This window comes from Ascidiella aspersa, chromosome 3, assembly GCF_963924565.1.
Source record: "Ascidiella aspersa chromosome 3, kaAscAspe10.2, whole genome shotgun sequence".
Taxonomy (NCBI): Eukaryota; Metazoa; Chordata; class Ascidiacea; order Phlebobranchia; family Ascidiidae; genus Ascidiella; species Ascidiella aspersa.
Window position 1 is genome coordinate 34972959 of NC_139449.1, and position 263935 is coordinate 35236893.

At 36.1% G+C, this 263935-nt stretch overlaps 11 protein-coding genes, 1 long non-coding RNA gene, 2 other non-coding genes and 2 pseudogenes across 20 annotated transcripts; 11 read left to right on the top strand and 5 right to left on the bottom strand.

The window, feature by feature from the left end:
- Positions 1 to 731: 731 nt before the first annotated feature.
- On the top strand, positions 732 to 23919 carry LOC146162700 (uncharacterized). 2 transcript variants are annotated; one of them, XM_083384271.1, is made up of 9 exons: positions 732 to 864; positions 17760 to 17950; positions 18934 to 19383; positions 19690 to 19928; positions 20520 to 20663; positions 21520 to 21672; positions 21784 to 21972; positions 22084 to 22221; positions 23022 to 23919. In XM_083384271.1, the coding sequence occupies exons 1-9, from the start codon at positions 829 to 831 to the stop codon at positions 23789 to 23791; spliced, it is 2310 nt and encodes a 769-aa protein (XP_083240397.1). In that variant the 5' UTR covers positions 732 to 828; the 3' UTR covers positions 23792 to 23919. The 2 variants fall into 2 exon arrangements, with proteins under 2 accessions (XP_083240397.1, XP_083240398.1); XM_083384272.1 differs by lacking the exon at positions 21784 to 21972.
- Positions 21517 to 22191, bottom strand: LOC146162701 (uncharacterized). Its single transcript, XR_014494657.1, has 2 exons — positions 22069 to 22191; positions 21517 to 22009 (listed from the first exon to the last, which is right to left on the bottom strand). It is a non-coding gene; the product is annotated as an uncharacterized LOC146162701 (long non-coding RNA).
- A 674-nt stretch (positions 23920 to 24593) lies between the features above and the next one.
- LOC146162702 (uncharacterized) lies at positions 24594 to 35225 on the top strand (annotated as a pseudogene). The gene is made up of 6 exons (XR_014494736.1): positions 24594 to 24814; positions 25807 to 26030; positions 27202 to 27373; positions 29105 to 29273; positions 30412 to 30688; positions 32501 to 35225. The product of XR_014494736.1 is annotated as an uncharacterized LOC146162702 (transcript).
- A 3121-nt stretch (positions 35226 to 38346) lies between these two features.
- Positions 38347 to 56015, top strand: LOC146162703 (uncharacterized). The gene is made up of 9 exons (XM_083385273.1): positions 38347 to 38355; positions 38801 to 38991; positions 40616 to 41062; positions 41249 to 41487; positions 44677 to 44820; positions 45155 to 45307; positions 51746 to 51913; positions 54331 to 54468; positions 55249 to 56015. The coding sequence occupies exons 1-9, from the start codon at positions 38347 to 38349 to the stop codon at positions 56013 to 56015; spliced, it is 2256 nt and encodes a 751-aa protein (XP_083241399.1).
- Positions 56016 to 56778: 763 nt separating this feature from the next.
- On the top strand, positions 56779 to 82159 carry LOC146162704 (uncharacterized; annotated as a pseudogene). Its single transcript, XR_014494641.1, has 7 exons — positions 56779 to 57042; positions 57754 to 57977; positions 58516 to 58687; positions 60406 to 60580; positions 75915 to 76165; positions 79122 to 79918; positions 81186 to 82159. The product of XR_014494641.1 is annotated as an uncharacterized LOC146162704 (transcript).
- On the top strand, positions 79152 to 106548 carry LOC146162705 (uncharacterized). The gene is made up of 14 exons (XM_083385274.1): positions 79152 to 79348; positions 83833 to 83933; positions 88402 to 88587; positions 88726 to 89405; positions 91706 to 91801; positions 93536 to 93909; positions 94096 to 94334; positions 96522 to 96665; positions 96978 to 97148; positions 102051 to 102218; positions 104374 to 104562; positions 104674 to 104862; positions 104974 to 105111; positions 105693 to 106548. Exons 1-14 carry the CDS (start codon positions 79152 to 79154, stop codon positions 106460 to 106462), a joined length of 3642 nt encoding a protein of 1213 aa, XP_083241400.1. The 3' UTR covers positions 106463 to 106548.
- A 1982-nt stretch (positions 106549 to 108530) lies between these two features.
- LOC146162706 (small ribosomal subunit protein uS5m-like) lies at positions 108531 to 115200 on the top strand. Of its 2 annotated transcripts, XM_083384505.1 has the most exons (6): positions 108531 to 108934; positions 109186 to 109316; positions 109930 to 110083; positions 111652 to 112032; positions 112582 to 112712; positions 114337 to 115200. In XM_083384505.1, exons 2-6 carry the CDS (start codon positions 109220 to 109222, stop codon positions 114723 to 114725), a joined length of 1152 nt encoding a protein of 383 aa, XP_083240631.1. In that variant the 5' UTR covers positions 108531 to 108934; positions 109186 to 109219; the 3' UTR covers positions 114726 to 115200. The 2 variants fall into 2 exon arrangements, with proteins under 2 accessions (XP_083240631.1, XP_083240630.1); XM_083384504.1 differs by having other exon boundaries at positions 108531 to 109316.
- Positions 115201 to 117987: 2787 nt separating this feature from the next.
- LOC146162707 (dermatan-sulfate epimerase-like protein) lies at positions 117988 to 135404 on the top strand. Its single transcript, XM_083383958.1, has 14 exons — positions 117988 to 118660; positions 120149 to 120470; positions 121158 to 121382; positions 121759 to 122473; positions 123622 to 123794; positions 125087 to 125275; positions 125925 to 126159; positions 126721 to 126924; positions 127548 to 127655; positions 128936 to 129131; positions 129867 to 130040; positions 130445 to 130563; positions 131890 to 132177; positions 132991 to 135404. Exons 1-14 carry the CDS (start codon positions 118301 to 118303, stop codon positions 133142 to 133144), a joined length of 3462 nt encoding a protein of 1153 aa, XP_083240084.1. The 5' UTR covers positions 117988 to 118300; the 3' UTR covers positions 133145 to 135404.
- Positions 135405 to 152396: 16992 nt separating this feature from the next.
- LOC146162708 (SMAD family member 7-like) lies at positions 152397 to 172391 on the top strand. 2 transcript variants are annotated; one of them, XM_083384130.1, is made up of 5 exons: positions 152397 to 152931; positions 153421 to 153477; positions 154466 to 154537; positions 169337 to 169560; positions 170540 to 172391. In XM_083384130.1, exons 1-5 carry the CDS (start codon positions 152442 to 152444, stop codon positions 170894 to 170896), a joined length of 1200 nt encoding a protein of 399 aa, XP_083240256.1. In that variant the 5' UTR covers positions 152397 to 152441; the 3' UTR covers positions 170897 to 172391. The 2 variants fall into 2 exon arrangements, with proteins under 2 accessions (XP_083240256.1, XP_083240257.1); XM_083384131.1 differs by having other exon boundaries at positions 169352 to 169560.
- A 14674-nt stretch (positions 172392 to 187065) lies between these two features.
- On the top strand, positions 187066 to 189020 carry LOC146162709 (uncharacterized). Its single transcript, XM_083384480.1, has 2 exons — positions 187066 to 187321; positions 188290 to 189020. The coding sequence occupies exons 1-2, from the start codon at positions 187125 to 187127 to the stop codon at positions 188609 to 188611; spliced, it is 519 nt and encodes a 172-aa protein (XP_083240606.1). The 5' UTR covers positions 187066 to 187124; the 3' UTR covers positions 188612 to 189020.
- Positions 189021 to 192809: 3789 nt separating this feature from the next.
- Positions 192810 to 209929, bottom strand: LOC146162710 (serine/threonine-protein kinase Nek11-like). Of its 2 annotated transcripts, none has more exons than XM_083383977.1 (10): positions 209745 to 209929; positions 208969 to 209134; positions 206650 to 206768; positions 205883 to 206074; positions 205126 to 205275; positions 203837 to 203914; positions 202686 to 202760; positions 200109 to 200202; positions 198095 to 198266; positions 192810 to 196837 (listed from the first exon to the last, which is right to left on the bottom strand). In XM_083383977.1, exons 1-10 carry the CDS (start codon positions 209909 to 209911, stop codon positions 196053 to 196055), a joined length of 1998 nt encoding a protein of 665 aa, XP_083240103.1. In that variant the 5' UTR covers positions 209912 to 209929; the 3' UTR covers positions 192810 to 196052. The 2 variants fall into 2 exon arrangements, with proteins under 2 accessions (XP_083240103.1, XP_083240102.1); XM_083383976.1 differs by having other exon boundaries at positions 208969 to 209173.
- Positions 209930 to 210211: 282 nt separating this feature from the next.
- Positions 210212 to 213074, bottom strand: LOC146162711 (PMS1 protein homolog 1-like). Its single transcript, XM_083383975.1, has 2 exons — positions 212175 to 213074; positions 210212 to 211890 (listed from the first exon to the last, which is right to left on the bottom strand). The coding sequence occupies exons 1-2, from the start codon at positions 213016 to 213018 to the stop codon at positions 210212 to 210214; spliced, it is 2523 nt and encodes an 840-aa protein (XP_083240101.1). The 5' UTR covers positions 213019 to 213074.
- A 1708-nt stretch (positions 213075 to 214782) lies between these two features.
- On the top strand, positions 214783 to 246138 carry LOC146162712 (5-oxoprolinase-like). The gene is made up of 31 exons (XM_083384745.1): positions 214783 to 214904; positions 215233 to 215324; positions 216248 to 216439; positions 217121 to 217246; positions 217435 to 217541; positions 217814 to 217929; positions 218317 to 218449; positions 219544 to 219653; positions 220614 to 220702; positions 221350 to 221467; positions 221947 to 222001; positions 222335 to 222417; positions 223748 to 223988; positions 226614 to 226702; positions 227221 to 227467; positions 228259 to 228397; positions 229172 to 229331; positions 230015 to 230102; positions 230539 to 230605; positions 231298 to 231408; positions 232704 to 232805; positions 233596 to 233770; positions 235374 to 235483; positions 236329 to 236553; positions 237509 to 237643; positions 238921 to 239070; positions 241796 to 241870; positions 242189 to 242271; positions 242989 to 243149; positions 244358 to 244455; positions 245278 to 246138. The coding sequence occupies exons 1-31, from the start codon at positions 214826 to 214828 to the stop codon at positions 245434 to 245436; spliced, it is 3915 nt and encodes a 1304-aa protein (XP_083240871.1). The 5' UTR covers positions 214783 to 214825; the 3' UTR covers positions 245437 to 246138.
- LOC146162713 (U5 spliceosomal RNA) lies at positions 219052 to 219171 on the bottom strand. The gene has a single exon (XR_014494753.1). It is a non-coding gene; the product is annotated as a U5 spliceosomal RNA (small nuclear RNA).
- Positions 239517 to 239591, top strand: Trnaq-uug (transfer RNA glutamine (anticodon UUG)). Its single transcript has one exon. It is a non-coding gene; the product is annotated as a tRNA-Gln (tRNA).
- Positions 246139 to 251017: 4879 nt separating the features above from the next.
- LOC146162715 (26S proteasome non-ATPase regulatory subunit 11-like) lies at positions 251018 to 260996 on the bottom strand. The gene is made up of 11 exons (XM_083383408.1): positions 260856 to 260996; positions 259890 to 259978; positions 258014 to 258151; positions 257160 to 257289; positions 257027 to 257095; positions 255736 to 256067; positions 254758 to 254820; positions 254103 to 254228; positions 253189 to 253224; positions 252411 to 252462; positions 251018 to 251832 (listed from the first exon to the last, which is right to left on the bottom strand). The coding sequence occupies exons 1-11, from the start codon at positions 260938 to 260940 to the stop codon at positions 251690 to 251692; spliced, it is 1263 nt and encodes a 420-aa protein (XP_083239534.1). The 5' UTR covers positions 260941 to 260996; the 3' UTR covers positions 251018 to 251689.
- Positions 260997 to 263935: the final 2939 nt, after the last annotated feature.

Below are 263935 nucleotides of genomic sequence, written 5' to 3' on the forward strand. Positions count from 1 at the left end.
ATAAGTTGTGTTCAGCTGTTGTTAATCTTCTATATTTTCTTGCGCTGTATTGCCACTCATTTCAACCACGGCGTGCAATCAAAACCTGATGTACATACAATGTGCAACGATTTGTTTAGTAGTGCTTATATAGCATGTTGTCGCTCAGCAAAGCTGCAAAAACCTATTTGCTTGCAAACCGTCATCTGTGAATTTGACAAAAGACCATCTTTTTGCAGGATCGAGATTAGTTTATAAAAATGGCCTCCAAAACTGATGCAGCTTTCTTCTCAAAGCACAAGAAGATTGGTATTTATGATGCGGAAATGAGCTATTACGAGTCGGGTGAGATTGGCCTATTGAGACGTAACACAAGGAAGTGATTTGAATGAGGTGGTTTTAAGTGATGGAGAAACTGTGAATTGCAATTCAGCATTTTGGGTGTATAATACAAACGCAACTGACTTTAACGCTTTAATAAATTCGAATAATAATGTTTATCAGCCTAATCTTATTATTTTCAGGACTATTACGAATGCTGTTAGCAAGTTTTTAAAATTATAATAATTCCTGACATAATTTGGGTTAGGGTGCGAGTTAGCATTTGGGTTTGGGTGGGCCAAGTATTATTATTATATTTATTCTTACATATTTATGAGCATTGTTGACTGCTTAACCTTAATTTTATCGACAATAAACCTTTAGTGAATATATTGTGTCTTTCCAGTAGAGATAACATTTGAATATTTTGAAAAGATTAACACAATTTATATGAAAACGGCTGATTTCAAATCAGTACATTAGGTTTGTAAAAATGTGAAAATTTTACAACCTTGTTTCAACTGTGAAATGTCTGACGAACAAATAAGAAACAGCCAATTTGAGGTAAGTCGTTTTTCTTTTCTTTCTAATTATATGGGACGAAAATTTATTTTCGGGACATAAATTGTTTTTGCCTTTATTCTTTTTTGCTTTGCTTTGGTTTGTTTCAGACCGATTTTTGTCCGGACCTTTATAGAAAAATATACATCGTAGAACTTTTTTTCAGACATGACATATAATGGTATACAAGTGCGTATAACAGGTTTATAAGTCCGCAACCCTAGGGGCCTTTGATTGGGGGAGAAAAAACTGAAATATTGTGACGTCATTGTTTTAGTTATTTGTAGCTTTCGACAGCGGTGCAAAACTTCAATACAGAATTCGTTCATAATCGCTTGCTTTGTTCGGTTGGCGAAGCAACGAAGCGACTCGCATACTTCTGCGCTTTGTTCTACCTGAGGAAATAAGTCGCGCGTGCGACGTTCATTGTGCAAAGTGGCTTGTCTTAGTAAAACAGCTTATTGCTCTTACAATATAACATGTTTTACCGCCGCAAATTTAAATGCGATATCTGGCGGTAATGTAGACCTCTATGTTCCTACTAAATGTTGGTAAACCTAAGGCCCTGTGAAATGTTGCTTTACGGAACGATCCTTATATATCACGATTCGGTGGTAAACATGTATAATACCTTGGAATGACATTTTAACGGAAATCAATAAAGGTACGACAAAGTGAATAAGCATTCTTTACATCAGGGGTGTGCAACCTTTTTAACACAAGGGCCAGTTAGGAAATGTAATGCTTACAGGAGGGCCGCACATCAAATAAACACTAATTCAAATTTTCAGCTTTTACTAGAAAAGCTAATGAGCTACTAGGCTGCAACTACGACAGTTTTGTCAGTGCTGTCTTCTTGTGAATTCGGCAATAGTTTTCCTACTATTCCAATGACGCCTTTCTTGTACGGATCGGCTCAGTACAATTTAATTAACAGCCATAATTTAAAACCAACTGTTGAATAACATCTCAGTCAATATGCGTGGCAAAAGTCTGGTGCATCTTGACCGTACTAGACAAGTGCAATTGTTGCAAACAATTCTTTATCATAACAACGTGAAGAGACACAAAAATTCACGATTTAATGAAGATTGTTTTGTAATAGATGCTTTCCATTCGAGTTCAAGTGCATTAGTGTAGCTGTGTAGCCTATGGGTTATATCGGGCCGAGATAAGAACATCACCAACGTCAGAATAAACACAATTCGGAATAAGGCCAAAATAGGACTAATACCAAATGGTATAAGTACCGTCTAAATCGGAAGCAGTCCTAGACCCGTCGGAATAAGTCCTAAATGCTCATAATCAGGCCTAAACCACACTTTACCTAACCATACCCTTAAGTACATCACTAACTCTCCTAATAATTTCAACACTAACCCATTTTGTAACCCCACCAATAACCTCAAACCGGACCAAAAACCCAGAGCCAAAACACCGGCGCCCTGACGGGCCGGTCATACTAGGTCGTCCAAACGTAGTCACCGAAACGGCCCGATGCCAAACCGATGGCCCCCGTTCGTCCCATACCCTTTACCCACAGGTCCGGGCGTTATTTTGGTCATTTAGGCCTTCTTTCGATAAATTTAGGCCTTCTTCCGATCAACTTGGCCTTATTCCGATTAATTTGGACCTTTTTCCGATGAATTTAGGCCTAATTCCTACAGATTTAGGTCTTGTTCAGACAGTTTTGATATTATGCTGTACTGGATATTCACCCGATCCGTCAGAAATCAGTGCAGTTCTAAGCAAAAAGGTCTACGACAATCAGTGCATTCAAAGGATCAAAAAGTCCGACTTTTAGACTTTGAGTTCTTGGACAATGCACTAATTTGCATTAACAAATGTGCATAAGAAGATTAAGTTTAACAATACTTGACCCAATCAAACCCAAACGCTAACCAGCGCCCTAACCCAAATAATGTGCGATAATTTAATAATTATAACGCTTCAGGCCCCAATACCTCAATTTGTGACGTAATAATCTTAAATACAATGGACGAGAAACCATCCGAGTTTGGGCTTTTTTCCCCAGCATTTAAAGAATTATTAAAATAACGCACATTATTTGGGTTAGGATTCGGGTTAGCGTTAGGGTTTAGGTGGGTCAAGTGTTATTAATCCTATCTCACATTTTTTGTTATCTTTTCTGAACTTTTAATGAATATTTTTAATTTATCTTCGCCGGGAGTTTACCTAAAGGTCCAAATCAGTGCATTGCCAGGACCTCAAGGTCTAAAAGTCTAGACTTTTCTGCCATTGGATGCCCTGATTGTCGTAGACCTTTTTGCTTAGAAATGCACTGATTTCTAACGGATCGGGTGGGATATTACTGCGTATTTTGCTGTATTATGTCGTTGGTCTTAATACTATGGTTTTATAAATTTTTCTGTTTGAGGTATTGTTGCTTTTTAGGTCTTGTGTGCTCCCGTTATATCACACTTCAAACAGGAAACTGATACAGTGGCATAGCCAGCCGAAATTTTTTTTTTTGGGGGGGGGAGGGGCAAAACATTGGAATTTTTTGTTTAGCTTTTGTCATTGTATTAACTGCCGTAACGAACACAAATAATAATACTAGCAAACCGTTTCGAGCAGCAACTGGCTGAGTGTTAACACAATATTCAAACACAGTCAAAGAGCAAAAACTGTCTAAAAGTAGTAAAACTGCATTATTGTATAGCAAACGTTATAGTAACTACATCGTTTGTGACGTAACAATGCATGACAATTGAAGGTATGGCATGCCTGTGACCGACTGTTGTGGTACTGCTCATAAATGCTAAAAAAAACAAATTATTAAGAGTAAAATATTTATAAATTTTGAAGGGGGCCATGGCCCCTCAGGCCCCCCTGGCTACGCCTACGAACTGATAGAGCAAAAGTCCCAACATGGTGCATACCGATCGCCTTATTTAGGGAAAAATAGTTGGAAGAAGGTGAAGGGCCACACAAAAAATGGAAAAGGGCCGCGTGCGGCGCGCGGGCCGTACGTTGCCCACCCCTGCTTTAAATAAAGTATATTTGCTAAATTTATTTTTCGAGCATTCGACAATTTTCTCGTCGTAATTGAATTTAATGTCACGGTAATAAATAAAGAGGCGAGGCCATATAATAAAGTTCCACCCATCGTACGCATGACAGCAGACTTGGACAACTAGATTTATTTTAGCTTTTTAAAATTAGATTAGAATTAAAATTAGATCATTTCGGTTTTTCAAAACTAGATTAGAATTAGATCATTTCGAGTTTTGTCAAATTAGATTAGAATTAGAATTACCGAATTCTTAAAAAAATCGAATTTGAACTAGAATTACATTTAATTATTTACAATCAATTTCATTTAAATCGAGAAGTATTCTAGTAAGAGTGTGAATGGTCAATATATTTGTGCTAAGTTCGATGTATTTAAGATTAACATATGTTTTTCAGACTGTAAAAATTAAGTTCAAACCAAAGAGTTTTAATTGAAATTCTTTGTTTTGACTAAGAGACTAAGAATGTCGTTGGACAAAGTAGCATTTTTGGTAAAATCCGAATTAGATTAGAACTAGAATTAGAGCGCACAAGCAATTCACAAATTAGATTAGAATTATATTTAGCCGCATCTGCTCTAATTCATTTAATTAGAAAACTAGAATTATCTAGTTGTCCAAGTCTGCATGACATAGGGTTTTAGCGCTGCTGTTGTTGTTGTTGCCGTTAAATGGCTGCTAGTAATACTTTTTACTTTTCACTTTTGATTGGAACGGCTGCCCATATAGAAGAAGGCATTTGGCATGATTCTAAATATATATAGGCCTACTGCTGAGTCAGACTGCAGAAAAGAAGTAAACAAGGAAAAAATACTATCTAAACCAGGTTTAAAGAGTTGTTAGTTTACAGAAGTGAGGTTATATCAGTCAAAAATCTCAAACAAATTACAGGGAGGTTTTCTAACTTTATTTGCAATTTTATTCAACAGTTGCATAGAATTAGGATGAAGGCAGTATATAATCAGAGCCTTTGTATTGTTTTATAAATAAAATGGCGAAAAAAGCACAAGGAAAACCAATTATAATATGAAAGCTCCAATGCAGCTAACGACCTTTTACTTTTGTGCATCGCCATCTTTCATACTTCCTCTTTCTAAAGCCGAATATAAGTTCGCACAGAAGATAACATCGCGAAAAATCGCAACATAGTTTGGGCAATTTCGACATATTTACACTGATAAAAGACATAGGTTACCTTGCACATAAATAGACACAATTCACAAATGTTTTGCACGTTTTATTATTGTGAACCCCGAAGAGTAACTGCTTGGGAGAAAAATACACGATAATCGCAGTTTCATACTCAACCACACGCTCACGTTTTCCCAGTATAAACACGTCACAGGAATAACGCGGAAGTATTTTGTCTTACAAATGCTGACATAGATATGCAGCAATTTAAATAGTTTTGAGGCAAGAACAACTTTTGTTAGTTTTACAAAAAAACTAAAATATCTCTACTTTTTTGCTACAACAGTTTTGGGCATTTCGCATTGGCCATTTTTTCATTTATGTAGCTAAAAGCAAGTAAACAAATCAAATCCGCATTGACGATTGTGACTTAATAGATGTTTTGATGTAAATTCGTTTGTCAAATCGTTTTTTATCATTTTCTGCCTGTTTTTTTTTATCTCACGTTGAATTAAATAAAAAATGCAAATGAGCGAGGAGTTCTCGATTCTTGATTGTGTGCTAAAGCACTTTGTGTCCGACACGTTGGTAGATCATTGGTCTATTCTGAGATATTGTTCGGATTGCTCAAAACACCCCTAAAATACATTTACGCTTATTACACGCCATATTTTATAGTAGCAATATCACCTCTTACTCTAGTGAGGCAGCCTTGTGCCTTAAAGCGGCGCCCAGAGACGGCATATGCTCGCCAGGTTGTTTTCGCCCGCTCCCGTTTGTCCTTAGCGTAAATATTCAACCGGATTGGAAGATGAGAAAGTAGCCTAAACAACGCCTTCTGCCGATGTTTAGGCACGTGTCGTTTGTCATCGTCGCCTTTGTACAGTTTTCAGGCGAATTTGAGATTTTGAGAAACTGATTAAAAACAGGCACTTTGCTATTGCACGTAAAGCCATTCTGAATTTTTCACGTTGCGGCTCTTGCGATTTTGTAATTGTTATTTGCGGTCTCTTGCAATCGACCTAACGTTACTTTAAAAAATGGAAAATGGTGTCAAATGTAAAACAACACAACAAAAGTAAATGGTAGATAGGAAGAGGCTATTAACCCAGACCCTAAAATATTTTAAATCGACATATAATCACTAACGGGTGCAAGCGTAAATCGCTATCCGGGCGAATAGCACTTCCATTTATATAGCGAAGTTTATTAGATGGATCCACATTGCTTGCCTTTAATCCACTATTAATCATGTGAAACCACAGTATAAATTACGTCATATTTAGTCACAATACACACCTTATATTCTCGAAGGAATCTGTCCTAAAGATTGTTCACATAAACGCGTGTAGTGTACATTCCTAATTTTACCAAGAAGTGTAGTTTATTGTTGCAATAAACAACAATGCTGTTTTTTTCTCTCAAATTTTTATTTCTGAACTGCATTTACAAAATTGAACATGCCTAAACATAAGTAGCAATACAGTTTGTTTTTGTATAAAACAACAACTATCTTTGCGAAACCTGTGCATTTGTCCGCATTACATTTGTTGAGCACATAAGTTTGATATTCCCCGGACATTGGCGTAAATCTGGCGCAGCAATAAAATGCTTGAAAGGATTAAGAGACATGTTGACAGCACATTGATAACCAGCACGCCATCTTTATCGGATTAACCAAATGTGGCAATCGACCAATTTTTCGCTCTCTGGGATTGGCAAAAACGCTCTCTGGGATTGGCAAAAGCAAAACGTGTGTAAGCTCTGTGCAGCATTCCGGCCTTCTATATCCAGTGTCGTAATAGAGACATCATGGGTTCAAGCAAAACCACAAAGTTTGTAAAAAAATACAAAACAACTTTATAACTTTATAGAGACATGAACGTTTAGCAATAGAAAAAAGGTTTGCTTTAATTTAGGCAATTATTGGCTAGTCGGCTTACGCCTTTAGTGATATTTTCCCGGAAAAACTAACACGTCTTTAAAATTCGTATTGACCTTGCGATTATATAAGGTCCATAATTTTCCCAATTCATTAGGACCATGATTTCATGTCAATAAAATATTAAGAGTCCTGTCCTGGCGAGCTACCACCAAGCGTATGTATGGACTGAAATAGGATCTTTCAATCCTATAGTATGACTATAAAATGTAGCAGATTGCACATTTGAAGTTTATATCTAGCCATTTCGTTTTGACCTGTAATTTTTCACTAGATGAAGAAAAATGTTTTGAATGTCGAATCGTTGTTTTAGATGTTTTCCACCTTTGTGCAGCCCTCGCGAACTTTCAAAATCACAACATCGTTTCGTCATGAATTGAAAATGTCGAGCTCAAAGTTTAAAAATTAACAAGTGAAATTGTGTTTAAAACGTAATTCGGAAATAGCACAATGAGAACCTAATATGGTTCGAGTAACAACCGAAAGGTTTGGTAAATTGACCACCTTTTACACATCTCCATATCCTCAAGATTTGTTCAAATTTAAAAAAAAATGTTGTTAAAATTAAGGTGCTATAAATGAAGCTTGTCGCGTTACATTGGATTGCGTAACGTTAGCGAATTGTCGGAATTTGTGTAAAACAGCAATACTGCAGTTTCCCCACTATATATCGCAATGCACTAGAAAAATGTTTTGCCCGCCATACGCAAATTTTATTAGATAGCATAAACAAATGGTTGGTTATTTGTCAAGACCACCTTTTTGACAAGATTTCATAGTCTGAAGTGTTATTTAAACTAAACTTAATAAAAAGAGCACTGACTGGTTTGAAACCATTTGCCTACAAACGTATGGAGAAAGCGCAAACATCTCGAATTGACGACGGCGCCGACGGCTAATTGTTTTAACCCCGTTGCGGCAAAAACGAAATTAAGCCGACGCGGAAAGCAAACTGTGTCAAATAAACAAGCCCAAGACTCAGTCGCCAACTTGTTGAATTGCGTCAGTCACGTGATTCACATTTGTAGCCTTAAACGCCTGCGGGCTTCTTCACTGTTTGCGGCGGGCTAATCGCCGCGTTGTCGCGTAAACAAAGCCCCTTGTGGCGTAATAATCCGGAAGCGGCTGCTGACGGACGAGGTGCGTCTTTTGAAAGCGCAGAATGCCAATTGAACAATTACAGCAAAAATGGCGGCGAAGACGCGACTTCAAGGCCATATGTCGCGAAATCGCTATAATGACAATAATCGATTGTAACGTCATTATGGTGTGTTTGAAGTGACGTTGGCTTCCGTCGGAATGGCTTTTTTGCGACCATCTGTATTTCTTAAGAGCCCCCTATTATCCTCTATGTAAAGAAAGCCTTTAAACTGATTTTGCATCAAGTGGATTTGTCTCTAAATTTAAATTGCTGATTTTTCCCATGCTCCATAGTTGCCATCTAAATCTATATGCGGACACCGCTTCTTAACATTTAGTCTAACTTAGGCACAAATGTCTATTGAAATTTGATTCTTTGTTTTGTCCACGCATGTTCGTAAAAGTCCTTCAGTTACCTGACATATTCGAGTTTACCAAGCTATTCCCTATAGTATATATGAATCCCTTGTGCATTTAACAGATTTACTTTACAAGTAAATCGCGACTTATTTTTTTATGAAGATGTTTGAATTTTGAAGCCTAACGGCTGGAGGCTCTAGTCCGACGTAGAATAAATATCAAGGCCCATTCAGAAGCATAGGTAGCAGCTACCTATGCTGTACGGGTTTTGACGTTCATTCTATGTTTAAATTGATTCGTTGTTTAGTAAAAACTGTGACCTCCATGGCCGTATTTTGTTAACCCCCAATGCAGTCAACGCAAATCATATACAAGTTTGTAATAAACTCACGCCGGTTCCAATTCATTTCCGCCCTGCCGCAATAAATAAAGTGTTTCGCCGGTAGCCGTCGTTTCAACCACACCAATGAGCACCAAGGTCAGCACCATCATCTGCCGCCTTTCAACCACCGCCCGATTGCACTTCTTTAATTTCCACAGTGGCTTTGGCAATGCGTTGGCCCCATCACGTTCTATTAGTCAGGCAACGACCAGTCGTAAAATGCACGCAAGTCGGGTTTTACGGCGACGCGAGATCGTAAAACGTAATGAGATTATTTGTTTCGAATTTGCGTGCGCTTTTTGGCCGCCTATGCGTCACAGAATTTTCCGTTTGTAGTTTACTGCAGGTCGCGACAATGAATTTCGATGTCAGTGCATTCCTAATTGGCCTTTATTTCGCCCTGGTTTAATCGGGTGCCGTTAATGCCGGTAGATTGGCTATTTTTGTTGTTTTTTCGGAACCTCCCCGTTTAAAAGGTTCAAAGACAAGAATTCTTAATTCTTTTTTACGCGGAGCCCCCACATTTTGCTGGTTTGCGTTGGCGACTGAATGAAGTTTTTAAAGATGTCGTCGTAAAACAAGTAGACTTTTAAACAACTTTTTTTAAACAAACAAGTCTTAACATATTTAAGAAAGCGCCATTCGTCTTAAACTCTGTTCTTTCGAAAAATCCATTCCATTTTTCCAATTGGTCACCAAGATTTTAATTAGATCTTCATGGACCCCCTAAAACTAGTTTGCCTACCCCCAAGGAGTTCAAGAACCAAAACTTGAGGTTTAGAAATACACAACGTTATGTGTTCAACTTTACAACAGAATAGAATTTTCTGTCTTACCTAACTTGCACGCAAACCTTTTTTTAAGACGACTAAATTTACCAAAGGCCTTCCGAAAGCACTTGGTGTACCTTTTATTTGTCACGATGTCAAATTAAGACCACCCTCAAAAATCAAACATGCATTCGTAACGTTGCCATAAAGTTTCGTGCAGCTTTAATGTCCAATTTTAACATCAATATGCATTTATTTGTGTTACGCCAAAATATTTGTCCCTGCTTTGCGCCCTGCCAAATGTTATGTTTTGTATTAGAAAGAATTAAGCTAACATTGAAGAGTAAACAGCTATTGTTTTGTAGCCAAACTATGTAACATTATGCTTGTCATTTTGACACTTGTACAAATAAAACATGTTAAATATTCTATAGACCTTTTCCATTTATAATGCCACGGTAGTAAAATGATGTTTGTTAAGAGCAAAAGCGGCTCGTAAACGTAATTAACTTCGGTTGGTTTGTCGTTTGGGCGCAAATTTTCACTTGGGACGATTTGTAAACCTTGCCGTCATCTTTAAAAATCTCTCTGGCAAAAAAGATTGTTGGATTAGATACGTTTTCACATATCATCGTATGGTTACAATAAGGTACATATGTACGAAGCGCAAAATTGAAACCCTTTTTTAATGTGTTACTCTATCGCAGTGATTTTTAGTCTTTATACTTTGCCTATCGAACCCTTACGCCATTCTGCAAGCTTTCGTTGAACCACAAATTGTTGCTCATTTTCAAAAGCAAAATCATACCACACTTTATTTTAATATATGCAATACGCAATTCATTCTGTTTAAAAGCGACTATGTGTTGTGAGATTTGTGGCCGTCAGTGTCAAATTGTTTAGGCCTACTTTGTGGTTTCTGATAGCAACTATAGTTTGCTAACTTTTTTAAAAAAACACCAAAGGCGGCAAGTTTGTATTTTAACGGGTAACACCGCAAAATTATTCGCGATTAACTGATTTATGCATGCAACTCTGGCTATATATACACCTAAAGTAAAATTTGATTCTCAGAACTTGCACTCTGGCGTTATGCATGAAAAAATAAAGAGTTAGACAAAAAAAAGACTCCTTCTTGCATATTATTTTAGGTTAGGGTTTCATTTCTAAGTTTTGCCATAGACATAATGGCAAGTCGGCTAGTGTTTTTAAGTCAGTAAAGATAAAAGATTTAAAAAGCGAACATTCCATTTACTAATTTCTCGAGCAATTATGTTGGTTTTTGATTTGAAGAATTTGTCGTCCCATGCATTTTCCCAGCAAGCAGTATCCCACACCAAGTATTCTCACGGCCCCATTTAAAGTTTTGTTTGCTTTCAAATCTTGTTTAGGCGTGTAAAGAAAAACCCATTGTGATCATATAATTGCGATTGTCAATTACAGGCCGTTCAATGGCGGCCGCAGAGTCTGTAGTTTTATTGTCGGCCTGTTAAGTCTACAAACGATTAATTGCTTGTAAATCGAATTGAGATCAAAGCAGCTCATTTTAAAGCGATCATCAAAACGAAAAATCACATTAGATTTGTTGACAAGCAAGCGTATGTTGTTTTTTGTGGGTTTTCTTAAAAAAAAGTTTACCAGTAAAAATTTATAATTGTTATCTAAATGAACAAGCTGGATCAAAACCGTAAAAGTTTATTTGGAAAATATATAATTTGCAATACAGTTGATATGTTGTATTTACATAAAAAACAATATGTACCACAGGGGGTATACGTCTGTGGGGGTGGGTCAGATTATGTGTCTTCATTTATATAATTGCCAAGATGAATCGACCACACTCCTACAAGATTTGAGATGGCCTGTCTTCGTGAGGCCATTCAGGTCCAATTCTTTCCTTTAGTTCAGATACATGAACAGTCAATTTTGCTCTCTTAGTAAAAGCTGTAAAAGCCTCTCCGCACTAGGCAGTACTGGGTGATACTGGTTGATACTGGTTGAGTCACAAAAGCACTCAAGTTTGCTGTCTGAGTAGTAGCTATATAAGCCATTTTATATTGATTGAACACGCTATTTATAGACGAGAATCAGTTAAGAAAATTTCTGCGAACGAAGAAAGATTTACGTCATTAATTCTTATAATACTTAACAAAATATCACGTGATAACAAGGCGTGGTCTAAACCTTTTTCACACTTATTTCTGACGCGAAACATACAAATTTTACGTCAAAATGCGATTGCGAAACAGCCTCTGTCTGCAGTTAAAATGTCAACAGTTTAAAAATCACACAACCGGGGAAACCGACTAATGTTCAGACCGCGGTGTTTTGAAACATATACAAAAAAACGGATGTAAATAACTTGACGCATAAAAATTGGTGTCAACAATTTGAATTTTGCAAATTCGCTGCAAATATTATGTGGTTGCAAGAAATCTACGTAACGGAATTTTACCGAAAACTTTCCGCTTATCGTTTGCACATTGGCTGCAAGGAGTAACGTAAACATTAGAATATGGTTACAAAGAATTTAGGCCATAGATTTTTACTGAAAATTTTCCGTTACGACACATCGATTAAAACAAAAATTCTCTGTGTAAACACAATATGACAAAATGGCTTCTACAAATATTCCCACGCTAGATTTTGGAACAGCTTGCATATTAAAAGCTGGTTATTTGTTTGTGAAATGTGTGTGGACACGTGGACGCGAAAATTGTTCGATCACATAACGCATTTGCGCAATTGTTTTAGTCAGATTCCTGATCTCTCGAGAAAGTTTTCTCTTTGGTGCCTGAATTAGCAACCGAGGACTTTGATGTCAGCGTTCGCTGAGTTGCTCGAAATTGTTGTGTGCTTGACACACCATTGCATTGCTGTGGATTGAGCTTTTCAGGCGATCTGTGCGGCAGCAGGGGAAACTCCCTGTTTGGTGCGTCGTAATTTTGACGTCACCGGAAAGCCATTCATTGTGCGCTGCGCTGTGCTGTGACCTTTCGCTGTCCAACGTGCTTTTGTATTCTGAAAAATGCGAAATATTTTTCGGCAGATGTGTGTTCGTATGTCTGGAACATTTTTATTGCAACACTTCAAACTTAGGTTATTAACATTTTGGTTATAGACACACATATTTTCTATACTTATATATATATATAGGCGCGACAGGTTACACTTAAAGTTTGAGACAATTAATTACTGGAATATATATTTACTCACGTTACACATCTTTTGCAATTCAATACAATTTTAAATTCTATTGATTTTTAACATTGAGCAACATTTCCTTAAAAATTTGCATTTTTTTTTTAGTTTGCACAATTCGTTCAATGTAAGTTTTAAAATAACGACGCATCACAAGAAAATACGCTTTGAAGTTGCTGCTTATTCACTATTGCTTTCAACAAAAGGCAGGAAATGGGGTGTTCCTAAAGTTGTGATTTGAAAGCTAATGTTTCGCGTGTGGATAAATCATTATGCTTGATACGAGATGTTTAAACTCGTGTGTAAACGCGGCTGCGTGATGAGAGAAAAACAGACAAAAACCCAAAACGTACCAAATGTTTAAAAGAATTCGGAAATTTAACACAAAATTATTTCGTGCACAACAAAATTAAATCGTGATTGACAAGTTTAACGCGTTGATTTCAAACTATTGAGCTCCAAGCACAAAAATTAAGCTCTTTTAACATTTATCAAAATATCGTGCGATCGATGTTTAAGCTTAGACTTCATAGATATAGACTATACATAATTTGCGAAATGCGATACATAATGGTTTAATAAAAAGTCGCACTAAAACAATTTACAGACCTTTCGGTCGGTATTTTAATAATTATACATATATATATTAAAAGTATAAGATTTTCACCTGATAAACTAGGCAGAATCAGTTATTGTGAAATCCATAATTCCGTTTCGTTTTCCATGATTCCAAACAGTGGTGATGTCTTTATCGGCAACGCTTGTTTGTATTTCGTGTTTCGAATTCCAAGCAAATGCTTTGCTGACGCTATGGAGCGTCTCTTCACGTATCTTTCGATGAGATTAATTTCTTCTAAAGCTGGCTTCTTGCAAGTTCCAAACATGACAGTTTTTAGGCGGTCGCTTGTAGCTGGAAGGCACATCTTTTCTTGTCCATAAGATATATGCGGGAAAATAGAGTTCGTCGTCCGGCTTCTTGGGAAAGTAGTTTGCAGGTGGTTCGTTCGGCACTCGCGGGCATCAATTTGAGGGGATGTGGGTCCGATTAATGGGTCTTCAGGTGGTTCGTTCCTCACTCGGGTCGCGCCAATTTTGAAGGGGGTGTGGGTCTGTTAAATGAGTCTGCATTTATATAATTGCCAAGATGAATCGACCACACTCCTACAAGATTTGAGATGGCCTGTCTTCGTGAGGCCATTCAGGTCCAATTCTTTCCTTTAGTTCAGATACATGAACAGTCAATTTTGCTCTCTTAGTAAAAGCTGTAAAAGCCTCTCCGCACTAGGCAGTACTGGGTGATACTGGTTGATACTGGTTGAGTCACAAAAGCACTCAAGTTTGCTGTCTGAGTAGTAGCTATATAAGCCATTTTATATTGATTGAACACGCTATTTATAGACGAGAATCAGTTAAGAAAATTTCTGCGAACGAAGAAAGATTTACGTCATTAATTCTTATAATACTTAACAAAATATCACGTGATAACAAGGCGTGGTCTAAACCTTTTTCACACTTATTTCTGACGCGAAACATACAAATTTTACGTCAAAATGCGATTGCGAAACAGCCTCTGTCTGCAGTTAAAATGTCAACAGTTTAAAAATCACACAACCGGGGAAACCGACTAATGTTCAGACCGCGGTGTTTTGAAACATATACAAAAAAACGGATGTAAATAACTTGACGCATAAAAATTGGTGTCAACAATTTGAATTTTGCAAATTCGCTGCAAATATTATGTGGTTGCAAGAAATCTACGTAACGGAATTTTACCGAAAACTTTCCGCTTATCGTTTGCACATTGGCTGCAAGGAGTAACGTAAACATTAGAATATGGTTACAAAGAATTTAGGCCATAGATTTTTACTGAAAATTTTCCGTTACGACACATCGATTAAAACAAAAATTCTCTGTGTAAACACAATATGACAAAATGGCTTCTACACGTCCTTTAACAAAGGCTTCCACAAATTGTTGGTTGCAAAATGTACATAACAACTCAACATAAAACTAGTTAATCAAATATTAATATAGTTGGAATTTCTAATTAATACCTGTAATTTTTTACTATTTTTTTGACTATTGTCGGCAATATTCTGTCTCATTTAACATTGACTTGTACTGATTAATCGCAGATTTTATGAACAAACAGGCAAAATTGCAGAAAATCCATGAAACAAATAAACGTTTCGCCTTCAGTGATAGAAATATGCCTCAGATAATTATAAACCTCCTTTTATTTATTACGTATGAGTTGGTCAAAAAAATTTGTTTACTAAGTCAACTATTTGTAGCGTCTGATATAGGAATATAATCAGGGTTGGCATGCCATCCTTATTTTTTTTTAATTTATTCCTTGTTTTTAGGGTTTGCAATTGCATCTTAGAACATATATTAATATATATTTTAAGTTCTAAGAAATACTCGTATGATTGACTAACGTATTTATTTTGCCGAACTTTACAAAGCAACAATTGTAAATACAAGACCAAATCATATTACCCTAAACTAAAGAGATTGTTTCCCAGAAAACCTTATTTTCCAGTCTTCGCTATTTTGGTTGGCAAACCTGTGGTGGATATGGGTCAACTCTTCCCAAAATGAGGCACTTATCTATCGCTGTGTTTACAAGACAAGTTTATGTGAAAACATTTGGGATGTTGAACATTTAAGGATGTTGAGATAACAGCCTACTGTTCTAGTTTCACCATACATTGCCTAAAAACACTTTTAATACAGTTGATAAAGTAGTTTTATTTCGTAGAAAAACAAACCAAACTTTAATAGGCATTACAAAAAGTGGACAGCGAATGCTTGTTAAGGCGTGCAATAAATTCTGCTGTTAATGTGTAGTATTCCAAGTAGCGCTGACTTTTAGTTCTTTACTGTCACCTTGCGGATATATGATTTGTAAAAAACATCGCACGGTGTGCGCGCGTACCTGGTATTTCTACAGTTCAAAGGTATTTTAAGTTCTGAGCGAGTCATACGCTGTATAATCATTGTCATATTACTATCAATAATATTTGATGTTTTTCGCCATTATTTGTATTTTAAAAAGTAAAAAATCAGTAGTTTTTTTGCTGGTGCTTAAGAATGTGTCTTGTTAGCCGGGCTGTAAAGTCGTTTAAAAAACCCTTTCGAGTCCCGAGTCCAACTCTACAGCCTGTATTTCAGACGTTTACTAAACTAAAATGAGGTGGATATAAAGCAATCCACTCATAGGTGTGCCATATAATGTATCCACTTACAATATGTGGTTGAGAAATATTTCACCATTGCTATTCCCCTCTACATTTTAAAATTTGCTGCCATATCAGTTTCAAAATTTTAAACTGTGCTAACGTCGGATTCGGGTGGACTTACTTAAACTTACTCGAGTCCCGAGCCCGACTCCAGCTAAACAAATCGACTCCTTCGAGATCTGAAACGTTAATATTTGACAAACTGAGACGTATGTAAAAGTTGTGAGAAAACAATTGCATCGTTGCCATAGCAATCAAGCAATTATGCGGAAGTGTTTTATTTGACTAACGCTGGCCTAAAAATGCGGAAATTCAAATAGTTCTATGGCGAAAATCTTCAACTTTGCTTTAGATTAGATAAAGTTTTATATTTTACCAACACAATTCAGTGATTTGCGGTTATAATTACTTACAAAAATATGTTTTCGGTAACAGTTATAATCCACCTACATGTTTAACACCTGAATTTGTTGCAAAAAATACTTCAATCCGAGTATTTAAAGTATAATACAAAATAAAAAAAACTGGTAAGCATTTCAGTAACAAGTTTGTCTTTGATTTAGTTTTAAAAATAGATGCAGCAGTTTATTTGATGCTCACAATTGCCGGAAACAAAAAATATTTGTTTTTTAATATTCAAGACAAATATGGTAGGCCTAATGGTAATAATAACATGGCATGAATAGATTTGTTTTACGTCAGTATTGTATTATGGTTTTTGAAAAAAATTATTTCTACCCCAATGAGAACTAAACAACAAATCAGCTTGTTGAGTGGAAACAGGGGCGAATCACAAATATTGTTTAAAGGAAAAATTGGAAAGTACCTAATCATTCGCCCACAAACCTGAACACTATGAACATATAGTTAAAGGGAATTTATTGTTTTGCCTTCAAAACACAATTAGAGGTTTTGGTGATGTTGTTGGTCAATGGAAGCCAGGTTGGAAAGTTAGGCCTGTTGCACTCTTAAAAGTCACTAAACCTAAATTTTCGGCGGTGCAAATTTTCCAAATAATGCATGAATTCTAGCAGAAACTTTATTCCAACCGTGCAATTTTCAACTCTGAAATCATCTACCCGCGCAAAGTCCAAGATTTTGAATCTGATAGTAGTATTAAATTTAAATTCCAGAGTTTTGCATAATTTTCATGCATTACTCGAAATTGATTTAAATTACTTGGCTAGTTGTGTAGATCGTCTCTGAAGGCGCCTATAGGCTAATTGCCGGGATGGTCCTTTTTACGCTTGCACCTGTTGATGATTATATGTTGATTTGAACTACTTTTGTGTCCAGATAAATAGCCCTTCACTACTCAATAGCTTGACAACTTTCAACGCATTATTTTTTGATGATTTTGTTGAATAATCTCTGAGCTATATAAGGAAGCAATTATTATATGTTAGACAAAAGTTAAATGTTGTCCGGGTGTGCGACTAATCGTACTGCAAACAAACAGAAATGCAGAGTAACAAGGCTGCTTTTGGGAATTTCTATATCGATTGTAATGTTTAATAACGTGTCAAAATTTGTTTTCGATTCAATCAAATAAAAGCAATTATTTCGCGAAGTCTTTTAATAAATAAAAATTACTAAATACTGTTTACAAATGCCAATTTAGTTGATAGTTTGCAAGCATGAAACTTTGTAATTCTAAAAGTTCTGTCATCTTTATTTGTTTGCTATTTTTAGATACCGTTTTCTTCCAAATTGAAAGTTATTGACGCAAGTGAACTTTTAACTAGCTCAAATGAAAAAGACTATGTCGGATGCGGAGGTCATGGCTCTGTTAGAATTTGCCAACATAATGAGCTTGGAGAAGTTGTAACAAAATGTTTTGTAATTTCTGGCTCGAAAGAAGAAATACATCATCACATCAACAGGTAACGTTTTTATGCATTTATTTTATATAGCCTTTACTAATTTGTCTGAATTTTGAACATTGCTGCACATCACACAACCGCACAAGGCAACTTGGTAAGATACAAAGTTAATAAACATAAAAAATATGCTTTGAGTTGGCAGATTGCAGCCCTTAAACTAATACCAACACTATACAGAATAAAATCAACAGGATGTAAAAAGAATACAATAAATTTAATTTACTCAATAATTGATGTCAATAAATAAATTAGTTAAGCGCAATGCGATCTTGGTTCATAGTCATTTTGCACATAAACTGTAAATATAGAACATATAAATAGGCAGCACAACACAAGAAATGCTATAAATATTAGGAAGAAGCTTTTTACCTTGACATCAAAGTAGTTCAAATCAACATAATAATCACTAACAGATGTGCAAGCGTAAGAGCGATCGGTTAAATAGCCTATAGGCACCTCCTGAGGCTATTTACCCGGCTAACAAAGTAATTTAAATGGATTTCCAAAAAAATCATTCACATTATGCAAAACTCAGAGAATTAAATCTAATACAAACACCAACCCTAATCCAAATCAATAAATAATCACGTTTTAGTGCTAGCTGAAAGAGCACTCCGGTTAAATTGCCACTTCCTAAATGTTAATGGATGAAATGTTATAAGAAAAAAGACGTTAACCTCCATTTATCTAGAAAGTATGTAAAAAACCTTATTTTTTGGCAAAACTAATTACATATAACTTTGCTTGGTATGTATGTTTAAAACAAAAACTATGGCCACCTAATGACTGAAATCATCAGATTTACATAGAGTCCTAAATAATAAATTATATACAATATTGACCAACATTATAAGCATCCAAGTTTAAATTGTTTTTAAAAAAACAGAAACAGCCTTCATGCAATTGAATCCATGAGAATATTTTTTTACATATCTACTTGATTTGTTAAATGAATTAAGAACCCAAATTTCAAATTGTTTTAGTGTAAAAAGAGAAGCTGAAGTACTGGTTCGCATAGAACACGAGAACATTGTAAAAATTCATGGCTTTTCACAATGGAATAACAACCACATTGCTATTATCCTCGAGTATGTCAAATGTGGAAATTTGGATGGATTGCTGAAATCTGTTCATGAAGTACCATGGTCTTCCAGGCTATCAATTGCACAACAAACTATGTCAGCTCTTTGCTACCTTCACAACTATCCAGGTGATAGACAATATTACCATGGCGATATTAAACCAGACAATATTTTACTTGATGTGGACCTGAATGTAAAACTGGCTGACTTTGGGTCGGTAAATATTATCAAAGCCACCAACATGATGTCCACATCGTTGGATATAACTCCAACTAAGCAACACACATTATACTATGCAGCTCCTGAAGTACTGAAGGGAAAAGAAGCAGGAACTTTTTCAGACATGTTCAGGTAAACATGAACAGTAAGATTTAAGAATTTAACAAACTGCAATACAATAATTTGGCATGTGAGGACATATGTTGATAGCAGACTGAAAAAGGCCTTTCATGTTAATACTACTGTACCCTATCAGTGTAAGAAGTTTATCTAAAAATGATACACTATCTTCAATAATGGCAAAACTGCTGGCATATCTTTATCAATAATACACTGTATACCAAATTAAGTATTGCCTTGCACTAAAATACAACATACCAACAAAACAAAAGTCAACTAAACTTTTAAAAAATATTTATAATGTAATTTTTTAAACAGTGTTGGGATGGTTTTCTATGAACTGGTAACAAGAAGAAGGGTTTATGAAGGAGCAACATGTCGACCAGAAATTCTCACTAATGCTATCTTGGGAGGATTAAGACCAGAGTTGGACAAAGTTGAAGCCTTGGAAGCATCTTTGACAACTGATGGTGATAAGAAAATCGCCTCGGTTTTAATTGATTTGATGAAATCTTGTTGGAAAGAAGATCCTGCAGAAAGGCCTACTGCTCTCAATGGTATAAATAATTGCAAAACATTTATAATATCTTGCACCACATAAATTGGTAAAACAAGGTATATATAATATGCATATACATCACACATAAATTTAAAGCAAATGTTGTTTGTCTAAACCTGTTTAATTTGGCAAAATTGGGGGATAGCTAAAATATAGTAATCAAACACTGACATATTAAATTAACACTACATACTAGAACAGGTAACATATAGATATCTTGATTTTACCATTGATGTTAGTGTTATATCTAAACAAACTTAAGTTGTACAAGCTGCTAATAAAATTGTCAAAATGTGTTTTTGCTGATATTGATTAAATTTAGTAGACACAAAAATGATGAATTAAAACAAAATGGTAAATTAATAAGCAGTGTCTGAAATCTAAAGGTATTTTAAGTAAATATATTTGCTGTCGTACAAAAAGAGATTTGTACAGATTTTACCTAACATTTACCAATATTCTCTATCATTTCAAGTTACACATCATTCCCCAGTGATTTACCCCACTGGATAAGACTATTGGGTACAATTTTGTCAGAAAATTCAAAATCTTAAAAAAAAACGTTTTATTGACATCTTTGACTTTATAGCCAAAAAAATGCTGGACATCTCCATTGATGAAAACCTGGTGAAAGAAGAGAATAAAACAATTGCTACCCTTCTTCTAAAGCAGAAGCAAAGACCTCCTTCATCTCAGACACAGTTATCAAACTTTGTGAGAAACTTTGTTTCAGGTATTGTGTGCTTTTAAGTTTAAAACTAATGCTGAATTTTGTTACCGATATATTGATTTTTGGTAAAAGAAATCCGCACCCAATAGTCACATTACATATTTTTTTTTACAAACAAGGAAGGTATAACGTTTTATTTTATTACTTTGAGCGTTATTAATATTTATTTAAATTAGATTAACATAAGTTGTGATGGTATATTGTTTATTTTTTTAATATAGGATTAAACTGTAAAATTAAATAGTATATTAGCGACAAGAAACCAAGTTAACTGACACTTTAGATATGCAAAATTATAACACATACTGCATATAAATTCTAAGTAAAGTCCTATAGCATTTTTCAAAGTCATAGTCATTTTTATACAGCACATTTACGACATCGTCAATTTTCATATTGGGCTGTGTTTTGCCTGTAAGCTAACTTGCATTTCTAAAGGACGTTATATATGTGGCGTCATAGTTTCAAAATTGGCACTATATGAAATAGTAAAATTATATCCAATTCAGTTAATATACATAAATTTCTTCCATCCTTGCCTTGCTTGTATGGAAATAACTGATAGGCCCACTGATTTTAGTAATTCCTCCTACGAAATTACATGTACTAATGTTTAAGATAATCGTTGGTCAGTTTGACTACATAGAAGGGCCAGGTCAAAGATCAGCAAATGTGTATATCGTTTTTCATACTTTTACAAAAAAGTTTTCAGTGTATATATATATATACAAATAAAAAAACACCATACCGATTTACATTTAAAATTGTCAACCTATACAATTATGTAGCATAAAATAAAATATACAACAAGTTCTTCATTTAAACATGCTTATAACCATGTTACTTATTTTATCTCCAGCAACTGATGGTTCTATTTTTTCATCTTCTCCGCTTGTGGCACAAAGTAGCACTGCGATCGATGATGCCGCCTCAACTTCATCATTCCTTGCGCCGGAAGCAGTTATTTCTGCCCTTCAAGATGAGCCATCAACTCCAACTGCATTTCAGCAAGGTGAGGTATATCAAGTAGTACATTGATTTTTTTGCAACCTGTGCATTGCAGAGTTTTAAACCAGATTTTCATTTTTTAAATCTAACAATCATGTTTATGTTTTTTCTCCAGCAACTGATGGTTCTATTTTTCCATCCTCTTCAACCGATGACGTCACATCTAGTTCATCTCCTCTGCTTGTGGCACAAAGTAGCACTGCGATTGATGATGCCGCCACAACTTCATCGTCACAGAAAGCAGTTACTTCTGTGCTTCAAGATGAGCCATTAACTTCAATGTCATTGCATTCATTTCAGCAAGGTGAGGTATATTAAGTAGTACATTGATTTTTTGTAACCTGTGCACCACAGAGTTTTAAACCAGATTTTCATTTTATAAAGATAACAATCATATTACTTATTTTATCTCCAGCAACTGGGAGTTCTATTTTTCCATCCTCTTCAACCGATGACGTCACATCTAGTTCATCTCTTCCGCTTGTGGCACAAAGTAGCACTGCGATTGATGATGCCGCCTCAACTTCAACTGCATTGCACTCATTTCTGGAAGGTGAGATATATCTATCATGGAAAAGTATTTTTATAATTTTCAGATGGTTGATTTGAAATTCAAACTATTGCGGAAAAAAAGCAAATATAGTTTCGAGTTTCATTGTTAGGTAAATATGTCTGTATTTATATTAAACCTAAAATTGTATCATTTAGGTTAGTGTACGTTAGCACCAAAATAAGTTTTAAACATGTGAAAAAAAATGTAGCTTAAAAAATGGCGTTTGGTTCAAATATGTGGGTGAGCAATATTTTTCAACTTCACGAAATCGTTTCAATAAATATTGCTACCCTTTAAAGTGAAGAAAATTAGTTATGTTTCAGATTTTCTTTATTTAATAAAAAATGTCGTGATTTTTAGTGCAAATATAACTTCTTGGATGGTAGAAGTTTTTTATTTTAAGCTAAACAAACTTACAATTATTGTTAAATTGGTTTGCTTTAAATGTTCCCCATATTAATTAAAAAAATATTTTTATAATAATTGGAAACACTTTGTGGTAAAACAAGATAAAAAATAAAAGGTTTTTGATTTTTTTGCCAAAAAACGCGAGTTTTGATTTTTGCAGAAAATGTCATTGAGTCAAATTTTATTTAGCTTTGAATTTTTTTATTCAATTTTTAGGATATTATGATCCAAATTAATAAGATCACAAGATACTGTTTTATTCTTTACAGTTCAATGTTTAGAAATGTATATCATTATTATATATATATTTTTAAGGTAAATCCTTATGTTTTTTAAAAAACAATTAGTTAATTTGGAAAAATAAATCATTTTGTCATTTTACTGAAAATCAGATGGAGATGAATCTGCTCATGACCTTGTCCAACAATATGTGACCTTGGTGCGAGAAAAAAAGTATGAAGAAGCGAATCGAGTCGCAGGTGACCTTCATCAGCTCCTCCAAGGTCAAGTGGAACGAACAGCGGAAGAATTTCGAGAACTTGGAATTAAACTGAGAGAAGAGAAGAAATGTTTGGAATCGGTTTTATTTTTGCAAATATCTTCAATTATTTCCGCAAATTACAAGAATCCGAAGAAAGCAGTTGAGGGAATTCAGTTTTGTGCTGGGTGGTTGATGTGGACAAATGAACAGATGATTAAAAGTGACGTCACAATGGAGCCCATTGTGCGCGATCACGTGCTTCCACTGATGCGTGACCTGCAGATGAAGATCGAACAGAAGCAAAACATCGGCGAAAAGTTTCGGGTTTTAAACTTGGTTTATTGTTTGCATTTCATCGAATATAGCGAAGGTTTAATCGACGATCTGGAAAGTCGGGAGCGAAGTTTGAAAAAAGCAATTTCTTCACTCGAAAAAACTTTCGGCCTCGAAGCTTCCAAGCATCGGGTTTACGCTCGCTGTTTACACAACCTCGGTATTGTGTGTGAGGAAACCTCGCGGTTCACTGATGCGGTGAAATATTACGAGCGAGCTCTGGAAGCTGACAAGAAAGCCGAGGATTATCCAAACGAAGAAGAAAAGAAGAAATCGATTGAAATAACTGAAAACAATTTGAGAATATGCAAATCAAAAGCAGAAACTAAAAAGTGTAAAATTATGTAAAGAATTGATTAATTTCTTACTGAACTTATGTTACTTTATTTTATTTGTTTGCATTTGATTTAAAATTATATTATTAAAAATCAAAGTTGTATAAATCAAATATTTAGAATAACTTTATTAAATGTAAAACTTGAAATTTGATTGATTTCTTTTAACAGGAACAAGTTAGGGTTGAATTGAATTTTTGCAAACTCTGTAAGTAGAATAAATTAAGTTTAGAGAGCGCTCGTCTAGAATCCAACCACTTTTTTTTACAGTAACAAAAAAATTTGTAGAAAATGAAATTGTCAGAAATAAATAAATATAATAATAATACTGGACCCATAACACAAATAATATAAGTAAGATAACATAATGTTAGTAATATTAATACAAACCACCGGACGAAAATGTACGATTCTAGACAAAAGCAAAAAAAAAAAAACTATATTTTCCTTTCTTTCTAAAAATAATTCAGTGAGTTTCAAAACCACAAATTCTTAATATTTTCTACAACTTTATTTTGAAGCCGCAAACCACATTATTGTTTACACTATAGTTTGAAGACTGAGATTAAATAATATATTTAATTTTAATTAACGATTACTTTGTTAAGAGAAACATTTAAATAAAAAACTGACCACAGTAAAACAAAGCATTTCGAGATGAAACAACGACAATAAGTTTGAATTTTAAGTTATGAAATACGTAAGTAATCATATTAATGTATGTTACTCGTTAACAAATAATAAACAACGTATTTTATGCTGAGTCATGCGCGACAGCAATCGGCGAAGCATTTCGAAAATGTAAATAAAAAAGTTTTGCAGAGTAAATTAATAATTTAATTAATCGTCACCTAGCTTGCATTTTGCAAGATTAAGGAACGTGAAAACATGAATGTAGCAATTTCAAAGGCTGCTGTGCGAATGCGTCGCATATTGGATCACGTAAAATGCGATTCTCACACAAGGCCGGTTTCCTTTTTCTCCAAACACAAGAAAATCGAAGTTTTCGATGCTCAAATGAGTTATTATGACTCTGGTAAGTTGGCAGTGTACAGAATCAATTTATTAAACCTTGTTTTAAATTGTTTTACACCTACTAATTGTTATAGTGGAGTTTACTATGTTTGGTTAATACTAATTTACGGAATGATGAATGGTCGGAACGCTCACTAATTTAAGTGTTACCCCGTTAAAACAATTATTGAACCAACGCACAATATTTGGGTTAGGGTGAGGGTTAGCGCTTGGGTGAAGGTGGTCAAGTGTTATTATATTTAATAATAATACTGTGAGCGTTCCAACCATTCCGACCATACATCATTCCGTAAATTAGTGTTACCCCTATGTTTGACATATGACCTTTTCAACGTGGTTTTCATTTTAAACTCAATTACAAATACCATCCTGTTTAATTTAACGCGAACCACTTTCCATAGGCTCGTGAATTAAATCAAACAATGGTCTTGGTGTTTTTAACAAGTCGCCAAACCTTATTTTGTATAAGGTAACTTTAGTCGAATTTTTGTTGCTTTGCAAATAACTAGTTTTCAAGTATTTGCTATAACATGTTTAGTGTAAGTCAAGTCATTTGTATCAGTATATAAATGTTAAACTGGGTCATTTATTTTGTGCCAATGATTCACAAAGCAAATGCTAAACACTTATACAAAGCTAAGAATAATATAACTCAAAAACTATTAAAATTACATCAGTTTTTCCTACGAATTATATCAGTTCAAGTCCCCCCCTCCCAAAAGAAAAAAAATTAACTTATTATTAAAAAACAATAATTTAAGTACGCTTTAGTCCAGAGGTTGACTCAAATTTGTTCAACACTGAAATATTTATAAAATTCTGCATATTTTGCAGCAAACCACTAAATTTACATCTACTAATTATTCTGTGTTCTTCACTTCATTAAATAGAAGTTTAATTTGCTAATATAGAAATACATCAATAATTCATTTCCTAAATTAAAAACTTTTCAATCAGCAATTTATAAATCATCCCACTTTCTTTTGTTTTTAGGTGTTTCTAAAGCCGACAAAGCAATTGTTTTTCACCATGGCAACCCAACATCTTCCTATTTATGGAGGAATGTGATTCCCCATGTTGAGAGTGTCGGAAGATGCTTGGCGCCGGACCTGGTGGGAATGGGAAGATCTTCCAAGATTCCTGGATCCATGTACACCTTCCAGGATCACTACAACTACCTTAAAAAGTGGATGGATTCCGTAAACTTGACAAGTAAAGTAGGTTTTCGGTCGTCAATATTCATTTTAAATTGATGCATCTACATATTGGTTTAAGTAAAATGTTTATGATTTGAGTGTTAACCACTGTGCAAAAGTTTCTGTTTGCACTTAAAAAAATTTTTTGTATGTGCATAGTGGAGATTGCCTTGAAATTGTATAAAAATTGTGTTATTATGTTGACAAGCTTTCGCACAATCGTGCTTCATCTGGTCAAAGTAGGATTGGAAGGAATAAAAAGATCAACATTGGAATACAACTTGTCGTTTAACAGTGAATCCTGATTACAATCATAATATTATACTCTAGGAGCAATAAACTGTGTATTGTAAAGTTCACTGTCTTTCATTTTCTGTAGACCCCATTTTGTTAAATGTAGGTAGAACTTTAATGCATAATATTCGGAGGTATTACTTTAACGCAGCAGGAGTATCAAAGCGCATATGGAAGTAGGTAACATTTGTATAAATAAAGAAGTCAACATCATTAAGTTAAAAAGAGTTGTTTAAAATGTTCAAAATGATACATACTTCCAAATGGAACAGCAGATGCTTTTAATAAGGCACACCATAATCAGTCGGCCCAATCAGGAATTTCGCGCAAGCAAGTCAGGCTAGAAAATTAACTAGCCTTTGGTAAGGTTCGAACTCACGACCTACGGTCATACCAGGACTTTCACTCTACCAACTGAGCTACACAGGCTCAGCGGAAGCTGGTTAAGAAACAACCATAGCACCATTGTCTGCTGTATCCTGTTCATACATACAACCATAATAGACGGATTTATAACATGTGTCGCTTTACACTTATTACCCGTATTTTGGAGTAGGCTGTCATACTGTTGAGCTTAATGAATCTTCAGGCGACAGGCATTAAGGAGGTATAGCAGCAATGCAAACACAGACTTCTTACCAAAGGAATTCTAGCCTAGTATGCTTTAAAGGGTTTGTAATATATCACTGTCATAGGGTCCTTCTTGACTTACCTTGTTTTTGGTATACTTGATGCAATGTAGCGCTAATCATTATTTACATAAAAGCAACCCAGATATAATGTGTGCTTTATCATTTATCAATGGCCATTAAAGCTAAGAAAGGCTTGGTCGCAGAATACACACTGTGTATATGTACCTTCCAGTTACTTCTATACATGGGATTTAATATTTTCCCAGGTTGTCCTTGTGATCCATGATTGGGGCTCTGCACTGGGTTTCCACTGGGCCAACATGCATCGTAACAGGGTGAGCTCCATCACTTTCATGGAAGCCCTCGTCACACCCATGACCTGGGAGCAATTCCCCGAAGCTGGACGCAAGATTTTTCAAGCCATGCGATCGCCTGCTGGTATGTTACTCTTTTTGCATTTAGTTTTCAATTATTTGGTCACACCCTGGGTTGAGGTTAATTAAGAACGGGACTTTTTTGTCTGTCATGTTTGGGTTTATTTGGAATGGAATTTTTGATTTACATTTATAAGTAGGGTGATTTATTTTTAACCCCCAATTTGATCTAATAAAAATACATTGATTTTATCAATACTTTTTGTATATAAAGTACTACATACATTAGTGTCTTTGCTTTGCCAGTTACTTGTTTTTAATGTTTTACTGATCACCAATGGACCATGAATCAGTATTTTCTTTCAGGTTTATGCCAATCTCTTAAAAAAATTACCCTATTTATAAGTGACTGAATAACAAGTATCGCACAAATACAGGCCAAGTGCTCACTTCTCAGTTACCAATTAAAGCAATTTAGACCAAAAATTTTTTCTTCTGGTATTTATTTGTTTTTTTCGACATTTCGGCTAAATATCCAGGAAACCTTCATCAGGGAATGTAGCCTACCACGCTCAACACCACGCACAGTAAAAAAATAGATATAATATAGCTGGTAGCAACAGCATATTTATAAAGCCATTTCCTGACTTATTTTAATAAGCGGTGGTATGTTGTTTATGGCAGATTAATAAAACCAACTAAAGGCCACTTAAATAAGCTTCTAATTGGTATACTTTGAATACACACCCCACTTGGTCAAGTTGTAAAAAATACCCATACTTGTATGAGGACCGCTACTCTAATTGGACAATTAAATCTTTACCTTTTACTTACCCAAATGCAAATAACAGGTAAAATTTAGTATTGAATCACTGAAACCATTTAACTGAATGCCCAATTGTAAATGTTTGAGTATTACCTAAATTGTAAAGTGTTTTTGAACAATTTATCAGTACTATGTCTCTATGCAAGGTTTCCGTCTAGTTATTTAATCTGTAAAAGTATTTGAATTAATTTGTGTAATAAAAATGTGTAAAACCCTTTGTTTTTTAAAAGTTTTTAAATAGCATTGAATTTTTTTATTTCTAGCTTGCGGTTATTTGTTTAGAAAGTCCCAGAGTAAAACAAAATTTTAAACTATTTGTTATTGTGTTAACCATGGCTTTTATGCTGCCATATTTTCAAATTATATTAAATATATATTCAGTAATCCAGGTCCGTGGAAAATCTATACATTTTCAAAGTGTTTTAAATTTTTATTTTCTTCAAAGTGTGTAGCAGCCAGACTTGGACAACTAGATAATTCTAGTTTTCTAATTTAATGATTAATAGAAAAATGCGGTATTATCTAAGTTGTAAATTGCTTGTGTGCTCTAATTCTAGTTCTAATATTTTCGGATTTTTCTAAAAATGCTACTTTTTCCAATGGCCTTTTAGTCTTTCATGCGAAACAAATAATTTGAATTATTACTATTCAGTCAGAACGACTTGTTAGTGGTTTTTACATTCTGAAAAGCTAAAACATATAAAAATTAGCACCGAAATATTTATCATTCGCATTATAATAAGAATGAATTGCAATTTAAATATAGTTGATTGTAAATAATTAAATGTAATTCTAGTTTAAATTTTAATTAAGTTCTAGATTTCAAGAATTCGGTAATTCTAATTCCAATCTAATTTGAGTAAACAAACATCATCCAATTCTAATCTAATTTGGAAAAATGAAATGATCTAATTTTTGGCAGCCCTGTGTTTGTTTCCTTACACTGAAATCGCTCTTTACTGACTCCAGGTGACGACATGTTCCTCCAGAAGAACTGTTTGTCCAGAACATTCTTCCTGCCAGCATCCTGCGTCAGTTGGGTGACGAGGAGATGGAAGTTTACCTGGAGCCATTTAAAGATGCTGGAGAGGATAGGAGACCAACTCTTACCTGGCCTCGCCAGATTCCAATCAAACCAGTTGGTAGGGAGTATTTTTTTTGTTTTATAAAGCTGTTTTTTCAACCTTTTTTTGGTCACCAAACACCTAAAGCATTAAAAACGCCAGATTCCAATCAACCCAGAAGGTATGGCGATAGTTTTTTTTAAGTTTTAGAAAGTTAATGTTTTTTCAACCTTTTTTGAGTCAGCAAACTTTTTTTGAGTCACCCTGATGCATTAAAACGCGAGATTCCAATCAAACCAGATGGCAGGGTGTAGTTTTTTTGGTTTTAGAAAGCTGTTTTTTCAACATTTTTTGATCACCAAACACCTGATGCAATAAAACGCCAGATTTCAACCAAACCAGATCGTAGGGCGGTAATATTTTTCAAGTTTTACAAAGGTAATGTTTTTTCACCTTTTTTAGCCACCAAACACCTAGTACATTAAAATAAATTACTTTTTAACCACACTGAAACATCCAATAGTTACAAAGCCAAATAGGTTGAGTAAATCAACGTCATCTAAAAAAATACGTTTTGATACGCAGACGCGAATCTAGGGTTTTCGTTTTTTGGGACCGTGAAATTTTTGAGATGAATTTGAATCTTACGTGAAATAGTGACGTCACAAAGTAACTTAAACGTTACGTCATAAACAATCTAGGTTGGGGAGGTGTTACTTTTAATGCAAAAGCTACATAACTAAGATGTTATCAATTCTCGCAAAGCGAAAAAAAATCCTTTATATTGTTTAAGTTGCCGAGACCTTCATTTTCTCAGGTGCGGTTTAACACACGGCGCCGTTGGGTTAAACTGATTTAATAGAAATGGGCTTAAATATCCTATAAACATAATTTAGATTCGCGCGAAGCGCTAAATAAATTTGCATTCGCGTAGTTAACGTAAGCAAAAAATACATGTTGCGGAGGGCCCATGGTCACCTAATACATTAAAAAAACGCAAGTAACACCGGGAACGCACCGGGAACGTCGCGGCACACAAGATGCGGAGTAGTGCCTTAGAATTATCTCGTTGTATAAGTCGTTAAATTTCACGCTTTTTTAAGATAATGCCGATATACTTCTATCTCACCTTGACATTCATTATCAAGCCACATTACAGATCCGTGCTGTATACTGTGTATAGTGTACCTTTGAATTATCTCGTTATCCAAGTCTTCGTATTTCCCACAATTCAAGGTCCAGCTGACTGACGACTACAACCGCTGGATGCCTCGCTCCTCCGATCTTCCCAAACTCCACATCGGAGCAGATCCGGGATTCTTCTCCTCCTTTATCAAGGATCAGATCCGAAGCTGGCCGAACCTTGAGAGCGCCGAGGTGGCTGGACTCCACTTCTTGCAGGAGGACTCGCCCGAACAAATCGGGAAGACTATCGAGCAATTTCTGGTCGGCAAAGTCCACAAGTAGTCGTGTCAATGGGAATATATTGGTAATTTGGTACAGCTGACAATAATTATTTTTTTTTTAAATTTCACTTCTAGTGGTGTCTACAAATGTGCGCACAATGGTTTCTGGTCGACAAAGTCCACAGGTAGTCGTGCCAATTGAAAAAGATTGGTAACTTGGTACATCTGTTGATAATTTTTTTAAAGTCCACCTCTAATCATGTCTACAAAGTCACACAGCGGTTTCTGGTTAACAGAGTCCACAAGTAGTCGTGTCAAATAGGGAATGATTGTTAATTTGGTAAAGCTGACTTTATTTTTTTCATTCTACTTTTAGTCATGTCTACAAAATTTCGCTTATTTTTTCCATCTTGACACTAAAAATAAACGAAAAACGAGCCTTTTAGTGAAAGGACAACAACTGTGCGTTCACCTTCCCTATAGGGCTGTTTGCTGTTCGTTATATTTTCTTTGGATACATCACAGAAGGTCGCAGAATACTAATGAAAGAAAAAAAGAAGAAAATTCGTTCCGATGATGCGCTTTTTTTTAACCACAGCTTTATGCAATATAACTAGCAAGGTAAAGTATTTTTTTTAATAGATGATTTTTATGACACAACACAGAATAAAGACCATTGCCATAAACTTGCCTGGGTGCAAACTATAAAATAGGCGTCCCTCCTTCATGTTTAATCACAGTTGCTATCATATCAATTGTTTTACTTTGCGCTTAGAGGCGTTACAAAATAATAGTATACAGTTATAGTTATGCGACAAATAAAGAAAGAGATTTATGCTAAACATAAAAAATAAGATTAAAAATATATATGATTAACACGATAGATAGTATATAACTTATAGAGCCAAGAGATAGGCGGGAATTAAGTATTTCGGGCACCACGTCTAGTGATGTCAGCTACTTGACATTTTATTCCGATACCAATATCATATATTTTGGGCAAACAGTTTCGCGATCCGATCTAATACGAAATGGTGCCAATGCCAAAATGCCATTACTGTGCCCAAATGCCCAAACAAACAAAGTCGGTGAAATTGATAGGTTAAAAGGTAAATTTCAGGTAATTAGGCAAAAATGTGCTTTACCGTTAAGTTTAGAAACCACCGGTTATCAACTTTAGCGATGAGAGGGATGTAGTTACGTGTAAGAAGGCGCTGACTCTTAAGGCGGAAGCCGACGACTGCGTATGTCGCTTACACGTTTTTGTATCTGACTCCAAAGGAGCAGGTCGCTCGAATACCTTTCCTTAACTTCTTGAACTCTAGACAGAGTTACTTCACTCAGTTGATATTGCTCGTTGAGTATATATTCACAAATCTCAGTACACACGATAACGTAACGCGTGGATTCAAGCTGCTAGTCAATAAGACGTATTAAACACAATAGCATCGAGTAGAATCCAATGTTAAACGCTGGAAGCAGACAGTTCGGTGCTAGGTCACGCCTCAGTTAACGCCGGTCATGTGTATAGTGACGTCAAATTGGGCAAATTAGAAGGAAAATAGGAAAATAACTTTCAAACTCTACATAACCTCCTACTTTTTGACAAATTTACCTGAAAGGTAGAATCACTGCGTCGGATCACGAAAAATTGCTAAAATTTTTTTATTAATTTGGTATCGGATCGGCACCGATACAAGCCTAGAATCGAACGAGTAGCTGCCACTCGGTATTATCGGCCTCATCCTTTCCCTACTCTTTGCATGTAACTGTGTACAGCAGTCGCGATTTCATGATATTGTTTTCCATGGGCTTTAATACATATATTTAAACACATTTAATACTGTACAAGTGTACATCCCCATAATTTAAATTTTGCGACATATGTTTTACAGGCATTTCTATCAAGTGAGACTACATGTACAGGGTGGCCAAAAACCTACCACATTTCAAATCGTCACTGTACCAAAACTGTAGCAGTCTGAAACGAGGTTGAATTGAAACTTCGCAGCAGAGGACCTACCATTTGTGTTTCAGGTTTTAGTTTTTATAAGTATATAATGTTTTGTGCAAATTCTTTAAAATTAAAAAAAAGAGTTTTGTGCAAATTCTTTAAAATGTATCTGTAAGTAAAATGACCTGGACAGGCGAACACCGTGCACGTTGTCTACTTTTTCTATAAAGCTGCGGACAAAAACATACCATAGCAAACCATAACAACCAAAAAAGAATAACGGCTAAAACAAGATATGTCCCGAAAATAAATCTTCGGTCCATATAACAAGACGGGGTACGGTTGTTCTATATTTTGTCCAGGGATATATTTTCAGGGCTTGGTGTTTATTTTGTTTTATTTTACTTAAGTTGATTTTAATTTAATTGATTTTATTTATAAATAAAATTTCCCCACTTAACTTATGGCTTAGATGCAAAAGGGGTTCAAATTCGGCAAGGTTTTGGGAAATGATAGAAACATATATTTAATAAATAGAATTTACGTAGATATATTGCGTACGGCAATGTTATTAAAATTTGGACAGCTAACATATTTAAAAGCAAATATAATCATTCTCTTTAAACGAGCAGTCACTGTTAAAACAGAATCTTTAAATCTGTTGTTTCAACAATATGCAAAGCTCTTTTATGTGCCAAATACGCCAACTTTCAAATAGAAAAGTTTGCCAATTTAAACCAAACAAACGTAGTATTTAAGACTTAAAAAAAAATGCATTCAACATTAGCATTTTTTTTCTCTTGTACAATTTTAAGTTGTGTAGGCCTGGTGTTGATATGTTTGGTTGGAACAACATGTACAACAGGCGGAACAGAGAGGCGTACACTGCCTCCAAATTCGCGTTTAAATTTGCCGCGGTAAAATATGTTATGTTATAGGAGCACTAAGTTTTTTTTTCTAAGAGAAGCCTCTTTCTAAAAGGCAAGTCGCACACGCCGCTTATTTCCCTAGTGACAATAAAACTCGCAGCATGGTGCCTTCGTCGCTTCGCGAGTTCAACAAAGCAAGCGAATACGAAATCGGTATTGTAGTTTTTCAATCGCTAGATGGGAGTCGATAGCGACAGCGAACTAAAACGATGACGTCACTTTATAGGTTTTTGTCTCCCAATCAAAGGTCCCCTCAAAACAAAAATCCCATTCCCAGACATTTACAAATAGGCACTTACCTACGAAAAACTTTACCTTCATGAGAACTTTCGAGTTGTTGTGACTTTTTGTCCAATTTGTCCGACACAGTTCACGAACGCCATATAAATGTAGCTTCTCGCAATGCTTCCCTGCGTTATACGATGGGTGAAACATTAAAACATGGCCTTGCCTCTTCGTGTATCACCGCGACAATAATTAAAATTTGATGAGGTGTTTGGGTAATATTCGAAAAAAATATTTGATAAATATATTTTATGTAGATAGTGCATACGGCCGTATTATTAAATTCTGGACAGCTAACATGTTTAAAACGCAAATATAATTACTCTGTTAAGGTTGTTTAACGCCTATGGTATACTATACTTTTACCTATGAATTACTAAGACGAGTCATTGCGCACAATGAAAGTCGCACCTCGGGTCAATAAAGCGCAGCATGCGTCTAGTTGCTTCGTCGTCGAACTGAACAAATCAAGACAATATTACCAAATTCTGCGTTGAAGTTTTTCAACCGCTAGATGGGAGTCCATAGCGACGGAGCGTTTAAACGATTACGTCACAATATTTTAGATTTTTTTCCTAAATCCAAGGCACCTAGGGGTGCAGACTAATAAACCTCTTGTACACCTAATACCACTCAATGTTAGGTTGTTTGAGAATTCTTCGATGTATACTTTACCTCTTGTACACCTAATACCACTCAATGTTAGGTTGTTTGAGAATTCTTCGATGTATACTTTTTCTATAAAGCTTCGGACAAAATCGGTCTAAAACATTTAACGGCAAAAACAAGATATGTCATGTCCCGAAAATAATTTTTAGCATAGATAATAACGGCAAAAACAAGATATGTTTTGGTCTCCCAAACATATAATTACCGTGCACTAGCTACACAGACGATACATATTTTAAGCCGTTAATTATTATGTTGTAAGTTTCAACCCTTTTAAAATGATATGCATTGCTATTTCAACAGTGCTAGGATGATTTTCACTAAATTAATCAAAAGAAGAAGAGTTTATTACACAGCAACAGAATATGCTTAATTTACTGTATCTCGTTAACCGCTCACTTTTTTATTGTGCATCCTTCTTTATTTTTATGTTACCTTGTATGTTTTTCCTCATCAGTTTTAGGTGCATCTTTCTAAAAGCAAAATATTGTAAAAGTATGGATTGTTTTCACATTACAATTAAATGACTTTATTTCAGAATTTAAATTTAATTGATTGGTATTATTTTTTAGTTGTTGTTAGACAAAATATGCCAGCAGTGCCAAATTAATACTGTAGTGTCTGTGTATATGACAGCATGTTTGTTTGTTAAACTGTTCAACCTTTCATTAAGATTTCCTTTTCAAGCTAAACTCTGACTTGGTAACTTTTGCGCTTTATCTTCTACTGTGAGAGCTGTAAAATCAAATATTTAAACTCTATATATGTGAGACATGATGTGATATGAGCTATATTCGTTGAATGCGCAGTAATGCTCAAGTTTTTGGGTGTATAATAAATCTGACAGTCTTACAATATGCATGTTAAAATATAGTGGCAGTTTGTTTGTTTCGATATAATGGAGTTAAATAAGATGGTATTCAGTATCCCCCTGTTGATAAATACAACACTATGTCTAATACAGTGGCTTGCAATAAAATAAGTAAAACTTTACAACTTTAAAGGTAATGGTGTAAACAAAAGCAGTCAAAAAACGTTTTTTTAGTGCAATTTGTTTATTTTGCGAGGGCAGTTAAAATGAACAACAAAAATTTAAAAAAAGAACATGCAATGCGACTGGTTAGAGAAACACCAAATATATCGGCCGATGTTAACTAAATTCAGATGGTGCGGAATAAACAGATACATCCTTTGCATTAGATTGAATTGTTTATAGTTTCACTCAAACAAGTAGTCAGATATATTTTCTATTTATTTATTTTAGAACCTCCAAAGTCTTGCAATCATGAGTGGGCTTGAAATCCTGCGCAATATAAATTATAATCATAATTTTATTAAACAATGTAATTTAAATGATCTCTTCCCTTTATGGTAAATGCGTTGCCGGCATCTAAATTTTCAAGTTGCCATAAAACAACTGTATATCCATAACACTTCAAGTCTGGCTGAAATAATTAATGTTTGTGTGTGCTTTATAGTTTAAGAAATATTAGGTTGTATTAAATTCAGAAAATATTAATAAACCGTATTGGAACAAAATTATTTCTCATCAATTAGCCCAGAGCAGTTCATATTAATAGTATGTCATCAATTCAAAATCTCTGTTTTTAGCAAGAAAAACATCCCTCACAAGCCGGGTCTGTTTGTTGTTTTACATGAAATCACAAAAAGTGTTGTGAGAATTGATAAAAAATTTGAGTCAATAAACAATTTAAAAATTCAGAATTTTTTGTGCTTACAGCTGCTGACAAGTTTTATAGATTTATACAGTGTATAATTGTGTTTTAAAATCTGAAACTAAAAATTATTATTTACCATTCACAGTTGATTAGTAAATAGTTGTAAATAAATCATATTACTGTGAAAAATTTCATGAGATCCAACCTAATATATAAATATATCCCCATTAAAAGCACCATATGGGGCGTTTAGGAATTTTGATAAATTACAATATTATATTAATTTTTTATATTTAGCTGTATTTATTTGTATATATGTTGATAAAAATAAATTCATTGAATATTGATACTAACAAAAAAGAATTGTAAACTGGTAATCCTAATGACCATATGATAAACAAAATACTAAGATGCTTATGTTTATATGTTAACATTCAAAACACTAAAATAAAATGTGATTTGCTGGATGCAATCTACATTCAGCCACAAGGCTATCATATTTTGACTAGTGTTTAGAATTTGCATGTTACGGATACATATTAACCGCTTTACTAAAACTCTGATCAGACTGTTTATTGCAACAGTGAATTTATTCACAATGTTTACAGAGCAAGTATCGTGTTTAAACTGAGCATATTGCTTTGTTGGTTTAGTGAGTTTATGACACACCAAACTACCTTGGGCGGCAGTTGTTGCTCATTGCTTAAGTTTTTTTCTGCAAGGCTCTGGTAATATCAGGTATACATTTTTGATGCAAAATTTTATTTGATTTATGTTTATTTTGCAACAAATGAAACCTGTAGGAAATGGAAAAACGGGTTAGTAAATTAATGATAAGTAGGGCGAATATTTTTTGACCAAAAAATAGGAAATTTTGACCTGAAAATAATTTATTTTGACAAAAGTTTGACCTGATAGAAATACATTGATTTGAATAACTTAGGCATCATTAATCACGCGTTTTTATACTGTATATTGCTCTAATAAAGATATAATACGGTTAAAATGACTTTGAACTTCTATCAAAACTATTTTTTTTGATAAAATGAAAGATAAATTTCAAAATAACCGAACGACCAGACTTTAGTTAAAAAGCATACTTTAGTTTTTTTTTTAATTTTGTAAGCGATTTATGTGCAATTTTATTCGATTTTAACTTACAAAAATATTGACAAATTTTGACCTAACGTGTAAATTTTGACTTTAAGTCAAAAAATATTCGCCCTAATAATAAGGATTTATAAACATCTTGCATAAAATAATTATGGTATAAGAAACAATACAATATAAATGGCTGACTTAAATCCTGAAATTAACATTGAAAAGTAAGAACTGTCTTAATCGGCCAGATAAACATATTTTAATTATTTTTCAAATCAACACCTCCAAATCGACGCCTGTTAATCAACAGACACTGGACCATATAAGCTCTAATTTGCTAATTGTCATATTTAACTCACTTTCTTCACTTAAAGATCTTGGTGGGCTGGTTAGGTTTAGTTGAACTTATATTGTTTATTCGGTAGAGTTCTAATTGATGCTTTCTTTTAGAATCCGAACTCAGGTTGTGTGACTAACTTGCGAGCCAACCTCAAAACCAGAGCGACCAGTTTTAAATTATAAGTCAGCGAAGCAAGTTAGCTTAAAGCAGATGCAACTTACAATGCAACTTAAATCAGTTCCGTTACAGAACGTCGATAATTAAAAAGGTTTTGTGTGGCCCAGTTAAGATACTCTATTCAGCCCATAAGTAACTCTTGTGGTCTCAAAAGGAAGTAACCAGTGGTGGGAGTCAGCCGATTTGCACTTATAATTAAATTTGACCTATAGAAGTTTTGTAGAACCATCTCTCAAAATTTTATGAGATCAGCGAACCGGTTTAGCTTTGCTGGTAGGTGTCAATGGATTTTCTTTTTTCTTAAATCCAAGTAGCTCATGTGTTTTTTTGCAATGGTCAAGTTCGCACATAGCAGTTATACATTGTGTTAATTTTTATAACTATACTAATTTTCCTTTCGGGTTTGTTGGTCTGACATTTGAATTGTTGTTTCATAAGTCTGAAGTTATGAGACGACTGTTGCTTTTTAGTGTGGTGGTTAGCAGTAATTAGATTCAGCCGGTTCACCAATCGCTGGAACCTACCTGGGGTTGCATCCTGTCCATGCAACTACTTTAGTTATTTGCTGAAAAAATATGACTTTTTGTAACAGAACCGGCTGAAAAATATGGCTTCTGTGATAGAACCGGCTGACAAAAAATTTGAATCCCACCACTGGAAGTAACTCTAGGTCCAATTCTGATTACTTATAAAGCCAATACAAAATGCCGATTAGCATGTAACACAAGAGTAAAACCAAAAATGCTTTGACCACAAATGCAAAAGATTGATAAATATGCCAAACATTGCAAAATAACACAGACATCATACCGCGTAAAATGTGAAAGAATTGACTAGCTAACATCATAACCCTACAATCTAACCATTGCAACTCTGATGACACCAATGTTTTTAGTTTTATTTGACTAAAGCAACCAACACTTGTGGTTAAATTTGTAGTTATGTTATGATTCGTTTAAAAAGCAAATTGTTGAACCTAAATAAGTTGTTCATGCTGTTTCAGAGTTCTTTAATTAAGAATCCTATCCTGAAATTTCTAACATTTTATTTGCTATTTTCAGATACCCTTTTCTTCCAAACTACAAGCTATTGATGCGAATGAACTGGAAACTAGCGCAGATAAGACCGACTTTGTTGGATCTGGAGGTTTTGCATCTGTAAGACTTTGTCGGCATTTAAAGCTTGGAGAAGTTATTGTCAAATGTTTTGTCATTTCCGGAAATACAAAAGACGAGGAAAAACGCATTGCCAGGTATGCAATGTAAATTTGTTGTAGTTTTATTCTGTTGTTCTGTCTATCATAACACAAATTATCTTTTAACATGATATAGCGTTCAACTTATCTTTATAAAGGTTTTGTATTGTAGCTTTACATGGACAAGCAATAACAGTCATTAAACTTTATATTTCGTGGTTTATACCAGGAGTCACCAAACCCTAAACTACAGAGTTTCTTCCAGTCCACGGAGTATGAAGATAAATTTGTATGACTTGTTGTCTAATGCAAATCTCCATCAAATTGTATTAAAAAATTAAGCTAAATTTCAATTTTCATGCTGTTCAGAAAATTACATTAGGTAAATCTGGGGTGTCAAACTTAAGTAAATGCCCTTTTTGCCCCACTGCTTATATAGAGTCGTTTGACAAACAAACAAAATTTTAAACGGCAACATATTCTATACTTGTAGTTGGCAACATCCATTCAATTTCCTTTTTCTCTTAACTGGAAGAGTCATTTAAAAAACAAACCAAATTAAATTGTGGAATAAGTTTTTAGTTTGTAACCGTTACTTAGCCAGTAATCAAACGTAGATATGTGTAAACTGCGACCTTTGTGCAGGCCAATTTGGGGGGGTGGCATGTGGTCTGTAGGTTACATGTTTAACACAACGGGTTCAGATTAAAATTAATTTAGTCCAGACAGAACTTAATTTTAAACAGGCAAACTGGCTGTGTTTATAATTAATATTTAGGTTTAAATTAATGGTATTGAAAACATGCAAATGCGATTATAGAACATGCAAACAATTTTAGGACATGATTAAAAAAAACTATTAAAAAATTTCTCGTGGGCCGTATGTTGATACCCCTTAAACTAGATAATTTGGCAAAAATTACATTTTTTAAAGAGTCCACACAGCACTAGTTTAAAATGTTACATGGCGCCTTTATGCTGAAAACACTTGCATTCAATAATGGAAAGCATTGTATAAAATTTAAAAAATACATTTTTAAGTTTAAGTTGGTAAAAAGCTTTAGGGGCACTTTACAGCATCAAAATAAAAAGGGAGAAAAGCAGAAATGTGTGGCCGGGCAATTCTATTGCAGGCCAATAAAAGATAAATTTTGATCTTTTTTATTACATGATTTTGATTTCATTACTGCTCCATAAAAAAAGCATGCGACCGACAGTTTTGGACCTAGGTGGCTGTTGAGTATAGTTGACATAGTGAATAAAAATCCTACTGCAGTTAGTTTTATGAACAATATGCAGAAGGCAACTGTGTAATGGTGGTTGTTTCTCAACTGGTTTCTGATGAGCCAGTGTAACTCAGTTTTTAGATTGATGGTAAAACTTTAGGTCTCAGCATAGATTTTTCTAAACTTGCCCTACTTGAACGAAGGATCTTTTACAGCTCATTGATTTTTTTAAAACCTTTCCAAAGGCACCTCGTTTACTATTACTAAATATCGACCAATAAAATATTATACATGTCCAGTGATTAGCATGGTCAAGTTAACTACTAAAAACCCGCCATATTTTTAGAAAAAAATTAAAACATTTTAAATGTTGAGCTATTTTTGGACATTTTTCTATCCCTTCTTGTTGTATTATTTAAAAATAACATTAGTTTAACTACTAATTGTTGTTTTAGTGTAAAAAGAGAAGCAGATGTACTGGTTCGAATAGAACATGAAAACATTGTAAAAGTTCTTGGCTTTTCACAGTGGAATGACAACCACATTGCAATTATCCTTGAGTATGTCAAATGTGGAAATTTGGATGAATTACTGGAATCTGTACAAGTGCCTTGGTCTTCCAGACTATTAATTGCACAGCAGATTATGTCAACTCTTTGCTACCTTCACAACTATCCAGGTGGTAGAAAGTTTTACCATGGGGATATTAAGCCAGACAATATTTTACTTGATGTGGACTTGAATGTTAAACTGGCTGATTTTGGGTCTGTAAATATTATCAAAGCCACCAACATAATTTCCACAACGTTGGATATAACTCCAACTAAGCAACATACATTACACTATGCAGCTCCTGAAGTACTAAAGGGAAAAGAAGTAGGAACTTTTTCGGACATGTTCAGGTTGGCAGTAATTTAACTAAAATTCAACAAATTGCAAAACTACTGGTATATTTTTATTAATGATACAATATCTCATTAGACATTGCCTTGCACTAATAGGCGACATCAATATATATCTCAACTAAACAGATATACTTGTATTTTAACCCTTTTTGCAAATGATTTGTATTGTTAACTTTTAAACAGTTTTGGAATGGTTTTGTATGAACTGGTCACTAGAAGAAGGGTTTATGAAGGAGCAACAGTTGGGCCAACATTTCTCACTAATGCTATCTTGGGAGGATTAAGACCAGAGTTGGATAAAGTTGAAGCCGTGGAAGCATCTTTGACAACCGATGATGATAAGAAAATTGCCTCAGTTTTAATTGACCTGATGAAATCTTGTTGGAAAGAAGATCCTGCAGAAAGACCAACTGCTCTCAATGGTATAAATCAGTGGTTCTTAACCTTTTTTCAGCCGCGCCCCCCCTTTTGTAATTTTCTCATGCCTTGCGCCCCCTATGAAAATATTTCAACATTTTGCAATTAAATATTACTAATAAAACAGGAAAATAGTGAAGGGTGTTGTTGGTCAAAAATTTTGAGTTTTATTTGGTCGAATTGGCTAAACTGCAACCTTAGAGGCGTTTCGCATTGGGCACACAACAAATTGCGCGAGCTCGACACATTGATTTTATCGAGCTGATTTTGACAATCGTGTTGCGAGGGCATTGACTCCACAGTTGTTGTATGTCGAGCGCAAAAAATGTCAAGCGCAAATATTAAACATTGCGTTATCGTGTTTCAAAAGATGTAACAACACACAATACAAGCAATATTGCAAAAACAATATAGTTTCGCGCAAAAAAAGTTCGACTCCCCCTGTTGCTATAGCCTGTTATATCATATATAAAATATGGATAAAAAATAGTCCGAAATGGCGATAGCTTTTATCGTTTATCTATAAGTTAATTTAATAGGGCGGTGATACCGTGGATTTCCTGAAAGGGAATTAGAAGATTCTTTTTTGCAGTTTTAATGTTAAAGTTGTTTGTATGAAGAAATTATGCCTAACCCAAACGAAACCATTAAAATCACTGCAAAAAGTTAAAATATTGAAGTCGAGCTCGCGCCCGCGGAAAGACATATGTCATGTGGATGAAAATGGTGCATATTATTATTTTTCTTTATGTGTCAAACAGTAATCAAATAAGCTGGTGCATCCACTTAATGCGTTACAGCAGGGGTCGGCAACCATTTTTCAATGCGAACCAGAAACTGAAATTTTGTCGCGGACTGTTATAAAAAAAAACAACACATGCTCAGTAAAGAAAATTTATTACAACTTCTTCAATGCGAACTTTAAGCTTGTTTTGCTGCAAAGAGTTGCTCCCATTTAAGAGTTATTACACTTGCTGTATACCATCAAATTACACTTGTATAGCATTATTACACATTTCTATTCTTACCAGTTTGTCAAAAAAAAAGAATATTTAAAGCATTTTAAAAGAAGTCACACTTTGTATTATATATTATAATATATTCCTGGTCCCTTTTTCGACCAGGCTCTATGACAATTTCTATTGTTACATAATAGAAGAACTTAACAAAAATAAATATTGGCAATGCGAAAAATATGAACAACAGACCAACACCTAAAAAGTATAAAATAAATAAGGGGTGTCTAACTCAAACATGCCGGCGTGCCAATTTTTATCTTATAACTTAATCCCATACCAAAGTTTTGTAACTATTTTTTTTCTAATATTAAAAGCATTTTTTTTTCAAAAAAATGAAAAACATTTGTTCATGTAATCAAGCAAATCATTCATAATTGACCAAACTGCTTCTTTGCAAACGTTTGTTTTCAACAAAACTCTGAAGATAGATTGGCCTTAAGCTGTGTAGTAGAAAATCGCATTACTGTACCTGTGTCCAGGGTTTTTTTTAAGGTTTGGTTTGGGTGACCGCTAAGTGGTTTTAAGAGACCGCCATAAATCAGAAACAAACATTGACGAGTATCGAAGGTGCACTTCTTTTGTTAATAACTGTTTGATTCAGCTGTTAGCTGTACCTCCACTTATTCTTTTTTCCGGACATGAACTATTGATCGTAGGCCATTACATTTCTACTGTCGTTGCAAGTCCAAATTTTGGAAAACCACTGGAGAAATTTGGGGAACGTTTCAGTCCCCCAAAACACCTTAAAAAAAACACTGCCTGTGTCTGTTGGTGAGCTGACTTTTACTTCATTATACCAAGCTATATCATTATGTGAATGCTAGCCTCCACTACAGTTTAATGTTATAATATCAGAAGTAATTCTTAGTTGTTGTAATTACCGTAATTTTTTGTATAACAAATTTAGTATTTTTTACAATTATCCGAATAACAAATTTAGCATTTTTTGACAATTTACTAAAAACAAATTTACTATTTTGGGGGGCTTCTATTCCATTTTTGATGTGATCATGTTCCACATTTGGCAGGCGTGCCCCGTTTAGACACCCCTGGAATAGATATACGTACAAGGATGCTTTTTTGTTTCATCGAGGCTTATCTTATTAAAAAGAAAACGTTTTTTGAAACCTTACCTGCTTAAAAAAAACAAAAAACATGGTATTTTAGCTAGTTTTTCAAAATATTGTAAGTACTAGGATTTTTTGCTATAAAAATGCATTTTGTATGTTGTGAACATACTAACTCATATTTAAACCTTTTTATGGCGCTTTTCATGACAACACAACTAACTGTTCAACACATATTGTTTGGGTTAGGGTTAGCGGGTCAAGTATTATTACTGTATTTATATTTATTCTTCCATAGTTATTTTTTCCTTGCAATGTGATTTTTTGGCAACTCGTTTTGTTACTGTAAAAAAAGGTGGTAGAATTCTAGACCAGCGCCCCTTTCATTGGTATTTCACAAATAGGGAAACTAAAGGTTGCAAACATACTGTGGTTGTTTCAAGCAGAAAATTTTCTGAAAATTAAAATGTGTGAACAGTTCCTTCAAAGTTTGAAAAGCACTGCACTAGAATATTCAAAGAACATTAAAGGAACTTTTTTAAGGTTAGATGATAACAAAAAAATTGTTATTTTAATGTTAGTTTGACATTTATACAAGGTTTTGTAATAGAGAAACACATGTCGACATTTACATCTACCATTTAAAGAAATGTTTAAATATGTTTTAATTGGAACATGAATTCATAAAATAGAGTGTCTGAAAAAAAAATTGCACCCAGCAAACCTAACTGTGCAAGAGAATGTCTTTTATAAAGATGACGCACAAAAAGTTTTGTGACCTGAGCAAATTTTCACCAGAGTTAAGTTATTGTTTAAATATTTGAAAAAACAAGTTTATTTGTAGGTTGTCTTTATGTGTGTAACTGTGTTACAAGAAAGTACACTTGCAACCTAACTATATGCAGTGAAAGTTCTACATTCTTATGTTAAACCAGAAAGTACAAAAATGTTTAAATTAAATAAAGCTCTTAAAAGCAATCACACAAAACATAACCATAAATCTTATATAAAAGCAATATAAAAAGTAATATTGGACATTGGATACAATTTTGTAAGAAAATTCAAAATCTTCCTAAAAAACTTTTTACTGACACCTTTGACTTTTCAGCCAAGGAAATGCTGGACATACCCATTGATGAAAACTTGGTGAAAGCAGAGAATAAAATAATTGCTACCCTTCTTCTGAAGCAGAAGCAAAGACCTCCTTCATCTCAGACAAAGTTATCAAACTTTGTGAGAAACTTTGTTTCAGGTATTGTGTGCTACAAAGTTTAAAACTAGTGCTGAATTTGATTACCAATATATTTACTTTTGGTAAAAGAAGAACTTAAAAAGTAACATTTTTCGATATGTATGAAAATAATTAATAGGCTCGCTGATTTCAGTAATCCCTCCTATGGAATATTGTGAACTAATGTTGGGTTGTAGAAGGGCCAGATCATAGACCTGTCAATGTGTGTATAGTTATTTACACTTTTGCAAACAAATAAACACCATATTATTTTACATTTAAAAGTAGCTTAAAATTATTTACGAAACTAGCTCCTAATTTTATAAAGCTATCGTGTTACTGATTTTATCTCCAGCAACTGATGATACCACATCTAGTTTGTCTTCTCCGCTTGGGACACCAAGTAGCAATGCGATCGATGATGGCGACTCAACGTCAACGTCTCTCGCACAGAAAGCAGTTACTTTTGAGTCATTAGCTTCAATGGCATTGCCTTCATTACAGCAAGGTGAGAAATACAATAAAATAGAAACTTGCCAGTACTTTAAGGGAACCACTAGTCTAACGATAAAATTACAGCTTGCTTCGCTCGCCAGGTTAGCCGCAAGTTTTAGGAGGTTTCCAGGTTCGTCATGAGGTTAAAAAATAGGAAACACTGCTATACACACACAACTACAGACAGACGGAAGTACAAACACCGGCGTGTTAACGAACTAAATGTAGCTTACAATGACGTCACCGTTTACGAGAAGGATATTTTGCTTTAATGTATAACAGTTTTTTTTTGATAATTTGCGGATGGTGTGACTTGAATTCCATACAATAACTAAGAAGCATACATTGTTTACTATTATTGGTTAAATACGGTATGTATCTATTTATGTCAGGGGTTCTTAAACTTTTTTTACCGCGGACCCCTAAATTTTTTTTTGCTTTGCATGGCACCCGGTAGACAAGAAATGCTCCAAAATGACGTCATAAATTGACGTCACAAAACAAATAGACTTCTTGACTCTGTTATTTTGGTCCGAAAAATGTGAAAGTTAAATGAAGTCTAACTATACATTCAGTGCAAAACCGTTTAATTTTTAATTAAATTGTTTTCTTTCAAAAAATAATTACTTTAAGTATACACTAGTGTTTTAACTAGGCCTTCATGGACCCCCTAAAACTAGTTCACGGACCCCCAGTTTAAGAACCCCTGATTTATGTCAAACCTTAGATTGCATTGATATCAGTTGTTGTTAACCTTCAGTCCACAATAATTTGTGGGTAAACCTTTTACGCAGTTGGCAAACTATGAGTTTTTCAAGTTTAACTGAGGAGTTGCAAAAAATCCTTTTCAGTTGTCATTTGTCAGTTTAGCCTACCTTGAGAAAGCCTGTAAATTACAAAAGCAACTTAAATAGTTCATGATACACTATCTCTAAATAGAAATATATGCAAACTTCGAATGACATTTATGTGTGGTTACAATAGTTAACAGGAACTTAAGGTGTAATATTGTAGCGGATTGGACTTTGAAACTCTGTGACCCCGTCAACTCTGGCCGCCTGTAAACAGCTTCCTGGCTGAATCGCTCATGCTGTCATTTTAATTTCCTGTCGCGTGTTGTAATTTCGTTGGTCGAATGGCCGATTTCCTAAGTCGTGTTATGTATCTCGTTTTCTAACGAATTAGTAATTACTCACATTTGTCCCATGTAGGCTATATAAGAAATGTTGTAAATCGTTAATTCAGCAGTCCTACTGTTCATTGTGGAGTCCAGATCGCGTACGTTACGGAGGTAATTATTGTACGTATATATCGCAAGTACCTGTAAGTACTGTTTGTCGTTTGTTTATTTGCAATAAACATTCTTTCATTGTGGCTGCGCCCCACAATTTGGTTCACCTTTTGCGACGTGATATTGAACACGCACAGGGGCGGATCTAGGGGGGGGGGGGGGGGGGGATATGGCCATGCCCTCTATTATATAATAACTAACTTAAATCCAAGTACAATAAAAATATTTTTTGTTGTTTATGCAAATCTGTATCAGAACCAGCCTGCCAATATCCTTCATCCGGCCCGCCGCCTCTTTGACAAATTAGACACGAGTCCATTTTAAATACTTTTTGACTATTTTAAGTGTGTAAATGCGAAAATTTTTCGCGCTTCGCGCTAATGATCTTTGTACACCCAGTGTGTTTACGTTTTGATGCTCTTTTTAAACTAGATCAGCGCTTCTTTACTGTTGCGCCGTGGAAAGCTGCCAAGTGCGTCGCGGACTAACGGAAAACGTATTCAAATATAATCGACAAATATTTTTTAACCATTTTTTTTTTTAATGTAACAAAAACAAGAAATTTAAAAGAAATACCTGTATACCAAAAAAATCGCGCTCACTTCGCTCGCCAGGTCTGCCACAAATGGTTAACAAACACTAAAATAGATTAACCATAAAAATGATCGCGTTTAAGTAGTTTTATTACACTTTTTTAATAGTAGTAGAGGGATGACGACGTGTGGATTCGAATTTTAAACCAAGTATACGCTTTTTTCAGCGAATTTGCGCCAACACTTTACTGCCTCCTCAAAAGTAATTATAAACACGTTTTTAAAGTGCAAAAAAATCCGAGGGCCACCTGATTCACAATTGTTATAACGTTGTAATAACACAAAATCTCATTTAACATATGTTGTGCGGCCCACAGAGACCTTTCTGAGTTTGGTTTTGGCCCGCGACTACTACACAAAGGTTGCCGACCCTTGTGTAAGGATTTGAATAACCTATCCAATGTTAGAATTAACTCTGCATAGAGTTCTGATCATTTCAGCAACCTTATTTGGCAAAAACCAACTACAGTGACTTAAAAATTGAGAGAAGTGTCATGAAAGAACCACAGCTGACCGCAGCACAACGCCATGGTTTTATTGCGATGTGGCCTTGGCGCTTTTTCGTTGGCATGTGCGGATGCTCTCGCCTTTTCGTGAAAAAGCAAGATGTGTAGACAATAGGCATGGTAGCGTCTTTCAGCGATATTCTTTAAACCGGGTCAAACTAGGAAACCGGCCCACTGTAGAGGCTTACCTTATTACTTTTTCGTGCTTTCAAAAGTTCTGTTTTTCGCGTTATTTTGCAGGAGTTAGTTTATTCGGCCATCCGATGTTATTTTTACCTGAATTATGACGTCACGCAATGGTATACTTTTGTGACGTCAAATCTGAAAAAATTGTGACGTCATATCTGAAAAAAATCCATGGCCCTCCCCAAACTGAAATCCTAGATCCGCGCCTGAACACGCATACTACCTTCTGACTAACTATTCTAAAATAATTTATATTAACCTTTTGTTTTGAATTCAATCTATTTTGTAACCTACGCTTTTGCACCTATTTTTAGTCTTATTTACCGTGTGTTATTTTTTTGAATCGTTATGTCGAAGAATATCTTTTCTGCTTTGTTTTCAAAGGTTTTAAGCAAATTTAAAGCTTGCAACGTCAAAACTTCAACGCGTGTAGCTACCATGCTATGTAATATAAGGGAAGGTAATGTTTTTTCCCAAACCAACGGGAATTAATTCGAACTTTTCCATTTCTAAGCTACGTCGCCGGAAAATAGGCTCTTTTTCTAAACCTGTTTCTCCTTTCTCTAAAAAGAAATTTACAGCGAACTTTCAACTGCAGAAGCAACGCCTTGTCAACAAAGCGAGTTTACTGCATCTACGACGTTCGAAACATCTATGACGACATGCTATTTAAAGCCGGGCTCTATTCGAAAGGTACTTTTAACCTACCTTTTTCAACTTTCTCTTTACCTAATCTTATCAGACAGGATTTCTTGCTGACCATTTGATGTTGCTGAGTTTTGCGATGCTTGGAAACGTCCGCCCGACTTATCTGCTTGCGATCTGTTGCGATGAAAGCCGCACCTTCTTACGACGTTTACACTTGATGATAACCTAGTAAGCTGTCACAACTTTACTTAACCTTATCTATCTATGGCCTCTTACTATCCTAACCTTCGACTAACCTTCTTTTCCCCTTGTTCTCAGCCTCTTGCTAGTTTTCATGATAGACGTCTAGTTAATGTTTTTTTGGGTAATTTTTAGCGCTTATAACTTTAGTTTTTGTTAACGCTGGGATGAGCCTTACACCACTTGAATTGTATTATATCCATAGGCTCGTTGCATAGGATGGCAGCTGTAGTTTATTCGTAATTTTTGTGCGCGCTATGCATTGTCGAATATTAAACATGCCTTGTTTATATTTTACGCAACACGCCCGTGTTTTCTCTTTAAGCCGCCGCCATTGTAAGTTTATGTTGTTGCTGATTATGAGCACGTTTTAATGTTGCTATATCGGTCGTGCAATGCAGATTTAAAACCGCGTTTGAGCTAAACTAAATTTACAGCATAGCTGTTCGTTCAATTTGCAAAATTACGTCTCTTTTTGTTAAGTTAAAGGTGAAACTTTACGTAAGACAATATTCTTCTCTCGTAAACTATTCTCTTAGCCTACAAACATATAAATTTATCTCTCACACTTACAGAAGTTGCGCCTTCTAAAGTGCCATTTCCGTTAGCGGCTAACGTGCCGTCTGGTCCTTTATGGTTTACGGTGTTTGATCAGAGATATCACACCTTTGTTTGTATTCCGGGCAAAGACCCCGATGATTTTATATAGGCCACGTAATGCCGTGATGCCTTTTTACTTTACAGACGGCTGAGGTACCGTCATATGTCCATTTGAGTTACAAGCTTGCATAGTGTAACTTTTTAGTTTAACCTTTACGCCAATGTTAAAATGTCTGTCATTTAGGGATTACTTTAAAAATGGGCAAGGCGTTTAATTTGTTTTTGCGTTTCAGAGAATAGCACCTTTTACTTCCTTGATTTCGGTATTCTAGAACGATAGATTCTAGACGTTTGACTAACGGTTTTGCCTTTTGACATCAAAATACAATTTTTACGGCTTTATTTCTGCATTGTAGGCTACATTTTTGTGCATTCGCATGTTGTTAAACGCCTAGGTAAGTATTTTTAGACAGATCGTTCAGCTACAACGAATCTGCTCGATAACGGAGGGATCCTTGAACACTAAGGAGCAGTTCAGCATCTCGTTTACCAACCCGCTTTGTACGAAGCGAGCTTTTCATCGCCTAACAACAGCCACTCATGGCTTGACGGTCCGCCACCGCTCCTGACTTGTGCTACAAAGAGCCGGTCGACAAGGAGGACATTATTATCCAATGTACAATGTTTGACATCCTGGAGGAATACCACGAAGATGAAGTTTCTCCAGACCTCTTGTCTTAAAGGCAGGGAGAGTGAATTGTAGCGGATTGGACTTTGGAACTCTGTGACCCCGTCAACTCTGGCCGCCTGTAAACAGCTTGCCGGCTGAATCGCTCATGCTGTCATTTTAATTTCCCGTCGCGTGTTGTAAATTCGTTGTTCGAATGACCGATTTCCTAATTCGTGTTATGTATCTCGTTTTCTAACGAATTAGAAATTACTAACATCTGTCCGATGTAGGCTATATAAGAAATGTTGTAAATCGTTAATTCAGCAGTCCTACTGTTCACTTTTGGGGTCCAGATCGCGTACGTACGCTACGGAGGTTATTATTATACGTATATCGTAAGTACTGTAGGCCTACCTGTAAGTACTGATTGTCGTTTGTTTATTTGCAATAAGCATTCTTTCGTTGTGGCTGCATCCGACAATATAAAAAATAGTCAACCTCAAATGTCCAAATTTAATACTGCTAATGTCCTAAAGCACTCTTTTGAGTCTACCAAGCAACCCTGTATAATCGTATAATCCTTTGTGATTGTTGTTCATTAATGACGTTCCCAATTTTGGTAATCATGCAATCAAAATTCTGGTTGCCGGTTAAAAAGGGGCATTTTTATATGTGTCTCATCCATGTGTTGGATTGTCAAAAGGTAACGTATTACTGATTTGAATGATTAGTTATACTGTGGTTGTTAGGGTTTTCGTACGACTAGATTTATATGTGCTATATGTGTATCAGGATAATAAATCTACAAAATAAGGTCACTTCAGGAAAAAATTATAGTTTGAAAATGTGGATCACATAACGAGTAATAGTACATTGATTTTTTGCAACCTGTGGACCACAGAGTGAAAATATGTTGTATATATTCCCTGCGACATGGTGAAGGACCGCAACATGAATACTCTGACAAGCAGCTTTCTGACGAATTTATACAAACCACTTAATCACTAGTTATATTTAACAAGAGATTTTGTTTGCAAAATAATCACTTTAGGTAAGGTAAATATATCCACCAAACAAGATTAGATAACCCAACTGCATTTTTAAATTGAATTTCCCAGTTAAACTGATTTTCTAACCAAACCAAGAAATCACTTGAAAATGTTTAACAGATTTGTTAATGATAGGAATGGTTAAACACTTTATGTAATTTAGAAATCTTAATACTTTCTGGTATTTTGAATAATTCTCGTTTTTCAAATGAAGTAAATAAAGTAAAAAAACAGATTTCCCTACCTAATAAACATTGATTTCTAGTTCAAATTTATCTACTTTGAAGTTAGAAGTTTTTTTTTGTTTTTGAGTTACAAAAAAATTCAAAAATTAATACATAAATTGTTTTTTTTAAGTTTCCTCTATTATAAAAAAAATAGAATAAAGTGGAAATGCTTGTAGTAAACAAGATTTAAAAATAAAATTAGTGTTGGTTTTTGTCAGAAAAACGTCATAGGGTCAAATTTTATTTATTTTTTCATATATATTTTTAGAAATGCTAAACCAAATTGATTTGCCCAATCAAGTAGTTTCAGTTTTTACAGATTATCATTTTTTTACATGTGTATATAGTTAACAACATTTTTGCAAACAAATAAACACCATTTTATTATACGAAACTAGTTCTTTATTTTATAAAGCTAACAATTGTGTTACTGATTTCCAGCAGCCGCTGGTTCTATTTTATCAACCGATGACATCACATCTAGTTCATCTCCTCCGCTTGTGGCACAAAGTAGCACTGCGATTAATGATGGCGCCTCAACTTCATCGTCACAGAAAGCAGTCACTTCTGAGGCATTAGATTCAGTGGCATTTCTTTCATTACAGCAAGGTGAGAAATACAATTGGGCATTCCTTTTACGCAGTTGGCAAACTATCAGTTCTATAAGTTTAACTGAGGAGTTTCAAAAAAACTTTGCGCTTTGTGCGATTTCAATTGTCATTTGTAAGGTTAGCCCAGCTTGGGAAAGCCTGTTAGCTACAAAAGCGACTTTAGTTGTTCATGGTACACTGGCTCTAAATAGAAATATATGCAAACTTCAAATGACATTCATGTCAGGTTACAATAGTCAACGGGAACCTAAAGTATAATGTAAAAATTGTAGGCTTAAATGTTCAAATTTAATACTACCAATGTCCTAAAGCACTCTTTTAAGTCTACTTAGCAACCCTGTATAATCGAGTGATCCCAACCGGGGAGGAATTCCTCCCTAGGGAGGAATTTTATGAGTTCAGGGGAGGAATTTCATAAATACAGTAAAAAAAAATTTATGTTGGAAATGTGTTTAGAATATTTTTGTATATACGTTAGGGATGTCCATTATGTTGGCCACAGATAACTTCCTATCATGTAAAATATAGGCATGTCAATATTTATTTGCCTCATGGGCTAGGCCAGTGTTTTTTCAACTATCTTTTTCTGTTTCACATATCCTTATTAGGAATGAAAACGGGACAATAACTGACCTATTTAAATTACATTTTTTGGTCTAATCAGTGGTTCTCACATTCATCACGATGACTCACATGAGCAATCGAAATCAATCAACAGTTTGAGTTTATAAATTCCTCATTGTAGGTTAGCTATCTATGGAGCACCTTTAAATCACAAAATTAACATGTTGCCCTTAAAATAACCAGGTAGATTTAAGCCTATTGTCATACAATTGTAGACGCATTTAGACCAGTGGTTCTCAACCGTCGGTCCGCATCAACTTCCCCGCCGGTCCGCCAAATATATTACAATTTTATATAAGATGTTAAAAGCTTGTCCATTAAATGTAGAACTTTGACAGTTCCGTAATTTGCTGCTTTGTGACGCAACATAACGTTAATAGTCTACTTAGGACTTTGTTGTTTGTCACAATGGTGCAAGTGTTGTTGGTAAAACGCCTGTGATATCAAAAAGACCGAAGCAAATTGCTTTTTTTTTGCTTTAAGTTGCATATACTCTTGTCGTAATTACATTTTGAGTTGATTTTGATTTTTGAAGGTCCATCGGTCCGCAAAACTTTTTTTGAAATTTTACCGGTCCGTAAGCTAAAAAAAGGTTGAGAACCACTGATTTAGACTGTTGGTACAAATTCTAATTCTTACCGAATAAGCACATTATATGGTAAATATTTAGTTATACTTTATAAAACTAAACTAGAATATAACCAAGATGAACACGGTCCATTATAATTTAGAGTCGGTTCACATTTGGAACAGATTAAGAGCAAACCAAATATAAACCTGGTGTTGAGGATGACTTGCGTTTCCGGGTGTACAACTACTTTTAGGGCGCAAACAAGAGCAAATTTCCCATTGAGTTGTAATCTGAAATAAATTGATATTTCAAATTGCCACAATTTTTTGCGTTATATTTGTTTTTCGTCTTATGGGGAGGAATGAATAGTTCGAAAATGAGCAAAGGGAGGAATGTAGCAAAAAAGGTTGGGAACCACTGGTATAATCCTTTGTGATTGTTTTTAATTAATGACTAGACAAGTTGTGGTCTCAGTAAAGAATCATGTAATCAAAATCCTGGTTGCTGGTTAAAAAAGGGGGCATTTTATAATTCTCGGTCCGTGTGTTTGATTGTCAAAGGGTAACGTATCACTGATTTCAACCATTAGTTATACTGGGGTTACTGAGGTTGTCCTATGGCAAGATTTGTTGAACTATATGTATCAGGATAATAAATCTACAAAATAAGGTCATTTCAGGAAAAAAATTATAGTATTGTAGTAAAACAAGATTCAAAAATAAAATTAGTGTTGGTTTTTGTCAGAAAAACGTCATAGGGTCAAATTTTATTTATTTTCCATATATATTTTTAGAAATGTCAAACCAAATTGATTTGCTCACTCTTGCAGTTTCAGTTTTTTACAGGTTATGATATTTTTAAATGTGAATATAGTTATCAACATTTTTGCAAATAAATAAACACCATTTTATTATACGAAACTAGTTCTCATTTTATAAAGCAAACAATTGTGTTACTGATTTTATCTCCAGCAACTGGTGGTTCTATTTTTCCATCCTCTTCAACCGATGACGTCACATCTAGTTCATCTCCTCCGCTTGTGGCACAAAGTAACACTCCGATTGATGATGCCGACTCAACTTCAATGTCATTGCACTCATTTCTGCAAGGTGAGATATATTAAGCAGTACATTGATTTTTTGTAACCTGTGCACCACAGAGTTTTAAACTAGTTTTTCATTTTATCAAGCCAACAATCATATTACTTATTTTATCATCAGCAACTGATGGTTCTATTTTTCCATCCTCATCAACCGATGACGTCACATCTAGTTTATCTCCTCCGCTTGTGGCACAAAGTAACACTGCGATTGATGATGGCGCCTCAACTTCAACTGCATTGCACTCATTTCTGAAAGGTGAGATATATCTATCATGGAAAAGTATTTTTATAATTTTCAGATGGTTGATTTGAAACTCTAACTGTTTGCCGAAAAAAAAAAATATATAGTTTTGAGTTTAATTATTAGGTAAATATATATGTGTATATTTATATTAAACCTTAAATTGCATCATTTAGATTAGTGTAGGTAAGCACCAAAATAATTTAAAAAAAAGTGTTGCTTTAAAAATGGCGTTTGGTTCAAATATGTGGGTGAGCAATATTTTTCAACTTCACGAAATCGTTTCAATAAATATTGCTACCCTTTAAAGTGAAGAAAATTAGGTATGTTTCAGATTTTCTTAAATTAATAAAAAATGTCGTGGTTTTTAGTGCAAAAATAACTTCTTGGATGGTAGAATTTTTTTAAGGTATATAAACTTACAATTATTGATTTGTTTTAAATTTCCCCCATATTAATTAAAAAAGTATTAATAATAATTGGAAACACTTTGTGGTAAAACAAGATTTAAAAATAAAAGGTTTTTGATTTTTTGCCAAAAACGCGGGTTTTGTTTTTTGCAGAAAATGTCATTGAGTCAAATTTTATTTAGCTTTGAATTTTTTTATTCAATTTTTAGGATATTATGATCCAAATTAATAAAATCACAAGATAAACTATTATTCTTTACAGTTCAATGTTTAGAAATGTATTTCTTTATTATTTATATATTTTTAAGGTAAATCCTTATGTTTTTTTAAAAACAATTAGTTAATTTGGAAAAATAAATCATTTTGTCATTTTACTGAAAATCAGATGGAGATGAATCTGCTCATGACCTTGTCCAACAATATGTGACCTTGGTGCGAGAAAAAAAGTATGAAGAAGCGAATCGAGTCGCAGGTGACCTTCATCAGCTCCTCCAAGGTCAAGTGGAACGAACAGCGGAAGAATTTTGGGAACTTGGAATCAAACTGAGAGAAGAGAAGAAATGTTTGGAATCGGTTTTATTTTTGCAAATATCTTCAATTATTTCCGCAAATTACAAGAATCCGAAGAAAGCAGTTGAGGGAATTGAGTTTTGTGCTCAGGAGTTGAGGTTGACAAATGAACAGATGATTGAAAGTGACGTCACAATGAAGCCCATTGTGCGCGATCACGTGCTTCCACTGATGCGTGACTTGCAGCTGAAGATCGAACAGAAGCAAAACATCGGCGAAAAGTTTCGGGTTTTAATCTTGGCTCTGTGTTTGCATTCCATCGAATATAGCGAACATTTAATCGACGATCTGGAAAGTTGTGAGCGAACTTTGAAAAAAGCAATTTCTTCACTCGAAAAAACTTTCGGCCGCGAAGCTTCCAAGCATCGGGTTTACGCAGCTTGTTTATACAACCTCGGTGCTGTGTGTGAGGAAACCTCGCGGTTCACTGATGCGGTGAAATATTACGAGCGATCTCTGGAAGCTGACAAGAAAGCCGAGGATTCAAGTGAAGAAGAAAAGAAGAAATCGATTGAATTAACTGAAAACAATTTGAGAAAATGCAAATCATATGCAGAAACTAAAAATTGTAAAATTATGTAAAGAATTGCTTAATTTCTTACTGAACTTGTGTTACTTTATTTTATTTGTTTGCATTTGACTTAAAATTATATTATTAAAAATCAAAGTTGTATAAATCAAAGATTTAGAATAACTTTATTAAATGTAAAACTTGAAATTTGATTGATTTCTTTTAACAGGAACAATTTAGGGTTAAATTGAATTTCTGCAAACTCTGTAAGTAGAATAAATTAAGTTTAGAGAGCCCTCGTCTAGAATCCAACCACTTTTTTTTACAGTAACAAAAAAATTTGTGGAAAGTGAAATTGTCAGAAATAAATAAATATAATAATAATACTGGACCCATAATACAAATAATATAAGTAAGATAAAATAATGTTTGTAATATTAATACAAACCACCGGACGAAAATGTACGATTCTAGACAAAAGCAAAAAAATAAACAAACTATAGTTTCCTTTTTTTCTAAAAAAAATTCAATGAATTTCAAAACCACAAATTCTTAATATTTTCTAGAACTTTATTTTGTAGCCACAAACCACATTATTGTTTACACTATAGTTTTAATAGCTAAGATTAAATAATATATTTAATTTTAATTAACGATTACTATTTTAAGAGATACATTTAAAAAACAACTGACCACAGTAAAACAAAGCATTTCGAGATAAAACAACGACAATAAGTTTGAATTTTAAGTTATGAAATACGTGAAGTAATCATATTGATGTATGTTACTCGTTAACAAATAATAAACAACGTATTTTATGCTGAGTCATGTGCGACAGCGATCGGCGAAGTATTTCGAAAATGTAAATAAAAAAGTTTTTGCAGAATAAATTAATAATTTAATTAATCGTCACCTAGCTTGCATTTTGCAAGATTAAGGAGCGTGAAAACATGAATGTAGCAATTTCAAAGGCTGCTGTGCGAATGCGTCGCATATTGGATCACGTAAAATGCAATTCTCACATAAGGACGGTTTTCTTTTTCTCCAAACACAAGAAAATCGATGTTTTCGAAGCTCAAATGAGTTATTATGACTCTGGTAAGTTAGCAGTGTAGAGAAGCAATTTATTAGACCTTCTTTGAAATTGTTTTACACCTACTAATTGTTATAGTGGAGTTTAATATGTTTGACATATGACCCTTTCTACATGTTTTTCATTTTAAACTCAATTACTAATACCATCCTGTTTAATTTAACGCGAACCACTTTCCATAGGCTCGTGAATAAATGCAAACAATGGTCTTGGTGTTTTAAACAAGTTATCAAACTTTCCACGTGGCTTTGCAAACAACAAGTTTGAGTCCCAAGTCTTTGCCATAATATGTTTAGTGTAAGTATCAGTATATCAATGTTAAACTGGGTCATTTATTTGGAGCAATGTTTCACAAAGCAAATAGTAAACACTTATACAAAGTTAAGAATAATGTAACTCATAAACTTTTAAAAACACATCTGTTTCACCTACGAATTATATCAGTTCAAGTCGCCCAGGGCTCCCAAAAGAAAAAAAGTTTAGTTGCTTTGTTTAGTCAAGAGGTTGACTTCAATTTTTCAACACTGAAAGATATATAAAATTCTGCATATTTTGCAGCAAACCACTAAATTACATCTACTAATTATTCTTTGTTCTTCACTTCATTAAATAGAAGTTTGATGTGCTAATATAAAAATACATCAATAATTCATTTCCTATATTAAAAACTTTTCAATCAGCAATTTATTAATCTTCCCCCTTTCTTCTGTTTTTAGGTGTTTCCAAAGCCGACAAAGCAATTGTTTTTCTTCATGGCAACCCAACATCTTCCTATTTATGGAGGAACGTGATTTCCCATGTTGAGAGTGTCGGAAGATGCTTGGCTCCGGACCTGGTGGGAATGGGAAGATCTTCCAAGATTCCTGGATCCATGTACACCTTCTAGGATCACTACAAGTACCTTGAGAAGTGGATGGATTCCGTAAACTTGCTAAGTAAAGTAGGTTTTCGATCGCCAATATTCATTTTAAATTGATGCATCTACATATTGGTTTAAATAAAATGTTTATGATTTAAGTGTTAACCACTGTGCAAAAGTTTCTGTTTGCACTTAAAAAACGTTTTTGTATGTGCATAGTGGAGATTGCCTTGAAATTGTATAAAAATTGTGTTATTATGTTGACAAGCTTTCGCACAATCGTGCTTCATCTGGTCAAAGTAGGATTAGAAGGAATAAAAAGATCAACATTAGAACACAACTTGCCGTTTAACAGTGGACCCTGATTACAATCATAATATTATACTCTAGGGGCAATAAACTGTGTATTGCAAAGTTTACCGTCTTTCAATTTCTGTAGACACTATTTTGTTAAATGTAGGTAGAACTTTAACGCATAATATTCGGAGGTATTACTTTAACACATCAGGAGTATCAAAGCGCGTATGGAAGTAGGTAACATTTGTATAAATATAGAAGTCAACATCATGAAGTTAAAAAGAGTTGTTACTTCTATACATGGGATTCAATATTTTCTTAGGTTGACCTTGTGATCCACGATTGGGGCTCTGCACTGGGTTTCCACTGGGCCAACATGCATCGTAACAGGGTGAGTTCCATCACTTTCATGGAAGCCCTTGTCACACCCATGACCTGGGAGCAATTCCCCGAAGCTGGACGCAAGATTTTTCAAGCGATGCGATCCCCTGCTGGTATGTTACTCTTTTTGCATTTGGTTTTCAATTATTTGGTCATACCCTGGGTTGAGGTTAATAAGAACGGGACTTTTTTGTCTGTCATGTTTGGGTTTATTTGGAATGGAATTTTTGATTTACATTTATAAGTAGGGTGATTTATTTTTAACCCCCAATTTGATCTAATAAAAATACATTGATTTTATCAATACTTTTTGTATATAAAGTACTACATACATTAGTGTCTTTGCTTTGCCAGTTACTTGTTTTTAATGTTTTACTGATCACCAATGGAACATGAATCAGTATTTTCTTTCAGGTTTATGCCAATCTCTTAAATAAATTACCCTATTTATAAGTGACTGAGTAACAAGTATCGCACAAATACAGGCCAAGTGCTCACTTCTCAGTTACCAATTAAAGCAATTTAGACTAAAAAAATTTTCTTCTGGTATTTATTGGTTTTTTTCAACATTTCATCTAAATATCCAGGAAACCTTCATCAGGGAATGTAGCCTACCACGCTCAAGAGCACGCAAAGTAAAAAAAATAATATATTATCCCTGGTAGCAACAGCATATTTATAAAGCCATTTCCTGACTTATTTTAATAAGAGGTGGTGCGTTGTTTATGGCAGATTAATAAAACTAACTAAAGGCCACTTAAATAAACTTCTAATTGGTATACTTTGAATACACACCCCACTTGGCCAAGTTGTAAAAAATACCCATACTTGTATGAGGACCACTACTCTAATTGGACAAACTTACCCAAATGCAAATAACAGGTAAAATTTAGTATTGAATCACTGAAACCATTTAACTGAATGCCCAATTGTAAAAGTTTAAATATTACCTAATTTGTAAAATGTTTTCGAACAATTTATCAGTACTATGTCTCTATGCAAGGTTTCCACCTAGTTATTTAATCTGTCTTTAAATTAATTTGTGTTTTAAAAATTTGTAAAACCCTTTGTTTTCCAAAAGTTTTTAAATAGCATTGAATTTTTTTATGTGTAGCTTGCGGTTATTTGTTTAGAAAGTCCCAGAGTAACACAAAATTTTAAACTATTTGTTATTGTGTTAACCATGGCTTTTATGCTGCCATATTTTCAAATTATATTAAATATATATTCAGTAATCCAGGTCCGTGGAAAATCTATACATTTTCAAAGTGTTTTAAAGTTTTATTTTCTGTAAAGTGTGTAGCAGCCAGACTTGGACAACTAGATAATTCTAGTTTTCTAATTTAATGATTAAAAGCAAAATGCGGCTAATTCGAATTCTTATCTAAGTTGTAAATTGCTTGTTTGCTCTAATTCTAGTTTCAATCTATTCGGATTTTTCTAAAAATGCTACTTTTTCCAATGGCCTTTTCGTCTTTTATGCGAAACAAATAATTTGAATTATTACTATTTAGTCAGAATGACTTATTAGTGGTTTTTACATTCTGAAAAGCTAAAACATATAAAAATTAGCACCGAAATATTTATCATTCGCATTATAATAAGAATAAATTGCAATTTAAATATAGTTAATTGTAAATAATTAAATGTAATTCTAATTTAAATTTTAATTAAGTTCTAGATTTCAAGAATTCGGAAATTCTAATTCTAATCTAATTTGAGTAAACAAACATCATCCAATTCTAATCTAATTTGGAAAAATAAAATGATCCAATTTTTGGCAGCCCTGTGTTTGTTTCCTTACACTCAAACCGCTCTTCACTGACTCCAGGTGACGACATGATCCTCCAGAAGAACCTGTTTGTCCAGAACATTCTTCCGGCATCCTGCGTCAGTTGAGTGACAAGGAGATGGAAGTTTACCTGGAGCCATTTAAAGATGCTGGAGAGGACAGGAGACCAACTCTTACCTGGCCTCGCCAGATTCCAATCAAACCAGATGGTAGGGTGTGTTTTTTTTCGTATTTTAGAAAGCTGTTTTTTCAACCTTTTTTTAGTCACCAAACACTTAATGCATTAAAAACGCCAGATTCTAATCAACCCAGAAGGTATGGCGATAGTTTTTTTAAGTTTTAGAAAGTTTAACAGTGATTTCCAACCTTTTTTGGCCACAAAACACCTAATTCATTATTAACGCCAGATTCTAATCAAACCAGATGGTAGGGTGTAGTTTTTTTAAAGTTTTAGAAAGTTAATGTTTTTCAACCTTTTTTTGAGTCACCCTGATGCATTAAAACGCGAGATTCCAATCAAACCAGATGGTAGGGTGTAGTTTTTTTGGTTTTAGAAAGCTGTTTTTTTAACGTTTTTTGATCACCAAACACCTGATGCAATAAAAACGCGAGATTCCAATCAAACCAGATGGTAGGGTGTAGTTTTTTTGGTTTTAGAAAGCTGTTTTTTTAACGTTTTTTGATCACCAAACACCTGATGCAATAAAAACGCGAGATTCCAATCAAACCAGATGGTAGGGTGTAGTTTTTTTGGTTTTAGAAAGCTGTTTTTTTAACGTTTTTTGATCACTAAACTCCTGATGCAATAAAAGCGCCAGATTCCAATCAAACCAGATGGTAGGGTGTAGTTTTTTTGGTTTTAGAAAGCTGTTTTTTTAACGTTTTTTGATCACTAAACTCCTGATGCAATAAAAACGCAAGATTCCAATCAAACCAGATGGTAGGGGGTAGTTTGTTTTAGTTTTAGAAAGCTGTTTTTTTTCAACATTTTTTGGTCACTAAACTCCTGATGCAATAAAAGCGCCAGATTCCAATCAAACCAGATCGTAGGGGGTAGTTTGTTTTAGTTTTAGAAAGCTGTTTTTTTTTTAATTTTTTGGTCACCAAACACCTGATGCAATAAAAACGCAAGATTCCAATCAAACCAGATGGTAGGGTGTAGTTTTTTTGGTTTTAAAAAGCTGTTTTTTTAACGTTTTTTGATCACCAAACACCTGATGCAATAAAAACGCAAGATTCCAATCAAACCAGATGGTAGGGTGTAGTTTTTTTGGTTTTAAAAAGCTGTTTTTTTAACGTTTTTTGATCACTAAACTCCTGATGCAATAAAAGCGCCAGATTTCAATCAAACCAGATTGTAGGGGGTAGTTTGTTTTAGTTTTAGAAAGCTGTTTTTTTTTAACATTTTTTTGGTCACCAAACACCTGATGCAATAAAAACGCAAGATTCCAATCAAACCAGATGGTAGGGTGTAGTTTTTTTGGTTTTAGAAAGCTGTTTTTTTAACGTTTTTTGATCACTAAACTCCTGATGCAATAAAAACGCAAGATTCCAATCAAACCAGATGGTAGGGGGTAGTTTGTTTTAGTTTTAGAAAGCTGTTTTTTTTCAACATTTTTTGGTCACCAAACACCTGATGCAATAAAAACGCAAGATTCCAATCAAACCAGATGGTAGGGTGTAGTTTTTTTGGTTTTAGAAAGCTGTTTTTTTAACGTTTTTTGATCACCAAACACCTGATGCAATAAAAACGCGAGATTCCAATCAAACCAGATGGTAGGGGGTAGTTTGTTTTAGTTTTAAAAAGCTGTTTTTTTTAACATTTTTTGGTCACCAAACACCTGATGCAATAAAAACGCAAGATTCCAATCAAACCAGATGGTAGGGTGTAGTTTTTTTGGTTTTAGAAAGCTGTTTTTTTAACGTTTTTTGATCACCAAACACCTGATGCAATAAAAACGCGAGATTCCAATCAAACCAGATGGTAGGGTGTAGTTTTTTTGATTTTAGAAAGCTGTTTTTTTCAACTTTTTTTGGTCATTAAACTCCTGATGCAATAAAAGCGCCAGATTCCAATCAAACCAGATCGTAGAGGGTAGTTTGTTTTAGTTTTAGAAAGCTGTTTTTTTTAACATTTTTTGGTCACCAAACACCTGATGCAATAAAAACGCAAGATTCCAATCAAACCAGATGGTAGGGGGTAGTTTGTTTTAGTTTTAGAAAGCTGTTTTTTTTCAACATTTTTTGGTCACTAAACTCCTGATGCAATAAAAGCGCCAGATTCCAATCAAACCAGATCGTAGGGGGTAGTTTGTTTTAGTTTGAGAAAGCTGTTTTTTTTAACATTTTTTGGTCACCAAACACCTGATGCAATAAAAACGCAAGATTCCAATCAAACCAGATGGTAGGGGGTAGTTTGTTTTAGTTTTAGAAAGCTGTTTTTTTTTAACATTTTTTTGGTCACCAAACACCTGATGCAATAAAAACGCAAGATTCCAATCAAACCAGATGGTAGGGTGTAGTTTTTTTGGTTTTAGAAAGCTATTTTTTTTAACATTTTTTGATCATCAAACACCTGATGCAATAAAAACGCAAGATTCCAATCAAACCAGATCGTAGGGGGTAGTTTGTTTTAGTTTTAGAAAGCTGTTTTTTTTTAACATTTTTTGGTCACCAAACACCTGATGCAATAAAAACGCGAGATTCCAATCAAACCAGATGGTAGGGTGTAGTTTTTTTGGTTTTAGAAAGCTGTTTTTTTAACGTTTTTTGATCACCAAACACCTGATGCAATAAAAACGCAAGATTCCAATCAAACCAGATGGTAGGGTGTAGTTTTTTTGGTTTTAGAAAGCTGTTTTTTTAACGTTTTTTGGTCACCAAACACCTGATGCAATAAAAACGCGAGATTCCAATCAAACCAGATGGTAGGGTGTAGTTTTTTTTAGTTTTAGAAAGCTGTTTTTTTTCAACATTTTTTGGTCACCAAACACCTGATGCAATAAAAACGCGAGATTCCAATCAAACCAGATCGTAGGGGGTAGTTTGTTTTAGTTTTAGAAAGCTGTTTTTTTTAACGTTTTTTGGTCACCAAACACCTGATGCAATAAAAACGCGAGATTCCAATCAAACCAGATGGTAGGGGGTAGTTTGTTTTAGTTTTAGAAAGCTGTTTTTTTTAACATTTTTTGGTCACTAAACTCCTGATGCAATAAAAGCGCCAGATTCCAATCAAACCAGATCGTAGGGGGTAGTTTGTTTTAGTTTTAGAAAGCTGTTTTTTTTTAACATTTTTTTGTCACCAAACACCTGATGCAATAAAAGCGCGAGATTCCAATCAAACCAGATGGTAGGGTGTAGTTTTTTTGGTTTTAGAAAGCTGTTTTTTTAACGTTTTTTGATCACCAAACACCTGATGCAATAAAAACGCAAGATTCCAATCAAACCAGATGGTAGGGTGTAGTTTTTTTGGTTTTAGAAAGCTGTTTTTTTAACGTTTTTTGGTCACCAAACACCTGATGCAATAAAAACGCGAGATTCCAATCAAACCAGATTGTAGGGGGTAGTTTGTTTTAGTTTTAGAAAGCTGTTTTTTTTAACATTTTTTGGTCACTAAACTCCTGATGCAATAAAAGCGCCAGATTTCAATCAATCCAGATCGTAGGGGGTAGTTTGTTTTAGATTTAGAAAGCTGTTTTTTTTTAACATTTTTTGGTCACCAAACACCTGATGCAATAAAAACGCGAGATTCCAATCAAACCAGATGGTAGGGTGTAGTTTTTTTGGTTTTAGAAAGCTGTTTTTTTAACGTTTTTTGATCACCAAACACCTGATGCAATAAAAACGCAAGATTCCAATCAAACCAGATGGTAGGGTGTAGTTTTTTTGGTTTTAGAAAGCTGTTTTTTTAACGTTTTTTGATCACTAAACTCCTGATGCAATAAAAACGCAAGATTCCAATCAAACCAGATGGTAGGGTGTAGTTTTTTTGGTTTTAGAAAGCTGTTTTTTTTTAACATTTTTTTGGTCACCAAACACCTGATGCAATAAAAACGCAAGATTCCAATCAAACCAGATGGTAGGGTGTAGTTTTTTTGGTTTTAGAAAGCTATTTTTTTTAACATTTTTTGATCATCAAACACCTGATGCAATAAAAACGCAAGATTCCAATCAAACCAGATGGTAGGGTGTAGTTTTTTTGGTTTTAGAAAGCTGTTTTTTTAACGTTTTTTGATCACCAAACACCTGATGCAATAAAAACGCAAGATTCCAATCAAACCAGATGGTAGGGTGTAGTTTTTTTGGTTTTAGAAAGCTGTTTTTTTTTAACATTTTTTGGTCACTAAACTCCTGATGCAATAAAAACGCGAGATTCCAATCAAACCACATGGTAGGGTGTAGTTTTTTTAGTTTTAGAAAGCTGTTTTTTTAAGTTTTTTGGTCACCAAACACCTGATGCAATAAAAACGCAAGATTCCAATCAAACCAGATGGTAGGGTGTAGTTTTTTTTAGTTTTAGAAAGCTGTTTTTTTTCAACATTTTTTGGTCACCAAACACCTGATGCAATAAAAACGCGAGATTCCAATCAAACCAGATCGTAGGGGGTAGTTTGTTTTAGTTTTAGAAAGCTGTTTTTTTTAACGTTTTTTGGTCACCAAACACCTGATGCAATAAAAACGCGAGATTCCAATCAAACCAGATGGTAGGGGGTAGTTTGTTTTAGTTTTAGAAAGCTGTTTTTTTTAACATTTTTTGGTCACTAAACTCCTGATGCAATAAAAGCGCCAGATTCCAATCAAACCAGATCGTAGGGGGTAGTTTGTTTTAGTTTTAGAAAGCTGTTTTTTTTTAACATTTTTTGGTCACTAAACTCCTGATGCAATAAAAGCGCCAGATTTCAATCAATCCAGATCGTAGGGGGTAGTTTGTTTTAGATTTAGAAAGCTGTTTTTTTTTAACAATTTTTGGTCACCAAACACCTGATGCAATAAAAACGCGAGATTCCAATCAAACCAGATGGTAGGGTGTAGTTTTTTTGGTTTTAGAAAGCTGTTTTTTTAACGTTTTTTGATCACCAAACACCTGATGCAATAAAAACGCAAGATTCCAATCAAACCAGATGGTAGGGTGTAGTTTTTTTGGTTTTAGAAAGCTGTTTTTTTAACGTTTTTTGATCACTAAACTCCTGATGCAATAAAAACGCAAGATTCCAATCAAACCAGATGGTAGGGTGTAGTTTTTTTGGTTTTAGAAAGCTGTTTTTTTTAACATTTTTTGGTCACTAAACTCCTGATGCAATAAAAGCGCCAGATTCCAATCAAACCAGATCGTAGGGGGTAGTTTGTTTTAGTTTTAGAAAGCTGTTTTTTTTTAACATTTTTTGGTCACCAAACACCTGATGCATGCAATAAAAACGCAAGATTCCAATCAAACCAGATGGTAGGGTGTAGTTTTTTTGGTTTTAGAAAGCTGTTTTTTTAACGTTTTTTGATCACCAAACACCTGATGCAATAAAAACGCGAGATTCCAATCAAACCAGATGGTAGGGGGTAGTTTGTTTTAGTTTTAGAAAGCTGTTTTTTTTAACATTTTTTGGTCACTAAACTCCTGATGCAATAAAAGCGCCAGATTCCAATCAAACCAGATCGTAGGGGGTAGTTTGTTTTAGTTTTAGAAAGCTGTTTTTTTTAAAGATTTTTTGGTCACCAAACACCTGATGCAATGAAAACGCGAGATTCCAATCAAACCAGATGGTAGGGTGTAGTTTTTTTGGTTTTAGAAAGCTGTTTTTTTAACGTTTTTTGATCACCAAACACCTGATGCAATAAAAACGCAAGATTCCAATCAAACCAGATGGTAGGGTGTAGTTTTTTTGGTTTTAGAAAGCTGTTTTTTTAACGTTTTTTGGTCACCAAACACCTGATGCAATAAAAACGCGAGATTCCAATCAAACCAGATCGTAGGGGGTAGTTTGTTTTAGTTTTAGAAAGCTGTTTTTTTAACGTTTTTTGGTCACCAAACACCTGATGCAATAAAAACGCGAGATTCCAATCAAACCAGATTGTAGGGGGTAGTTTGTTTTAGTTTTAGAAAGCTGTTTTTTTTAACATTTTTTGGTCACTAAACTCCTGATGCAATAAAAGCGCCAGATTCCAATCAAACCAGATCGTAGGGGGTAGTTTGTTTTAGTTTTAGAAAGCTGTTTTTTTTTAACATTTTTTGGTCACCAAACACCTGATGCAATAAAAACGCAAGATTCCAATCAAACCAGATGGTAGGGTGTAGTTTTTTTGGTTTTAGAAAGCTATTTTTTTAACGTTTTTTGATCACCAAACACCTGATGCAATAAAAACGCGAGATTCCAATCAAACCAGATGGTAGGGGGTAGTTTGTTTTAGTTTTAGAAAGCTGTTTTTTTTAACATCTTTTGGTCACTAAACTCCTGATGCAATAAAAGCGCCAGATTCCAATCAAACCAGATCGTAGGGGGTAGTTTGTTTTAGTTTTAGAAAGCTGTTTTTTTTTAACATTTTTTGGTCACCAAACACCTGATGCAATGAAAACGCGAGATTCCAATCAAACCAGATGGTAGGGTGTAGTTTTTTTGGTTTTAGAAAGCTGTTTTTTTAACGTTTTTTGATCACCAAACACCTGATGCAATAAAAACGCAAGATTCCAATCAAACCAGATGGTAGGGTGTAGTTTTTTTGGTTTTAGAAAGCTGTTTTTTTAACGTTTTTTGGTCACCAAACACCTGATGCAATAAAAACGCGAGATTCCAATCAAACCAGATCGTAGGGGGTAGTTTGTTTTAGTTTTAGAAAGCTGTTTTTTTAACGTTTTTTGATCACCAAACACCTGATGCAATAAAAACGCGAGTTTCCAATCAAACCAGATGGTAGGGGGTAGTTTGTTTTAGTTTTAGAAAGCTGTTTTTTTTAACATTTTTTGGTCACTAAACTCCTGATGCAATAAAAGCGCCAGATTCCAATCAAACCAGATCGTAGGGGGTAGTTTGTTTTAGTTTTAGAAAGCTGTTTTTTTTTTAACATTTTTTGGTCACCAAACACCTGATGCAATAAAAACGCGAGATTCCAATCAAACCAGATGGTAGGGTGTAGTTTTTTTGGTTTTAGAAAGCTGTTTTTTTAACGTTTTTTGATCACCAAACACCTGATGCAATAAAAACGCAAGATTCCAATCAAACCAGATGGTAGGGTGTAGTTTTTTTGGTTTTAGAAAGCTGTTTTTTTAACGTTTTTTGATCACTAAACTCCTGATGCAATAAAAGCGCCAGATTCCAATCAAACCAGATGGTAGGGGGTAGTTTGTTTTAGTTTTAGAAAGCTGTTTTTTTTTAACATTTTTTGGTCACCAAACACCTGATGCATGCAATAAAAACGCAAGATTCCAATCAAACCAGATGGTAGGGTGTAGTTTTTTTGGTTTTAGAAAGCTGTTTTTTTAACGTTTTTTGATCACCAAACACCTGATGCAATAAAAACGCGAGATTCCAATCAAACCAGATGGTAGGGTGTAGTTTTTTGGGGTTTTAGAAAGCTGTTTTTTTAACGTTTTTTGATCACCAAACACCTGATGCAATAAAAACGCAAGATTCCAATCAAACCAGATGGTAGGGTGTAGTTTTTTTGGTTTTAGAAAGCTTTTTTTTTTTTAACATTTTTTGGTCACTAAACTCCTGATTCAATAAAAACGCGAGATTCCAATCAAACCAGATGGTAGGGTGTAGTTTTTTTGGTTTTAGAAAGCTGTTTTTTTAACGTTTTTTGATCACCAAACACCTGATGCAATAAAAACGCGAGATTCCAATCAAACCAGATGGTAGGGGGTAGTTTGTTTTAGTTTTAGAAAGCTGTTTTTTTTAACATTTTTTGGTCACCAAACACCTTATGCAATAAAAACGCAAGATTCCAATCAAACCAGATGGTAAGGGGTAGTTTGTTTTAGTTTTAGAAAGCTATTTTTTTTAACATTTTTTGATCACCAAACACCTGATGCAATAAAAACGCGAGATTCCAATCAAACCAGATGGTAGGGTGTAGTTTTTTTGGTTTTAGAAAGCTGTTTTTTTAACGTTTTTTGATCACCAAACACCTGATGCAATAAAAACGCGAGATTCCAATCAAACCAGATGGTAGGGGGTAGTTTGTTTTAGTTTTAGAAAGCTGTTTTTTTTAACATCTTTTGGTCACTAAACTCCTGATGCAATAAAAGCGCCAGATTTCAATCAAACCAGATCGTAGGGGGTAGTTTGTTTTAGATTTAGAAAGCTGTTTTTTTTAACATTTTTTGGTCACCAAACACCTGATGCAATAAAAACGCGAGATTCCAATCAAACCAGATGGTAGGGTGTAGTTTTTTTGGTTTTAGAAAGCTGTTTTTTTAACGTTTTTTGATCACCAAACACCTGATGCAATAAAAACGCAAGATTCCAATCAAACCAGATGGTAGGGTGTAGTTTTTTTGGTTTTAGAAAGCTGTTTTTTTAACGTTTTTTGATCACTAAACTCCTGATGCAATAAAAACGCAAGATTCCAATCAAACCAGATGGTAGGGTGTAGTTTTTTTGGTTTTAGAAAGCTGTTTTTTTAACGTTTTTTGGTCACCAAACACCTGATGCAATAAAAACGTGAGATTCCAATCAAACCAGATTGTAGGGGGTAGTTTGTTTTAGTTTTAGAAAGCTGTTTTTTTTAACATTTTTTGATCACTAAACTCCTGATGCAATAAAAGCGCCAGATTCCAATCAAACCAGATCGTAGGGGGTAGTTTGTTTTAGTTTTAGAAAGCTGTTTTTTTTTAACATTTTTTGGTCACCAAACACCTGATGCATGCAATAAAAACGCAAGATTCCAATCAAACCAGATCGTAGGGTGTAGTTTTTTTGGTTTTAGAAAGCTGTTTTTTTAACGTTTTTTGATCACCAAACACCTGATGCAATAAAAGCGCCAGATTCCAATCAAACCAGATCGTAGGGGGTAGTTTGTTTTAGTTTTAGAAAGCTGTTTTTTTTTAACATTTTTTGGTCACCAAACACCTGATGCAATGAAAACGCGAGATTCCAATCAAACCAGATGGTAGGGTGTAGTTTTTTTGGTTTTAGAAAGCTGTTTTTTTAACGTTTTTTGATCACCAAACACCTGATGCAATAAAAACGCAAGATTCCAATCAAACCAGATGGTAGGGTGTAGTTTGTTTGGTTTTAGAAAGCTATTTTTTTAACGTTTTTTGATCACCAAACACCTGATGCAATAAAAACGCGAGATTCCAATCAAACCAGATGGTAGGGGGTAGTTTGTTTTAGTTTTAGAAAGCTGTTTTTTTTAACATCTTTTGGTCACTAAACTCCTGATGCAATAAAAGCGCCAGATTCCAATCAAACCAGATCGTAGGGGGTAGTTTGTTTTAGTTTTAGAAAGCTGTTTTTTTTTAACATTTTTTGGTCACCAAACACCTGATGCAATGAAAACGCGAGATTCCAATCAAACCAGATGGTAGGGTGTAGTTTTTTTGGTTTTAGAAAGCTGTTTTTTTAACGTTTTTTGATCACCAAACACCTGATGCAATAAAAACGCAAGATTCCAATCAAACCAGATGGTAGGGTGTAGTTTTTTTGGTTTTAGAAAGCTGTTTTTTTAACGTTTTTTGGTCACCAAACACCTGATGCAATAAAAACGCGAGATTCCAATCAAACCAGATCGTAGGGGGTAGTTTGTTTTAGTTTTAGAAAGCTGTTTTTTTAACGTTTTTTGATCACCAAACACCTGATGCAATAAAAACGCGAGTTTCCAATCAAACCAGATGGTAGGGGGTAGTTTGTTTTAGTTTTAGAAAGCTGTTTTTTTTAACATTTTTTGGTCACTAAACTCCTGATGCAATAAAAGCGCCAGATTCCAATCAAACCAGATCGTAGGGGGTAGTTTGTTTTAGTTTTAGAAAGCTGTTTTTTTTTTAACATTTTTTGGTCACCAAACACCTGATGCAATAAAAACGCGAGATTCCAATCAAACCAGATGGTAGGGTGTAGTTTTTTTGGTTTTAGAAAGCTGTTTTTTTAACGTTTTTTGATCACCAAACACCTGATGCAATAAAAACGCAAGATTCCAATCAAACCAGATGGTAGGGTGTAGTTTTTTTGGTTTTAGAAAGCTGTTTTTTTAACGTTTTTTGATCACTAAACTCCTGATGCAATAAAAGCGCCAGATTCCAATCAAACCAGATGGTAGGGGGTAGTTTGTTTTAGTTTTAGAAAGCTGTTTTTTTTTAACATTTTTTGGTCACCAAACACCTGATGCATGCAATAAAAACGCAAGATTCCAATCAAACCAGATGGTAGGGTGTAGTTTTTTTGGTTTTAGAAAGCTGTTTTTTTAACGTTTTTTGATCACCAAACACCTGATGCAATAAAAACGCGAGATTCCAATCAAACCAGATGGTAGGGTGTAGTTTTTTGGGGTTTTAGAAAGCTGTTTTTTTAACGTTTTTTGATCACCAAACACCTGATGCAATAAAAACGCAAGATTCCAATCAAACCAGATGGTAGGGTGTAGTTTTTTTGGTTTTAGAAAGCTTTTTTTTTTTAACATTTTTTGGTCACTAAACTCCTGATTCAATAAAAACGCGAGATTCCAATCAAACCAGATGGTAGGGTGTAGTTTTTTTGGTTTTAGAAAGCTGTTTTTTTAACGTTTTTTGATCACCAAACACCTGATGCAATAAAAACGCGAGATTCCAATCAAACCAGATGGTAGGGGGTAGTTTGTTTTAGTTTTAGAAAGCTGTTTTTTTTAACATTTTTTGGTCACCAAACACCTTATGCAATAAAAACGCAAGATTCCAATCAAACCAGATGGTAGGGGGTAGTTTGTTTTAGTTTTAGAAAGCTATTTTTTTTAACATTTTTTGATCACCAAACACCTGATGCAATAAAAACGCGAGATTCCAATCAAACCAGATGGTAGGGTGTAGTTTTTTTGGTTTTAGAAAGCTGTTTTTTTAACGTTTTTTGATCACCAAACACCTGATGCAATAAAAACGCGAGATTCCAATCAAACCAGATGGTAGGGGGTAGTTTGTTTTAGTTTTAGAAAGCTGTTTTTTTTAACATCTTTTGGTCACTAAACTCCTGATGCAATAAAAGCGCCAGATTTCAATCAAACCAGATCGTAGGGGGTAGTTTGTTTTAGATTTAGAAAGCTGTTTTTTTTTAACATTTTTTGGTCACCAAACACCTGATGCAATAAAAACGCGAGATTCCAATCAAACCAGATGGTAGGGTGTAGTTTTTTTGGTTTTAGAAAGCTGTTTTTTTAACGTTTTTTGATCACCAAACACCTGATGCAATAAAAACGCAAGATTCCAATCAAACCAGATGGTAGGGTGTAGTTTTTTTGGTTTTAGAAAGCTGTTTTTTTAACGTTTTTTGATCACTAAACTCCTGATGCAATAAAAACGCAAGATTCCAATCAAACCAGATGGTAGGGTGTAGTTTTTTTGGTTTTAGAAAGCTGTTTTTTTAACGTTTTTTTAGTCACCAAACACCTGATGCAATAAAAACGTGAGATTCCAATCAAACCAGATTGTAGGGGGTAGTTTGTTTTAGTTTTAGAAAGCTGTTTTTTTTAACATTTTTTGATCACTAAACTCCTGATGCAATAAAAGCGCCAGATTCCAATCAAACCAGATCGTAGGGGGTAGTTTGTTTTAGTTTTAGAAAGCTGTTTTTTTTTAACATTTTTTGGTCACCAAACACCTGATGCATGCAATAAAAACGCGAGATTCCAATCAAACCAGATCGTAGGGTGTAGTTTTTTTGGTTTTAGAAAGCTGTTTTTTTAACGTTTTTTGATCACCAAACACCTGATGCAATAAAAACGCGAGATTCCAATCAAACCAGATGGTAGGGGGTAGTTTGTTTTAGTTTTAGAAAGCTGTTTTTTTTAACATTTTTTGGTCACTAAACTCCTGATGCAATAAAAGCGCCAGATTCCAATCAAACCAGATCGTAGGGGGTAGTTTGTTTTAGTTTTAGAAAGCTGTTTTTTTTTAACATTTTTTGGTCACCAAACACCTGATGCAATGAAAACGCGAGATTCCAATCAAACCAGATGGTAGGGTGTAGTTTTTTTGGTTTTAGAAAGCTGTTTTTTTAACGTTTTTTGATCACCAAACACCTGATGCAATAAAAACGCAAGATTCCAATCAAACCAGATGGTAGGGTGTAGTTTGTTTGGTTTTAGAAAGCTGTTTTTTTAACGTTTTTTGGTCACCAAACACCTGATGCAATAAAAACGCGAGATTCCAATCAAACCAGATCGTAGGGGGTAGTTTGTTTTAGTTTTAGAAAGCTGTTTTTTTAACGTTTTTTGATCACCAAACACCTGATGCAATAAAAACGCGAGATTCCACTCAAACCAGATGGTAGGGGGTAGTTTGTTTTAGTTTTAGAAAGCTGTTTTTTTTAACATTTTTTGGTCACTAAACTCCTGATGCAATAAAAGCGCCAGATTCCAATCAAACCAGATCGTAGGGGGTAGTTTGTTTTAGTTTTAGAAAGCTGTTTTTTTTTAACATTTTTTGGTCACCAAACACCTGATGCAATAAAAACGCAAGATTCCAATCAAACCAGATGGTAGGGTGTAGTTTTTTTGGTTTTAGAAAGCTGTTTTTTTAACGTTTTTTGATCACCAAACACCTGATGCAATAAAAACGCGAGATTCCAATCAAACCAGATGGTAGGGGGTAGTTTGTTTCAGTTTTAGAAAGCTGTTTTTTTTAACATTTTTTGGTCACTAAACTCCTGATGCAATAAAAGCGCCAGATTCCAATCAAACCAGATCGTAGGGGGTAGTTTGTTTTAGTTTTAGAAAGCTGTTTTTTTTTAACATTTTTTGGTCACCAAACACCTGATGCAATGAAAACGCGAGATTCCAATCAAACCAGATGGTAGGGTGTAGTTTTTTTGGTTTTAGAAAGCTGTTTTTTTAACGTTTTTTGATCACCAAACACCTGATGCAATAAAAACGCAAGATTCCAATCAAACCAGATGGTAGGGTGTAATTTTTTTGGTTTTAGAAAGCTGTTTTTTTAACGTTTTTTGGTCACCAAACACCTGATGCAATAAAAACGCGAGATTCCAATCAAACCAGATGGTAACGGGTAGTTTGTTTTAGTTTTAGAAAGCTGTTTTTTTAACGTTTTTTGATCACCAAACACCTGATGCAATAAAAACGCGAGATTCCAATCAAACCAGATGGTAGGGGGTAGTTTGTTTTAGTTTTAGAAAGCTGTTTTTTTTAACATTTTTTGGTCACTAAACTCCTGATGCAATAAAAGCGCCAGATTCCAATCAAACCAGATCGTAGGGGGTAGTTTGTTTTAGTTTTAGAAAGCTGTTTTTTTTAACATTTTTTGGTCACCAAACACCTGATGCAATAAAAACGCGAGATTCCAATCAAACCAGATGGTAGGGTGTAGTTTTTTTGGTTTTAGAAAGCTGTTTTTTTAACGTTTTTTGATCACCAAACACCTGATGCAATAAAAAGGCAAGATTCCAATCAAACCAGATGGTAGGGTGTAGTTTTTTTGGTTTTAGAAAGCTGTTTTTTTAACGTTTTTTGATCACTAAACTCCTGATGCAATAAAAGCGCCAGATTCCAATCAAACCAGATGGTAGGGGGTAGTTTGTTTTAGTTTTAGAAAGCTGTTTTTTTTTAACATTTTTTGGTCACCAAACACCTGATGCATGCAATAAAAACGCAAGATTCCAATCAAACCAGATGGTAGGGTGTAGTTTTTTTGGTTTTAGAAAGCTGTTTTTTTAACGTTTTTTGATCACCAAACACCTGATGCAATAAAAACGCGAGATTCCAATCAAACCAGATGGTAGGGTGTAGTTTTTTGGGGTTTTAGAAAGATGTTTTTTTAACGTTTTTTGATCACCAAACACCTGATGCAATAAAAACGCAAGATTCCAATCAAACCAGATGGTAGGGTGTAGTTTTTTTGGTTTTAGAAAGCTGTTTTTTTTTTAACATTTTTTGGTCACTAAACTCCTGATTCAATAAAAACGCGAGATTCCAATCAAACCAGATGGTAGGGTGTAGTTTTTTTTGGTTTTAGAAAGCTGTTTTTTTAACGTTTTTTGATCACCAAACACCTGATGCAATAAAAACGCGAGATTCCAATCAAACCAGATGGTAGGGTGTAGTTTTTTTGGTTTTAGAAAGCTGTTTTTTTAACGTTTTTTGATCACCAAACACCTGATGCAATAAAAACGCGAGATTCCAATCAAACCAGATGGTAGGGGGTAGTTTGTTTTAGTTTTAGAAAGCTGTTTTTTTTAACATTTTTTGGTCACCAAACACCTTATGCAATAAAAACGCAAGATTCCAATCAAACCAGATGGTAGGGTGTAGTTTTTTTTGTTTTAGAAAGCTGTTTTTTTAACGTTTTTTGATCACCAAACACCTGATGCAATAAAAACGCAAGATTCCAATCAAACCAGATGGTAGGGTGTAGTTTTTTTGGTTTTAGAAAGCTGTTTTTTTAACGTTTTTTGATCACCAAACACCTGATGCAATAAAAACGCAAGATTCCAATCAAACCAGATGGTAGGGGGTAGTTTGTTTTAGTTTTAGAAAGCTGTTTTTTTTTAACATTTTTTGGTCACCAAACACCTGATGCAATAAAAACGCAAGATTCCAATCAAACCAGATGATAGGGCGGTAATATTTTTCAAGTTTTACAAAGGTAATGTTTTTTCACATTTTTTAGCCACCAAACACCTAGTACATTAAAATAAATTACTTTTTAACCACACTGAAACATCCAATAGTTACAAAGCCAAATAGGTTGAGTAAATCAACGTCATCTAAAAAAAATACGTTTTGATACGCAGACGCGAATCTAGGGTTTTCGTTTTTTGGGGACCGTGAAGTTTTTGAGATGAATTTGAATCTTACGTGATAATAGTGACGTCACAAAGTAACTTAAAGTTACGTCATAAACAATCTAGGTTGGGGAGGTGTTACTTTTAATGCAAAAGCTACATAACTAAGATGTTATCAATTCTCGCAAATCGAAAAAAAATCCTTTATATTGTTTAAGTTGCCGAGACTTTATTTTCTCAGGTGCAATTAGACGCACAGCGCCGTTGGGTTAAACTGATTTAATAGAAATGGGCTTAAACATCCTATAAACATAATTTAGATTCGCGCGAAGCGCTAAATAAAGTTGCTTTCGCGTAGTTAACGTAAGCAAAAAATACATGTTGGGGAGGGGCCATGGTCACCTAATACATTAAAAAAACGCAAGTAACACCGGGAACGCACCGGGAGCGTCGCGGCACACAAGATGCGGAGTAGTGCCTTAGAATTATCTCGTTGTATAAGTCGTTAAATTTCACGCTTTTTTAAGATAATGCCGATATACTTCTATCTCACCTTGACATTCATTATCAAGCCACATTACAGATCCGTGCTGTATACTGTGTATAGTGTACCTTTGAATTATCTCGTTATCCAAGTCTTCGTATTTCCCACAATTCAAGGTCCAGCTGACTGACGACTACAACCGATGGATGCCTCGCTCCTCCGATCTTCCCAAACTCCACATCGGAGCAGATCCGGGATTCTTCTCCTCCTTTATCAAGGATCAGATCCGAAGCTGGCCGAACCTTGAGAGCGCCGAGGTGGCTGGACTCCACTTCTTGCAGGAGGACTCGCCCGAACAAATCGGGAAGACTATCGAGCAATTTCTGGTCGACAAAGTCCACAGGTAGTCGTGTCAATGGAAATGTATCCTCTAATCATAGATTTCGCAAGTTGTCGTGTCAATGACAAAAGATTGGTTATTTGGTAAAGCTGGTGTCAATGACAAAATATTGGTTATTTGATTGGTAATCCACAGGTATAGTCGTGCCAATTGAAAAAGATTGGTAACTTGATACATCTGTTGATAATTTTTTTAAAGTCCACCTCTAATCATGTCTACAAAGTCACACAGCGGTTTCTGGTTAACAGAGTCCACAAGTAGTCGTGTCAATAGGGAATGATTGTTAATTTGGTAAAGCTGACTTTATTTTTTTTTCTGATGCAATGAAAACGCGAGATTCCAATCAAACCAGATGGTAGGGTGTAGTTTTTTTGGTTTTAGAAAGCTGTTTTTTTAACGTTTTTTGATCACCAAACACCTGATGCAATAAAAACGCAAGATTCCAATCAAACCAGATGGTAGGGTGTAATTTTTTTGGTTTTAGAAAGCTGTTTTTTTAACGTTTTTTGGTCACCAAACACCTGATGCAATAAAAACGCGAGATTCCAATCAAACCAGATGGTAACGGGTAGTTTGTTTTAGTTTTAGAAAGCTGTTTTTTTAACGTTTTTTGATCACCAAACACCTGATGCAATAAAAACGCGAGATTCCAATCAAACCAGATGGTAGGGGGTAGTTTGTTTTAGTTTTAGAAAGCTGTTTTTTTTAACATTTTTTGGTCACTAAACTCCTGATGCAATAAAAGCGCCAGATTCCAATCAAACCAGATCGTAGGGGGTAGTTTGTTTTAGTTTTAGAAAGCTGTTTTTTTTAACATTTTTTGGTCACCAAACACCTGATGCAATAAAAACGCGAGATTCCAATCAAACCAGATGGTAGGGTGTAGTTTTTTTGGTTTTAGAAAGCTGTTTTTTTAACGTTTTTTGATCACCAAACACCTGATGCAATAAAAAGGCAAGATTCCAATCAAACCAGATGGTAGGGTGTAGTTTTTTTGGTTTTAGAAAGCTGTTTTTTTAACGTTTTTTGATCACTAAACTCCTGATGCAATAAAAGCGCCAGATTCCAATCAAACCAGATGGTAGGGGGTAGTTTGTTTTAGTTTTAGAAAGCTGTTTTTTTTAACATTTTTTGGTCACCAAACACCTGATGCATGCAATAAAAACGCAAGATTCCAATCAAACCAGATGGTAGGGTGTAGTTTTTTTGGTTTTAGAAAGCTGTTTTTTTAACGTTTTTTGATCACCAAACACCTGATGCAATAAAAACGCGAGATTCCAATCAAACCAGATGGTAGGGTGTAGTTTTTTGGGGTTTTAGAAAGATGTTTTTTTAACGTTTTTTGATCACCAAACACCTGATGCAATAAAAACGCAAGATTCCAATCAAACCAGATGGTAGGGTGTAGTTTTTTTGGTTTTAGAAAGCTGTTTTTTTTTTAACATTTTTTGGTCACTAAACTCCTGATTCAATAAAAACGCGAGATTCCAATCAAACCAGATGGTAGGGTGTAGTTTTTTTTGGTTTTAGAAAGCTGTTTTTTTAACGTTTTTTGATCACCAAACACCTGATGCAATAAAAACGCGAGATTCCAATCAAACCAGATGGTAGGGTGTAGTTTTTTTGGTTTTAGAAAGCTGTTTTTTTAACGTTTTTTGATCACCAAACACCTGATGCAATAAAAACGCGAGATTCCAATCAAACCAGATGGTAGGGGGTAGTTTGTTTTAGTTTTAGAAAGCTGTTTTTTTTAACATTTTTTGGTCACCAAACACCTTATGCAATAAAAACGCAAGATTCCAATCAAACCAGATGGTAGGGTGTAGTTTTTTTTGTTTTAGAAAGCTGTTTTTTTAACGTTTTTTGATCACCAAACACCTGATGCAATAAAAACGCAAGATTCCAATCAAACCAGATGGTAGGGTGTAGTTTTTTTGGTTTTAGAAAGCTGTTTTTTTAACGTTTTTTGATCACCAAACACCTGATGCAATAAAAACGCAAGATTCCAATCAAACCAGATGGTAGGGGGTAGTTTGTTTTAGTTTTAGAAAGCTGTTTTTTTTTAACATTTTTTGGTCACCAAACACCTGATGCAATAAAAACGCAAGATTCCAATCAAACCAGATGATAGGGCGGTAATATTTTTCAAGTTTTACAAAGGTAATGTTTTTTCACATTTTTTAGCCACCAAACACCTAGTACATTAAAATAAATTACTTTTTAACCACACTGAAACATCCAATAGTTACAAAGCCAAATAGGTTGAGTAAATCAACGTCATCTAAAAAAAATACGTTTTGATACGCAGACGCGAATCTAGGGTTTTCGTTTTTTGGGGACCGTGAAGTTTTTGAGATGAATTTGAATCTTACGTGATAATAGTGACGTCACAAAGTAACTTAAAGTTACGTCATAAACAATCTAGGTTGGGGAGGTGTTACTTTTAATGCAAAAGCTACATAACTAAGATGTTATCAATTCTCGCAAATCGAAAAAAAATCCTTTATATTGTTTAAGTTGCCGAGACTTTATTTTCTCAGGTGCAATTAGACGCACAGCGCCGTTGGGTTAAACTGATTTAATAGAAATGGGCTTAAACATCCTATAAACATAATTTAGATTCGCGCGAAGCGCTAAATAAAGTTGCTTTCGCGTAGTTAACGTAAGCAAAAAATACATGTTGGGGAGGGGCCATGGTCACCTAATACATTAAAAAAACGCAAGTAACACCGGGAACGCACCGGGAGCGTCGCGGCACACAAGATGCGGAGTAGTGCCTTAGAATTATCTCGTTGTATAAGTCGTTAAATTTCACGCTTTTTTAAGATAATGCCGATATACTTCTATCTCACCTTGACATTCATTATCAAGCCACATTACAGATCCGTGCTGTATACTGTGTATAGTGTACCTTTGAATTATCTCGTTATCCAAGTCTTCGTATTTCCCACAATTCAAGGTCCAGCTGACTGACGACTACAACCGATGGATGCCTCGCTCCTCCGATCTTCCCAAACTCCACATCGGAGCAGATCCGGGATTCTTCTCCTCCTTTATCAAGGATCAGATCCGAAGCTGGCCGAACCTTGAGAGCGCCGAGGTGGCTGGACTCCACTTCTTGCAGGAGGACTCGCCCGAACAAATCGGGAAGACTATCGAGCAATTTCTGGTCGACAAAGTCCACAGGTAGTCGTGTCAATGGAAATGTATCCTCTAATCATAGATTTCGCAAGTTGTCGTGTCAATGACAAAAGATTGGTTATTTGGTAAAGCTGGTGTCAATGACAAAATATTGGTTATTTGATTGGTAATCCACAGGTATAGTCGTGCCAATTGAAAAAGATTGGTAACTTGATACATCTGTTGATAATTTTTTTAAAGTCCACCTCTAATCATGTCTACAAAGTCACACAGCGGTTTCTGGTTAACAGAGTCCACAAGTAGTCGTGTCAATAGGGAATGATTGTTAATTTGGTAAAGCTGACTTTATTTTTTTTCATTCTACTTTTAGTCATGTCTACAAAATTTCGCTTATTTTTTCCATCTTGACACTAAAAATAAACTAAAAACGAGTCTTTTAGTGAAAGGACAATAACTGTGCGTTCACCTTCCCTATAGGGCTGTTTACTGTTCGTTATATTTTCTTTGGATACATCACAGAAGGTCGCAGAATACTAATGAAAGAAAAAAAGAAGAAAATTCGTGCCGATGATGCGCGTTTTTTTAACCACAGCTTTATGCAATATAACTAGCAAGGTAAAGTATTTTTTTTAATAGATGATTGTTATGACACAACACAGAATAAAGACCATTGCCATAAACTTGCCCGGGTGCAAACTATAAAATAGGCGTCCCTCCTTCATGTTTAATCACATTTGCTATCATATCAATTGTTTTACATTGCGCTTAGAGGCGTTACAAAATAATAGTATACAGTTATAGTTATGCGACAAACAAAGAAAGAGATTTATGCTAAACATAAAAAATAAGATTAAAAATATATGGATAACGCGATAGATAGTATATAACTTATACAGCCAAGAGATAGGCGGGAATTAAGTATTTCGGGCACCACGCCTAGTGATGTCAGCTACTTGACATTTTATTCCGATACCAATATCATATATTTTGGGCAAACAGTTTCGCGATTTGATCTAATACGAAATGGTGCCAATGCCAAAATGCCATTACTGTGCCCAAACAAACAAAATAGGTAAAATTGATAGGTTAAAAGGTACATTTTCAGGTAATTAGGCAAAAAGTTTGCTTCACCGTTAAGTTTAGGAACCACCGGTTATCAACTTTAGCGATGACAGGGATGTAGTTACGTGTAAGAAGGCGCTGACTCTTAAGGCGGAAGCCGACGACTGTCCAAGTCGCTTACACGTCCTTGTATCTGACTCCAAAGGAGCAGACCACTCGAATACCTTTCCTTAACTTCTTGAACTCTAGACAGAGTCACTCCACTCAGTTGATATTGCTTGTTGAGTATATATTCACAAATTTCAGTACACAAGATAACGTAACGCGTGGATTCAAGCTGCTAGTCAATAAGACGTATTAAACACAATAACATCGAGTAGAATTGAATGGGAAACGCTGCAAGCAGACAGTTCGGTGCTAGGTCACGCCTCAGTTAACGCCGGTCATGTGTATAGTGACGTCAAATTGGGCAAATTAGTAGGGAAATAGTAAAATAACTTCCAAACTCTACATAACCTCCTACATTTTGACAAATTTACCTGAAAGGTAAAATCACTGCGTCAGATCACGAAAAATTGCTAAATTTTTTTTATTAATTTGGTATCGGATCGGCACCGATACCAGCCTAGAATCGGACGAGTAGCTGCCACTCGGTATTATCGGCCTCATCCTTTACCTACTCTTTGCATGTAGCTGTGTACAGCAGTCGCGATTTCATGATATTGTTTTCCATGGGCTTTAATACATATATTTTAAACACATTTAATACTGTACAAGTGTACATCCCCATAATTTAAATTTTGCGACATATGTTTTACAGGCATTTCTATCAAAGGAGACTACATGTCCAGGGTGGGACAGAAAAACCTACCACATTTTAAATTGTCACTGTACCAAAGCTGTAGCAGCTTGACAGGAAGTTGAATTGAAACTTCGCAGCAGAGGACCTACCATTTGTGTTTCAGGTTTTAGTTTTTATAAATAAATAATGTTTTGTGCAAATTTTTAAAATTTTGTATCTGTATGTAAAATGGCCTGGACTGGCGAACACCGTGCATTTATTGTGGAAGATTTCGTTAGAAATGGGGAATCTGTGACTCGAGGGCGCCACCTACAGGATGTAATCGTTAACACATAAAGTATCAACTGGTTACCTTTTGACTTTGAGATGAGACAATAAATGTTTTTATTGCTTATACATTTTGTCTCTTTTTCCTAGTTAGTGGACCATTGCAAAAAGCCTTACTTACCAGGGTTACTTTTAAATGTGATTAATTTCACTTTATTTCGTGGTAGGCCTATAGCATTTACGTTGCATGTTCTATCGTTTCCTTAACTTGTTTCTGCAAGTGAAAACAGATATGGGCCGAAAATTCCCGCCTTAATTTATGGGTTAGATGTGAAAGGGGTATAGTTGTAAGGGGTTCATTTTCTTATACGTTAGTTCAGTAACGACTATGCAAAATTAATTTTAGATTAATCAAAATATTTTACTTATTAAGAAACAATGAAAAACTGGCCATAACGCTTAACCGCTTAACTTTAAGAAAATTTTCAAAAAAATTTTACTTATGATTCAATCTGGCGACGTAGTTTACGAACGTCATATTAATGAAGATCTAGCAATTCTTACCTGCGTTCTACGATGGGCGAAACTTCACTTCTTCACCTTGCCTTTTTATGTATTACCGCTAAAATAAATTCAAATACGGCCAGGTAATTGTGGGATGTTTGGAAAATATATTTAATAAATATACTTTATGCATATAATGCGTACAGTCATATTATTAAATTTGGGCCAGCTAACATCTTTAAAGGCAAATATAATCATCTGTTAAAATGGTTAAATGCCTATGGTTTATTATACTTTTGCCAACTTTTACTCCGTAAATTTCTACAATGGCTTGGTCCGAGCAATCACCGTTTAAAAAGACTTTAAATTTGTTGTTTCGAGCAATACGAAAAACTCTTTTATGTGCCTAATACGCCACTTTTCAAATCGAAAATTTTGCTAATTTAGACCATATTAACGCAGTTCTCTTAAGATTATTTTTTGTATAATACCATGTTATGACGTGACTGTGTAAAGTCATCTCTAATAATGCATTCAACTTAAGTATTTTGCTCGCTGCACCCTCGTAAGTCGGGTCGGCCTGGTGTTGATATGTTTAATTGGAGTAAGATGCGAAACAGGTGCAAACAGAGTGGTGTACACTGCCCTAACAATTCGCATTTAAATTTGAGACAGTAAAATATGCTGTCAATAGATGTTATTTTACTAAGAGAAGCCCCTTTCTAAAAGGCAAGTCGCACGCGCCCACTGTTTCTACTTCACACAATAAACGTTGCACGCGTGGGACAACAAAGCGCAGCAGGATGTCAGCCGCCGTCGCTTCGCGACCTGAATAAAGCAAGTGATATGAACGCATTCTGTATTGAAATTGTTCTGCCGCTAGGTAGGAGTAGATAGCTCTAAAGGACTAAAATGATGACGTCACACTATTGTTTTTTGTCCCCCAATTGGAGGTGACAAGGGGTGCGGACTCCTCAACCTCTTATACGCACCTACATACCATTCTACGCAACCTCTGAAAATTTGAATGTTCTACGATGTGTCTACTTTTTCTAAAAATCGGTCTAAAACGTACCATAGCAAAGCTTAACAACCCAAAAAGAATAACGGCAAAAACAAGATATGTCCAGAAAATAAATGTTCGGCCCATATAACTGGACGGGGTACGGTTGTTCTCTTTTTTGTCCAGGGATATAGGGCTTGGTGTTTATTTTGTTTTATTTTAATTTAATTGATTTTATTTTATTTTCCTTAACTTGTTTCTGCAAGCAAAAACACCTATGGGCCGCAAATTTCCCCACTTAACTTATGGCTTAGATGCGAAAAGGGTTCAAATACGGCAAAGTATTTGGGAGATGATAGAAACATGTATTTAATAAATAAAATTTACGTAGATATAATGCGTACGGCCATGTTATTAAATTTTGGCCCGCTATTATGTTTAAAAATAAAATTTAATATATTTTTGTTAACTTTTACTCTGCAAATTTACCATGGCTTGGTCCAAGCAGTCACTGTTAAAACAGACTTTAAATCTGTTGTTTCAAACAATATGAAAAACTCTTTTATGTGCCAGATACACCACCTTTTAAATAAAAAAAATTGACAATTTCAACAAAACAAACGCAGAATTTAAGATTTATTTTTGTATTACGCCATGTTATGACGAAGTAACGTCGTCGCTAAAAATGCATTTAACATTAGCATTTTGCTTGCTGTGGCCCTTGTACAATTAAGTTGTGTAGGCCTGGTGTTGGTATGTTTGGTTGGAACAACCTGTACAACCGGTGCTAACAGAGAGGTGTACACTGCCTCCAAATTCGCGTTTAAATTTGCCGCGGTAAAATATGTTATGTTATAGGAGCACTAAGTTTTTTTTTTCTCTTTCTAAAAGGCAAGTCGCACGCGCCGCTTATTTCCCTAGTGACAATAAAACTCGCAGCATGGTGCCTTCGTCGCTTCGCGAGTTCAACAAAGCAAGCGAATACGAAATCGGTATTGTAGTTTTTCAATCGCTAGATGGGAGTCGATAGCGACAGCGAACTAAAACGATGACGTCACTTAGGTTTTTGTCTCCCAATCAAAGGTCCCCTCAAAACAAAAATCCCATTCCCAGAGGCATTTACAAATAGGCACTTGCCTACGAAAAACTTTACCTACATCTTTCATGTGTTTTTGGCTTTTTGTCCAATTTGGCCAACACAGTTCACGAACGCCATATAAATGTAGCTTCTCGCAATGCTTCCCTGCGTTATACGATGGGTGAAACATTAAAACATGGCCTTGCCTCTTCGTGTATCACCGCGACAATAATTAAAATTTGATGAGGTATTTGGGTAATATTCGAAAAAAATATTTGATAAATATATTTTATGTATATAGATAGTGCATACGGCCGTATTATTAAATTCTGGACAGCTAACATGTTTAAAACGCAAATATAATTACTCTGTTAAGGTTGTTTAACGCCTATGGTATACTATACTTTTACCTATGAATTACTAAGACGAGTCATTGCGCACAACGAAAGTCGCACCGCGGGTCAATAAAGCGCAGCATGCGTCTAGTTGCTTCGTCGTCGAACTGAACAAATCAAGACAAGATACCGAAATTCTGCGTTGAAGTTTTTCAACCGCTAGATGGGAGTCCATAGCCACGGAGCGTTTAAACGATTACGTCACAATATTTTAGATTTTTTTCCTAAATCCAAGGCACCTAGGGGTGCAGACTAATAAACCTCTTGTACACCTAATACCACTCAATGTTAGGTTGTTTGAGAATTCTTCGATGTATACTTTTTCTATAAAGCTTCGGACAAAATCGGTCTAAAACATTTAACGGCAAAAACAAGATATGTTTTGGTCTCCCAAACATATAATTACCGTGCACTAGCTACACAGACGATACATATTTTAAGCCATTAATTATTATGTTGTAAGTTTCAACCCTTTTAAAATGATATGCATTGCTATTTCAACAGTGCTAGGATGATTTTCACTAAATTAATCAAAAGAAGAAGGGTTTATTACACAGCAACAGAATATGCTTAATTTACTGTATCTCGTTAACCGCTCACTTTTTTATTGTGCATCCTTCTTTATTTTTATGTTACCTTGTATGTTTTTCCTCATCAGTTTTAGGTGCATCTTTCTAAAAGCAAAATATTGTAAAAGTATGGATTGTTTTTACATTACAATTAAATGACTTTATTTCAGAATTTAAATTTAATTGATTGGTATTATTTTTTATTTGTTGTTAGACAAAATATGCCAGCAGTGCCAAATTAATACTGTAGTGTCTGTGTATATGACAGCATGTTTGTTTGTTAAACTGTTCAACCTTTCATTAAGATTTCCTTTTCAAGCTAAACTCTGACTTGGTAACTTTTGCGCTTTATCTTCTACTGTGAGAGTCGTAAAATCAAATATTTAAACTCTATATATGTGAGTCGTGATGTGATATGAGCTATATTCGTTGAATGCGCAGTAATGCTCAAGTTTTTGGGTGTACAAATAAATCTGACAGTCTTACAATATGCATGTTAAAATATAGTGGCAGTTTGTTTGTTTCGATATAATGGAGTTAAATAAGATGGTATTCAGTATCCTTCTGTTGATAAATACAACACTATGTCTGATACAGTGGCTTGCAATAAAATAAGTAAAACTTTACAACTTTTAAGGTAATGGTGTAAACAAAAGCAGTCAAAAAACGTTTTTTTAGTGCAATTTGTTTATTTTGCGAGGGCAGTTAAAATGAACAACAAAAATTTAAAAAAAGAACATGCAATGCGACTGGTTAGAGAAACACCAAATATATCGGCCGATGTTAACTAAATTCAGATGTTGCGGAATAAACAGATACATCCTTTGCATTAGATTGAATTGTTTATAGTTTCACTCAAACAAGTAGTCAGATATATTTTCTATTTATTTATTTTAGAACCTCCAAAGTCTTGCAATCATGAGTGGGCTTGAAACCCTGCGCAATATAAATTATAATCATAATTTTATTAAACAATGTAATTTAAATGATCTCTTCCCTTTATGGTAAATGCGTTGCCGGCATCTAAATTTTCCAGTTGCCATAAAACAACTGTATATCCATAACACTTCAAATCTGGCTGAAATAATTAATGTTTGTGTGTGCTTTATAGTTTAAGAAATATTAGGTTGTATTAAATTCAGAAAATATTAATAAACCGTATTGGAACAAAATTATTTCTCATCAATTAGCCCAGAGCAGTTCATATTAATAGTATGTCATCAATTCAAAATCTCTGTTTTTAGCAAGAAAAACATCCCTCACAAGCCGGGTCTGTTTGTTGTTTTACATGAAATCACAAAAAGTGTTGTGAGAATTGATAAAAAATTTGAGTCAATAAACAATTTAAAAATTCAGAATTTTTTGTGCTTACAGCTGCTGATAAGTTTTATAGATTTATACAGTGTATAATTGTGTTTTAAAATCTGAAACTAAAAATTATTATTTACTATTCACAGTTGATTAGTAAATAGTTGTAAATAAATCATATTACTGTGAAAAATTTCATGAGATCCAACCTAATATATAAATATATCCCCATTAAAAGCACCATATGGGGCGTTTAGGAATTTTGATAAATTACAATATTATATTAATTTTTTATATTTAGCTGTATTTATTTGTATATATGTTGATAAAAATAAATTCATTGAATATTGATACTAACAAAAAAGAATTGTAAACTGGTAATCCTAATGACCATATGATAAACAAAATACTAAGATGCTTATGTTTATATGTTAGCATTCAAAACACTAAAATAAAATGTGATTTGCTGGATGCAATCTACATTCAGCCACAAGGCTATCATATTTTGACTAGTGTTTAGAATTTGCATGTTACGGATACATATTAACCGCTTTACTAAAACTCTGATCAGACTGTTTATTGCAACAGTGAATTTATTCACAATGTTTACAGAGCAAGTATCATGTTTAAACTGAGCATATTGCTTTGTTGGTTTAGTGAGTTTATGACACACCAAACTACCTTGGGCGGCAGTTGTTGCTCATTGCTTAAGTTTTTTTCTGCAAGGCTCTGGTAATATCAGGTATACATTTTTGATGCAAAATTTTATTTGATTTATGTTTATTTTGCAACAAATGAAACCTGTAGGAAATGGAAAAACGGGTTAGTAAATTAATGATAAGTAGGGCGAATATTTTTTGACCAAAAAATAGGAAATTTTGACCTGAAAATAATTTATTTTGACAAAAGTTTGACCTGATAGAAATACATTGATTTGAATAACTTAGGCATCGTTAATCACGCGTTTTTATACTGTATATTGCTCTAATAAAGATATAATACGGTTAAAATGACTTTGAACTTCTATCAAAACTATTTTTTTTGATAAAATGAAAGATAAATTTCAAAATAACGAACGACCAGACTTTAGTTAAAAAGTAAAACTCATAGTTAAAAACATGAGTAAAAACAGGATCAGACGTTTTGTTTAAAGGAAAATATATTTCGCCAAAGTGGCATCATCAGTTCCTGTAAGAGTACAAATAAATAAAATCAGAGCGCAGCCATCAACAAACCAATAAAAGTAAACAATAAAATATTAAAACATTGTAATAGACTAAAAACGCAATGAAAAGCACTACAGCCTCGCAGGCAACACGACTGGGATAAATGAGTAGGCGACGCAAATAAGTGGAGGAAGGGGAAAAAAATACATATGAGCAGTGCGAGATGCTAGACGGTAAAATGCGGCTCGAATGGGTAGCGATAAGATAGCGGTTTATCTTATTCGCGGTAGAACCATTTTTTGGATGTTAATGGTTGCGTTGACTACCTTTAGCCACTTTGCTTCACATATGTCCAACTTATTAAAAGGTGGTTTTTCTAAAAATGTTATGCTGAAACACTCTGCAATGGTAGGCCTCTGCCTCAGCATGGACATGTGTTTGTCAGCGTAGTGGCGCAGAAGTGCTGCTTTGTCGTTATTTTCTTTGTACTTGAAAGTTTTCCATACTGCTCTATGGCCTCTCCACCTTGTTGCAAATGAATGTTTTGTTTGCCCGACGTATCGTTCGCCACATTGCCGACAGGACGCCATGTAAATACCGTGGTCGGTGCAGCAAAGTGTTTGTTTCAGTGCTATGTTCCCATTGCGAGTGGGAACTGTGAACACCTTCGAGACCATGCTCTCTGCCTGTTTATAATGACCGCATAAACAGCAGTGGCCGCACGGGATTGACTTTCCAGTGGAAGGGATGGTACTTGCCGGTTGACTAATTGCGCGGTAGTTGGTAAGTACGCTTCCAAGTGTCGGAGGTCTTTTGTAGACAAGCATCGCTTGTCAAAAAAAAAAAAAAAATTTCGCTTGAAATTTTTTTTTCGCTTGTGAAAAAATGGAAAGGTAACTGCATTCAAAAGAAACGTAAAATCGGAAAACGAATATATGTTACAGCAGCAGATGTGGTGGGGCTGTACCCAAACTTACCAAGAGCAACCGTCAAGAAAGCTGTAGCTGCAGCCTTACAAGAGCAATCTACCTTTACCACGGCAGCGCAAAACCAACTTGTAGATTTGACGATTCTAACGCTTCAGAGCGTGGTGACGAAGCATGGAGATAATTTTTACCAGCAGAAAGATGGTATAGTTACAGGCGATAACCACTCAGTATCGCTGGCTAACATTACAATGCATTATATAATAAAACCATGGATTGAAACCTTAAAGGAAGCACAAGTCTTTAAAAGATTCATCGATGACATTGTCTGGATTGTTGCAGGCGGAGCAGCAAACAGACACATTCAAACATCTTTGGAAAAGGCACTTGCAGCACATGGACTCCGTCTCCTATTTCGTTCCTTCTGTACAACCGACGTACGTGGACAGGTCGAGTTTCTTGACGTACTCCATGTCCCATGTGCAGAATCACCCTTCGGCTTCAAACTAAAGGATTTCAAAAAAGAAACTGCAAAACATTGGCAGTTCTTACACGGAACTTCCCACCACCCCATTTCCGTTTTTAAATCAATCATAACTGGAGAGGCGACACGCCTTAGACGACTAAACGAGATGGAGGAAGACTACTCACTGAGCCTTCAAAATCTCGGCAAGAAATGTCTGCGGTCGCAGTTTCCTCCAAGGATGGTTAAAGTCACGTTAAAAACTGCAGCACAGTTTGAAGCTAAAGTGCGCCAAAGGCAGACAAAGAAAAACATAAAGGACCTTGTAGTTTGGCCCACAGCCTTTCCAAAGCTGCTTAAAACTACCTTAGACGAAAGAAGGCTGCAGCCACAAGCGATGCTTGTCTACAAAAGACCTCCGACACTTGGAAGCGTACTTACCAACTACCGCGCAATTAGTCAACCGGCAAGTACCATCCCTTCCACTGGAAAGTCAATCCCGTGCGGCCACTGCTGTTTATGCGGTCATTATAAACAGGCAGAGAGCATGGTCTCGAAGGTTTTTTACAGCTCCCACTCGCAATGGGAACATAGCACTGAAACAAACACTTTGCTGCACCGACCACTGTATTTACATGGCGTCCTGTTGGCAATGTGGCGAACGATACGTCGGGCAAACAAAAAATTCATTTGCAACAAGGTGGAGAGGCCATAGAGCAGTATGGAAAACTTTCAAGTACAAAGAAAATAACGACAAAGCAGCACTTCTGCGCCACTACGCTGACAAACACATGTCCATGCTGAGGCAGAGGCCTACCATTGCAGAGTGTTTCAGCATAACATTTTTAGAAAAACCACCTTTTAATAAGTTGGACATATGTGAAGCAAAGTGGCTAAAGGTAGTCAACGCAACCATTAACATCCAAAAAATGGTTCTACCGCGAATAAGATAAACCGCTATCTTATCGCTACCCATTCGAGCCGCATTTTACCGTCTAGCATCTCGCACTGCTCATATGTATTTTTTTTCCCTTCCTCCACTTATTTGCGTCGCCTACTCATTTATCCCAGTCGTGTTGCCTGCGAGGCTGTAGTGCTTTTCATTGCGTTTTTAGTCTATTACAATGTTTTAATATTTTATTGTTTACTTTTATTGGTTTGTTGATGGCTGCGCTCTGATTTTATTTATTTGTACTCTTACAGGAACTGATGATGCCACTTTGGCGAAATATATTTTCCTTTAAACAAAACGTCTGATCCTGTTTTTACTCATGTTTTTAACTATGAGTTTTACTTGTTAATATACGCGTCAGCGGAGCAGTGATCGACTGGCTAAAACCTGCCGCCGATGGTTTTCGATTCTATAAAGATACACCCTATTGTTAGTTAAAAAGCATACTTTAGTTGTTTTTTTTTAATTTTGTAAGCGATTTATGTGCAATTTTATTCGATTTTAACTTACAAAAATATTAACAAATTTTGACCTAACGTGTAAATTTTGACTTTTAAGTCAAAAAATATTCGCCCTAATAATAAGGATTTATAAACATCTTGCATAAAATAATTATGGTATAAGAAACAATACAATATAAATGGCTGACTTAAATCCTGAAATTAACATTGAAAAGTAAGAACTGTCTTAATCGGCCAGATAAACATATTTTAATTAGTTCTTCAAATCAACACCTTCAAATCGACGCCTGTTAATCAACAGATACTGGACCATATAAGCTCTAATTTGCTAATTGTCATATTTAACTCACTTTCTTCACTTAAAGATCTTGGTGGGCTGGTTAGGTTTAATTGAACTTATATTGTTTATTCGGTAGAGTTCTAATTGATGCTTTCTTTTAAAATCCGGGGTTGTGTGACTAACTTGCGAGCCAACCTCAAAACCAGAGCGACCAGTTTTAAATTATAGGTCAGCGAAGCAAGTTAGCTTAAAGCAGATGCAACTTACAAATATATCAGTGCTGTTACAGAACGCAAGTCGATAATTAAAAAGGTTTTGTGTGGCCCAGTTAAGATACTCTATTCAGCCCATAAGTAACTCTTGTGGTCTCAAAAGGAAGTAACCAGTGGTGGGATTCAGCCGATTTGCACTTATAATTAAATTTAACCTATAGAAGTTTTATAGAACCATCTCTCAAAATTTTATGAGATCAGCGAACTGGTTTAGCATTGCTGGTAGGTGTCAATGGATTTTCTTTTTTCTTAAATCCAAGTAGCTCACATGTTTTTTTGCAATGGACGACTGTTGCTTTTTAGTGTGGTGGTTAGCAGTAATTAGATTCGGCCGGTTCACCAATCGCTGGAACCTACCTGGGGTTGCATCCTGTTCTTGCAACTACTTTAGTTATTTGCTGAAAAAATATGACTTTTTGTAACAGAACCGGCTGAAAAATATGGCTTCTGTGATAGAACCGGCTGACAAAAAATTTGAATCCCACCACTGGAAGTAACTCTAGGTCCAATTCTGATCACTTATAAAGCCAATACAAAATGCCGATTAGCATGTAACACTAGGGTAAAACTAAAAATGCTTTGACCACAAATGCAAAAGACTGATAAATATGCAAAACATTGCAAAATAACACAGACATCATACCGCGTAAAATGTGAAAGCATTGACTAGCTAACATCATAACCCTACAATCTAACCATTGCAACTCTGATGACACCAACGTTTTTTGTTCTATTTGACTAAAGCAAACACCACTTGTGGTTAAATTTGTAGTTATGTTATGATTCGTTTAAAAAGCAAATTGTTGAACCTAAATAAGTTGTTTATGCTGTTTCAGAGTTCTTTAATTAAGAATTCTATCCTGAAATTTCTAACATCTTATTTGCTATTTTCAGATACCCTTTTCTTCCAAACTACAAGCTATTGATGCGAATGAACTTGAAACTAGTGCAGATAAGACCGACTTTGTTGCAGATGGAGGTTTTGCATCTGTAAGACTTTGTCAACATTTAAAGCTTGGAGAAGTTATTGTCAAATGTTTTGTCATTTCCAGAAATACAAAAGACGAGGAAAAACGCATTGCCAGGTATGCAATGTAAATTTGTTGTAGTTTTATTCTGTCGTTCTGTCTCATAACGCAAATTTTCTTTTAACATGATAAAGTGTCCGACTTACCTTTATAGAGGTTTTGTATTGTAGCTTTACATAGGCACGCAATAACAGTCATTAAACTGTATATTTCACTGGAGCTAGTGGTTTATAACAGGGGTCACCAAACCTTAAACTGCAGAGTTAATTCTTCCAGACCGAGTATCAAGATAAATTTGTATGACTTGTTGTCTAATGCAAATCCCCCCAAATGTATTAAAATTTGAGCTAAATATCAATTTACATGCTGTACAGAAAATTACATTAGGTAAATTTGGGGTGTCAAACTTAAGCAAATGCCCTCTTTGCCCCAGTGCTTACATAGAGTCGTTTGACAAACAAACAAAATTTTAAACGGCAACATATTCTATACTTGTAGTTGGCAACATTTATACAATTTCCTTTTTCTCTTAACTGGAAGAGTCATTTTAAAAACAAACCAAATTAAATTGTGGAATAAGTTTTTAGTTTGTAACTGTTACTTAGCCAGTAATCAAACGTAGATATGTGTAAACTGCAACCTTTGTGCAGGCCAATTTGTAAAGGGTGGCATGTGGTCTGCAGGTTACTTGTTTAACACAACGGGCTCAGATCAAAATCAATTTAGTCCAGACAGAACAATTTTTAACAGGCAAACTGGCTGCGTACTTAATATTTAGGTTTAAATTACTGGCAGTTAAATGGTATTGAAAATAAGCCAATGCGATTATATTGGGATGTTTACCTTTATTAACATATAACATGCAAACAATTTTAGCACATGATTAAAAAAAATTGTTAAAAAAATTCTCACGGGTCGTATGTTGATAGCCTTTAAAGTAGATAATTTGGCAAAAATTACATTTTTCAAAGAGTCCACACAGCACTAGTTTAAAATGTTACATGGCGCCTTTATGCTGAAAACACTTGCATTAAATAATGGAAAGCATGGTATAAAATTAAAAAAAATACATTTACTAAATTTAAGTTGGTAAAAAGCTTTAGGGGCACTTACAGCGTCAAAAGAAAAAGGGAGAAAAGCAGAAATGTGGGGCCGGGCAATTCTATTGCAGGCTAATAAAAGATAAATTTTGATCTTTTTTATTTCATGATTTTGATTTCATTACTGCTGCATAATAAAAAAACACGCGGCCAACAGTTTTGGACCTAGGTGGCCGTCGATCGTAGTATAGTCAACATAGTGAATAAAGATTGATAGCAAAACTTTCTATCTCAGCAAAGATTTTTCTAAACTTGCCCTACTTGAGCGAAGGATCTTTTACAGCTCATTGATTTTGTTAAAACCTTTCCAAAGCCACCTGGTTTACTATTACTAAATATCAACCAATAAAATATTATACATGTCCAATGATTACCATGGTCAAGTTAACTACTAAAACCCCGCCATATTTTTAGAAAAAAATTAAAATATTTTAAATGTTGAGCTATTTTTGGACATTTTTCTTTCCCTACTTGTTGTATTATTTAAAAATAACATTAGTTTACCTACTAATTGTTGTTTTAGTGTAAAAAGAGAAGCAGATGTACTGGTTCGAATAGAACATAAAAACATTGTAAAAGTTCTTGGCTTTTCACAGTGGAATGACAACCACATTGCAATTATCCTTGAGTATGTAAAATGTGGAAATTTGGATGAATTACTGAAATCTGTAGAAGTGCCTTGGTCTTCCAGACTATTAATTGCACAGCAGATTATGTCAGCTCTTTGTTACCTTCACAACTATCCAGGTGGTAGAAAGTTTTACCATGGGGATATTAAGCCAGACAATATTTTACTTGATGTGGACTTGAATGTTAAACTGGCTGATTTTGGGTCTGTAAATATTATCAAAGCCACCAACATAATTTCCACAACGTTGGATATAACTCCAACTAAGCAACATACATTATACTATGCAGCTCCTGAAGTACTGAAGGGAAAAGAAGCAGGAACTTTTTCGGACATGTTCAGGTTCGCAGTAATTTAACGAAAATTCAACAAATTGCAAAACTACTGGTATATTTTTATTAATGATACAATATCTCATTAGACATTGCCTTGCACTAATAGGCGATATCAATATATATCTCAACTAGACAGATATACTTGTATTTTAACCCTTTTTGTAAATGATTTGTATTGTTAACTTTTAAACAGTGTTGGAATGGTTTTGTATGAACTGGTCACCAGAAGAAGGGTTTATGAAGGAGCAACATGTCGACCAGAAATTCTCATTGCTGTTATTTTGAGTGGTGAAAGACCAGAGTTGGACAAAGTTGAAGCCGTGGAAGCATCTTTGACAACCGATGGTGATAAGAAAATTGCCTCAGTTTTAATTGACCTGATGAAATGTTGTTGGAAAGAAGATCCTGCAGAAAGACCAACTGCTCTCAATGGTATAAATAATTAAAACATTTAGAATAGCTTGCACCACTTAAATTGGTTAGACAAAGTATAGAAAGTTAAAGATCAATAAAATGTATTAAACAAAAACTAGAGCAGTGCTTTTTAACCCGTGGGATAGTATGCACTTAATAAATAATTCTAATGTGGAAAGACAAATGTCATGCGGATAAAAATGGTGCATGTTATTATTTTTCTTTATGTGTAAAACAGTTATCAAATAAGCTGGTGCGTCCACTCAATGCGTTACAGCAGGGGTCGGCAACCTTTTTTCAATGCGGACCAGAAACTGAAATTTTGTCGCGGACTGGTATCAAAAAAACAACAAATGCTCAGTAAAAAAAACTTGTTACACTGTTTTCAATGCAAACTTTAAGCTTGTTTTGCTGCCAAGAGTTGCTCCCATATAAGAGTTATTACACTTGTTGTATACCATTAAATTACACTTGTATACCATTATTGCACATTTCTATATTCTTACCAGTTTGTCAAAAAAGGATATTTAAAGCATTTTAAAAGAAGTCACACTTTGTATTTATTATAATGTATTTCTGGCCCCCTTTTTGACCAGGCCCTACACAACACTTTCTATAGTTACGTAATAGAAAAACTTATATAAAAATAAATATTGGCAAAATGAAAAATACGAACCACGGACACCTAAAAAGTATAAAATAGAACAGTGGTGTCTAACTCAAACATGCTGGCATGCCAATTTTTATCTTATAACTTAATCCTGTGCCAAAGTTTCGTAACTAATTTTTTTCTAATATTAAAAGTGTTTTTTTACAAAAAATATGAAAGACATTTGTTTATTTAATCAAGCAAATCATTCATAATTGACCAAACTGCTTCTTTGCAAACGTTGGTTTTCAGCAAAACTCTAAAGATAAATTGGCCTTAAGCTGTGTAGTAAAAATGCGCATAACTGCATCTGTGTCCGTTGGTGAGCTGACTTTTGCTTCGTCACACCAGGCTATATCATTGTGTGAATGCTAGCCTCCACTACAGTTTAATGTTATAATATCACAAGTAATTGTTAGTTGTCGTATTTACGGCAATTTTTTTATTTGTATAAACGATGGCAATTAGCTAAACCATTCATGCTTGAAAAAACAAAAAAACATGGTATTTTAGCTCATTTTTTTAAATATTGTAAGTACTAGGAGTGAGATTTTGCTATAAAAATGCATTTTTGGATTTTGTGAACGTGCCATATAGCTCATTAACAATCCTTTTTATGTCGCTTTTTCATGACCACACAACTAACTGTACAACGCATATTGTTTGGATTAAGGTTAGGTCAAGTATTATTGCTATATTTATATTTATTCTCCCATATTTATTTTTTCCTTGCAGATTGAATTTTTGACAAGTCGATTTGTTACTGTAAAAAAGGTGGTAAAATTCTAGACCAGCATCCCTTTCATTGTATTTCACAAATAGGAAAAACTAATGGTTGCAAACTTACTGTGTGTTTGTTTCTGGCGGAAAATTTTCCGAAAATTAAAATGGGTGAACGGTTCTTTTAAAGGTTGAAAAGCACTGCACTAGAATATTTAAAGAACATTACATGAAATTTTTTTAACGTTAGATAATAACAAAAAAATTAGTAATTTTAATGTTACTTCAATATTTATACAAGCTTTTGTAATAGAGAAAACATGTGTCAACATATACATGTATCCTATAAAAAATGTTCAAATATGTTTCAATTGGAACTGCTAAATCCAGAAGACAAAACAAAACAATGAATTCATAAAATACAGTGTCTGAAATTGCACCCAGCAAACAAAACTGTGCAAGGGAATGTCTTTGATAAAGATGACACACAAAAAGTTTTGTGACCTGTGCAAATTTTGGCCCTATTAAAGTTATTGTTTAAATATTTGAAAAAACAAGGTTTATTTGTAGGTTGTCTGTATGTGTGTAAATGTGTAACAAGAAAATACACTTGTAACCTAACTATATGCAGTGAAAGTTCTACATTCTTATGTTAAAAAACCAGAAGGACAAAAATGTTTAAATTGAATAAAGCTCTTAAAAGCAATCACAGAAAACATAACCATAAAGCTTTTATAAAAGCAAAATAAAAAATAATATGGGACATTGGATACAATTTTGTCAGAAAATTCAAAATCTTACTAAAAAACTTTTTACTGACACCTTTGACTGTTTAGCCAAGGAAATGCTGGACATACCCATTGATGAAAACCTGGTGAAAGCAGAGAATAAAAAAATTGCTACCCTTCTTCTAAAGCAGAAGCAAAGACCTCCTTCATCTCAGACAAAGTTATCAAACTTTGTGAGAAACTTTGCTTCAGGTATTGTATTGTGTGCTATGAAGTTTGAAACTAGTGCTTAATTTGATTGCCAATATATTTACATATGGTAAAAGAAGAACATACAAAAGCAACATTATTCGATGTGTATGGAAACAATTAATAGGCTCACTGATCTCAGTAATTACTTCTATGGAATAATGTGTATAATGTTTAGGATTGTAGAGGACCAGTCAATGTGTGTATAGTTATTCACACTTTTGCAAACAAATAAACACCATATTATACTACATTTAAAAGTAGCCTAAAATGATATACAAAACTTGGTCTTAATTTTAATAATTTTATCTCCAGCAACTGATGGTTCTATTTTTTCGACTAATGATACCACATCTAGTTTGTCTCCTCCGCTTGTGACACAAAGTAGCATTGCGATCGATAATGGTGCCTCAACTTCATCGTCTGTTGCACAGAAAGCAGTTACTTCCGGGTCAGCTTCAATGGCAGTGATTTCATTACAGCAAGGTGAGAAGAAATACGATAAAATACAAACTTGCAAGTAGTTTAAGTGAACCACTAGTCTAACGATAGAATTACAGTTTGCTTTACTCGCCAGGTTAGCCGCAAGTTTTAGGAGGTCTCCAGGTTCGTTAGGTTAAAAACAGTAAACACTGCTATACACACACAACTACAGACGGACGGAAGTACAAACACCTGCATTTTTACGAACTAAATGTAGCTTGCAATGACGTCACCATTTACAAGAAAGATATTTTGCTTTAATGTATAACAGTTTTTTTTATAATTTGCGGATGATGTGACTTGAATTCCATACAATAACTAAGAAGCATACATTGTTTAGATTGCTATTATTGATTAAATACGTATCTATTTATGTCAAACCTTAGATTGCATTGATATCAGTAGTTGTTAACCACCAGACCACAATAATTTGTGGGCGATCCTTTTACGCAGTTGGCAAACTATGATTTTTTTAAGTTTAACTGAGGAGTTGCAAAAAATATTTTTCAGTTGTCATTTGTAAGTTCAGCCTACCTTGGGAAAGCCTGTTAATTACAAAAGCAACTTAAGTAGTTCATGGTACCTTAGCTCTAAATAGAAATATATGCAAACTTCAAATGACATTTATGTGTGGTTACAATAGTTAACAGGAACTTAAGTATAATATTGTAGCGGATTGGACTTTGGAACTCTGTGACCCCGTCAACTCTGACCGCCTGTAAACAGCTTGCCGGCAGAATCGCTCATGCTGTCATTTTAATTTCCCGTCGCGTGTTGTAATTTCGTTGTTCGAATGGCCGATTTCCTGAGTCGTGTTATGTGTCGCGTTTTCTAACGAATTAGTAATTACTCACATCTGTCCGATGTAGGCTATATAAGAAATGTTGTAAATCGTTAATTCAGCAGCCCTACTGTTCAATTGTGGAGTCCAGATCGCGTACGTTACGGAGGTAATTATTATACGTATATCGTAAGTACTGTACCTGTAAGTACTGATATAAACATTCTTTCATTGTGGCTGCTCCCCGCAATTTGGTTCACCTTTTGCGACGTGATATTGAACACGCATAATACCTTCTGACTAACTATTCTGAAATAGTTTATATTAACCTTTTGTTTTGAATTTAATCTATTTTGTAACCTACGCTTTTGCACCTATTTTTAGTCTTATTTACCGTGTGTTATTTTTTTGAATCGTTATGTCGAAGAATATCTTTTCTGCTTTGTTTTCAAAGGATTCAAGCAAATTTAAAGCTTACAACGTCAAAACTTCAACGCGTATAGCTGCCATGCTATGTAATATAAGGGAAGGTAATGTTTTTCCGAAACCAAAGGGAATTAATTCGAACTTTTCAATTTCTAAGTTACGTCACAGGAAAATATGCTCTTTTTCTAAACCTATTTCTCCTTTCTCTAAAAAGAAATTTACAAAAAGAAATGATGTTCCTGTGCCATCGGGTCCAGTTGTTTCACCGGTTACAGTGCCAATCTCGAATACAGATTCTGTTTCTCAACCTGCAGCTGATCTTTTAGCCCAACCGCAGATGGTCAACGTCCAACCGCATTCAACTTTCGAAGCCGCTCCATCGTCGTTTTGCAACACGGCAAAACCTTTAAATGTTCCGGTAAAATCTTTTCAGCCTGTAGCAGTTACATCCAACAGCGAACTTTCAACTGCAGAAGCGACGCCTCGTCAACAAAGCGAGTTTACTGCACCTACGACGTTCGTAACATCTATGACGACATGCTATTTAAAGCCAGACTCTATTCGAAAGGTACTTTTAACCTATCTTTTTCAACTTTATCTTTACCTAATCTTATCAGACAGGATTTCTTGCCGACCATTTGATGTTGCTGAGTTTTGCGATGCTTGGAAACGTCCGCCCGACTTATCTGCTTGCGAGCAAACTTACGCATCTGTTGCGATGAAAGCCGCACCTTCTTACGACGTTTACACTTGATGATAACCTAGTAAGCTTTCACAACTTTACTTAACCTTATCTATCTACGGCCTCTTACTATCCTAACCTTCGACTAACCTTCTTTTCCCCTTATTCTCAGCCTCTTGCTAGTTTTCATGATAGACGTCTAGTTAATGTTTTTTTGGGTAATTTTTAGCGCTTATAACTTTAGTTTTTGTTAACGCAGGGATGGGCCTTACACCACTTAAATTGTATTATATCCATAGGCTCATTACATAGGATGGCAGCTGTAGTTTATTCGTAATTTTTGTGCGCGCTATGCATTGTCAAATATTAAACATGCTTTGTTTATATTTTACGCAACACGCCCGTGTTTTTCTCTTTAAGCCGCCGCCATTGTAAGTATATGTTGTTGCTGATTAGGAGCACGTTTTAATGTTGCTATATCGGTCGTGCAATGCAGATTTAAAACCGCGTTTGAGCTAAACTAAATTTACGGCATAGCTGTTCGGTCAATTTGCAAAATTACGTCTCTTTTTGTTAAGTTAAAGTTGAAACTTTATGTAAGACAATATTCTTCTCTCGTAAACTATTCTTTAAGCCTATAAACAGATAAATTTATCTCTCACACTTACAGAAGTTGCGCCTTCTAAAGTGCCATTTCCGTTAGCGGCTAACGTGCCGTCTGGTCCTTTATGGTTTACGGTGTTTGATCAGAGATATCACACCTTTGTTTCAGACGGCTGAGGTACCGTCACATGTCCATTTAAGTTACAAGCTTGTATAGTGTAACTTTTTAGTTTAACCTTTACGCCAAGGTTAAAATGTCTGTCATTTAGGGATTACTTTAAAAATGGACAAGGCGTTTAATTTGTTTTTGCGTTTCAGAGAATAGCACCTTTTACTTCCTTGATTTCGGTATTCTAGAACGATAGATTCTAGACGTTTGACTAACGGTTTTGCCTTTTGACATCAAAATACAATTTTTACGGCTTTATTTCTGCATTGTAGGCTACATTTTTGTGCATTCGCATGTTGTTAAACGCCTAGGTAAGTATTTTTAGACAGATCGTTCAGCTACAACGAATCTGCTCGATAACGGAGGGATCCTTGAACACTAAGGAGCAGTTCAGCATCTCGTTTACCAACCCGCTTTGTACGAAGCGAGCTTTTCATCGCCAAACAACAGCCACTCATGGCTTGACGGTCCGCCACCGCTCCTGACTTGTGCTACAAAGAGCCGATCGACAAGGAGGACATTATCATCCAATGTACAATGTTTGACATCCTGGAGGAATACCACGAAGATGAAGTTTCTCCAGACCTCTTGTCTTAAAGGCAGGGAGAGTGAATTGTAGCGGATTGGACTTTGGAACTCTGTGACCCCGTCAACTCTGGCCGCCTGTAAACAGCTTGCCGGCTGAATCGCTCATGCTGTCATTTTAATTTCCCGTCGCGTGTTGTAAATTCGTTGTTCGAATGACCGATTTCCTAATTCGTGTTATGTATCTCGTTTTCTAACGAATTAGAAATTACTAACATCTGTCCGATGTAGGCTATATAAGAAATGTTGTAAATCGTTAATTCAGCAGTCCTACTGTTCACTTTTGGGGTCCAGATCGCGTACGAACGCTACGGAGGTTATTATTATACGTATATCGTAAGTACTGTAGGCCTACCTGTAAGTACTGATTGTCGTTTGTTTATTTGCAATAAGCATTCTTTCGTTGTGGCTGCATCCGACAATATAAAAAATAGTCAACCTCAAATGTCCAAATTTAATACTGCTAATGTCCTAAAGCACTCTTTTGAGTCTACCAAGCAACCCTGTATAATCGTATAATCCTTTGTGATTGTTGTTCATTAATGACGTTCCCAATTTTGGTAATCATGCAATCAAAATTCTGGTTGCCGGTTAAAAAGGGGCATTTTTATATGTGTCTCATCCATGTGTTGGATTGTCAAAAGGTAACGTATTACTGATTTGAATGATTAGTTATACTGTGGTTGTTAGGGTTTTCGTACGACTAGATTTATATGTGCTATATGTGTATCAGGATAATAAATCTACAAAATAAGGTCACTTCAGGAAAAAATTATAGTTTGAAAATGTGGATCACATAACGAGTAATAGTACATTGATTTTGTGCAACCTGTGGACCACAGAGTGAAAATATGTTGTATATATTGCCTGCGACATGGTGAAGGACCGCAACATGAATAATCTGACAAGCAGCTTTCTGACGAATTTATACAAACCACTTAATCACTAGTTATATTTAACAAGAGATTTTGTTTGCAAAATAATCACTTTAGGTAAGGTAAATATATCCACCAAACAAGATTAGATAACCCAACTGCATTTTTAAATTGAATTTCCCAGTTAAACTGATTTTCTAACCAAACCAAGAAATCACTTGAAAATGTTTAACAGATTTGTTAATGATAGGAATGGTTAAACACTTTATGTAATTTAGAAATCTTAATACTTTCTGGCATTTTGAATAATTCTCGTTTTTCAAATGAAGTAAATAAAGTAAAAAAAACAGATTTCCCTACCTAATAAACATTGATTTTTAGTACAAATTTATCTACTTTGAAGTTACAAAGTTTTTTTTTTTGTTTTTGAGTTCCAAAAAATTCAAAAATTAATACATAAATTGTTTTTTTAAGTTTCCTCTATTATAAAAAAAATAGAATAAAGTGGAAATGCCTGTAGTAAACAAGATTTAAAAATAAAATTAGTGTTGGTTTTTGTCAGAAAAACCTCATAGGGTCAAATTTTATTTATTTTCCATATATATTTTTAGAAATGCTAAACCAAATTGATTTGCCCAATCAAGTAGTTTCAGTTTTTACAGATTATCATTTTTTTTTTACATGTGTATATAGTTATCAACATTTGCAAACAAATAAACACCATTTTATTATACGAAACTAGTTTCATTTTATAAAAGCTAACAATTGTGTTACTGATTTCCAGCAACCGAAGGTTCTATTTTATCAACCGATGACATCACATCTAGTTCATCTCCTCCGTTTGTGGCACAAAGTAGCACTGCGATTAATGATGGCGCCTCAACTTCATCGTCACAGAAAGCAGTCACTTCTGAGGCATTAGATTCGGTGGCATTTCTTTCATTACAGCAAGGTGAGAAATACAATTGGGCATTCCTTTTACGCAGTTGGCAAACTATCAGTTCTATAAGTTTAACTGAGGAGTTTCAAAAAAACTTTGCGCTTTGTGCGATTTCAATTGTCATTGTAAGTTTAGCCCAGCTTGGGAAAGCCTGTTAGCTACAAAAGCGACTTTAGTTGTTCATGGTACACTGGCTCTAAATAGAAATATATGCAAACTTCAAATAACATTCATGTCAGGTTACAATAGTCAACGGGAACCTAAAGTATAATATAAAAAATTGTAAATTTAATACTACCAATGTCCTAAAGCATTCTTTTAAGTCTACTTAGCAACCCTGTATAATCGTATAATCGAGTGGTTCCCAACCGGGGAGGAATTCCTCCCTAGGGAGGAATTTTATGAGTTCAGGGGAGGAATTTCATAAATACAGTAAAAAAAAATTATGTTGGAAATGTGTTTAGAATATTTTTGTATATACGATAGGGATGTCCATTATGTTGGCCACAGATAACTTCCTATCATGTAAAATATAGGCATGTCAATATTTATTTGCCTCATGGGCTAGGCCAGTGTTTTTTCAACTATCTTTTTCTGTTTCACATATCCTTATTAGGAATGAAAACGGGACAATAATTGACCTATTTAAATTACATTTTTTGGTGTAATCAGTGGTTTTCACATTATTCACGATGACTCACATGAGCAATCGAAATCAATCAACAGTTTGAGTTTATAAATTCCTCATTGTAGGTTAGCTATCTATGGAGCACCTTTAAATCACAAAATTAACATGTTGCCCTTAAAATAACCTGGTAGATTTAAGCCTATTGTCATACAATTGTAGACGCATTTAGACCAGTGGTTCTCAACCGTCGGTCCGCATCAACTTCCCGCCGGTCCGCCAAATATACACAATACAATTTTATATAAGATGTTAAAAGCTTGTCCATTAAATGTAGAACTTCGACAGTTCCGTAATTTGCTGCTTTGTGACGCAACATAACGTTAATAGTCTACTTAGGACTTTGTTGTTTGTCACAATGGTGCAAGTGTTGTACGTAAAACGCCTGTGATATCAAAAAGACCGACTTTTTTTTGCTTTAAGTTGCATATACTTTTGTCGTAATTACATTTTGAGTTGATTTTGATTTTTGAAGGTCCATCGGTCCGCAAAACTTTTTTTGAAATTTTACCGGTTCGTAAGCTAAAAAAAGGTTGAGAACCACTGATTTAGACTGTTGGTACAAATTCTAATTCTTACCGAATAAGCACATTATATGGTAAATAGTTAGTTATACTTTATAAAACTAAACTACAATATAACCAAGATGAACACCGTCCATTATAATTTAGAGTCGGTTCACATTTGGAACAGATTAAGAGCAAACCAAATATAAACCTGGTGTTGAGGATGACTTGCGTTGCCGGGTGTACAACTACTTTTAGGGCGCAAACAAGAGCAAATTTCCCATTGAGTTGTAATGTGAAATAAATTGATATTTCAAATTGCCACAATTTTTTGCGTTATATTTGTTTTTCGTCTTATGGGGAGGAATGAATAGTTCAAAAATGAGCAAAGGGAGGAATGTAGCAAAAAAGGTTGGGAACCACTGGTATAATCCTTTGTGATTGTTTTTAATTATGACTAGACCAGTTGTGGTCTCAGTAAAGAATCATGTAATCAAAATCCTGGTTGCTGGTTAAAAAAGGGGGCATTTTATAATTCTCGGTCCGTGTGTTTGATTGTCAAAGGGTAACATATCACTGATTTCAACCATTAGTTATACTGGGGTTACTGAGGTTGTCCTATGGCAAGATTTGTTGAACTATATGTATCAGGACAATAAATCTACAAAATAAGGTCACTTCAGGAAAAAAATTATAGTATTGTAGTAAAACAAGATTCAAAAATAAAATTAGTGTTGGTTTTTGTCAGAAAAACGTCATAGGGTCAAATTTTATTTATTTTCCATATATAGTTTTAGAAATGTCAAACCAAATTGATTTGCTCACTCTTGCAGTTTCAGTTTTTTACAGGTTATGATATTTTTAAATGTGAATATAGTTATCAACATTTTTGCAAATAAATAAACACCATTTTATTATACGAAACTAGTTTTTCATTTTATCAAGCCAACAATCATATTACTTATTTTATCTCCAGCAACTGATAGTTCTATTTTTCCATCCTCTTCAACCGATGACATCACATCTAGTTCATCTCCTCCGCTTGTGGCACAAAGTAGCACTGCGATTGATGATGGCGCCTCAACTTCATCGTCACAGAAATCAGTTACTTCTGTGCTTCAAGATGAGCCATCAACTTCAACTGCATTACACTCATTTCTGCAAGGTGAGATATATTAAGCAGTACATTGATTTTTTGTAACCTGTGCACCACAGAGTTTTAAACTAGTTTTTCATTTTATCAAGCCAACAATCATATTACTTATTTTATCATCAGCAACTGGTGGTTCTATTTTTCCATCCTCTTCAACCGATGACATCACATCTAGTTCATCTCCTCCGCTTGTGGCACAAAGTAGCACTGCGATTGATGATGCCGCCTCAACTTCATCGTCACAGAAATCAGTTACTTCTGTGCTTCAAGATGAGCCATCAACTTCAACTGCATTACACTCATTTCTGCAAGGTGAGGTATATTAAGCAGTACATTGATTTTTTGTAACCTGTGCACCACAGAGTTTTAAACTAGTTTTTCATTTTATCAAGCCAACAATCATAATACTTATTTTATCATCAGCAACTGGTGGTTCTATTTTTCCATCCTCTTCAACCGATGACGTCACATCTAGTTCATCTCCTCTGCTTGTGGCACAAAGTAACACTGCGATTGATGATGCCGCCTCAACTTCAACTGCATTGCACTCATTTCTGGAAGGTGAGATTTATCTATCATGGAAAAGTATTTTTATAATTTTCAGATGGTTGATTTGAAACTCTAACTGTTTGCCGAAAAAAAGCAAATATAGTTTCGAGTTTCATTGTTAGGTAAATATATATGTGTATATTTATATTAAACCTTAAATTGCATCATTTAGATTAGTGTACGTTAGCACCAAAATAATTTAAAAAAAAAGTGTTGCTTTAAAAATGGCGTTTGGTTCAAATATGTGGGTGAGCAATATTTTTCAACTTCACGAAATCGTTTCAATAAATATTGCTACCCTTTAAAGTGAAGAAAATTAGGTATGTTTCAGATTTTCTTAAATTAATAAAAAATGTCGTGGTTTTTAGTGCAAAAATAACTTCTTGGATGGTAGAATTTTTTTTATTCAATTTTTAGGATATTATGATCCAAATTAATAAGATCACAAGATAAGGTTTTATTCTTTACAGTTCAATGTTTAAAAATGTATATCATTATTATATATATATTTTTAAGGTAAATCCTTATGTTTTTTCAAAAACAATCAGTTAATTTGGAAAAATAAATCATTTTGTCATTTTACTGAAAATCAGATGGAGATGAATCTGCTCATGACCTTGTCCAACAATATGTGACCTTGGTGCGAGAAAAAAAGTATGAAGAAGCGAATCGAGTCGCAGGTGACCTTCATCAGCTCCTCCAAGGTCAAGTGGAACGAACAGCGGAAGAATTTCGAGAACTTGGAATCAAACTGAGAGAAGAGAAGAAATCTTTGGAATCGGTTTTATTTTTGCAAATATCTTCAATTATTTCCGCAAATGACGAGGATCCGAAGAAAGCAGTTGAGGGAATTGAGTTTTGTGCTTGGGAGTTGATATTGACAAACATAAAGATGATTGAAAGTGACGTCACAATGAAGCCCATTGTGCGCGATCACGTCCTGCCACTGATGCGTGACCTGCAGCTGAAGATCGAACAGAAGCAAAACATCGGCGAAAAGTTTCGGGTTTTAATCTTGGCTCGGTGTTTGCATCACATCGGATGGAGCGAATATTTAATCGACGATCTGGAAAGTCAAGAGCGAACTTTGAAGAAAGCAATTTCTTCACTCGAAAAAACTTTCGGCCGCGAAGCTTCCAAGCATCGGGTTTACGCAACTTGTTTAAACAACCTCGGTTTTGTGTGTTGGAAAACCTCGCGGTTCACTGATGCGGTGAAATATTGCGAGCGAGCTCTGGAAGCAACAAAGAAAGTCGAGGATTATCCAAGCGAAGAAGTAAAGAAGAAATATATTGAAAAAACTGAAAACAATTTGAGAATATGCAAATCAAAAGCAGAAATTAAAAAGTGTAAAATTATGTAAAGAATTGCTTAATTTCTTACTTAACTTGTGTTACTTTATTTTATTTGTTTGTATTTGATTTAAAATTCTGTTATTAAAAATCAAAGTTGTATCAATCAAAGATTTAGAATAACTTTATTAAATGTAAAACTTGAAATTTGATTGATTGCTTTTAACAGGAACAATTTAGGGTTAAATTGAATTTCTGCAAACTCTGTAAGTAGAATAAATTAAGTTTAGAGAGCGCTCGTCTAGAATCCAACCACTTTTTTTTACAGTAAAAAAACAATTTGTGGAAAGTTAAATTGTCAGAAATAAATAAATATAATAATAATACCGGACCCATAATACAAATAATATTAGTAAGATAAAATAATGTTAGTAATATTAATACAAACCACCGGACGAAAATGTACGATTCTAGACAAGAGCAAAAAAATAAACAAACTATAATTTCCTTTTTTTCTAAAAAAAATTCAATGAGTTTCAAAACCACAAATTCTTAATATTTTCTACAACTTTATTTTGTAGCCACAAACCACATTATTGTTTACACTATAGTTTTAATAGCTAAGATTAAATAATATATTTAATTTTAATTAACGATTACTATTTTAAGAGATACATTTAAAAAACAACTGACCACAGTAAAACAAAGCACTTCGAGATAAAACAACGACAATAATATTGAATTTTAAGTTATGAAATACGTTAATCATATTAATGTATGCAAAGAGATTTAAACCGTTTAAGTCTCTTTGATGTATGTTACTCGTTAACAAATGATAAACAATGTATTTTATGCTGAGTCATGCGCGACAGCGATCGGCGAAGTATTTCGACAAACCAGCGTAAAGTTGTAATATTAAAAGTTTGTTTACTTGTTTTTTTAACAAGCGTGTAATTACTCAACCGTATCCAAAAAATCAAAAAAAATGCCGGTTTAATTTTTCTATTTGTGTTTGTGTAGCTTTATAAAAAATATCAGAAAATAAACTTGCTATCGCCATAAATAAACAACAAAAAACATGAAATGAACTGTATTTTTACGTACACTAAATTTAAATAAAAGAAAACTCGTCATGGATCGGTTGATTTCTGTAAAGAATAACTCACGTGCAAAACAAATTTGAGTCAAAAGTAAGTTTATTTAAAGAATGGAAGATAATCAAAGTATGATAAGCGTGGGTTGACTATTTTCTATGTAGAAAATTTACTAACACAACAACATGTTATTATAATAACATAATGTGTTGGTCACTAATTTTTTTAATTAAACTTACATGGCTATTAAAATTTATTGGGAGTTTAGGACACATGTTGTATTAAATATGTTCAAATTTACGGAAACTTAGGAGAGAACAAACAAATTGCCTAAAAAACGCTTTCGCTGGATATGTTATTTAGACTTTGGCTTAAGAACACCAGATGAACCAAAACATTTACCTCACACAATATGCGTTTCTTGCCCATTCCGGTAATTTTTCGCCAAAGATCTTGGCATTGAGTGCTTGCTTAAAACCACTCCCATTTTGCTTTATATTTCGGGATGTTGCTGAATTGTTAATAAAAATATCCGGGATTTTGGCAGGCATTCGAAAAGCGTTTCTCTCCAAAAATGTTTCGACGGGAAATTCCCGGGATTTCCTGCGAAATAACGATCCAATCATGTTGCAAACTCCATCAATCCAAATCTCGAAATTGTTTTTTATAACTACGTTTAATAGGTACCAAACCTATTAAAGTCGTTGTCTTGGTTGCTTTATTTGCACTTACCAGCAGAAAAACTTCATTAAATTTATTTTGGAATAAAAATGTGCCCGTAGCCCAGCACAGTAAAGAGGCTAAAAGTGGAAAGCGATAGAATTGGTGTATTTTTTGATGCAAATGTATCTGAATCATAAACAGAGGTCACTGCACAAAGCACCCGTTGTTTTTACAGAAAGGAAAGGGGCGAAAATCTACATATTTACTGATGTCATAATCTCTTACGCCTGTGATCGATTTTGCATTTTAAAAAACACCAACATGAAAAGATAAATATTATTGTTGGGATTTGCGGGAATTTTTCAATCCCGTTTCTCGGGAGTGAAAAAATCCGGTAAAAAGAGGATCCCTACATTCGAATATTTGACTGCTACAAATAATCAATCACAGTTGGCTCTTCACACATGCTACTGTTTGTTTAGATTTAAGGTGTGCACGCCGGATTTCATGTGTGTAATCAAGGTGTTACGCACATCCGAAGATTGTAATTGTATCATAACTTATAATCTTGGGTGTGCCCTGCTATACCAGTCTGTTTTCTTTGGCAGGTGCACATCCAACTATTTTTACAAGATATTTGACTGTTCACACCTGAATTGGTATATTGCGTACTTAAATTTTGAAATAAGCTAAATCGTGGGAGGATTTCTAACCTAAGGTGTGCAATAAAACATTATTGCACACTTGCATGCCTCAAAATTGGCGCTGCACACCTGAGATATCTGCGTAAGTGCCATGAAATGCTGATTAGCTGCATTTTTTCTGCATTTAATCTGTTTTTTTGTGTGTGTAGTTAATGTTTTTAAGGTATTTTCAGGGACTGAATTTTAAAAAATATAGACTACTTCTGTAACTACATCAGTAAATTAGCGGCTAGTGTTTGTAAGAGGCGTTTAGCCTTTACCAAAGCCAAACCTTGAAAAAAAGTATGTAAGTTTGTGTTGGTAATGGCTTATTTTCATTATACAATTGGGTAGGTGCATGTAGGAATGTTTAAATGATGAACTAATCATGTTGCAAACTCCATCAATCCGGTCTGTTGTTTCGGCGTTCACTCCGACTGTCCAAGCAGTGCGTTTCCGATACAGCTTTGCAACCAAAAGACCCGGTACAGTTCCTCTAGCAAATTTACTTTTTCTGTATTTTCTGTATAATTTGCTATAAGCACTTAATAGCAATAAGACCAGTTTTTCTTGTTAAAACAATACTAACTGATTGAATTGCTAATTTTTTTATCACTAAAACCACTGTGATAAAGATGCACTAGGGATTTCTGATTCTTTGTTTATTACAAAACCACACGTTTATTACAAAACCGCACAAAATATAGCAGTCTGTAGTGCCGTAATTTGGTATGTTCTTTGCTAAGAAATGTTTTGTTTTTGCTGTCACTATCAAACAGTTAATAAAGCAGCTATTATTAGGTATAATTTAGTGGAACCAATACTAACATTGTCAGTTGCCCTAAACCTGAAAAAAAAACATAGAACGCTGAGGAGTTAGCCTATGAACAATTTCTGATTTAATTAAAGATACAGTATTGTGAATTAATAATATATAAATCTCAAACCCGACATCATCTTGAAAAGACATTTTGATATGCACTGGTATGATTATCAGTTTGACTTTTTGGCTTAGAGATTCATTATCAAGCTACATGAGAGAACCATGCATAGTGTGCCTAAGCATCTTGTGAATTAAGAAACAAATTACTTTTCAAGGCACATCTCTGTGGAATTCGGTTGCACCCGCAAAACGCCGAACTGGACGAGGCAAAAGAGGCCAGAACAGGAAAAAATTGGACTTGGGCAAGGGAAAAAGACTGGGTGAAGGCCCTGCACAACTGCTCTGGCCTGGACTAAACACCTCAATGAGGTAAGTAACAGCTATAAAAATGTTGCCCTCCTAATTAGGGATGTCGAGTAATATTCGAATGCCTGTAACTACAAAAAATTGCCAATACAAAGCGATCGCATACCAACTGAATCTGTCGATCTATTATGAAGTTAGTTATTACTACAGAAATGTTGGCCAGCTTATAAGGGATTTCAAGTAATATCTGAATGCATAATTGCACATAACTACATAAAAAATTGTCAATACAGAGCTATCACATATTAACTGAATCTGTCAATCAATTATGAAGTAAGTTATTACTATATAAATGTTTGCCTCCTAATTAGCTATGTCAGTTAATATCTGAATGCATATAAACTAAAAAGCCATCGCGGACTTACCGAATCTGTCGATAAATATAACACAAACAAAGCAGGCTAAAAAAAACAGCCTGCAGTGAGGATTGAACCTAGAAATTGGTCAATACCTATAACTGATTTTTATGTATATGGTAATGATTTAATATATACTGTGCAAATGTTAACATTCTGTGGATCACATGTTCTATTTTCTGTATTAATTTGATGCCTAACACTGTTAGCAAAACTAGGCGTGAAATCAGCAAAATATTATTTTCTATCCCTACTTTACAAAAAAGTGACTCAGCTTAAGTAACTTTACCTTAAAAAAAAATAGGGTAATTTCTTTGTTCTTCAAAAAAACATTATAATTATAACAAAAATATTGGCCTGTGTTTACCTATTTCAATATATAAGTAAAAGCAGAATAACTACAGATTCTGTAAGATATCTGGTTTATCGGTCTAGCTCCGTTTTTAGATATATACATGTTTTTATTTAATTTAACTTTGGAGCATAAGGGCTGGTTTCTGGAAGTTGTAGATAGATGTAGAATAAATATCACAGGCCATACCATGAAATCATGGTTGCCGTGTTTTGGTGCTTAGGGTGCTCAGCCCCCCTAAAACAAAGATAAATATTCCTGCAAAATACTGTATATTTCGTTAGATGCGTGCAACTGGAGACTCTGACAGTTATTCAAACAACTTTTATTTCCCATGACACAATTTAGCAAAATTCCCGTCTGGCAAATAAACTATTAACGAAAGTTAAATTTATATTCCTTCACATATAAACTCGAACTTTTAGCGGGCAGTTAGTGACGTCTTATTTTGCTGAAAAACTTTGAGCATCCATGTAAAAATAATATATATACAATATATAACATATATACAATACATAGTTCTCGTACGACTGGCCTCGAATATTTACCGATCTAGGAAATGTGCAGGACGTTTTACCACGTGCGGTGCGGTTTTTAAATCTACAGTTGAGTAAGCCTGTGTCGTTAGTGATTCGCGCAATATATTCCTTTGGTTTTTAAAATGCTTTCAGACGGCACCAACTAATTTTTCTTAAAGGCACTCGCCCGAAAATATTCGAGGCCAGATTCAGAAGCTGTAGCATTTTGTAAAAAAATCTTTCCATTTTGAAAATCAGATTCAAAAGTTTTTTTTTCGTTTTTGCCAAAATTTTCAGAAAATTTCCAGATTCCCTAAAATTTGTAATATTAACTCTGTTCTAAAGGACCAAGGAAATCACGAAGAGGACCCCAGAAGAAGTTACCCTTGAAGAGGAAAAAGCTCTCAGAAGGCGAGAAAGGTTCAAACGAGCGTTTAAAGAACCGGTCCGTCCTTGGTCCGGTGGCCGATGGGGCGGAATAAGGATCGAACCCCCCCAACCCAACGAAAACCAGAGCTTCAACGACTTCGAGTGCGTTGTCATGGAAGCGGCGCGCGTGGGTCACCGTGACAACGTACAGGGCCGTATCTACGGGCAACGCATCATGGTTGCTGTTGGCAACGGCAACGGCGTGATCGGCGTTGGAAACGGGACGTCTTCTGATATGCCGGCCGCCGCCAGAAAAGCGAGAAACAAAGCATTCAGTAGACTTCAATTCGTGAAGTTGTAAGTTTCTTTTAAATGGAAGAAGCTACCTACCCGGACAGTAAACTACGTAGTTCAAATCGACATATAATCCCTAACGGGTGCAAGCGTAAAAGAACGCTCCGGTCAAACAGGCCTGAGGCACCTTCCCTGAGGCTATTTTTTACCCAGATAAAAAACTACTCAAAAAAATCTTGGAAATTTAACAAAACTCAGAAAGTTTATCTAATACTATCACCACCCAAACGCCCCAAACTCTAACCCAACCAAAATCAATAAATAATCACGTATTGGTGCAAGCGTAAAAGAGCGATCCGGTCAAATAGCCACTCCCTTTTTTAAATTGGTAATCAACGCTAGCCGCTCAGTAAATTCGTGTTTTTCAAACTTTTTCAACTGCGATTTACCCAATAGGTGAATTTGGAGCATGCCGTATACAAAAATGGACTAATATTTGTACTGCTGTAATTGCCAATTTAGCCCAGGGGATATTTTTTATTCCTTTTTGCTATTCATCCAAGTACACGACGAAAAACAACACTGTATGTTCAAAACATTGTTTTGTTTCAGGTTTGAAAATCGTACCGTGTTCGAAGATATTTACGTGAACCATCATAGAACTTGGATGTCGATTCGTAAGCAGCCGCCTGGACAAGGACTTCGGTGTCACCGCGCTATCACAGACATGTGCAAGCTAATCGGTAAGAATCAGAATGTTCTTTCGAATAACAGAATCTGCCTGAATCCGAATGGTGAAAAACAAGCGATCGATTTGCACATCAATTGATATAGATTAAATAATAGCTGTTTATATCTTATTTTTCGTTTCTACAGGATTCAAAGTTCTTAACTTAAAAACATTACGCTCTGGTTTATCAAGGAATGTTTGTCTTGTTAACGACAGGGCACACTAAAAACTATGAAAACCTCATTTGAAGCCTTATGTTTCTTTTTTGTAGGATTATAAGACCTTAGGCCGATGTGCATGCCTATTCTACATAAATGGCTTATTTTTAAAGGAGCGTGTCCAATAAAAACGACAGGGTTTAATAAAAAGCTATTTGGGTCCCGAAATTTCAACTTAGGGAATTCCCTGTTTTTTGTCTGACGTTAATGACGTCATAAAATAGTAACATATATGACGTCATAAGTAATATCAGAAACAGCCAATTAACGTCCAGCAAAAGCGAACCTTTAGACGCAAAGCAAACACGTGCGTCGTCCACACTCCTGCCAGGCGCCAGCTGCGAAACCGCTTAGTGTGCAATCGTTAACTTCAGGAGAGAAACGAAAACAAGACCGTGAAATATATGTGATTGATTTTGGTAGATCCATGTACGGGACCACGCTAAATCACAAGCACGTCTTTCGCCACCTGCAATACTAAACGAAGATCGTTTTACCCCGGTGTTATTTGATTAGCGCAACATTTGCAAAAACACCACTTCAATAGTTAATCTAGTTCAGTGTTGTGAACCTTTTTAACTGAGTGCACACCTGGCGAGCGAAGCAAGCGCGATTTTTTAGGGGGAATAACGGCATTTATTTTAAATTTCCTACAAGGTATTATTACATTGCCAATAATAAAAATAAAAAAAAATGTTTTTTAATACCTTTTTCGTTCGTCCGCGACGCACTTGGCAGCTTTCCACGGCGCAACGGTAAAGAAGCGCTGATCTAGTTCAAAAGACAGCATCAAAACGTGAAAACCCGGACGTAGAAAGATCACTTGCGCGAGGCGCGAAAATTATTCGCACTTACGTAGTTAAAATACTCAAAAAGTCGTGTATAGTTTGTCGAAGGGGCAGCGGGCCCCATGAATTACAGAAACCGCTTGATGGATTGTTATTAATTGTCGAACACACACTTACTGATCAGCCAACCCGAACGAATAACAAAAAAGCGGAAGAGAAAAACTATCCTGCGTTGGTCGACCAAACAAGAAACGAAAAAGGCGTTTTGCGTTTGATCTTGGTTTCGCATTAGCAAAACACGTGTTAAAAAAAACACGCAGCTTCGGACGATGAGTTAAACCCTGACAAAAACGAACAATAAACGTTAATGTCACTTACGAAAAGGGGGGGTCCGAACCCTCCTGGGATACGTCACTAGTCGTACGAGAACTATGTATTGTATATATACCCGCAGAATAGTGCGTCAGGTTTAATTACTTAAATTGTCGAAAACAATTTCTTTGGACGGATATTGGCAAACGGCATGCTGGCATTTTTAGCAAGTGTTATTTCGTCCGGGCGAGTGCTGATTCATAGACGAGTGCAAATTTTAACTCAATATCAACCTCAAGGCTAACCTATGTTTCTACAGGCTTCAAAGACTTGTACGTCAAAACCTTCGGCTCAATGTGCATGCTCAACCTACTCAAGTGCTTCGTTAAGGGCGTCACCAACCAGGAAAGCTATCAGGAGAAGGCAGACCGCACCGGCTACCACGTGGTCGAGTTTGACCCCCGAAGGTCAAACTACCCGGTGGTGCTAGCAGCGCCCTCTGCCGGCCGCGAGGAGGCGGTAAAACCGGTGGACGAATACGACGAATACATTAACCAGGACCTACTGATGTGGGACGTTAAGAAGCAGGACGAGCGCGGATGGTCGCATTTCTACAAGGCCCTGGCCACCGATAACCGGGGAATACCCGTGCCTAAACCGCAGTGGATGCCCGAAGACTTGCGCCGAATTAGGCAGTTGCGACTGTAGCGACTCTTGGTGCAAGTTCGGTGTTTTTTTGCTGCGAAGAAATAGCCTATTTTCTTGCTACCTGCGAATTTAAACGGAATGCTGGGATAAAAAGTTTGACGTTTTTTGAAAAAAACGGGCAACTGGATTACGCTGCGTTTTGGAAGAGACAAATTGCATAAACTGTTTTTTCAAGTTATTTGTTTTAAAAAGCACAACTATGTTTTTTAACAAACAACCTTTTCCTCCGTTACTACAACTTACATAAAACGTTCGAAATGTAACATTTGGAAAAAAATGGCGACTTCAATTCAATACGGCATAAGAACGAATGTTTCCAATGCTATTTATGTCTCATTCTCTGCATTAATTAACCCTTCGAAAGTTTTGGTTGGTTGACCGTAAACAATAAAAAGTGATGGTTACTTTTGAAATTTCCAGTTGTCTATCGTTGTGTTTTCTAGAAGGGTCTAAACTAGGGATGTCCGATAATATCAGATCGGAGCCAATACCCGATTCTGAGGGAAAAAACATGAATAATAATATTTTTGATTAAAGTGTGTTTGTTTGATTGCTGAAGCAAATACAATGAATGTGTAAAAATTTCAGCTTACGAGTTTTCGAGGTAACAGTAAACATCCACTTCGAATAAAATTGATTAGTAGAGCTGTAAGAGATTTTTACGTAGTCTACCCAACGAAATGACGATATTTCCAATAAAAGTGACACTGCTATTTTTTACACATACCTTTTCTTATATGGTTACAACAAAGTAACAAAAATCGCATTCCGCCGTTGAGATTTACAGCTCTTTTTAAAGATGGTGCCTCCCGAGTTTATATCGTTAAAGTTTGAACTTGTTGACTCGACAGTTAAGCGTGAGTTTCGCTAACTATTCATGTTTTTGGATAACAATATTTTTGCTAAAAGGGACAGTTTTTTTTATTGATGTTGCACTTTATTGAATAGAGGTAAATTAGACTAAATTGATCGCTATTAAACCAAACAACTAATGACAGTGGGTAGTTTTCGGTGAAAAACTGTCTAACACCACTCCGGACATAAAAATCTTATGTGATTTCAAAAAAATGTACTTCGTTTCAAAGGTCTTAAATAAAACAGTCGATGGTGCAGCATTAACGTCAGTGAAATGTTACATTTATTAATCTACTCTACTGTACTCAAGTTCTGTTTTAAAACAATACCATTCAATAGAAGTAAATTTTGGCCCAAGTTTAAAAAGCCATCGGCACTGGTCTAGAATCTACGACATTTTTATCCGGAGGTTTATATTGCTAACATTATTGGGGTTAGTGTTTGGCTTCAGGTGGGTCAAGTATTATGATTGTGTTTATTTTTCATATTTATGTATTTATTGCAATTTTATTTTGAAAACGCGTTTCGTTACTGCAAAAAAGTGGTAGGATTGTAGAGAAGTGCCAAGCAATTAAACCGTTAAAGCTGTGCAGTTGCTCGGCTGGATCCTAGAGATACGTTTCCAAAAGCGAGAGACATAAAAATACGTCGAGGTTAGACGTACGGCGCCCACGCATATCCTTGATTGTTCGCAAACAGTGGCAAGTAAAGGAAGTCGATGATATGACGTCATTTTTTCTTGCCAAGCAAGCAAAACAAGAGGTAAAACAAAAAGCCTGACTCACCGTACTTAACCTTGCTAAACACTCCTAAGCTCAGACAAACTGTAAACATACGGTTTGTATAAAAAAGAAAAACTTACAAGTGCTTATTTTGTAAGTGCTGATATAACAGATTGGCATTTACAACTTGTGCAAAAGATAACACCTAAAAACGTACGTATCTTATTGATGTTTTAATTTCCTTATTCACTCCTACACATATAGATATTCACAGGTAAGTTTATCTCCTTCAGACCGATCATTTATTTGTCATTATTAGGACCTATTTTAACTTCACTTGTTAGTTTAAAATTGTTTTTGTATATCCACTGTGATTTGTATGTTATATATTTGACATAGTAAAATCGTTTACCCATTGTCATTAGGTTTAAACGTGTACTACCAAATAAACCCTCACTATTTAGTAAGCCAGCACACCTCCAAAATACCAGGCAAACCGCCGCATTCAATGCCATATCAGAGATAGGTGTGTGTGTATTGAAACGCGCCATCCCAGATAGACCGAAAAGTAGGCGAGAGAGCAAATAAAACCGTTTCAACGCTGCTTGAAAAAAGGCTAAGCCGGCAAGTCAGTCTGCAGGGAGGCGAGAAATAGCTAGCCTCAGGTAGAAAGCTGTCTGTCTACGTTATCATTATCAGGGCAGTGTCATGCCTGATTTACCATAGACTGTTTTTTGTGAGAGAGCCTTGTATACAGCGTAAAGCGCCAGTTTTTTGCTCTGCTTAGCAATATTCTGTGGCACTGTACTGAATGTAGGAATTTCGAATTTTAAACCCACTAAAGTGCTGTTTTGGGAGATTGGTTAAGACGAGCGGCAAAAAACTGCTGTATCAAGGAATAAACCAAGTTAGTTTTTACTGAAACCTTTTGTTTTGTATGATATTAGATGAATCGTTACTTGTTAGCTAAGCATTGTACGAAAATCCCTTTTTTAACCTAACCGACTAAGTGAAACAATGCCGATAAATTACAAGGCTAAGCAGCAAATTCAAGTTATTAGGATCAGCGTTGACAGATTCATCAGCGTACGCGAGGTTATGCCCACACTTTGGCAAGTCTATTGTTGGTAGAATGTCTAATATTGGCAGCAGCAGTTCATTTAGCGCGGCTGTTATTTGAATATCTTTTGAGACGGCTGGGTTCCCTTGTGGTTAGTTAGGTCACTTAAAGCTGGCGCAATTGTCAATTGGGCATTCCAAGCAATAGACCATGGCTGAGGAAACTTTTGGCAATTTAAGTTTAAAAAAAAAACTCGGCCATTTTGCCTGAGATAAGGCTAGGTTTTGTTAGCGAACTGTTGCTTTGTATTAGAGCGAAATGAACGGCGTCCATCGTAGCAATGCATGAATTATATGAATACCGTTAGCATATTGTTCAACTAGCTTCAGCGACTGTTTAAAGTTTAAACTGTTTTAAAAGAGAGGTTTATAAGTTTAAAGTACAAAGTAACATACATTTTTCATTCATTACGCTAATTGAGTGGTTCCCAACCTTTTTTTTCTTGTGCACAATTTTAGTCGATAGTTAAATCTAATTCCCCTCTACAAATTTAGTTTGCTAAAATAATCTAATTGGAACTCGCACGGTGAACTAAGCCTTTGCTGTATTCACAGGAACTAGAAAACAAAATTGGCTGTAGCCTTAACCCATTTCAACGCTTGACGCCGTATTTGCTCAGACGATAGAGACGCGCAGCTTGAAATGAAGTGACAGTCGACAAATCTAAGCAGAAAAGGGCGAAAAAATCTTCGGACGATGACTCTTGTGCTCGAGTGAAAATTGTCTTCATTTTGTAGCACTAGAGAACTGAAAACGGACGGCAAGTAAATTTGACGATGCTTTTATTGCGATTGTGAAACTGCAGGCCGGCAAAAATACCTCCCAAGTCTAAAAGAGGTCAAAACAAACACTGGGAATCGGTTTTCGCGGCTATTACAATGCCCTGTGTTGCCAGAACGGTGTTGCTAGTCGGTGTAGCTCTAGCCTCCGGTCTAAGCCTATCAGCAACTCAAAACCACCAGTCGTTTAGCAACCTCAAGGCAGGAATACATCCAATGCTATTTTTCGGAGCAGACGATGTTCCCTCTTTGCGACAAAAAGCAGCAACTACGCACCAAAATATTGCAGAGATTTTAAGGACGGCTGGTAGGGCCCTGACCTCTGACCCCGCCCTCTATTTGCCCCCCGAATCGGCGGCGAAGTTCGCGTCAGGGTGGAATGAGGTGTACGGCAACAACATGGCAACGTTTGCAATGTACTGTGTGCTGTACCCTGAAGACGAAAAGGCCCTGGAACTGGTGAGTTTTCGTCTTGAGTTTATTCCTTAAGAAGTGGTTGATTTCGATGTTTTTTTGTTGTTTTTTCGGATTTTAATGGGTCAAGGATAATTATTATTATATTTATTACCCCTAATTTGTTTCTTCCTTGCAATTTACTTTTTGACAACTCGTTTCGTTACTGTAAAATGCAATGTGTTACGATTCTAGACCGGTGCTGACAATTTATCGCAGGTTGTTTCGTAATGCTCATCGAATCTTTCGGTCTCTAAAGGATTTTCGTACGGTCTAGACCAGGGTAACCAAACTTTAAAAAAAATATAACTTGATCTAAGATCTAAACATCGTGGGCCGGATAACTCTTAGGATTTACAATCGCCGTCCGAAAATAAAGTTTTATATAGATTTTGTTTTTCTTTACTAACTTGATAATTATCGTTAAACGAAGAATATATAAATAACTATGTCATAAAAGAAAAATATAAATAACCATGTCATAAAAGAAAAATATAAATAACCATGTCATAAAAATGTACAGAGCCTTATTAAATTGTCGTACAGCTTTAAGTTTCATCAAAAATTAGTTGTAAATTGCATATTTGAAACCGACAACATTTCATTTTTACTTCATCATCACTAAGGAAATATGCCACAGGCCGGAACGCCCGATAAATTAACCCGGCGGCCCGGATCTGGTTTGCGGGCTGTATTTAGTTGTGGTATAGTGGGCTAGACCACAGATGTTTAAATATTCAGTTCCACTTTTTATCCATTCATGTAAAAAAAACAGTAGTTACCTTAATGGCATATTTATATAGCCGTACACATTCACAAAAACGCTGTAAATTTAGAAATATAGTTGGAGCTTAAAGACAATTTTTAGTCGCCACATACAACTAAGAATCACTGGTTCTATCCATTTAAGTCCGACAAATGTGTACTTAACCGTTTGGGTGTGTTGATATGTGTAGGATTAAGTACACTTCATGTGAAGATATATATTTTGTTCAACTTTGAAAAGCCTTATCGATGCTTTCTAATGATGTAACAAACATTTTAGATTGTAATACAAAAAACAAAGGCGCACTTTTAAACTAATTTATATCTAAATTTTTACGAATTAAATGTTAGAAAGGGCGACTAGATTGTTTTCAAACCTGTACTTGCTTGCACCGTAATCCTTAATTTGATCGACTGATTCGTAGCAGTACACAGCGCATAAACCAGGGGTCGGCACCCTTTTTGCACTGCGTAGCGGTTTTCAACTGAAGTTATAGAGAGTTTAAAGATGTTAAGCAAAAGTTATCTCAACCGGGCCACTATTGAGGTCTAAGTCGTCTGACCAACTCGAATTATTCCATTAAGCACTAAGTCACCATTGAAAATGTCGCTATTAAAAATTTCTATTGTGCCCCCTTCCCTTGATGCCCCCTAAACACGTGCCTATTTTGCGTTATTCTGGTCCTGGAACTCTGGCATAAACGACAACCTGTTGCCTATTCTTTCTAGATGAAGGTCTTCATGGACCGCATGGCTTCCTACCCCGACTGGTTCGTTGCTTCAAGTCGCGACGTAGATCATGTCCCGATCGGTCATTCGCTCGCAGGCTTCGCAACAGCATTCGACTTTCTCTACAACGACTTGGAGCCCGAGAAAGTGGAAAATTACCTTGAAAGGATACGAGCCGAATGCCTCATCTTGGCCGACGCTGTGGAAAAAAATTCGGCCGGTTGGACGCGCCAGTTCATCCACAACCACGCGCCCACTAATGTACTGGCACTTCTGCTGGGAGCAATGTTGCTGGAGAAACACGAGCCTGAAGGCGGGGAAGGTAAGTGAAGTCGAAATGTTGATGATTGTGTTTTTCATTTGGCTTACGGGATTCTCACGCTTCCTATACTGCGGCCATTGCATTTTCGTAAAAGGTTAAGAGGCTACTATTGTGGCTCTATTTCTTTTAGCCATGGTTCTAATCAGGGCAGCGGAGTCGGTTTAAAATAACCAGAGTCCAACCCCAACTCCAGCCAAAAAATAAACCCGAGTCCGACTCCGGCTAAACAATGGAACCCGAGTCCGACTCCGGCCAAAAAAAAAACCCGAGTCCGAGTCCGGCCGAGTCCCAACCCGAGCTCGGCTCCGACTCTACAGTCAATATTTAACCCGTTTAAGTAACTAAATTCAAGTCGATATTCGGCAATTCACTCAAAGGCTGTCACATAATTCATTTATTTACAATACATGGTTGGAAAATATCCACCAATTTTGTAATCCCACTTTCGAATTAACAGTTTTCGACCTTATTAGTTTCGATCTGCGCATGTGAACGTAAGTTCTTGAGTTGAATAATATATAGTTCAATATATAGCCGGAACTCAGGACTCGAGAGTCGGACTCGAGTTTACTTTGTTGGCCGGGATCGGATTCCGTTTTTTAACCTGCTCAACAGCCCTGGTTTGTAGTCAAGAAACTTTGAAAAACGCCTGCAACTGCTTTTTCAAACACTCTACATTTTTTGCAGCCACCGTATGGAAAGCAAAAGCGATCAAGCATTTCGAGAAGGGGATGTTACTTCTGGCCTTCGTGGTGGACGGTACCAGTGATGAGGGGGTGGCCTACGGTTCCTACTCGTCCCGGGGGTGGAGCCAGTACGCGTTCCTGGCCCACCGGCACTTCGGGATCGACCACCGGCGCCATCCCTGGTTCCGCCAGCATTTCTGGTTCTATTACGCCACGGCGCTTCCGGGTATGACGTTTATTACTTTAAAACAGTTTTTCTTAAGCTTTAAACTGAAAACCAGATAACTTATGCAAGCTACCAGCGCAGCATGGACAAGGGTTTCTTAAATCGGTTGAAAAACACAGATTTAGAAAAATAAATTTACATGGACGATTTTGAAGTCCTTTTTAAAGAAGTGAATTAAAATACTATTACTGACCAACATTAAGGCAAAAAACTGTCACACCTCTAATCTGAAAGCCAGGTGCACCGTGGTTAAGTGTTTCTTAAATTTGGTTAAAATTTGCTGGGGGCCAAAATAAGTTAGTTACAATACTTATTGACTAGCGTTAAGATCAAATATAGTCAAACCTTTAAACTAAAAAAGATATAATTTTCACAGGTTACCAGCGCACCGTTGGTATAGCCGACTCAAACCGCAACTGGTTCTACGGCCCAGAGAGCCAACTCCACTTTCTCGACTCGTTCGTGATGCGAAACGGCTACGGAAACTGGCTAGCAGACCGCATACGACGCTCAAAGCCGGAACGAGGGCCACTGGCACGTTCAGCGGCGCAGAAATGGAGCACAACGCACACAGAGTTCATCTTCTACGACGCTGACATTAAAGCACGCGAGCCGAAGTTACCTTCAGGCGGCAAACTGCATTTGTTCAGCGATTGGGGGGTGGTTACCTACGGTGGGGGACGCGAGCAGAAAATTGGCAACACTTTTCTGTCGCTGAAGTCAGGAGCTATTCACGGCGAAGCGGTGTCGATTATAGTCGAAAAAAATATGATGCCTTCATTTGTGAAGCAGTGGAAGTCATTTAATCCCGGGCATGAGCATCCTGATCAAAACTCCTTTGTATTTTCTCCAAACGGGCGTGAATTTGTGACCGAGGCGCTTTACTCTGTAAAGATGTCGCACCTGAACAACGTATTGACCTTCTGGCCCCACCAGGAATCAAAATGCAACGCGCCCTGGGTCGGACAGGTCGGCGAGTGCCTCAAGTGGCTTGATTATCGCAGTATTCCGGTCCCTAGAGGGCGCATCGTGACCGCTACCGAGCAGCAGGGATTGGTGCATATCGGGGCGGAATCAGTCGACGCTTACAGGTGATTAAAAGGCGATTGTTTGGTATTTGCAACTTGTTAAAATATGTAATCAACCGTTAAATATGTAATCAACCGTTAAGAATATCGCATAAAGTGAATGGGGCAAAAAAAATGTTGGTGTCATAAAATTCGGGTGAAATTAAACAGCTAAGGGGTATAAAAAAGAAACAATTTTATATATTATTTTGGGTCTTCGCCGATTCGAACACTGTCATTCGTTCATATTTTTGAAGCAGTTTACTTAATTAGCTTTCATATAAAACTAAATTTTAGTTAACTCAAGTGGCATTTGCCAAATTTTTGTCCCAAAACGTTAAAAATGCCTTATTCAAACAACTCACTTTGGGATGCGACATTCTGTCCATATCTCACTTTTAAATTTTAACAATTATGACGTTTACAATACGCATTGTGTTCTTGGAATTTAAACAATGCCACCTTGTCCTGCAAAATTTAGATTTGGATACTTACAAATTCAAAAACCTTAGGACTTAGGGTAACCTTAGGACTTGGTATTCAAATCTATCATTTATTTGGAATGAAAAAAACATAATAATTTATGTTGACACAAATCCGAGTTAATATATCCACGTTAGACTAAGTAAGAAAATGTGATTTAAACTGTTTTCCTCGAGGATGCGACATTTTGTCCATATCTCACTTCTAACTTTTAACAGTTATGACGTTTACAATACGCATTGTGTTCTTGGAATGTTTGAACAATGCCACCTTGTCCTGTAAAATATGGATACTTACAAATTCTAAAACCATTGGATATTTAAATTTGGCAGATTGCGTAAAACAGTATTTTGGTCACTGGTTTAAAATCTTACCACTTTTTACAGTAACTAAACGAGTTGTCAAAACCAAAATTGCAAAGAATAAATAAATATGGGATAATAAATTAAAATAAAACTTGGCCTAACCAAACCCAAACGTTAACTCGCACTCTAACCTAAATAATGTTAGTAGTTTACACACTTGGACGAAAATTTGGTAGGATCTAAACCTGCGCAGTGTTTTGTTGTATCAAAATCTATTGATATGTAGTGCGAAAGAACATAATAATTTATTTAGACACTTATAGACTAAGTTATAGACTAAGTAAGAAAGGGCGATTTAAACAGTTTTTCTCTTGCTGTTTTCAGTCGTGATCTCGGACTCTTGAGCGTCCAGCGATCCATGGTGCTCCTACATCCGGAAGTGCTCCTAATCCTGGACAGCGTCTTCCTCAAACCCGGGAGCCAACTCCGGAAGGCAGGATCCTTCTTCCACAACATCAACCAGCCGTTCGAGGAGTTTGAGAGTCTCGGATACAAAGGTAAGACTTTATCCTGAGAAAGTATAACATACATATATAAATAGGGTAAAGTCTTTTGAGCAAAAGGTCAGGTCAAATTAGAAATCATTGTGCTTTTCTACTTCGGCCTGATGAAGAACGGTTGTGCGAAAGCTTGCCAAGAATCAATACAAGTCGTCTTTATATTTTGCCACCTGATTACCCTATTGAGAATTAGAGTCTAATTCTAATTACACAAATACAGCTTTTTACAAAAAATGGTACATATATGCACAATGTGTATTCTGAGATCAAGCCCTTCTGAAGTCGTACTGGCCAACGATAACGGCACCCATTATATAGTAAACATGACGAGCATACCGAAATCAGTCGGTGTTATCAGGATTCTAGTGCAGCAAGGCCCAGTCTAGAAAAACAACTCTGCTTTAAGGTTTGAACTTACGATCTCGGTCATACCGGGACAGTCGCTCCACCAACTGAGTTGGAGCACGTCGAGAAACGACGATAGCACAGTTGCATGCTGCATTTGCATGCTGCATTTGCATGCTGCATCTTGTTCGTGCATAAGCCTTACCTTACTTGCACTACAATCCTGATTAAGTCAGCTGATTTTAGTAGTAGCCTTCGCGAATGTACACGCCACCCGGTACATCATCAAAGTATGTCGTGATCGTTGCTTAGTTCTACTCCAGCACGGCTGATCACCAGTGTTGCTATGACTTAAATCAATGACTTGAATTAAGTCAATGACACTGTTAAATGACTTGACTTGACTTGACTTAAGTCTTTTAACCAAATTATTTGGCTTGACTTAAGTATTTTGAATAAATGACTTGATTTGGACTTAAGGTATTGTGTCAAATTACTTGTTTAAATTAAGTGTTTTCATTAAATATTTTTCTATCAAATTGGGTTGTTTATCTCAATTTTAGCACAAAAAACAATCTGATGGCTGACTGTATATTGCGGTTTTGTTGTTTTTAGTTGAGGTACTACTCATAATAATTGGACAAGTTTACAAATTCAAATAGTTAAACGTTTTATTTTTTATGTCAATGACACGACTTGCAGTGGACTTGCTCTAAATGACTTTACTGGGGCTTGTGTTGGCCATTTGATGACTTGGACTGGAACTTATTTTTTTTTTGCAAAAATACTTGCCTCGAACTTATTTTTGCAAAAGACTTGCCTCGAACTTAAGTCATTTCAAAATGACTTGTTTACAACACTGCTGATCACAGTATATATCCAATGTGGAATCAATAGCTCACTGGCTTGTCGAGTTAATATCCACCATTTAATGTTCTCTTCAGGAGCCCAGATTCGTTTCAAAGAAGGCGCCTACAAGGTCACGTGGTTTCAGCCGGGCGGTTATTCCCCCAAAGCGGAACTCCAGCAGATGGAAATCGCCAGCGAATACAAGTTCCGCACAACGCACTACGTCAACCTGACCTTTGAACTGAACCGCGATGATGTCACCAGGATCGCCTACCTGTTTTCGGGTACTTATAGTTTTTACCTCGTGTATACTCTCGCGCCTAAAATGAGTTATATGTCTGGTGTTTTTTCCGGATCCTGTGTTTTTGGAAGCTTTGTTTAAGTTTTTGCTCTTGCAGTCATCTAGTGGTATTTTTCTTAAAAAAATGAAAATGGAAAATGAAAGTTTTTTTCTAGCTTTTTTTTGTTTAGTATCAAGTTTATATTTCTTTCGTTTATCCCGTACACTAAAAAAAGTATTCCAAATCGTGGGTAAAACGTTAAGATCGTTCGGTATTCGGATTGGCACCGATACCACAATATAGTATCGAACGCGTCCTTATACTACCACTTGGCATCGGGTATTGGTTCCGATTCGATACGATCGCATTATCGGCATTTCTACTTTGACCTGATGAATCAAGGTTGTGCGAAAGCTTGTCGAGAATCGAATACGATTTGTCTTTATATAGTGCAAACCTGATAACCCTTTGTAGAATTAGACAAATACGACTATTTACAAAGATTTTTGGGCATCCCTAATTCCCAGCAGAACAATTCAGCTTTTACTGATCAGGAATTAAGGTCCACATTTATCTTGCAAGGGTCAAGGTGATTTCCACTATCACATATTCAGTGCAAATCCCTAATTCCCATATATTTTAACACGTAAAGGTCCCAGCACAACGATAAATGACGCCTCGTTCCGCGACTCTGTTGCCAGCAAAGACCTCACTCAGATATCGGTCACACTCAACGACCAGGAGTACCGCGTCAGTTTCGCTTCACTTACTTCCTCCCTGGAAGCCAGGATTAACTTTTTCGGCTTCGGCGCCTTTGCGCGCGTGCTCGGACCAAACATGGACGTCGTTTTCGGCAGGAGCGAACAATCGGTGGCTTCGTACGACCGGTGAGACTTCTTATTGCTGCGGCGAAAAAAGCTGGGCGTATTTTTTATTTCTTACGTTAATATTTAAAGCTTTTTTTTCAGTTTACATTTACAATATCTCGAAATATCCTTAAACCTTACGTTTCCTAACTCTCTTAACCAGTGACTGAAAGCATTTTGTGCCTAAATCTTGCAACAAAAACGTATTGTCAACCGGTCATTTTGAAATGACTGAGTTCCCAGTCTAGTCTTTTGTAAAATTCCTGAAGTTCAAGTCAAGTCATTTGTTAAATGACTTTAGTCAACTCACGTAGTTTAAAAATGATGACCTGAGTAAGTCAAGTCATTTGTGTAAATGACGTATGTCCAAGAAAAGTCATTTGGAGTAGAGTCTTTTGTCTAAATGACTTTATTCAAGTCAAGCAAGTTACTTGAGACCTCAGTGCACTGTAATCAAGTCTTTAAAACACTTTACAGCCTACCATTTATTTTTTTATACACAATTTAAATATTTAAAACCCAAATTCTGCACGATTCCACCCGATTTCGCTTTTCCGCAAATTACCGCTTACCACAATACAGGTGTGAAGCTCCGAATGAAGGGACCGATCTTACCTCGCTCACCCAAGCCCTGATATCTTCAAAAAGCGGAGACGACGAGATTGCCAAGCTTACAGCGACCCCGTTTGAGTTCAACCCCCTCTGGGCGTCTCTGATGGGGCTTGGGGCACTTTTTGTTTTCCTGTACTGGGCCAGAAGGCGACAGTTCGCCTTAAGCAAGGCCAGGTAAGGCTAGTTTCGTTCAATTATAAAATGGTTTGGCATTGTAACTAGAGCCTATACATGTGTAAATATTAACTAAAACACAAACTTCGCTTGGCTTTGAAGTTATGGTTCACACATGTGCGTAAAAATTTCTTTGATATTAAAAAAAAAAATTAGCCAACCCACTAAAATGTTGAAAACAGTTTTCCTTTGCTCGACGATTTTCAAATATAACCAGCGTCTTGTTTTTCTTAGACTTTTTTGTAGTTGTTTGTTATTTTGATATGTCAAAAATATCAACTAAGCATTTTTAAGAGTTTTGCGTAAACCCGAATAAATAACTGATTTGCGCTCCACCGATCGTCAGTATATCATGAAAAACAAATAACAGACGACCAGGCACTAACGCAGTACTTTACACAACTACTGTATGTGCAAATTAAAACAATGTATTTCCAACAAGTTAAAATTTTGTAAAAAACTATATTGCTAGGTCAAATTTTGTCAAAATGTTATTTCATAGGTCAAAATTTTTCATTTTTACGTCCAACAATAATCGCCCTACTTATTATTAGTTCATTCTTAATTGCACTTAGGCTACGTATATCGACTTTTTAATTCACCACTTTTTGCCGTATAAACAGGTTGCTGTGGCGCTGGACAATATTTCTTGGAGTTGTTTGGCTGGTTGCCTCCTACAAGTTTTTCCTCCCGGATAATCGCACAAGTTCGTGCACAATCCCCAACTCTATGTAAGTTCGACATTCATTGCAAGTAAAATGATAATGCACAGTACTGTATCACGTATCGCTATACCTTTAAATTAACAAGCATGAGATTATTAACAAAAATAGCTAAGTACCATTACGAGCTTTTATTAAACACAAACGGCTAACCCTATTTCCTTAAAAAGAGACTTTAAACTATACTATATGTAAAACCAATACAGTTACTTTAGCCTTAAGGCAGTGCTTTTCAAATTTTACAATTTCCATCCGCACTTTATTTGGGGGGAAATTTCCATCCGCACGAAACAAGCACAGTACGTTTGCAACCTTTAGTTTTATTTGTGAAATAACAATGAAAGGTTTGTGCATTATAACCGTGTGCCTAAGCCTTGACCGATATAAAGTAGGTAGGTTAAGCTGCAATGAACCACTTTACGAGGCTATATTACTGTAGGCCTAGCTGTAACGCATAAATGGGCGCAACATCATATTTAGTACTATATTGCACATAATAAAAAATAATAACATGCACTATTTTCATCCGCACATTCATCCGCACGACGTTAGTCATCCGCATTACAATTAATTTCCTCCGCACAAGTGCGTACCATCTCACGGGTTGAAAAGCACTGCCTTAAGGTATCAACTTTTTCGTTCGAACTAATTTCTAATTTTGTTCTCAATAAATCTAGATGTTCACAACTTTTCTATACGCTGCACTTCATTTAGCTTTATTTATTATAGTGTAGTGGCATCGCATAACGCAAATGTACATCCTACATTGGGATTCGCCTGACATCAACTGGTCCTGAAATTTGAAAATCCAGCGCGGCTTCATGATTTGAGGATATTTTATCGGGGACTCGCAAGCATATGTAGAAAAAGTTTGCGCCAAAAGCCAAGCATGACACTGACCAAATCAATTGCCCCTACTTCTTTTATAGGGTGGGATACCTAATCGCATTTTCGTATACTCTCCCCCTGAAATTCTCTGGACCACAGGAAAACGTTGCCTTTTTGGCTTTGCTATTCACCTCAAACTACATTACAGATCCGCGCATAGTATAAATTAAATATACATGTAATTATTTGGCAAGAAAGTTAAGTTTAGCTAGTTAGTTAGCTTTTTTTGGTCTGGGCAATATATATACATATATATATATATATATATATATATGTGCGCTGTAGGGCGCATCCACTATAAGTCTGTGAATTCGGTGTGATTTGAAAACGCTAGCAATCGTGTAGGAAAGAAGGCGGTTGCGAGAAAACTAAAACAAACCCTTCAGCGTTGTTTTTTTCAGCGAGACGTTTTTCGCTGCTGAGCCCTCAACCGCCATCGTAACTTCTCTTCCCGGGTCCGGCTCCAACCTTCTCGGCTACGTATTCAGGAACTCCAGCGACTACATTTACGTCAGCAGCGATGACGTCACCTTGCCGTCATCGGAGTATGACGTCACGAGCTACGACGCGTGCTACTGGCCGACCACTGGCAAGGAGGTAAACGAAAAATGTGATTCTATATTTAGTTTTGGTCAGTGGTGTAAGTAAGAACAGTCAGGAACTTCGTTTCAGTAAAGTATTTGCTGCATACCAGTGAAAAAATGTTTAAATTTCACAAAAATGTTCTTTTTTACCGGACCTTTTCGCCTAATCCCCGAATGTATTTCAACAACGATTTGAGAGGCATATTTGTGCACTCCGTTGAACCTAAGGTTATATGTTTTGTATGTTATGACGTAACTTTATGAAGTAAGAGTTTTGACGTAACTTAGTGACGTAACCGTTATGACGTTACTTAGTGACGATCCATGCGTTCCGGTAGGAAAATCCTTCTTTTTTACCTCTGGTTTTGGGGCCAAATTATTGGCGAAGATGCGCGCAAGTTAAAATAACAATAAACAAACACGGTGGACTTTGACAGTGAATAGCGATTTAATAACAGCATACTTATGTAAGTAGGAAATCAAATCTTTGTTAAACACTGCTTAAAAGATTTACATGGATAAAAACAATGTGTTAAAGCGATAATAGGATACCAATCTTTGATATAAACACTGCTAAAAACGCTTACACGGAGAAAAGTAATGCGTGTTAACACAAGCTGACTAAAACATTAAAACTTAACCCTGATGTAAGTCCAGGATCCAATCTTTTTGCTGAACACTCGTCTTACAGTGTCAACTGTAATGCGTGTTAATCTGACAAAATTATTTAAGCGTAATCATGATACAGGCCCAGCGTACATTTGCCGATTGGTTCTCAATGATGGTGGTCGAGCCTCAGCTTTTCCTTGACAACCTTAAGGGCGCAACCAAGGTGGTCGCTGCAATCCTCCGCAAGTTTAAGATGCTCAGTGGCCACACAAAGTTCGCACTCGACCTTAGAGGGGGATTTTGGAACACTAAGGTACGCAAAAGTTTGAATAGAGTGGTGCAAGTGTTTTAAGCCTTTGAGCAGTCTTGTAATGACTTATGTCATTGACTTGACTTAAGTGCATTTAAGTCACCGTTTTCAAATGAATTGAATTGACTTGAGTACCTTGGATAAAGACTAGACTTGGATCTAAGTCATTTTGTCAAAGACTTGGGATAAATATATGTGTTTTTCATCAAAATTGATCTCTAGTTTTGCACATTTAAAGCTTTTATTGCTGTATATTGCGTTTGTGTTATTCTTTATTTGACTTGTTGCTCATAATCGGACGAGTTCCAATTTTAATGGTTTAACAGTTTACTTTTGTTTTATGTCATTGAATTGACTTGAAATTGACTTGAAAAACGCCAAACTTGAACCCCAACCTTCCCACACAGACCGCCTGGATCCACAAGCAGAATCCAAATGACGTCAGGTTCATCGTCGTGGTCCGCGACCCACGTGACTGGGTGTACTCACTGGTGCGTGACGATCTGAGGCCTGAAAAGAAGGCTGTGTGAGTGAATCGCCCTTCGACGAAAAATTTACCTTTTTCGTGTTTCTATTAAGTTAACTATAGGCAAGGTTACCATTCGTCGCTTATTTCTAGGATTGTGCTTATTTTAAAATGCAGTGTCTTAGCACACTGCTCGTTAACCGGGTATACTGTACAGTGTACACCGGATCCGAGCTAGGGTTGAGAACTGACAAAAGGTATAAAGATTAAGTAAAGTTAGCGCATGTAAAACTGTAACAAAATATATTTTTGATTCGTCTTGACATCTTTTTGAATGCTATGGAGAAGGCCCGTATTTTCGGCAAGATATAAGATCTATATAAAAACAATGGCAATTCAATATATCAACTGTTGTTACTAGACATAATATTAATCAAAAACAGATCCTCTGGCAATTCTAATTGTTAAGTATAATGGCAACGTACCTCCTTATTATTTAAAAAAAAACGCCCGGCTTTTTTCAATAATAAGGAAGTACGTTGCCATTAGACTTTAAAAATTAAAAAATCTAGTTGAGCTGTTTTTGAATAATGGGTGTTAAACTTTGTACTTTTGCAACTTCAGAAACAAAATGACTTAAACAAACTCCAGTTGCAGTGCGTAAAAGTACTAATTTATATATAAAAGTAATTTACGTGTAAAAACGTTACGTTTAATTTTCTCGCTTTTTAACAATGCTCACTTAAATTCCTCGGTTTGAAGTTTTTTTAATTAGGTCATCTAACTCCAAACAAGTTTCATTTTTAAGAACTTTTGCTCAGAAACACTGTGCACAAATCTGCAGTATAGCTTGATATTGAATCTAAAAGCCAAAAAGGTTGAGTAAACCGACATCATTTTGATAAAGATTTTTTTGTTTGATAAAATTTTGATATGCACTGATACACCATCATCAGTTAACGTTTGCTGCTGCACCAAAGCTACCTTTATTACGCCTCTCATATTTAACTAAATTACCTTAATCCCGCCGTTTCACTCAAAAATCCATTTCAATCTGTATTAACTCTAATTAATCAGTTGATAGCAATTCAACATTTTAACATTATTATTTGTTCTGAGGTTGTTATTAGTTAAGCCTCGTTTAGATTTATACAAACTCTCTTAACCTAATTATTATGGTTAAATGATGGGCGCTGGTCTAGAATTCTACAAATTTTTCGGTACAGGAACAAAACCAAAGTTGAAATTGCAAAGTGGGAGAATAGTTTAATAGTCGTTTACACACCCGGACCCAAACGCTAACCCAAATAACATGCGTTGGTTTAATAATTATTTAAATCCATGGTAGGCTTCTTGTTCAGCGTTAATTTATGCTTTTTATAACAGTCAGGAATCGATGTTATCAAACCTGCTGCACTCTAGCGCCACCGCGTGCCAGGAACCGCTCTGGCTCCCCTGGGAATTTCGGGGCCTGGCCGAGGGGCCGCCCCGAGACCGGGTGGAACACCTGGCCCGCTTGTGGGCGGCAGACGTGGCGGCCAGCGTCCGACTGGGCCGGTCCCTGCAGGTTGTGAGGTTTGAAGACTTGGTCAGAAAACCTGCTTTTGTGGCTGGTGAGGTTATGAAGAGACTCGGAACCACGATTTCAGCGCCGCAGATTAACGCACTTGAGAGGTGATGGGGGTGTTCTTTAAGTCTTTTGGATAAAAATGATTTGACTTGAATGAAGTATTTTAGTAACATGATCTGACTTAAGTCATTCAGACAAATGAATTGACTTGAGTTATTGACTTTGCTTAAGTCATGTAGACAAATGACTTGACCTGGCTTCAGTTACTTTGAAAATTACTTGACTGGTATTTAAGTTTTTAAATGACTTGTTTACAACATTGCCAAAATATTGCAGTGCCATATACTGTGTTACATGGCTTGCTTTAAATTCAACTCAATTGTTTGTGAATAACTTATCCTAAGTCGTTTGGAACAATACCTTAACTTTGAAATTGCGTTTGAACGCGTTTGAAGGACAGTTGGGCATTCTAAAATGAGACATACAAGACCTAGTGGTGTATGCTTTGTTTTCATTAACTTGACTTATACTGCCGCCATCCCTTTGCTTACCGGTACTGTCATTGCCTCTTGTCGGTAATTTGTATTTACTGGCCGTGTATTCTCGGTTGGCAGTTTGTTATTTCGGTTGGCAGTTTGTAATTTCGGTTGACAGTTTTGTTCGCACAAAACGAGTTACCACAAAACTATAATCAAAATTTTGCTAAACCGAAAATGAGCCTATCTTGCTTGAACCTATAACGAAAACTTTTGCAATCAGGAGTCGCGTTTTGCACGAAAAAATAAAAAAGAAAAAGAAAAATTTTCTTTAAAAAGAAAAAAATTATTTTTCTCAAAAAAAAAAAAAAAATAATAATAATAATTAAACGTAAATAAAATCTTGTCAAATCATAAAAAAAACATTTTTGCTTCAACCAGGGCTGTACGCAGTGAGCACTACAACCTCCGTCACGGTCCAGTGATTTCAGAAGCGTCGCTTAGCGACTGGCGACGCGGAATGACGGAAGACGATATTTCCACGGTTGAGCGAATTTGCGGGCCGGTTATGGATCAGTTCCTCTACGAAAGATGATGACGTCACGCTTGTGGTGATGACGTCATATCGCTATTTTTCTGGCGGAGGGAAAATGCGACTAGTCAAAGCATCTCGACTCGGACGGTTTAAGAGATGGCGGGTTTTGTTTGGAGGGGTATCGACAAATGGATGCATCTAAGCAGATTTTGACACATTATCTTTGTTTAAATCACCTGGTTTGAAAAAGAAACAATTTTGCTTAAAAAAACCTATTAGCAAAAAAACGCTATAGTCCATTGGAGACGCTATTAGATATCCAGTTATATGGAAATGTAACGTATTTTGAACATATTCCACCATATGCTATTTCACCTTTACAATATACAGTTTGCGCTTATTAGTTTCACAATTTGGTGCTGCGCATGCGCATGTCGGAATCGGGATTCTGGTAGTCTTACGTGGTTTTACCGGAGTGCCGAGTCCGACATGCGCATGCCTAGTTTGCGCATGTAAGTCGTAAAGCTGAAATAACACATAGTTGAGCCGTTGCATCTTACAGTTTTTGGCTTTATCGGTTTCATATCTGGTTCTGCGGACATCGGACTCTGGCCTTGGAATGGCGTATGTAGTCTTACTCGAGTCCTGACTACAAAAAAGAAAGAAAATTCGACTGCGACTTCGCAGCTCTAACTTGCGCCTTGTACCACCTGGTTTCTAACGAAACATTTTCGATCATATTTGTGTAATCTATTTTGGCTTTAGTGCTGTCTTTCTTGTACGGAAATCCCTTATTGCGGCTTAGTGATTCCAACTATTTCTCGGTATTTTCTAGTCTTTTATAATGATAAGTAAGTATAAGATTGCAGTTACGCACTTGTTTATGATTGCTTCCATATGAGTTGCTTCCATTTCATTAAATGTGACTTTGTAAACATAACAAAGGTATCAAAAAAATTGTACCTGATACTAACACTTTTTTTATCATAGCCGTACTTACTTAACTCTTACCCGGAAATCAGGTGGCACTGCTTGGAGAATCAGGTGGCACTGTTTTGAACTTAATGTGCAAGTATTGGCGCATGGTTGTTTCTCGACTCGCTCCTCTCTGAGCCTGCATAGCTCAGTTGGTAGAACGACGGTCCCGGCTTGACCGGGGGTCGTGAGTTCGAACCTCACTGCAGGCCAGTTGTTTTTCTGGCTTGCTCTGCTTGCATCATTGATCGACAGATTCGGTGAGTCTGCGACGGCTTTTCGGTGTACTATTGATACGGAAGCCGTAATCGTTGGTCATAAAGCAACTTCCGAGGGGCTAGATCACAGATGTTATTAAACACATATGTTTGTGTGTGTCTTTCATTGTTTTGAACTTGTGTTGTTGTATTGTCTGTTGATATAATCATGTTTCTTTTGCTTTCATATAATCATGTTTCATCAGATCAAATTCAGAATGCGAATTATTTTGCATGCTTCTTACTTTGACCTGATAATGCACGGTTGTGCGAAAGCTTTTTTTTTTCTGAAAATTTCTGGAAATGGCGCCTCGGCTGCAAGTTTTTAATTTGATTGATTATTTCCGATTGTAATGCTATACCTTGGGTTTTGTGGGCTACAAAATTATCGTACCACAATATTTTTATTCCCATTACTGTGGATCTCCAAATCTAAAACAAAACTTTGAACATGTAAAACTATAGGCGTAACAACTACCTTCAAATCACGCTAGGAATTGATAAGCTGTGGCTGAGAGGGTGCGTTTTGAAGCAGACGAAACATTTTTATGCCAAATACGTTGCGAAACAGCACTGAAAACATGGACCACGTTTTTTGTGGTTTTTCTTTGTTTTTTGTTGCTGCTTTTTGGCATCTCTACATTCGCATAAAGTACTAAGATCGTATCTTAAAACAAAAGAAAAAAGTCTTAAAGTTGACAAAAATAAACCCCCAAAAAATCAACTGGTGTTACCATTACCGCTAGGTGGCAACAACGATGCAAAATATTCTTTATAAGAATGTAATATTATGAACTACCTATATTTGTGGCGTTTCTAGATTCTTTATTATTGCTTTAAATCTATGTATTTTGTTAAACTAAAGACTTCTACTTCTTGGCGATTATCCTGTTTTAACGCTAAAAAGACATCTGTTTCCATTTTAAAAGTTTACTCATAATACACGATTTTGGCTTGCAGACTTTTTAGTTTTTCCATAAATTGTGTTCACTCCTGTCTCGTTAATCGCTTTCAAGTTGATTGTTTTATTTATGTTACGTTTTACCGTCACTCCAATCATTATTATCGTAAATTAATAGAAATTAAATTTCAACAAAAGGTCTGTGGTTTATTTGGTAGGGTTGCAAAACCTGGTTCAGTGACATTTAAACAACATCAATAATGCAATGAACTCTTCATGCTTTGTCAAGGTCAGGGTGATTTTTAAGTTTAAAATTATAAAAAAATTAACCGCTTTCCAAAAAAATAAAAAAAAATGTTTAGGAAAGTATACGCGTTACCTAAAACTGATAATATTTAAGACGGAAAAGGGTTTTTAACCTTAACTATAAAATACATCCGTCACTTTCGTTGACGCGATGTTTCTACAAAGCTTTTAAAATTATATCGATCTTATATTAGGGTTGTCCAAAAATATCGATCGGAGCCGATATCCGATGCGGAGTTGAAATATCGCAACTCGTCAGTAAACCAAATTTTGGCTAAACAACCTGAATTTTTTTTTGGTTTATTTGACTATAGTAATGACGTCATTTGGCATCGGAACAGATCACGAAAATTTTAGTCCAAAAATATTCAGCATCGCTATCGGAACAACATATCAAAGATCGTACATCCCTTCATCACTTGTTTACATAAATCGAAAACAACTTCTGTAAACATTGTCAATAAAATTGGATTAAAAATTATGGCGTGGCAGGTTTTATTCCTACAAAAAAAACTAATCATTGACTAAAGAGGCGTCGTATAGTAATGTCGCCGCCAATCGGATAGGAAGCGTATTAGCGTAAACCATGTAAACACACACACAAATATTTGTGAAACGGATTTGCGAAATATTTTCAAAATGCATGTGTAAACAGGCGCTGAAAGGAACGTTTAATGAGCTGCACCAAACTTAATCTTTTCCGACGAAATTAGATGAATGTGCAGAGGGTTTGGGCTGTGACTCAAATGGCACGACGTAAGGTCGTTCGAGTTTGAAGTATAACGTGTTTTGAGTGTTTCTGAGTTGCAGGGAGATTTCCATCGCTTATTATTAGCGGCGAAAATAATGAAGTTTAATAAATATGCTGTTGTATACCAAGCATATTTCTTGTTTTTTCGACGTTTCGGCAACCTATCCAGGATGTCTCCATCCGATGATGTTTATAAAAAAAAAACTCTTTCGCCCAGCTAATAAGTCGCCTTCTTTAGGGCGAATGACGTCGAACGCTCGTAGTACAATGTATGGCATTACCACTCTACAGCCTGCATTTCACCCATTTACGAAACTAAAATACGGTGATAATAAATTGCAAAGCCAAAAAGGTCGAGTCGACATCATCTTGATTAAGACGTTTCGATACGAGCTTGTATCATCTTCAGTTAATGTGGTGATACAAGCTCGTATCGAAACGTCTTAAAGATGATGTCGATCTACCCGACCTTTTTGGTTTTGCAATTTATTATCAAGCTACATTACAGATCCGTGCATAGTGTACCTAAAATACGGTGAATGTTAAACACTCCACACATAGGGTTGATATTCAACTCATCCATCCACAATAGGTGTTTGGAAATATCCCAACATAGCTTTTCCACCTTTACAATCTACACTTTGCGAACTTTATGGTTCCTAACTGCTACTGCGCATGCGTACGTCGCACCCGAGTAGTTTTACGCAGTCGTACCCGAGTTCCGAGTCCGACCCTGACCGCCAGAAACGTGTTAAATGCCTAAATTTTGTTGTGCCGTAACTGTATAAATGAAAGATTAGTTAGAAAAGCAACATAATTTTAAAATACTTCAGACAATAATAACATTCTTTTTTTCAATTTTTTTATTTTCTTTGCGTTTTTTATTCAAAAGAGGCAAAACTGAAATCCAACGCATAACTGGGCACAAATCTAACGAAGAGCCCAGTTTTTTTTAAGGTTGCTTGTTTATGGCGATTTGTGACGTCATCACTGAATTTTCTTTATACGTTTTAGTAAGAATTGTTTCTTTATCTTTTCTAAGAGAAAATTATTCTACTTGCCCTTTTATGCCGAAATCAGTTATGCCCAAATGTATTAAATTGCAAGTGAGATATTAACCAATAGAAGAAAAATTGGCCGCTTTATGTTAAATTGCAAGTCAATAGATGCCAGAAAAGCAGTGCGTCTTAATTCGAGTATAAAAAAAGACATGTCGCCAGCAAAAATGAGCCCAAATTGTTTTGAGCCTTTTAATTGCAGCAGCAGCAGCAGTCGTAACAGCAGCGTTAATAGCTTGTCGTGAATCAGAGGCGCCACGATCTTGTGGTATTACGCAATCTGCGGACGCCGGAGAGAGATTCCCAGCGACGAACCAAATAGCGAAAACAGCTAAATCCGGTAATCCGGCGAGCGAGCCAATCTGACCTTTTCGTTGACACCGACGCCGACATTTCTGGCCGAAACGTCTCGCGTTTTTTCTCGGCTGGCGTCAGCCTGTTTAGGCTTTCGAATTGAGACGCTTTGTCGCATTAAATCGCTTTATAGGAAGCCCGGTTTCTCGTTTAATTTTGGGGAGTTTTTGGCTCTCTGGCTATGGGTTTTTTCAAAAAACGTCCTGCCCTGTATCATTCGTTTTAGGTAATTGTAATGTACGTGACTTTTGGCACTTTTTTTTCCTCTTTAAAAACAGAATTTTGATTTAAAACATCTATAGTGATCTTTACCCAATCTTACAGCTTTATCAAAAGTAACCGTTTTTAAAACATGCTTTATGTGTTTTTTTTTCTCCTTGTTTTAATGACTTTCCAACATTTTCAAACACTCGGCCGAGTTTGCATTACCGCTTCAATAAATATCGAGTTTGTTTTTAACAAAGAGCTCTGTTTTGTTTATTATCAAGCCAGTTTGTAGGATTTTCCGCTCCAATTTACCCCTTTTTTATTTGTTAGTTTCTTTTACCCTGTTTTCTACTAATTTCGTTAGTATTTTATATGAACCGAACGAAAGTACGTCTTCGTCAAAAATGACTATTGTAAAAACGGTATTATAAATCACCTGAAAGAAAAAGAAATTTACCTTAATTTACCTTGTAAATTTATTAAGGGTAAGAATGGTGAAACCTCAAAGAATGCGCGAAAAATAAACTCGGCCGATTAAAAAAACAGAAAAGACGAAAAATCGTGAGAATCGAAAAGAAAGAAAAAAAAATGGTAAGAATGGTCTATATTTTCTAAATTAAAAAAAGGATTAAAAATCATCAAGAAAAATTTAGTATGCAATATTACTAAAATCAGAAAAAACACTTGATCCAAAAGTTTTACTAACAAATTCGGGTCGCGCAAGCAAATTTTAATGGCAAAAAATGTGGCTAAGCGCGAACCACGGTTTAAAAAACGAAGGCGCCACGTAATCTTCTTAATATTTCCTCTGCTTCTTGTAAGCGAAAGGCGCAGAAAAACAAGATAAAAAAAACAGAACAACACAAAGAGAAGGAGATTGATATGTCCTCTTAACAGATTTAATAGCGATGTCATAACAAGGCCTACTGTCGCTGCCAAGGTGTTTAAGCGGGCGCCAAATTTAAGTGTCGCCGGTTCCATAGGCGCCGGCTTTATGTGGCAGAGGGCGCCGTCGGGATGGGGCCATGACGGCCTCGGCAGACCTGGCCTTTAGGGCCATGAGGCCCATTTCTCATCACCGCAGTCAAATCGCAAACAATTAAGTGTCGAGGTTGTTACGAGCAGAGAAAACAGACGCAAGCGCGCGCGTGGCAGACGTTTTTCTGACACCTCTCAAGCGCAAAACAAGCTTTTCTTGCAGCAGTTCAGTGCTTAACGTTGGCCAAATCATGCAATGAATTTCAAAACCCATACAGAAGTGTATTGGTGGCATTTTGTAGGCGTTTCGAATAATATTTTTTTAATTTTCAAAGATATTCGACACCTTTACAAAATGCTACCTGCTTTTGTATGGGCTTTGATATTCATTCTACGTCGAACTAACACCTTCAACCTTTATCATATCGTTTGTTTGAATCGTTCGCAAAATGCTCCCTACTTCTGTGTAAGCTTTTACATTCTACGGCGATGTACAACCTTCAACCATTATGCCCCGAATATTGGCGAAATCGTTTCTTGAACATATAAAAACATGCGACTGCCCGAGCAATTCCATAATTTAAAAATTAAAAATATAAAAAAAATAAAAATCAAATCTTGTAGTTTTCTTTGGGACATCCTTAATTTATAAAAACCCTATTCATAGATTTATAACAATGCGAACTTACTAATCACAAGATGATGTCATAGAAAAGTCAAGTTGTTTATTCCAATTTACAACTTGGCCGCGTACGACAGTTATGATATGTTATGTCATTGGTGAATAAATAGCCGGCCAATTCGTCATAGACCGCTACTAATTGTAAATATAATAAATCTGATGCTGCAAACCCGTCCCCACAATCAAATTGTCCTTTAAGTATCAACGCTGGGTAATATTCTGCAAAAATAAAACTTGTGCTTTTCTAACTGGTTACAGTGGGAATTAGCAATCAGCATGAATACATATCAAGATAGAGTTCAAAATTTGTTTTGGTGTTGTTAAACTGATACACACTTGTTCCCTACATCTCATATTTCATTTAAGTTGTCTTAAATTGAACAAAAGATAACAGAGTTACTGTGGTGCTATGTTCCCTCTACGAAATTTCCCACCAAGTAAATGTTTGTTTTCATTGAATGTGGATACTTCAAAAACAGGGTTGAAAGCTGAGTCCTGAATAAATTATAATGTTTCGTAATTGGTGAAGAATTTGAACAAAACTGAACAAGCTACAAATCAATTTGCATTGCTTCACCTTGCCTAGGTGTTTTTACAATGTTCATATGCTCTCTCCGGTTGGATAGCATGTTCCTTATTTTCTCTCTGAGAGACAACACTGCAGTGTGGCGTCATAGAGCTGTTGTTGTTGTGTAACAAACGGCGTCTCGCGCTCCGCAAGTTACGCCTTTGCTCGGATGTGGCGAAAACCTTTCTTCCAGCCAGACGAAAAACATCGAATTGTTATTTCACATGACTGTGTATAACCACTGTATAGGCCTTTCATGGCAGGCGCGGATCTAGGATTTTTGTACTGTTTGGGGGCTTAGATTTTTTTTCAGCGAAGACGCCACGAAGTTACGTCGTACCGTGAAGTTACAAAGTGATGTAAAACGTGACGTCATATAGCAGTAACCTTAAGAACACCACACACTTCGTTTATTTTGTTAAAGTCAGAGAAGTATTACCGGTACTTTCAATACAAAAGCTGCATTACAAAGATGTTGTTGATTTTCGCAAAGCAAAAAAAACACCTTTATATTGTTTAAGTTGCAAATATTTGAGACACACATTCGTTTGAACCACACGATTTTATAAAAATGCACTTCTCAGACATGTCACAAAACTATACAGGATTCCCGCAAAGCGCGAAAATATTTCCATTTACTTTTAGTTAAAATACGCAAAATATTTGTATTTTATTCTGACACCTATCCCTGATATTTCGGACAAAAAGTACCGCGATCCGACCAGAAACCAAATTATGCATTGCTCTACTGAAACAACCAAATTAGGCAAAATCTAAACGTTTTAAGGTAACTTTTTTGGTAACATAATAATTTGTTGAGATCAATTTACAATTTAAGGTAGAAATAGCTGTATTTATGAGCAAATCATGGCTGGAAATCCTATTCCTTTGTATCGGGCGAGTAATTCTTGAGGTATAACATCACTAACCCATGTAATTGCCTTCTTGAATCACATATACTTGATTCCCTAGGTAACATTCGGCCAAGGTTTTCGTTTGTATGTAAAACCGTCAAGGCGTACAGTTTCGCAACTATAGATCTGGCAGTGGGAAACTTAAGCCAGGCTTGTCGCAGCGGCAGAGACTGTAGTGTAGTGTATATACTGTGATGGGGCGCCACTGTCAAAGTGTACAGGCGTCTGCTACCATAAACCGTCACTCAGCGGGTCGCCTTAATCTAAATCCCCCTTGGCATTGCTTAAGCCTGAGCGGACGAGTCGACTGAAAGGCGTCTAACTGGCGCTGGCAACAAACAAACAAAAAGGGACCCTTAAGGTGTAGTTTATCGCCTAAATCGCAAGAGTACAGCCGCTACCACTATCAGTTGTTGTTCTTAGCCTATCGCTGGATCTAAGGCGCCCTTGTCGCCAGTTTGAACTGAGTAGTGTAGCCTGTATCTCACATGTTTACCTCACACTCTCTAGGCCAGTGGTTCTCAACCAGGGTGCTGCGTCACCCTGAGGTGCCAAGGGTGCCGTATTTAAAAACCTTTAAGAATCTGGTTTTTGCTCAAATCTTACAACTTTTTTGAAAAGATTAAGAGTCCAAATTATAACATCCTACGTTGTATAGATTTGATCTGTGATGTTCCACTTCCGTTTATTGTTACATTCTTGTGAATTACCTACGGAAAAATCTTGTAGGGGTGCCGCAATCTATTTGTTATTTCTGAGGGGTGCCGGCATTCATAAAAGGTTGAGAAAGACTGCTCTAGGCCATTACAGCACACCTACTAGGAGTGCAAGAATATTCGCACTCAATTTTCACGCTGACTGTATCCAGTAAAACTTTATCCAAATAAAATATGCACTCTGCGTACGATGTTGCACTGACTGTGTGATACTGGAAATCACCTTGACCCTTGTAAGATATTGTCAACTTAATTCCTAATCAGAAGGCCGATTAGTTTGTGAACAAAAAATAATAAATTTTGACCAAAAAATAAGAAATTTTGACCTAAAAATAATAAATTTTGACCTAAAAAATTAAAACTTGTGACCTAAAAATAAGAAATTGTGACGAAATTTTGACCTATTTGAATAATAACCTAATTGTTGTTTGAAGTACTGCATCAGAGTCTTGGCGTCGGCAACTGCACGTTTTTGATGTTTTACTGACCACCGGTCGAACGAAGATCAGTTATTTTTTGGGGTTTATGCAAAACTCATGAAAATACTTAGTTGTTATTTTATCATTTCAATGGACAAACAACTATAAAAATGCCAAATAAAACAAGATGCTGGTTATTTTAGTGAAATGAGGCGTAAACAGTTAAGAGGCAACGTAAACATAATTGCAGAAAATTAACAAGACCTAGTTATAGAATTAGGAAATGGGACAATAGCAAATCACAAGTCAAAAAATACATCAAATACTGTTCGATACATTTGTCCAAATCTGAGGTAAACAACTATATAATATAAAAACGAAGTTCGAGCTAAACCTAATGCGATAAACTAGGCCCGGGTGGCTAATTTTGTAAGCTCGTGTATTCGGTATATTACTTTAATGAAGATATAATACAGTTAAACTCCGTTAAATATAACTCGAAACTTTTTCTCGAAAAAAAAAATTAAAAAAAAAATGACACTTTCAAAAAGCTGACTATATTTTTTTTGTCATTTAGTAAACGAGTTATGTGCAATTTTATTTGATTTAGTTTTGACAGATTTTGACCGTGCAAATTTTGAAAATTTGGACTTTTTTTAACAAGTCAAAAAATAATCTCCCTACTGGGGGCGGGGGTTGAAAAGTTTTAATGCATGTAAGAGTGGAATATAAACAAAAAACTGGCATCGACATTAGAATTAGACACTGTTATATCGTTTTTTGTGAAACACAGGTTACTTGTCTCTATTTTGAAACCTATTTATCGTTTGAAAACTGCATTACATTAAGACTTAAGTTTTAAACCAATTAAGGAGAATTGTGGCAGTTGTCTTGAATTCCCACCAATACAACATTAGAAGCTACAGGAAATGCCGACAACGCGTGGTAATTATAATTTCGTGTTCTCCTTCGTCTTTCTATTTTCGCTTTTAAGCAGGAAGAGAGATTATACCCCTGGAGCCTTGTAAATGTCGCCGTACGGGCCTTGTAAATGCACGCCGTCGTCTTGCAGCATTTCCGCCAAGCAAAAGATCACACGACGTACTTACCTAATTAGTGCTGCATATACATGGCAATTTGACAAGAGACCAGGGAAATTGTCTACATTATTTAAGTGTGTATTTCCACCGAGTACATTTTCAAGGTCCTATGTCTACGTGACCATTTTTATTCAGCGGCTTCATTTTTTCAAACATAGATTGCTAGGCGTCAAATCCCAGAAAATATTGTTATTTTTAAAAGGTAAGGTCACAGATATGAGTAAATTGTTTTTGTATTGTCGATATATCGCCAACGGTCGTATTATTAGTTTAAAAATCGTTTTTTTGGGAAGAAAACAAGTGGCTAAATAGTAAATACACCAGCCACGCGGGAGGAAGAAAATAGCCTAAATAAGTTTGACAAAAACCAAGGCGACTTACCTAAAATAGGCCAGAAATTGGTCTATTTACTGGTCTGTTGTAGATTGGGAAAGTAAGAGGCTTTTTACCCGGCTTGTAAAGTAATCGAAATAGATCAGGCAATAAATCACGGAAATGTTGCAAAAATTAGAAATTAAACCTATAAATACTAACTGTAATACCAGCCGAGCCCAAACTCTAACCCCAAAAAGTTAAGAAACGTGTAATATTATAAGTATTCTATGAACGCTAGGCGAAAATTCCAAAATCCATGTACAATCACAAACAAGTGTATGCGTAACCCCAGCAAATCGGCCAAACGGACACTTCCACTCGTAAATGCCTTACACGGAGTAAAGCAGCAGCCGGCGACTGAAAGGGCGGACAACAATCTTTACGCGTCCAGAGTGGGATTAGGCAACCTTCTAATTCGCCACCGACTTACTCTCCACTGCGAAACGTCAATTATTCATAGGCAAGTCGCTTTGAAGCACCGACACCCCCGTCGCCGTTTTAATAGCACCTTATGTCACTTTTTTCGGCAGCGGAACATATGTTTTGAACTGTAATCTACCTAACCTTCGCACACTTTGAGCTCGGGAAAAAACGACAAAACGTGGACATAATTCCGGTGCACTTTCGGTTACAATTTAGTATTTTTTTAGCAGTTTGAACCTCCACTTTGAAACACGGTTGTCACATTAAGCCTAACTACGATGTTGTGCTGTCACATTAAGCCTAACTACGATGCTGTGTTGTCACCTTAAGCCTAACTACGATGTTAAAACCACGGCTTTTTTGGTTAAATAATGAGCTTAATGGTTTATTTTCAAACCGGGTGCTAAACATCTACAGTAAAAATACTCCAATATGTTTTACGCTGTGAGCCACCTATAACCTCCGCATACTTTGAGCACGGCAAAACGAAGGAGGAAGGTAATCTCGGCGCACTGTTGATCACATTAAGGTATTTTCATTGCAGATCTAACATGAACTTTTGGGAACTGCTGTCTTGTCACATTAAGCCAACCTACGATGTAAAAACTGCGGCAAGCGCCAACTGCAAGATTAATTTAATGTTGTTTGTTTAATAATTAGCTAAATGGTTTATTTGGAAACCAGGTTTCATCAACAGTAAAAATACTCCAATATGTTTTACACACACAAAAAGTTGAAAACCACTGCTACAGAGATAGCAGCATTGGCAGAATGGAAACTTCCATCTCAGAACTTACATTCTAATCTGCTTAAGCGTGTCAGGATTAGTTCAAGTTAACCTCTGACATAAGGTCTGTCCTTTTTAGCGCCTGTCCGCAAAATGCTTCAGAAATTCCAATCGTTATGTCATTCCACTCCAACAGATAGCTCCAAGTTGAACGTTCAAGTGTATGATCAGTAGTATTTTGCGTTTTGTATTACATCTCTGATTGTAGGCCTATCAACTAAAGTGTTATAATGGCTTAAGTCAATGACTTCAATAAGGCACACTTAATTCACTGTGTTCAAATGACTTAACTTGACTAATATCATTTGGGCAAATTACTTCACTTGAGTTAATGTCGTTTAGGCAAATTAGTTTAATTAATCTTAGGCTAATAACTGGGATTGGGACTTGACTTTTTTTTTTGAAAACGACTAGACTTAAAGTTAAGTTATTGTACAAATGCAGACTGGGTTGTATTTTCACAATCAGGGGCATATATATATATTCACCATTCATAAAATTTGTTCTTTCGTTTACTACAACGTCGAGTTTCATCTGGACTGCATACATTAACAGGCCTATTCTGGTTTCGTTTTAATATTTTTTAATTTATGTAAAGCTTGTTTTGTATTTTTGGGCGTAACTGCAGTATTCCATGTTTTAAATAAAGTTGTTTGAGATTTTTTTTACCTCTGTGGTTCAGATTAGCATAATTACGCTTTAATTGCATTTCCTAAAATGAAGCAAGTTTTCTCGAGAGATATGCATGCAGGAATTTAAGTCTCGTGCTGCAAGCTGAACTTGTTTGCTTCGAACGGGCAATAGGCTTTAGTTTTTTAAATGTTTTTTGCCTGTTACACCCGTTTAAAGGGCTAATAACAATTCGTAAAACAGAACGTTTTTTGACACAATATTGTGCATTGCTGTAGTATAGTTTTTTTTATTGAAGTTTTAAACGTAGAAAACTTTTTGTACAATATTCATGTAAATGGGTTATTGAATCAAGCAGCTTGTCAGTTTGTAATCTTCATGTTTTTATACAATTTGCTGTAAAATAGACTATTGTCAACATTTTAACTAAAATATACCAAAAACGCAAAGTACAGCAAGAAGATTGTTTTACGTGCAAAACTAAGAAAAATAACCAAAATCTATTTAAAATGTGTTTATAAAAATGTGTTTACAAAATGTATTTATGAATGTAAGTATTTAGACGTAAAGACTTGGGTCCAAGTCAAGTCATTAGCCCAAAATACTTAAGTCAGGTAAATTAATTTTGCCAAAAAGTCTTAAGTCAAAGTCGAGTCGTTTTAAACAGTGACCGGAGTGCCCTTAAGTCAAGTCATTGCCATTGACTTAAGTCATTACAATAATGAGAGTCGACTGCCTTGAGTTAAGTCAAGATAACCAATCCCACATGTTAGCAGTTAGTTTCCAAACCAAGATTCCGTCTGATGTATTTTGGTTTAATAATTGTCGAATTGACACGTCAACATTTAAATCATTCTCATTCGGTGGCGACGGCTCTCCCGCAAAGTACGGAGCCAAGCACAAGTCCGCTGCCTACTAGTCTGCCTAGTGCAGGAGTTCTTAACCAGGGGTACGTGTACCCCTGGGTGGTAGGTACGAAGAACCAAAGCAGGGGGTACGACATGCAGTGCGAAATTATGCGCTATTTAGGCATATTTGTATAGAATGCGTAATTTACGAAAAGCAGCAACAAAAAAGCCATTAGTAAATTGACTGATTGTTTGTGTGTTGTAAATAGTTTTGAACTTACAATACTGTTTTTAATGCATGTATTTAACACGTAAGTTATAAATACACTGAGTTCAAATCCTAGTATTACGATTTTATTTACTTCGGTCGACCATTGTAGACAAGGGGATACGAGAAAATTTCATGAAATCTCAAAGAGTGCAAGTGCTAAAAAGGTTAAGAAACACCGCAAAGCACAAAGCTACACACAAGCCTGCAGTCCGCTAGTCTGCCTGGTGCTTGTTTCGCCGAGCAGAAGCAGCAGCAGAAAACGCGACCTGCCGCCGCCGAGTCAGCCGGCGTGACTGGCTATTTAAAAACAGGTAGCCACGCGCGGTAAGTCACGGCGTCGCTGAGGCGGCAAAACGGCAATCAGCAAACGGTGGCAGGCGTCTTTAAGCTGCCGCCGCCCGCCCGAAAGGTTGAAAGCCCATGCCGACTGGTGGGCGCGTGATTTTGGCGTTGGCTGCTGCTGCCGAATAGGCGCCGCGGCGAGTTTATATTTGAAGGCGGATATTTCGCTCGCCGTGTATGCTGTACAGTTGTACAGTGCGTGCGTTACATTTCGGGTCGCCACGGTGGAAAGGTCAATTAGTCGGTTTTTAAGAGCGCTACCGGTTTCGGCGGCGACTCGCTGCCCAGGCTAAGCCGCTGTCCTCGCAACCAGGCATGGGAAAGTCGGGTGAAACGACGACTGACAGATTAAGAGCTGATGAGGCTCGGAGCTCGCAACCTTTCGGTCGGCGTTGAAAAACAAAAACTCGTCATAAGTTCGTCTGTGCGCTTAAATATAGCTGTTCCCTCGACGTTCTGTAAATGGCACCCCTTTGCAATTTTCAGATTTCTAGTTCCGTTCTCGCAACAGTTTTCCGACTTTTTTAAACCTGTATTTTAATTGCCCCCAAAACTGCCTATTTTGCTTTAATTTGCCATTTTGGGATATTAAACTATGCAAAGAGGTAAAACGTCGCGATATAAGTTTGTCTGTGCCCGGAGAGATATATATCCTCTCGTCGTTTTGTAAATTACACTCCCACGTAATTTTCTGCTTTTTCACTTCTTTTTTAACCCGTACCATCTTGTTTAAAACTTCCTATTTTGCTTTAAATTGTCGTTTTGGTTGTCATTTTACATTGTAAAGTCATACAACTTTTCCATATCCTCACAAAGTACACTCACATTCTCCAAACTACACGTAAAACCTGAAAATCTGCTCGCATATGCCCAATAGTACTTATTGTCCTGCTTGTGCCACATTTTGAAAGCCACTAGTCCCCATTGTGACGTAGAACGCGGCGTCGGTAAGTGCGACGTCACAGTCAGAAAGCCCTACTGAATTTCGGCGGCAAACCGCTCTGCGTTGGGATGGCCGACCCAAGTCAAACATCGCAAAACTTTACGGGGGCAACCACACTGCATTATGTATGTGGGAACTGCTGGGTGATTTTACCAAGTGCTTGAGAAGCCCAGCTTTTCTACATACGTCCAGATTTTAAGCGACACGGTTTTTGCTATACTGTCGGGATTGCGTCCTCAATTTGACCTCATTTTTTTACCGTAAAGTGTAACTGCCGAATGGCGTGATATGTTTCCATTGCAAACGGTGTTTTTTTTCGCATGTTTTTTTGCTTACTTGAAAATCGTAACCGAAATCTACATTCAAGTTACAAAAAGCGTGAATCGAAATGCCACGATATGTGTTTATTGTGAGTGTCAGGAGGAAAGTTTGCCTCCTCGCAAATGATAACTACAGTAACGTAAAGCTATATCTACTCTGGTTGCATAACATCCAATAGAGAAAGATTGACATAGGCCTCCTCGTGGCCTTTGTGGGTAAACCCATCTGCGGGTGTTTCATTTGTTACAGGGCAGCCAAATACGTAATATCGTCTTTTTTTGCAGTAAATCTACCTAAAATAAGGTTTTTGGCCATAAAGGTTGACAAACGTAAAACAGTGCTATTAAAGAGTCAAAATAAAGTTTAAACGTTTACACTTTACGACTTCCAATAAATTGCACCTTTATACGTATATTATAATTAAATTTGAGCGTATTCTTCGCCATTTAAACAGGCTGATAATAAAGTATAGTATTTACAGTTTTCCACTAAAAATACTTTCCTCATTATTTAAAGATTAGGTTGTCAAAAGTACTTAAAAGCTAAAGTTCAAGTGTCATTTCTCCCTAATCCAAGAACGAACCGGTTTTAAACACTCGAGTACTTGGGTTTAAACTGTGACGTCATAATGACTAGCGCGACGAGTAACCGCAGAGTAAACACACACGGCACTCGCTACTCGAAAAGTCGAGTAACCAAAAGTCATTAACCGACTGTAGCTGTGCTTCTCAAACTGTACCTCTAAACTTTTTGTGTGTTACAAAAATGCATACAGACAAGCATGTGAGAGTGAACGTTGAAGGTAGGCTACACTATCTATAAAAAATAATGATATTATGGAATTTGCCTATTACCTATTGTCCGTGTTTTAGTGGCAATTGTCAAGTTCTGATATTATTGTTTTGAAGGCATTGTGGCTTGAATATTTCTTTATTTTCTTAGTTTGCCACAGGTCAAAAATTGTTCGGGAACCACTGGTTTATAGCGTGGTCCTTATTTTAACCTTTTTACCTGGTGGACCTACTTAGCTTCCTTAAAAGAATAAGGCTTCATAATAACTGTACAAAAACCTCTTAGTAATTTATTATCATCGAAACTTAATAAAGATATGTTCATATAATCTACCATGCAGTTCATAATTTAAAAGGTGGCGGATCCCGCGAAACTTCCTCTGCCCAGTTTTAGAACCACGGGTCTATAGAAACTAGTGAATTATAAACTAGCTACATTGGTTATACTTTGTATTATAAAGTTTGTGTCAATTGGCGAATCAAAATCTCAACATTATCTGTTTCTTGCTCGAAGTAAATGCAGTCAGTCGATAGGGATCCGAAGTATGTTTTTATCGCACTTCATTCTCTCCGTACACTATCCGTCTAACACCAGAATAGCTCCCCTTAACAGCAAGGAATCTGGGGCTAAACCGCGAACAGGCGCGGGCGGTTTGGGGCCACTAAGCTGGGCTGTCGTTACTCCAACTATACTGAGTTCATTAGCAACTTGGAGCTGTTTTTCGGGAAGACATTTTTTGTCAAAAACGGGTGCTCACTCGTGGGACAACTTAAAATAAGTTCATGGAACTTACAATTTACAACTTAACAAGGATTGCTTATAGTAAGAGTGTCATTTATTTTGTCACAAAGATCTAGTGATTAAAACTGTTAACACGATTTGTAAAGAAAAGGAGACAAATTTCATTTTGAGCACTTTTATGTTGGTCAGTTAAGAAAACGTTTCCAAAATCAGCTTATTGACTTGGGTACAACTTAAACAAACTATTTCTTTGTTCGACGTGTTTTAATTTCCAAATCAAGGAATAATCCAGGACGTCTAAATATTTTATATCCAATGGCAGTTCTACTTTTAAATTTGCAGTTAATTTAGCATAAAATTGACAAAGGTGTACAAAAATAACTTGACTTCGTTCTTAAAACATTTAGCTATGCGTTTCTTTTCATATACGAAAATCGTTTAATAGAATTTAAATAAATTTTAATAACGAACTAGCGACAAAAAAGCATAAGAGCCAACTTATAAAGGTAGGTAGAATGGATTAATTGTCAATTATGTACAGTAAACACATTGTGTAAACAGACTGAATAACGGAATGCTCTACAATTGTTATCTATACCATTAGTGTGTCGGTTTTAGATAAACATTGTTCAGGCATTTTTGTCGTTTCAATTTGCCGCAATATTACCATATGACAGCGTTTGGAAGAGTTATATGATAAGCAGTGCAGCGTTTTACTAACCAGGCCAAAACAACCAAATCTGAACCCAGACGCATTAAATGCAGCTTTACAGTAGATACAGCGACGTCGCTATGCTTTTTAGTTTCAGTTTGCGGAGCCCGTCGGCCGAACAACGACTTTTTCTCGCGGTTTAGTTTGCGCTGTAGGTACAGCGTAAAGTCGACTGACCACAAGTCGCCAGTCCACTGAGAAAAAAGAGCGGGGGTTGAAATGGCACAAGGCCACCACAGAGAGAGCGAATGAGGGGCAGCAGTAACACAAAAAGCAGCGTGCGTGTGTGTAGCTTTGGCGAGCGGAGCGGCCCGAAATGCCGGCAAGCCAGTTTACGGGCGGGAGTGAAAAAGAACAGCGAGTAATGCGATACGTTCGCTAGCGCCGCCGTGTCTAGACAATATGAGAGGCCAGAAAAACGACGCAGCCAGTAGGCCTTTCGCGGGGTGCCTGTGAGTCGACCGACGGCCTTGTAAAGCGCCCATTCGTCGACAAGCATCTCAGCTTCATGTCGACTGCGGCCTTGTGGCGAGAGAGCTCGCGCCCGAAACCAATGGAATAAATCTATAGAGACGCGGAAATGTGTTGGTACGAATCGAGGAAATGTATTTTTCGGGCGACAAGCCACCGCTAAAAAAGGCTATAAATTTGTTTTTTTCGCTGCCAGCGGATTTCAGAGCGGCCGTAAAAAGGCAACAGCAAGCGTAGGCGATAGCAGTTGAAGTTCAGTTACTGTCGAATTAGCGGCAAGCCGCCCAGTTGCAAATGCAAATCCCCGCGGGGACGTTAGCCCTACGCAATTATCCGAACAGTTTTTTAGAGTTGGAGGCCTGTCACTCGACATTGCAGAGCGTTTTATTGCGCCCTCGGATAAGACGAAGGTTTTACTACCTTTCGACGAGTTTTGGAATTAAGATTATTCTAGACGCGAACTGCTTTAAGAGCGGGAAACGCAATTTGTTGGGAAATTGAATATTTAGGAGTTGATCAAGAATGAAACATCGCAATTCGTATGCTTTGCGCATTGCTTTTGAGTTGACAGATTTTTGCAGCTTTTATTGGCGTTTGTCGTTTGAAGGCAGGAAATGTTTGATCTGAGATAGTTGTAAATACCTTACCCGTCGTAAAAATTTAAGTAACTCTGAATATTTTGCTCACCTAATAGTCAGAATGTTGCTGTAAAAAAACTACTTCTTTTCATCTTTAACATTTGTTTTTATGTTGATTTTTCAATGGAATTTAATTTTCTTTTGAACAAGCAGATTTGATTTGTAAACCAGTATTTTTTAGGAACATGTCGAAAATGAATGAAGAATTCCCTTATCTACTTTTGTATGGACTTGATATTTGAAGTTTTTTTATTAAAATGTTAACTGCATTGCTTTTAAGCAAAACACATTTAAAGATGTGCTTTAAATTGCCCCAGTATATTTTATAAGTTTAGCATTTTTGGTCTCTGATGCAGCAGTCAGCTACTGATTACAATCTGCTTGTGGTACAGCACATTTTGCAGTTATGGGTCTGTTAGTATAAGGTCGGATATCGGCTGAAATTGTTTGTTGTTGTGTTATTTTGATATTTGCTTCACAGCAAAACTTAATAGCAAATACGGCCGACTCAAACTAAATGCATTAGGAGGATGTAATAAGTGTTCAACACTAACATAACATTAAGGTATTTGCAGAGATTGCTCTTTAGCACATTTTGTTAATGCCAATCATTTTGTGTCAACATTACAGCTGTATACAGTAAAAACACCAAAATTATTTGTTAAGCAGTACTACATAGTTTTGTTTATACTTGTGTTTTTGCCTTATATGTAATACAGTAGTAAAGAGTGGTCTACTAAATTGTTAATAAATTTGTAGAAACATGATTTTTTAAAAGATTTGGATTTAATTAACATGATTTGTTTTAGAGTAATGCAATCAGATAGGCTTTTATAAAAAAACTATCTATTGATTTTAGATTTGTTAAAAAAATCTTATGATAAAATGCCCGCCTTGCTATTATGATCTTTTCGCTGGAGAATGTGCAAAGGTGGCCGGTCGAAAACGAAAACGCAAAAAACTGGATCCGGAAGGCGACACGCAACCCGATGCCTCCTGCAGTCATGTCATGTTGACCTACTTCCGTAAACGCCAGCTCAAAACCAAGTTAAAGAGCAAAGTGATTCCCTGCCCGGACCCCAGTCATCGTTCAACCCTCGCCGCCGTCGAAACCATCATTGAGAGCTTCGAGCAAACGCAATTGGATATACTTAACCTTGCCTTGCAGTCGCGCGACGGAACCGGCAGCTCCTGTGTGGAACTGCCCGCCAAGTTGAAAGAGAACGAACGCAGTGCCGAACACACCATGGTCGTCTGTAAGGCCTACCGGTGGCCAAACTTAAACAGCACAACCGCGGTCAAAAAAATGCCATTTTGTAATTCTAGCACCGTTTGCCTCAATCCTTTCCACTATTCTTTATTTCTTGGTAAGTTCATTTGTTTTTTCTTGGGGATAGTTTCGGTATTTTTATGCAATATAATAGGATTTTGTTTCGTCTTCCTACATTTTCTTGGCTAAAGGAATGTTAGATAGTTTTTCTAGTGTTTATTTACTGTCAAACCAGAATGATTTGGCAAGTTAATAGTACTAAACAATAGCTCTAATTCTAATTATATATCTTTTCTCCAATTATAAGCATTAAAAACACAAGCAGTTTGAATAAAAAGAATGTATTGTTAACAAAGTTTGTTGTATTTTAAAAAAGTCCGGGCAGTTAAAAAGGGTCTACGAACCTCTGATCTAATGTTACAAACTATTTACCACAAAACTATTAGGTCTTCTGTACACTTTACATGCAAAACCAAAATTTAAATGAAATTAAAATGGTTTAATTTCATGTAAACTGTTGTTTTCCATACCATTCGGTTTAGTATACTGAATCATGTATATGTATAACCCTGTGTGTGAATTCCAGATATACCTTTTACCTCATTCCATTCTCTTTTCAACTTCGAGGACAGCGTATGTCAAGGTAAGCTACAAAGAAAAACACTTCAAAAACACTTATTATAGAAAAAAACATATTTATTAGGATGTGTTTGACAAATATATGCTCAACTTTAGAGCATATATTTGTCAAACACATCCTAATAAACTTTAAAAAAACACACTTGTCAATCAAACGTTTTTATTATTGCCGGTTTGATATTCTTGGCTGTTTAATTGACTCTAAAATCTGGACAAGTTTGTTTAGCTCTCGCGCCAATAAACTGCCAAAAACTACCAGGTTAGCCCTAAGCTGGTGATAAAAGTGCCCAGGAATTTATGGTCTGATCAACATTGGTTGCGTGCTAACTCCTCGAAACTAAGTTACTGCCTCCTGCCTTTACACTTGTTTGAGTAAGGAATAGCTAGGTCAACAAGAATGCTGTGTCACATTAGCTAATCATGGGTGAATCTTTTTTTTAATTTATAAATTTTTTTTTTTACTTTTAAATAGAAAAAATGTAGCTTTTATTCTTATACTTAACTAAAACAAAAAATAAACTTGTGCAAATGTTATTTTTTAATTTCAATTAATTAAAGCTTGTTCTAAGCCACATGAACTGTTTGTGATTTTGTATTGCAATAGCAGTAAGATTTTAAGGTGCATTTAAATTATAGTAGAATTTCACACCTTATCTTTTAGTTTAACTACTGCATCATGGACACTTTTGCATTTCACTGGAGGGCTCAAATTTTTTCGCAAAAAATGACATCACAAAATGGCAACTAAAAAGATAGTTTTAAATGCGAAGTTTTGAAGAGTTAGTTTTTTTAAGTTGTGGAAATAATTGACTAACTATCTGAATTTTGTGGAAAAAAACGCATGCCTTAACATTAATATTATGTACTTTTCATGAAGATTCATGTTATTTAGGTAGGCCGAGCACCCCAGTTTCCCTGGGGGGGTTTGGAGCACCCTAAGCACCCCAAATTATGTATAATATAATCCTTAATTATTCTGTTAAATAATTCAGGTGATGAATCATCCCACATGTGTATGGATACTGAAACCGAAACCGGGTCCAACGGCGTCTATATCCAACAAGGTAAGTCCATTGCCCTTCTTTTTTGCAGCCCTTGCTGCTTTTGCAAAATTGACTCCCCCACGGTGACCTACTAAGATTGGAGAACTTTTTTTTCAACAAAGTTTCTTGGTGGACCTTGTCAATAAACTAACTCCCTATATATAGAAATATCGGCCAATTAAAGGTATGACAGCTAAAGATCTTATTCTGCAATGATTTTTTTTTGTTTTTTTTTTAATTTAAATGTGTGTAACACATTTCCACAATAGGCAAAACTTGATGTATTTCAATAAAAAAACAAAAACGTAGGACAACTTTAATTAATCCTATAATTATGATGGCAAAAAAAGGATATTTTTTCCTGGGAATTTTAACATTATCCTATCTACTCTACTTCGGTGGGCCAGTAATTAATCTTATATAAACATATTAATAATTGATTGCCATTAATCCCATTACAAAGCCTATTCTAAACCACTTTTGGTGTGATAAATACATAAAAAAATCCGTTGTTGGCGTTTTTGTGGGCCAAAACTTTTAAGCGCAGACCACAATTTTTCCTCCAAAAATTCATCTTCCAAAAGAACAAAACAAAAGCGGAAACGAAGGTATTTTTGCCCTGGCGTTCTTTTCTCCCACTATCCTATCTATTCCATTCCGACCATTGAAGGCTGCGTTAGATAAACAGTAAATCTAGCGCCGTTTTGCTAGCTCTTTGGACAATACAGGATGCCCCTATCGTCGAAATTAGGAAGCAGTTGCCGCCTATTGCTCGTGCCTTTGAATTCAAAGAAGGTATAGGAAACTCGGAACATGCTTGCCTTACCTGGGACGGCCAAACAACCTCTGGGCAGTGTGATCGTGCGTCATTGTCCTATTCCAGTGTGGGAAAGCGCTTTCGACGCTGGCGTCGCCAATCGCCGCTGTAATTGTGTCGTAATTATCGTCGGCGCGATCTCAAAAGGACCAGAGTTATTATTGCGAGCCAGCGCTGGCGGATTGACAGGCTAGTAGACCGGCACTCCACATGTCGCCAACAGTCAGAGATACTACTGCGTTGTGCTTGATGTGGATTGTAGTAGGTCCTTTGAGGGCAAAAGGCCACATCCGTAAAGCGCCAGGCGTGCGCCCGATTAATTGCCCTTTCGAAAATGACATCATTACGTCGTCTGTTTGCGTTTCGAAATTACTACGTGTATAAATATAATCCCGCGTAACGGTTGGAGGTTTTAGCTAGGCGTAGTAGGAACATTAAAACATGCTGAAAATGACTAAAGTTATATTCGAAACGTTAGAAATGTTACCTACTTCTGTATGGGCTTTGATACTCCGTCTAACTACAACCTCCATTATCTTACGACTTATCCGTGAAACGTTCAAGTGATACCTACTTTTATATACGGCTTTGATATTTCTACGAATACTGCGTTTCATTTTTTTTTTTTGCACTTTAAAATTATCACGTGTCCCCCAAAATACTCGGTTTAACAGGTGTACTATTAGGCATATGTAGTTATTCTTTTACGACAACACTACCTATAATTTAAAGATTTTTTTTATAAAGCAAACCTTTGTTCACGTTGCATAGCTTTTATGCGTATTTTTTTTTTTTGGATAAGAAAAAAAAAACCTCTGGATTCACCCTAAAAAACGCAGCGGATATACAATTCAAGTTGGCCAGAACATCGTGTAGTTTTTTAGGTAGTGCGACGTTTCAGGTTGAAAAGCTTTCAACTTGTCAACTTTGTCTCTATTTACGCAAAACCGCTTTTACTACATCCCCGAAAAACCTTGTTTTTACACGCTCAAATTAAGTTGTTTACACTCGCGACTGTCGCGAGCTTTTTAGCCCTTTGAATAAATTAAAAACTGTTCAAAGTCGCTGTTAACAGTGTCCCAGAGCAAACGCTGTTGCGGTAAACTTGAATGTGTGCATTCGTGACAAGACGACGGGGCTACGCGAATTTTAATGGCGGCAATGAATCATTTAGGGATAAAATCGCCAATGTAAAGCAAGTAATCCGCATAGTATTTTCACGGTTTCCCCACAAACACATTATTCGCGTGACGCTATATTTTGCATTGGCGCCATTACTATTTTCAACCAATCTAAATAGCTGAAATGCAAAGTCGAAACATTCAACGGCAAATTGTTTTTTTTATTATTCTGCAAAAACAAGAAGTCTAGTTCCCCTCTAATTTTGTTGACTTACTAATGTTTGGTGAAATGTAGAAGAGCCTTTTCGGATCGAAAATATCGGCCTAAATTGTTTTATTAATTTGGCCTCGGATCGGCACCGATATCACCCTAGTATCGGACGAGTACCGATACTACCACTTGGCATCGACTCCGAACCGATATTATCGGACAAGCCTGATAGCTATGAGATCGGACGTCTGCACAGTTTCATGTAAAACACGCGTATAGGTTTCAAGACGATTCACCAAGTATCAAGCATCCCTGGTTGTATTAAAGTTAATTTTAAGCTAATCGCGCCGCAGAAAGTTTACGTCGTTGTCGGCTAAAAATAACGCCGGCATTCTGGGGCGTTTGCTCGCTCGGGCGAATCACCACTCGATTGCACATTGCCGATTCTAATCAGCGTTCGCGGCGGCTAGCGTAAAAGAAAGAGAAAGGCAAACGGGCCGCAATTAAAACTCGCTCCAAGATCTACGACGCCAGTTCAAAGACCGCCGAAATCGGGCAGCGGATAATAGCCAGTCTACTGGCGCCGCTGCCGAATCGCAGCCTTGACATTCTGGCATATATGGGCGGCGAAAGTAGCGGATTAGCAGCGCGACTAGGCGCCATTCGCTTCCCGAAAGCGAGCGCATTAATTAAGAGCTTAAGCGCCCGCGTCTTGGCTTGGACTCCTTATAGGCTAGCCTGGACCCCACCATTGACCCCGACAAGATGGGCCTTGTTCGACGTTCGTGGGTGCGTGAGATTGATGAGCAGTGTTTGTAAACAAGTCGCTTTTTCAAGTTATTTGCAAAAAATGTCCAAGTCATTTGCATCACAAAAGAATCGTAAATCTTATCATAACTGGTAAACTCATCCAATCACGAGCAATGTTTTGATTAGCCAACAAAAGTGTGATACTTAGTTGAGCAAACTGTTTCACAAGCAGAAATGCGATGAAAAGCTAACCACATTTGTTTGAAAATTATTTATTATCGCTCCAATCTTACTCGTTGGAAAGGCACTTATACTTAAGAAATACTATAGAATAGATAAGTAAAACTCGTAGTTAAAAACATGAGTAAAAACAGGATCAGACGTTTTGTTTAAAGGAAAATATATTTCGCCAAAGTGGCATCATCAGTTCCTGTAATATACGCGTCAGCGGAGCAGTGATCGACTGGCTAAAACCTGCCGCCGATGGTTATCGATTCTATAAAGATACACCCTATTATAGAATAGATAAGATCCGTTTTCAAACAAATCTTTGTTTAAGATCCATATTCGAGTATAAATGTTTAAGGGTTGGTTTTTAAGGTGATCGTTAAAGTTAGGAAATTTTGTTTTACGGTCTCAATTTTTAGGCGTTTTCCAATGTATTTCCCCAAGGCTCATATCCTCGACCAAGGTTTTTTGTTTTGCATTTTTAACCATTTTGGTCTGTTTGAAAACTCTTTTAAAGACAAATACGTCTATCAACCAAGAGCCGTGTTACTTGTTTTCTTGCTTGTCGGATATGTAACTTGCCAGAGCAAATATGCGTCACCTTTTGCGTCACAGCTGCTACGTCACTGATTTACGCCGAGAGTATGTCGACAAAAAAGTGCGTGCTTACGGCCGACCTAGGAAGCTTTATCCCAATTTGGGGATGAAGACCAAAAAAATAAATACTCGCAAAATTCAGTTGTTTATTGAACCGCGAACGACAGTTTTGTTGCGTGTTTTTCGCCAACTGTGACGGCAAGACTTTTATTGATCGCTTTGCGCGTCAAACGTGTAAAACGGCAGAGATTGGCGTTATGCTATTTCGCCCGTGTGACGTGTGTGATCTGTCTGTTTTATTTTTCTTACGGTCTCCCACGCGCGATATTGTCAAATTCTTGGGCTTTAATGAAAACGCCGCCTCTCTTAAACGCTACAGTTTCATATTCACGCTTTGACCAATTCGTTTCGTTGCAGCCTTAAAGTTTTCGTTTTTTATAAAAATCAACTTTAAAAACAAAATGATCGCAAAATTATCGTATTTTTTCGGTTTAAATCACTCGCTTATTTCCTTATTTATTCTCCCGCGAACATCGTTGTCTGCGATTTAAGGCGAAGCAGACGCTATTAATCTTGAAAAGCAATTTTTTCCACTTAGTACGCCTTTCACACTATTTTTTGGGGTGTATATTTGGGGATAGAGATGTCCGATAATATCAGATCGGAGCCGATTTCCGATGCCAAGTGGTAGTATCGGCAATACTCGCCCGATACTAGGGTGTTATCGGTGCCGATCCCATACCAAATTATTATAGGAATTTTAGCTATAAGTTGTGATCCAATGCAACAATTATTCGCCTTTAAAGTAAATTTATTATCCAAAAATAGTAGGTGGCAAATGGGAGTATCTAACTTTCCCAAGGTTAAAGCAAATTTTGGCCTTATAATCTAAAGCAAATGCCATTGAGCCACTCAATTTCATACTTATTTAAGCATAGTAACGACGTCATTTGGTATAGGATGGGATCGCGAAACTTTTTGTTCAAAATATCAGGTATTCTTATCTGAATAAAATGCCAAGTATTGGACATCCCTAGTTGGGAACGTAAATATGTTTGCTTGAAATAAACAAAAATACGACGCAATCAGCCCCGAAGACCGCCCTCCCCTATTTAACTTTCTAAAATACTTCAGTTTTCTGCTCATCCGAAACACACCACTCATCCGAAGACTCGTACACCTGCCTAGCGCCAAGCCAATTTGCTCGAACCCAAAATAACGTTTCGGCCATTAGGGGTTAGGGCATGTCTTTGGGTGCGGTCAGGTCCCCCCTTTGGATGCATTGTCTTTTACCCAACCCTAGGAAAGGGTCACACAGCTGTTGAATCCACTGTGTTTTGAATTTTAGGCCAATTTTGTTTACTTTTTTTTGTTGTTTTTTTATTGTGAGTTTGATCGGGCACTTTACTTTTTGCAAAGATAACATTCTGCCAGCAAAACGCAATTACGTAGGTTTTAGAGGCTTATTTGCTTAAATGACCTTCATTCTGCAAATGGAGTTACAAAAATTAGAGATAGGTTTAGCGATAATATCGGCCAATACTTCGCCTTTATCGATATATTGGTATCGATGAATTTTGGCTCATATTTTACTGCCAAAATATATGTACTTGTTTCGGAAAACAAACAGTTTTTTGTTGGCCTAAAAAAAATTGTTTAGCATCATGCCATTTTAACATGCAAAATAAGAGTTTAATAAATATGGGTAGATAATCTCAAAAAAAATGTTTTTTCTATTAATTTGAATTTTGACTATGTTTCAGGTATATAAATAATAATAAACGGGATCGGGTGCCGGTTGGCAAACTGCAAAAAATTGAGTATCAGTATCGGTCCAGAAACGTAATATCGGTCCATCTCTAATAAAAAGACGATAATTTTTCAGCTGGACCTAAGTTTAGTTTAGGGCCAAAGCACACCTTGTTTTGCTGAAACTGGCTTCGACAACAGCTTATTATATAACAGTGACGTTTGGGTGAATTCTTTTGCGCGATCTCAAATAACAGTGAATAACGCTTTTCGCAGACATTCCATTTTAATCACTGCTTAAACGTCAAGGCTTGGCGCCAGGAAAAAAGGTGTCACGTCAAGCTTTGTTGGCCTGACGCTAAGTGTCTCTCCAAACGCCAATCTCTGTCATTTTAATTTCCGGGTTTCGTCGTAATTTACTGCCAGCGCCAATCACTAGGTCACAAGTTCGACTTTCTTTCCCTTTCATTTAAGCTATTGGGCAAGAAATTGTTTTCGCGCGTCTCGTTGGCTAAGGTGGTTTGAAGTATGAAAGCAATTCGGAAAAAAAAAAAAAAAAAAAAAAAAAAAAATCGTTTCGTGTCGTGATGTTGGTGATGGCCAAGCAAAGACCTTGTTATTGTTTTGGTTGAAAAAAGACATTTTTGCTAAAATATTTCGGCAGAGTTATATAGGTCTTATGGGGAAAATTCTAGTTCCTTATAAAATTGTAATTTTCACTTTTAGAATTGAAATAAAATGTGCTGAGCTACACGCCATTTCGAATTATTAAAGTATATTTTCTTTGAAAGCTAGTTTAAAATGTGCATACATTTGAATTAGTTACACCGCGATTATAGGCGAACTTAAGGTACAGAGGACAAACCAAAAATGTTTTTCCGAAACTTACCAAAAGCGGTTGTTTACTGCGAGATTTGTGCGCAGAATGCGATACAACTCAAAAACTTGACAAAACGAAGTTTAAAAGCCCATTCAGAAGTAGGTAGCATTTTAAACGTTTCGAATAACTTTTATTCTAAATTTTAAACGTTTTCGAATATCATTTATTCGAAATGTTCAAAATGATACCTACTTCTGTATGGGCTTCGATATCCTTACAACGTCATACTACAACCTCCAACCACCATTATGCTCCAAAGTGTAACCTTTTGCCCGGGCCCGAACGCCTACCACGATGCCCGGTTTGGCGCCAGCGCGACTTCTAGACCATAAACAAGAGGAGACGATACGAGAAGGCTGTCGGGCCTCGTAATGCCACGGCGCTGTTAATTGGTCCCTTGGTGCCTTCAGCTCACGCCAAGAACTCGCCAAATCACTCATATCCTTCTGTTTACGATTGCCTAATCTCCCCGGCGCTTACACGCAAGGCCGGCGCGCCTGACTCCGGCCCTGGCGCCGTTCGGTTCCACGCCCAGGCGATAAGCGAACCCCCTCCCTCCACTCGCGCACGCGGAATACCCCCAGCGTCGCATTGTGACGTCATCTGTAACAACTTTGGACTACAAAGGGGTGTGCTATGAGAAGTGTCCCTATATGCGTTGACGATGATGGCCTTTGGAGATAATAGACGCGTAAGGTTAGGAACCGTGGTCGCTTAAAAAAATCACCTTCCTTTTTTTCGCAATGCTTTACAGCTCAGATAAAGGTGTTAGGCATCTCTGTTGACCTGAGCACCTTGTGACATCCGCTAGCAAGTTTACGACATCCTGTTAAGCACCGGGTTATGTTGCTTGTTGATTTTATGGATTCGTTAGGCCATGCTTCAAGAGTCCTGGCCCTTGGTCAGTTTAAATTTTAAATCAAATAAAAATTTCAAATAAAGACTAATTTCCACACAAAGGCCGTGAATTTTTTTTATGTTTTTGACCTGGATTGATTAAATATCCATTTCGAATAGCAACTTTTATTACGAACACATTAAGTAAAAGTTTTAAACTAAATATTTTCGGGATTTGTCCAGTTTAAAACTTTAAAAGCTCTTGCGACTTTCTGCAGACTTCTATTTTCAACAACGGTTTAAATGGTGTACTTAACTTTAGAAGATTTTGCCATATTTTTATTCCTTTAAATACCAGTAAAAAAAGCAAACTTTTTCAACTATGCTTTTCAACTTTTTCCACCTTTTTTCGCTCAGTTTTTCCGCCCCATTTTCTTTTTTTTACCGCTTTTAATGTCGAAATCAATAAGCTTAATTTGCAAACCGGTAAAATTGTGCGATTCAGTACTTGAAATGTTCAATGAAAATAACAAGCATTTCAATCACTGTTCGACCCCATAGTGAGGTCACAATCACGCAGACAATACGACGCTCGCGTTATCTTTCTCGATTCCCTTTCTCCCCCAAACGGCCTGCCCCATTGATTTATTTATGGGCCCGTATTTCAAACTGGCACCTGTAAAGTCCCTTCATAGGCAATTACAAAAAAGTTGGGTGTACTAGTGGTGCTTGGTGTAATTTCCTTTTCCTGGCCAGTTCTTCTACTTTTTCGTTATAGTCAAACTAAATGACGAAACGAAAACAGGTCTTTTTTGTCAAACTCTATAAATTCAGAGAGAAAGGTTATGGCATTAGTTCTGCCTAGTTGTGTTTCGCTAAAATGGTTTATTTATTGAAATGAAAACCCAACTATTTTAGTTCAAACGGTGAGTTAATGCGTTCATTCTTATAGCAGCAAAGAATATTGCTATCATGCTTTTTTTAGTGAAATCGTTGTTGATTGAAAATGAAGTTGATTGAAAATGTTTTTATGTATTTTTGATTGCTAAGCCACCAGGCGCTTGACGCTAATTGTATAGAGGCAATTCACACTTGCTATTTGTCAATCGTAATTGGAAAACGGCGAAAAATAAATAAATTAAGTCAGGTAAACTCTTTTGAATTTGCCGGTTTTATGCTTGCCATTCTAAAATTGTGTTGTCGGCCACAAGATCCATTTTGATGTGGGACAAAATGATTGGCTTTCGAAAGTACTTTATAGCATCAAATTCAGGGGCTTCATGATCGGAGGTTGAGGTAAGACGTACTGAGAATATCAAAGCCCCATTCTTTATACGCAACATTTAAAATACTACCTACTTATGTATGGGCTTTGATATTCTTACTACGTCCTACATTAACTTCAGTTACCAATAAAACGTATTAAAGACGCAACGAACATTAAAGTATAAAGCACTTAATTTCGTAGCACTGCTATTTTATACCCAACGCCTAAAAGACAACACACATCACAGTCGAAATAAACCCGTAAAAACACCAAAACTAACCATTTCGCGGCGAATACCCGCAAAAGACCGCATTTCTACTAGCTGTGTGTTCCGGCCAATGCGACTAGCGCGGCTTGACGTATAGAGGAAAAGACGTGGCGACCATATCTCAGCCGTATCGCACCGCGCTGGCATGTTTGTTTGATTTTGTCGAGCGGGCGACGTTTATGCAAACAGGCTCCTCACTTCGCCGTGTCTACTTTGATACCCGGGCCAGCGCCGCTTTTGTGTGTCACAATTGTTTGCCCTTGCGTACCCGGCCCGCGCGCGCTCCTTGCGTACACGGCCGATGCATTGCAACTCTTTGCGGTCTTTTTTGAAGTCAGACTAACTAATAGACAACTTCGTTTTATATTTTGACGAAATTCGATGTTACCATTTTGGGGAATAATCACTGGAAGTTGTAGAAAGACGTAGTAAGAATATCGCAGCGCATACAGAAGTAGGTATCATATATTTTTAAAATGTTTCGAATAGTTCTTTATTTATATTCAACATATCTAGCACGGATATTTAAGTAGCTTGATAATGAATTGCAAAGCCAAAAGTCATCTCAATTTTCTTGTATCATCTTCAGTTAATGTTAACTCTAGTCGACCTTTTTGGATTTTAAATTGATTATCAAACAATCAGGTGTATTTTCAGTTGCCCTTAACACACGACTAATAGTAAAATATTTGCTTAAGATAGTGTTTTGAAGTCCCAAATGCTTGCACATCCGGCGAGCGCTTAAAAAGCTTCAACTGCGTTTTAGCACGTTTCTAAACTAGCAAATAGCTCTGTGGCGGCTTTTTTTCGAAACCACCGGCACAGACAACGTTTCAATAGAAAGACTGTGACTTGAAACCGCACCCACCACCCCGCCTCGTAACCCCTAAACATGTTGTGAGTGTTACCCATGCCTACCCCATCAACAAACTATCTCAGCCCTACCTTATAACGGCTAGGTTTGAAATCCATTGGACGATTTTTGCAAATCGTTTTACTCGATTTTTTGATGAGTTTAGGAGGCCTGTGGTTCGAACACAAGTCTGACTGCTGGGAAGCACTTTCATTGTTAAAACTTTTTTGTAAGCAGGGTTGCCACGCAGTCGTGAATCTTTTGAAGTCTCTAAATTGATCTGCGTATTGAAATGCCTTTGAAAAACCTTATGAAAAGTAACTTGCTCGCCCGGTTCTTCACCCTATTCTGGCTTCGTCGGCACTAGAACGGCAAAAAATCGCGGTACTTCAAACGGTCAAAAATGGCCTGCAAAAAAGTAAAGTTCAAAGTAGTGATCGTTTTGCCTTAAAAGATGCAAAAAAGTCTCGAAATGATGGCGATTGTGCGTTTTTTAAGAGACCTAGTAGCAACTAGCTGTTAGATGTTTAGTAAACTATCGATTAATTATCGTCATAAGGTGAGCTCCAATCGCCTTTTATGTAAAGTTACCAAAAATGCTCGTCGTGCGTTAAAAGGTTTAAAAACGGCGCAAATTCGGGGTGATTGTGCGTTTCGAAGCTGCCTTGTATCCCGGCATGCCAAACTCCCAATCTACCCGTGAAATGTCTTTTAAATATTCGATCAATTATGGTCGTTAGTTTTGCACTAGTGATGTAAAGTTAACAAAAATGCTCTTTTCGCGTTAGATGATGCAAAACCAGCCCAAATCGGGGCTGTTACAAGGGTTTCGAAGCATCCTTGTATCCCTGCATGCCAAACTTCAAATCTACCTGGGCGGCATTTTCGCCAAAAGCCGAAAAATCGTTGTCGGCGGCGTCGGCTGTTTGTTCTAAGCGAGCAAGCCTTGTACAACAAGCAATGTTGTCCGCCCGGGCTTGGCTCCGACGCATCCCGGCTCTTCTTTCTCTCTCTTTCTCTCCCTCGCGTGACTATCTCACCCCGGTGCCGTTCCCTCACCGCGCTACACTCCCCCGCCGCCCTCTCAGGTGACTGCTCGTGCCCAGTGGTGCGTGACCAGCGCGCGCGAGGCCCGAGCCACTCAACTGTGTGTTTTGTTTGACCGATGCGTTATCTTCTTCTTGTCTAGCGATACAAAAGCCGTCTCCGCTTCTGGCCATAGGACTGGATGGCTTATACCTTGGGTTATACCTTAGTTATACTTACATCACAGGCATCACTTACTTTGTTATCTTGGGTTAATCAGTGGCACTAAACATGGACATTGGCCAAATTGTATTTGTCTTCTTCTTGTCTAGCGAGACCGTCGCCGCTTCTGGCCATAGGACACCTTCGGTTATACCTTGGGTTATACCCTAGTTATGCTGTACTTACAGGTATCACTTACTTTGTTATATAAAGGTAATCAGTGGTATTACACATAGACAAATTGTATTGATTCTTACAAGCTTTCGCACAACCGTGCTTTATCGGGTCAAAATAGAAAAAAAAATTGTAAATTTTGTTTTTCTACTTTGACGTAATGAAGCACGGTTGTGCGAAAGCTTGTCGAGAATTAATGTATAGAGGCACCTGATCACCCTATTTAGAATTGGACAAATACGGCCATTTAGATTCATTAAATTAGCCACCTATATACGAAGCAGCGACCTTACAACTAAAATAACCAATTTTGTGACATATCACCGCAAAATGGCACGAAACCAGCTGGACCTTTTGCCGGTTCGAAAGCAGCCTTTTCCATTTGTGTTTTTAGCACCAATGCATTTTGTTATTATGTTGCTTCTCAGGCAGAACACATTTTCCCAAAAAATGTTTAGTATAAGAAAAGTTAGGTTTATAATAGCTTGAGAGGTGCACCGCTTTGAACACCAATCAGCCAGCACAGAATATTCTTTAAGTGGCTGTTGAAAATAAACCAAATAATGGAAAGGTGTATAAAATTCATGTTTAAAATCGTTCAATTTATAACTGGTTATTTATTAACTTTAATGTAATGGGGACTGTTGCCATATGCATGCGAAATAAAAACTCCTGTTTTGACTGTTTAGGCCGCAACACGATGTTTAAACAACGCAAACTGGAAATAGACTAAAAAAAGCTTAATAAATTGGTGTACAAAAATGGCGAAATTGCTGAAAAAATGGTTCAAGACGAATGTGTTTCAACCTTACCGATTTTTGAGTTTTAACGGCATGGGATACCAAAGACGCTGAAAAAAACAATAAAAACACAGTTTCCCCGCCTTTTTCAATAAACCACCACAGGTTGCTACAGTAGCACCAAAAAATATCAAAAACCGCCAAACAAAACGAAACAAAATTCCCGGTCGAAACGCCAGCGTTTGAAGAAGCCGTCGCAAATCGTCCAGGTGCCACTGCCCAGTCAAGCCGCAAGCTCCGCGCTGCGAGTCCATTTGTTTTACGCGCCCTGACCGGCGATTACGACACATTACTGGCCTTCTAGACGCGTTGTCATTGTACAGCGGACACCTGGCCTGCCCCCCCCTCCCCCCATGTGCCTTGGAATGCCGGGTAGCGAGCTATTAGGTGAGCCCGTTCGTTTCAGCTACAGTGGCTGTATAGGTTGTATAAAGGGACGTTACACTCAGTCGTTTACGGAATTGCTTTTTGCCCGCTTTACTATCCGAACAAAACCGTTGGTAGCTCAATGCCTGCCCGCGCCCTCCCGAGTTTTGCGACTCCGCTTTTTGAAATGTATATGCCCCCACGCTTTCAGTCCAATGTGGTTTAGGGCGAGAGAGCGTTTGAATTTGTTGCTCGCCCCAGAGAAAGCTAAAAATACGCTTAAACTAGTGTTTTTCTAACGTTTTTTTTTAACTTACGTCACAGTAAAAATAATCCCAAAATATTCGCACCAGCATTAAGGTACACGTTTATTGTTTATTGTTATTTATTCTTGGTCTTTGCTTAAACAGTGTGATACGCTTCTTAGATTGTATATTTATCTTACGATAATGTCGCATTAAACAAAAACTCATAAAACACAACGGTCAAAAGTTGTTGTGTATTCGTGGATTTCAATTGAAAGACCAATGAATGTTGAAAGTGAATAAAGAGTTATTCGAAACGTTCAAAATGCTTCCTACTTCTGTATGGGCTTTGATATTTATGTGAATTCTGACTACAACCTCCAGCCATTATCTTAAGATTGTTCGAAACGTTAAAATGCTACCTACCTCTGTATGCGCTTTGATATTCTTACAATGCGCAAAGTGTCCCGCGAGTTTTTTAACGTGGTCTACCGCAAGTCGAGAAACTAAAGAGAACCACTAGCGAAGAATAAATTCCAAGTTAAAAAAACCCTTGACTTTTAACCGAATGTCGCGCCCGCGTCATTTCTCTAGAGCGGATAAGAACCGACTCGAAGATGGCGATCTATGTGCAAGGTATTTTGGCCAGTAACCGATCCGCCTTAAACAAAACAAAACGCCAAGCCAAAGCCCCGAACCCGAGAGGCGAGCGTATGCGGTGTTGGCTCGCTTGGGGGGAAATATGTTGACAGCTAGGCCCGCTTGCACCTGTACAACAACTGCAGCATTATAACTGAACAGCGGTCGTTGCTCTACCGGCCGCTGGGGAACGATCCCGTATTTGATAGCGGCCAATTTGCCGCCAGGGCAACTGCAAATCGGCCATATTACGTGGCCGCTTAAAAAAAGGTCGGCCTCTTTTGATTTTAAATCATTCTTAGGGTTTTCAGGCCGATTTTGTTGGTTTATGTATTGGAGCTAGCTGATTTTTTGGGTGTCTATGTTTGCTGACCAAAGGTTAAAGTTATGGAAAAGCGCAGATGATAAAAAATGTATAATTTTTCACAGTAAAAATGGCCATTTTTCGGCACCAAAGTGTTTCTCTCGCCGGTGTCAGACGCAATTTAGTCGGAGACCCGGGTTCGGGCGAAATTGCAAAGCTCACTGCTGTTGAAATGCACCTGGGCGATGTTCTAGCTGCGTCACAGTGATTTTGTGCCAGTTAAGTGCCAACCGCACCTATGTCGTACTCCATAATACTCCATATCTTTTCAACGGCGTCTAACCTGGCGAAAGTTCGTTCACGCTTTTAAAATTGTTTTGTTTTTTTACGTTAGCACTCACGTAATTGCATTGGTTTAAATCTTATTTTATTATGTTTAGCTTAAGTTATATATTAAGAAAGTGCATTAAGAACGATCAACTTTTTACCAATTTTTGTTTGTTTGTTGACCATGGCATTTATATACTGTTTTGTTTTCAAATTATATAAAAAAAACGTCTAGTTATCCAATTTAGATCGTTAAAAGGACGCAAAGTCTTTGTGTGTATTTTCAAACTTTTCAGTCTGCTACCACTTTAAACTTTTCCGCGACCCTTTTAGTTTAACAGTTGAAAACATATCACTCCTTGATTTGACACGCATTTGTTGAAGTAACGTGCATTTAATGGTAAAAAATTTTTAAAGCAGTCCAGAAAAACACAGCTGGGGTTATGAAAGGTTAAAAAAAAGTCACACACCAGATCCTGCCTGTATTTTATCTGCGCGTCGCTTTAAATTTTTAAGGCGTCAACAGCTTGCCAGATCTGCCAACGATTGTAACACGAGCCTTAGTCGTTGGGCAAGCTGGCGAAAAATCGTAATGCCAACGATAACCCGAGAATTTTGAGCCTCTTCTTGGTGGTAATGCGAGTCGAAAAATCGCACAATTTCTTGAAAAATCGTGAAGGTCATGAAACTTAAAAATCACATCCTAATCCCGACAATTTACAGCTATGCGAAAGTTTGTCGAAGGGTCGCGATTTTAAGCCGACAGCTCGAAATTTGTAAATGAATTTTTTTGTAAATCGTAATGCGATTCTTCCAGCTCAAAAAATATTGATTTAAATGAAAAAAAATACGAAAATCTCAAAAAAATTGCAAAATATTGTTTTAGGTCTGCACAAAAAATTGAAAGAATGTAGAAATTATTCTTTTTTATTTTATTTTTCTTTAAAACAACCCCAAAACCGCAAAACATCCTTTTTTTTAATTTTTATATTTTATTTTTTCGAAACAACTCGAAAACCACAAATTAACACCATTTCCCTATTTTTTTTCACCAAATTTTTTCCATTTTTTGGGTTTTTCCTATTTTTCTACAAAACCACCCCAAATCCTCAAAACATAATTGTCCATTTTTCTCACAGAATCCATGAGCGAAGACATCGTCCCATCGCCTCGCTCGCCCTACCCTGTTACGACTCGCAGCAGAAGCAAGACCTGGTGCTCTCTGGCCTACTGGGAGCGGCGGAGTCGTGTGGGAAGGTTGTTCCCAGTCAACCACAGTCACGTGGACGTGTTCGACCAACAGGCCAAGGGCGAAGGGTTCTGTTTGTCGGCTGTAGCGACCAACGACAGTGATTCGCACAAGGTAATAACGAAATGTATTGCTGCAGTTAAAAAGAGATAAATTGCTACCTAAAAATATTAAAAAAAAAATTATATATATTTATATTTCTGCCCCCAAAAAATATATATATGTTGATAATGTCGAAATATTGCTGCCCCCCTGAAAAAACATTACTGCCAAAACAAAAAAAAAATATATATATGTTGCAATGTTGCTGCAGTGGTACTTTGATTTTAAACTGCAACTGAAAATCAATTTTTAGGGAAAATATGCTGTATACCGCCATTTTACACAATTTCCGGTTGCAAATCTGCTTTGGCCGCATAGTCGGTTAAAACAAATCCTTTAGCCAGACTCTGGCCAGATTTGCAGATTATTTGAGTCCCGAGCCCGTATTCCACCCATTTACGTAACTAAAATACGGTGGATATACAGAAATACACTCCTAAAGGTATCATATACCTCACTCACACACAATACGAGTTTGGAAAATATTATTCCACCTTTACAATTTACTGCCTTAACGGTTTCACATTTGGTACTGCCATGCGCACGTCGGACTCTGGTGATCTTACGAAGTCTTACTCGAGCCCCGAGTCCGACTCCGACTCAGCAACCGTCCCACAAAGCACTTTTGTGTACCTTTTTCCAATTCGGTTTATCTCGGAATCATAAATATAGTGAAAATGGCTAAAATCATGTTTTTTGGGAAGGGGGAAGGAAGGATGCGTTATTTGTTCTTGTTGCTTTCTTTAATTTTTTACAAGCGCTACCTGATACCGATAACGATTTTTATATGCCTTGGAAATGGTTAGAATATAGATCAATTTAAAATGAAATTTAAATAACATTTCAGTGTCTTACCCCAACAAAATACCTTAAACGTTGAACACTTTATGGACAGCTCGACTTGATGACCGTAAGGCCCTTTCGCTGTCGTTGTCTTATACTTTATACTCAAAACACAAAAATCAATTGAATATTAAATTTTCCCAACCAGGTTCGTCGTCTAATCGGCAACGGCGTTACGCTGGCCTTGGACGACATCAAGGGCGAGGTGTGGCTCCACAACCGAGGGGAGTATTCAGCCTTCGTCCATTCCCCCGTCCTGGAGCCCCTGGACGCCCGGACCCCCCTCATCCACAAACTACAGCCCGGCCACTGCGCCAAAGTCTACAGCTTTTCTTTGGCTGAACGCGTTAGAGCCGAGAAGCGAGCTGAACAGCGACACCGAGCCAAAACGCGGTTCGACGGCAGCTCGATTCGTATCAGCTTCGTAAAGGGCTGGGGACTCGAGTACAGACGCCAGTGTATCACCCTCTGCGAATGCTGGCTTGAGGTGCTATTTAACACGTAGCGACGCGTGTTTTTTTCTGATTTTTTTGCGCGATGTTTCTTGTACTTTTTTTGTTATTTTATTTTTTTTTTATGCCCGTTTTTTGTGCGTGTTTTTTTGTGGTTGTCCGAAGCAGTTTCGCCGCCCCCTTTTTGGTTTCGCCGATAAAGCTCGGTTGAAATAATCTGGAGCTTATTTTGTTGACGTTGCAAAACACGAAACAGTCCTTTGTTTTGCTTTCTGATCTGCCCGTTTTCTCAAGTTTTCCAGCTTTTTTTTCTTAATTTTACCCCAAATCGTCTTTTGAGTCCGTTTTTGGTTCTTCCCTCGGCCCGTTTTCGCTTCAGTAAAGTCAAGGTATTTCAAATCAGTGACTGAAGTGCATTTAGTAAAGATCTGACACTATCGGACATACCTAGTCAAAATATTCTAATAAACTTTTTTTAAATTTCGCAGTAAAGTTAAGTTTTCGCCTGAATTTCCAAAAAAGCTCAAATAGCAGCCCAAAAGTTTTTTGTCCCCTTGCAAAGTTTCGACGCCATTTTGTCGGCCACTTGACCGATATTCGGTGCTACTTAAAGCCCATTTCTCCTTTGTTTTCCCTTCCCACGAAATCAGCCGAGTATTCAGGGTAGAAAAGAAAAATACGAACTCTCGCGAAAGTCGGCCATTTAAAACGGTTTCGATTTTGTTAAAAACGGTTTCCAACATTGATTCTCTGGCCTGTGTTGCCTCGTACCTTTTTTTGAATGCCGGGCTCGAGCACGATTGAAACCTGCGAAATTTCGACCTCTGCGTTTGACAGGTCTAGCGTAAAATGCCCTGAAACTCTTTCAACTTATTAGCAACTGCGTAGCGCCGTAACCCACGCCTTTTACTCAATGAAATGTATCTCAAACGATCTACGATTACCTCAATACTGCTTTCCAGAGCCACTGGGGTATACGTGTGACGTCATGTAGTGGCCATACCCCCCTCATTTATCCCCCAAAACACCTATAGTTTGCGTAATGCCCCCTTGCCTTTTAAATATCTCCCTCAAAATTATATTTTTTGTGCCTATGCTTTAATTTACGATTACCCTCAAAAAAGCGGAAAAAATGCGATAGGATTGAAAAAAACATGTCTATTTGCTCATCCAATAGCCGTAGCTTTTGCAAAGTTTTATTTTCGAACACAAAAAGAAGGCACAACGATCGTGAAAAATTAATTATCTTCATAGAAGCACCATTTGCCACATATTATGCTAAGTGAAAGCTCTTTTTTAAAATTAAAAAAATTGGGCTGTATTTTTAGGATTGCTAAAAGCAGCAGACTTTTTTTTAATTGATTGTCGTTTAAATTGTTCCAAATCCCTTTTTTTCGGTAAATTGTACAAAAAATGCCCCATTCGCTGTTCAACGTGAAAACCTATCAAGGAAGCTGTCGCCGTGTTGTTTCGATATTTTTATTAGTAATTATTATTTTTACGTTTTACGTTCTCCTTATTAAACTTTATTATTGTTATTTTTTTTATTATTATTATTATTAAAAATATTGAAGCAGTTCTATTGCTTTGCGTTGCGCAGAAGGTTGTTTTGTCGTTTTTTTTTTGGTTTCTTGTCCGTCGTTTTCTTTCTTTCATTATCTTCATTCGCCGAAATTACGCGAACAAATATACGGTTAAACTTGCCGCTGAAAAGCAACACGTTCTGTGAGTTTATTTTGCAGGAAAATGTGGTAGAGATTTTGTTTATCAACATGTTGAAAATGGGGAAAGCCTCATTTGAAACGTTCCCCTGTTTCCAACTACAACCTCCAGCAATTATGTTAAGATAGATTCGATACGTTCAAAATACTTCTGTGTTCATTCTACGTCTAAATGCAGCAACTTCCAGCTATTATTTTGGCATTTATTGAAAACGTTCACAAAACGCTACCTACTTCTGTATGGGCTTTGGTATTCTTACTACAACCCCCGGTCAATATCTGAAGATATATTCATAACGTCCAAAATGCTTCCGACTTCTGTATGGGCTTTGATATTCTTACTACGTCTAACTGCAATCTAAAGCCATTATACTATAATGCATTTTTATAGGTTTGAGTATCACCGTACGCCTTATTGAAGCAATTCGCTTTCAAGTAGGAATTCTACAATGTTATATTTTTAAATAGTTTGACAATAAGACGAAGACGCTCAATGTGCCAATAGCCAAGATAAATTCTTTAGGTATTTTTATCACAAGTCCTTGTTATTTTCATACAAAAAACTAGTTCACATGTGATTTGAAGTTTAAAAAAATGAAGCAAGTTGTTTTAGACGTATAGCTGTTGAAGTAACACATTAAACGATTGCCTCATGGGTATCAAGTTGTTTCCGAATTTTAAAGCGATCTTCGTATACAACGTAAAGCATAAAATGAGGCAAAAATTGAAACTATCGGGTAAACGTCGACCATTTTGTTCATAAATGTTAACTTAATACCGGGTTTTAAACTATCAAAACTACTTGATACATTTCAAGTTCGGCTAAATCCGATATTATCGGATCGGAGCCGATACCCGTTACAAATGGATATTATTGGTTTCGCCGATTTTACTGTGATGTTATCCGTTTTCCACTTCTTTAGTCAAATTTCAATGCAACTACTTTGGACTTTGTACTTGACTGAAGTCTTTCGGACAAATGATTTCACTTGGGCTTAAGTCATTGCTAAAGTCGTAACGTGTAAAACGGGATAATATTCTAAAACGGCCGGAATAAGATCTATAATGGCAGATAGGATCCAACGAACATTTTACTTGAACCCCTAGCTATGAAAGTCATCCTCAAGTCAATCCACTGATATCAAAATAAACGACGAACCTTTAAAATTGGTAAACTCGCCCGATTTGGAGCAATAAGCCCACTAAAAAATAAGCCAAAAAAAACATTTAGCGATCTGACCGTTATATGTGCAACAACTGAGATAACCCAGTCAATGTTATAAAAAAATGTGACAACAAAACACTTAAATTCGAACCAAGTCATTTGATTCCCAAATACTTAAGTCAAGTCAAAATCAAGTCATTACAACATTGTTAGATACTCCGCTTGCACTGCATTTCTTCTTGTGTGTTCCTGTGTTATACAAAGTAGTTCGCCGTTCTAATTCAGCCAAGTCGATCACGCGGGATGATACTTTGTTATCCGACCATAGCTGTGCCGCAAAATCTACTAATTCCCGGTAGGCCTACTCAAAGAACCGATTTATCCTGCATTGCCTCATATCATAACGATTTTTGCTCTGAGTAAATGAATTTTAAAATACATCCGTACGACTTCAATAAACTATTCGTACGACGGAATTTGAGGATGTGTTGTATTTCCTTTGTTGGTTGGCAGACTTGTCCTGACGATTCCTATGTAACTGTTTCCTAAAGAAAACAATAGTCTGTTTTTACCTTTATATTTATCCTTACAAGAAAAGAAAATTCTCACATAAAAATGTTATGATTTAACAGCTTTAGGGATAACGGACTGTTTTTTGTTTTATTTTGAAACAAGAAGTAATATGAAAGTTATAGGTTTCAGGCAGGGTGGGATTAAGGTACCGTAGGCGTAAGGCTGTTTACTAAAGAAGAGCCTAATTTTGCAAACCAAGCTACAAAAGTAATAAAAATACATACAAAATATATAAATCAAAAACAGCTCCTCTGGTAATTGTAATTGTTAATCAACGTTTCGGCAACCTATACAAGCCGCCTTCGTCAGGGTGAATGACACTGAACGCTCGTACAATAAAAAAAAACAATTCTCCATAACCATAGCTTCTGTTTTTCGGGAGCTTACGAATGTAAAAAGGCTCAAAACACGGTGAATAATCGCAATTCAAAAGAGCGAAGCGTCGCGCTGGCTACGCTACCGACACCTCATCAACCGCCGAATTCCAAAGGTCCCTGTGACCGCATAATGCCAGCTCTGTGTCTTTCCCTCGCGCTTCGGATTAAGCGAGGACGCGCGATCGCTCACAAATCTCGAACAACAAACAATCGGCGGCCCACAACGGAATTGCGATTAATAAAGCGGGCGGCAGTGCGACTTTGCCCGCGCCGATTTTTTTGACGATTTGTTTTTTGGCGCTGATTTAGAAACCTACTTGATCCAGAGGCGTAGCTAGGGGGGTGCGGTGGGGTACATATGTACAGGGGCGCCAAAATGAGGCCTTCAAAAGCCAAAATGAGGCCGATTCTTCTTTAAATACAATGTTTTATTAAAATTTGACTCGTTTTTTCGTATAAAGTAAGGTATATTATGTCATGTAGCCTAATAGAAAATGTGATTAAACATGGAGGAGGGGGCGCCAATTCTATAGTTTGCCCCCGGGCGCAAAATACCCTGGCTACGCATCTGCGTGATCGCCATATGATACTGAAGTAATATGTGGTATTCAGCATTGATTTGAAGTGATTCTAACTTAAGTTAAGGTCTTAATCCTATGATATTATAGATCGTTAAAACTGGGGTACGTAGATCCCTTAGGTCAGGGGTCCTAAACTGGATTCCATGGACTTGGGGGTCCGTGAACTAGTTTTAGTTTACTTAGTGAGTCCATGAAGCCTAATGGAAATATTAGTGTATATTTAGGAAGTCAATTGTTAAAATAATTTGAATTAAAAATAAAACTGTTTTGCACTGAATGTAGACCTTATTGGGCCTTCACATTTTTGGACCGAAATCGTCGGATTTATGAAGTCTATTTGTATTATTACGGCAGTTTATGGCGTCACCTCTAAAAATGTCTTGGCTACCGTGGTACGCGCAAACTAAAAAAATAATGTAAGGGTCCGCAGTAAAAAAAGTTCAAGAAACCCTGCTATAGCTCATCACGATCCGATTCTAAAGTGATATATGTATTTCAGCCAGGATTTGCGGTCCAATGCAGCGATTAAAACTTAAGTTAAGCAAAATATTTTGGGTGTTATTTTCTGTAATAACCACAGCGTGCTGAACCGCATATTACAAACAATATTGCCAGGTTCCAATAAGCATTGTAACAAAAAAGCAAGTAAAATATATTAGCAATCATGATCAATATACACAAGGCATTTTTTATGGTACCCCCCAGTTGGTTTTGGGCAGGGGGATGACATTTTTGACGTGACGCAAAGTTACGCCATAACGTGACGTCCCAAAGCTAAATCTTATCGCGACGTCGTAGCGAGGTGCTCTTAAGAACACCAAACATTTGTTTTGTTTTATTGAAGTTCAGAGGTACACAAGCGTTAGTTTCAATACAAAAGCTACATTATAAAGGTGTTATTGATTGGAAAAAAGCAAAAAAAACGCATTTTTCATCGTGGAAGTTGCCAAATCTTTTATTTTAGACTTTAGAGGTTTCGATGAGACGCATCAGGACGCCTTTGGGCTAAAATCATTTTACAAAAATAAACTTTAATAAAACAAACATTTTACAAAAGAGACTTGAATAAAACAAACTAATTGACGTAGGTAAAAAAGAAAACATAATAATCAAGTTTTGTTGTGCCATGACCAGGTCCCCCTTTCGCGTGTTTGCATTTTCTTATTTTAGAAATTCTGTTTGTTCAATTTTAATAAAGGGCTTGGTATTAAATCGGACGGTCGCACACTATTTGCCCAAAAACTATCAAGTTACGATATTAAAGTAAAATTAAATTCCAATGGCTGCCAGGCGCAACAAGCGCTCATTCGCAATCAATAAAAATTATCAGCTTTGGCGAACTTATCATTGTCATTCCATGAAAAAAAGTTATAATACTAGTTGACCAAATCTGTTAATGGTTTGGGATGACTTATCGATAGAAAAAACTGCAGAGGAGCTCAATGCTAGTGCGACTTTAAACTGGACGAACAGATTTGGGTTTGGCAGAAAAACATTTAGCGAAGGTCTCTCCCCCCTTCCTATTAGGTATTAGGAGTAGAAAAATCTAAATAAAAAAGGACAGGAAATGCTTGAGTACACTGTGCGCGGATCTGTAAGGCACCTTGAAAATGAATTCAAATCCAAAAAGGTCCAATAGATCGACATCATCTTGATTAAGACGTTTCAATATAAGCTTGTGTCATCTTCAGTTAGTGTGACATTTAACTAAAGATGATCCAACCTCGTATCGAAACGTCTTAATCAAAATGATGTCGAGTTACTCAAGCTTTTTAGATTTACAATTTATTATCAAGATATTAAAATACGAACCGAAATACATACAGGCGGTCGGTGTCCTTCAACCTGAACAAGAACGACTTGTATAAGTAGTCCAAACGTCGAAGAAAAGCTGTTCAGATTAATATTATGATTAATATTCTAAACAGTGGACAAAAAATTGGAAATAGTTTCCAGTCTCGAACTGGGATTAGCAGAGCGCCGACAAGCGACTTACAAATGGGATTAACTAGTCATATGAAGTACGGCGGGTCTTTTATATTTATAGCAGTGCGGCGATAACAAAATAGCTGTTCTGTAAACAAGTCATTTGTAAAATGACTTACGCCCAGATCCTAGTAAAGTATTTTCAAAACATAACAAGACAAGTCAAGTCTAAAAACTTTGCTCCGCCGAAAGCGACACGCGGTAAACCGAAAGCGACAAGCGGCAAACGACCTCCCGAGTCGTTACAGAACTCGGCTGAGGTTTTTTAATGTTGTTTTTTACCTTGGCAGGGTATGCAATTAATCCGATTTTTGCTATTCAACATGTTTGAACGATTAAAATTGTCAGGGCTTACCAAACTTTCTCTTAAAGGTCAGATATAACCATATAAAAACTGTCACTTTGGTTCGAACTTATGTTGATTTTTTTTCTAAAACGATAACAATATAAGACAAAAGTTATTTACCGAAATATAAAGTAAGCTTTTTGTTTAGTATAAAATGTCAGCCTAGATTTGCATCCAAATACATTTACCATTTGTGTGAAAGACCATAGTCAAGTCAAGTCATTTGCCCAAAATACTTTAGTCAAGTCATTGACTTAAGTTAACAAGTACTATTTTTTCATTAACAAATACTATTTTTTATACAACTTTATATCTGACAAACTATTTTTTCAGCCGTAAAATATTATTAACAGCCATTTTGTGAGAAAAGGTAAATTAAGCTGCGGGCTCGATCTGGGCCGAGTTACCGAAAATATAATTTTTTACTGAGATATAAAGCAAGCTTTTTGTTTAGTATAAAATGTCAGCCTAGATTTGCATCCAAATACATTTACCATTTGTGTGAAAGACCATAGTCAAATCAAGTCATTTGCCCAAAAGACTTTAGTCAAGTCATTGACTTAAGTCATTACAACACCGGCTTAGGACATAGGTCACCGAACTTGTTTTCATAAATTCATGAATGACGGGATAGCCTGACAACATAAAACAAGTACTATTTTTTATACAACTTTATATCTGACAAACTTTTTTCTCAGTCCGTAAAATATTATTAACAGCCATTTTGTGAGAAAAGGTAAATTAAGCTGCGGGCTCGATCTGGGCCGAGAGCCGTAATTTAGTGGACCTTGGACAATGCATTTTTGTGCAACGAAAGTGGGCCACGAAAGAAAACAGGTTGAGAACCTCTGGCCAACACAGAAATAAGTTCCTTTTTTGTAGGCAGACAAACACTGCCTCTAAAACTCAGGAAACAGTAAAAGTTTACAAGCTAAAATCCCACACGAATAACGGCCATGGAAATTCCCAAGAAGCAATTTCAAATATTTTTCCGATTTGTTTTTACATATTTGCAAGCAGGACTGCGCAGTCGAAGTCGGAAATGTGGACTCGGCGTAGTCGGTTTACTTCGCTGGAGTTGTACTCGGGACTCGGGTGCAGACTATAAATCGCATTGTTGCACTGAATGTCTGATATTTAAAATCACCTTGACCCTTGCAAGATAAATGTTGCCTCAATTCCTGATCATTAACAGCAGAATATTCTAGAAAAGCTAGCAATTCAGGTCAGACACTATTAAAGATTCTCAAAGATTTTCGCCGGCAAAGGCATCATCATTATATATGAATTAACATATGCAAAAAATGGTACTGGCCCGAATTGAGTAGCATTTGCGTGTTCATCGTTTTCTTACGCCGCTACTTTATTTTATTTTCTTTGCAGTTCTAAGCCATTTTGCGTTGCCGCGTCTCTCGACCCGTGTTTGTTGTTTTGGGGAGGGGTACTACGTTTTGAATGTTAGTATAATTTTTGTATATCTTATTGCTTTTATTTTCTTTATCTTTTAATGTCTCTGCACAATACTTATGCTGTCGCGTGGTTTATTCAGTTACACTGTCGATGCATTTGCCGGCGAAATTATATATATATATATATCTTTTAAGATTTATTGATAGTGTCTGGCCTGAATTCCTTGCTTTGCTAGACTATTTTTCTGTTACAAATCGTAGAAGTCGAAAACAATATAGTACAATGTTCTTTAACCACCTATTGTGTGTCCTGGATGAGTTGTAAGACACCCACATGGGTAGAATACTGCTTATCCACCCATTTGAATTAAGTGAATGGATGGAATATAGACTGTAGAGTCAGAGCTCGGGATCAATTAGCCGTCGAACTCGAGTTTAATTTTCTAATTGGAGTCACAATCGGACTCGGGTTGTTTTTACTCCACTACGCAGGGCCTTGCTTACAGATTACCGTTAGTTCAATTCACAAATCTTTTAACATTTCACGGGAATTTGGGGTAACTCGAGGTCATTCGCTGCTGAAAGGTTACTCTAGGTGAAATAAGTTGGAAGCACAAGCGACGTTTGTATTGTTTATCAGTTGTGGTGAAAAAGAATGGTGTTAAAGGTGAAGTAGTTGTGATGCTTTTGTCCTATCTAGATAATTCAAAGTAGGGTAAACTTGAAAGGTGGTATATCTTTAGTTTTGACAACTTTTAAATGGTTTTCAGCCTACAAGAGTTATCTCCATATAGATAGAATGTTTGTTTTCATAGATAGAATACCATAATAAATGCAAACTAACAAATGTAAACACTTTTTTTAAATACAATAGACAGATTTGTTTTTCTCATAAACACATCCCGAAACTTTTAAGATTGTTGTCAGATTAAATTTTCTATAATGCACCGGGCTAGGAATTTACACACTTTTACAATTTAATACAATGAAAAGGGCTGTTTTAAAATGTCTGGGGTTTAAATTCGACACAATCATGGCTGCGTTAATTTTTTTAGGGTCTAACTGTGCACTCTGTTCCCTTCTCACATACTCGCAAACCCGACCATAATCCGCTGCGATTTTTTAGGAGAATGTAAGCTTGCTGTTGTACATAAATGCGTTTAATCAAACTGCAGAACGCTACAGCCTTAGCACGCTCGGCATTTAGGATTAAACCGTCCCTTTTTGGGCAGATTACAAGCACGATTATCGTCGTGACAGACGATTTGTCCGGTTTAAATTGTTTGCATCCCGCAAAGACTGGCCACTTACAGTCTCCTTGGCGACAGTCGGACGGTTTAATATCAGTAAACTCCAAAACAAATCACATAGCCTGAATTGAAATCGGCGTTCTTTTTTTCAACATTTAAAATTGCCATCCGCACTTTTTTATTTCGTAAAATACCCATCCGCAAAAACAAGCACAAGTTGGCAACCTTTAGTTTTATTTGTGAAATAACAAAGAAAGGGTATGTGTATTAAAACCGTGTGCCTAAGCCTTGACCGATATAATAAAGACAAATCAAGCTGCAATGAACCACTGAGAGACTATTAATGCACCTGTAACGCATAGGTGGGCGCATCAGCTTATTTGATTACTATAATACACATAATAGAAATAATAATATGGACCATGTTCATCCGCACATTCTTCCGCACGACGTTTGTCATCCGCATTACAATTTTTGTTATCCGCACAAGTGCGTACCAGCCCACGGGTTGAAAAGCACTGGTTTATATTCTATAGTAAAATTTCGAGGATATAAGTGATTTGATTCTTCAACTTTATTGTTTTTATGCTAATTGTTAGAACAATTCAACTCTGCTGTTTTTTTGACGAAAATGCTGCAAAATTTGTTTTGCACGGTTATATTCCTGACTAGGGATGTCCAATAATATCGGATATCGGAAATCGATACCCGATGCCAGGTGATAGTAACAGTACTTGTCCGATAACAAATTAATATAGGAATTTTCAGCTATGATTTGCAAACCACAGCAGCGATTTTTTTCTTTGGCGGCAGTTAAAGGGTTTAACATTGGTTAACTCCAAAACAAAACACAGAGCCTGAATTGAAATCGGCGTGCCCGGCAATAGCAAAATCTCGAAAATATGTGATTTGTTGCGTCTACTTTATTGTTTTTATGCTGTATATTTTAGATTCTTAGAACAATGCAACTGTGCTGTTTTATTGTTCCGAAAAAGACATAAAAATATACAATAGAGTTGAGTGATTTACTTTTAGAAGATTAATATTCAACCTAAATTGAAAACACGCTAATAGCTAACAAGTAATTATATTTTGCTAAAAACAAAGTTGAATGTTATTGCGGTACGCTCGTATATCTGAAAAAATGGATACTGGCACTTTTTTCACAATAACGAGTTGTCAAAATTGAAATGGCGAGGAAGAAATCAATATGAAAGTGTAAAACTAACAATAATATCCACCTGAACCCCAGCGCTATCTCGCACCCTAACCTAAATAATGTTCGCAATATAAAGCCCTATATAGATGAAAATGCTGGGCAATTATTTTTGCACAGTTATATTCCTGTATCCTGACTAGGGATGTCCGATAATATCGGATCGGAGCCGATACCCGATGCCAAGTGGTAATATCGGTACTTGTCCGATACTAGGCTGGTATCGGTGCCAATTTGATATCAAATTATGATAGGAATTTCAGCCACGAATTGCGATGAACTCAGCTATTCTACATTTAAAGGTAATTTTATCAAAACCTAACTGATAGTTGAGTAAACATTAAACTGCATGGTAAAGCAAGACCTTGCCTGATATAACGTGGGCAAAAATTGAACGTCTTAATTTCACCTATTTTGCTTATTTGGGCGTAGTAATGACGTCATTTGGTAACCGATCGGATCGCGATACTTTTTATCCGAAATATCGGGAATCGGTATCGGAATAAAACGTCAAGTATCGGAAAATCCCTATCAGTGACGTCATGTTTTCGTTTAGCTGTGTCGCAACTTTCTCTTTGCCAAAAAAGCACTTTTCCAATCAATCGGAAAGTAAACATCATGACAATGCAGTTCTGTTCTGGGCAATGCCGCATATTTCCAAATAAGGCATTTTAGTAACGTGACGAGGCAGCCTGTTAGTTATGACGACATAGTTGATTTGACAAAGACGGTAGAGGTGAACCAAGTTTTGAAACCAGAACAATACAGTTCGCTCCACGTAGGGCATCCAAATAAAGTATGCCGCAACGTTTGTTTGCATACGTGTATGTGCGTGCGTGTACGTGTGCGTGTTCGTGTTAACACGCATGTAGGCTGTGCGTAGCAATATTTCACAACATAATTTCCCTTCTGTCGCTTTTTCTTTTTATTAATTATATCTTACTTGTTTTATAAAGTAACTTTGTAACGTCATCACTAATAAATTTTATGCGTTCTAGTGAGAAATATTTTATTATTTCTGAAAGAAAATAAATCTACAATGACCCCCGGTTATGCCGTACCCGGCAAAGTGTCATAATTAGGGGATTGAAATCGCCACAAAAATAACAATCATTTCCCAAATTTAAAACAAAATTTCATGTCGTATATTTAACGGCTTTTTCAATTTACAACAAGCATTTATCTCAGTCGTTTCTGTTCGAAGCGCGAAAAGCGATGTTGGAGTTGAATATATCTGGTAGGTTACTGACACCTAGCGAACAGAAAATCGGCAATAAGTGTCAATCGTTGTTTTTTCGAGTCATTTTACTTCGTGTAGTCTGTAAACCCCCCGAAAGTCAATGTTTTATCAGTAGGTTTGTTTAACAATCCTTTTTTCACACGATTATCCGAACAAAAAATATACGTAATTTTAATCTTATTTTTTTAGCCTGGAGTAGGCTACACACAATTTTATTTGCACATATATATATTTTAAATTCGTTTCGTTTGCAGTACTCAGGACTCGGTCTATTCAAACATTACCCTTGGGGACAAAGGGTAAACCCCTATAATTTTTTGCTTACATAAAATATTTTATTCATTTTTTGCCTAAGAAATTCAAAAAGTTTAAAATGTGTGCTAACGGTCGATTGGTATAAATTATAAATGAAGCAAATTTATTTAACTATTTTTTTTTTGTTTTATGTAAAAAAAAGTATAAAATACGACAAGAAGATTTTTAACGCTCTATAGTAAAATTTCGAGAATCTGAAAAAAAAGTTTATACGAATTTATTAAAAAAATAGTTTAAAAAAAAAATCAGGCACTGTAAATTGATTTATATTATTTTTTAGGATTTCCAAAAAATCAAGATCAGTGTCTTGTTCGCAACCTCTCGTCAGACAAACATTCGCAAAAAATACGTAACCATCTTTTGTCATTTGTGTTCTTAAGATGTCGAAATAAAAGTCTGCATTTTTTAAATTTGCTTTGTTAAAACAACGGGAAATATACAACGTAAAACGCAACTGGCAGAGATAGATGCGCATTAGTAGGTTAGAAAGGTCCATATTTCGACATTGGTCCAGTTGGGATGCCGGCCGGCCAGTTTGTATATCCGGAAAGTTCCGTGGGGAGAGAAAAAAGGCCCATGCACGTTTCTTCCTGCTCGAGCTACACGCGTCGCTTATCACCATATTAGGTCAAAAGTTTCCGCACGAACGAGCACAGCCAATAAAAACGCCACGGCAAACAGATGGTAACCGGCCGCGAAAGGCGCAGGGCGGCGTTTTCCTAAATAAGGCAGAAAAGTCGCTAGTCGTGTTGTCCGTTGTTGCCTTTGTGTCAATAGTTCTTTTAATCCGTTACTGATTACGACAAGGGGAGACGTATGGCGAAATGAAAAATTAAACAGGGTTCGCCCTCGTCGACAATCGCACGCTTATTTGGAGATATTTGAACGTGAAAACCTTTTTAAGGCGCACAGTAGAATGGCGATGGTAGAAAATGTCGCCATCGTTTTGTTTGTATTCACGTGATTTAGGAAGAAAATCCATTGTCGAATGCTTTAAAAAGCGCCAAGGAAGTGCTTCTTCCGTCATGCACATCGTTTGCATGTTCGCTCGATAATAGTAAATTGCGTTTTATTGAGAATTTGAGGAAGAGCCTCTTATTTTTGCGTTTAGTTTAGTTCCGTTTAGGACCAACTGTTAAAAGAACTAATTGACCGCCATAATTAAAAAGTACAGTTTTTTGGCAAGCGTAGCCATAGATGAAAGATGTTGTGTCTACTTCAAAGTTTTCATGCTGAATTTTTAGACCAATGCAAATATATTGTTTTTGGTCTAGAAAAGTAAAAAAAATATACAATATTTAGTGAAGTGTTTTAGAAAATTGGGCGCTGGTCTAGAATCCTACCACAACGAAACACCATTTGGGTTAGGGTGCGGGTTAGCGTTTGGATTAAGGTGGGTCAAGTATTATTATTAAACAAAGAATATAATAATACTTGACCCACCCACACCCGAACGCTAACCCGCACCCTAACTCAAATTTTGTGCGTTGATTTTAGAACTGTGGTAGGATTCTAGACCAGCGCCGAAAATTGATATTCAACTTCAATTATCAATACGTTAGTAGCTAACAAGTAATCCTACTTTGCTGAAAATAAGGTTTTATGTTGATGCGGTATGCTCGTGTGTCGGACAAAAATGGGCTCCTGGTCTAGAAATGACCATTTTTTACAGTAATGAAGCAAATTGTTAAAATTGAAATTGCAAGGAATCCTACGTTGACATGCAAGTACCAAGTTTTAAAACTGATATTGTCTCACACTGGAAATTGTAATGGTGGAATAGGAAATGGTGGCAATTTCCGGGGCTCTTTTCTTTAATACATAGAAAGTGCAATGCACATTAGTTGAGTTAGGCTGCTGGTTTGGGTTGGTGTAGGTCAAGCATTATCATTAATAATAAATATAATAATACTTGATGCACCCACACAAAAACGCTAACCCTAACCCAAATATTTTGCCTAAGGCGTAATTTGTAGACGGTACCTTTTATTTTTGTAGTTTTTGCTTTTTTTGTACCAAACTTGAAAGATTCTGATTTTTCTACCATGTAGTGTGAGTGGTTAAATTATAGCACCTTCCCACTTAATTTTGGCCATAAGGCAAGTGCATCAGACTTTTTTCAACAGAGCAAACCAACACCCCGAAAATGTAACATGCACTCGTGCAGGGTACCGTTGTAACCTTTATTCAGTCACCCCTTTTTTTTTCGCTGTGTACTTGCAAGGTCTCTTAAGACTCAACCTGTGACAAGCCTAATTGATAGACCTTACAGTCTTTTGCTGGTGATTTTAAATATTAATAAAATGTTTTGAATTTGACTTTTTCATGAGGCTATTCACATGGACCAGTGTTCCCTCTAATTTTTTATCATGTACGCAGGGTGCCCAAAATTTCCAACGAAAAAAGTGCCCAAACTCTATAGGTGGAAGACCGTTTTTTGGCCTTCAGTTTTTTTAGTCTGTTAAAATACGCGCTTTTTTATCGGATTCACCTAACTTGCAAGACCTATGAAAAGTTGTTGCCTTGCGCAAAAAAATAATAATTAGTTTGGAACTTCCGTTTTTCTTAGCTCTTTAATATAATCTGTAATTATTGGCTTGCTTGGTCCATGTTTTTGTAGCAATGGAGAGGCGGAACAATATTCGCAGGAAAGTATGAGAGGCGGAACAATATTTTTAATTAATTTCTCCCAGACATAAAATGAGCCGTTTATTTGTAGTATTGCGTTTGCCTGAGCTTGGACTTGTTCAAGCGCAGCGCAGTGTAATCACCGAATGATCAAGGTAATTATCTCACGTAGTGCAGTGGTTTTAGCAGTAAATATTTTTAACTTTTAAACAGGTTACGTATTTTTCTTACGTTGACAACTTTGATTTCGTATCGTCTTTTCTGTTTATTATGACATAAATTCCAAGCTGCTCCACAAGTTTATACAACACACAATATTGGCAGAATCTTGCCAGCCTTCCGGTGACAAGCATTTTTGGCATACATTCTTCACAGTTTTTTGGTCGTGCCCCAAAACTTAAATAATGTGCTTATCAAAAAAATGTATCAACCTTGCCATATTTAGTTCGGTAATACAAAAATGCCTAAGCAAGCTAAATCTATCCCCCAAAAAACCGATGCACTTTTTATAATCCATAAAACACCTTGACTTTTTGACAAAATATTACGTTTGGGTCTGAAATCGACAACAGATTATGTATGGGTAACCGGCATCAATTCAAGGAAGAACTGTGGCCTCTACAAACAAGCAATTTTGTTAGGTTAAAATAAAGTCAAAAAATGTTTTTTTGGGTTAAAATAAAAATGGCCCTAATGATAACAGTTAGGGGGTTATGGACTCCCAAGTTTGGTATGCTTATCGTAAATACATGTTTTGAGCACCCCTGAAACTTGGGTGGATCACTGATCAGTCCTGATGATAAATCTTTCTCTAAAATACTGTTGATTTTGTTTCTGACATTATTTTAAGTCTGACACTATGTCAATCAACAATTATGTGTTGCTTACCTTGACTAGCAATTCAGCAAATACCTGCCTCTCATACAAATTAATACAAAAGTTTAAAGTTATATGATATCAAAAGACTATTTGGACCATGCAAAGCTTTAAACCAGAGTAAATTAAACAGTGCTTTCATACAGCAATAAAATAACAGATTAAAAAACGTTGTGTGCGACTTGAAACAAGTAACTTTGCTGTTACTTTTGCACCCTAGCACTAACTAAGCTTTATTTCTAAAATTCCCCAAAATGCGATTAACAATTTTTTTCGCATGAAGTGGTTAAACACATCTAAACTCTTATTTTCAGCATCCATTTATTGACTATATATTCAAAAGGAATTCTTGTGCATTTTAGCGTAAAATTATGAGCTCCCCTGAAAAAAAACAAAAAGTAGACGTCCTTAACAAAAAAATAATTATCAACCGTCACCAGTCTGGTTCTGTATCAACTTTATTTCACAGTACACAGTGGTATATATACCCTTAGTAATTTGATTTTGACAATCAGCTTTACCTTAACCCAGTTTTGTTTAATTTTACTTTTCTAGTTGATAAAATATTTAAAGTAAATTTTTCTGCTAATTTTTTGCAATGGCAAATTCTGGTGTAAAAGTCAGTGATGAAGCAAAGGAGGTCTTCAATATAGTCAAAAAGAGGGAGGGCAGCAATGCATTTATTATGGGGATTGAGAATGGCAAGATTGTTGTCAAAGAAACAATTGATGCCAATGAAAAATACCCTGTTCGTGCCTTGCAAAAGAAACTCAAAGACAATAAGAAATTCTCAGGGTAAGTTGTTGGTTAAATTTTTAAAAAGCAACAGTTATAGGGTATTTACAAGAGATTTCTTTGTGTTCTGACCAGGGTTCCCAACCAGGGCTATGAGCGTTTTAATGGGCTCTTGAACGTATTTTATTGTAATTAATAGCCAGTTAAACTAGAGTTGGTATTTACATTGTGACTTCAGAAAGCACTCTTACACAATTTTTCCTGGGTTTGATGTGACTTTTGGGGCTTAACAGTATTGTATTTTTGAACTTTTAGTTCATAAAGTACTATTTTAGGGGCCTCATTTTTGTAAGTGCTAAAATCGTAGTTGGTTCGTTTTTGTCAAATTTCAACTTAATGTAAATATTTTTTATTGTAATTGGGCGTCTTAAGCTAGTGTAAACAAGGGTTGACTATAGACAAGGATATTTTTCTATGTTCATTATTTTTCTATGTTCATGGCTAATCGTCAAGTTTACATGTAGATGCAACACATAGAGTAGTTTATTTCATACAAAGAATTTTGCACTGAAATAAGAGTTAATGTACAATACATACACAGAATAAAAATACAGCACTCAATTAATATTAAGCCTTCCTTTTTTCTTTGCCTAATGGCTAGTTGGGCTTAGTTAACATTCCTGGTTTGCTCTCTATGCTATTATAGAAAACAAAAACCTGAATTAATGGTCAATCCTTGAGCCAACAAGAGACAAAAACGGCGTTTTGTGTTTGGTTTTGGTTTCCTTTAAGCCTGAGCTGCATGACCCAGTTATACCAAAAAACGTTGCCGCATCAGGCAATGAGTTAAACCCTGACAAAAACGAACAAAAAACGATTATATCACTTACAAAAGTGGGGTTGGAAACCTCTCCCGCCCTCTGGATATACCACTGCCTTCAATAAATCTTTGAAATAAAATACATATTTTGCTTTATTGCTATGGTTGAATGAGAGTTGAGCCAAGCCTGACACAACTTTTCTCTTAGGTTTGGAGTCATGAAGATCAAGGCCAAACAGCATGACGGGGCCACTGCCCGAGTTGTGGAAAAGATTGCTATGGTTACCTACAATGGACCCCAGACTTCCGTTAAGGACAAGATGCTGCTATCATCCACTGCTGCCCAAGCAAAGACGACCTTAGGCCCACAGGTCGTCTTTCAAGCAAATGACGAAGAAGAACTGGGAACAACTCACATTCTCTCCAAGTGTTTTGACCATAATGTTGACCGGTTTGAAGGCAAAAAGGTCCACAGAGACAAGCACACAAACGATTACGTGACAGATTCCAGTGATTCTGATGAAGACTAAAGCGAACCTAATAACAATATTTGAAAGTCTTCTGGTTACTACTAAATCATATCTGTTGTAGCGCAATTAGCTCCAAATGTCCCAACTTCTGTTAATTTTTAATTGAAGATATTTTTATTGTTAAGCTCAATTATTCATAAGCTCTGCTGCAAAAAATTGCTTTTTAATCTGGTCTTCAAAGTAGATGTTTTGTGCCGTTTGAATTATAGCCCAGCAACAGCATAGCAAAATAATAGCTTTACATTTTTTGTCTAACCGTGGACGCTTGTAAAAATGAAATTAAAATGGTTTTACGCCTGAAAGCAAAAGAACAATGCCAAACCTCTGTGGAGAGGTTACTTTACGTGACACAGTCTTGTTTTTGGAATTGTATATCAACAATGTTAATAAATATTAATCAGACATTTCACTGATTTATAAGGTTAACCGAAAGTGTAATGGCCTAATTCCGGGAATTTGTCGAATTTTTAACTTGTTTAATTCTTGGAACGTTGAAATAGAACGTTTAGTAGGATCTCTGTGAAAAGTGATGTAAGCCTATCTGTTAAATTTATTATATTTAAAACATGAAGCTATATTATTAAAAAAAATAGCCCCCTGTTTATTACATTTGTTCTCTAACATGTAAGTTCTCCAGGGTAATTAACACAGAAACACAATTACCAGAGGAGCTATTTTTCTATTAATATTATGCGTGTTAACTACAGTTTATATATTCAAGCTTTGTCCTAATTACTTTGCTTGTGTCGTGTGCCCATATGCCGGCAGGCAGAAGTAGATTATAAACAACCGACTTGTGGCCATGCAACGTAGAAGTAACTAGCAAACACGGAAGCGGCGTGCTATGATCTCATTTCCGCCTCTGTGTGACGTAGCCTTTCTGTTGGTGTTTTTCTACGTTTTAAACAAGCGCTTGACCAACTGCCACCACTTCAGGTTTGCGCACAGGGATCGAAATGATTGGCGGTATGTCTGCCTACAGCAGTGGTTCCTAAATTTTTTGGGCACCCGGCACACTAAATTATTCTTAACTATTTCGCGACACACTTTTAACTGAAGAGTAGTTTTACAACACACGATGTAAATGTCTCAAAATTATTAATTTGTAATGAATAATGCGTATTTTAAGTCAAACATGCTTGCGTGTATGCCTATTGTTAATACAAATTTAATACTCTCTTTTCCGAAATTACAAAAAGTTTCGCGCCACTCTTGACAATCTCTCGGAAGCCTACTGTGCCGCGCCACACAGTTTGGGGATCACTGGTCCACCGCCTAAATGGGTAATCAGGTGGCACTATATATAGACAATTTGTATAAGATTCCTGACGAGCTTTCGCACAACCGTGCTTTATCAGGTCCAATTAGAAATACAAAAAAAAACCAGCCTAAAAACATTTTAATGTGTTTTTACTAGCCTTTTTTGTGAAAGGTGTCGCACAGGCTCGACCTAGAACTTTTGTTTGGTGTTGGTTATGGCAATATTTTCCCGAGACGATGTCATAACGTAGCATCAAAAAAATAGGTCCGAAGTTCAACATAAACGCGAAGGGAACAGACAATAAGACATGAAAATCAGAAAAAGCTATAATACCATTACGACCAACGACATAATAAAGCCAAAATCTCAGTAATTTTTACTCCACAATAAGAACTTAATCGTCTGAATAAGACATAAACCTGTCGCAATAAGTCCTAAATTCACCGAAAAACGGCCAAAGTAACGCCTGAAACTGCAAGGAGATGGTGTGGGATGATCGGCCGTTCTTGTGTCGATGTTTAGGCGCCCTAGATCAAACGGCGCCGCTGTTTCGGCACCGGATGATTCGACCCTGTTTGGGGTTATTGGTGGGTTTGAAAATGGGTTACGTTTCAATCAAAAAAGGTCTAGTAAATCGACATCATCTTGATAAAGACGTTTCGCACTTGTATCATCGTCACTTATCAGTAACAAAAAGCCTATTTTTTAAATAAAATGACACCGACAACTCCAGTAAATCTTGGCTTCTTGTAAGCAACACGTGACATGTTGACAAAGGCAAGGCTAGCGACATCAGTCGAAAGCATGCCCAAGCAGGCAAGAACTATAAAGACGTCCTACCTTAACGCTGAAGCCCACTTCGCAACTAAAAAGGCTTTGTTAATAATTTACCGGACCCGTCGTACGCTGTCACTTCATTCTGCGCTTTTAAGCATCTTTGTTTAGCAGCCATCTAGTCTATATTGATCAGGTCCAGTAGTACTGGGCGACCATGACAGAGGCGTAGCCAGGGTATTTGGCGCCCGGGGGCAAACTATAAAATTGGCGCCCCCTTCTCCATGTTTAGCCTAATCACAATTTCTATTACATTTACATAATTTACCTTACTTTATACGCAAAAACATATCAAATTTTAATAGAACATTGTATTTAAGAAGAAGCACCTCCTTTGGGCATTTCTAAGCCTCTTTTTGGCGCCCCTGTACCTTGGCGCCCGGGGCCATATGTACCGCTAACTCGTACCCTAATCCCACATAATGTTCGTTGTGGTAATACTTTGGACCAGCGCCGGCGAACATAGTTGCCTTTTTTTTAACCGTTAACCTCTAGAACTACAAGAAATAAATCTAGAAAATCTAGATTTTTTATAGAATAATTTAAAACATATTTAAAGAATAATCAATACATTTAGGTCTATACAAAATATATACATTATTAAGCATAAGGCTGTATAAATCACGAGGCCATGTCCCCCAAGCTAATTACTACATGTTTTGCTCGTTTACAGTAATTACACCTGTAAAGCATGCAAAAGTATTTTTAATTAGTTTTCACGAGTTTAGCCTGTTTATTTTTTTTTAAACAAACCCGGTTGACCTCCAAATGTTTCTTTCTCCAACGATCGAGTGTTGTGGCAAAATTTAGCTAGTAAACGCACTTTTTGCACTTTAAGCGAATGGACATTGGACAACTTTTTTGTTGTTGTTACTGTTTCCATTGTATGGTAAAATTATCGCACTGTGTACTCTCTTCCAGCAAACTTTTTACGTGTTCTTATTTTTACGATACCTCCAGGTTTATCACCGTTGTACCCTAAATAAAATTTCAGGAAAGTAGCAGTTTCGTGCAATGCTTTCACTTTATATTATTAAGATACAACATATCTAGGGGAAGGTGTCTTAGACGGGAGACTTGGCTATTGTTTCTATGTTCCGCCAAAATTAAGCCTATTATTTGAAGCACGTAACTGAAGCCAACTTTTTTTGGACAACAACATTTTGGTGAGCTGTCTGCATTTTTGAAAACTAAATCTAAAGAAATCCGGTAAGTTTTTGTTTTTTTGATTTTATTTTATTTAGTAGGCTACATGATATTTTTACCCACAATCAGCCCTTTAAATAATTAAAATCAATGCACGATTCTTGCGGTCAAATTGTTGTCGTTTTCCGCTAGATGACCCTAGCGAGATTCGCAAAAACACGTGTTTAAAAAAATAATGTACGGGCCGCTCAGGGTGAGGACGGGGGCGTGGCTGTGCTCCCCCAAACTGTATTTTTGGCTATTTTAACTAGATGAATATTTTTATTGCGCTGCTGCCAATCATAATTCTGTTTCAAGCATATCTTAGCCCATTTTGATAAAAATTGTTTTAGCCCGAACGCGTTTTGCGTCGAATCTTCGAAAATAAATGTTTTGGCAACTTTACCGGTAAAGCGTTTATTTTTGCTTTGCTTGAATCAAAGGCATCCTTGTCACGTCATTTTAACAAGACAAACGAACTGTGTGGTGTTTTTGTAGTTACTTCTGTATGACGCCACGTTAAGATAAAACTTGATGACGTAGCTTTGTAACGGCACGGTAAGACGGGACTTTGTGACGTCATATCTGAAAATTTTCGTGTACCCCCCAAACAGAATTCCTGGATCCGCACCTGGCCTCAGGTAAGTCGTTACAACACTGAAACTTGTTATGCAAAATTGACAGACAAAATGTTGGTCCAAAGTGCAAACATATTGCTGGGCTTCTACAAAACACGCTAGTTTGTTTGTTTTGCGACTGGAGTTAGCACCGCGAAATTGAGGTCTTTAAATAGACACCTATTGTTACAAACAGGAGGTTTTGGCTGCCATTTTGTGTCAGTAAATATCCACTTTTCCTTTTGAGCTTACATTGGTGAAAATTAAACTATAAAAAGCCTGCAAGATAAGAGTGACGATTGTATTTTATTTTTGTAAAACAAAGAATAGGCACAGCGACAACGAAATGACTTGCATAAAAATCTCATATATATTTACAACTAATACAACGGAAAGAGTACGATAATTGAATCAAGGTAACTAGAGAAAAAAGAAGGGCGAAAGAGTACAAGATTATTTTTTTTCAGGGGCTGCAAATCATACGGCTCGAACTTAAAAAAACAGAATGATAAAAAAACTCAAAATAACCCAGGGGTTACGTACGAAATCGCAAACGAAAAATGAGAAGTTTGTCATGATTGTGAAACCAATGGATTACGTTTTATTGATTTTATAATTTTTTTGCATGTTCAGTGGATATTTGTTGCTTGCTTTATTATCACAACGCTTTAACTATGACGTCCGATACATTTTAATTCTATATCGATATCCGATACCCGATATTTTGGACAACAAGTATCGTGATCCGATTCCATCCCAAATGACGTCATTAAGATTGCCAAATAAGCAAAATGGATAAAATAAAACGACCAGAGGTAATTTTTCCAGGTTATTTGGTCGAAATTAGCTTAAGCGGAAAAAAGTTAGTTCCTTTAAAGACAACGGTTCTCAACCAGTGGGCCATAAGAACATTTGAGGGGGGCCACAGACCAATTTAAAAAAGCTAGATTTAGTTCGCGACTCAAAATTGGTTCGCTGTTTGACTTGGTTGGGTCTCTGACCGCAGTAGCTCACATGTTTATACTAATTGAGATTGGTTCTGAGAAAGATTTTTCAATTTGGAAAATTAAGGAAGCAATACAAATAATGTCAGATAATTATTATTAAAAATCGAAATTATTTATGCTAACGCCTATTTTTTGTTCGCTTACAAGAAAAAACAATTGGGTCCCAAAGCTTATAGTCGTCTTACTTACGCTTAATGTTTGGGTCGCGGTGGAAAAAGGTTAAAAAACACTGCTTTAAGATTACGGTTCTCAACCAGTGGGCCATAAGAACATTTAAGGTGGGCCACAGACCAATTTAAAAAAGCTAGATTTAGTTTCATTTGTGTCACTATAATTAATTTTACAGGATAACTAATCTGTTTTGAAATATGTTCTGCTGTGTTTTGTACTAAACCTATTTTACAGTTTTTTCTTTCATAAAACTATTGGGTCACAGATTTGTTTTGCAACATAAATGGGCCACGAAAGAAAAAAGGTTGAGAACCATTGCTTTAAGATGATAACCTACTATTTTTTGACAAAATTACCTTTTAAGGTGGAACCACTGCGATGGCTCACAAAGCATGGTTAAAACTTCTATGTTATTTTTTTTTGGTATTGTAACGTCACCGATACTGCCACTTGGTATCGGGAATCAGCTCCGATCCGATATTATCGGACATCCCTAGTTCAAACGTAATTGTTCCATGGTGGAAATATAAAAGGATGGTTTCATTAAATAAAGCACAGATATAATAAGTACGTAAAGTAAGGAAATCAACCATATTAGAAAAGGTATAATATTGCTACATAAAAACACTTTAAAAACCATGTAAGAAAGGTGAAAGAGAATAGTTATGAGTCAGCACAATTGGCAATACTGGTTTTGGCCTTAGGGTTCGATTTCTCATCAAAACAGTGGATTTTAAACACCAAAGGCCAATAATAAAAAAGCGTTAGAAAAGAAAAACGTAGAAAATACTGAAATAAATCAACTCGGATATAAGCAAACAAGTTGCTAGGTAGAGGAGGCGGTAATAAAATGTTGAAATACTTTCAATAAAATGTCGGCATGAAAATTTTGGTGCGTCATAAAATATGTGGACATAAGAAACCTGCTGGTTTCGGTCCAAAATATGTAAAAGCAAATTTTGGTCCAAACTGAAGTTGAGGTCTAAATATAGAAGGTGTCAACTTCTGTGTTTTAGCGGTTGATTTTAATAAAACTCTTTTTTTAAACATATTTGCATTTGTCAAATTATGCAGTGAGATTTCAATTAGGCCTTCATAGACCCCAAAACTACCCAAAGTACCCCCAAGGGGTCAACACAGGGACGCCATGTTTGGGCTCTAGGGTGCTGGGATGAGTGGGATGAGTCCTCCGAGCACCCCTAGCAAAAACTGGGATGTATTGGTTAGCCCCGAAAAATATTCCTGTAATATACTCTGTATTAAGTTAAATGGGTGCGATTCGGGATGACGCATTAATATCTGACAGTTAGTCAAGCAACTATTAAGGCTGGTTCGCACTTGACGCGTCTAGCGCTAACGCCAAACGTTTAAATAAAAACGCTTTCGGTTAGAAGCGAGGAAATTTGCCGTTAACGCTGGCAACGCTTTATGTGTGAACTAAGCGACGTTAGCCGTTAGACGCCAGACGCTAACGCTAGACGTTAACGCGTCTAGTGTGAACCAGCCTTTAGTTTAGGCTTTGTTTCCCATGACTAGAAATTCAGCAAATACATGACTCGTCCATAAATAATGCTTTGGTTAGTTTCGGCTAAAATTACGAACGTTTTAAGTTTTCAAAAATACCGTTATTCGTTAAAACGAAATCGATTGGACCATAATGGGACATTCCCTAAAATACAAGTCGCAATTTTTTCGCATTTATCAGTCAATAAAAGTACTGAATACCAAAGGATACAAATTCTTACTCCACGTATAAACGCATCCTTTGAGCGGACATTTAGTGACGTCATTTTATTGTAACATTTTTAGTAGCCCTGTGAAAAACGAAAGTCGGCGCCTACGGGTCCACAGACTCCAGTTTACCCTACTCTAAAGGCACAAGGTTTATGTTTAACTTTAACTGCCATTTATCATGGACCAGTGCGACTTAAGAAATGGAAATGCCCAGCTGTAAATCACACGTGTTCTGAGTAGCGTCATACGTAAATTCGTTACAAGATCAACCACAAGAAATGATTTTAACCCTTTTCGCGGCAACCTAAAAATCTTAGCGTAAATTAAATGCGATCAATTATTTTAGTTTTTCAATTGCATTTTTTCCGCAAGAATAGAAAATAGAAAAAAAAAGGAAAAATAGAAAAAAGTTTAAGAAATATATTCGCGACTTTTTACAATGGAGTAAAAAGACGAATCGCCCGAAAACTGTTCCGCTAAAAAAAACGTCATCTTAAAAAGAAGAAAAACACGCAAATTATCCGACAGCTTCACTATTTGAAACCTTACTTTTCGCTTCCGCTTTTCTGTATTTCCACCGATTCGACTTTAGATTTCTATCCTGGCAGGTAAACGATGCTCCTTGCCGTCTTTTACGCCACGTTCGAGTCCCTCTGATGCTCCATGTAGACGAGCTCCTCAAAGTTCATGCATTTTGTGCTGTTCGGGAGAAGTTTCTTCGCCGCTTCCGAAATCCTCCTGTTCTGTTCCGTGGAAAAGTTCTCGCCGGAGTAAAGCGCCTTCATCGTGGAGTAAACTCGCCCGAAGAGTTGGTCGTCGATTCCGTCGCGACATCGTTCTCGCAACTTCTCGATCTTCTGGTCCATGATGCTCATGTTGAAGTTGGTGAAGCTCTTGGTCTTTTCACTTTTATCGCTTCCCGGATTTTTTTGTGCCATGTTTCCAGGCAATCGCTCCTCGGAAATCCTCCGCGCCGTCTTCTGTCGCTCCACAACCGTGCTCCCTCGTAGCGTAGCTATGGTCTGGTTCTTCCGACTTGTTCCCCTGGCAACCGTCGAGTCGTCCAAATCCAGGACGCCCTCCATCAATCCCAAGAGATCGCGGTACTCCGATTGGCTAAGGTCGAAGTTCTCGTCGGGAAGAAGATCATCCTCATCAATGTCCTCCTCCAGGGAGCTGCTCCGGATGCGATCTTCATCGCTGCTTTGATCTTCGTCAGAAGAAACGCTCTCGAACTTTTCCGTCTCGGTGTAAAACGTGTCGGCGACATCCGCGTCCTCAGGGATCACTCCGTCTCGGATTAGACTCCGGATCATCTCCCCGGTAGAGTCAAGGTCCTCTTCCTCCTCTTCGTGGTTGCTAGGGACTCTCACAGGAGGATCGGGAACGCGAATGACGGTAGCAGGCTTCAAAGTTTCTGAAACAAGAAGAGGCTTGTTTACCTTGATATAAATAAAGCTTTCCAAAAAAAATAATTCAATTTTGTTAAAAACGTCAAAATAGCATATAAAGAACAAACAAAGCAAGAGAAGCAAAATTTCAACGTTCTGCGCCGAATTTCATTCAAACTTTACTATTATTAAATTGTGTTTGTTGGGTAATACACTCAAATGTGCAACAGATGTTTTTCTTTAAGAAGGCCAAAAAACTTTTACCCAATGCCAATCAGGTGTAGTTTAATATGTTACACGTGAAATACATTTCAAAGATCAAGTAAGAAAAAGTATTTCATCTGAGCTAATTCCTTAATGATTGAACAAGCCAGATAAACTGAATTTTTAGCTTTACGTAACATATACACTATTCTCTCGGACTTTCGACTAAACATGCAAACAGGCCTTGGGTAAGCATTGTGAAGCAGGTAAAAAACTGCATGCAATCCTTTAATTCGTATATTCAACCTTTAAAAATTCCACCAGATCGCATCATTATGGCAACAATTTATAGAAAGCTTATCCTAACGAATCTCCCCCACCCTTACAAGTAAATGACGACAATCAATGGGAACAAATATTCTTTAGACTTTTCTTTCTTGGTCAAAGGTAGTCATTATTAAGTTCTAGTCTTTAACAGTGAAATATATTTCGCCCAAATATGGCATCATCAGTCTCTAGAAAAAAAGTCTAGCTTCGTTCCTTTTTTTCTAGAGACTGTTGATGCCTAATTTTGTGCCCAAATGTATTTCTCTTGTAAGTGACTAGAACTTAGCAATGACTGACTTTGATCAAGTCAGGAAAGTCTAAAGCAGGGGTGGGCAAATGTATTCAATGGAAGAGCCATTTACAGAAAATACAACTACCAGATAGTCCCAAAATTATTTCAATACAAAAAAGGGGACAATTGTAAGTTTAGCAATCATAACAGAATTGAAATATATCAAAACTGTTAATTAACACAATATTAATAACGGTAATAACAAAATAACACGTAAAATATTTATCAATATTGGTCTATGGTTTGATTTACTAAATTCTCCGAATAATATAATAAGTCTAGTGTTACGTCATACACGATATGCTGGCCTAAATAAAAAAAGAAAAATAGAGAAACGTTCATAAACGGTACTCTTGGTAGCCATTACGATTTTTATGGAAGTTTACAATTCGACTAGAAGGGCCACAAAAAACATGTCGGCGAGTCGCAGTTTGCAACGCAATCATTCTTTTAATAATACCTTCTCCACCGTGCAGGGACAAAACAGGATCCGAACTGAGAGGTTGGAAGACAACTGTTCCGTGGAGCTCCTCCTCCGCTCCTACTAAAGAGGAGCTGAGAGAAGAGGAAAAACGAGAGGAGGAGAACTTGGATGCGGATGCAGGTCGGAGCGCGTCCACCTCGTTTACTTGCTGCGGAAGAATAATGAGCAAAATTAACGTAAGTTTCTTAGTTAAAACAGTTTTAATGTCAGCTAAAGCTTGTGAATTAAAGCAGCTTTGTCTGTACATTCCAATCAAACAATGTGCATTCTTGACGTCATAATGGTCGTAGGTTAAAACAGTGTACTTCGTTTACCTGCTGCTGGAAGAATAATAAGCAAAACATTCCAATCTTTGTCTGTACATTCCAATCAAACAATGCGCATTGTCGACGTCATATTGGTTGCACATTATAAGGTGAAAAGTAGAGCGTTTATCCCCACCCGTTTTATAAAAAAATAGAAAGGTATAACCTAAAATCAGTTTAGGTAGGAACAACTCTAAAGAATAACCTACAAATGTGCATTTAAATAAACATTTATAATTTAAACCATCAAAAGGGCTGATACGCATTTCTGCTATTTAGCGTCCAAATATAGCATATCATATTATAGTAACAGACGAGCAATTATCCTTACTAAATTATAAAATTATCCATTTGGGGTAATTACCACAGCTTGAGCCCACTGATGTGGAGTAAATAATACAGGTCTTTATTACTCTAACGCAAAAAAATTCAGTTTAACGTTGCCAAACGTCGCCATATAATGTTAAACAGCAGTGTAGTACTCAAGAGCAAAAATGGTAGACAGCTGAAGTGGGTGGTAAAATAAAAACGAGGGTAGATAAACTTAAAAAGCATGGCTAAAAAACAGGCTGGCGTATTTCAACTTAAGTTTTGCACGTTACAACACAACCTTGGAATTTTATCAATCGAAAAAAAATTGAATGGGACTTTCTAATCTACAGCAGTTGGAACATTTTTTTGCGCTTGCGTTACATTATCCGCTGACGTAATAATGGAATAAGAAGGCGGTGTCGCTTTACATCCATTGTTCGAAATTACACCATAAGGCAGAACATAAACATTAAACACAATATGGTAAGGCGCAACCCAAGTCAGGGCTTTCATAAGATCAGGTTTCATGAATTCCTGGAGATGTTCCGTGGATTTCATAAGTGAGGTGAACTATTGGACATATAAAATCTTGCCAACCGCGGCGATTTAAACGGTTGTATTTTGTTGCCGATAAACTGCATTTTACTTGCACATTTCAGCCTTTAAATTGCGAAGATTTCCTATTGCTATTTCAATGTGCCACAGAATTGAATTTTGTAAAATTGCCTGCAAAACTCAAAAAATGTTAAGTCACTATTCACTTCGCAAATTTAGTAAGTTAGAAATGCGCTTGCTTTTGAAAAACAAAAAATTTTCTGTCCACGCGAAAAAATGAGCCAGCCACCACCTATATCTAGCTCTAGTAGATTTTTTACTCCCATGGATTTATTACAGGCGAGTCTTTAAGTGACGTAATCGGCCAGTCACCTCTTACTGTCGCGGTTTAAATGGCATCGTCACGTTCATAACCAAATTGCCCAAGTCATTTTTTATTAATTTTTAATGTTTTTGATTCAGTCACTCCGTGTTGACATCACCATCCACAGAAAAAGTGCTTGGGTCATTTTTAGGTCATTTCCCACTCCCTTGTGCAAAAAAATGGCTTAAGCACTTTTTCTATGGATGGGGATAGAAACAAGGATTGACTGAGGCAAAAACTCAAAATCATAAAAAAATGACTTAGGCAATTTGGTTATGAGCGTGACGACATTAAAGATTTCACGAAATGGCATTTAGAAAATATAACTCTAAAAATATGTTTTGTATTGAATGCTTGAATTGCCTTTCAAGACACCAATTAATATAATTTATACAGTGCGAAAAGTCGATGATGTGACCGAGATATGCCGAGTTTTTTTATTTTTTTATTTTACCATATTTTTGTTGAAGGCGCTGGTCGTGAAATTCCGTTCTTTTGATTCCCGGCGAAACCTGGCGTTTTCTTTCAGCTGCAGTTTGGCGATTTCACTGAAAAGAAAGGAGTAAAATATTATTTGGAAATCACAAAGTTGTGTCTGTTGATGGATTAAATCCACTACAGTAGGCCTCCAATTACTTAACTTGACTAGGATGTATTTTTCCAAAGTCGTTCATGTCAAATTTTAAATGTGATTTTGCACACATTGCATTTTTTCATCTTTTATTAAGTACTTGGGCGGCTGTTTGTCTTTATCTATCTAGATTTGGTGAGAAATAACGTATAGGCCAGCGATTTCCAACCAGGGTGCCGTTTCTAACGTTCAAGGATACCGTGAGAAATTTAAATTATTTTGGATTCCAATTTTTGCTCATTTTGTAAGCTTCTTTAAACAATTTTGTGTGTACGATAAAAAGGCATTAAATCCAGAATATTTTTCTGCCTTGCACACAGTCTGTATCAATTCCATTTATTGTGACACCACAATAACTCACCACATAGCGAAAAATGCCAGTAAGGATGCCGCGATCTATTAAAATTTAATGAAGGCTGTCGTAAACAAAAAAGGTTGAGAAGCTCTGGTCTAGACTACACCCAATGTTTACATTAAGTTAAAGAAAATATACTGACGTCCAAAAAAAATCATAATCTTGAAAAAATTGTGTCATTTGAGTAGACACGTGGCCATGGCCCCCCTAAACTACATTTTTTGCCTATTATTATAACTGCGTAAATGCAAAAATGTTTTTCGCTAGTGTCTTAACCCATTTTGTAAACTTGATTTTAGCCCTAAGGCGTCGTATGTGTCAACGCACCATCAAAATTTCAAGTTCGGACAACGCAAACGATATAAAGGTGTTTTTTTAACTTTGCGCAAATCGATCACATATTTGTAATCTAGCTTTTGTATTGAACGTAACACCTCTCAAAACTAAAAATTAACAAAACAATTGAACTGTGTCGTGTTTATAAGGTTCCTTATTTATGACGTCACGTTTGACGTAGGTTTGCGACGTCACGTTATGACGTAACTTTGTGAAAAAATAAAACCGTGACTTTAGGTGCCAATACTCTTTCCACCAAAACAGCTTATGACATTAGGCGGCGTGGACCGTGTCGTAGTATATTTTATAATGCCTAAAAACAACTCGCATCCGATTAAGCCACAAAATAAGTACCGGAAAGAGCTTCATTTTTGTATATGCCTGATAGCAACAGCATATTTCTTGATTACAAATGTCTATATAGTCCCGGCTTTGTTTTTCTTAAAGCGGAAATAAGCGGGACTAAGACACAACATTGCCAAACGTAAGGTGCACCTGTTCTTCAAAGAATCCTTTTGGTGCTATTTAGTCGTTTCAATTTTAAACGACACTAACGCGTTCGCTTCGCTCATAAATACCAAAAACCCCAAAACCTAGATTGTTAAAACAGTATAGACTTTCTTGTCTCAGTCAAAATAAGTCACTATAGGTTCTAGTTTATAAAAGAGAAATATATTTCGCCAATCACGGCATCATCAGTCTCTAAAAAACGAATACAAAATAATGTTAACACGTAAACCAGGTGGTAGAATTTAAAAATAATAGGAAAATAATCATAAAACCTAGAGCAACAAACTACGCGACCAGGTTAAAAATATAAAAATATATAAAAAATATGAAGTCATTGTCGTCACTAACGTGCATTAGGGCGAGGAGATATCTTCTTTTTCAAATATTCGGTTTGCAACCTAGATTGTTTTGCCTATTTACAAGCAAGACGGTGCCCCTTGTTACGACTTTACTAGTAATTCTAGAAAATTACCTAGGCCTCCTGTAAAGTCGCTGTGAGTTCTTATTTTCGGGCAATAAATAACCTACCAAAGAGAACTTATATTAAAGACCACAACAAGAAAACCCAATGTACAGATGTATTGGCTGCAAGAGTAGAATATTTCCACACCACAAACAATAATGACACTTAGACACACACAATTACTTACAAAAGCGACAGACAGAGCATAATGAAACTTAAAGTTTTACTCGCTAATTTCACAAGGCTACACCCAGACGCCTCTCTCCACTGTAGGCGGTGAGCCGCTCGTAATATACGCTAAAACAAAACTCCTTTTCACGGGAACCAACGCGCTCCCGGAAACCCCAGGCCTGCCTTACAGGGCGGCCGTTTCGTGGAAAGATAACATTGGGCGGACCTTTTAGTGAGAAGTTAAACCGCGCCGGAAAACAAGCGATAAATGATTGTGAGATTTGCAGAAATGTTTGGAGACAGGAAAAAACATGTCTAAAGTTCAATTAACGGCGAACACCACAGCGCACAAGAATATTACGTTAATATACAATTATACATGTCTCGAAATGCGAAAACCTAATTCCTAGCCCTACATTTAAGAACAAAGGCGCAAAATTAATAATGAATGTTAGAATTTACAGTCGGCGTAATTAGCAACCGGTGATAATTTTGTAGTGCTAATTAAGCACGTAACACCCCTCTCAAACTGAGGGTTAGTCTAAACTAAAGACAGCTAACTTACTTGAGATGTTCCATATTGGCGTCAGCTTCTTTTTGTTTTCGAATCCTCAAACGATCTCTTGCCGTCATATGGGGCCTGAAGAGATTACAAAAAGCCAGGTTAGTAAATATAAAACCTTCACTGTTCCTTCTTTTTGCATTTGGCGTATTTCCGAAAGGCTTGCAAAAATCAACTAGCCTGCGGTGAGGTTCGAACTCACGACCTCGGTCATACCGGGACCGTCGCTCCACCAACTAAGGTTAGTAAATAGGAAAACTTAAAAATTCCTTCGTCTTGTTTAGGTTAGGTCGGTGTTTGTCAGCCTTTTTTCGATGCGACTCAAATACTTGGCATAAGTGGAGCGGCGAAGCTTTGGCACCCAACTTTCCTCGTTGGACATTTTGCATGCGAACAAAACATGACCTTAGGGCTTTTAATCAAGTCGATTTTAATTAATATTAGCCGTGTCTTTGTATATACATTTGCTCTTATTGGCTTAAGTCCTAAGGCCCAGACACAGAAAAGCGTTGAGAGCAAAGTTTATGCTTATCGTGCACTCTTGTTTAAAACAGACATATACGTAAAATTAAAAAGAAATGTTCGATTAAGTAAACAAAACTATTTACCCAATGCCAAAATAACAAATATTCCTCTGTAGAGCTGTTTTTAGGAACGATTTTGGAATTCTAAAAGCTTGCAATTCCTGCAACGATGTCACCAATGCTTAGAGCTTTACAAATGAATGTGAAATATTTAGCGCAAGAGGTGTTTTAATAAATCGATATTAACGTGTTTTCGATTGAATCCTGTCTAACTTTGTTTTTTTTTAAACTGGGGACCATGGACTCCTTGGGCGAACATGGACTGTTTTGGGGGGTCTGAAGGCTATTAGAATCTCAGTGTATAATATAGAATAGAATGATTTTTTTAAGGAATTTTATTTAAAAAACGCTTTGCCATCTTCTTGAGTACTTATGTTTAAGATTCGCACTCAAGTACGACCGAAAACAGCAGGTTTCTTAAGTCTTCTTGTTCTATGACGTCATCTTGAAAAAAAAATAAACATGTCTACCCTAATCCACGCAAACCAATAAAAATTAGGGGTCGCGTACAAAAATATTATGAACCCCTCATCTAACTCTACAATTCGAAGCAAAACAGCAGCGCCTTACCCGTTAGTCTTTTTAAAAAGCGGATGCGTTAGGATTTGCCAAGCCGTTTGTCGGTTTTCTGGTTCTCTGTCCAGCATTCTGCGAGGAAGAAAAATTTACAGCTTTAGTTGCTTCTATAATAAATCAAGGATTATAAACTGTGAAGTGGTTCAGTTTACAAAGACAATGACCTTTTATCATTGGCTACCAAAAAATAACGCAGAATTCGGATATTTAAAAACAAATGTTAACCTAATAAGAATATCAAAGCCCATACAGAAGTATTTATATCATTTTGAACGTTTCGAATTACTCTTAATTCATTTTTAACATCTTCTACTTCTTTATGGGCTTTGATAACAACATCAAAGATGTTGAAAATGAATTAAGAGTTATTTGAAACGTTAAAAATGATACCTACTTCTGTATGGGCTTTGATATTCTTATTACGTCTTACTACAACCTCCAATTATTATGCTCCAAAAATGTTAACCTGTTTTTAATGTTCTGGCTAAGGATGTCCGATAATATCGGATCGGAGCCGATACCCGATCCCAAGTGATATTATCGGTACTCGTCCGATACTAAGGTGGTATCGGTGCCGATCCGATAGGAATTTAAGCCCTGATTTTCGTTCCAACGCAACAATACGTCGAAGTGCAATTTTAACAAAAAAATGTTAAGTTAACAACTAAGGTAACTAAACTTCTTAATTCTAAAGCAAATTTTGGCCTAATGACTTGGCAAAAGGGCGATATACTATGCCAATTTCACCCTATTTTGCTTTTGATAGATATATTTTTATATATATATTTTTTTTTTATATATATTTTTTTTATATATATTTTTTATTTTTTATCATATATATATTATTTTTTATATATTTTTTATTTTTCTTTTGTTTTATATATTATATATTTTTTTATATATATTTTTTTCTTTTTTACTGACGTCGTGTGGATCGCGATACTTTTTGTCCAATATATCGGGTATCGAAAACCTATAGTTCACATAAGGCCTTTTCTGAAGACATTATTATTATTTTAAAACTCAATTTTTACTAACAAACATTAAAAAAGGGTTCATATTTAGATCATAACGTTTAAAGCCAGCAACCAACCGACAAAATGTTTAACAAACAGTTGGATAAAGTAACCACAACAAACAAAATAAATCCTTTTTTCGTTCAAATTTAAAAAAGCACGGCCGTTAAAAAACTTGTGATTCACAGCAGAGACACTCACACGTCAAACAACCGACTTCTTCGCGATTTTAAAAACACAAACAAAAAAGTGCGAAATTTTGAGTACCTTTCCATCACGGTGTTGAGGGCCCTTGAGTAAACGTCAGGCAGGCTTGGCGTGTGGTCGGACACGATTTTCATCATCACTGACATTAGGGTAACCCCCTCAAAGGCGTGCTGTAGACAGCAGATCTCGTACAAGACGCATCCAAGCGACCTAACAAGCATTAAATGGGAATTAAAAGGTTTTTAAGATTACCCTCTGCAGCAGGCGCGGATCTAGGATTTTTCTTTGGAGGAGAAATTTTTTTTAAAGGGGGAAAAATTATCAAGATTTTTTTTTCTGCTACATTATAAATTAATATGTGGTCGTTTAGGATAAAACAAAAAAACACCTTTATATTGTTTTGTATTGCTAAAACTTTCATTTTGGGTGGTACGATGAGACAAATGATGCCTATAAAAACTTCATAAAGAAAGTAAATCATGTCACAAAGAAGTAATGTTGAAAACACTACACATTTGGTTTATTTTGTTAAAGTTTTAGGCTGGAGAGGTGTAGCTTTTAATACAGAAGCCACACTACAAAGAAATTTTGTTCTGCACAAAGCGAAAAAATGTCTTTTGTATTTTCATTGAAAAACCCGTTTAAACAACGTGATGATCTTCAAAATTAAGTTGTTATATATACAAGCATTTCGTGTGCGCTTCGAATAAATCTTAAGATAAAGGTTGGACTTGGAGGTTGTAGTTAGACATAGAATAAATATCAAAGCCCATAAAGTGGTAGGCAGCATTTTGTGAACATTACAAATAAATCTCACCAGATGTCGCACTTCTCGTCGTACTGTTCGTGCTTGAGAACCTCTGGGCTCATGTAGTACGGCGTCCCAACGAAGGTGCTCGCCTTGTCTGAGGAACCCATCAGGATGCGGGAAATGCCAAAGTCGCCGACCTTGATCTGGTTGTCCTTGAGAAAGATGTTACGGCTCTTCAAATCGCGATGGAGAATTCGCCTAAAAATGCAGAGACCATTGGAATGTGGTTGTCCTGTTGTTAGGGCTTTTAGATCAAAGTAGAGGCAAATGATGGTAAGGATATTCCCAGGGATGAAACAGAATGATTTTTTTTACCAGAAAGATGAATCCTGAATTATACCATTTGTGCCTCAATATCCAATAGTTTCTATTTGTAATCCACATTAAAGCATTACAAATAAACAAGTAAATCGTGTATCAGTCTTCATTGTTAAATCATTGGAATTTAGTATAATCAACAACTTTTTTAATTACGTAATGATTAGCCGAAAAATAGGCAAAAATGATTGTACTAATTATATGTCTGTTAGCTCAAGCAGGCTTCTAGATTAGATTTTAGCATAGTAAGACAGTTTTCTACAATATTTTTTGGTAAAGACTATACAAAAATCTTTGAATAACAAAAATAATATCCTTGTGCTATATATAGGCATATTGACTTCTAGCAATAACACAATATATGTTTGGGGTACTAAGGTTGTCAGATCTCGGCCAGATTACCACTTTTTATATATCTGGCCACAGAACATTATTTTTCTGTATTTTTTTCTTACTTTCTGTGCATATATTCCAGAGCCTTCAGGAGTTGCTTTGTCCATTTTATTACTTGGGCCTCCGGCAAAACCTCCTGCAGTTTTTTCTGCTCTCGTAATTTGCATTCCAGGTCTCCTCCCTATTTAACCCATAATTATAAAAATGTAATTATTTAATAACTTATTTTTGAAAGAATGTCAAAACATGGTGCAGCATCAAAAACAAGATGTTTCTGGTAGCAGACAAAATAATTATATGCCGACAAAAGACATAAAAGATAAAAATGGAATTTTTGATAACTTCATTTCTGTTAGAAAAAAAAAATAACCCCTTTGAGCAATATTTTGAAAGAATTTTAAAACATGTTGCAGCATCAAAAACATGATGTTTCTATACCAATCAAAATATTCTATGCTGTCAAAACACATAGAATATAAAAATGTAAATTTTTTAATACATTTATCCTTGGTAGAGCACGAACGAACACATTGATCAATATTTTAGAATACATAGACATAATACAGCTTTCAAAAAAATATGTTTCTGGTGGCTGGCAAAATAATAATTTGCTGACAAAGCCATAAAAGATAAAAATGTAATTCTTTATTAACTCCAAGCTTGGTAGAGCATAAGGAACCCATCGATGTAACATCGAAGATGAGATGTTCTGGGAGCAAACAAAAATAATTCTATACTCACACAGGTTATCACAAACTTTTACGAAAAATCAAAAACTATTCGAAGATTTTTGAAAAAGCTTAGGGTTTTTTAAGACTTTTAAGTATGCAAATCAAATCAAAGAAATTTAAAGACTGAAATACTTTTAAACAACTGTGAAAAATGTCGATAAATTTAGCCTTAAAATGAATACCACTAGTTAACGCTTTAACCATATTGCTTAAAATGGATTATTGCCAGTATAGGCAATACCAACATGTATATTTATCTAAAAAGCCATTACCAAAAATGATACAAAAATGATTTTACATCTGAAAGACTTCTGTGAGTCATCGATCAAAATGCTAGATGCTGTTGTGTGATTTAATAACCATTTAGTTTTAATACCAAAATGAAAGTACAACAAGTTTGCTATTAAATGCAACATAACACAAATAATGAAAAACAGCCTAAATGAAAGCAATCCAATTTTTCAATCACATAGTAAGAAACAAAACAGCCATCTTCGCTGCAATTATGCAATACTATTAATTAAAAGTGTTTGCCAAGATACAGAATTAGTCATTTTTGTGCCTAGTCAAATTTTGACAGAATATAATCATAAATCAACCAGTGGTCGCTGGTTGTGCCAACATTTCATAGCAACACAGTTTGGGGTAAAATACACAAAAAGTGCTTGTTTATCTTTGTCCTACTCGCTCCATTTAAACTGCTTAGAATAGGGCTGGTGGCGAAAGGTTTGAAACAACATTGGCTGTTCTGTAAACACAAATCATGAACGCCATGTGCCTGGTCAATCAATATTGGTCTCACAATAAATGACAAATGGAAAATAAAAAAGCACTTTAATTACACAAATTCTTCTGAAAATTACTTTAATAAAAAATAGAACAGCACTTTAATTACACAAATTCTTCTGAAAATTACTTTAATAAAAAATAGAACAGGACTTTAATTACACAAATTCTTCTGAAAATTACTTAAATAAAAAATAGAACAGCACTTAAATTACACAAATTCTTCTGAAAATTACTTTAATAAAAAATAGAACAGCACTTTAATTACACAAATTCTTCTGAAAATTACTTTAATAAAAAATAGAACAGCACTTTAATTACACAAATTCTTCTGAAAATTACTTAAATAAAAAATAGAACAGCACTTAAATTACACAAATTCTTCTGAAAATTACTTTAATAAAAAATAGAACAGCACTTTAATTACACAAATTCTTCTGAAAATTACTTTAATAAAAAATAGAACAGCACTTTAATTACACAAATTCTTCTGAAAATTACTTAAATAAAAAATAGAACAGCACTTAAATTACACAAATTCTTCTGAAAATTACTTTAATAAAAAATAGAACAGCACTTTAATTACACAAATTCTTCTGAAAATTACTTTAATAAAAAATAGAACAGCACTTTAATTACACAATTTCTACTGAAAATTACTTTAATAAAAAATAGAACAGCACCTTAATTACACAATTTCTACTGAAAATTACTTCAATGTAATGAACTGTAAAACTGTGTGCAGCTTTACACATTAAATAGATTTTATTTTTTCATGTTACAAAGTGATTAGGGATGATCTAGTTTTCTTTCTCGTGTTCACAAAAAATTCTTACTTTACAGTATGTCAAAATAATTTCTTACTTCACAATATTCGATGACGATGCAGAAAAAATGGCCGTCGAGAAAGCTTTTGTGAAATTGCACGATGTTTTTGTGTCGCATTTGTCCCAGGAGCTTTGCTTCTTGCATTGCATCGACTGTCTCGCCCGGATCGAGAGGTCCCACTGCGATTTGCTTCAAAACTTTCCTGAAAATTTTTATTTCAGGTTTGATTTGCAACAAACAGCTGACATAGTAAATAAATTTGTTAATATAAGAATGGGTATAGATAAGTACATGTGTGATGGGTTTAATTTTGTAGTGCAATTTATGTATGTACTTTTAACTCAATTCTGCACTTTAAACATATGTAAGGTAAAAAAAAATTTTGCGAAAAGAAAGTTATGAAGTTGTACAATTTGAGCTTTCGCAAACCTAATGTTAAACACTGCATATATCGGGGATAAGCAAACTTTTTCTAGTCACGGGCCAAAGTCAACTCGAGAAAGGTCTGTGCAGGCCCTTTACGTTTCACTGACATTTATGTTGTTTAAATGTTTATTTTTTTTGCTTGAAAAGATTTCCTCAAAAGGCAAATACACTAGATGTCTGAGAATAATATTTGCACAAAGTCAAAATATTTTCACATTTACCAAGCTAAAAAATTTAAATCTAATTAGAAATGGCCTGAGGCCCAATTTGTAAAAGAGGTTGCGGCCTGGATAATTTACACCCTGACGGGCCACATCAAGCCCACGGGGCGTAGTATGCCCACCCCTGAAAAATATTGTAAAGTGTAAAATCAAAATCACACTTACATTATTTGCTTTTCATTCTTTTCATGCTGGTCTTTGACAAGAAAGGCAGTGCCAAAATTGCCAGATCCGATTTTGTCTTTGATTAAGTATCTGTTGCCGACAAGATTTAAATTTGTCGACGCCGTTTTTTTGCCAAAGTCATCTGGTAATTTGCTTGGTAATGGCATAATTTAAATAAGAATCCTTTTCAATATTGTTTTTTAAAGTAGGTTTAAAAATTTACAGCCTATAGTAAGTTCCTGTAAAAGTTTGTACAAAAAGTTGGAACATTTAGATGAAACTGCATACTTTGGGGTAATACTACATGATTGGCATAAATAGGCAGGATAACATCTAGGCTCAAGTAGTATTTTTTGCTAAAAATTGCATAATCACACATCGACAACATTATATAGAACATAACACAAATTCCTGTTTCAAATTTTTTAAACAAATACTAAGTTTGCCTCAACTAACAATTCAAACGCCTACAAAATAGTTTTACGCTTGATTTTCAGTTTATGAAAAATCGCATTTCGGTGAAAACATGCTGCGCTGTCAAGGGTTTCGCGCAATTCTCTTCCATTCATTAAAATATCCAACATATCCGAGACCTCGCACAGTTTATCGGGAAGAGGGTTACCCCAAGCAATTCTTGCTGCTTCACCCTGTAAGTAGTAAACCACACTAGAAGGACGAGACTCTGTGAGCGTTACGAGAGGATTTGCAGCGATTTTTGTCAATATTTCTTTCAACTCACTTACAGAATAATAAGGAACCGAAAGCGTCATGGAGCTAAGTTGGAAAAATGTTCTTCCCGTGTCCGTGTCTTTCACTTTGTCGATAACAAAGCCGTTGGAACAAATTCTCTTGTCCGTAATCCGCCAATCTGGTTCTGGGGGGCTTATTTGCGTACAGGGCAGATTCTCGATCACCTCCATTGCAGCGAACGATAAATCCGAGTTACTTAAAACCAAAGGGACTTCTAGTTCAGTACACGGTAGTTTATGTTCTTGAAGCAGTCTATCAAACACTATTTTTTCACTCAGACGGACAACATTAGTTGCGTAAAGCGATTTTCCAACTTTTATCAAGGCCGCTTTGTGATCCAGTAAAAATCCAATTGGTAATATTTCTTCAGGTTTTGGCAGTGGTTTCGAATTTTTGATTGCGATCGTTTCGTAGATGTTATTTCTCAAAGTGGTAATATTGACCTCTAAATTTTGAACGGTGACCTCTAACTCTTCTTCATCCGAAGATTCAACAACTTTTTCATCTTCGTCAAAATCCTTGACCAAAATAAAAGAATTGCGCTTTGACGATTTAGATTTCGGAATGGATTTTTGGAACCTTTCTGCCGTATTCCCATGCTGCAAAGTTGGTGTGCTTTTGGGTGACTCAAAATCAAATTCGTACCGGGGCTTTTTACCACTGCTTGTCACGATACTATCAAGCGTAGTTTGCAGCGCCGAACTCCTGTTGAGATCGCAACTCCTCTTGCGAGAAACTTTCCTCATCGGAGTTGAATAATTTAGAGCGTCAGTTAGAAGCCTCATTGGTTGAGCTGCACAACTAACAGTTCCCCTACTCCAGCTTTCGGCGTTTAATGATCGGTCTACAGTAGAACTAGAATCAAGGTAGCTGGTGTTCCGCTCGCAATTGATTTTAGAAGTTCCGCTTATTTCAAGGTTTGAATCCGCTGTTGCATTAGACAGGGGAAACTTTTGAATGTTTTCAGAGTATCTGACCTTATCTTGGTTAAGTGGTTGTTTATCTGTACGAGAAATATCACCATTGCTCATATGATCAAGAACAGCAGTAGTTTTATGCATTGAAAACTCATCGTCTGCAATTGTTTCAGACACATCACAATCGAATAAACTCACAGCTGAGTTGTTATTGCTATCTTCAGAAGAATCACCAGCAGTTGATATTTCTGGCACGCTGTTTTGTTTAAAACAAGTGGAATCTTTGGTGTTTTTAACATTGTTTTCTATCACTTGGTGACTGGGTGCTTCAACTTTCTTGTAGCACTGATCCAGCAGTTGAGTTAGAAGTTCCAGAACCCTGTCCATAAGTGTAAGCATGACTTGAGTTTTACTCGCATTAACATTTGGATCGAGCGTTTCCGAAGGAACGTCAATGAGAATCAAACAGACAGGCCAACCTGAAAGTTTTTAAAAGAACATTACAATTACGAGATGGTCATTTTTTATTTTTTTTTACTTTTAATCAATAGTCATATTTAAAAATAAAAATTACAGATTTTTCAATTTTTAAGCTTAATTTATGACTTTTTGCCAAATTACAAAGTTAAAAATAGTTGTTGTAAACAAAACATTTAAAAAAAGTTTTGTTTTTTTCGTCTTAAGTTAAAAACTCCTGTCTTTAAAAGGCACAAAACCCCGTTATTCAGTTAAAATATATATTAAAATCTAGTAAACATAGTACCTGATTCCTCTTTTGCATTTGTCTTTTGCTTCAAAACTTTGTCTATTTCTTTGTTTCTAATTGGACGCGAGTTGACAATCAAAAACGTCCTATCCGACGTTTTACGCACGATAGTGTCACTGGACAAAAAGGCCCGGATCATTATTTCTTCTTCCTCACTTTCCACTGTATACTCCTTTAACGTCTTTGCAACAGAAGAAGATAGAACATTAATTAAAGCTGCCTGTGTTGTGGAGGCTCGTGCTTTCTGCCAAATCAACTTTTTGTCGTTTGTAAAGTTGATGTGGATTTTCGGGTGGGCGAGTGCTAAGGCCATCAAAAAATCCTCCATCGCTTTAATTTGCTCTTTTTTCTTTTTGATGTTGTTGTAGAACTGCTTTCGCACCGGGAGATTTTTGAATAAATCAACGGCGATGATAGTGGTCCCAGTTGGAGCGTGCGACGGTTTCGAACGCAAAATTCCGCCGTGAGAATCTAAAGTGTAAAGCGTGCTGTGAAGTTCGTTTTTCGTTCTCGTGCAAATCGTGACGGTCGCTACTTCGCACAATGAGCCAAGAGCTTCACCGCGGAAGCCGTACGTCTTTAGTGACCTCAAATCGTCATGGACACAAATTTTTGATGTGTAATGTCTTTGTCCCGCGAAAGGAACATCTGTGGCATTAATGCCGCCGCCGTTGTCACGAATCTCTATTCTCGTGAAGCCGAAGTTTTCCAGTTTGATATCTATGCTTGTGGCATCGGCATCCAGTGAATTTTCAACCAGTTCTTTTACAACGCTGCTTGCACAAGTGATGACCTGGGTGCTTGAAATTAGACGCACAGTGTCGCCACTCAATCTATTCATTGTGGTGGTTCACTCAGTTACAGATATTTCAGGTTTTACAACATTAATCAAAGACTTCTACTCTTTAAAATATACCTTACTAATTAGTAATTTAAATACTAAAATCTACTGATTTTTACCAAGTAAAAAGTATTGCTAAATACTGGTTGAATACTGTTGATTAACTGACAGGACACTCAAATTCAAAAAAAAAATATTAAAAGTTTCAAAAAATTCAAAAAAAAAATATTTAAAACATTTAAGAAATGATTAACAATGCTTTTTTGGCCTAAAAGAGAATATTTAAAATCTCACTGAGACCTAAAATCCTACCACTTATTTATACTTACGAAACGAGTTGCCAAAATTGAAATTGCTAGGAAGAAATCAACATGGGAGAATAAATATAAATATTTGAACCACCCAATCACAAACTCACACCATAACCCAAATAATGTTAGCAATATAAGCGCCGGGACTAAAATGTAATAGGATCTAGACCAGCGCCAAAATCTTAAAAAGCCAAGTAAACAACTTTTGTGCAGAGTTTAAGAAATTCTGTTAACCTTGGGAGCATTTCTATCTTGTACTAAGTTTAACTCATACCTTCAATATTTTTCTAAAAAAAGGTTATGCCAATTGCAAACCTAATGTCAAAAATCAGTCAAGCAAAGTTAACAAAGAAATATGAAAATAAAAAAATTCGCACAACTAGAATCCCCATAAGTAAATCTGCACAACTCCATATTGTTCAGTTGACTTTCTAAAACCAAATGAAGAAACAATAAACTGCCTTAGGGGGTTATCAGCCGTATAATTTAACTTGCCTGTCAATTTATGCTTGAACCACGTCTTATTGGCAAATAACAAACGCAAAAACTACTTCAAGTTCGCCAGAAAAACCCAAGCGGCAAATGACCGTTAATAGCAAAGCAAAGTCTATCATCGTTCTACAATCAATATGTTATTGACCTTTTGACAAGCAACCCTTCGCGAATTCTCGCAATGGGTCTTCAACAATAATCGACTATTGTTTGTTGATCTCGTCACGTGACAAAAACAATTCGAGCGTTAAAAAGCCTAGCCAAGCAAATTGAAACCTGTGCTAAAGGCCCGTATAGACTCATATACGATTGAGATTACATTTTACTGGCGAAAAAATACGGTGTCAATGTTAGGAACCTTTATTTACGCTTTAAAGATATTGTTTTTGTTTGTATTTATCATTTAGTTTTTTTAACTAAATTTCTGACTATAGCGTCGCCATGGTAATCAAAAAATAACCTAAACACGAAGTAAGTTGGAAAACCAAATAACAGAAGCGTAGAGCTATTATTACAACTAAATTTTAAAAAGAATTTGGTTTAAATTATTAAATTAGGTTTTGCTGCATATTTTGATAAATGTTTTTTTATATTCTACATAAATTAAACAGAGTCACGCTCTGCTAGTCATGCAGAAATAGTGACGAATGAAATTTTGCACCGACCGTGACTCATCAAAACAATGTTAAACTTGTTTAATATTTAACAAAAATGTATTTATGAGGTTTCACGCGAGTTAAAAATGTCCACGTTTTCTAATAGCGGGTTTAGTTAAAATTTTTCACGCTGTTATCTAACTTTTTTTTATGTTTGTCAAGGACGAGTTGAAGTGGCAATTTCCTGCATGATACGTGTAGTCGTGACTTTGTACACAAGCGAACTTTTTTTCTCTTTCTCTTTTATTGTTATTTATGCCAACTGTCGCCACTCCCTCAATATTCGACATATTTTCTGAAAAAAGTGCTTATTGACTTAAAGTAGGGCTGTTTTTTGTCGTATTTATTATGACTGAATCCGGAGAAAAATTCCAATTTGCAATTGATAGAGGTGGCACTTTCACTGATATTTACGCAAGATGTCCAGGTAGTTAACTCCTATTTTTATTTGACCTCATTTTTCGATAATTCGTTAAACAAACAAACATTAGCAATTTATTTATTTTCCGTGTTTTTCTCTAAAATGTAGAAATCAAGTGTAACAAAGTTCAAGGCTAGTCTAGAATTCTACCACACATTTAAATAATTGTTAAATAAAAGCCCAACAGTCGGGTTAGGGAACAGGTTAGTATATAACAGGTTTGCTAGTGTACCTAAAAAAAAGTGGTAGGATTCTATACCAGCACCCTATACCACAAAGTTATTTTAATGTATTTTACTGTAAGTTAGCACACATATTTTTGTTTGACATAAAGGTGGGAAAATCCGTGTGATGAAACTTTTGTCGGTCGACCCACAGAATTATCCAGATGCACCTCGCGAAGGAATTCGCAGGATTTTGGAGCAGGTTGACTGAGTTATTTTGTGTTTGAAAGCTCATTTTCAACCATGCATCATTGGCTGCTTTTAGCCTGGTCTGCATTCTGTGGCATGTGCAAACCTCATTTTTTTAAAGCAATTTGTGTGCACTTTTAAAGTAGTTACTTGCACACCTAAATTAATTGGTGGAGTTGTGCTACATTACCTGACATCAGATGTGCTGTAAACCTCGATTGCACACCTGCCCACTTTAAAACTTGGTGCTACACACCCAAAATTTCTTGATTCAGTTTGGTTGCGTACAAATTTAGGACTAATGTTTTATAATTAAAATAACTCGCTTGTATTTAATAACTTTGGCTGCATAAGATTCAGGTTAAACGTTTTTAGTTCTAAATTTGTCCTGAATGAAAAAAAAATGTGTGTTTTTTTGGCCTAAAATTCCTCGTAAAGCAGTATCTCTTTGTATAATTACTATATCTTGGAGGTGTGCCTAATGTTGATACACTAGTTTGGTGTTTTGAGCAAGTGACGCCAGCCAAATATTTTTAGCAGAAAAGGACCGGAGCGCAATCCGATATCACACCTCATGAACTGAAAAGAACATAATTTGTTGCTTCATTTTTGTAGGAGTTGGGTGAAGCAATGCCCGCCTCAAATATATTTTTTCATTAAAGGACCGGAATGCAATCCGGTGAACTGGACAGAGCTTATAATTTTTTGTTTTATTTTTGTAGGAGTTGGGTGAAGCAATACCCGCCTCAAATATATTTTTTCATGAAAGGACCGGAATGCAATCCGGTGAACTGGACAGAGCTTATAATTTTTTGTTTTATTTTTGTATGAGTTGGGTGAAGCAATGCCCGCCTCAAATATATTTTTTCATGAAAGGACCGGAATGCAATCCGGTGAACTGGACAGAGCTTATAATTTTTTGTTTTATTTTTGTAGGAGTTGGGTGAAGCAATGCCCGCCTCAAGACCCCTGAATACTTCGAGGATAGAGTTCATTCGAATGGGAACCACAGTGGCCACCAATGCTCTGCTTGAACGGAGAGGGGAAAGGATGGCACTCTGCATAACGAAGGGATTCAAAGACCTGCTTCATATTGGCAACCAGTCTAGACCGAAAATCTTTGATTTGGTGAGTAAGTTTGTCTTGAAAAATGAATTGTTTGTTGGTTGTATTGTTGTTTTTTAACTTTTGCAGTTTTTTGGTTTGCAAAATTTTCAGTAAAAAAAACTATTATGCAACTTTAATTGATTTTGTGTTTTATTTAAACATTTTTTACCACTTTATTTCAAGTGTACTTTAATAGATGATCTTATGCTGAAAACCATTCCGAATATTGGTCATTGCTAAAATTTTTAATGATTTTCACTGTATATATCTCTAATAGCAGTTTACTTTATTATAAATTTAGTATTAGGCTTGTTTCACATACACCTAAAGTTGCAATCTATTTAACCTATTCGAGTAGATGACTGTTTTTACCAAACTGTTTATGTATAGCGTCGCATTTTTTTTATGATTTATAGTTTGCATAAGCACACAAAAATAAATATGACATTCTCTGTCTCTATTTTTTTTTTATTTCAGCTAGTATTGCCACGCAATATTTTTGTCAATGTTTATTCTAATGTCACACATTTGAGCTTATTAAAATGTTGCGCTGGCTTTGGGCAGTAAAGAAATAATTTTTAATGCTTTAGCTGTAAATATGTTTAATAGAAGTTTAAAACTCTTATATTAGGCCTGTGTCAAATGCACCTAAAATTGCAATTCACCTGTTTATAACCAAAAATGTTGCCTTTGCTTTTTCAGAAAATCGAAATCCCAGATGTGCTTTACGAGGAAATAGTGGAAGTTAAGGGAAGGGTTTTGCTGCAGCAGGATAAATGTGAACTTGGTTTGGGAAAAGCAGATATTGTTGGAAGTACAGCAGAACAGGTGGACATTTAGTTTGTTAGTCAAAGACTTGTGTTGTCTTTACGTGTTTATGTTTATACATTTCATTTGATATGAAGTTAAAATTATTTTTGCCTTCACTAGTTTTTACTAAACTTTGTTTTTTTGCAATTATTTTTTATATATTGCAGGAAAAATAATAATTTTAAAAAGTTGATTTTTCTTTAAAGCTGCACACTTTTGAGGAATTAGATGAAGCTCAGCTTCGTAAAGATCTTCAACAAGTTTTGGCAAAGGGAATCAAAAGTCTGGCGGTTGCACTGATGCATTCTTACACGTAAGTTCAACGCATATTTTTGACAACCTTTTTTAAGTGATAATAATTCACAATTATATTTTGTTAAAAAAACAAAAACAATTTCCTTTAGTTAAAAGTTTTAAATCGCCTGAAAAAACAACCATTTATTCTGTCCATTATAGTTTGAAAACTATTTGATATTAAACTAGTAAAATTTGATTTGAACAAAATTAAAAAAAATGACTTAACGAAACCATCAGAAAAAACAATTGTTGTCTATAACTTTAGGTTTAATTTTTATTTGTTTGCAGATTTTCCGGTCACGAGGAACGAGTGGGTGAGATTGCGCAAGAACTGGGTTTCACTCAAGTCTCACTTTCATCCGAGGTCATGCCAATGGTCAAAATTGTTCCAAGGGGTTTTACAGGTGTGTCTGTCATGTGTTCTTAGCCTGTAAAAGCCAAAGTCTGTAACACGTTTTTTGTAAGAAAATAAGTAAAGGTTTTGAGTACACTGTGCTACCAATGCCTATCCCTATTTAACATTAGTGAGTAACAAGTTTTACTTGTGTTCTTAATTCCTGAAATATTTTTTTTATTCTATTAAAACAAATTCTTGTACAATACAAAATTAAAAAACATTTTTTTTCAGGATTAAAAATTCTGTCCTATATGATTTGTCTTATAAGCTATTTAAAATAAATAAACAGTGCATAAATATCACAGCTCCAATTAAACAAAAACATGATAAAATTGAAGCTGCATTGTAAACTTCCATGTTGAGTCAATAAATCATATTTTTCGCAACATTTCAGCTTGTGTGGACGCCTACCTTACCCCGTGCATCAAACAGTATTTGACAACATTTAAGGCTGGCTTCGACCAAGGCTTTAAGGACGTTAACGTTCTGTTCATGCAATCTGATGGTGGATTGACTCCAATAAGCAGGTATTTCAACCAACAGGATGTAATTTTTTCATTCATTGTTAGTCCAGTTAAAGAGAGTTTTACCAAAGTTTTAAAGGTGAAATAAAATTTATTGTAAATTGTCACGAGTTTGACAAAGTTTTGTTATCGAGATAAAACTTGGACAGGACCCTTGATTTCGAAAAATAAATTAAATGAAACCGGCTATTAATTAAAATATAATATGCTTGTGGCAAAAGATGGGCCTGGGTAGGTCTTTAAAGAGCCACAAGCCGGTGTAGATAATAGAAAGATATCTCGCGCCCAGACACGTTACTTATTTACTCGAACAAAAAAAAAATTGAAAAATTCTTTACAAATAATTTCGAATATAAAGCGACCCAATTTCCACTCCTTCCTTGATAATCTTATATTCCGTTTTAAATTTTTGTTCCAAAGTAGTTGTTTAGGAGTGTTTATTTGCATTTTTATACAACATTTGTTATTAGTGTAAAAGAACTATTAGCAAATAATTTTAGGCAAACTAAAGAAATTCGCATCTTATTTATTCATTTATTTTTTTATTTGAACTGTTCCGATTAACCAAGTTCAACTAAAAAACAAACAACTTGTTTTGTAATAAAACTGCAGAACGTGTCTGCAGATGCAATAAATTATTAAAGACCCATTGCAATGTTCCACTTTTCGGCAAATCTTTAGTAAAATGCGAAAGATTTACACGTTGTGAAGTGAGACCACAGTGAAATTCCCATCTTATTATCTCGTTGCATAGGTTGCCGAAACTTAAGAATTACAATTACCAGAGGAGCTGTTTTTGAATAAAATTACTATGCATGATAGCAACAGTTTATACAGAGTGGCCAAAAGTAGGCTTTCAGGTGTAAAAAGTAGGGTTTGGGTCTAAAAGTAGATTTATTGTTTTGCGGTTCTTCTCATACACCTTGTTCTTTACAACATCCCCCAAAAAGAAATCCATCGGTGTCAGGTCAGGTGAGCGTCGTGGCCATTCAATGCTAACTCTTCTTCTAAGCCAACGCTGTGGAATAACTGTAAGCCTACTTTTGGCCCACCCTGTATGTTTATAACGTCCTTTTAACCACCTTGTGTTCCTTAAGCTTCAATGGCAGTCGAGCAATCTTATCTGGGCCGGCAGGTGGCGTAGTTGGGTACGCGATGACGTCACATGAGGACAGTAAGCAGCCGGTGATCGGGTTTGATATGGGAGGTAAGTTACAGTGTTGTAAACAATTCATTTTAAAAATAAAATAACTTAAGTCCAAGTCAAGTGTTTTGCAAATATAACAAGTCAAGTCCCAATCCAAGTCATTAGGAAGGCAAGTCAATTTCAAGTCATGTCACTGACATAAAAGTAACTGTTAAACCATTAAAGTTAAACTCGTCCGGGTGTGAGCAACAATTTAAATAAAAAATAACACAAACGCAATATACAGCAATAAATTGTTTAATGTGCAAAACGTGAGACACATTTGAATGAAAAACCCCTAATTTACTCCCAATACATTTGACACAATGACTTAAGTCCAAGTCAAGCCATTTGAAAACAGTGACTTAGACTTAAGTCCAAGTCAAGTCATTTGAAAACAGTGACTTTAAGTGCACTTGTCAAGTCAATCATTACAACACTGGTTGGTTGTGAAAAAATAATAACGATGAAAACTCGTTCTAGTATCAAGTGATTGGAACGTTATTTCAACATAATAATTTGAAGCCAGACATATTCTGCTCCTATCCGATACCAACGTCATTGTAATATTTTAGTGGGAAGAATTGTTAACATGCGTGCAAAAGGCAATATTTCGTTATTAGGCCTAAAATCGCTTAAGCGTTAAAATGATGGTTGCCTTCGCTTGTTTTTTTTTGTTTTTTTCTGGGAAGTTAGACAGTAGATGGTTTGACAACGATTAATAATAGCTAACATACCTAACACTTATCCAATATAGGCTCCAAACCGATATTATATATTTTGACTCGAGAATCCATTGATATACACTGGTGTGCCTAGGCGTGCAGTTTGAGAATCGCTGCTTTAGTTTGTGTGCCAAAATTGTTAACTTTACTCCCGCAACTTGGGATATCAAACACCTAATTTTTATGTGACCCCTTCTCTGAATCGAAATATTTACGGCGCTTGATTTAAGTTTTTGAACAGTTGTTTTTTTGGCAGGAACTTCAACTGACGTGAGTAGGTACGATGGTGAATACGAGCACGTGTTTGAGACCACGACAGCCGGTGTTACCATACAAGCCCCACAGGTATGGAATGTTGTTTTTTCTCATAACAGAAACGAATATTTCCCTTCAAAGTACTGTGTTTTGTTGTGTTAAGGTTTCCTGAGATATGTTTCAATGCATGTACTATTGTACTGTAAGGATGTAGTGTAAGTGCAACTGGCTTCTGGAGAGTGCTCAATGACACCTACTCACCCCATTGACGAGTGGCCTTACGCCAGGGGTTCTTAAACTGGGGTCCATGGACCCCTTGGGGTTCCGGGAACTAGTTTCAGGGGGTCCATGAAGACCAATATGAGTGTATATTTAAGATGTAATTTATATCTCAAAGAATACAGTTAATTAAACATAAAACGGTTTTGCACTGACTGTATTTAGACTCCATTTCACAATTACATTTTTTGAAGCAGACTTATGAAGTCTATTTGTATTGTGACGTAAATTTATGACGTCATTTTTTAATTTTTTTGTCTACCGTGGTCCACGCAATGCACAAAACAATTTGGGGGTCCGCGGTGAAAGAAGTTTAAGATCCCCTGCCTTAAGCAAATATTAATCGTTGTTATCCTACTGGAATTAACTTGTTGATCTGCGACAAATTCAGGTTTAATTAAAAAGGAAAAAAGTTAGTGTTTTTCTGAGGACTTATCCAGAAATCTTTCGTTTTTCAGCTTGACATCAACACTGTAGCGGCTGGCGGTGGTTCCATGTTATTCTTCAGGTCAGGAATGTTTGTGGTCGGCCCTCAGTCGGCCGGGGCACACCCGGGTCCGGCCTGCTACAGAAAAGGTATTTTTTAAGGCAGTTTTGTCTACGGTGGGTAAGAGTTCAAATTGCCGAAAAAATGGGTAACTGTTTTGCTTTACTTGCTCAGCGTTTGTTCATTTCTTTAAAAAAAGTGGATTTTTTGCTGTAATTTGGTTGCAGAGATTGTGCGTTTGACGCTTTGCCAGTGTAAATTTCTTTAAAGTGAAGTGTTCGCTGCATTTTTATTGCAACACCTCGAGCTTATAGTTGGTTTAAACTGCATAAAAAACGATTCTAGTTGTTAATAATAGTTAAATACTAGTGACAACTAAGACGGAAAAAGGTAAATTTTTAGGGTATTTATTTTATCAACTACATCTGGCACTTTTTTCAGGATGACTTGGATTGGGACTTGACTTGTTTTTTTTGTTTTTTTTGAACGTTATTTTACAAATGACTTGACTGGGACTTCACTGCTAATATTTCAATACGCATTTCGTGATTGTTATGTTTTTACTTAGGTGGACCGCTCACAGTGACCGATGCAAACCTCTGCTTGGGAAGGTTGCTGCCCGAGTGAGTAGTCGTGAAAATAACTTGGTGTAGCATTAAAACCTTGAAGTTTACCCGCTATTTAAATTTATTAACTATTTCAAAATATTTTCCATTTAAATTGTAAAAGGCAACTTAAACTTGCTAACTATTTAAAATTAATATTTAAAAAATTAATTTTAAAATAAATCTATTGTTTCGAGATTTTCACGCTTTTCTTAACTCACGCTCCGTACAGCTATAGAAAAACGTTACTCTTTGGAGCGATTTTTGCGACCAGCTCAGCTCAGCGCAGCTGTAGTGTAACCGGCCTTTAGGCACAGCTTTTCATTCCTTATTTAACGAGTTTCGTTTCAGATATTTTCCCAAGATTTTCGGCCCCGACGAAAATCAACCGCTCGATCAAGAAGCTGCCCAAAGCGCCTTTAAAGAGCTGACAGGTTATAATTAGGGCTGCCATAAAGTTCCTTGTAATATTTTAATCTTTTTGAACGTATTGAAAAGTCTTTGAAAAAACCCAAGTTTTTCCGCAAATTTCTTAACAGTCTTTGTATTTATTTAATGTTCAGCGTAAGTTAATGTTTTTAAAAAGCGCCGTAAAAAAATTTGAAATGCATTTTTAAATGTGTTGACCATGGCATTTAAAGTGTTTTATTGTCGAAATGTATTTAAATAAGCGTCTAGCGATCAGATTTTAGATCTTTAAAAACCAAAAAATATTTCTCTAAAAAGTCTTTAAATTTTTCATAAAATTGTGTTGAAACCCCTGAAAGCGAGGCGTTAATCTTTATTACTATTTATACTCTTAATGAATCCAACGTTGGAAATATTGGCAAAAGAGGATAAGCATATCATTGTATCACATGTATGTATGAAAATATGACAGCTTACGTAGCAAAGGGCATTACTTTGTGATCGTTTACTGATTTTTTATATCTCGGTTGAGCCTTTCAGAAGGCACCCGGTATACTTTGGCCAAAATTTTCAGGTTAAAAAAACATTAAGAAGTTACGGGCAAAGTTTGGGTTATGTAAAAGACTGTTTAGAACTTTTTATGACAGCTTAGGTCATATTCTGACAGTATAAGCCCCTTTTTAGATTTATACATTATTCCGACTATATTAAACATTAAATTTTGGTATTATTTCTAAATGTTTTTATTCCAAAGATGATTTTCGTCTCGTTTCGGACTTATTTCCGTAACCCAGGGGTGTCCAACTCAAACATGCCGGCGTGCCAATTTTTATCGTATAACTTCTTCCCGTGCCAAAGTTTCGTAACCGAACCAGTTCTTTTTAATCATAAAAGCGCCTTTTTTAACAAAAATTAGAACGTTTGTTTAAACTTGAAAAAAAAACCTGTCTAGTAGAAATGCGCATCACCACATCAAAGTGTCTCTCGGTGAGCTTTTGTGTTTTTACACCAAGCTATATAATATTATGTGAATGCTAGCCTCCACACAGTATAATGTTACTATATCAAAAGTAATTGTTGTGATTGCCGCGATTGTTTTATATTGTGAACAAACAATGGCAATTGGCTGTATAACCAACTTGGTATTTTTGGGGAGGGCTTGCGTGCCATTTTTCATTAGGTCGCGTGCCACATTTGCTGTAACCCATTAAAAATAACACAGCAGTACGACTCCAGAAGGGCTTCATCACAGAATAGACGTTGAGAATAATGTTTCTAATTAAAAAAAAAAAAAAAAAAAAAAAAAAAAAAAAAACTAATTTTTTCAAAATAAAACCAAATTTTTCTTCTTTACAGACGAAATTAACTCCTTTATGAGCGATTCCAGCCCTTCACACATCGCCTTAACACCCCAGGCGGTTGCTATGGGCTTCATACGCGTCGCTAACGAGTCCATGTGTCGACCAATCAGGGCGCTCACGCAGGCCAAAGGTCACGATACGTCACGTCACGTGATGTCATGCTTCGGTGGAGCCGGCGGGCAGCACGCGTGCGCCATCGCGCGGTCGCTTGGGATGAACAAGGTGTACATCCATAAGTAAGTCGGATTTTAAAACTGAATGTGAAATAATTAGGGGTGATTTAAACCAGGGAGTCGAACCGGAACCGAACCGGAACTTTATGAACCGGTTTTGGGTCAATTCTTTTCAAACCATAACCGAACCTGAACCGGGTTTTATAAGATTTTAAGGAGCCGAACCTGAACTGAACCGAATAATCTGAAAGAACATGAACCTTAACCGAACCCGAACCTGTAAATACAATCGGTTCGCTCCTGCATGACGTCACAACTTCTATTTTACAGAGTCAAGTTACGCCATGTTCGAAATTTTATGAAAAATATATGAATATTGAATAAATAATTCGTAGATTTTTTAATTTTTAGATATTTCAATAATGAGTTTGTGTTTTTTAATACGTCACGTAACTTAGATTAAATGACTTACAATTCAAACATTATTCTTTACATTTATCGACCCACATTTTGAGATTTAACGCAACTTCTATTGTATCCGAACCGGAACTTTATGAACCGGTTTTGAAATAACGATGGTCGATCTAGAGTTGAACCGGAACTTTTAAATTGCTTAAAACCGAAACCGGAACTGAACCGGATCTCGAAAAAATCCTTGAACCCGAACCAAACCTGAACAGGAAAAGTCAAACGGTTCGACTCCCTGTTTTTTAGATATTTCAATAATGAGTTGCTGTTTTTTAAATACATCACGTAACTTAGATTACATGACTTACAATTCAAAGATTATTTTCTACATTTATCGACCCACATTTTGAGATTTAACGCAAATTATATTGTATCTGAACCGGAACTTTATGAACCGGTTTTGAAATAGCGATGGTCGAACCGGAGCTGAGCCGGAACTTTTAAATTGCTTAAAACCGAAACCGGAACTGAACTGGATCCCGAAAAAATCCTTAAAGCCGAACCGAACCTGAACCGGAAAAGTCAAACGGTTCGACTCCCTGCTTTAAACTTTAAAGCGAATTTGGTGGAAAATGTTTAATCAGACGATAAACATCTGCGTCCGTTTTAATCCGATACCCGATATTTTTGACAAAAAGTATCGCGAGCCGATCCGGAACCAAATGACGTCATACATATGCTTAAAAAAGTAAAAAAGATAAAATTAAATCGTTTTCCATGTAAAAAAATTTTTTTATTCATTTTTTTTTACATGTTTTCCATGTAAAAAATTTCTTTAAAGTTATTAGGTTAGTTACCTCAGTTATTATCAAAAAAAGCAGCTTCAGTATTTATCTAATTGTAAATAGGGTAATAATGTGGCACTATATAAAGACAAACTGTATTAAATTCTCGACAAGCTTTTTTGCAATACAGGTTGTCTTTATATAATGTCGCCTGATTACCCTAATACATTTTATAATCTTAGTGTTTTTTTGAAAAACGTTATGCTTTGGAACACAATACACGTACTATTCGGAAAATTTGTGTTTCAAGATAAAATTCGCTGGTTGGTCCAGACTGATATCCCTATGTTCAATTTACTTGTCCGATAATATCGGATCGGCACCGATACCATTCTAGTATCGGACGAGTACCGATACTACCACTTGGTATCGGGTATCGACTCCGATCTGATATTATCGGACATTCCTAGTAGAGATTGATCGATATTCCGATACCCGATACTTTGGACAAAATGATCGATACCCAATACCGAGTGACGTCATAACTATGCACAACAATTAAAAATCAAATTTAAACGTTTAAAGATATTTTTTAGGTTGTTTGGCCGGAATTATTCGTATTTTTTAACGGATTGGCACCGATACCACATATTATCGGACAAATACCGATACTACCACTTGGCATCGGGTATCGGCTCCGATCCGATATTATCGGACATCCCTAGTAGACATCGATCGATATAACTTTTCAGGCCGATACCGTTAACCGACTTTTTACATTTCGCCAACTGATAAAAATAACAATACCGATATTTTATAAACCTGGAATATGGTTCTGCATTTAATTTACTGAACATTTAATTCAAATTACTTTCAGTTTATTTACCTATTTAATCACACAACTCTTGTTGTGCGTATTAACTTTGCATGTTGTTGAACACAGTATACCAAACAACATATGAAATCAGTCGTGAAAATTAAAGCAGATGACAAATTCAGTAGTTCCAAAACTCAAGTTGTAAGGAAACGCTGTATCATCAAATATTCAAATATTAAGTTTTACCTTAAAGCAGTTTTTTTCAACCTCTTTCTTGCGATGACCCCAATACTAAAGCTTAAATATGACTTGAAGCTTTGGCGACCCAGTTCTCGTCAGTGATTTTTTTATTAAATGGGAAAAACATAAGACAGGCATAAATAACTTCCAATTTAGTTAATATGAGGCATGTATTTGTATTTCTCCAAAGCCATTTCGAATTTTAGAGACATTTTGCTATGGACCTATCTTAACAAATCTAACCATATGAAACTACTACAGTCGGCGACCCAACCAAATCAAATAGCGACCCATTTTGGGTTCGCGACCCATTAATTGAGAAACACTGCCTTAAAGTTAACAATAAAAAAAATAGACTTCAACAAAACCCATGTATAAAAAAACAAACGCTTGTTTACTTTTGTTTACCCTGTTTTAACTTTTTGTTGTTCTTTTAAGATATTCGGGAATCCTGTCGGCTTACGGAATGGCTTTGGCCGATGTTGTTGAAGATTTGCAGGAGCCCTGTGCTTGCAAGTATTCAAAAGGTAACGTGGTAACGTCTCTACGAGTAACCAGCGAGTTGTTCGGCCGAGTTTAAAAAAAAAAAAAAAAAAAACATTCAAAAGAATGATTTTAGGCAAAAGTCATCGAAACGTAAATCTCGCTACTTATTTGAAGTTTACAGTTTTTATTTAAAAAAGTCAATTGTGAAAAGCCGAGGTCGCAGTACGAGTAAAAACTTTTGACTCTTTACCTTTTTCACCAATAATCTGGCCACTCTTAACGATATTAAACAAAGTTTTTGAACAGAAGTTCAAAAGAAATAATTCAAAAAGAACACATGGGCGAGTTATTTGCTCTAAAACTCGCTACTCGACCTTTCCGTAGAGAACCTGGCCTCTTCTAACCCACATTGAAATGCAACAGTCGATCAGGTTTAAAATGAAAAAATAAAAAAGTCGTTTAAAAGAAAGTTTTGGGTTATTTTGAAACATTTAATCGAGTTGTTTGCTCTGAAACTCGCTACTCGGTCGAGTTTTTTTAACACTTTACTTACTTGTAGAGAACTTGTCTTCGATCGACTCGGCTCTCGACTCACTCCTCGAGAAAAGCCGTCAGAAGCTTCTCGATCAGGGGTTTTCCCCCGATCAGATACGCCTCGAGCCTTTCCTCAACCTGAGATACGACCGCACCGACTGCGCCCTCATGTGTGCGCCCAGGAGGAGCGAGGGCAAAGTGAGGAGCAGAAGGAGGAAGAGTGGGAGCGGCTCCTCGAAGCACGGAGACTTCCTGGCTGCTTTCAATGAGAGGTGAGTGCTAATAGGTTGTAAACATATTTAAATCAAGCGGTTGTCTTAAGCAAGCTATAAACTCACTGCTAGGGATGTCCGATAATAACGGATCGGAGCCGATACCCGATCCCAAGTGATATAATCGGTACTCGTCCGATACTAGGGCGGTATCGGTGCCGATCCGATACAAAATCGATATAATATATTATGGTGTTCTTGGAAATGATTGTTCGATAATATCGGATCGGGCCCGATATTCTAGTGTTAGTATCGGTACCGATCCGATATCAAAAGATATGATATAATCCAGTGTTTTTGGCAATGAGTATGTCCGATAACATTATATCGGAGCCGATATTCTAGTGGTAGTATCGGTTGCCGATCCGATACCAAACTGATATAATAAGTTCCAGTGTTCTAAGAAATAAGGATTGTCCGATAATATCGGATCGAAGCCGATACCCGACGCCAGGTTATCGGTGCTCGTCCGATATCAAATCGTCCTAATAGATTTAAATGTTCTTGGAAGTGAGGATTTCTGATAATATCGGATTGGAGCCGATACCAAAATCGTAGTATCGGTGCCCGTCCGATACTAGAATGGTATCGGTGCTGATCCTATAACAAATTATTATAACAAGTGTCTTAAAAGTAAGGATTTTCGATAATATCGGATCGGATCCGATGCCCGATATCAAAAGTGGTAGTATCGGTGCTCGTCCGATACTAGGAAGATATCGGTGCCGTTAACTTTGCTTTGAATTTCGATTTAAAATTTTTTTTATTAAATTTCCGCACTTTCGGGCCAGGTACCAGACCGAGTTCGGCTTCACGATCCCGGATCGCGTCATCCAGGTCGATGACGTCAGAGTGCGTGGAACAGGGCGTTCCCAAATCGTCGAGGAGGCCGTGAGCTCCGAGGCGGGGGAACCACCTAAGCCGGACAGCGTGAGTCGAAATTTCGTCATTTTACGTTTAGTTGTAACAGTGAGATTTTTTAAGGGATTTTTGTGTTTTTAAGGGATTTTTTTGTGATTTTTTTGCATTCACGCCTTTTTCCGTTTTTTTTTCTATTAGCTGCCAACCAATTTTTTCTCAGCTATAAACCAGTTTTTTAGGCTGCTACGAATCATTTATAATATCTGTTTGCATGTTTTTGTTGTTTTTTGCAGAGACTAACAATTCCTTATTTTTTATGGCGCAATATATCTCTCTTAAGAACCTATAAATAACTGACTTTGATGAAGACAGGAAAGTCTAACGATTATTTACGCCTTTTTATTTTATTTTTTTTGTGATCTTTTTTGGTAAGAATAGTTTGCATGGCTACCAAGGTCATATATTCGGTTGTTTCGTTATTTTTGTAAAATTTTCTTTATGGAGATTAATAGAAGTACATCATGATCAAAGTGGTAGAATATTTGATGTTTTAGACCCAATATGCTACTTTATACAGTTAAAGGGGACAAAATTTGGCGTGTGAGCTCGTGTTCTAACACGTAGTCACGTCGTAAAACTATCTTTTTTAGTTTTTGGTTACTTTTTATTTCGCTAAAGCTAAAATTTGTTATGTTTGTGAAATATGTAAAAAAAAATATGTCGAAATCTGTTCTGCGCAAAATAGCTCGTTCTATTTATCTCGAACTTATGTTTTTATTTATCATTATTATTATTTTTATTTTTACGTTGAAACTTGTAACACTTCGACTTTTCGTTCCCCAGGTCGTAAAATGTTACTTCGAAACCGGTTACCACGAAACCTCGGTCTACCTGCTCAAGGATTTGTCACGTGGTCACCTGCTTCACGGTCCAGCGATCATCATCGACCAGAACGGCACGCTATTGGTCGAGCCGGGATGCGAGGCGATTATCACCGCGAAAAGTGATTGATTACTAATTATTTCGATAAGAAACTCAATTAATGATAGTTGAGTTTTTGCGGCATTGTTCTAAATAAGTCATTTTAAAATTACGTTAGTCCCAGTTAAGTCTTTAAAAAATTTTTTTTTGAAAAACCTGAGTCCAAATTAAGTCATTTGGAATAAATAACAAGTCGTGTCCAAGTCAAGTCATTTTGTAATGACGTAAGTCCAAGTCATCTGTAAAATAACTCGTCCAGTTTATAGTTAGAAGTCATAATTAGAGCAAGTCAACGTCAATCCTTGTCATAAAAAAAACTTTTAACTTTTAAAACTAGTAAACTTGTCCAAGTATGAGCAATAACTCAAGTAAAAATAACATAAATGCAACTTGTTTGATGTGCAAAAATAATTTTACAAACAACTTGTCTGAAAACACTTAATTTCAATCCGAGTCATTTGTCCAAAAGTCTTATGTCAAGTCATGTCATTGACTTAAGAACACTGGTAGGCGGTATGTATAAATACTACGGCAAGGTAACATTTGCATATTTTTGGAATGTTTACAACATTTTCTTTATCGTTCCCCTCAAAAGGCTGAATTCAACTGTTTTTTTGAGAAGATACCGATTTTTACGATGCAATGCCCGTTTTTTCCGCTTTTTGTACGTCATCGTATTGTTCCATTGTGACGTTTGCTCTACAGACGACGTCATAATCACGATCGGGAATTGCGCTGCTCACTCGGTCGGAACGGAATTGGACTCGATCCAACTGTCCATATTCTCACACAGGTTCGTACGAACGCTTCTACATTTTGATTTCTGTGAGATTGCAATAAGGGGTCGAGCTGTTTAAAAAATGAAAACACAAAAACAATGATAAAATTAATTCTGTTGTTTCTAAAATGCTGCCATTCCGCTCGTCGTTCTAAAGCTGATTTTCAGTTGCTGGCAACTTCCCTATTTTTGCCTTGATTAAGATAAATAGTTTCGTTTAAGTGAACAGTAATGTCTACTTTTTGTTACGATTGATATTTTAGGGAAGAAATGACATCTGATCTTCTGCTAATTATTCCTATTGTTCAGATTGACAGAAAAAAAATTAGGTTCTAATATTCGTATTCACTTGCTGATTGAAACAAACTATTTGTGGAGGCATATATATTGTTTGTGAAAGCCGTATATTTATACCCGCTAATAAAAATGTACTTCGTACAACTTTTTGCAGGTTTATGAGCATTGCTGAACAGATGGGCCGCATGCTGCAGAGATCAGCCATTTCAACTAATATCAAGGTTAGTCTAATAAGCTAACTTTCTATATTTAAATGTGGTTCCAGAACTTTTTTTTCCGAACCCCTAAACAATTTTTTTCGTTTGCGTGAACCAGTGTCAGTTTTTAGAGATGACGTCATGAAACAAGATGACTTACCTGCTGTGTTCAGGGCGACAAATGTGAAAATAAAGTGAAAATATAAATACATTCAAGTATAAAAGGCGGTAAAGCATTTTTTTTTTCAATTAAACTACTTACTTTTGAAAAAAAAATTGTGTCAAGAAAGTTTTAACGGTTTGGGATATTTTGAAGCCGCTGAATGCTAAAATGATCTTTGTTTTGACGAGTTTGCCAAATGTTTTAAATATTTCATAGTTTTGCTCCAAAAAAAGTGCGAAAAATATGCATTGCTATTCACAACTTTGATGTGACCTTACCTGTCTGCAATAATTGGGTCCATGCCTTGTTCTTTTATTATTCAAGCGACTCTGTAAAATATGGCCAGTGAATGTTATTCCAAAAATCTTTCCGTAAACAAATCCTGCTTTATGTAAAAATCAAAAAAAACTTGAAAAAATTATCAGTAAACAACAGATTTTCGTTTACAAAAAACAGGCGGTCTTAGCGCACAGATTATATGGGCTAATAACAATTAAACCAAGGCACATGCCTAAATGGAATATCCATTATTTTTTGTGTTTTGCACCCCCAGGAGCGTCTTGATTTCTCGTGCGCCCTGTTCGGTCCCGACGGCGGCCTGGTGTCCAACGCCCCCCACATTCCGGTGCACCTTGGCGCCATGCAAGAGGCTGTGCAGTATCAGGTGGGTGAAAAGCGAAAGCGTGATATATGAGATAAACCAGTGGTGTGCAACTTGCGGGCCGCAGAGTGAAAATGTGTAACTCGCAGAGAGTTTTGGTTTGGTACCTCAACATAAATACTCTGATTCGAAATGTTGGTCCTAATACTAAAAAAAAAAAAATTCTACCAACTTCTGTATGGACTTTGATGTTCGTTCTACGCCCACCTACAACCTCCAGCCATTCTTAGTTCTTAGTGAGCTTTTTGTTCATTTAACGCAGGGGTTCCCAACCTTTTTACGATCGCGTACCCCTTGGACACTCTGTTGTGTCACGCGTACCACTTCTTGCAGAACAACTAATTCGACCCCAGCATATTTTTATCTTACAACTAGCATTTTGTAGATTAAGCTATAAAACAGTAGTTGATATCTATCAAGAACAATCATTTGACATAATTAACGCCCACTGTCCCACAGCGTTGTAGCTTACAGATTTTCAAAACAACTGTGCTTCTTGTTGACAATTGACTTGACCTGTGTTTTGAAGATCGTAATGATACGAAACAACAGGGATAGCTACGTAACAATGAATAGGCTTCGGGATATATTTTTGCAAACAAAATCAGATAAACAAAATACAAATTGTGAATTCAGGTTTTTGTGAAACAAGGAAGCTATACTCGCGTACCACCTGAAAACCCTTCGCGTACCACTAGTGGTACGCGTACCACAGGTTGGGAACCCCTGGTCTAACGTCCAACTACAACCTTCCACCATTATATTACGAATTATTCGAAACGTTTAAAATGCAACCTACTTCTATGGGCTTTGATATTCTTACTACGTCTTACTACAACCTCAACTATTATGCTCCAAGACTCTATTTGTTTGAGCAATTTACGATGTAAAAATTGGCCCGTTTTGACGCAATTTAAATGTATTTGCTATTAGACAAACCTATTTTTTAACAAAACCATTTTTTAGTTAGTAAAGCCATATAAAGGCAACAAAACGATTTATGACCAATTTGTACAAACCAGTTAATCACTAATTATATCCGAAGAGTTGTTTTGTTTGTAAAACTTACACTGCAGGTAAGGTAATCCTAGAATGGTTGAGAAGAAGATAGATTCGCAACATGAATACTCTGACGACCATATTATGAAAATAGCCCTATTTTTGTGGTGAACATCAGCCTGTTGAAATACTTTAAAATACATTTTACTATTTTAATTGACTGCCTTATTTATTCAAACACTTGTCCGCGATGGCTCCTTGGTTGGCTTCCGTAATTTAGCGATTCCGTGTTTTTGCAGATGAAGCAGTTGGCGGGAAACCTTAACGAGGGCGACTGCATCCTTTCCAACCATCCCACCGCTGGAGGGAGCCATTTACCCGATCTGACGGTCATCACACCCGTAAGTATTAAGTAGAACATTTTTACCTATTTCTTTCTCACCTAAAAGTGGTAAAGACCAGTGTTTTAAACAGCTCATTTTGAAAAAATGACTCAAGTCTTAGTCAAAATATTCGAAAAATGACTCAAGTCCAAGTCAAATCTTTTCCAAAAATATCAAGTCAAGTCCCAGTCCCAGTCATCGGTTGCCCGAGTCAAGTCTCGGTCAAGTCAATATGAGAGCAAGTCAATCTCAAGTCATGTTATTTACATCAAAGTAAATTGTTAAGCCATTGAAAAAACTTGCCGCGATAGCCTGGGTGACTTTTCTTATTCTCAAGGGTGCCGAGCACTATTTGGCTTTCTTTAACAGTCTAATTTTTGCTCTATTGGTATGCCTCTTAATGCAACTATTTATATGCGATTGGAGTACAATAAATCAAATTATATTTTCCAATATTTTGCGAAGTTTATGTTTGTTGTTCCAGTTTTGTTTATTGAGACAGCCAAGCGTGGCGCCGGAATCTATTCATTATTATTTTTTGGGATGCTGTGAGCCGGAAACGGTTGGGAACCACTGTAGTACAAAAACAGTTTACCTTATTTATTAATCTGCTCTCCTTTTTAAAAGTGAAATGAAATTTTAAAGTTAAGTAGACCCCTATGTTATTTTTTCAAGTCAGATTCAACATGGATACAGTATATTCATGGGGTGAAAATTAAAATCGATTTAAAAAATCGAAAAAAAGTTAAAAAAAAAATTAAGGTCAGATTTAACATCGATTATAATCATTTTTTTTGTATTGATCTAGGTATTTTCCCCTGGCAAACCGGACCCCATTTTCTTCCTGGCCAACCGGGGTCACCACGCCGATATCGGGGGAACCACCCCGGGGTCCATGCCCCCCCATTCGACGTCGATCCACGATGAGGGGGCAGTGTTCAAGACCTTTAAGCTGGTAAAAGGCGGAACATTTCAGGAAAAAGGTAAAAGCCGGAAATTGTCCGTTTTTGCCTTTCGTGCATGTTTTCCGCATTTTAGAGTAAACCTATTGCAGCAGTTTTCGCTTAAAGCAAAAGTGTGAGGTCAAAACATAGCTTTACCTTCCTTAACTCACACAAAAAATGATAGTTTAATTGGCCAACAGCGCCAGGGACCCACGTTTCATTCTGTGTTTCGGTCAGTTTTACCACCAGAAAATTTTCTTGAATTAAGATTTCCCATGTAAGTGTTGTGAAACCTTTTAAACCAGTGTTTCTCAACCTATGGGTCGCAGTTTGGTCTGCGGTACTTTTGAATGGTTAAGTTCAGTGAGATTGGCTCTTAACAAGATTTCACTAAAACTTAAAAAAACTGCGGGAACAATACTTAGACATGGCTCATATTATTGCATTTTGAAATTATTCATGGCAATTTCTTATGTTTAGTTCGCTTACCAAAAAATACAGTAAAGACAATTGGGTCGCCAATTATTATACTTAGCCCTAGCGTTTGGGTTGGCGCAAAACAAGTAGAGAAACACTGTTTTAAAGCGACGGGACCAATATATGTATGCGACTTTAGACCAGGAGCCAAACACATTTCCAATCGACCAGATTCAGCTAAACTTATGTGCTCGCAAACTAAAGTCCATTCTCCACAAGTTTATCAGTCAATTTTCATTTGAGGGGATTCGTGTCCCCCATATTCTTTGGAAAATAGCTCGAACACGTACGTTAAGAAATGCCAATTTTACAGCCACGGGAGTTCGAATAGCCAGTTACTGAAGCAATACCAAAGTGAGCGACAAAATATCGAATCGAACTAGTGCTGTTATTGTTTGTTGCTAGAATCGCCGATAAAAACTTGACAAACCGTTTCATATGCGACCAGGGTTTTTTTAAGGTTTTTTTTTAAGGTTTAGTTTGGGTGACCGCTAAGTAGTTTTAAGATAGCGAGAAACAACCATTACTTTACTACTGTAGTTGCAAGTCCAAATTTTGGGAACCGCTGGAGAAATTTGGGGGACCGAAACGGTCCAAAACACCTTAAAAAAAACACTGTATGCGACTACCTTGTCTTATTTAAAGGCGCCATAAAATTACTCGTCAGTGTATTCGTGTCACAGGCCTAAAACTAAAGCCTCCCGTTGTCCACATATCTCGTATATTTTGGCTCTGCGGACCTTCGGTTGCATACCCCTGGTTTATTCCAAGTCTTACAATCGGTACTCGTCCCGCCCATGGGGATTTGGGGTTTCGGCCAGGGTTTGCCATCCTCAACCGCAGCGATTTCTGCTATAGGAGATATTTAGAAAAAATTAAATAAAAACTTTGAACGTGATTTTTGATCATTTTGAATCAGAAAGTTTGTACATTTTAAAAAAAAATACAAAAATTAGAAGAGTTACTTCGGATATTTTGGATGTAAGACATTATAGATTTTGGCCTGGTTTTGTTTAAGTTAAGTATATTTGTCTTGCACATCAAAATTATTTTGCAAGAACCGTTATATTTTGCCTAAAACGAAGGGTAATCGCCAAATCAGTTATCAAAAAAACAAAAAAGTAACGTAAAACGCGCATTTATTCCTCTTTTGACCACTTTTTAGATCTCACAAAGGCTTTAAACGCCCCAGGCTTAATTCCCGGTTCATCCGGGACACGAAATCTCCATGACAACCTGGCAGATCTGCGCGCGCAGGTAGCCGCCAATCAAAAGGTGAGATTTTGTAAAACTTTGTTCAAATCAAATCGAGTGTGTAATATCGTTTGAATATATTCTGAGTGTTGGAATGACGGTCGATGGTATGACTGCTCGTAAATCACTGTTTTCAAATGACTGGACTTTAGTCTTTCGGGCAAAATGACTTGACCTTAGTTGGGGTACGTGACTTGAACTGGGACTTGACTTGTTATTTTTTGCAAAAGACTTGACTTGGAACTAAGTTATTTTGCGAATGACTTGACTGTATCTTAAGTCATTTCAAAATGACTTGTCTACAACACTGAATACTAGTGTCTTTTCCGTGAATTAACAGCTGAACATTACTGTCCAACTTTCAAAACTCAAGTTTCAAGTATAAAGTAAAAAACAAAGACAGTAAAGGGATTATAATACAGATATATTAGGTTGATCCGCCAAGTTGTGTGTTTATTTATTGTCTCAGTCATTTGATTTAGTAAACTCTGGCTATCACTACATGTTGATATAGTTAAGCAAACTTAGCATTTACATTTGGGGAACTAAATCGCAAAGTTTAGATTGTAGCTTGTAAAAAGGCGTCTCCGCTAATGTTGTTTATAAAAAACTTTTTACCGATTACAGGGTTTCTCAACCACGAGTCTATGGTATTTTACAGATTGATCAATTATCTTTAAATGATTGGTTTTCATTATAACTCCATAGACCCCCTGGTGATTTTCTAAAATGTGAGATTTAAGTCAAGTCAACCCATTTGAAAATGGCGACTTACGTGCACTTAAGTCAAGTCATTGATTTGAGTTATTACAAAACTGCAAACGCTCACCTCCCTTCCAATTACTTTGTGATTCGTTGCATCCAAGGGAATCCAACTTGTGAACGAGCTGATTGCTTCGTACGGCCTCGACGTAGTCCAAGCTTACATGGCCCACATTCAGCACAACGCCGAAGTGGCCGTGCGTGACCTTTTGCGGGACGTTGCGGGGTCATCTCAGGTCAATGACCTGGGGTTAGTGACCCTCGAAGCGGAGGACAAAATGGACGACGGCTCGGTGATAAAGATCGGGGTCACCATCGATCCGAAGGAGGTAAGGTAGTAAATTTTTACAAAATTGAATATGAGGTAAAGTATCCAATTTTGAACAAAAATTAAAAATAAGGTAAAGTATCAAATTTTAACCAAATGCAGATAAGGCAAAGTATGAAATTTTGACAAAGTTTAAAAATAAGGTAAAGTATCAAATTTTAACTAAATTGAAAAGTGTAGTGCGTTGAAATTACGATTTTTTATTAACAAAACTGAAATGTTAAGGCGAACGTTTTCCATTAAACGAGATAACATTCGATTTCGACTTATTTATTTGTTATTCTTTTCAGATCACGTTTTGTGTTTATTATTTGCAAATGTATCCATAAACAACAATTAAAAAATTACGTTGCGGTAATTTGTTTTTAATTAGTTGTAATAATAACTTAAAAAGCAAAAAAAATGTCCTATTATAAAACATTAAATGAAAAAAACACAGTCAAAATAACTAATAATCTATGTTTGTGGGGATATCTTTCCTTTTTTTCGCTTCATTTAATTTCCCTATTTTAGGTTAGTATTAGAACTTCAAACTTAACTGCTTCACGGATCCATGCTGGTCCGCGGTGTAAAAACCACCGTCATAGATTGTTTATTACCAGTTAATCCGAAATGTGTAGGAAACTTTTGTCAAAAAATTCACTAGGTTTATATTCTGCGATTAAGTACTTCTGAAGTCCTACAGGCTCACTATAACGACACAAATTACATAATGCACATTCCCGACCGTTTCCGGTCCCGCTTTGTCCGGAGGTTGTAAGTTCGAACCTCACCACATGCCTTGTTGTCTTTCTAGCCTGGCCTTTCTCGCACTAAAATCTTTACTAGATAAACTGATGTCAGTAAGCCTTTCGGAAGAAATCATTCTTTGTAAATGGTCGTATTTGTCTAATTCTAAACAAGGTATAATCAGGTGGCACTATATATAGACAATCACGTGTACCAATTTTGTTCAGGGTACAGCGGTGTTCGATTTCGAGGGTACTTCCCCTATGGTGTTGAACAACTTGAACGCGCCACGTGCCATCACTCTCTCTGCTGCCATCTACTGCCTGCGGTGCATGGTCGGGTATGACGTTCCTCTCAATCAGGTGAGAGCTATAACATTCGAGGAGTTATTTGACGAAAATAATGACTGTTACCTTATATTAGTGGTCGGCAAACTTTTTTTTCGCGGCCTAAAACTCTATTCAGAACTATTGAAGTCCCACTACGTTACAACACTATGAAACAGTGGTGGATTCAGGATATTTGAATTTAAGGTGAAATATAACCTAAGGCCTTGGTGCCCAAAACACTGCAATATCATATTGTAAAACATACTATAAAATAAAGAATTCTGTAAATATACATCCTATTGATAAAACGAAGAATAAACGCGAAGCGCGAAAATTTTTTCAATTACATACAAAAAAAAAATATTTCAAATTACATACAAAAATATAGTTCGACAGGCTCCCATGACCACATTTGGCACGTGGGCCTTTTCAAGCTGAGCCAATTAAAAAATTCTATTCCACACAAACTTTTAAAATAAAGTGCAATGAATTTACAGCTATCACGCGGCCCACGACTACATGATAACACTAAACTATTTAAAAGTAGCTTGCGGCCCACTAAAAATGTCTCTGCGGCCCACATTTGGGCCTCGGCCCACAGTTTGCCGACCACTTCTTTATATTAACCGATAGTATGCCTTAACAAAAAATTTGTTTTAAGCCAAACCCGTAAGTGAAAATGTTGGCAACTTAAACGATATAAATGTGTTATTTCGCTTTGCGCTAAAATCGATAAAATCTTTGTAATGTTATTTTTGTTTCGAAAGCAACACCTCTCCAACCAGAAAATTTAACAAAATAAACCTGCTGTGTAGTGTTCTTAAAGCTACTTCTTTATGACGTCATGTTTGGAGGTAACTTTGTGACGTCATCTCGAAAAAAATTGTGCCCCCCAAAACAAAATCCTAGATATGCGCCTAAACCAACGTTTCTAAACCAGTGGGCCATGGCTCAGAACATTTAGGGTGGGCCACGGACAAATTTAAAAAAGGCAAGATTAAGTTTCATTTGTGTCATTATATTTAATTTTACAGAAATAATGGCTTGGGGGGAATTAAAAAGGAATGTAAATTTATTGTTTAGCCACAAGTATCTGACTAATGCACGGTTAAATGTATAATCTGTTTTGAAATATGTTCTGCTGTGTTTTGTTCTAAACCTATTTTACAGTTTTTTCTTTCTTAAAAATTTTTTGGGCCCAGAATTTTTTGCAACGTAAATGGGCCACGAAAAAAAAAGGTTGAGAACCACTGAACTAAACCCTTAAAGAAATGGCTCCTTTTTATTAAGAATGTTGTTTTTATGCCTAGGGTTGTCTGAAGCCAGTCACCATCCGAATTCCAAAATGGTCGCTGCTCGATCCCGAGGAACACGCCGCCGTTGTGGGGGGCAACGTTCTGACGTCACAGCGTATTGTTGACGTCATAATGAGGGCGTTTGGAACCTGCGCCGCATCCCAGGTAAGACGCGAAGTCATAAAGTTTTTTTTCCTGATCTTGTCGATCTGCTTAACACATTTGTAAATAAAAGTAATCAAACATTTTACCAGGGTTCTTAAACCGGGGTTCATGGACCTTGGCTAAAAACAGCATAAGTTTAATTGTTACACCGAAAGCCATCGCAGACTCACCGAATCTGTTGATCTATGATGTAAGCAAGGCAGGTTAGAAAAACAACTAGCCCGGTGAGTCTGCGATGGCTTTCGGTGTACTAATTATACGTAAGCCGGAGTCGTTGGTCAAAAAGCAGCTTCGAACGGCCAGATCTCAGCTATTAACACACATATGTGTGAATGTTTCATTGAAAAAATGATATGGTACTGTAGATCCCCTTCAACGAGGTTGCTTGTACTAACAAATTGAGCAAGCATTGGCGTATGGTTGTTTCTCGACTCGTTCCCTTCTGAGCCTGCATAGCTCAGTTGGTAGAGCGACAGTCCCGGCTTGACCGGAGGTCGTGAGTTCGAACCTCACTGCAGGCTAGTTGTTTTTCTAGTGCGTCATAGATCAGCAGATCCGATGAGTCTGCGATGGCTTTTCGGTGTAACAATTATACGTAAGCCGTAATCGTTGGTCAAAAAGCAGCTTCGAAGGGCTAGATCTCAGTTATTAACGCACATATGTGTGAATGTTTCATTGAATAAGTTTAATTGTTTTATGACGTCAATTTGCGACGTGTTCGCTAATTTTTGTTATGCCGACCCTGATCTACGCAAATAATAAAAATTGTTTATGGGGTTCAAGTTAAAAAAAATTAAGTACCCCTGGGTTAGACGTGCCACGTCGGACTCGGGGCTCGACAGGGTCGGTTAGTTTTCCTGAAGTTGGACTCGGGACTCGATTAATAGTACATGACTGAGTCCGACGTGCTCATGCACAGTGCCAAATTCGAAAGCTTTAAGGCTGCAAGGTGTAAAGGTGTAATAGAGTATGGTGAAATATATTACAACCACGTATTATGAAATGGTGAGTTATATGATGCCCCTATTAGTTAAGTTCACCCTATCCTTTGAATCCACCCTTTTTAAGTTAGTAAATGGGTGGAGTACATGCCGTAGAGTCGGAGTCGGACTCTGGTTGCTTTTACCCGACTCCGCAACCCTAGTTAAACGTGTGATCAAAAACAAATCTATTTTTACCGTGTTTATTCCTGTTTTTAAACTACCCTTCATTGGTTATTAACGATTGTACTTTTGTCTTCTGTTCTGTTACTGGTGTTTATATTATTTTGTGACTAATTAGCCGTAATGGCTCCCAACAAGAACAATAATAGACTATTTGGGGACCTTTGGGTGAGGCATAAAGTAAAAGACAAATAAGCTTGGTGCTCTCTGTCCCCTGCAGGCTGGCAGAATCTTGCCAGCCTTCTGGTGACAAGCATTTTTGGCGAAAATTCTTCGGTTTTTGGTCACGCCCCTAAGCTTAAATTATGTGTTCGCCTAAGGAATGTATGAACCTTGCCATGTGTTGGCGATAAACAAGGCTATTAATAAGTGAATTGGACAACAAAACGTAGCGCCGAAGGCGCAAAATTTTTTGTGTCATTAAGTCATCAACAAATACATAAGGGACAAGTGAAGGTACAACCCGGGGCCTGGGGGTGTACGTACAATCGTACATGTCTGCTTTTCTTGTTTTAAAAGTGTTACATAGATAGCTGTTTTCAGGCAAACTTATGTGAAAACGTGCTGCTCAAAGCCAGATTGAAAAGCAGGAAAAAATATTCTTTGGATAAATTTCCAATTTATATTGCTCGAAATAATGATATTTATGATAAAATTTAATAGAAATTGTCACAGTCATAGTGAAACATGCCCCATAGTATGCATATTAACTTTGGGATAGATTTTTTTAAAACAAAGACACATAAACCTAGCAAAACCAGGCTAAACCAGCTAAAGTTCGCGCGCAGCATTTGCATAATTAAACAACCAAAAATATACTTAAGCCCTAGGGGGAGAGGCATAGCCTGGTACATCCTTAATATGCCGATGTGAATGTTATACCTGTACATTTAACAGGAATGGGGAATTCAACTCAATATACAGGAAATCAACTCAATATAGAAATACTTGCCAATTCAAAGCAAAACTGCCAACACGTAACAATTGTATGATCAAAAGTGTGTACTTTTTAAAATAATAGACAGTCTATATGCCTTACACTGACTTTTCTCACTAAACAACGTGCTTTACACTACCGTAACTTTTTTCAAAATGACACAACAAAATTAATTTATGCCAATTGTAAAATAGATGTGATTAAATATGTGTGGAAACAACCACTCGAAAAAAAAAAATTGATCCAATTTTTTTTCAAATTTTTTTTTTTTACTTAAATTTTTTTTGGACCAATTCCTTCGGTTTTCGGGCTGATTCTTCGGCCGACATAGTCGCCAAGTCGCCAGCATTCTGCCATACTGGTCCCCTGTATTATTTTAATCGAAAATTTAAACCTTACAACAACTTACACGTCAAAACTTATCAGGCTTTCATTTAGGTTTGGATCAAATTGTGTTTACTTCAGTTCAAGATGGAATGACAGATTATAAAACAACTGTTAAAACAAAAATATACTATTATAAAAAACAGTAAATTTCTGTTAATCGTTTTTGGTAACGAATGGCATCAGTTTTAATTTTTTGATGTGCTCTGCTCTGAGTTTCTTGTGCTTTATGTCGTCACAGGGCTGCATGAACAACGTCACGTTCGGAGATGATGACGTAGGTTATTACGAAACTGTCGCTGGAGGCGCTGGAGCGGTAAGATAATCATAAAATTGTAAAATTGCTAAAAAGTCATGATTTCGAAATTTATTCGATCTTGGATTTTGTATCATTTTATCGAAATACGAATTTATAATAAAACTAAAAAACAATTTTATTTGCAGTTTTTGAAGTTTTAAACCTAAACCATTTTTTTTTTTTGCAAAAATAGTTCCTGAAGTTTTTGTGGTTTAAGTGGCAAACGATTTTTTTAAGACTCCTGCAATATTCAAAGTGAGGCCTTGAGCCAAAGACGTTTTTACTTTCTATTTTTGATTTCTATTCGAACACGTGGTCATATGATTTCTATGTCAGGGTCCCACCTGGGACGGACGAAGCGGGGTCCACAGTCACATGACCAACACCAGGATAACCGACCCGGAAATTTTGGAACGAAGGTTTGTAAAAACCAACAAAATATTAACTTGAACTAAAAATGAGCAAAACAGCAATATTGGTGGAATTGACATAAATAATCCAGTTTAAAAAAATCGGTTTATTAAAACACCTAGTTTTAACCAAGGTCATTGACTCAATGATTTAACCCCAAGTCAAGTCACAGATCCAAGAGACTTAAATTAAGTCAAGTCACTGATCCAAGAGACTTGAGCTTAGTCAAGCCGTGCATTTAAAAACATTGAGTTAAGACTAAGTCAATTCATTTGTCCGAAAAACAAGGGAGAAAGTCTGGTCACCCTAATGTGACGTTTTCTGCGAAAAACTCACTGATAAACGCTGTGCTAAAGTCGAATTTGAACGCCAAAGACCAAAACGTGAATTTACTGTCGCAAGTGTAATAGAGAGGCCTGGCCAGATTTCGTACTTTGTTTTTTTAGTTAGGACCATCCTTGGCGTGCCCTGCAAAACTTTTAGTTTCATCCTATCGACCTTTCTGTCACTCACGATTTACAAGCCAACTCATTTAAAGACAGAGACTTTATACCGAGTTAAATATTTGTCAAAAAACCTCGAGTCTGGTCAAGTCATTTTGCTCCGAAGACTTCAGTCAGGTCAACTCATTTTAAGTGATTTAGGCGCATTTAAGTCAAGTAATGTGATGGTCAAGTAGAATACTAGTCGACACAGTTTATGCTATTGTGTTATATCCCCAACAGGTACCCAGTGGTGCTGAACGAATTCGCGCTGAACCCCAAAAGTGGGGGAAGGGGGAAATACCGTGGGGGAGACGGGGTGACACGGGAACTCTTGTTCCGAAAAGACCTGGTCCTGTCGATTCTGACCGAGAGAAGAGTCTTCCAGCCTTACGGAATGCAAGGTGGGAGCTTGGTGGTTGTTTTGTCTTTTGCAAAACTTTGTGGGTTTTGGTAATTTCTGAAATTACGACTGCCGAAATCCCTTCTAAGTTTGAAGTGCATTGATTCCCAACCTTTTTTAAGCCAACGGTGTCCCATATCAAATATATAAGGAATAGGCCTATTGACCCAGACACCAAATTAGTTTAAATCGACATAAAAAAAAAATTTAAAAAAACAATAAAAAATTTATATTGTCGTTTATTTTTCGGAAAAATTCAAAGTTGAAAGAAATTGATGGGTGACTTTATTGCATACTATTCTTAAAAAATCTGATAATATTATGGTATTTACCCATTACCTATAATTTACCTATTACCGTGCCGTGTCACTATTGTTGTTTTGTACAACAAAAATATGTTTTGTTGTTCTATAAAGCTAATGTTGTTTGCCGAACGTGTGCCACACTCTGGAAAAGTTTGAGTAATGGTTGGTTCACACTAGACGCGTTTTCGATTTCTGGCCAGCGTCTAGCGCAAAACGCTAGCATCGTCCAGTTTATGCTTAAAACGTTGCCAGCGTTAACGGAAAATTTCCACGCTTCTAACCGAAAGCGTAAAAATTAAAATTTTTCAACATTTTTCGAAATATTTCAACTTCCGCAACCGAAAGCGTTGTTTTAAAAATCGTTTTACGCTAACGCCAGACGCGTCTAGTGTGAACCAACCTTAACACTGCTTGACGTTGATACGTATTACCTGATTACGGCCCACATGTTATCCCTCTGAACTGGCCAGATTTAAATATTCTGTTTTCATTTGCACCCCCAGGAATTTCCTAAAACTTTCTGTTAAAAAAGCATTCGTAAAATATTGGTCGGCCATTCTTTGATTGATCTCAGTTAACCCAAAATCACGTGACCTTATTTTTGTTTTCAGAAAGAGACACAAGGAAAGTCAATCAGATGTGTTTTAAAAATGGCGTCTTAAGATGTGTAAAAAAATAGGAAATAAAAAATATATTTTTTAAAGGTTAACTACTACATTTTTTATTTTTTTATTTTTTTTATATATATACTCGCACATACAAATCTGCTTTCCGGCAATTGAAAAACATCTGAATTAGAGAAACTGTCTGATGAACAAAAAAAAATCCTTAAACTATTGGTTGGCAAACTTTTGTTTGACCTCGTTTAACCCTAAATCACGTGACCTTGTTTTTTTGTTTTCAGGCGGAGAGCCGGGTCACCTCGGTTCAAACCTGCTGTTACGTCACAACGGGCCTGTGATCAACATGGGAGGCAAGAACTCGGTGAAAGTTCACGCCAATGTGAGTCGGAATCGGAGTGCGATCTATTTGTTAAATCAACGAGTAGAAAACTATTTACGGTCGAATCGTATAATAACATTTTTGTAACTTCAGTATTGAAAAAATAAACGTTAACTAAACTATTGAAATTGACAAACTTGTTCGATATAAGCAATAACTTGAATAAAAAATAACAAATAACCCAATTTTTTAAAACAAAATAATGCTTAATGAAAACAGGTTATTTGTTGGGAAGACTTAAATCAAGGCAAGTCATTTAAAAACGTGACTTAAGTGCACTTTAGTCAGCAATTGACTTGAGTAATTACAACACTGATTTAGGGCCGGCGCGTTTTTTACGAAAAACCATATTTTCAATGGAATTGGTAAGACGTTAGGTAACATTTAATACTAAGTTTGCTTTTGTGATGTTTGTCGTTATTTTTTTGTAGTTATTGCGGTTTTTAGATTAATGGTGGAAACGCCGTACTTTTAACAAAGTAAAATATTCCTGTTCGTTTTTGTCGCATTTGAAACTTTTTAGCCAACATTTTAATTTTGATAAACCGATATTTTCTTTCTGATAAAATAATCTGTCTTTGTGTGAATATTAAAAAACAAAAAACAATTCTGATTGCACATCCAGTGATTTACATTTAGCTAGTTTATCTTAACCAACTAATTCTCGGTTTCAAAGTTTTCTTGTTAGTTTAATCTATATATATTTTTCCTTTAATTTCAACAAAATGATTTTCGATTTTTAAGTTCTCAGAAAACACGGAATTATCTGATATCAGTTTTTAAGTCCTAGAACAATTATTATTTTATTTTTTCACCCTTTAGGACATTTTTCGGATGCAGACCCCCGGGGGAGGGGGGTACGGCACCCCCGTGACGTCAGACGGTGAGGGGCCCGACCCCAAACGCCGCAAAGTGTCGCAAAGTGCCTTCGTGGAGCGGGGGAGTGTCTTCGAATATTCGAAAAGACAAGAGGCACAGTGAGGGGGCATCGAGAAATGAGACGGAAATCATTTCAAAATTTCTAATTTTTCGTCCACGCCACTCCATAATTCCGGTTACTGTTGTTTTAAAATTGTTATAATGCTAAATGAAATAAACATTTCGCTTGGTTTGCTTCTAAAATACCACTTTAGAGTCTCCAAACATAGTCATTTAAGTTTTTTTGTTGCTTGCGCCTTAATTAAACCACAGTACTTTGCTTTGGCAGTTTCTATTTTAAGGTAAAAGCGTTTTATTTAAATACCTGCAAAAATTACAAAACTACCACTTTTTCATTTTTACTACTGTCCCTACAACTTTTGTCACAATTTCTTTTTTTCGTCCACCCCACTTCTTAATTCGGTTAACTGTTGTTTTAAAACTGTTTTGTCCAATGTATTTTGCTTTTTCGGCTGCTATCAGCACTTAGAGCTGTTTGCTTGAAAACAGTGGTTCTTCGTACAAGAAGTAGTGGTGAAAATAAGCCGAAACGGTGTTTCTATAAAAGAATTGTTACCCTAAAAAGTTCTCTTCTGACCAGACCCATCTCTTTTAATGTATTTAAGAGACACAGTGAGGGGGTTTTGAGAAATGAGGCGGAAATTATTTCGGAATTTCTACTTTTTTGTCCACGCCACTCCATAATTCTGGTTAACTGTTGGTATAAAATTGTTTTGTGGTTAATTGGAACAATGTTTATTTTGCTTTGTGGGCTTCTATCAGCACTTACAGCTGTTTGTTTGAAAACAGTGGTTATTAAGCTCTGGTACAAGAAGTAGTGGTGAAAATAAGCCGGAACGGTGTTTCTATAAAATAATTGTTGCCCTAAAAAGTTCTATTTTGACCAGACCACCTCGTCATCTCGTTTAATGTATTTAAGAGGCACAGTGAGATGACTTTGAGAAATAAGCGAAAATTATTTCGGAGTTTCTACTTTGTTGTCCGCGTCACTCCATAATTTTGGTTAACCGTTGTACTGTTTTATTGCTAAATGAAATTAGTATTTCGCTTGGTTTGGTTTGCTTTGAAACAGTTATCCTCAATGCTTTAAAACATTTTTTATATCACTAGTGATTCGGCTATTCCGCCATTTTCTTGAAGTATTTAATATAACTTGATGTATTAAACAAACAATTAGGGCCTACATTATTGACTGCTAGCATTCGCTCCAATTTAATTTAATGAGCAATAGTTTTGAATTGTAGCGTCCGCACATTATTGTAATTCATTTCGTGTTTGATTTTGTTGTGGTAGAAGCTGCTTTTTGCAATATTATGTGGTTGGCCCTGGTTTGGGAAGCAACTTAAATCCTGCTTTTATCGCTTAAATCCTGCTTTTTATATATTATGTCGCGTGTAGTCCAGGGCCGCGGAGTCGTTAAAAAATAACCCTAATCTGACTCCGGCTAAAAAAATAATGCCGAGTCCGACTCCCGAGTCCGACTCCGGTCAAATGTGCGATTTCGTCGAGAGCCGAGTCCGGCCCTGACTCTACAGCCTGTATTCCGCCAATTAACTAAAATAACATGGATATTTAGCAATCCACTTATAGCGTGTCGTATAATTAATTCACTCACAAAAAAGATTGGAAAATATTCCACCATATACTATTCCACTTTTACAATTTTCAGTTGGCGGCCATATCGGTTTTAAAAATTAGATACTGCGCATGCGCATGTCGGACTCGGGACTCGGGTAGTTTTACAAGGTCTTAATCTTGTCCCGAATCCGAGTCCGACTCCGCAGCCCTGGCTTGTACTTCGCTCTATTTTACGTAAAACTAGACTCAAACCAGTGGTTTTCATACATTTTTTTGGAAAATGCGATTACGTTTTTCTCTTGTAGAGCACCTCCATATACTAGCGACCCATCTCTAGTGTTTCATGAGGCGATGAGATTATTTGTTTTTCATGAGGCGATGAGATTAAATGTGTCTATGTATGCTAGTTGTTATAATGTTAGGTACATTCCGTTTAAAAAATACACCCGTTAAAGTCAATTTTAGGTCGCGACCCAAGGATTGAAACACTTGTGTACTGTTATGTGACCCGGCATTTCGTTATTTGACCTACGGTACCATTGAAGTTATACCATACCTAAATGTCAGACGATTGTGGAAAAAATCGAGAAAGCAGTTGTTTCAGTTGTGGTGTTACTTCAATGGTACCGCAAGCAGTTGTGGTGTTACAATACACTTTTGACAAAAAGATAACTGCATCGCTGTTCATTTGGTATACTGCAAATCCAATATACCCTTTTTCACCCACATATCATGTTGCATTTTTCGACCTCCACGCGAATTAATATGGTGCAGTAAATCAAGAAAAGTGTTTAACACTCCAACTTGTGCCTTTTTCAAATTAACCTGTTTCCGTCCTATTTTTAATGCGGTAATTCGTTCATTTGTTATTGCAGTTTTTTCAAAGGCTTTTTTGATTTAGAATTAGGCTACTTCCACCAAATTTAACATTTTAAGGCCGTATTTGACTTACATTGACTTCTATTTCCAAATTAACTTATTTATGTGCAATTTCCAATGTGGTAATTCGTTCATTATAACAAAACAGTCACAAATTGTTTTTGTAATTTTTCGAGTGACAGCAGTTAGTTTTCGGCTTTTTCCTAATCATATTACAATTCCTTAATTTGCAAAAAAATGGATGGAAAATAGTACACAGAATTTGACATTTTAAGGCCGAATTTGACTTACTGGACTTCTAATGGTTAATTAAGTATTTTCATTAAAAATAACATTAAAATGTTTTTTATCTCCATTTGTGCACGTAAAACAATTTGCTTGCTACATGATGTGTATTTGTTATTATTTAGTAAATTGCTCTTATATTGACTTAACCGCGGCAACTGATGAATTGGACTGGGACTTAAGTCATATTAACTTCTTTATAACACTTACAACTCGAGCGTACTCCAGCCTTAGGACCGATATTAAAACAACATCAACGTTGTGATAAAGATTCGGAAAAAGACCGAAATAGGACTAGTAGGAGTGTATATTTCAACAGGTGAGACATGACCACCGTGCTATCTGAACTCCACTAAATCGAAACTAAACAAACTGTCATAGCATTTCAAAGTGCATACTGTCAGGTCGCTTATAGATTTATTGTACATTCAAATAATTTAGCATAGCTCGCTTTCAATAAAAGAGCTTACAGCGCAGTAAAAACGGGTCTCGCAAGTAAGGCATGCATCAGTTGACTATAGTGTTTAATCCAACAGCAGCGTGACACTATATAGCACAAGAGCGACTGCGATGGAGATTAGCCGAGTCGAATGTCGGCTAGATTTGCCAGAACGGCCACGAAAGGAAATGAGTATCTAGGTGAAATATTTAACACTTTACCAGGCGAACACGCTATAATTACAAGCACAAACAGACATGCGTCGTTTCTCTACAGGAGTAACGTATAAATCGGAATGGGTTCGTAACCGGTCGAATAAGACCAAAATGGACAGAATCAGGCTTAAACAACCTTTTACCTAACCCAAAACCCGCCCCTAAGTACATTACTAACCCGCTATAATTTTAACCCCAACCCATTTTCTAACCCCACCAATAACCCCAAACAGGACTAGAAATCCAAAACAGTGGCGCCGGTCAAACTAGGACGCCCAAACGTCGACACCAAAACGGCTGATGCCAGACTGATAGCCCCGATGGTCGCATAGCCTCTCCTACACTTTCCGGCGTTATTTAGGCCTTTTACTGATAAATTTGGAAATACTATGGTTTTATAGATTTTCTTCTTTAGGTAGGCATTATTGTGTTTTTCCATTTGCCCTTTAAGGACTTAACTGGGTCAAGTGATGAATTCGACTGGGACTTATTTATTTTGCAAAATGACTTGACTGGCAAAACATTTCAATTTTTTACATATTTTGCAAATGACTTGACTGGCAAAACATTTCAATTTTTCACATATTTTGCAAATGACTTGACTGGCAAAACATTTCAATTTTTTACATATTTTGCAAATGACTTGACTGGCAAAACATTTCAATTTTTTACATATTTTGCAAATGACTTGACTGGCAAAACATTTCAATTTTTTACATATTTTGCAAATGACTTGACTGGCAAAACATTTCAATTTTTTACATATTTTGCAAATGACTTGACTGGCAAAACATTTCAATTTTTTACATATTTTGCAAATGACTTGACTGGCAAAACATTTCAATTTTTTACATATTTTGCAAATGACTTGACTGGCAAAACATTTCAATTTTTTACATATTTTGCAAATGACTTGACTGGCAAAACATTTCAATTTTTTACATATTTTGCAAATGACTTGACTGGCAAAACATTTCAATTTTTCACATATTTTGCAAATGACTTGACTGGCAAAACATTTCAATTTTTCACATATTTTGCAAATGACTTGACTGGCAAAACATTTCAATTTTTTACATATTTTGCAAATGACTTGACTGGCAAAACATTTCAATTTTTTACATATTTTGCAAATGACTTGACTGGCAAAACATTTCAATTTTTTACATATTTTGCAAATGACTTGACTGGCAAAACATTTCAATTTTTTACATATTTTGCAAATGACTTGACTGGCAAAACATTTCAATTTTTTACATATTTTGCAAATGACTTGACTGGCAAAACATTTCAATTTTTTACATATTTTGCAAATGACTTGACTGGCAAAACATTTCAATTTTTTACATATTTTGCAAATGACTTGACTGGCAAAACATTTCAATTTTTTACATATTTTGCAAATGACTTGACTGGCAAAACATTTCAATTTTTCACATATTTTGCAAATGACTTGACTGGCAAAACATTTCAATTTTTCACATATTTTGCAAATGACTTGACTGGCAAAACATTTCAATTTTTTACATATTTTGCAAATGACTTGACTGGCAAAACATTTCAATTTTTTACATATTTTGCAAATGACTTGACTGGCAAAACATTTCAATTTTTTACATATTTTGCAAATGACTTGACTGGCAAAACATTTCAATTTTTTACATATTTTGCAAATGACTTGACTGGCAAAACATTTCAATTTTTTACATATTTTGCAAATGACTTGACTGGCAAAACATTTCAATTTTTCACATATTTTGCAAATGACTTGACTGGCAAAACATTTCAATTTTTCACATATTTTGCAAATGACTTGACTGGCAAAACATTTCAATTTTTTACATATTTTGCAAATGACTTGACTGGCAAAACATTTCAATTTTTCACATATTTTGCAAATGACTTGACTGGCAAAACATTTCAATTTTTTACATATTTTGCAAATGACTTGACTGGCAAAACATTTCAATTTTTTACATATTTTGCAAATGACTTGACTGGAACTAAGTCATTTCAAACGTCTTTACAACACTTACAACTGGAGCAGTAAACGAAAGTTTTATTGACCAAAACACTCCGGGCGGATAAAGATACAAAGAAGACGCGAAACACGCTCAGAGAATCCGGCTTTTAGCATCAAGTAAACCGATCAATTACCAAAAGGTTACACCACAGTAAACAGTCTGGTTTGAGAGTGCTGATAAAACCTGGCAATTTGTACATTTTTTTCGTATAAGTCGCGTAATGTAACGAATCGAGACAAATGAACTTTTTCGGGTTTTCTGTAAGGTTTGGCATTCGATAAAGGCCAAAACGAGATGAAGTTATATGACAAAAAACAAAGCAAAAAACTAAATTCCATCCCTATAAGTTATCAGTGGAGACTGGAGGTATTTCAGTCATCTTTTTTTACAATATATGGATCTCTTAACAATTTATTATAAGCTAGGATTATCATATTTACGAGGCATTTATATAAACTGTATAGTAGTACCTCGTTTTTTTACTTGCAAAAAAAAATCCGAAAACGCGGTAAAAATTTAGCATTTTTAAACGAAACACCTTTTCGACATTATGACCGGCTTCAAAATTTCGAATTTGTTCAAAAAAAAAAAGTGGAAAAAACCCTCGGAAAAACGAAACGACAAAGTTGCTGTACAGTTGTCGAGCACAAGTGTATACAAAAAAAAAACGAACGAACAAAGCAAGCGTTAAGACGCCGGCATCTGACGTAGCATGCCGCCGTCACCCCTAATACATTAAAACACGGAGACTGTAGTGACCGACTATCAACAGGGAATTTCTACGCAGCAATGACAGATAATTTTTTTTCTTTGTGTTTTGCTTAATCGTTCGTAGTTTTAAATGTAGTTGGTCCGTTGGCAAGAGCACCGGAGGCTTATGTTAGCTGCTTTGCTTTCTGGTAAAGGCCGTCGACGACCAGGGATATACTCGAGATCACTTCTAGCGCTGTTCCGTACGTTTTGTCAACAACTGGCTCGTCGAACAGAATTAGGACGCCCTCGCCTTGAGAAAGGATACCTGGATGACAGAAGAAAACGGGGTATTAGTAGGTCACAAAAGACAACTTTTTTATACTTTTTTTTTACTATTTTTCTGGGATTTTAGCTGTCAAGAAATAAAAAGTTTATTGTGTTTGTTTTGATCTGTCTTAAGGTTTATGTAGGTCAATTTCACCATTTTTTTCACTGTTTTTCTGGAATTTTCACCGTTAACGAATGAATGTTTAACATGTTTGTTTTGACAATTTTGATCCGAAACCCTACCCACTTAAGGTATTAGTAGGTCACAAAAAGAGAAAAGTTTTTTCGCCGGATTTACAACCATTTTTCTACATTTTTTCTGGGATTACAACTGTCAAAGAATAAAATGTTTAACATGTTTGTTTTGATCTTGAACCCTACAGACTTAAGGTACTAGTAGTTTTTACAACTATTTTTTCACTGTTTTTCTGGGATTTCAACAGTCCTTTTAAATCACACGATGTTTTTCAAAACGACAACATTAAGTTTTTATGTTATCGAGGACAACAGGAAGAGACAGGAATTAGACAAGGTGCCTAACCTTATATTTTCATGCCAATTAATATAAAAACTCACCATGAAATCTTTTGTCCAAAATCATCTGAGATAGCTTCTTCTCCACAGTTTGCTGAAAAAATATTGGTTTTAATTTTCAATAAAATCTTGCACTTTTATCTATAAGAAAATGTATAATGAAATCCTACAGAAGTGCGGTACATTTAAAATTAAAGGTTTGCCTAAAGACCGAAAATTTAATTACTTTTTAAATATAAAAAGGTGTAAATGCAATGTTCAGCACAATTACAATTAGTTTAAAAATTTATTTTACAACTGCACGTTTTAAGCACATAACTTCAGTTTACACAAAATAAAGTAAAATAATATGTGTCGTTTGAAATAAATGAGAGTGTAGCAATTGATATTTTACTTCGTTTTTTATTGTTGCAAACCTGTAGACTTCATTGTAACATATTTACTAAATATAAACAACAAAACAACAAATTTTACATTTTTTTTTACAAAAGGTGATTTTTTTCTAACAGGGGTGCTCAATTATGTTTACAGGGGCGTGAAAATGTGTAAAAGGGCAGGGTCAAAAAGGGGATCTAAAATACACTAAACTTAACTATGTAATTATTATTAGAAATAAATCTATAAATGCACTGTTTTGACAAGGTAGTGAAATTTATAAAATAAAAATCTGCCAAAAACAAGTATAAAAAAGTAAGTTATTTTTGCCTAAAAAACTTTTATAAAATATGAGCCACTGGTCGTAGTTTGGTTTATAAGGTAAAACAAATATAAAATAAAAATAATTTAGATTATTTGGGAAAAAAATAAAAACTTAACTTACCAGGGGAAGGTTTATTAGCTGGGCGACATGTTCAACCTAAAAAATAGTAATAATAATAGCATGAAAATGTTTTACTCCAATATTTTACCAATGCTGCTAATTACAGGGGTTCAAATTAACTATTAGCGTCTGTCACAAGATTACTTTGCACATCGTCGTAAATAATAAATAAAGACAACAACAAATTACCTGAAAAAATCACATAACTTGGGTAGCTAAACAAAAATCTTTATACTAGAAAAAAAGTTAAACAAAATTGTTTGTACTAGAAAAAAAAAAACAGAATAAAAAGGGATAAATTTACCGATCCTTGCAAGAGCAAATGTTTTATGTTAATGCTTCAAAAAATAGGTGATTCACCTTAAAGCAGAGCTTCTTAAACTGGGGTACGCTGATTTAGTGTTAGGAGGTGCAAGAAGACAGAATAAAAATCTCATGGTAATATTTAAAAACGAAATGGTGTATTTAAATGATTAGTGTTTAAAAGAAAAAAAAAAAAAAATTGACAATCTCTTTGAATTTATTTAGACTTAACTTCAGTTTCATATTGGTTTGACCGAAATCCCATTCTTGCGCCTACTTATTTTATAACATCATTTCTTTAAAACTCTGATCCTGGTCAATGTAAACCAAAAATATTTTTGGGGGCCTGTGTTAACAAAAGTTTAAGAACCCCTACTTTAGAGCCCTATTTTTTATTTACCTGTACTTTCGCGAATGGTTCGATAACACGGAGCAAGTTTCGGGTTCAAATGAATCGTTTATTAAAAGGTTACTTTTGTACAAATAAGGGTAAGTGGAGACAGCAAATTATGAAAAAAATCGCAAAATTTCAACAAAAATGTACTTTAAACAAATGATTAACAAAAAATAGGACCTTGGAGTTGTAGATTTTTATTTATTTATTTACTAACCTGTACTTTCGCGAATGGTTCGATAACACGGAGCAAGTTTTGTTCAAGCAGGTTGTCGTAAAGTTTATCCAAGTGAGCGGCGATGATCACATCGGCCCGGAGTTCCGAATCATATTGCAATAAAACCTAAAAACACGCATCAACAGGGTATTAGGCTGGTAGAGGTAATATTTAGTAATAGATCTGTTTGAGGAATATAGTATAGGATTAGAGATGTAGGCCAAGTTAATGTTGAGCAAGGAGACTTTTTCATTATCAGCCTCAAAAAGTTAAAAAAATCATACAATTGGTACATTGAGGTCATTTAAACTTTACAGCATAATTAATGTTTGTAATCAATAAATATGCTGTTGCTACTAGTATATAAGAAGCTTATTTATAAGGAAGTAGCAGAAAAGATTATTTTGAGTATAATTATGTTTGTTGAAGAATATCCATTTTTATGCTGACTATTTTAGGCTTTATTTTAAACTTTTGTAATAAAACCAGGTGATATTTACAGTTTGGGCCATACTTCTCATGATTAGAAAAATCATCTTTAATAAATAACTGGACTTAGCGAAGTAAAAAATTAAGATGTTTAGAGCAAGTTGAGTACATAGTTAGGTCAGTAGGCCACCCTTTCTACGTTGCTACCAGTAAATTATTGTCAAACCTCTTTTAGCTCCGATATGGAACGATTGTGGCTAGCTTTTGCAACTGCCTTCATCGATTCAATCTAAAAGAAAGAAAAATCTTATTTGAGGATTCTATAAAAGCTAAAAGATTGGTAGATAGATATGATTTTATTTGGAACATCAAAAAACAAAAAAATGGTCGAAATTAAAACGTTTAGCAATATTTGACATTCCCTGGAGACAGCGAAAGACCGTAAGTTTCATCGAGTCAGCTGTCTCCTACTTAGATTCAATTATAAAAAAATGCAAAATTAAAACACAAAAATTTAAAAGGGTTATGAAATATATAAACTAGGTAGATTAATGTTTTAGAATAAAAAAATATATACATAAAAAATTGTTAAAAAAATGAGGTTAAAATTAATAAAAAAATGAAGATATTTTAAAATGAGCTTTATCAAAGGCAGTATTTAGAAAAGAAACATCAACAATTATCTTTTAAGACAACCAATGACATATATTTTACACTTCAGTTTTTTAAAATCAATACTAATACATAGTTCATCTATATTTTTTTTAACCTTGAGCAAAAAATTATCCTTGTTGGAATATTCCACACTTAACTCAGTCACAAGACAACTTACCTCCTTACTTAATACTAATCAGTGCCATTGTGTTCTTAATCCTGACCGTTCAAAACTTTTAAAAATTTAGTACTTACTTAGTGCTATTGTGTTCTTAATCCTGACGGTTCAAAACTTTAAAAAATTTAGAACTTACTTAGTGCTATTGTGTTCTTAATCCTGACCGTTCAAAATCTTTTAGAAATTTAGAACTTACTTAATCAGTGCTATTGTGTTCTTAACCTGACCGTTCAAAATCTTTTAAAAATTTAGAACTTACTTAATCAGTGCTATTGTGTTCTTAATCCTGACACTTCAAAATCTTTCAAACAATAGGCAAAAATATATCAGATTTAAAATTTAGCCTGTTTTACAAGCCCGAAGACAACTTACCTCTCTCCCAGCATACTTGAGTGCCAGCTTGCCGCTAAGAAGGGACTGTACATCGTCCGGTGTTCCTAGCATCACCTTGCACAGTAGCATGTACTTGAGCGAGGTCACCGCCTTTTTGCTCTCAATCGAGTCGTAACCCTCGAAGGCCTCGTAAAAGTAAGAGTAGGCAGTCTTCCAGTCTTTTTCCTCTGCAGCATTCAGTATCCCGGATTGACGATCGAGCGACGCTTGCATCTTAGGCGGGCAGTACATTGAGTTGGCTGTGGTACGAGCCGACGTCAATGCTGCTTTCGCTTTCTGCAGGTTTCCCAACGCATGGTAGGTTTGGGATTCTACAAGAAGAGAATTTTTTTTTTCAGAGGTGGATTACTAGTTTATCAAGGTGGAAAGGACTTTTTCAAAAAAGGTGGTTATTTAGAAGTGTTTACATCAGTGGTTCGCACAGTCTTTATGGCTTACACTTATATAATAAAATTATTCCTGACGCACTTTTTGCCAAACAATAATATCATAACTTTACTTTCGCACTAATACACAGCTAGGCATTTGGAAATTTTTCAATATCATTAATTTTTTGAAAAGGGTAGGCGTCGTATGCTTGTCTGTATGCCTTTAATTTACATCAAAAAGTTTAAAAAAGTAGAAAACTTCGATTAGGAGACATAGGTAACTAGTTTTTTCAAAAGGGGAAAGCTATATTATAAAAAAGGTGGTCATAATTATTTTTTAAGAGGTGAAAGATATATTATAAAAAAGTTAGTCATAATTATTTTTTTAAGAGGTGAAAGATATATTATAAAAAGTTGGTCATAATTATTTTTTTAAGAGGTGAAAGATATATTATAAAAAAGATGGTCAATTAGAACAAGTGTTTACACTTGATGGTAATGTACAGTGTTGGCTATCAACAAACTTATGTGCAGTGTTCCCTCTAACCTTTAACAACATGCCCATGTGCCAAAAACAGTGCATTTAAAAAATTAACATTTTTTCTTTGACTGCTCACTTTCGTGAAAAAATGTCAGTTTCCTTAAAAAAAGCACATTTGTGCAAAAAATGCACTCGGTAGAACACTGCTTATGTGTAAATGCCTTTCCAAACTAAAAAGTGTGTATAACACTAACTAAAAAAACATAAAAAAATCAGTAACAAATTATTAACGTTTTTTTCAGAAATTTCCTCACAAGATTATAACTATTGGGATAAAAAGCACATCTCTATAATTATAACACTTTCCAAAAATATTTCGAATGATTAAACAATTGAAAAAATGTTTTATCCTTAAACAAACCTGTTAGTTGCACTTCGACAAGAAGTTGTTTATCGTCCAATTTCTTGAGCTCACGCAATAAGGCTGAACCTAAAAAAAAATTATTGTTTACATAATACGGAAAATGTTCAAATTTATTTTTTCTCAAACTTACCAAGTTTTAGAGCATCCTGAAACCTTCCAGTGTCGTAGTAAAGAGCCACCAGCCTTGCTTCTAAAGCTTGTCGCAGAAATGTACGTTTCTCCTCTTTAGCCCATTCAATGCATTCAAGGCAAAGCTGAACCTAAAGCAAAACAAATACTATATAGCAGGGATGCAGACACAGTCGGTTTGTTTAGCTAAGGTCTAACTCAGGCTACTCTCTGTAAAACTATCAGATTCCGCAGTCTGAAGTGCACATGCGCAAATTTTAAAACAGATAAGGTTGAAAACTCTAAATTGTAATGATGGAAATAGCAAAGGGTGAAATGTTTGCTAAACCATGTATTGTGGGGTAGGAACTGTACCCTTTGAGTGTATTGCTGAAAATCTACCTTATTATGGTTCTACAAATGAGTTCTTTAGCCAGAGGTTTACCAATAATATCGGCTAATATACCATTATTATCGACAATAGACATGTTCCTACCAACATTTTATTATGAAAATATAATACAGCTTTTCCTAAAAAAAAACAAATTTTCTATTTTTTGTGCACATATTTTTTCGTACAGCATCATGCAAAGTGAATTGCTTTCTTTTTAAAGGGTTGTTGTATTAAAAAAATCTGCACTTGAAATGTATTTCTAGTCAAAGCAAAAAAAATAGATGGAAGGCCAATTTCGTCCAAGTTATACAGAAATATGGTCCTAAGTTGTTCCCATCAATAGAAATATACAGTTTTAACAGGTTGATTTATAATTGATTTAGGGTAGGTTTATCTTGTAAGTTACAAATCCACACATGTTCATATAGGGCTCAAGCTAGCAAAAAAATGAACAAAGTAAAAATAAATATCACGTCACTTACTTCTAAGCCAGAGCTCATTTCCATATCAAGAAATAAATCGACGAGAGTGCGAATAAGCTTGGCAGCTTTTGCTTTGCTGATCGACTTGAGAAAAGGACGGACTCTTGTGACGAGGCTACTCAATTCCACCGCATCTCCCTGTGCAAGTTTAAAAGTTTATAAAATATATATGAAACAACCTAACACAAATTTCACTTGTATCACCCCTTCAAACATTAAACGTTACAAAAAAGTTAAAAAGAAGCAATAAGCAACAATCTAACCTAAATTCCAACTGTATCACCCTTTAAAAGTTAAAATGTTTACAAAAAAGTTAAAAAGAAGCAATAAGCAACAATCTCTGTTTAATTTCCTCCAGATCACTCTAAAATTTAATAATGTTTATAAAATAATAAAAAAGCAATACGCAAATCTAAGTTAAACCATTGAAATATTTTGGTAACATTTTATAATTAAAAATTGGTTCGTGAGATGAAAAATGTTTTAATTCGTTGGAACATAATGTCTGGAGGCTGTAGTTAGACGTACAAGAATATCAAAGCCCGTACAGAAGTGGGTATCATATTTTGAGTGTTTTAAATGACACTTTATTCGTTTTTAACATGATTTTTAATAAAATTACGTTTGTACCCTGCTTTTGTAGTTTTAATTCAGATTAGTTTAGAAACTGTCATTAGCGGTTGAAAATTTAGACTAAAAAATAAAAGCATAATGTATATCCGGTTGTAAAAAAAGAGAAATTAAAATAATCTGTGATGTAGCTTGATAATGAATGTCAAAGCCAAAAAGGTCGAGTAAATCAATATTATTCTGATTATGACGTTTCAATACGAACTCGTATCGTCTTCAGTGAATGTAACTGTGACTTTGAAATTCATTATTAGAATGCCTAGTTTATTAACTGGCTTGATTTTAGACTATTGATTTAATTGTTATAAGAAAAAATATATATTAATAACAAAAGCAGCCTAAAATAAAACATCTTCAAAACGTTTTTCTTTTTTTTTTAACAAAAGTATTTACATATTCAAATCAAAAAGTAATTAATAAAGAAAATCAAAAAAAAAATGTTATACAGCTTAAAAATAAATTGTACACTCCAATACATTTGTTTTTTGAGTGTCCACTATTAACCGCCGAAAGGTCCGTTTTAATGAGCGCAATTTGTTCTCTGTTTGTCGATAACTCTGTAATGTCACCGACTGCGTTGTTTTCCTTGTCTAATACTACTTTGTTGAATTACATTCTGTTTGGACATCCTGATTTAATTTGCTCTGAATCTCTCATTTTATTTAACGCTGTACATGACTTTTTGTTAGCTTCTCGTAGATTTTGATGCAATTTCTTTCCAGTGTCCAGTATTAATTTATTACGTGTTGTTCCTTAAAATTGTTTGTTACTCGCTGTAATTGGTGTCGCGACAAAAGGTTTTCTTCAGTCGTAAGACTGCCACCTGATTGTCGTTAAATCAATAAAAAAAATAAAATAAATAAAAATAAATAAATGTACAAATTTGGGCGCTCGTCTAGAATCCTACCACAACGAACATTATTTGGGTTAGGGTGCCGGTTAGCGTTTGGGTTTGGGTGAGTCCAGTAATAGTGTTAAACAATATTACTTGACCTACCCACACCCAAACACTAACCGACACCCTAACCCACATATTATGCATTGCCTAATATTTATTTCAACGTTGTGGTAGAATTCTAGACCAGCGCCCAAATTTGTATTCTTTCAATGTTTTTGTTATTTAAAAGAGTCTGGTAGTTTACTTAAACAAAGAATTTCAAAATTTCATAAAACAGAAAGTTAAACCCAGTATCTAAAGAGGCGTTTAGTGTTACTATTTTATACAGCAAGCTAAACCAGAACTAACCTTCTGCTGTAACAACGTTCCCAGCTCCAGAATGGTCTGTTCTTTCAACTTAAGGCCATCTTCATCATTGCTTTTCACATCTCTTCGTACTACAAAAAAAAAACATATGGTTTATTTGGAGTGTGACGCAAATATAAATCCAAAATATTATTTTTTTAACTTAAGCGTGTTCCAACTTTGCTAGTTGTAGATCTTTTATCCATGTCACAAGATCCAAAAAAACCCAAAAGCTGACAAAGATTTAAAAGTTTATTCAACCATTCAAAATGATTGTTAAATAATAGCACATTATTTGGGTTAGGGTGCGAAGTAGCGTTTGAGATTGGGCGCTGGTTATTATATTTGTTTTTTTAGTTTGCAATTTCAATTTTGACGAATGGTTTCGTTAAAACTGTGAACGGCATCTTCAATTCTGCTTTGTGTTTTTTAGGAACTGAAATCTTTAAACTAACTTTTTAAATGAAAAATAAAAGTCATAAAATATGACTTATTAACAGTTTACTGATAAATAGTTTATTTTGCAAGTTAAATAAAATTAGAAACTTTTTCATGATCAAATTGTAAGAAATAGAGTTCATTGAATCATTCCGTTTGACAAATCTCCTAACACCATGAATAAAAAGGATTCATGGTATCCGGCAATCTACTCGTCGTTGTAGCTATACGCAATAGCTGATAAACGCCCGTTGTCCGACGGCGCAGTACTGCACCGGATGACTCCGGCGCGTCACAGCTTATCGCATACTTCAGCGACGTCTAGAATTATTAATTTTAATCTACGTTTTTACAATTTTTTACTTCTCAGTATATAAGATGGCTAACGCACTCTCGTTTTAATTATTAACCCTGATGAGGTCAGCTGGTATCTGCTGCCGAAACGTCGGTTTATACTTCGTTTACACCAGAAGAGCGATTTATATTTATTGAAATTGTAAGAAAGTCGAAAACAAAGAAACTATAGCTTACGGATATCTTTGTAGGCGTTTATAGCGGACGCCTGGTCGCTTAAACTCAAAGACTGTGCCCTGTCGAATTCCATAGCAGCCGCCATTGTCAGTTCATCACCAAAAAACAGTCAAAATTTTAAAATAAATAGTTTCAGTGGCTGAAAAAGAACAAGTTTTTAGTTAAATTACGCAAGAACCCGCACGACAAACCTTTTCTCGAATTCGCAAATTCACTCCGAGATCGCCACGCATGAATAATCTTTGGTGGTTTACTATTATCTTTTTATCGTTGCTCGGGATAATTTGGCGATGGTTGACAACGTGAAGTCTTGTAGCGTCCAATTGCGTTTATTATCAATACAAAATAAATTTTGTGCGCATATGTGTAAGAGCGTCTAAAAACAGTCTCCAGTAATTTAAATTAGAACGCAATAAACTTCTCCCCACCCTAAACTGTATTTTTTCTATACAAAGTTTGCGCATTGTTATCTTTCTGGTAGTACTGCGTATTTTTCCAAACTGTATTTTTTGGCATTTTTTAACTATGTAAATGCAAAAAAATTGCGAAAATTATGTTTCTGGTATGTCTTGGTATGTTAGCCAATTTTGTTGTATACCGGTACGGTTTAGCCTAAAGGCGTTGTGCGTCTGTAAAATAAAACCCTTCTAAAACAAAAAGTTTTCTCTAAAAACCTCTAAAATGCCGTTTTCCCAACTGCACAAACTACCATATCTCAATAAACACAAGAATTAGCGAACTCATACAAAACTCCATTGCGCCACTGTAGGATATAAAACTTAAAAATTGCTACCGCTAGAGAGCGGTAAGGATATTGCCGATAAGCTAACCCAGCGGTTCCCAAACTGGGGTCCGCAAAACATTTGGGTCCGTACAGCAGTTTCAGAGGGTCCGCAAGGAGAATGAGTCTTATGAGTCTTAAAGGTTTTCAACGTTAGTCTTTAGCGAATGTTTTTAGACATTAGTCTATGTTTTAAACATGAGGCTTTAGCGAATGTATTTAAACGTTATTTGTCATCAATATTGTCTTTAGTTATGCTTTATTATTCGATCATATAGCGTGTTTTATGATAGTTGCCGACAACTGTGCTTCTGTAATACATTATACATCTTCTTGGCCGTTTTGTTACACGTAAGGCAGTTGTAGTGGGTATTTGATTCAGTTGTGGTTTGATTGTTAAAATACATTCCTGGCTCAGTAATAGGGCATATCATACTTTTTGGATTGCCGACTACGAAGTACTGTTAGCTTGTATTGTTTATACCATAGCAGAAGGTAGAGTAGGGGGAGCAAGGGAGACCAGAAAAAGTTAGGTGACGAGAGATAGAGCGATCTCCGGTGAGAAAGTATAGATACCGAGCATATAAGCAGACACAAGAAGAAGGCGATATATAGAACACCACAGGGATATCGTTGGACAGATAAAGTTACCACTAGGCCAGGGGTAGAGTCGCTACAATAGTACGTTTATAGCAGAGGGACGTGTTCTTTTTGCAGACAGGTTTAGCTTATAAATTAACTAATTTTTCTAGCTGTTTGAGAATTATTTACTAGGCAGTTGCATGCTTTTTGACGTCACGCTATGACGTATATTGTGGCGTCATGCTGACCTTTGGATAGCGCCCCGCTCTGAATTTTCAAAAGAGTGTTATACACCTATAGTCCTATACACAAGCCAATAATAGAAGAATGAGATTTATGCTAAGCATAACAATCCAGATTAAAAAGATATGGATAACGCGATAGGTATAAGCATAATTTATAGAGACTATAGAGAAGACGGAATTTACGTATTTCGGGCAGCCCGACCAGAGATATGGAGACAGATTGCTGCTATAAGCTAATAACCGCCAAAGATGTATCTAACTTAATTCTTAAAGGTGTGCCTAAACACCGAGACCTCTGTCTAAGAACACCAAAGCTTCTTTTTAAATTCCCCTAGTTTTAATTTGTGCTTTTTTGTATCTTCTTTCAGGCAGGTTTGGTGGGTTCCTTAGTGGTGTAAGGAGATAAGGCCTGCATGGATATCCACCATCTCCCAACAGATAGCCATTCGCAGCACCAACTTCAAATTTAGAGCGTATCAAAGATCCGTGCATGTGGGGAATTATTTGGTCGGCCCACGTCGCCTTCAGGCATAATCAGCGGCAAACGAAATATTGAGGCAAAAAGCGCCTTTGCTGTTTGACCATGAAGGCTAAACTACAATAAAACAGTTTTTTACCGAACATGTAGCAGCACGTATGAAAATTTTCGTATTCAGGTCTACAGCCTTATCAGTTACCTGCTATAGGCTATTGGAAACTTAGACGGAGTTAATATAACATGACATGTTGGTAATAATGGTCGGGAGCTAACAGTTAGAGATTCTTACATTTTTAACCACGCAAAATTGATGGAATATCGCGTTTATTGTAACAGCAATTACTTATATCGGCGGGCCAACGCCAGTACTCCAAGATTTTTTTTATACGGTACTAAATTTAAGGCTACATAGTAATTAAAACCAATAAAAAGCCCCTTATCTAAATATAAATGTGGGTCTAGAGCAGGTTTTTTCAACAAGCGATACATTTCTGCCGGTTAATCTGAATCCGTTGTTATTAATAGCAAAGGTGTTTGTTGTCCGGGAACATACAACAATAACTATAAATCAACAATATCTAAAGCAGTATAATCTATAACACCATAGCATTAAGACCAACGGCATAACGAACTAAAATACGCAGCAGAGGCGTGGTCAGGGTATTTTGCGCCCGGGGGCAAACTATAAAATTGGCGCCCCTTCATGTTTAATCACATTTTCTATTACATTAACATATTATACCTTACTTTATACGGCAAAAACATTTACGGAAGAAGTAGCCTCATTTTGGCATTTGTAAGCCTCTTTTCGCGCCCCTATTTTTTTTGCGCGCCTCTTTTTTTTACCTTGGCGCCCGAAGACATATGTTTTACACGGCTCGCTAGCACTAGTGATACATTTCTTACATTGTTTCGTTATCTATTTTATAATAACCTGTTTTTTCAACTCCGGTAGAATAGACAGACTAATTGGGCATGTTTTTGTTTCAATCAC

Bases quoted from the DNA above. Each gene is read 5' to 3' on its own strand.
- LOC146162708 (XM_083384130.1), top strand. From the start codon at position 152,442: ATGATAAAATGCCCGCCTTGCTATTATGATCTTTTCGCTGGAGAATGT. The intron at 153,478-154,465 runs GTAAGCTACAAA...TAAATAATTCAG, and splicing joins CGAGGACAGCGTATGTCAAG to GTGATGAATCATCCCACATG. The intron at 169,561-170,539 runs GTAATAACGAAA...TTTCCCAACCAG, and splicing joins ACGACAGTGATTCGCACAAG to GTTCGTCGTCTAATCGGCAA.
- LOC146162711 (XM_083383975.1), bottom strand. From the start codon at position 213,018: ATGAATAGATTGAGTGGCGACACTGTGCGTCTAATTTCAAGCACCCAG. The intron at 211,891-212,174 runs GTACTATGTTTA...AAAAACTTTCAG, and splicing joins AAATGCAAAAGAGGAATCAG to GTTGGCCTGTCTGTTTGATT.
- LOC146162705 (XM_083385274.1), top strand. From the start codon at position 79,152: ATGCCTCGCTCCTCCGATCTTCCCAAACTCCACATCGGAGCAGATCCG. The intron at 97,149-102,050 runs GTGAGAAGAAAT...ACTGATTTCCAG, and splicing joins AGTGATTTCATTACAGCAAG to CAACCGAAGGTTCTATTTTA. The intron at 105,112-105,692 runs GTGAGATTTATC...ACTGAAAATCAG, and splicing joins ATTGCACTCATTTCTGGAAG to ATGGAGATGAATCTGCTCAT.
- LOC146162715 (XM_083383408.1), bottom strand. From the start codon at position 260,940: ATGGCGGCTGCTATGGAATTCGACAGGGCACAGTCTTTGAGTTTAAGC. The intron at 258,152-259,889 runs GTTAGTTCTGGT...AAACTTGCACAG, and splicing joins GAACGTTGTTACAGCAGAAG to GGAGATGCGGTGGAATTGAG. The intron at 257,290-258,013 runs GTAAGTGACGTG...GTTTTGCTTTAG, and splicing joins AAATGAGCTCTGGCTTAGAA to GTTCAGCTTTGCCTTGAATG.
- LOC146162707 (XM_083383958.1), top strand. From the start codon at position 118,301: ATGCCCTGTGTTGCCAGAACGGTGTTGCTAGTCGGTGTAGCTCTAGCC. The intron at 122,474-123,621 runs GTGATTAAAAGG...TGCTGTTTTCAG, and splicing joins GAATCAGTCGACGCTTACAG to TCGTGATCTCGGACTCTTGA. The intron at 123,795-125,086 runs GTAAGACTTTAT...TGTTCTCTTCAG, and splicing joins TGAGAGTCTCGGATACAAAG to GAGCCCAGATTCGTTTCAAA.
- LOC146162703 (XM_083385273.1), top strand. The intron at 51,914-54,330 runs GTGAGAAATACA...TTTTATCATCAG, and splicing joins ATTTCTTTCATTACAGCAAG to CAACTGATGGTTCTATTTTT. The intron at 54,469-55,248 runs GTGAGATATATC...ACTGAAAATCAG, and splicing joins ATTGCACTCATTTCTGAAAG to ATGGAGATGAATCTGCTCAT.
- LOC146162709 (XM_083384480.1), top strand. From the start codon at position 187,125: ATGGCAAATTCTGGTGTAAAAGTCAGTGATGAAGCAAAGGAGGTCTTC. The intron at 187,322-188,289 runs GTAAGTTGTTGG...CTTTTCTCTTAG, and splicing joins GACAATAAGAAATTCTCAGG to GTTTGGAGTCATGAAGATCA.
- LOC146162712 (XM_083384745.1), top strand. From the start codon at position 214,826: ATGACTGAATCCGGAGAAAAATTCCAATTTGCAATTGATAGAGGTGGC. The intron at 220,703-221,349 runs GTATGGAATGTT...TTCGTTTTTCAG, and splicing joins TTACCATACAAGCCCCACAG to CTTGACATCAACACTGTAGC. The intron at 223,989-226,613 runs GTAAGTCGGATT...TGTTCTTTTAAG, and splicing joins AACAAGGTGTACATCCATAA to ATATTCGGGAATCCTGTCGG.
- LOC146162706 (XM_083384504.1), top strand. From the start codon at position 109,220: ATGTTGCAAACTCCATCAATCCGGTCTGTTGTTTCGGCGTTCACTCCG. The intron at 109,317-109,929 runs GTACAGTTCCTC...TTACTTTTCAAG, and splicing joins CTTTGCAACCAAAAGACCCG to GCACATCTCTGTGGAATTCG. The intron at 112,713-114,336 runs GTAAGAATCAGA...ATGTTTCTACAG, and splicing joins AGACATGTGCAAGCTAATCG to GCTTCAAAGACTTGTACGTC.
- LOC146162700 (XM_083384271.1), top strand. From the start codon at position 829: ATGTCTGACGAACAAATAAGAAACAGCCAATTTGAG. The intron at 865-17,759 runs GTAAGTCGTTTT...TGCTATTTTTAG, and splicing joins TAAGAAACAGCCAATTTGAG to ATACCGTTTTCTTCCAAATT. The intron at 19,384-19,689 runs GTAAACATGAAC...TTTTTTAAACAG, and splicing joins ACTTTTTCAGACATGTTCAG to TGTTGGGATGGTTTTCTATG.
- LOC146162710 (XM_083383976.1), bottom strand. From the start codon at position 209,911: ATGCCATTACCAAGCAAATTACCAGATGACTTTGGCAAAAAAACGGCG. The intron at 200,203-202,685 runs GTAAGTTAGCTG...CTTTCTTTTCAG, and splicing joins GCCAATATGGAACATCTCAA to TGAAATCGCCAAACTGCAGC. The intron at 198,267-200,108 runs GTAAAATAAAAA...ATTCTTCCGCAG, and splicing joins GCGCCTTCAACAAAAATATG to CAAGTAAACGAGGTGGACGC.